This window comes from Amblyomma maculatum, chromosome 4 (assembly GCF_055883805.1).
Source record: "Amblyomma maculatum isolate TAMU_Amacu chromosome 4, ASM5588380v1, whole genome shotgun sequence".
Classification (NCBI taxonomy): Eukaryota; Metazoa; Arthropoda; class Arachnida; order Ixodida; family Ixodidae; genus Amblyomma; species Amblyomma maculatum.
In genome coordinates, this window is record NC_139347.1 from 53,639,456 (window position 1) to 53,927,813 (window position 288,358).

General features: G+C 46.2%; 6 protein-coding genes and 1 long non-coding RNA gene across 12 annotated transcripts; 4 read left to right on the forward strand and 3 right to left on the reverse strand.

The window, feature by feature from the left end:
- Positions 1-19,878: 19,878 nt before the first annotated feature.
- Positions 19,879-67,562, reverse strand: LOC146191049 (uncharacterized). 5 transcript variants are annotated; one of them, XR_014706595.1, is made up of 7 exons: positions 67,355-67,562; positions 66,057-66,120; positions 44,305-44,378; positions 42,794-42,895; positions 34,343-34,740; positions 28,877-29,109; positions 19,879-20,190 (listed from the first exon to the last, which is right to left on the reverse strand). It is a non-coding gene; the product is annotated as an uncharacterized LOC146191049 (long non-coding RNA). The 5 variants fall into 5 exon arrangements; XR_014706594.1 differs by lacking the exon at positions 34,343-34,740; XR_014706598.1 differs by lacking the exons at positions 34,343-34,740; positions 42,794-42,895.
- On the forward strand, positions 21,312-42,699 carry Clk (circadian locomoter output cycles kaput protein Clock). Its single transcript, XM_084601487.1, has 13 exons — positions 21,312-21,455; positions 22,810-22,901; positions 23,179-23,268; positions 26,311-26,434; positions 27,047-27,163; positions 28,820-29,036; positions 31,342-31,448; positions 32,733-32,880; positions 34,321-34,499; positions 35,748-36,061; positions 37,380-37,673; positions 39,404-39,763; positions 42,266-42,699. Exons 1-13 carry the CDS (start codon positions 21,353-21,355, stop codon positions 42,368-42,370), a joined length of 2,250 nt encoding a protein of 749 aa, XP_084457613.1. The 5' UTR covers positions 21,312-21,352; the 3' UTR covers positions 42,371-42,699.
- LOC146191051 (rho guanine nucleotide exchange factor 17) lies at positions 56,357-215,199 on the forward strand. Of its 2 annotated transcripts, none has more exons than XM_084601486.1 (24): positions 56,357-56,709; positions 86,511-86,702; positions 87,132-89,412; positions 179,071-179,148; positions 182,634-182,816; positions 188,058-188,174; positions 189,062-189,154; positions 190,467-190,643; positions 192,094-192,144; positions 192,261-192,370; positions 194,858-194,952; positions 195,633-195,745; positions 199,364-199,473; positions 199,581-199,672; positions 202,536-202,803; positions 205,363-205,494; positions 205,607-205,659; positions 206,146-206,251; positions 206,424-206,510; positions 206,597-206,664; positions 206,878-207,026; positions 208,405-208,579; positions 209,383-209,553; positions 211,392-215,199. In XM_084601486.1, exons 2-24 carry the CDS (start codon positions 86,596-86,598, stop codon positions 211,688-211,690), a joined length of 5,115 nt encoding a protein of 1,704 aa, XP_084457612.1. In that variant the 5' UTR covers positions 56,357-56,709; positions 86,511-86,595; the 3' UTR covers positions 211,691-215,199. The 2 variants fall into 2 exon arrangements, with proteins under 2 accessions (XP_084457612.1, XP_084457611.1); XM_084601485.1 differs by having other exon boundaries at positions 56,358-56,709; positions 206,143-206,251; positions 211,392-215,198.
- Positions 215,200-226,947: 11,748 nt separating this feature from the next.
- On the reverse strand, positions 226,948-232,716 carry LOC146191052 (adenylate kinase 2-like). The gene is made up of 5 exons (XM_084601488.1): positions 232,314-232,716; positions 232,205-232,250; positions 231,365-231,555; positions 229,960-230,127; positions 226,948-227,276 (listed from the first exon to the last, which is right to left on the reverse strand). The coding sequence occupies exons 1-5, from the start codon at positions 232,443-232,445 to the stop codon at positions 227,055-227,057; spliced, it is 759 nt and encodes a 252-aa protein (XP_084457614.1). The 5' UTR covers positions 232,446-232,716; the 3' UTR covers positions 226,948-227,054.
- Positions 232,717-232,803: 87 nt separating this feature from the next.
- LOC146191053 (ATP-dependent RNA helicase DDX24) lies at positions 232,804-236,382 on the forward strand. Its single transcript, XM_084601489.1, has one exon. The coding sequence runs from the start codon at positions 233,161-233,163 to the stop codon at positions 235,213-235,215; it is 2,055 nt and encodes a 684-aa protein (XP_084457615.1). The 5' UTR covers positions 232,804-233,160; the 3' UTR covers positions 235,216-236,382.
- Positions 236,383-241,604: 5,222 nt separating this feature from the next.
- Positions 241,605-246,710, reverse strand: Archease (protein archease). The gene is made up of 9 exons (XM_084601492.1): positions 246,476-246,710; positions 246,007-246,031; positions 245,909-245,919; positions 245,105-245,136; positions 244,947-245,025; positions 242,394-242,476; positions 242,221-242,273; positions 242,070-242,106; positions 241,605-241,753 (listed from the first exon to the last, which is right to left on the reverse strand). The coding sequence occupies exons 1-9, from the start codon at positions 246,567-246,569 to the stop codon at positions 241,664-241,666; spliced, it is 504 nt and encodes a 167-aa protein (XP_084457618.1). The 5' UTR covers positions 246,570-246,710; the 3' UTR covers positions 241,605-241,663.
- Positions 246,711-246,852: 142 nt separating this feature from the next.
- LOC146191055 (succinate dehydrogenase [ubiquinone] iron-sulfur subunit, mitochondrial-like) lies at positions 246,853-264,723 on the forward strand. Its single transcript, XM_084601490.1, has 8 exons — positions 246,853-247,039; positions 247,560-247,634; positions 247,951-248,009; positions 249,016-249,159; positions 250,230-250,308; positions 255,104-255,220; positions 258,316-258,540; positions 264,488-264,723. Exons 1-8 carry the CDS (start codon positions 246,974-246,976, stop codon positions 264,578-264,580), a joined length of 858 nt encoding a protein of 285 aa, XP_084457616.1. The 5' UTR covers positions 246,853-246,973; the 3' UTR covers positions 264,581-264,723.
- The last annotated feature ends 23,635 nt before the right edge of the window (positions 264,724-288,358 follow it).

A 288,358-nucleotide genomic window follows, 5' to 3' on the forward strand; every position in this document is an offset into this window, starting at 1 on the left:
GGAGCTCGCGGGCCGCATCACACAGAACCGCGGCGCGCATGCGGTCCCCGGTCCGCGCATTCTTGGGCTAAGACACTCCGCTTCTGAGCATGAGCGAGCTTGCAGAATCGAACACTGGCCGATGTTTCCGCCTATCAGTGGAGGCGAGGAGGAAAACAATGGTGGCCTGTGCGATGTCGTTGCTCGTCAAAGAACCTCCGGATAGCTGAATCAATTCTCAGCCGTCTACTATAGCGTCTCTCGCATTCCAAGTTCAGCTTACTGATGCTAAACACCAATTACCACATTATACTTCGTTCCCCTCTTCGAGTGCAGGCAGGCAGCCATTACTCTTCCCTTTTTAGTTGGACTCCTTGATTTCCATTTTTACAGTAAGCAGCTGTTGAATGCACGTCATCTTCAATAATATTTAGTGCAAGCAGTCCCCGGTCCAAGAAGGAGGAGAAGAAGGCCAGAAGCCACCCTGATTTACTATCGGTACACATATCTCTCGTCTAATGCAAACGCTTCTCGAAGAACAAAGCTGACATCAAACGCAGATCTCCACGGCAGCTTCCTGCTGTATTAACCGAATGAAGCTCCATCTCGAGTGGGCACTTCTTTTAAATCTCTTCTTCCAATGTCAATGCACATGTGACAGTGTTGTTTTCAGTCTTCCCAAAGCAACGACACCGCACAGGAGGAGAACTCGGCGAATGTACGTTGCCTAAACATGCAAATCGCGAAAGTCCTGCTGTGCTCAGCGGCCCTAAAATAAATTCCCTTTTTCATAATCCAAAACACCACACGAACACCACACGCTCAGTGCTATCTAAAGCAACTAGACCATAAGTAGTTCGTTAGGAATCTGATCGAAAACGGGCGACCAGGTGATTCAAAGTTCATATTAATCCTCAAAGACAAGGCTGTGCTTAGGGCCTGCATCTCGATGAAATCTTGCATTGCAACATCGCTTACTCATACGCTATTACGTTCGCAGCTCAGACTCGTGCTGTGTTAGCGCAGTGTCTGTTCTGCATCGTCCGGGAAAGATAAAATAATCAGCAGCCTAGGGATAGCGAAGGGTCGGACAAGCCTTGCTTGGTCGCGGTCGACGGTGCAGTGTCCTAGCTGTTTGCAGGTTCCCCTCAGTCTAGGCGCATTTGCCGGAACGGATGCTTTAATGAAAGCCGGTCAAAAGGATTAACCCTAACTTCGTCGTAATGCTGCTTTCGCTTGACGCAGGTTTGACGTGCATGCGGCGCGCGGCGGGCCCATTAGAGTCTTTTGGCTGCTCGAAGCGTACGACGCGCGTCCTTGCCTCCCCGCGTTGCCGGCAGCGGTACTCGCGCGCGCACGCGCACACAGCTCCGCGACGTCGTCGGCCTTTTGCCTTTCGCCGCAGCGCTCGCGCCTGCGTGGTCGTAATGAAAAGCTTTCCGCCACGCTTGCGGCGGAAGCGCTTTGCCAAGCAGCGGACATGTTGTTGTTTTGCTGTTCTTTGCTTCTCGGCGCATTTACGGAAACTGTGCAGCGCAGCTGAAGCTACGGCAGGAGCTGGTTAATCCGGGTTGAAATTCCAAATATTGTTGGAGTTAAATAACAGTGTATGATTGAACAGGAACGTTTACGATTGCCGTCACTTCGATTGGCTTGCGCATGGGTGAGAAGCCAATCGGGGATTGTTTTTTCCTCGTTGATTAGCTTACAATACCCTGGTCTTTAACTTACAGAACAGTGCACGAATCTGGCGAGAGTCGGCGAGAGTTTGTCTTCATATACTTTGACCACGGGGCATGTGGCACATGGTAGTTGTACTGCTGCGGTTCTGCTTGTGTTGTCCATTCTGAAGGTGACGTGCGTTGCGTGCTGGGGAGAAAAGGGGAGCTGAGTGCGAAAACAGCTCGGCAGTTAACACTTAACATCCTTATAGTGCACCGCTCGTCGGCAATGACATAAATGACAGCACTGAAAACAAAACACTTTACTGACAGACCTCTCCATTGCCCTTTGCCGAACCAAAAAACCCACCGAAGATTTACTAAAATGGCATAAACAAACTTTGACCTTTAACTTAGCAAGAGAAAATATCGTAATCCAAAACATCGAAACAAGACAGGTATTGCTGTTGCTTCACTGCGACATTTAGTTTACGCTCATGCGTGTAAACCGCATATCAAGTTCTTTATCCGCGTCACTTTGCGTCAGAATAACAGAATTTGGTGGACCGGATATGTCAAAGCTGTATTTGGCAGACAAACTATGACATTTAATGCGCCCATAAATCCCTTTGAAGCCCTAAAAAAGTCGACGAACCTCGTCATTAGTTCTAAAGTTCAGTGACCTGCTGTACCGTTTCTTTCGCCTCAGATATCGAATGCTACGCTTTCTTGTGTGTCGGCGCTTAGCTGAGCGAAGTTTTTTCATTCCTATAAAAGTCTCCTAAACGCTTCTGGTCGTCGCGAATATTGCACCACCGCAGATGTATTTCCTTCCTCGTATTACCAGCAATCTGATTGCACTGTTTTTGACGAGATATCAAAAGGTCCGCGTTTAATAACATTCGTCTTCCTGTATACGCCAGGACAGGACAGGTCGCTCCTTTCTCAAGCAAGTAAAGATTTCGTTTTCGCTGCGCTTTTCTTTCTTTTTTTTTTCTTTTTGCGCAGCTTAAATATGCTTTTTCCGTGGCACTGCGACATACAATATCAAATCGTTACATAGTTGCTGGCCCATTTTGGTCTCGCATTGCATTGTGCGATCCCAACAATATTCAGTATTAAACACCGTATACGGAAGTAATCATTGCACAAAAGAGAGCGGACCTGAGCAATTTTCCTTAGTGATTCCCTTAACGTAATCAAAATTCACCCATCATGGTTTTGTCTAATTGACTTTCACGGATGGATGGATGGATGGATGGATGGATGGATGGATGGAGGCATCCCAACTAAAGGGGGGTGAAGAGTGGCTGTTCCTGACCCTACGGGGCTGCAGGGACGGTAGGTCAACGTCGCTTGCGGCGGGGCTAGCCGGCCATCATATCTTTATCTGTTGTAGGCCGTCATTGCACCCGCCACCGCTTGGGTGGTGGACGACGTCTGCTGCGGCGCGCGTCTTTCTCTCCCTCTTCCCTTTCTTTCTTCTCTGCTTTCTCTCTTCTGTCCGCAACGAGGCACCGGAGGTGGCTCAGCTACAGAGCTAGTAGCAAGCCCGTGCATTTTCTTTTCCTTCTCCCTACAGCCGCAACAACAACAACATCCCAACTAAATAGGAAATAAATGAAGCTACGTTCATATCTGGGCAACTGAAGTAAAAGCGAAATCTTAAATTTAAGCCTTTTCAACGGGTTTTGTACTTAAGTTCTACCAATACTTGAGACATCATCCTCGGGCACGGCTCGCCGAGGACGGAAAAACCATCCGCGCATCCTCCGCGACCGTCCACTTTATTAAGCGGGTTGTGTCATTTGTTTTTGCTGAAAATACCAAATACCATGGTAGAATGCAACTTAAAAAAAAAAAAAGAAAGAAACAGGAGTTGATAACTATGGGGAATGGTTTTCAGCGTGCGTATTACTAGCAAGCAGTACACGTTTTTTTTTTTTTGTTGTGTATCTGACTATGCCAAACAAGCCAGAAACAGTGGCATTCTTGAGCTTATAATTTGTCTGGTAGTTAGCTTTTCATTTAGGTAACCAGAAGAGCATTACCAGCGGACTACTTTCTAGCGCGGAGAAATTGTGAGCGGCGCGGTTACTTCAGTTGTATCCGACTATATAGAGCTACTTGCCTGCCAACAACAGGTTGATCAAGCCGTCGAGTAATTTACAGCCACACCTCTCATTTAATTGTACATGATATCTCCTTCGAGTTTATCAAAGAGAACGACGTTTATACTGTTTCGAGCTTAAAAAAGTGACGACGCGCAAAATACAGGCAAGATCAAGACGTACCGCACTACCGTTGCCGAAGGCCGTACTGCGATCCGTTCTCCTGTCCTTACACCCCTCCCCTTCCCCATATATCCGTTTAAAACGTCCCTTCTTCGGCGCCAGAAGCCACCCTTAATCAGGAAGAAGGTGAAGGCAAACGTAATATTGGTGCGGGATGGCCTCAGTTGGGCGTGCAGCTAAAACCCAGAGTGAACAAGCGAAACAAACATAATACAACGGCGATATTGTGAATTCCCATTTGTTGTTTCTTTGCGACAATACCAACTATATAGCTTTCGTTGAACAGAACAGCGTGTAAACAAAGGATAATTAAACTTGCAAGCTTGATTAAGGACAAAACAATCTTTTTCGAAATATTTTACCACACAAAGTGCCCTTGTAACATTCAGGACAGACGTGGGCGAGAATGCTTATAAATACTACGAATGGAGGTGGCCATGATTTAATTGCTGATTCACTGTGGCAGCCGCCTTGTTCTTGAGAAAATACCTATGTTTACCTCAATGGGTCCCTTTTCATTGGTGAAGGCGACCCTGCACACCAGACACAGGACAGCACTTATTGTGCAAAGAAAACTGTAAAAATAAACGAAGAAAGCAGGAAAACTAAGTACCCACCCTCCAAAAAAAGAAAGCTAACTCGATGCAGCGCGGACTTGAAGCAACGCCCGCCCCGGCCGCAAGCAGCTTACACCGCGACTGCTGTGCAAGTACCGAAGTCGGATTAGCGTTCATCGCCCGGCTTCTAATTCCTGCGTGTGGATACTTGGGCAGAAGGAAGGCCGCATGGCGGACTGCGTCTCTCTTCTCTTTGCGATGAGGCTTTCGGTCCAGCTCTGAAGGAAGTTTGGGCTTGGAGTAATTGCGGTAAGCGTGGGCGCACGCGATGCTGATGCGCACTCGTGCCATGTCTGTCCCCGTGTTTTATCTGAGAATCAATTCGAGGGCGCTCCACGACCGTGAGTACGCGATTAGTACCTCCTTACTTACAGTTCGGGAACCTATCCGACTGGATGTTTCTATTGCTTGTTTCATATTTTCTTTCTATTTCTACCCTTCTGGTTCTTCAGTTTACTGCCAGCTGTTTCTTTTTCGTTAAGTTCGCTATAGCGTAATGCTGCTGTAATCGCATTAGTTCGCACTTGCACCACATACGAGTAATGCGAGGAATTTGGGGATATTTTCGCGCACGGTTGTCACGCTCCCCAGGACGGTGGCCAGCGTGTTTCCTTGGTCGCATGCTGAGAAGGAATGGGATTGGGAAACGAGGTTAGTGATGCAGCGAATTACAGATGTTTTCAGGCGCGGAAAACTGGTTGGCACCAAGCCAAAGTTTTAACGGATCTTGAATAACTCTCTACTGTACGTCCTTTTTTGTTACACTGCGGTAAGTTTTCAAGACCTCGGGTCTTGAAGCTACGTCGTGAAGAGGCGTAGCTACGAGAAGAAGAAGAAGAAGAAGAAGAAGAAGAAGAAGAAGAAGAAGGAGGAGGAGGAGGAGGAGGAGGAGGAGGAGGAGGGGAAGAAGAACGCTCGGCCACCCGCAGCTAATGCTTTCGCTCCAAATTTGGTTTAGTAGCGTTGAACCCTTCTAATTTCTTTTTTCAGAATGTCCAAAATTACGGGGGAAAATGTAATTGACTTTAGATTAAGTTTAGCTCTGGGGCTGCATTGAGGGTACGGCGGACACCAGGTAAAAGGGAGAATGCTTCAATTACTTCTCTGAATAACTAAATACGTTAATTATCCCTTATATGTTCGATTTTAGGGGGAGTGTATTTGCAGAGTCGGAGATGGTCCTACAAATAGTATAGCCAATAATAATGATAATTTCATTTAAAACAAATGTAGCACGTGTTGCAAGGCTCGCAGATGTCAGCCATGATAGGCGGCTTCACAATGTAACACAGCGCCAGCAGCGCGTGCGGCGTAGATTGCTCGACCAGTGAGCGCTCTTAGGCCGGACTGCAAGCGCAATAATTGCGTGCATTGGCCAGCGACGCGGTGGCTATCAGCGATGCCGCGGCCAAAGCAAAATTGCCAAACGAACCGCCGTGCGCCCATCTGGTTTTCATGTGATGCCAGCAGTGTGACGACATCTCTGCGTGGAGCGATCTAAGTCACACGCTCTGTGTTGCTGTGTGAAGCAGTCTATAAGGGCGTCAGTTGTGAGCCATGGAAAGCGCGTTACATTTTTTTTATTTTCTCATTATACTATTTGGAGGAGGAGCTTTAATTCTGCAAATAATATATGCATACCCCCTAAAATAAAAATAGAAAAGGTAAACAAAGTAGTTATTTAATTATCGAACTAATTAAAGCCATTTGCCGCTTTCCTGGTGTCCGTCGTAGACTCCCATATAGCCTCAGGGCTGAAATAAGTCGAAAGCGATTTAACTACGCCTTGAAATTTCGGACCTTCTAAAAAAATAAAAGCAATCGGTATATAACGTTTGCTTCGACCAGTGGTATTCCTCCAGAACTGAACAGGAAGTGTATTTGCTAGTTAAAAAGCGGCGGAAACGAAATTGCTTTCGTTATGTATCATTGAAAAAGTTGATCATATTAGCTAGCCGCGCGGAACTGTGCACCAAATATCATCGTCACGTGTCGCCAAAATTCATCAGAATGCAAAGTTCTGCAGTAACATCCCACGCTAGCTTCACCTTTATCCAGCATAGACAGCGTTTGCTGCTAATTGTCAGTAGTAAACAAACACTTTTTTTTCTGCGAGCTCTTGCACGCATCAAAAGAGGAGGCGGCAGGTCGTTCAAGTCTGCGCGATGTACATACAAGTCTATCATATTGAGAAACTCTGCGGTTGTTACCCGAGAAAAATTTTAATGAAATCGTGTCAGGATGTTCAGAGAAATAGTTCTCCGGGTTTCACTGTTCGTTGGAACCTTAATGTCGGTCCGAATTGGTTTACTATCAGAAGGGGAAATGTGTGCGGATTTTGTCGTGAGCCTTTTATTCGCAGAATGACATATCTATGAATATCAAACTGTAGTAGTAACAGCGATGGACAATATATCTCGTAACCGGAAGTGCAATGATCAAAGACTTTTTTATTCACGATCATTACAGAGCTTCATTGCCACACGATAATGAAGATGAATTCAAAAACGCATTAAAGAAGAAACAAACAAAGAACTCAAGCGTTCAACGAAAGAATAAAAGACCACAATGGAAAAGTGGAAGCCTTAAGAGAATGAATTGGTGCCGAACGAATACCATAACAACCAAGTGTTGCTATCTAAAACTTTTCGACCACGCCGTAATAAGTAGACGCGTAGACGACGCACAAGGCACATATTTTAACTGAAAAAAGCAGCGGGAGATTCAATCTGACAACCCAGCGCACAATCTGTCAGCTTTGTGTCGAGAAAATGTGGATTGGTCGAGAGAAACATCACACAGAATTGAAATTGAGTAGAGCATCGGAAAAAATTTTTGATTATAAGGTCGCGACATGACTATATGCAAATTCGCAATGAAAGTTGCGAATATTCTGTGTATTACCTGCAGCTTCTTTCTCGCGCAATTCAGAACCTGCAGGACGTAGACAAGCTTTGCGAAAAAGAAGTTTGTTCGGCTTGGTTATAGGGATCTTGTGTGTATTCTACTATATAAAATATGTAAAAAAAAAAAAAAACAGTTGTCGTGTTCGCGAAGTGATGCGCAAAGAGGAACTGAGGATGCTCAAGGAACCAGTTAGCGCTATCGCGTCATTTTCTTAAGGCGGATGTTGTCACCATTTTTATATTTTCAAGATAAAATCCCGACAACAGAACGTTATGCAATAGAGGATGTGACAAAAGTTAGTCTGATTAGGCACAGTTGAACAAACAGTGCACCATACACGGACCAAGTCAAAGTAGAAAAGAAGCTTTGAAACATACACGGGGTCCACTCAAGGCAGTAACTTTGGCAGGAAAAGCCGACGGAATTGTAACAGACACTGAGTACGTCAAAGTCATTTCTTTACTTTGACTTTACTTTGTTCGCTCAACAGTACGTTACCTGCCGCAGCTTTACTCTTGATATATTGACGATGTTACTACAGTTTAATCCACACAGCAATAAGCTGTGGTCGGTCAGGAGCAGGTATTTTATCTCCCAGCGGAAATTGCGGCGAATCGGCATTTTAGCCTTTATTTCAACAGGAGCCTCTTGGACAGCGTGAGTCGTGTTTATCGTTGCTGTCTTAGTCTAGCTATACGGTTACGATGATTATATGACAGTAAATGCCACGACACCAATCCCATATATTTTTACTGCATCACGTTTTACTCTATTGTACTTTTACTTCTGTCGAAGAGGAACAGCTCCTCCCAGCCTCGGTACCACACGGGTCGATCCGCGCGTCCTTCAGCCAAGCTCAAATATTGCAGCGGCATGCCAACCATCTCGAATAGAGATGAGTATCCGTAATACGTCGATGGACGCAGGGTCAAGCTTACTTCATAAATTGTCTGCACAAATAAGCAAGGTAATAGGAAAGACAGAGATAGAACAAAAAAAAAAAAAACAAAAAAAAAAGGGGCGGGAAAGAGCGTTTCGGGGCCTCTCTCTGAGTCGCACCTCATATATCGTTGCTTCAAAGCTTTCTCATACCAGCTGCTGGGATCCGCAACGTCACTTAGATGGTTCGCTGGGACGATAGAGCGAAGACCGAGGCAACACGGAGGCATCCGGCACTTTCCAAATTGCGTCATCTATAGGTCGTCTAGTCTGCCACGGCAGTCTTCACATCATGCGCAGTGTGTCCTGAAGGGATGCGGTTACTTGCGGGGTTCACGTGGTATGGGCCATGTATTGCTTGTCGATCCCATGCTAAATGTACTAACTTGCGTAGGAATTCTTACTGCCACACAAGAGCGCCAGTTCTTTCGGATCATTCTGGCACACTTGCACCATCGACCTTCATTACAAGAGATAATCCTTAGCCTGATTAAAGATAAGCAGGACAAGCGATCGTATACTTTCGGCGCACGAGCCGTGTCGATCAGTTTTTCTAAGGGGTTTTTATCTGCCAATACCTGATATTCGTAGACGTTGTCATTATCACTACCCTAACCTAAATTGCTATTCCTTTTGCTCTCCGGCCCCCGGTGATAGACGGCAGCCGCACTGGCTGACTTCTGACTACAGAGGACAACCAGTGAGCTTTTCTATAATAATTTTTTTTTTTTTTTCAGTGGTAGAAGGAGTCAAAGAGAACTGAGGCATGCACCTAGAGGAAACGACGTAGATAAAAAAAAAAAAAAAATGTTCGTCGCTCATAGTTTTGAAGTAATAGGCAGTTGATTGAATAAGCATGCTTTGATCCCTTTTATATTGGCGCTACCTGCTTGTGATCTGAGAGTAACCATATATCAGACCAAGTACGTATAGACTCCAATCTCTCCATGTACAAAGGAGGCAAAGCTTTCGGTAACTTACCATTCTGAGCGACAACTGCGGACACTCCTTAAAGTCATTTTGCTACAATAACCCGCGACTCATGATGCCTATTGGTACTTTATAAGTTTGTCAGCTTTAGTAAGCGATCATGATGTTAACTTCGTAAATGGTTGCAAACTATAACACTCTGCAGAATAGCGTTGGCGAACGGAATTGGAAGATAAATACAGTCGTTGGCAGCAACCTTCAAAGTTATTGCTGGCGCTCCGGACAAAGGCAACAATTTTCTCCTTGGCTGACGCCAGCATCGGGTGAACGTGCATCTAATTTCACGACGGAAGCGTTTAGTGAAAACCTATTCTTTCTTTTCCTCGAATTCAACCACTTTCCTTTTTTTACGAAGAGACCACAGTTCTAATGCGGCTGCCCACACCCCAAGTGTTAAATTACTAATCATCGAAAGCGGCAGTCATTGCTTCTCGTGCATTTGGCTTTCGCTTCGTAGCAATGAATGTTCTATCTGTTCTTTATTGCGCCCTTTTCCTTTGGGTGAATGAAAGGTGACGAAGCTTCAGCTGCTGGGCGTCTCAAATTGAGCTCTCCTGTTTCGCTGGGCTGTGTACGAAGCACTGGAGCTTGGGACGGTACTCATTATTAAAGGCATTGTCCCAGTCACCACCACCTTGTTCAGTAAATGCTCTTCAGGACCTGAAATAGAAAACGTGCGCATTATATTAGACAAGGGAGTCGCAGGCACAGCAGCCACGGCATGAGGTTTGGGTCAGGGTAAATTAGCTCGTTATCTGTATTTGAACCTGCGCGCGGTCAAAGTCGCTCTGCTTCTCTCACCTCCAGCGGTTCTAAAAAATAAATAAATAAAAAAAAAAATAAAGAGTGAGTTGAGAGCATGCTTCACATTCACTGCAAAAAAAAAAAAAAAAAAAAAACTCGAAAGGAATTTCATACATTTTAAAAACGCTCGTAAGCATGCATCAAACACGCAGGAACAGTCCAACACACACGCGCACACACACACACACACACACACACACACACACACACACACACACACACACACACACACACACACACACACACACACACACACACACACACACACACACACACACACACACACACACACACACACACACACACACACACACACACACACACACACACACACACACACACACACACACACACACACACACACACACACACACACACACACACGCACGCACGCACGCACGCACGCACGCACACACACACACACACACACACACACACACACACACACACACACACACATATATATATATATATATATATATATATATATATATATATATATATATATATATATATATATATATATATATATATATATATATATATATTCTATTTAACTCATAAAATCGATAATTTCGGACGTTTTGATAGCTTCAGAGTACACGGATAAACCTTCAAAACGCTTCAAAATACACTTCATGTTTGTAATCTAGAAGCATTTGAATCATAGTAGCTATCTTCGTTCTGTGCAAGACTAGGCCTTAACACGATGAGGCTGACGGTCATGGCGCGCGCCTACTCATCACCAGTTACAATATCGACCAGGTTATAAGTACTTGCTTTTTCGTTTCGGGCAATGTGTCAGCCTTCAGAAATACTGTGCTACTCATTATTGACACTGCTAAGACGCCTGACACTACCTTCCTTCTATTTTTATGATTTGGCTTTCATGACCTTCAATGACGGAACCGCGAATGGGAGATTAATGCGGAATGTGAGACTAATTAGAGGCCACCACGAAGGCTTGAACGCCAAAAAATTACTCATCCAGTTTGAACCACAATGCAATTTCGCGGTCATTTTATTAGCCTGTCAGCCTCCAGGTGAACAGAGAACGGCGATGAACACGGTGCATATATGCATGAACGCTGGTTAACTGCGCATTGCGTGGCTGCAGGCAAAAACTGTCGCGTCAACCAAAAGAAGTGCACTTGCTCTGAACGAGCTGAACTCTGAGAAAATAGCGCTTTGTCTTGAAAACCCGACGGTTTTCAAGAACTGGCTAAAGAGAAACGGTCGAAGAAAAGTAACAATAATCAAGAGCAAGGACTGTCAGGCTATATAGTTGACACTGGAGTAAAATTAGACGATGATCAATACACGTAGATAAATACATGTACAGAAAACACAACACTCCTGTTTTCGCTGTAGCTTTCGGCAATGTCTTTACTTTCTTCATCCTTTTCTTTTTGCACTTTCTCGCTCTCTGAAGAAGTGAAAACTTCAATCACAGAAGCATGGCCCCCATTGCTACCTCTGCCATTCAAGCAGATGTAGGTGGAATCTAACACGAAGAAAATGCAATTTTTGTTAAGTATACTCGGCGATATATGTACAGCAATCCACACACTTGTCTAGAATGATAGATTCGCGCGCTCAGGCGGTTGCGACACTTGTGCTACCTCCAGCACTAGTATAACTTCTTGACACACGAGAACTATAAACCAAGGTTCATTCTGGAAGCTGCCATGCATGATAGATTATTTTGTCTATTCCTGGAACATTCGTAAACGAAGAGAATGTATTTCTTCGCGCTCTCAGTGCTCTGAAGTCAGTGCGCCGATCTGTACTGTAAATAACACAACTCGAGACGAAGAGATACGTTTTGCATGCAATAAAACACCCTGCAGCAGTTTAGTCAAGAAAAGTGTGCACATCGAACTCTCGTGCGACTCTTGCAGTTGACTGCTGAACGGCGCGAGGATGGAGTTACATGACCGCCAAAACAAATTAGACTGACGAAAGAAACAGTCCGCGAAAATTCGTATTGATATAGTCACTGGTAATAAACACTTTTTGTTTGCTTTGTACCCTTGACCCTCAGTCGAATCTCGTTAAGAGAGCACTCCCGTTGCTATGTTACCGGGCGCGAATTCTATGCTGTAAGACTTGCGCGGCCGACCCCCCAGCAACAGGCGGGCTCACTCAACAGGTGATACAACTAGCTTGGCGCCAAAGAAGCAAGTTGGCCCCAGATTGGAGGCCCATGAGCGTGGATGGAGGCCAGAAATCGAAAAAAAAAAAAAAAGAGGGCGGGTTTATTTTTGGTGAGAATGCTGCCGCTGTCAGGAGCTGGTTTCATAAGTGTTCTCGGAACGAGACTTACGTAAGTCCAACTGCTGCGCCGATATCGCGAGAGGCGTCTATTCTCTGCGGACGCCGCCGCCGCCGACGTCGACTCTGGCTTCGACGATCGACGGACGTTATGAAGAGGACCCCGGAACCAGGGCCGCAGCAGCAGCAGCAGTCCCAGCTGGCGCTCTCGTCTTCGGCGCACCGTAGAAACGAGTGAGTGTGCTCGTGCATGTGCTTTACCGTAGGAGCCGCAGACTCGTTCACTAATTGTGACTACGATATGCTCGTGTTGAGAGTTGAATCTATCAACGCAAATCGTATCGTATCTCATATAGAAATATAAGGTAATGTCTGTAAAGGTAAACACGTGGCATATATAGTTATATCCCCGCTAGTGTAATCTTACTTGGGCACAACGTATGGCACACAAGACCAGCGCAGAAAGACAGTGCGTGAGGTAATGCTTCATGCGCGACTCACACAGACAGAAAATGATATGATGACGCAGACTCAAGATCTACTGTCAAATGTTTGCTTACTGATTCGTATTTTACCTAAAAGCTACAATGTAGGTGAAGAAGCGCGTCGTAATAGGTCACGTTTGAACAACTGCAACCATTTTGAATTCCGTTCCGGACTCCGAGCTCTCAGTAACACGAACGTTCGTGCGTACGGTAACCGCATAAACACAACCCCGTTGGCCATGTATCGAAACATCTCGCGCTCAGAGCTGAGACAATTGATTCTGCTTAAAGATCACAGTCCAGGCAAATTTTGCGAACCTGTATGGTCAGGAGAACGGACGCAAACTCTGCTTATAACTGATCCTTCGCGAGTGAAGGAGTGTTATGTGGAACCCGATTTCTCAGAAAGTGCCGGTTTCCACAAGAAAATACAATTTTTTTTTCCTTGCAGAATAAGCAATTGCTATTATGAGTGCAATATATTTTCTGCGCGTATCTTTAAGGGTTCTGTAATCTGTAATGAAGCTTCACAAAATTGCCTACAAACAACTTCTCAAGGTCACATCGAGCATTTTCCAAATCGAATCCTACACGCGGACTGGTGCGCTTTATATGCAAAAAATAAACACATGCCACTCGAGCTTCAGGCAGAATTGCTTGCTGTGGCACTGCATGATGTCTAGGCAGATGAGGCAAGGACAGGTTTTTCTTTTTCATTTTTTTTTTTCTTGGCGTATGGCAGCCGATTAATCTTGTTCCCTGGCACTCATGCTTGGCGCGAAAGCCGAATGCTTTCACAAAAGCAGCGGTATATAACAAAAATTTCATGCTACAGCTTCATTACAAGTCGTGTTTTAAACCTGTTCCTTTCCCTAGGTCATCCAAAAGGGGGCGAAGCAGACTTTTCCGCATATGGTGTAATTGTTGCAATGTTAGATATCTGTGTCAGCATATGCACAATATTGCTGTACTGGCTGCGAAGCTTATCAACATCAAAGAGGCTCAGTGTGTTTTGCGTGCAATCCGGACCATAATAATATGAAGTCCACCTCAGAGTTTAGAAAAAAAAATTGGGGGGGGGGGGGGGGGGGGGGGTTGTCACGCGTTACCTATATAATATTAGGAACAACTTTATACATAACTTTGCACGTACCGCTGGCTCGCTCGCCGTATGAACCCAAGTATACATCCTGTCTTCACCGCGGAACGCATAAAAAAATTTCGAACGACAGAAGCATGCCCTGTAATTTTTGTCCTCACCTTTACGGTAGGTTGTAACTCAAATAGTTGCGCTGACAAATTTAAGCAACTGAATATTATTGCTTTCAACGAAGTGCTAAAAGAAAAGAGACAATCATATGTATGGTTGACTCTATGTATTCCGATCACGCTTCAAGAGACTGCTGAAATGCTAAGCATATAGATCACAAATTAGGTTTGCGAAAGTTATGTCGACTTTTGCAGCGCCTTCTACCCACGCTGTGAGTCACTCCGTCTCCTGCCATGGTGCGAGAATGATAAGAAACAGCAAGAGGCCACTTAAATGGCTTCGTTTCCCTAAAGTGCATTGCAAGGACCAGCAAAAAATAAAAATAAAAGTAACGCTATTATGCTAAAGCAGTTTCGACTGCGCGGGCTTCGAGCGGCTTGTGGTGCAGCAGTACTTCTGGAGGCCCATAATAATTCCAGGCTTCTTAACTGTTGGACAAGTAGGAAAAGAAAAAATGAGAGAGCTGCTCCCTCCTGTTCGACAGCTTGTCTAGCACTGCTACACGCGCTCTGTTTGTCTTTTGTAAGGCGGATAGCTTATGTCTGATGCACGTGGGTGATTTCACGTGGGCACCTCTTATTTACGAATGGTTCAGAAATTTGCGCTGAAAAATAAAGGTAGAGGGTAACTTTATTCGCTCCCTTGATTCCTTTTTTTCCTGTAGAGTTTGAAAAGGGAAGCAAGAAAACAGAATAAGGTCCTAGCAATTATATTTTCGCCAGTGCGAAACTAAAAACAAGGCATGAAAATTAGTATCAAAGGAAAGAAAAAAATGTAGTTAAATAAGAATAAATGAGTTGTCTATTCAGGTGAGGCGTATACGAAAGGCAGGAAACCCAAAAAATTCGGGTAAAAAAGTGACAATTGTTCCGTGCGTTTGACGCGGAGTAATATTCGTTAGCATTGCTACTCCAATTCTGTGACCGATTGCACTGAGAAACTGAGATTAAATTAAGTTTCGTTTTGATTTAGTTCAGACTAAATGTTCAGTAGCCATCAATTTTCTTAATCGGTGATGGCGTTGAGTTTTTTACTTTGACACTGAGTCTAGAAGCCTCCAGTGACGCCGGGTATTACTCTTGATGGCATTACTAGTCTCGCCTCACGCAGCGCGGTTGGGGTGTCCACCAAAAATGAGGCAGTCATTGGGATTTTCTTTTTAATTTTTGTGCTTTATGACCCCGAAGCTTCACACTCCGAAGGTCACCTGTTTTTATTTCATTTCATTTTCATAAAGGCCCTTCTTGGAGGTATAAATTAATAATAAATAACTTATACATAAGAAACGAGCAATTGCGGGACCCTCAGGCTAGCAGGCCCGTTCATTTTCCTTTCCTTCTTCCTGCAGTCGCAACATCAACAGCAACAATTTAATTGTAGCGAAGCGTTTAAACACCGCCCTTTCATTCCGAGTGTAATTTTATATTTTGAAACGAAAGCTCTGCCAAGCATAGACAGACCCAGTCATGGGCTTCAATTTGACTTTCATTTGAACTCCAAGGAACAGAAGAACAGACTGTTCTATGCGGTTGAGGTGTCCACAGAAAAATGTGACACACTGTGCATTTCCTTTCCTATAAACCAGCACAAAATGTCAGCGTGGATTAGCCATAGATCTTCAAGGAGTCACAGAGCAAATTGGGGCTATACACTATAGCGAATTAGAGTATTCTGGTACACTAAACTATAAATGTACTGTGCCTTCCTTTCCTCAAAACATCCGACCGCTTGAAGTGCAACCTTGTGGACCACCTTGGTGTCGCACCACAAGGTCATAACAATTGACCTTTGTGTAACCTTTGACTTTTCAAACTTGGAGCTGAGGAGAGAGTGGAAGGGGGTGGAGCATGCGATTAATCACGTGGGTGACGTCACGTCGCGCCATCGGGCGATGTGAACAGCCGTGACCTCAATCGATGGGTATAAGAACGAGGAGAAACCGTGCCTCGACTCAGAGCCAGCCATATGGCCACCAGGGGCGATGATGCTGCGCTTCGCTGAATACCATACGCTTAACCTCTGCTCTGTCTCTACGCCTTTAGCACAGCACCTTCTGTCGTTTTCCGCGAATACTTAAATATCTATCTATCCATATATATATATATATATATATATATATATATATATATATATATATATATATATATATATATATATATATATATATATATATATATATATATATATATATATATATATATATATATATATATATATATATATGTATATATATATATATATATATATGTGTGTGTTTTTAAAGGTTCTTAGAACGTGAAGGCACAGTATCTCACTTCCCAGGGGACACCTGTATTTGTCATAGGTTCAAATCTCTATCACAAACTAGCCCTCAACTTGACTAGCAGATGAATGCTGAATGGGAAGCGAAATGGTATGACGTCACCGAGAACACTGCAAGAAGAACGGTTACGTCACGTTTTTAATACGAAATCAGGTGCGCATTTGCCGTTTTCCTCAATTTGTCTTACGGTAGCGGCAGTTTCTTTTAAACCGAATGAGCTGCAAAAACTTCGCGTAGAAGTAGCAAGCAATGCCATATGTGTTTTAGATGCGTACAAAGTTACCTACATTTTCAGCGAACGATGAGCAGAGTAAGCAGACTATATGCTACAGTCTCTCTCTCTGCCACGTGAAAAGAAATATGGTTTAGTTGGTTTACAAGTTTTCACGTAAGCTATGAGCGACGCCGTGGTGCAGGACTCCGCAAATTTAGACCACCTAGCTGGTCTTCTTCAACGTGCACAGGCATCGCACAGTACACAGGCACCTTACTTTTCGCATCCGCCAAAGAGCAACCGCCATGGCCAGAATTTTATCCTGCGTCCTTGGGTTCAGTAGTCGAATCCCGTAACCACTAAGCCACCACGGAGGGGCGTGAAAAGAAAGAATGGGAAAAAGTAATATTTCCGGCACATGTGCGGAAAGTTCGAAGCGAGTGACTGCTGCAGTGAGAAACCTCGAAGGTGGCGCAAGGCAAGGTGCACAATGAAGTGATGAGTAATACAGGCATCAGCACCGTGATAGGGCAGCTGTGCTAGAGCCAATACTGCAGACTTAATTCTTAGAGCTTGAATAGTGACATCAGATGAGTAATAAAGAAAGGATAAATATTGCTGCGTAATTTTGGACTGCTTATGTAGGCAGTACTAATATTAACACATTAAAATGTACAGCTGATATCTATAGACATTTGCAATGATGACTTCATGGGCGCTGCTGTATTGTTCACTAGAATGTCGTGTCAACCTCACGCTAGCGCAGTAGAAGTTGCAGCGGAACCGGTTTTCGAAAGTCCAGGTAGGAGGAATTTCCACAACTCTCTCGCTCGATGCGAAGGTCTATATATAGGTTATTCTTGCGTTAATTAACAAACCTCTATTGCCCACTGCGTTGTGTCAGCGCACGTAAGAGTAACTTTACTTACTGGGGGGCGACATGTATGCATAATGGGCTATATTGCATATAAGTATTCTCTTTGCAGTAACCTCGACTCTTTTCACGTTTGTGTAACGAAATTATTTCGGACGACATGACGTGTAGGAGTCCCTCTATCACAAAAACTGCGCGTAAGCTGCCACTGCTGTGGGGTTGACTTCAGCAAGCGAAATCTCACTATAAAATTAATTCGAACCAATCAGCAAGCCGCGGTAAAACCCTAGGCTGGTACCTCATTATTAGCGGCAGGAACAAGACGCTGGATTGATTTCCAGTTGGCACAACACTGCTCTCTAACAGACATGCTCGATCCTTTTCGTTGAATGCTGCTCATGGTATTGTTATTAATGAGATGACAAGTTTTAGAAAGTGCGTGATTGCTACGCTAGCGCCTAATTGCTTACTTGAAGCACAAGTAAGTGGATCAGGGTGCATTCAAGTCTCCGTGTTCTCTATTTCAGTCTTTCCTTGACACTGCAAATTTATCTCAAGTAGTAGCCATTTACAGGTACACTCTGCAGCTCTGGCTAATAAGAAGTAATAACCTCCCACGAAACGGAGAGGACCTATAGCGGCGCCGGCGGCCTGTAGAGAAAACCCGGATTGGTCGAAATGTTTGACGTCACAGGTGTAGTGCCGGAATCGAAAAGAGATTAAAACCAAATAAATCGTTATGCCAAGGTAGCAACAGGACTTAAACGCCGTTAGTACATGGAAGCTATCATTGCACGCTATCATTGCGCCCGACATGCACGTTCGTGGGAATTTGTATCTATATCGTGCGGTCTTTCAGATAATGTGGCAGCTTATACGCTAATGAGTATGCGTCACATAATTAAGACAATAATTAAAGGGTGATTAGTCATTAGGCGAGTAGCAAAGTGCACGTTGGTGAGGGGAAGTGTGCGTGCGTTAAGGTGCGCAAGAAGAGGCGTGGACGAATGCTTTAACGTTGTCGCCCTATACCCTACAAGGCAGAACTTAAGCGCCCCCTCCCATCCAAATTTTTATGGTGGAAACTGAAGTCATGTCCAACAGTCTGGGCTAGAAACAACAGTTTGCGATAAGCAGTCGGATGCAAATGAACTTGCATGAGACTGCTTTTATCTGGGACGAGGAGTAAAGCCGATTTCGGGTTATATTAAGGAAGTTACCATCAAGTTCACAACAAACGAACTTTAATCCATTATTATTAATGGATTAAAGTTCGTTTGTTGTGAACTTGATGGTTTGAACATCATCTTACCGATATGCCATCAAAACTGTACGACGGCTCTATTTACCCAGTAAAACGTCCTTTAGGGCTAAAGGAAATACTTTAAATGAACTGATGACAGTGCAGTAACCTATTAAATCAAAAGCGACGCCAAGAAAAGGAGAATAGCGTAACTAAAGCCTTAATAAAAATTAAAAAAAAAAAAAAAAAACAGGCTTCAGCGGAACATTCAACGCGTAGATCAGATAACCAAAGGTCTGTTAGTATATTAGTATAACGCGGGCTGTGACGAACGTGGCCGCTAGGAAGCAGGACAAAGCCAGGGGTTGAGATCAGGGGAAAATTCTTGTACAATCGTTTTTGCACAGGACATGATTAATTGGAGTTCAGGGGAATGGCGCTTTTCTCATAAATGGTGCGCTGCCTAGTTGTACAGAGAATGGCGCTTTGTCCTGCAGTGGTCGTAGCGCGGATGATGATAATAATGATGATGATGATGATGATGATGATGATGATGATGATGATGATGATGATGATGATGATGATGATGATGATGATGATAGCGGTTGTGGGTTGGCGCTGATGGTATAGTGATATGGTAGAAATGATGCGTGTGTGGACTACAACTTCGAAATTCTACTCTTTTCTCATGCAGTAGCCAGCGAGGTTTGGGTATCCTGGTTTACAAGAAAAATGGCGTAGCAAATGGCAGTCAGTACATTGAAGCAAAATCAGTGCTACAGCAGATATAACTTTATATATCATCGCGAAAGCGTGACACGTGGCCTGACCGCATTATCAAGCTGAATTTCCAGCTCCATCGTTTTTTTTTTTTTCGGAAATAATTAGAGAATCTTGCAGGCACAAAATACATTAGGGTTTCACCAACCAGTTACCTCGTGCGATTCGCGAATTGAAAAAATAAATAAATAAAAGCCCGCTGCTCGATGTGTAGATGCAGAAAGAAACGGGAATTATATGTTCATGACATAACACAAATTTATTACCCAAAAGTTTAGTTGTACCAGAGTGCCTGGACGACAGGGCACTAACAGTGAAGTGAGGCTTTATAACATCCCATTTCTGTTGACCAATTGTACCTGCGTGCAAGGCGCCCGTAGTGCCTTCGGCAAAAGTATAGCCTCTCGATCTCTGACATCATATATATCTAAGAGAAGAATTCTTACTCGTGAATGTCCGCATATTTGACTCGTGAAGCGCGTTATGTATAAATGTCAAAGATAATTATGGGTGCCCCACATTCGACTGCGTGATCCAGCGCTGCGGATGAGAGCGACCTGGACGAGAAAGACGAGACAAAACGGTGAGTATGCAATCAATCAATCAATCAATCAATCAATCAATCAATCAATCAATCAATCAATCAATCAATCAATCAATCAATCAGTCAATCAGTCAATCAGTCAATCAATCAATCAATCAATCAATCGCGATCAAATGTACAGGGTCATCCACTTCTAGCTATAACACGGTTACTACATTCAAAGAAGCATTGCTTCCAACGCAGGCGCATATCCATGCAAAGCGATGCAAGCACAGATGGACCCGGAGGTATTGCTTCACATGGCCTGACATATAGGTTTATTGCATGACCGGGTCGAACGCAATGACACATTTTAAAGCAGTGACCGTGTTGTAGTTAGAAGTGAGCGACCCTGTACATACTCTTCAAGCTACAGCGCAGGAGGGACGGAGGGGTTGTGAAGGGACAAGCAGTCTAAATCGACGCAGTCGGCTTGAGATAACTTTCATTACGTACTACGAAGAAATAAGGCTCTCTTCCAGCAGTGGAATTGGCTGTGCGGATGACGTTGAAGATAACAGCGCCAGTTAGTCGTCAACGAAACGGGGACATACTTAGCTGGTAGCAGCGCAACACCCAATAAGCGAATCATGCAGAACTCGCCACTCAATGTACACGAAAACACTTAGCTCAGAGCAAACGCACAGTCGATGAAGGCTGTAGTTTGTGCCACTGAGTTTGAGAAGCGTATGTGCATGATCTTGATCATAAGTACGTACAGCTGCAGCGGGAAAAGATTCGCACAAATTTCGGACAATAAACTGGGCAGAAAAAATCAATAAAAATGTCCAATCATCTGCAAGTGCATGCTGACTTTCTGCCGAACTTTCGGCGAATCCAAGTATCAGGGAAGGCATGTCATTCTCGTTTTATCGCTATCGTTAATCACACCGCAGCGAGTGGAGTATATTTCTCACCAGTGACCAGTCACTCGTGTTAATATTTTTCTGCTGAAGCTGTGTGTTCACAAAATCAATTGAATGCTTAATTTTGTAGCTGAGAATCATGTCATCTCGTGCATGCGTTTGGAAGGCTTTAAAGGACAGAAGTACAGAGTGTTTCCTGGTGGCGTCCGTCTGCGCGTGCATAGGAAGTCGCGGAACCTCAGCGAGAAGAAAAGGCGAGACCAGTTCAACATGCTCATCAACGAACTCTGCTCCATGGTTTCCACGAGCTCTAGGAAGATGGACAAGTCTACGGTGCTCCGATCGACCATCGCCTTCCTGAGGGCACACAATGGTAGGCATTTCTAAACTTACTAATTGCATCAAATCGCCTTATTCGAAGTTGTAATTCAGAAAATCGCGTTCTGCAAACATGACTTTCGTAGCTTGCAGTCACTGCTAATTTAGCTTCGTGAAACAATAAAAACTAATGTCCTGATTGTTAACCGTTGTTATGTAAGAATAAATTAGCTGCACAATGTCTGCTAAGCAAAACAAGCCGGCCAAAGAGCACGTTCTTGAAGGAGGCATCAAACGCTCGGCTTCCTACCGGTGGGACGGGGACGAGAACTGTCAATGCATAGACATGCTCGTACCTTGTGCCAACGTGTTTATTTAGCGTGCGGCATATAATGTAGTCAAAAGCAAGTTCGTTGAGGTTTAGTTAAGTAATCGCAAATGAGACGCAATTTGTCGTGCTTGGTTGTTTCCGTACATTTTCGTTGCATTAAAAGCTGATTTAAGTTTAATATTTACGGGATTCTGAACACGTCACAATGGTACACATGTTGGAATCTGTGCTAAATGTGCAGCTCGTTTTATTTTGTCTAACTGGTGTCGTTCAGCTGGAATCACCCAATTGAAGTCGTTAAACCCCATGTCCACCGAAATCATACTCTGTCTCAGTTCCATAAGATTTTCTGCCATAATAATGAGCTTCGCTCTCGATGAATTCAACCATCACCCTACATTTCTCATCGCGTAATCACCAACAGAAAGAATACAGTGTTACGTGCACAATCAATTAAATTCAAGAACCCGTAAAGAATTACACATTTTACTGATGTCATTAACTAGCATAAATAACCCCATTCAGTTTAAAGAAAGGCCCTTACAATGCTAATTACCGCAGTACTGTATTTCTTCTCATTAACTGATCTATATTACGTTTTTTCTTGGTACAACACTTAAACTTATTGCTCATCAACTCTTTTATTTTCTAAGAAAATTGTTAAGAATAATAATTTTAACTCTATTGTTTTCTATTGCATAGATTATGCTTTGTGTTCTTTTTATTGTTGTAAATTATCTTTACCCTCTGCAATGTACTCTAGCCCTAACGGTAAAAATAAATAATCTTGCCCAGATTTGCAATATGGATAGATTCCGACCATCCCTTACTATGTTCGCCTTTTCATACGGTTGTATACCTGCAGCTAAACAAATAATCTTGCCCAGATTTGCAATATGGATAGATTCCGACCATCCCTTACTATGTTCGCCTTTTCATACGGTTGTATACCTGCAGCTAAACCTTCCAAGTACAGAATCCAGTTACACCAGATGTTTTGTGAACGTCGGGAAGCAAAGCTGGAATACTCTGAGCAGCTCCGAAATGATTTAAACTATATTTAAATGCAACGATGCAGATGTGTCCTTCCAAAGTCAGGAGCAAGAAGGTCAAGAAAACTGGAAGCCCTCGTTCCTGTCAAACGAAGAGTTCACTCACCTGATGCTCGAAGTAAGAACTTGGCTACACGCCTCGCTACTCATTCCCTGCAGATGCCTTTATTCCCCTCTGTCTCATGCGCTGTATTCAACTGGTCAGCACTAAACACTGGTTTTTCGCTTTAAAGAAGGTGCGCAGTCCATGCCATTAATCACAATGCGTTGTCACCAGAAAAGTAGCGCTCTCTCAGCGGGAGTAGCTAGAAGGCGCTACAAAGCGTGTTCTGATTTAGCGCGTAAATTATTCCACTTGGACATGTGTATGACTATGTTTCGAAATGCCGTTTCAGTCGCTTGAGGGATTCCTGCTCGTCCTCTCTCTCAACGGTCAAATCCTGTACACTTCGGAGAGCGTGGCGTCTCTACTCGGCTACCTCCCTGTAAGTGGTCCGTTATGCACGAGTTCTTAACCATACATCAGAAATTCTGCTCGGTGCAGTGGTGTTTGTGCGTATGACAGTGGTCATAATGCCATGAATGAGTGCTTGAGATGCGACCTACAATGTTTCGAAAGTCGCACTGCCGTCACGAAGAGGGAGGGAAGAGGTTCAAAAGCCCTTGCCAACAGTTAAATGCGGCCTGACTTGAGGTATATGGTGTACCCGGTGGGTTGGTATGCATGACACTTCTGAACGATCGATTCACCTGCGTGGGGTGTCCCTACGTACCGCAATTAGAAGGGAGTGTTGTTTGCTAATGTAATGAAATTGCTACGATTGTCCGTACACGGAACGCGGGTATCCGTCGCATAAAAATCACGTCATAAAATGTCGCGCTATATCAGGCGATATTTAAAGAGAAAACGCTGCACAGCCCACACCTATCGATAGCTTACCTTTAAAAAGGTTACCTTTAACTTCTAAGCATGCACACTCGCAGGCGGCATACCAGAATTTGCGTTATTTGTGCTGCGGCTACAAAACAATGTAGATCTAGACAAAGCTCATTGAAGCAGTTCGCAACCACCACAGAGCACACACAGAGAGGGCAGATGGAGAGTTTTAAACAAACTGAAAGAAGTGAGCTTTAAGGGTCTTTCACACTAGCATGACACGACGCCGACGCAAACCCGACGACGGCACCGATGGTCGACCAACTCGTCGGCAGATCGTGTCTGCGGCTGACCAAGCTGTCACACCAGGCCGACAACGACACCAACACGACTGAAAACCAGATGTTTTCCTAATAAGACAAGTTTTGAGGACGGGGACGGCAACAAAACTAGTCTGCCGACTGTCGGTGGGCGGGACTTCACGATATCGGCTGCCGAACAAAAACATTCAAGAAACGCGAGGCCGATTCTACACACCATGCGTGTCCACGGCGAATACCTTTCAGCACTAATGTATATAAGAAAGTATAACATAATTAGTCCATAATCTCCTACCTACACGTGAGCGCGAGCCGCCAAAATACGCGGGGCCGCCGAATGCGTGGGAGATGTCAACGGCAGCATTTTCCAGTCGAGACGAGTCAAGTATAGATCTCCGGTGCGCGTCAAAGCCGTGGCCAACGCGAGCTGCCTTTCTGCATTTCCAAGTGCACAGAAAAGTGCAAAATTAACGACGGTGGTGCTGAAGAAATGAATAAGAAGCGATTATTTTCCTGGAGCGAGCCTAGAGCTGCCGATGCTGCAGAACTTGTAGAACAAAAAGAACCCACGCTGTCCCGCTGTCAGGCCTGTGAAATATGCCGAACGTTTTGCCTGCTACTGCACTGCACGGAAGGCTCAGAATATCAGCCGTTTACTCTCAGCGAGCCGAACAGTCTACGGGTAAATGGTGAACTCCTACCACTCGTACTGCATTCACGATTTTCATTCCGCAAAAAGACACGTCAACTGAAACCAACAATATCCTGACGTCTTAAAGCGCAGGTCCTCGGGAGACAGCACAGCACGTCTTCATGGAATGTAATACGGCGCTCATCTTCTGCCCGGACGAAGTAAGCAGTTTTTTTTTTAAATGAATTTAGACGTCACGTGGCCAGGCCTCTTATGTCTCGACGCGCATTGTTAGTGTCCAGAGCTCCGAGACTGAGTGCTAGTGCTCGCACTGCATGCCCTCTGGCGTGACGTGTGGATAGATTGCGTGCGTGGCCCAAAACCAGTGTGGCGCCATCTGTGGACAAAACAGAGTAGACAGCGAGCGTACTCGAGTCGCCTGGCTCAGGCGACAGCCTGAGGGAGGAACTGCAGTGGCGCTGACGCACTGTGGTTAATTTCAAGGTCCGGCAGTAGAAACTATTTGGGTGCCGCTTATGTTGGCACGTGCCATGGGCGGCAGCCTTGCCCAAAGTTTTCACCCATCTTTCCCTTGGCTTCTTTGTTGCGCGCATCTCTTGCTAACATGTCTAACTTTCTCAGTTCCCTCGTTACCAGACCCCTACATATAGTTCTTGTTTTTTTTTTTCCATTAAACTCCTTTTCCTGTCTCTTCAAGGCGATGTTAACACGCTAAGCAATTGGCGCTCTCGGCTTTGGCTGAGTAGCAGCCTTATGTAAATAAAGGTGTTCTGTTTATTGAGAGGGAACAGAAGAAAACTTTCGTGATGTAATGGGTACCGCAGTTGGCTATGAAATGGAAGATCATCGGTTCGAACCCGCACATCGGCAACATTGCCTATTTTTTCTTCCTGCATTAAAAAAAGAAAAAAAAAAGTATCCACTGCTACTTTATTTGCCTCGGACTGCTTTTATTTTTCAAACACTGCTTTTCGAACCAGTGCCTTGAAAAACTGGGTTATGCAGTCCGGCCCATAATCACGACTGGCGAGGCGCTTGTCTTGGCATGAGTGAATTTATGAAACAGAATTACAAATACAGCACCCTTGCCTATGGTACATAAGAATAAAAAGAATAAACAAAGTAAAATAAAGGAGCAACTCCAGGTAACGAGAATTTTGCATGAAAGAATGAATAATAATAAAGAACTAAGGAGAGGAATAGTACAATGACAAATTAAGGGGAGTGAGAACGAGTGATGGGCCGAATTGGCGGGAAATTTCGCATGTCTAGCTAGTGTGACATAGTTGGGGGACCGTCGGCCGACAGCCGTATTGCGAGCGACGCGGCACGAACACCGACTGTTGGCCGACTGTTTCTGTCGGCGCAGTCTGACCTGGACGCAGACATCACGAAGACACGGTGTTGGCAGACTGAATCGGCGTCGTGTCGTGCTAGTGTGACAGGCCCTTTACTGGTGGGTTATACTATTTTGCGATGAGAGGGTGGTGTGGCACTGTCATGTTAAAACATTCGTAATAACCTGGACACAACGCGAAAAGTATTTTTCTTTAACATTTAGAATGAATTTTTATGTTTAATAACTGCCACTTCCGAAAACACCTGACTGCGAAAAGTTGTCAATGTAAATCTATACAAAGCGGTATAGCTTGTGTCCCCGGCCTTGTTTTCTTTCCAGCATGAGCTGCACAACATCTTCATTCTGGACATTCTGCACGAAAGCGATCATGGTGCCGTCTGCGAAATGCTCAGCTCCGCATCTTCCCAAGGAGCAGGAATAATACGTCAGGACGGCACACAAGGTACATGCGCTCACGAGGCACCGTGTAAACGAAGAACGTGTTCTGTGTGGGCATAAATGACAACCGATTTTAAATATCGAAGACGGTAAACCAATTAGCGAACTAATAAACCATGCACGTTTGAGATAACAGAGGCGAAATGTAAGAAAGTGTTGTATAAGCGGATAGTAAACTACATGAAAGCGGACGAGAACATGCAATGAGGGTTCCAGACGTGAGCCATCAAGGCTATCGTATCACTCTCTTAAAGGCAGAATTTTGTTCCCTTAGTGGCTGAAGAATACAATGCGGATTGTCAATTCTGCGCACCATGTCTATTTCATCCCAATAACATCGCAAAACTTAGTGACACGAAAAAACGCTGGGTGTTTGTCAAGGTTCTGACTCTATGCATATATAATGTCAAATGCGAGGTATCGATTCGTGCTCGGCCTAATAAGCAAATATTTATGCTTTAATCTGCGTTCCTGTTTTTTCAAACTGCCAAGTTTGACAGATTTTAAAATTTTTCAGTGCCTTCTTTCAGCGAGGAGTAACAAAACACTTAGGCGTTACTTACTAAGGGACTTGAAAACGCCACACTGTTCTTATTAATCATCGGTTGCCTTCCAGAAGCCTACGCGAACCTCGATCTCTACATGAAGAGGGGAAACCTTGGTTCGTCGGATTCCAGTGTGAGATATGAGCCAGTGAACCTGAGAGGGACTTTTCTCACTGCCATTGGAGACGGTGGGTGGTATTCTAGCACTGAATACATTATTTTGTCGTTAAATTGGAAATAAGTAAAGAGATTATCACACAGAGGACCTATGAAGCAATCTTTTTAACCTGTTACTGTTCATGTTACTTTTTATTCGCTCGTCATATTTTTTTGAGTTAACATAACCTCTTCCTTCCCCTCTCCCCCCCCCCAAAAAAAAAAAAAAAAGATAAAGACAAAACATTGCCAGCCGCAGTGAGCGACTTTAGCGTTGCGCCTTTGCCCTCATGCGTTAAAAAGCAGAACAAATCCGAGAAATAAAGGATAGAAGAGATTATAGAGGTGCACTCAGATTGTGGGTGTGAGTGAATTATAGATGTTACATTTTATGAATATAATATAAAGTGATAGGGCTGGTGTTCAGATGGTGGTGGAAAGGGATATGGAGATAACGACATAGTTATAAGGAGGTAATACAAGAATTCTGTTCCCATGGCTGCGAAACATGCCTTACGAAATGTAGAAATGGTGTTATCGAAATTGATCAATGCATTCGCGTGTTTTAACATAGCGCAGTCAAATATTTCCAGGGCTACCCAAAATTTGACCTTGCCCCCACCTTAACTGAAATGTGATTTTGAAGTATCTGAGCGAAAATCTTGACGTGTCCGTGTCCATAGTCCAGTTTGACATCGTCTACTATTCAAAACTTGACATTGTAAAAAAAAAAAATCGCCCTAAATAAATAAATAACAATGCAATTTCTCGGCGGCGATTACGTGTCACTACTCAATGCACAACAATACCCGCCTGAAATGGTTCGAAAGTGGCTAAGAAGTCGGGGTCACCTAACACATTCAAACCTTGCTATTTAAGTCACCTGTCACTTTTATGGCTTCTAGTTCGTCATGGAAACTTATGTGGCAACACTAGAAATAAAACTTCACTATATTGGTACCTTTTTATTTTAAGGCGATCGCCGTAATGACACTGTTCTCTATGGCCTTAGTTAATGGGGCAAGTTGGGCATGTTGGTACACAGTTCTCGGAAAAGTAGCGTAAAAAAGACGCGGACAAGGACGACATGAGAAGGACGGGCGCCGAAATTACAACAGTTTTTTCTTTTTTGGAAGAATGCACTGTTATATACATTCTGTACAGCCGATGGCTCATGCGCAAATAGTTCAGCTCTTTTTGGGTAAGGGTGGCAGAGGCGATGCTGACACAGCCCTCTCCCAGACTACATATCTGTTCAGATTCTGCGATTTCTCTTTCCCTTCTCTTTCCTTTCTCTTGGTTTTCGAGAACACTTCCATGCAATATAATGCTTGAAATGTGGTATGTATAGTGCCATAGATTTAATGAGTATATTCAATGAGAATAGTGCTTGCGAAATACCTCGTGCGAAGTGTCTCACGAAATCACAAAAACAAGCTCGATTCGCGCTTGTAGTGTACGCTAAACTCTTGTGAGGTCACATTTGCAAATTCAAACATGGAGTTGTACAATAATATTTATCTGCCCAAAGAAGAGCGGCTCAGCGAAGTGAGCATCAGGAAGCATGCAGGGGTCCGTGAAATACCACACACGCAGGTACAATTCCATAGTAAACGGCAATGCTCTCAGCCACCGCAATCACCAAGAGCAGCGAGAGGCTTATGCACGTGGTGAACACACGCTGGCAGGTCTTCCCATGAGCGGCCTGGAGTACGACTCAAACAGCTGCAGCAGCGTGTGCTCACCCAACACGGGCTCGGCTGAGCTGGCCGCGCCTTGCCTTGTGGCCATGGTGCGGCTGCAGACGCCGCAGCTGCTCCGGGAGCTCATCCTCTGCGATGGGTCCAGGAACGAATTCAGCTCAAGACACAGCCTGGAGTGGAAGTTTCTCTTCCTTGACCACAGGTGAGAAAAATCAACAGACCTGTTTACCATATCCTTCTTCTTTTACCATCGCTCTAGTCCAACTGGTCGAACTCTGCGAAAAAAAAAAAAAAGGAAAGAAACAGTGTTTTTATTATTTTCCTGCTTGAAAGTTGACTGAGCTCTATAGCCTTAATGAATGTCACTCCTCAGGACATATGACTTATCTGTCAATACTTCAGAGCGGAGGAAACAGCTGAAATACCTTACTCTAACTTGTGCAGAACATTTTATCCCTCTGTCATAAAAGCCGCTGTGGGGGCAGTATGACTTTGCCATTCAGTACGTGCACTGCCGGACACTCGTTCAGCACAGAGTGAAAATCTGTCTAGTCTTGATAGCAGCAAATGACAAACTGGATGGCCTTTTATATGAGGAGTGTTCACCGAGAGCATGGAATGAAACACAAGACTGACTTCATCGTCAGTGAATAGCAGCTGCTGTTCAGGCAAGATCGACTGACTGCAGGTGCACGTTGGTCATCTCTAGAAAAAATGTGGAAGAAATAATAGTGGATGAACAGAAAGAGGAGCAGTTAATGATAGCAGAAACGATACGTAGCTAGTGAAACGAAAGAAAAAGAAAAAAAGAACAGGAAAAAAGAACGAAGCGGTATCATAGCAAGGACCAAAACATGGAAAAGGAAAACACACAAAAAAATTGTTCAGCTAACTGCAATTAGAAACAAGTAACTAGCAATTGAATGGAAAGAAAAAAAAAGAGGTAGAGAAAATGAGACAAGATTGTGTGCTGGTTGTCTGACCATGTGCATCACGAACTGGCACGCAGCATGAGTAACCACTATTTTTCACTAATATGATCTTTTCGCATTTGCGTTTTAGGTTTGTTACTTCGTTCATTAATCACATCAATGTGTCTTTTCTACGCCGGATACTAATTAGCCGCTTATAATTTTTATTTTATCTGTGTAGATTCATACAAGTAGTGCATTTTTGTCACCCCCAACATCTTGGCGGCTTTCCACAGAATTGTGAACAAACGACGTACAGTATACGGCTGAGTGTGCAAGGGCCATGGTTACGCTGGCCAATGAAAGATGAGCATCCACTAGAATAAACGTCACGTTCACCGCTTTAATAGTTCACTTCGACACAAATCTATACAATGCTTTGAAATGACCTAAAAGATGGAGCGAAGTAAGTTGAAAAATGAGTCAGGAGGAGGAGGAAGATGAGGAGGAAAGGCAGGGAGGTTAACCCGTAACAGCAATCGGTTTACTACCCTGCACTGGGGGAAGGGGGTGAGTGGGTATAAAAGTTGTGAGAGAGGAATGGGTGAAGTTAGTACAGTCACATCACAGCCATATCACATCGCGTCACAGTCATATAACTTAACATAACAGCAAACTCGTAGTCTTTCGATTAAGCCTGTGCTTTTCATAAAGCGGAGCAGTGCCTGGGAGGCCTTCACCGCAGACGATCGCCGTGGCCAGGGACCTAAAATCTTAATTTCAGTCAATGGGCGTCCATCTAGATGCTTCAGCGTACGGCACAGACACTGTATTTCCTCACTGTATATAGGGCACTCACAAAGAATGTAGCCTATAGACTAGCATCCACAGTTTGTACATGCAGGGCTGTTACACCGAAACAGTGGCGGCGAAACACATCTACTTGTGCCGTCGGCCGCGAAATGGAATTGGTCCGCGTAATAAAACTCTTCCTTCAATTTCGCTTTGCTACCAGACCGCGCTGAGCTCATCCTATGCTCAGTACACGGATATGTTGCCGCTTCAGTTGAAATAAGTGCTGTTGCACCACCCGCTTTAATACTGTGGATGGCAGGCACTTACTTGATGTCCAATATTTGTGATTGGCAGTGCGAGCTTTAGTTCGATAATACATTTAACTGTTTTTATTTTTTTTTTCACGCGGACTTTACGGAAGCGCACAACACACATACGGAAATAGCGTAAACGGAGAAAAAATGGAAGCAACTTGAGAATCAGTACTAGTTCTTCAGTTTACTCCTACTGTGCTCCTTTTGAGTGCTATCGTGCGACGTCCACATTTAATGCATACAGTCTTTGTCAAAAATATACGGTCCAAGGGGTTCTCTCCTAAGTTCTGTAATGGTGCTTCTGGAAGCAATACTGGAATAGGTAAGCTAGAGAAGAGTGAGGGCGAGATTCGTCAACTACGAGGTTTCGAACTCTATAGAAGCGCGAGGAGCTGGGAGGAAAGCCCTTCGGCCGTATCAATTTTGGTAAAGACTGTCCTTTATGCCGTGCAGTGGTGTGGAAGCACTGTTCTCTTTTCCTTTGCAGAGCACCTCCAATAATCGGGTACCTGCCCTTCGAGGTCCTTGGTACATCAGGATACGACTACTACCACGTGGAGGACCTGGAGAAAGTTGCCGCGGGACAGGAGGCCTGTACGGTGTTGCGCTTTGTTTCTCCGTCACTAACGAAGCGCTGCGTGGCTTACTATTCTTAAATGCATCTGCCGGAAAATAATTGTGGGCTTAACAACCGCTAATAAGCTTCCGCGTTGCATTATTCAGAACGTTTATATAAAGGCAGGATAAGTTTCCCTTGGACCTATCTTTCTGTTTTGTTAAGCGTCATGAGTGAAGCTGATTGGCTTCGCAGAAGCAGCTTTCTCAGCTTTCGCTTAAACAAGAAATCGAGCCTAAATCTAGATTAATCTGTCAGCTTATGCAATCTTAAGGGGTCTAGTACAGACACATCGGCGAATGTGATGACACAATGAACAAATAAAAATGACACGTCCGACGTCGACGTTGCTTCTGCTCAGCCGAGAGTCGTCTGTACAATTCATAAGTTCTCAACCCCGCGAAAGTAAACGGAGGTCTTGGCGCGCTGCTTTTCATGCTTTTCACACTCTATTTTGATTGATATATAATGTGTCCTATTGAAGGAAATCGGCTTTGGTTATCAAATAAACAGGTTTGAATTGTGGTGCTGGCGGAGACTCTTGAGAGTTCCTTGGACTGCCAGAAGATCAAATCAGTCGATATTGTCGGCCATAGACCCTGACTGCTCATTGGAGGGTCAAATTCTAAAGTTAAAGCTCAGCTACTTTGGTCATCTGATGAGAGGAGAGGAGTCGCTGGAGAAAGATTTGATGTTGGGAAAGGTTGAGGGTCACCGGAGAAGGGGTAGGCAGAGAACGCGATGGTTAGATGGCATCCTCGAGGCCTTGCAGATGAAGTTATGTGATGTTAGGAAGATAGTAAGAGACCGGAAAGCGTGGCGTGATATGGTCCATAGGGTCACGAAGAGTCGGACACGACTGAACGACTGAACTGAACTGGTTTTAAATGCCGAAAATTTGCGCAGTATGAGACAATGGTCATGATCAGTCGCAAATAATTTCTTCTTGCCTTCCGGCTGCTTCAGGCGATGGTAAACGTTCTATGTGCTCTTTAAACGGATTTCTGCGAGGGTCTTGAATATATGCTTTATTTTAATGAGTTCGATACACAATATATAAGCGCACGTCAATTGCATTACAATATTCGCTGCTAATTTCTAAGTCTCGTGGTATTATTTAGTGATCAATGGTTGTTGAATGAGAGAGAGAATACCGTGGATGCCACTTGCGAATGGCCTCTCATTTCTGTGGTGTCTGAGACATGCCTTCGCCATGTGGAATCACGCGCCGTGTGGTGACGCCAGCGACGCGTGGCGGCCAGTGATGCAGACGGGCGAGGGCACTTCCTGCCACTACCGCTTCCTGACCAAAGGCCAGCAGTGGATCTGGCTGCAGACGCGCTACTACATCACCTACCACCAATGGAGCTCCAAGCCGGAGTTCGTCGTCTGCACGCACACCGTTATGAGGTATGAAAGACCACATGTTAGACTCGATGGGACAGACTGCTGGTTATAGTGTTGGTACATACATCTCTTGTGACGATGCAAATTACAGTTGAGCAAAAGTGAATGTAACGACAAGAAGGGAGCGTGCCATGCAATTGGAGCGTGCAAAGTCAACAGCTATCGCGAATAAAGAACTTTTGTGCTCCAAGTCATCGCAGAGCGCAGCGGATGTTTTTCGTTTGTTTTTTTTTTTTTTAACTATACGTAACCGTCCTGCTGGAAGACGTTAGTGAAAAAAGTGTTGAATGATAAATCAGTCTAGCGACACCAAATCCTCTAGTGAACCTAACCTTATAAACAAAGCGGAAATTATAGCGAATGAAAAAAAAAAAATCATGAAACGAATTAGTAGTGTATTATATAGCAATACCGCTCTCCTGTTTTTATTTCTGTCCTCATTCTTCCGCCATGTTGAATCAAGATAGGTGCCAGGATGTTTGTGGCACATGGAAGACACCAGCGATAATGTGGCAAAAAAGGACATGCAGGTACCACACAACACGTGCGACTCTGACTCATATCCTTGCTAGTACGGCACCCAGAACAAAACTTTGAGCGGCCTGCTCAAGAAAGAAAATTTATCTGTGGAGAGCTTTATTGTACCAGAAAAAAAGCCTGAAAGTTTATCCCGCCTCTTTAGTGTGTGTGTGCGTGTGTGCGTGTGTGTGTGTGTGTGTGTGTGTGTGTGTGTGTGTGTGTGTGTGTGTGTGTGTGTGTGTGTGTGTGTGTGTGTGTGTGTGTGTGTGTGTGTGTGTGTGTGTGTGTGTGTGTGTGCGTGTGTGTGTGTGTGTGTGTGTGTGTGTGTGTGTGTGTGTGTGTGTGTGTGTTTCTATGAATTCACGGCTTCCTTCAGATAGTTTGTTACTTGACATTTACATACAGTATAATCACTACTGTAATTTTTTCTCGCACTTGTAAGCTGTTATTTTGGGCTATGGTACTGCCAGTTTCTTAAACATGGTAATTTTGCTGTTGATGCGTTTTACTGGGTCGTGAAGCCTTACGGATCAAAACAAGGTGTGCACACGGCAAAAGAAGAAAGGGAGAATAAACATTATTTGTTCAAGAAATATTGCCTGGTGTCTTCGCAGCAATAGGTGTCCTTAGTCCAGGTCTCCGGTGGCTCTCTATAGCTATTCGCACGGCGCATTCTACCAGGCTGAGTTGAACCTCGCTTCCTGTAGCTGGACAGCGCTCTCCATTATGTGTGCCCTGCTTTGTTTGCAAGCTTTGAGATGCTGCCGAATCGACCAGTCTGCTAAAACGCCCTAATCCATTACCTCTTCAACCTTTTGTTAAGAGTATTTAAATTCTGAAAAATTGCGTACAGTTGCACGGAGTTGGATGTGCACGGAACTTCTTTGACAATTCATCGCTCTGCCTAATTTCCACTGCCTCCAGCTACGACGAAGACCTGACTCACGGCAAGACGTCGTCTTCCGGAGGAGCGCCGACGGCGTTCTCGCGGGCCTCGGTGCCCACCCGCATGTCGTACCAGAGCTCGCGGGTCTCCTCCGCGCCCTCCGTCAGCTCCAGGGACAGCCTGTCCCCGAACCTGTCCGAGAAGTCGACATGCGCCGGTGAGTGCCAGACCAGCGCGCTTTGACAAGAGTGAAATTGGTTACTCGGTGTCTTAAAATTACGGACAAAATGCGGACACGTGATGACCTTCTCTTGGTATGACTTGTTGCAAACCGTTCGTAAGGTTGCAGCTGCGTGTGCATCGCCTATTATTCCCGGCAGTTTGAAATGCTGTATCATTCCAGTCCAACGACAATTGAGCTCCATACCACAGGCGTTACGAAAAGGCCGCGGAAAGACCTGCAAAATGAAGAATTTTATCGTGAACATCGCGGTTACTTGTACTAACTACCTATTAGAAACTCACGGACAGTATAGTAAGCAAAAGCAACTTAGAACAAATCGATAAAAAATATTTTCTGTCGTTTTGTTTCATTTGTGCTGTACAGAGATGTCTTTGAATAAATGACAGTCATTTTTTTTTTCTTTTTTTCTTAAAGGGCATGTACACCCAATTATTACCAACTATCCTTTTCTGCGCATATGTCTACGTCCGATTTGTTGTCATGGCTTGCCTCAAAGCTAAGAAACAGCACCCGCTTGAACATTTATGCGGTCACGTTGGTGTTCGCTCCGTACTGTTAGCTGTCATCATCAGTGCCTATCGTTTCTGTCGCTCTTTCGCGCAAGTTTCTTTTTATAGCTATGGGCATAGCACGAGCCAATCTGACGAGTAGCAAAGGTGGCGCAGTGTTGCAGCTTGGAATGAGGCAGAGTGCAGCATGCCACTCTCCAGGCTAAGCAATAAACTAGAACGATGTAATCGCCAAAATATGTAAACTTATAAAAGACAGAGCCAGGCGTTCTCCTTTTATCTTTCGTATACCTGCACAAAACAGGCAGCCAGAACTTGCGCCGCATAATGCGGACGCCACGCCACGTGGTCTGAGGGCAATGGTGCACACAGTTGAGAGTACTTGGGGCATAAGTGAACACAAGGCTTCAATCAAAACAAAAACACAATCAGCGCTTCACCTGCCCCTTTCCCTTCTGTTTACTAGCCTCTGTTGTATGCGGTTTGAGCGTGGGTTAGGATAGAATCGAGTGACAATACTGTCGCTATGGCTTTGGCAGGCTTCGGGCGCATAGCCTGACTGCAAGAACAGCGCGAAGACAGCGTACCGGGTACACGCACATCTTCTTCGTGTGTGTATAATTATTTCAAGCATCAAACGAACGCGCCTATACCGTTACAGCCTTGCTTCCACCGTGCAGTTATTATCTCTCCATCCTGCTCCCCGCTCCAGGCGTGCTGCGAGACGACCGTGGCGGTGGTAGTGGCGGCACCTGCGGAGACCAGCTGTCCCTTCCGTTCACTGAGGCTTGCACCATAACACGCGAGTCCCCGCCGCTGGGACGCCTGGTGCCGATCGCGTCGGAGCCCACCTCGTCGTCCTCATCCTTGCAACAGGAGATGATGGACCAGCGGCCTTTCCAGACGACCGCCACGTGTCACGCGCCCCTCATCACGCTAACCACACTGCAGCCCATCGCGGCCACCTTCACGGGCCCCTCCTCGATGGGCTCCGCTCAGAGCGGTGCGGCAGCAGCTGCGGTGCAGGCGAGTGAGCGAACCGCCGCCGCACTGGCACCACTATACCTCGCTTACGCTGCGAGCGTACAATGGGCAATGAACGCCGAAACAATTCGGGAACGTCTAATTTGAGCACGACTGAACGGACATCATTTGGGTCACTTGCTTCAGATGCGCAGGGGACTGATGGTCGAGAGTTAGCTGGCAGATATATATATGACAGCTGAAATCAAGAATAAGACACTGACCTCGGGAGTAGATGCAGTGCGAAAAACTCTGCACAAAGGCAAATTCCATAAGGAAGATGTAAGCGGGAGGAGAAGAGGTGGGGCAGTGAAAACAGGCGGTCAGATATAAATATCGAGTTTGTGGGACTTGCCAGGATACGGAGGCTCGATCGAACAGTCCCAGGTCAAGTTTAGATAAAGGTCACTGCCAGAGGTCTTCGCAGTGGGCGCAAATGCTGGTAATAACGAGAATAAACCACGATGTAAGGAATACTGAACAGACGCGCCGGAAGGCTTTGCACTTGTCAAAATATTTGCAATCTATGGATTTGCGCAGGTGTGCCATGTCACTGTCTGTGCTGGCGTGGTACATGTCATCAACCTGGCATAAAAATGAATTCGAAGTGGGGTGCTGTTCACTAAGGTTGGAGTTGGAAGCAACGGAGCGACGGCTATAAGGTTTCGCACCATGCGCTAAATATCAAAAGAAAGGAAGGCCTATTGGTCCAGCTGTCCGCATTCATTGAAATACTGGTCGTATCTATTCGATAACTCGAGCCATAACCTGTGCACGTGCTATGTTTAGAAATAAATCTGCCTGCGGGAACAAAACAATTAAGGATGACCCACGCTCTCTGGCGATCATTAAACATTGTACGCTCATCATTTGTATATTCAGTACATTACTGATCTCCAGTGACGCATCCTATGAGCTGTTCGTTTTCGGGTATATGATGTTTTATTTTGCGATGTTATGACCAGATGTGGTAGTCGCGACAAACGACACGAATATATGGAGCTCCTATTGATACACAAAATGACACTTGTTGTCATGGTCTGCAAGTGGTCAGGACGCTTTTGTCGCTGCGACTAAAGGTAACGCTACTTGGTAAAAGCTCAGCAATGGAAACAGATGACTGGCAATACAGAACTCTGGCAGCATAGCACTCCGCCTCTCTCTTAGTTCCATTTCTGGCCAAATTCGGAGCGAACAGTACGTGAGGCTCCAGAAGCCACCGATGGCGGCCACCTTTCTGCAGCTCCTTATAGTGCGGCTGTTCCACAGGTGTGCTCTGAGTACAGCCTCACCTTAGGAACGTCCGCGGCGGCCGCGACAGGTGCTGCAACCTGGGAGGCTGTCTGCTTGCCTGGAGACCAGCGACCAACAGCTCAGTTCGAGGCCTATGCTCAACCAGCAGCCGCAGGGACAGCCCTCTCCTCTGCCGTCGCAGCAGCAGTCGTCCAGTTGCCAGCAGCAACCGCAGCAGCAGAGCCAGTTCCAGGACTACCTGAGACGCAGGCACCAGGCGCTGCAGCAGCAGATCCTCCGGCAGCAGGAGGAGCTGCGGAGGGTCTCCGAGCAGCTGATGCTTGTGCACTTCATCAACCCAAACTTTGCGGCCACAGTGACGGTAAACACGCTCAAGATGTAGGGGGATCGCCGCGCCTGAGGCCGCATCTTGTAAAATGGTTTTATCGATACATTTTCCCCCTCTGCTTCTCGCCATTGACGCTTGTGACATCGGGGTAGGTAGAAAGCAGCGGCGAACGACCATGATATACGGAAAAAGTTGTACACTGCGTCCAGAATCGCTACAAAAAATCGACTACTTATTTCACCTCTTTCGCCTCGAGTGTAGACTATAATATCATATAGCTAGAGGTAATTCACCTGCCAGTTTACGGCAAGAGTTTTTTATTCTGCCATTTGAACCTGACAACCGTTTCTGTGGGTGCCGATACGAAGTCATGACCCTATTATAATTTAACTTGTTCTTGTATCATTACGAAGTTTCCCAACTATCGTACAGTCCGCTTTGAGACTCCGGGTCGGTTTCTGGTGCCTGGGGTTATACTATAGTCTCAGTACGTGAGAATCTGCATTTTTGCTCCATCCAGCTGCAACTTCAGGCGGCAAGCTCCCCATTATAGGAATGTTACGGTGAGCTTAGTCCGGAAACCGCAACTTTCCTTAAGCCGGACATGAGAACGAGACAACAAGAAGTCCGACTTAATCAGAATATTTCGAAACTTCACATTCAAATAGTATCCAACAGAAACAACTTCAGCCCCGGACGGGATTTGATTCAGCGGCAACGAAAACAAAGCTCTTTAGTTCTTTGATTCCCTACTACCCCATTCGGATATTGGGTACTTAACTGGCAGCGTCTTGCACTGTGCGTTCGATGTCGTTCTCTTCATCGTTTCTCATTCGTTCGTTCTGCGTCGCAAAGGAACGCCGCGGATTCCCAATCTATTTGACCACCCGCAAGAATTCGGTAACATTCAATGATTTCGCACAATGCACATAGACTCCTTTTGCATTTCGTAATACTTGAAATGTGGCCGCCGTTACTGGCATTACAGACTTTTAGTTTAGCGCTATCGCTTACCGCTATCGTTTACCGCTACCGCGTGAGCGTCAGTACGCATGCGCAGATCACCCCGAGGGGGACAGTGCGTCAGGACGCGGATGGGCAAGGAGAGCGACGTCGGATAGTTTCGTTTTCGCGGCGTGAAGAGTCCAGAGCAGCTGAAGACTATGTCTGTTGTACGGAGTTTGATTTATTTCCTTTAGCATGTCCGTCAATGTTTTGAAGCGGAATCTTCACTACGGTAGGTAGATCGAGCCGTCGGGTATGCACGCTTTTCACCTTGAGGGAGATTTAGAGTGCGACCATCATCTATGAACCGCCTTATAATGCGCCAAGCTAGTTTCCGGTGAGGTATTTCACACGTACTGTATACCCTAGACGGTGAACTAGACCGTGAATTTTTTTACTGCCGGGACCCCATCAATGCACGGGGCCCAGTAGTGGGACACTCGGGACATTGTTAGGTGTAAATTAAGGTAACGTAATAAGTGAAGCACTAAAATAAGCGCAAAGTAGTGAAGAAGGCAAGAGATGGCATATGAACCTGCCCCGTATGGAGCCCTCCACTAAAAAAAGTCTGCGTTCATCACAGCCGATAGCATTGCTTTAGCACCTAAAAAACGCATGGACAAGGCAGTCTTCCTTATGGTGTTTGCAGCTTCGTTGTTTCACTTGCTTCGTAATTCGCGACTAAGTTACGCAAGCGTATTCACATCGGATCCCCTGCCACAAACCGACTTCTACTTCTTTTTTTTTTTCGCACGCAGAGTGGCAATGCCCCATTATACACGCTATCCCTACCGACAACCACGCTGTCTGTGCCGACGTCCACAATGGCCGGTCCAGCAGGAGCACTGACGCCTGCGCCCTACCTGTTGGCAACGGCTCCTGCAAACTGCATGGGAACTGGGTCGCAGAGGAACCAGATGCACCACTCTCAGGACCAGCAACAGCAACCGACACTGCAGCAGCAGCAGCAGCAGCAACAGCAACAGCAACAGCAGCACCACCACCAGCAGCAACAGGCGCTTCAGCAGCACCACCACCACCACCACCACCACCACCAGCAACAGCAGCTTCAAGGATCGAGTTTTTTGGGAACCATATCACCGGGTCCTGTTGCGCCGGTGAGCTATTTATGACGCAATAGGGGAATTATCCGGGGAGGTAGGCAGCTCCCCGGGGAACACAAATATTTTCCGTGACTGTAGTGAGTAGCGATTGCACTTAAAGCTCTGGCGTCCGTAGGTTGCACTGCTATCCTCATGAGAGCATTTTCACAATTTAACAAAAACGGGATTCGGGCGAGAGACTCTTCCGTGCAGTTCAATGACCACCAGTGCGTAAGACATAACTTATATGCAGCGCGGTTCTTGCGAATACTTTGCAGTAACAGTACGGTGCAAAATGAGGAATGTCTAGTAAAAAGATGCTACAGGTGTGTGTGTGTGTGTGTGTGTGTGTGTGTGTGTGTGTGTGTGTGTGTGTGTGTGTGTGTGTGTGTGTGTGTGTGTGTGTGTGTGTGTGTGTGTGTGTGTGTGTGTGTGTGTGTGTGTGTGTGTGTGTGTGTGTGTGTGTGTGTGTGTGTGTGTGTGTGTGTGTGTGTGTGTGTGTGTGTGTGTGTGTGTGTGTGTGTGTGTGTGTGTGTGTGTGTGTGTGTGTGTGTGTGTGTGTGTGTGTGTGTGTGTGTGTGTGTGTGTGTGTGTGTGTGTGTGTGTGTGTGTGTGTGTGTGTGTGTGTGTGTGTGTGTGTGTGTGTGTGTGTGTGTGTGTGTGTGTGTGTGTGTGTGTGTGTGTGTGTGTGTGTGTGTGTGTGTGTGTGTGTGTGTGTGTGTGTGTGTGTGTGTGTGTGTGTGTGTGTGTGTGTGTGTGTGTGTGTGTGTGTGTGTGTGTGTGTGTGTGTGTGTGTGTGTGTGTGTGTGTGTGTGTGTGTGTGTGTGTGTGTGTGTGTGTGTGTGTGTGTGTGTGTGTGTGTGTGTGTGTGTGTGTGTGTGTGTGTGTGTGTGTGTGTGTGTGTGTGTGTGTGTGTGTGTGTGTGTGTGTGTGTGTGTGTGTGTGTGTGTGTGTGTGTGTGTGTGTGTGTGTGTGTGTGTGTGTGTGTGTGTGTGTGTGTGTGTGTGTGTGTGTGTGTGTGTGTGTGTGTGTGTGTGTGTGTGTGTGTGTGTGTGTGTGTGTGTGTGTGTGTGTGTGTGTGTGTGTGTGTGTGTGTGTGTGTGTGTGTGTGTGTGTGTGTGTGTGTGTGTGTGTGTGTGTGTGTGTGTGTGTGTGTGTGTGTGTGTGTGTGTGTGTGTGTGTGTGTGTGTGTGTGTGTGTGTGTGTGTGTGTGTGTGTGTGTGTGTGTGTGTGTGTGTGTGTGTGTGTGTGTGTGTGTGTGTGTGTGTGTGTGTGTGTGTGTGTGTGTGTGTGTGTGTGTGTGTGTGTGTGTGTGTGTGTGTGTGTGTGTGTGTGTGTGTGTGTGTGTGTGTGTGTGTGTGTGTGTGTGTGTGTGTGTGTGTGTGTGTGTGTGTGTGTGTGTGTGTGTGTGTGTGTGTGTGTGTGTGTGTGTGTGTGTGTGTGTGTGTGTGTGTGTGTGTGTGTGTGTGTGTGTGAGAGAGAGAGAGAGAGAGATCTCAACTGATCAGCTACTAGCGAAGGGGCACAAACTTGTATCAGGCTGGGTAGTTCTTATTCCTGGATATGTTCGAGCACGTGGAGCCTTTTATTATGAGTATATAGCGCACTACAAGATAGAAAGCGAAACTATAGGCGAGTGTCCAGGGCTGGAAGTTTATTTCATGCAATTGAAAACCGTTCTTTGTTGAATACTATTTAAAATATATTGCTGCTAGCGCAGCATCCGAGAGGGCTTGTGACCCAACCGTGCTGACACGGCTGCCGCAAGAATACACATAGAAAGAGAGCAGCGTGAATATTTGCTTATAAAGAAAAGCGAGCAGGTGATACTTTAGCAAATATTTTCTTAATTAACATTGGGCGTGAATTTCTGTATTCATACACCCTTCATGTCATGCATTTCCATGTTCCAGCTGTACTTGTTTTTAGTGCTAATTTTCAGTTTTCAATGGGACATAACATAAATATTTCGAACATAAAAACAATAGTTTCTCAGTTTAAATACGTTCCGTGTTAGCCGCCATGTGCGAAATTGAATCGCAGTTCTGCACTTAACCCACGCTCAGATTAAAGATCAGAAAAGAATTGTAGTTGGAGTGACGCGGTAGTGCACGTCATGCTTTAAAGTGCCTGTAATGCGTTGTGTGGATTCACTTGTTGCGATTCGTGTTAGCCGCCATGAGCGAACTTGAATCGCAGTCTTTGTCTCAGGCAGGTCACGTAATGGTCAGAAAAAATAACTGGTTGACTGGCAAAGCACCAGAATGGCCGGCATATAAAAGCAACCATAGGCAGCTGAAGGCATTGTGAAAACTTAAAGTAGAAAATATTTGTGAATTCTGACACAGGTCGCATGGCGGCACCGGAACTATAGACCGGCTGTCTAGAGACCATTTGACGATCATTGCCTCAGGGTACGATGTCTGATGACGGTGACGACGGTTTCATTGTGTCAAATATTTTGGTCCTGTTAGAGATTATCACATAGTCTTTCTTTTCTTTCTTTGCTTTCTTCAGGTGTACCCTCTCCAACTGCCTGCGGATCACCAAATGATATTCACTTCAAATTTTAACGCGACGTCATACATGGATACTAGCGGCACCGGCGGCGACGAGCAGTAACACCGGTCGTTCCGAACTGCACCAACAAACCCACAACCAGCCAGCGCTGTCGCGCTTCACCAGTAGTCTGGAGGCACGTTACAAAAACGCTGCGGCTCGTTTCACTCCAACACAGACCAACCAAGGACCAGCAACGCAGCGCAAGTTCTTGTGACAGCCACCATGCATCTACAACTAGTCGTACAATCAGAAACCTGATAGCTACTATGTGGGCATGTATTGCGAGTTGGCCAATAGGCTGTGCAGAAGGCGAGGCGCGCGAACTTTCGAAACACTCCAGTCTATATTTGGTAACGCATCTTCCTCCATCTGAACTACATTAAATTATCCATGAGCCAAACGTTAACTCAGGAGTAAGGAATCGACAAAAAGCTGTTTCTTGTTTGTCATAAATAAAAATAGAAGCAACAGTGCATCACTTACATGCAACGTTTTCTGTGGCGCTGGGACCAGTGAATGCTTTTCGGCGCGTTTCGTGAAGAAACGTTCTCTTGCAGACTAACGAAAGTTCCAAAATTTCTTCGCCTACAAAAAGAAACTTTAAATGCTTCGTCTGCATCCGTGAAGTCACTATCGAGTCCTCGTATACAAGGCGCAATGTCCGCAATGTGCAACAAATAAAATCTATTAGAATTTGAATCATTTTGGCCTAACTTTTTTTAGATCACTACCGAGAGTATTACAGCCTGTGTTTCTGTACAATAGCGATTTTATTTTTTCCTCTCACCACATTTATTACTTTCCTCAAAGCAACGATGATTGTGTTTCATGTAGAATCGTTACTAATTATGCTGACTGTGATGCTTCAGTTATCTAAACAAAATAACCGACTGGTGTATTGACTGGAGCATGATTATCATTCTCTAGGAAAGTGTTCACATGCATTTTGCTAAGAAAATGTCACCTCAGAGTCAATTTATTGCCCGTCAGGGAATAGATATCTTGGCCTTTACTTAGCCAGTGAACTTCCTCGCAAGGGCTCGTTAGGTATACATGACCACGAAGGAAGATATAATTTCGGACTTCCTACCAAAGAATGCCTGTTTTAATTAAAATTGAAGAACGCTTTTTCACCCAATCCTGAGATCTGTGTATGGGGTGTGAGGCCATCAACCTAAAAATGCTGTCGATAAATCAGAACAACTTCAGAAGTTAGCTGGCCATTTTGTTTTGAATAGTTATCGCGCTAATTTTGGTGTATCATAAGCGCGGAGTTCTTTGGTATGGGATACACTTCAATGACACAGACATACACGACATATACATATATGCAGACTATTTTCTATAATATGTTCCTTTTCAAAACCAGTATTGATGGCAACCAATATTTGCTTAAACCTCACTACATATAAGCCTGAAGAGGCCACTTATTAAAAATAAAATAAATGAAATGCAGAGAATATGTCCCCAAATTGCCTTTCTTCTCGAAAACCTGAAGGGTCAGATTGCCCCCAGAGGTGGTGCGGACCAAATTCGTGGTAGTCAGTAGATATGAGTTTAAATCAATAAAATTGGGTATAAGAAATACAAGGTGATTTTCCTCTTCTGCAGACAACTAAAGAAACAATTAAGGAGATGACACGGCGCTTAATCGTGTATTTCATATGATACACAGAAGGACATGCTTGAAATTCCTGAAAGACTTGCGTCATAGCTTCATTCTTTTCCCAAACAAATTGCTTGAGACTTCATTCATTCATTCATTCATTCATTCATTCATTCATTCATTCATTCATTCATTCATTCATTCATTATTTCCTTTCCATTCGAAAGGGAGGAGCAGGGACTAAAAGCTGTAACTACAGCTTGACAGGGGTCCCTGCCCCTTACAAAATTGCAGTGCATTGTTGCGGATAGCAACGTAGACAATACAACAGATGTGGTATAATCATGTTTACAACTAAGCGACATAATTAGAAAATACATATACAGACCAGAGTACATCACACTCATGCCTTGTACGTAGAGTAGGCGCGGTGTGAGGACATTTTACGCACCATGTAAAATTCTGCAAATGAACAAAACATAAAAAAGACAAACGAACAATGGCATATATATAGAGTGTCCAAGCTAACATTAACCAAGGGTTAAAAAATGCAACATTTGAGGATTTGAGGTAGGCCGCAGAAACCACTTACATATTGCGACCAGCCATTTGGTGCAACAGAGGGAATTTTTTTGTTTTCTAATTAGCTAATTAGTAATTAAGATATCTTTTTTTCTAATGAATGAGGCATGCTGGGCAAGAAGCAAAAAGGTGGTAAAACCCACTGCACTGCAAACAATCTACCTGTTGCAAACGTTGATGTTAAGAACATTTTGTGGCACTACGCAGTGCCCACCCCTAGAAGAAGGAAGCATAGCGAAACAAAACGACCAGGTGCTGCTGTGCCCAAGACTGTCACAAGAGACTGAGGAGATGACTGTGGAATCATGCTGCACGACCAACACAAAGGTTACACAAGCGGCAGAGCTGCGTTGAGTGACTGGTATGGAACTCAAAAGGCACCTGAAGCCTAACATTGGCTCACCCATCTACTCAATAATATAAGCGTTATACTAACATGTACAGACAGTAAATGGATTTGCAAAGTTGGAGAGCACCTTCTAAAACCCCCATTCCATTTATTTCCGATAAAGAAAGCCTCACGTGTATCGTTTTTCCAAGCTCTTAGAAAGCCCGCGAAATAAAAAAAAAATATCACGTGACTGGCGCGTTTGTGCGCCACAATTGTGCTGCTCTCAAACTGGCATTGAGTGAATGAAATCAGCTGCGGCCTTGACTCCACAACCGCATTGCCGCGGCAGGTCGATATGTCCGCAGTGGTTTCTTCGTCTGCTTCAGGCAGATTGATCGATTGATTAAAACTTTATTTTCCGCCGATTTAGGAGGCCCCCTGCTCCCCGCTCCTGGTACGCAGGAACGGGGGCTGGAACCTCCGCGACTAAGGACTGGCGAATATACATTGGTTATTCGCGGCCTCAGACGCCAGGGTCATCGCTTCGCAGCAGTGTCTCCCAGGCTTCTCTACTTTTAATGTTGTCCCTAGCGCCCGGAGACAGGGCATTCCCAAAGTATATGGTCGAGTGTCCCCTTCGCTTCGCAGGCTTTACATTTATCATTTTTTCTCTCATCTATCTGGGTGTGAAACAACTAGACAGGGTTGTTTGGATATTCGCAGCCAGGCTAGGCCGCTTTATATATATAATTTTTCATTTCTTTATAGGTTTGCAAACGTTCGTTCATCTCCTGGCAGAAGGGCGACTCTGCGTTTGTCCGGAAGTAGAGATATCGGGTTAAATCATGGGCCGCCTCGTTGCCGGGAGCGGACGTGTGTGCATGGGACCCAAATTAGGGTGATTTTGCGATCAATTATAGTGGCAGCTGATAGAACTCGGGCGGCTTCTTGCGAAACACTGCCTTTTCCGATATTTCAGATAGCAGTTTTACTGTCGCTAAATATTAGTCTAGCCTTCGTTCCGACGCAAGCAAGCGCTATTGCGACCTCTTCAGCCATGTCTATGTTTCTGCTCCGGATGGGGGCGGAGACGACTGGTGCGCCGCTACCATCGACTACTGCGGCGACTGCCGCCCCCGATCAACCGCTTGCAGCATCTACGTAGGCGACTTCTTTTATTCTGATTTTTTTTTTTTTGCTCTTTTAACCAGTGCTTCTGCTCTCTTTTTCCTTCTCTCTTTGTAGTATTCTGGGTGCATGTTGCGGGGGAGAGGAGGGACAATGAAGTTCTCGCGACATTGTGGCGGTAGGGCAACCTTGTCGGCTGTGCTCATATCTGTTTTTCTACCCACCCATTCTAAGATGGTTTGACCCGTGCTTTTCCTACTTAATCTGTCATGTTGGGCGATTCCCACCGCTTCAGCAAGTTCCGTCCAGCTATTATGCACTCACATTTCTATCGGGCGTTCCGTAGACGAGGAGATGGGTAGACCCAGTGCCCTCTCTACGCAACGCCTGAAGATAAGATAGACGCGCACATCAGGCGTTGCGTAGAGAGGGCACTGGGTCTACCCATCTCCTCGTCTCCCCTCGTACCCATCTCCTGTGTCACACCATTCCTCAACATCAGGCTGACGTTGAGGAATGGTGTGACACAGCATATTCGGCTTATTATATACACCTGCATCAGTCTCCGGAGGCTTCTCTATTTGAGTCCTCTGCCTTTCAGTGCAGTCCTCTTAAATATCTCCGTTATTTTCGTCGCGTAGGTAGTAGTGAGTTTTTTTTTTTTTTTTTTTTTTTTTTTTTTTTTTTTTTTTTTTTTTTTTTTTTTATCGTGACCGTTGTTATATCCATCCTCTTGAATGAAAAGTTCGAGGATTCTGATTTGCTGGACTTTTTGTACGGTTTTGCCGTCGACTTTAATTTCGAAGTTAATGTCGCACTTGCACCTCATTGATTTTGGGTTATATACGAAAAGTTCGGATTTTTTGCGGGGAGCACGGCAATCGGTGCACGCGACGTTGCAAGTCGTAGTGAGCTCACCGCGCTGGCTGCAACCACTGCCAACATAATCAGCCTACCGCTGGGACTGAGCTGTCGAGCCAAGGAAGCAGTTACTTTCGTTCACTCAAACTCCCATTGAGAGCCCTAGAATCGCGGCGCGCGAATGCGTTAGTCATGTGATATTTTTTTTGTATTTCACGGGCTTTCTGTAGAGCTTGGAAACACGATACATGTGAGGTTTTCTTTGTCGGAAATAAATGGAATGCGGATTTTAGAAAGTGCTCTCCAACTTTGCAAATCACATTTATTGTCTAAAGGCAATGCTTAATAAATTAGATAAATTATCTTAATTACTAATTAGTTAACTGAAAAATAAAAATGTCCGTGGTGCGCTAGATGGCTGGCAGTTGAATGCAGGTGGTGCCTATCTGAAATGTTCCACTTTTTAACCCTTGGCTAAAGTTAGCTTGGACACCCGGTATATATATATATATATATATATATATATATATATATATATATATATATATATATATATATATATATATATATATATATATATATATCATTGTACTATATTTGAAATGATCTACAGACACTTATGAAAGCATCACTAGGCAGAAAAGAAACTAACAGACTGTTTTGATTCATATGCTGGATCGAATTTTAATGAATTGTTATATGTAGTAGTGTGGGCAGAGTATAGCTTAATGACTTTGTTATAAGATGTACGAGATGTAGGAACAAGCCATTTTTCCTTGTGTCGCGTAAGTGGGAGGTCGCATGTTTTATTGCAGCTGAGTTAAAGAAATTATAAAGTTACCTTTTTCTTTCACAAACTATTTATATAGCTAAGTAATAACTTATAGTTATATAGAACACCGAGAGGATATTATATTTCGCGAAAAGAGTGGCAGTGGGATGTCGGAAGGGCACATTTGCAATATATAGGATAGCTTTTTTCTGAAGTAAGTGCAGTTTTGCAAGTCCGCCGTACCTGTCGTGCTCCAGACAGTATTACAATACTGAAGAAGCGATAGCACTAGGAAAATATAAAGAATTTTAACTTTGGTCGGCAAAATTTATCTCAGTCTCGCAATAACACCAATCGCTGTAGATACCTTCGACTGTACGTACTATACATGCTTGCTTCATGTTAAATGCTCAGAAAAAATATACAGTGTGGCTCGTCCCAGAAAATATTGAGAAAGTATGAATTTCTGGCTACCCTTAACTTTGAGTTCATATTATTTCTATATGCCTTAAAAGCAGAAAAATCTTTGATATCTTTGGTTCTTGCAAATTCGGCATATGAAGCATTCTAATATCTGATCATGCTTAATAGTTCATACGTAAGTCAAGGCTTCCGCATCCTGGGTGGTCTTTTTATACGACGAAGCAGGAAATGTGCATGATAAATGTATCTGAACACTTTCATAATATTATAAAATGAGGCAGAACTGTAATTTGCTTCGTAAACGATATTCCAGTTTTCATCACTAATGGCAGATCGGAAACATGCAAGGTAAGTTGGAGAGATAACCTTCTTTTGAGTTTTTTCTTAACATCTGGCTAGTTTTATCGGCAAGCACAAATATGTCTAAATGGTCGCTGACACCAGTGTATACTGTGTTTAGCAGTTATTTTCTCAGTAATTATGTTCGTAATAAATACATCGAGCAAAGAATTGCTTTTTGTATGTAACGCGCGTCGGTTCAGTTATAACGTATGTGAAGCCATTCGACTCAATTAAGAACTCGAGCTGTTTCTTGCATTGTAACTTAATAAAATCGCCAGAAGGCGGCCGGTAAATCGCCACAAAAATGCTTTTCCGATTGATCATCATTAGCGCCTTATAACAAGAGTTCATCACACAGAAATCATTCAAAGTTTTGACAAAGATATCATTTCTGACTAAAAGGCTATTTTTTCGATTGCACGAAAAGTGGCAATAGCCGGGCACACTAAGCACATTTGACCCTGCGGGATACCAAGTTTCGGTCAGTAATATTACTGTGATCGATACTTCAATCATCTGGAACAAAAGTGACAGTGCGTCTTCTTTATTTACAGCTGAACGAACGTTTTGATGAAAACACGATACGCCGGAGTTTTCTTTTTTTACCACGGGTTTTATTTCAGACGTCTGAAGAACTATGTTGTGAAAGTTCTAATTCTGCCTAAGTCATCAACATAGTTAATAGGAATAAGGGGCGCACCATACAACTTCCGAATAAAAAGTTTTCCAATCCTTATCCATGTATTCGCCATGGATTTGGTCGCTGTGAACAACAGTTTCATTGAAGGGCAAAGAGGCAAAGATGTTCATTTACAAAGATCCGTCCTGCAGTTTTCACTTCCATTTCCACATCAACAGTCCTTAACCTCTGCTTTCCGGCTTTCTCTACAAATGAGTCTCGTTTGTCCCCTCAGTTCGAACTGGATGGCGCCATGTTGGCAGCACTCTCATTGTTGGTCGTGCGGACATGGTGACAGGGCTCAATGTCCATGTTTTCAAGGGGTTCGCCAATAGCAGTTCCAAGTTCCTTCGTGAGCTCGAGAACGTTCTCATTTGCCGATAGTGACAGCTCTTTCACTTCAACATTGTTGCATCTTGAGTGTTGCTCAGTTTGTAGTATTCCTTTATCATGTTCCCTCAGCTGCTCAAAAGGGTCGCGCTCTTCTTCTAAAGCTACCACTGTCTCTCGGAGTGTTTTTGTTTTCCTCATATCCATCCGATTTACCGACTTCTTCATATCTTCGTAATCATTAATAATGTGTGCTAGACATTTCTGCTAGACTTCTCAAACTCTCTCATTTCCTTCCTTAGGTCACGACCGAGGGTTTCCTTCAAATCTTTGAATTCCTGTTTCACTTCACGTTTGAGCTCCTCAAAAATCTTTGCAACTTCCCTTGTTAGCACAAGAAGTATCAAAGTAACAGAAAGAAAATAAAAATGATGAAGAAAAACAGGTAATGGAAATATAAAAGAAAGACTACATGTCACAGAAAACGGTCGTGAGTGTCCGAAAATGATGGGCAGCAGTCTGGTATAGCAGACTTCAAGAAAACGAAATGCGAAGATAGCGTTCTTCAAATGATCAACCTGGAAAAGTACAGCGATTAATTTTATACGACTGTTTTCCACGCCAACACTGCTGCCAATGAGTCATGGTTTCAACGGTCCAGGAATATGTAACTGGGCCGCTGACGTCCCATGAAATCTGCCTTGCACTAGATGCCGTATTTCTTGCTCGCGCAAGCAAACGTGGGCAAGAACCAGCGCGGATCCGTCAGCTCGGCTCCCTGAAAGCAACGTCTGGGGGCGGTATCTGCAAAAATACAGCGAATGATTTTAGACGTCTGTTGTCCCTGCCACCACTGCTGCCAGTTCCCTAATAAATAGCAACTTGGGGAAATTAGTCTTCCTTTGTCACCGTTAGTCCCATTTCCCGCAGAATTAGAGGGCGTCAGGGTCACAAATTATCCGCACAAGTCCATAGCATGGTGGCGAACATTCTCCTCTACAGCCGGTGGGGAACATTTCAGAAATTTGGCGGGTCCTATGTCTTCTCGAGAGCCCATGGAGGTGACACGTGACAGACGGAGTAAGGGCCGCACCAGCCCTTATGCTTCTAAGTGGTACCTCCTGCCGTCTTGTTAAGGTATCCGGAAGGGGGAAAGTGCATAGGGGAATGAGGTCACGTGTACTTTTCCGCAAAGAAGATGCTAAGATGAGTAGAGCGGAGCGGACATCTAAGGGGAGCCTTATGGGGTTGCAATAATTTTACGAAACATTTATGGGCTCATCAGCTGGTTGAGCTGGCTGGACGTTTAAATTGAAACCATAGGGAGAGTAAAAATAAGCCGAATCGAGCTTTCACATTCAGTTTTAGCCAAGAAAGCTCAGTATTCTCTGAATAAAAAGCTCGCTGACTGGGTAAAGTGAATTAACGCTCAGTGAAAGTTGACAATTAACAAAGGAAGCCCCTGTCAATCGGTTCAATAGGTTCATCAGCTGCATATGTAGGCTAGACATGAAACAGCGGATGGGCGTCGCGAAAAACCTCTCCTGGCTACCGTGATGATTGAGGAGTTCCATAACTGCCATTAAAGAAAACAACAACAACAAAAAAAAAAAATGACCACGCGATGGGCACCTTCTGGCTCATTTACAGCGTGGAAATCAATACAACCAATTTCAATGATGACAGAAATTTCTTCTACAAGCACAGCTTCGAGATCTATCACGTGCAGCCTAATTACTGGTATATGAAAAGCTGGCGTTAGAAAACGCCGTGATAACCTTTGAACCACAGAGGATGGCCACATTCATTGGCGGAACAAGCCAGTCACACATTGATCCAAAATGTTTATTCGCTGAAAAAAATTTAAATTCTTAACAAACCCAACACCTGGCAACCCAGTCAGTTCAGGAGGGTTCAGAAGAAAGCATCTCCTCCAAACTGGATACATGTGACAATAATTTATACCAAGGGTTCTGGAATTCCTTCTCCCTTTCCGTGAAGAAATGCCGTCGGTTTTTTTGTAAAATAACTCTATTTACTATGTGCCCCAGAACTTCCCGGGCAGGCGTATTTAGTAGTCGTTTGGTGAAATATACACATTCACTATGCCGCATAAAATACATGACGTTAAATCTGAACAGCAAAGATCAGCATCAAAGAGATAACCTTGAAAACCAATTAGCAGTAATTTACCCTAACAAAAGCGTAAATCAGTAAACGCCGCGAAGGGCGTGCTGCCCGAAGCCCCTCATTCGACGCATTCGTTGGCCCGGGCGTTAGATTATCAAATAAAATTTTGACTAAAAAGGCCCCGCCTTCCTAGCTTTCAACGGAATACCTGTATCGGTCGTCAGATAAGTCCGCGAGTAAATAAATCCCATCAACGCTGCCGCCAGTACAAAAAAAAAAAACAAAAAAAACAAAACAACAACAACAAAAAAGACAGTAGGACATGCCGGCACAAATAGACCAATCCTACCGACCGATCTGCGCATGTGCCTGTTCTCCGGATGTAGTCGGGTCGTCAGCGCGCGCACATGTAACTGCACTATACAGCAACCTCCGCTCCACAAGAACTCACCGCACGTTTCTCATACTTCACCACCGAGAAAAATTCATGTCATTAATTACATTGGCTGTTACATGCAAGACAAACGTTCTAGGGTCCTTCTGTTCTTTTACGCGATGGTTCATAAGTCTACAGATCGTTCTGTCGAAAAGGGGTGGTCGGCACCGCATGTCGGGAATAATCTATTGCTGCGTACGAAAGTCGTATCATGGTAATTTGAGTTTCTAGCGATTGATGATTAATTGGTGTGTGATAGGCGATGACGAGGTAAATAAATTGTAATTAATCGATGAAGTGAAAGAATAAAAAAAATTTCAAAAGGTGGTTTAGGTGCATCCCTGAAAGTATATTTAACTATTTCCAAAAAAATGTACGCGACGACTAGCGCGCCAAAATATATGCGCCAAATTTTCCTTGCTTGACTTCGCGGCGAACAAAAGAAAACCATTGCCTCCGTTGTCGGTAAAGCAGGCGTCTATTAATTATTCGAAGGCATCGAAGTAGCTATTTTGAGTATTGTATATTCCGCTGTAAATGGCAAATATTTAAACTTGGGAGCGTTGGCATAAGTTCGCGCACGGTACCACTATGAAAATCTTACCGTGACACTCGAGAAAGTAGGTAATGAATAGTCCTACGAAGGTTGTATACGGCACGCGAAATATTTTGCTATGAAGTTGGCCTACCGGCGCAAAGTAGTTCCAGCCTCTGTCGCCGGATCTGCGACTTCTCCGCAGTCCTCTGGTCGCATCACTTGGCGCTCTCTCCAATTCGTTGCCTGCCATGAGTTTTTTTTCCCTTCCTGTAAATCAATCAATCAACCTCCGTCTCTCTGTCTTCCCATAGGGCTGGGAGGAACTGCAATCGGTGCGTCTAGAAGTCTGACATTTATGCGGAACTTCGCATATTTATTTAACAGGTCAATAGTTGGTATTTTTTCAGGAGCTGTCGTGTTGAGGTTTCACTTCAGTACCATTGTCTGCTATAGGCATACACTCACGACTACCAGCAGTAGTTTTTGGACTCATTTGGACAGCGTACGGTAGCTTCACACTTTTTTTCTTTAGTTCTACGAGGGAGCGTTCGGTGCTGGTGACACATACAGTCGAAGACCTTCCACGGTGGTCGCTTGCGTCGTTCAATTGCTGAGCACGAAAACGCTGGGCGAAATCCTGAACGTAGCAGCAACATTTTGATGGAGATGAAATGCAGAGCACAAGGCCTTATGCTGTGCAATGCATTGTTTAAAGAACCCCTGATGGATGGCATTACTTTTGCAGTCGCACTGAGCCACTACTCCGTTATAGTGGACGCTCCTAACATACATACATACATACATACATACATACATACATACATACATACATACATACATACATACATACATACATACATACATACATACATACATACATACATACATACATACATACATACATACATACATACATACATACATACATACATGCACACATACATACATACATACATACATACATACATACATACATACATACATACATACATACATACATACATACATACATACATACATACATACATACATACATACATACATACATACATACATACATACATACATACATACATGCACCCCGCCGGGGTGGCGCAGCGTAAGGCGCTCGACTACTGTGCCCAAGGAAGCGGGATCGAATCCCGACTTCGGCGGCTGCGTTTCGATGGAGGCGAAACGAAGCGGAGTCCGTGTGCTGTGCGATGTCAGTGCACGTTAAAGAACCCCAGATGGTCGAAATTTCCGGAGTCCTCCACTACGGCGTCTCTCATAGCCTGAGTCGCTTTGGGACGTTAAACCCCGCAAACCATACATACATACATACATACATACATACATACATACATACATACATACATACATACATACATACATACATACATACATACATACATACATACATACATACATACATACATACATACATACATACATACATACATACATACATACATACATACATACATACATACATACATACATACATACATACATACATACATACATACATACATACATACATACATACATACATACATACATACATACATACATACATACATACATACATACATTCGGTACCGGTTTATTGCGGTCAACATTCAGCAACTGATAACGATGGATGTCACCCACCTTTCCCATTTTGTTCTTTAACACTGCAGAGCCCCGAGTCATCTTACAGGCAGCAGGATTTTATCGGCCCAAGTATGCAGTGTTTATCGGCAGTGTTTTCAACGGTCAATGCTTCCATAACTGGCAAAATGCTGGACATCGAAGTTGGTACTTTGATGGTTATTTATATCAAATCAAATCAGTTTATTTGCCTCCTAGGATTTTCCAGATAGAAGGCAGCTGGTTACTTATATGTTATTTATTTCCAAATACTGCGGGCAGAAGAGGGTTACAAGATGTAAGTCGGCATGAGAATGCTCAAAAGTGTTAGCATTATTGGCACACTCATCAATCAAAGCAGGCGGGCGATTTCACTGTTTGAGTGAGTGGAGAAAAAAACGCATTCTGGAAATGTTTCGTCCTGGCATGATATGGCCGTTTTACCTTTCGCATTGTTCTATTTTGACGCTCATTGTTCTGCAGAAAACAAGCACGATTCGCGTGGCAGCCTGTTTTGTTGCAGTATAGTAAGCACAAAAATCTTCACAGAATGATCTGTCTGAGTGACAAGTTAGCTATTAGAGCCACACCGCGGTGGTGGTGCAGTGGTTACGGCGCTCGACTGCTGTATACGAAGGATGCGGGATCGAATCTCGGCCGCGGCGGCCGGTTTCCGATGGAGGCGAAAATCAAGGCGCCCTTGTGCTGTGCAATGTCAGTGCACGTTACTTGAATAACCCCAACTGGTCGACATCTCTAAAGCCAACGTCTCTTACTCTGCATTTCTTATAGCCTGAGTCGCTTTCTGACGTTAAATCCTGTAAACGAAGCCAAAACTATAAATTTAGAATGACACTGGAGAAAAGCAAAATATATACGTATCTATATTTTTTTGGAGCATTGTGAGCAAGTGAGTAACAAAATTGTTTAATATAGATTGATTACATTTAGAATGGTACAGGAGGAAAAGAAGCTACTGGCCTTTATTTTACTGTGATCGCTGAGAAACAAGACAGCACAGCTCTTTGGCGCCCGTTCCTGCGTTTCGCGTCGTCGTCGGCGTTGTCCCTCGTAACCAGCTCCGCAACCGGGCCAGCACGCGCTCCCCCCCCCCCTTCTTTCTGCGTGACAGCGACGGTGTTCTCCGGTTGCCGATGTTCTCCGCTTGCCGATCCCCAGGTGATCGAAATAACTCCGTAGCCCTTCCCTTCCTATAAATCAATCTATCTCCGGTTGCCGAAGCTCCGGCTCGGTATCAGCAGATCACGGTGAGTGCATCCCCAGCCGAAACGCAGAGTCACGTTGTCTTGGCTCGCTATCGGCTCAGCGACATTTAACAGTCGCTGCTATCTCTTCGCAGCCCAACGTTCCTATGGGCCCACGCGCTGCCTCCTGCAACTTACCAATAACTTAATTGCTCTCTTCATTTTTCCGACCACAAAGCTTCCTTAATGACAGTCAAGAGCTGTTTGTGGAGTGTTTCTTGAAAAAATATGCGTGAAAAATAAAAACATTTCCTGTAATTCTTCATGCATGCCTTGCTCGAAATCTTGACCTCAGTCTGTCGAAAATGTGAAACAGCTGATGAGCTCCGCTCAAATTTCGCTTCAGGAAGTACCGTAATCGTCGGCAAATTTTTTTCTTTTTGCTTATATAAGGCCTACAGCAATGTACAAGACTTCAGTCTGAAACCTGATCTACCTGAACAATCGGACCGAGCGTAGGTCGCGTGTCTGACCAAAGGAGAAGGCGCTGGTCCGACGCTGGGCACGTGGTAACACGTGATTACTCTTTGCTCGTCACGCCACCAGATGTCTATCGTCCACGCAGGAAGGGTTTCAACAGCAGATTTCGCTGTAGAAGACACTGATTCGTTTAGTACTGCACAGTTCTGCTAAGCTGCCCAGCAGATCAGTACATCACTCCCAGATCGGCTCTGTATTAGTGCAGTTGCCGCAGACAATCGTCCAACTGTCTGATCTAGGATTTAAATGGCAGCGCTTATTGAGCGCGGCACGACCCACCGGGCATGCTGCCCCGCAATGTTCTCGCTGTGTGCCAGGCCAGCGCGACCTGCTGGGAGGGGGCCGAGCCTACACTTCGTGCACCCCACGCCAGAAGGCGCGCATAGAGGGAACGCAAATTGTGTGGGTGGCGGGAGAAAAACGAGTGGTCGAAGTCGAAACAGCGACCGCTGGTCCAGAGGCACCCCACTGGTCTCAGTATAGTGGCGCCATCTGTGTCCCGTGCCGGCCACCAGCGGCGCCATGCTGCCGATGCTGCTGCCAGCGGCCCCGTCGTCGTCCTCTGAAGCAGCCTGTTGCCGCCGCTGGCGTGAAAAACAAAAAGGCGCTCTCGCGTTTCGAACCGCTGGCTCTGGCGGCCCGCAGCGGAGGAGCAGCTCCGACGACGCCAGCGGCCATGGTGCGACTGCCGCGCTTCGTAGTCGTCGCCGGGACATCCGCGCCGTCGCGGGGCCGCCGCGGATGACCGCCCCGACCCCGGCAACCTGTTGATTCCAGCCGCCGCTCCGACGCCGCCGATCGACGACTGCTGGTCCCGCCTCTCGGCTCGCTTGCCCGCTGTTTGCTGCTGCTCCCGGACGACCCGTTCTGCCGCGCCGAAGCCCCGTACGTTCTTCTTCTCTCCTTGTCCCTGTTTCGAGTTTTAGCGGCGGTTGCCGCAAGCACGAACGCCCTGCATGCCGCTGGGCCGGAGTACGCGTGCCGTGCCCGTGCGATGTCCGACGACGACCGCTGCACGGCCACCGCTCCGCCGCAACTCTTTTGTGCACCGACCTGTTGCTCTCTCCGTCGGCGCTTCTTTTCCAGATCCGCGCGACGCGGCTTCCACAGCGCGACCGCATTGCTGCCTCCGATAGCAGCTTCGGGGACAGTTGTCTGGCATTCGTTGCCACAGCTGACAACTACCGCCTTGCATTAACGTGTCCGTGATGTGCACTTTGCGCGATATTGGCCCCTGTGCAACAGGTGGTCGCCAGAGTGGCTCCCTTCTTGCGGTAGCTGTTCCGGGTAGTTTTCCATCGCGATCTCCCTCGGGGAGCACGTTCAAAAGTCACTGTGGAACGGACCCAGCGAAGCGACTGACTCGGAAAGTTCGCATATTGATTACACGAGCAGTTACCTTGACGAAATAGTTGTCCGAAGCTTCCTGATCGATGCTTGCCGCAGTATTGATCCTTCAGCCTCGCATTCTTCCCATCTGGTGGACAGAGGTCGAGATGGCAGATACGGAGGAAGCTAGCGCGACACACTGGCTGCTCTCGTCCCTCTGAGACCGCGGTGATGGCGCGCTGAAATCGGTTCCGTAAGTTTCGGAGAACAGCGTCGTTGCTTCCATCCCGCAGCACCTGTCATTAGATTTAGCTTCCGCTAGGGAGAAGGCCGCACCACATTATGTGTCAATCACGACGACACTATTCTCACTTGTCATTCCGCATTCCGTGCAAGTCGCTGGAACTGGGAGATGGTTTTTCGTATAATTCCGCTTCCGTTGCTGTGGTGAAACTTATGGTGTTGTGATGTCTGTTGAACGCATGTTTTGCCTGAAGAACATGTACCGTGGCTGTGACAATTCAGAATGCGTGGGTATACGTAATTTGATTTCTAACGTCGCATGCTTTTGAGCTTGCTCAAGGCCCAGTGCCCGTTCATGTTGTTGCAGTCACCGTGGGGTTTTATAACGTCGAGGACAACGAATCTTTCTGTTCGCTACTGTTTTTCTGCTCCCTCCGCTGTCTCGATGTCATGTTTTCCAACCGCGTTTGGCCTTCCACAATTAATGGCTCTTGTCCCAAACATTTCCAGCCGCACTTTGAAGAGAGTGCTACTAGCTGCAGTCAACGGGACGCTAGACATCTCTCCGGTAAAACCTGTGCGGGACATGCATGTCGAAAGGGTTGCTTCCATTTAGTATACTCAACCATTTGTATTTCTTGCGCGCAATTCTTTCTAAATGGGTGACCATCGGACTGTACTGGATATAAAGACAGACGCAAATCATGGATAATCATCTGCCCAAAGCGTTCACGATCTTCGGCATTGTGAACGTTTTGAAACACTGCACCAAAGCTCCTTTTCGGCAGTCAGGTACTGTGCCTTGTTGTCAGTTCCGCATTTCGCAAACTACTGCCTGGTTTTACTACGGCCTCATCTGTGTTCTTGCTTCTCGAGTGCGGAACTGTTTGCTCTCATCTGCAGACTTGGGACAGTAAGACAGCACGCAGAACTCTTGTACTAGCTCATGAGCTCAGTCCCAGACAATCTTTGATTGTCAGCAACATTGACAAAACGTGTTCGTTCCGTCATTAGTTTTCAAAAATGACGATCGCTGAAATTGCGAGGGAGTTGGAGCTCCGGTCGAAATATCGTCTGTTCCCCTTTGTGCAGCAGGTTCTTTCACTCGACGCGAGTACGCGAGGTTGAATAACAGAACACGTGCTAAATTAATGGCGGCTCAACTCGGTTAACCCTGCAACCCTGCATATGCGTAGCGAAAGCTACCAAACGGATGCACTGAATGCAAACCGTATGGTGCGATCGGCAAATCGGCGCGTCTTCTTGGCATCTTCCGAATCTTGTTCCATTTTACTGGCTTCTCTCTTTTCTTTCTTCCCATCTTCTTCCTCTTCTTGGCGTCTTCCGAATCGTATTATCTTCTCAGAGAACAACGATTGCATTTTAATAACATCCTACGAGGTATTGTAATCTTCTTGATTCATTTGACCTGCTTCTTCTTCTTGGCGTCTTCCGAATCTTCTTGCTCAGTTTGACTGGCTTCTTCTTCTACGTCTCCTTCTGTGGCGCGGAGCGCCTAGTTGCCATGGTTACGGTGCATGCGCAGTAGCGACTAGCGACGCTGACTAGCCTAGTGTTGCTTTCGCTATAAAAATTACGGTGCTAACGAGTACGTCGCTGCCGTACTGCTTGTCTGGCTTGTTTGTATCCACGATGTGTCAATGCGGGCCTACAAGACTTGTGGCTCACATGTTCATTACCAGAAAGGATTGAACCGGTTGTAACTCTGCCTGTGCTGTGAATCTTGTTTAGACAAATGCTTTTAGTGTCTTAGTTCTCTGCTTGAAATAATAAATAATAGACCTCCTATTTGCAGACGTATAAAGTCAACAGAGAGCGGGGACACTTCATACAGCTCCAAATTCGTATTTTTTTTTTTTTTTTTGTCTGACAGTCCGCGGTGTAAGGGATGCATACTCTCCTACTGCTACATTACTCATCCGCTTTTCACATTATGCCTTGTTCATTCGGGTCGTTTGTGTACAGGTTGCCGTAACCATCGTCAAGATAAACTCCCCATTCCTTCCCTTCCTTCCTGCAGTCGTTGGGGCAAAAAGAATGAGGAAAAAGAGTGATCGAAATTCAGCAAGTTATGTGTCGTCGGGTTGGTGGTAAAAACACTTAGCTTATAACCGTCCGTGATGGGTGTAGCCTTCAGTCCAGGATCCCGATGGCCGACACGGTCCTGCACGTTCGCTTGACCAGCAGTTTATTGGTTGCATGCATCCGAGCCGGACAGGGCAGCCTCCCAGGAGGAGAATGATCACAGTTTGCTCAAGCGGCGGTCTGCCGTCCTAACTGCGTGTTCTTGCATAACCCGCCGCTGTCATGTTCGTGTGGATCATCATTTTAATTTCACAGCAAGGAGCTTTGCCTACGCGAAGGAACCAGCTGTTGATGTAGCTCCTGTGCATGGAATGCGCTTTCATCTACAGATCGACGATCGCATAGCCTAGAAGAGGGCAGGCCGCTGCCCCCACGGGGAAAGTAACTGGGTTATGATGACTAGATACCATGCTGGTGTTAGCGGTGGCCTAGCATGATTGCTGGGGTTGAGAACTCTAATAGGGACGTGAATCCTGTCTCTATCGGTGTTCCGGGGAGCGCTTGAGGTTTTGTACTTGGCAATTTCGCAGCCTTGCCTGGAAGCTCTAAATCATCTGGCGAAAGTACGTGTAACCGTTGACTTCTCACTCTGCCGTGAAGTATTCGACTTGCCAGCTAGGGAAATGCATGCACAGCGCCACCGTGGTTTTTAATTTTTCTTTAGAGCAAATAACTTAGCCGATTAATCCAATTAAGCTGACTATGAACAAAGTGGCGTGTATCCGCACTATAGTTCCAATCGCTGATCGGCTGGTTTTGGGTTGTTAAAGTATATTGTTCCTCGGTACAAGACAGATGCTGAAACTCAGTAATGTTTAGGGTGTAGTTTTTATGCGCTATATGGCCCTGTTCTTTTGGACACCGAGCTATATGGTCGCGGTGCAATGATTCTGAGATGATGACGATGGTTTGGTGTTAATGGCGTGATCGAGGGCAGCCTTCCAAATCAGCGTAGTGCTTAATGTGTTTTCTGCGGAAGAGTTGGGGTCCAAGACCTACTTTTCAACGACTTCACCCCGTTTGATGCCGAGCACTTGCACTTGAGAAATGGAATCATCAAGGAACGAGAGGTTATTGCCCGACGGCGTTGGAGGTCAAAGTCCCCCACCTTCCGCGTAATATGGAGCGAATGCTTAAACTAGTAGCCCACTGCTATGACTGAATAGCCTTTCCGTTACTGCCATATTCAAACGTAAAGATCTCCTGTGAGTCATTTCTTGATTTTGTAGCGTGATATAAAAGTATTAATTGGTTATGAATATAGGCTTCGCAAAACCTTCTCCTCACGAATATGAATCGCCAAGCTCACTATATACAGCTGAGCGCAAAGCAAAAAGACGAATTCAGGTTTGGTTTAAAGTCGGTTCTTGGATTTAATTTTTTCTTAAGTTTGCGCACAGCTACTACTAGACGCGTACAGCCCAATGGGGCTTGCTTCTAAGCCGTGTTGTGGAACTCTTGTAGAACCTGTGGGATAGATGGGAGAGGGGGACAAGAGAGTTCCTGTCACGTTCGAATGATCTGAAGCGCGGCCGGCGCGAAACGAGCTGCGTTGGAGGCTGCAGGGGCAAACTACGTCAGGATGTAGATTTTCTGGTAAATGTTGGGCAACATTTTTTCTTCTTCTGTATACAGTCGTAGTTAGCATGATCTACAACGATCCAGGGGAGGCTGCCGGAGTCTTCGCTTTCTTTGCAACAGGATGCGTCGGGATGCATTTGAGCACAGTCGCGGGTACAGATTGGGGAACTATACACACCCTCAGTAGACAGCTAAATGCGTAATATTTTCAGCTCGGCTGGGCCCTCATGAAACCGTAAGGTTCATATAGGCTGCTGCTACACACTGTGTATTGCATCTCATATTGACCGCCGTGTTACTACATGGGCTGTGTTTAAGACATGGGTGCTTTCAACGACTGCGCACCTCCTATTGCTGAAATTGTGCTCGGAACTTTCATTTCGTCACCATTTTCGAATCTATGTATGTCTGGCCCACTTGGATAGTGAACTACCAGAGAAATGGAACAGTGTATATCTTCCAAACTCTGCGAAGGTTGCGGTACATTTGGTAACTTCTTCTTTTAAACGCAGCTATAATGGATTATGAAGAGCTAGACTGACAAGGAGGCATCTTTAGCTGCTTTGGTTTGGTTTGGTTGGAGGGTTTGACGTCCTAGAGCGACTCAGGCTATGCGAGACGCCGTAGTGGAGGACTCCAGAAATTTCGGCCACTTGGGGTTCTTTAACGTGCACTGACATCGCACAGCACACGGGCGCCTTGCTTTTCGCCTCCATCGAAAAGCGGCCGCCGAGGCCGGGATTCGATCCCGCGTCCTTGGAAACAGTAGTCCAGCGCCGTAGCCACTGCGCCACCCTCATCTCTAGCTGCGTTGAGAGCTTGTCGCTGCTTTTATAAGGCGGATCTATCTACAACTTTTTCTTTCGCGTGTCGATAGCACTATTGTGGTTGGTCGCTTAATATATGTGCCCCGGAGCTTCTTTTGAATCTGACGGTGACCTCAGCAGTTTTGCCGAGGTACCGTAGAACTCGAGGCTAATTAAAGCAGGAAAATAAAAGATCAAAAACCTTTTGTGTCATGAAATTTCACGCTATGACCGGTGAGAAAACGTTTATTTTTTCTAATTTTTTCTAATACTTACGGCCTATCTCCGCCTGTCAGGTTTTCGTGGGTAAATAAGGCGAGAATGGGCCTGCCCGGAAGCGCGTTTATTATGATTATATCTTACGCGCTTTATTGCTTTTTTCTTTTTCGCAAGCAACGTCAGTTGGCCCACTATGTACTGTGAACGCGTGCTTAAAACACTACCGACTCTGCGGCCTGATGTCAGATGCGAAGAGCAAGCGCCCGCGACGCATCCGCTTCATTACTTCTTCGCAACGCAGCAATATTGCTTGGCTTCTTCGTTCTTGCACGCGCCGTCGGGCGCGATTCGCCGTGGAAGGGAGACATTGGCGCTTTCTTAATGCGAGAGCATCACAGGGAGCACCACCGGCGGCAGCAGCAGCAGCAGGAAACACGCCGTCTCATTGGGATTGCATGCCGCCCGCATGAACAGAGCTGCTGGGAGGCGCCGGTTGGCCAGCCCCTGTGTGTGCCCGACTGCCGGCGCATTTAGCGTCCCCGCGGGGCTCGCTGGGAGGTCGACTCGCTCGCTCGCTGATGCTGCACGGACTCCGTTATGTAGCCCGGCTCGTACGCAGCACGGGACGCTTTCCGCAGTGCCATCCTTTTTCATTAATTTTGATCGTCGCTGGGCCCTTCTGGTAGTAGCTACACCGGCGGAGCGCGCGCCGTTTTGTAAGGCCCCTCTCCTCCCCTCCGCCCTGTCTGCCTATCTCTGCGGGTTTGGTCCGTACAATCGGTTCGCATGTGCGTATATATTGGACCCGAAGGTGCAACGCAGCGGGGATGCTGCTGCTTTGCGCGCGTCGGAGAAGGAAAATACCCACGCTGTTCCGCCACGCATCCTCGGGCCGCTACCGACGGCTGCAGAGCGTCGCGCTGGAGAAGGGTTGTTGGCCGCAGCGGCCGGAGGAGGCGCCGCCCGCACGCGCACTCGCTCGCGCGCCCAACCGCGCCAAACCTCTCTCTCCTCTCTTTCTCTCGGAGGAGGAGGAGGAGGCACCAGTGCATAGTTGTGAAAGCGCGGTTGTCCTGTTGGCGCGCGTCTCGAATAATGGAATATGAAGGCGCAGCGTTCGAACAGTTTTCGACCGAGGCGACATATATTGAATCTGCAGTTTCCAAATGTGGCGGCTGGTGTACAGTTCGTTGATGCTGAATGATGAAACTGTGGGCGTGTGTGAATGATGCCCAAAATGAACCATACTTGTGTTATTGCTAAACGCTAATCCGGAAGTTCACAGTCCACTAAGATAGTTCAACGTTCTGCGTGTCACGGAGGAACAGCAAAAATTAAGATAAAAACAAAGGTGATGGCGTTATGAGACGAGTGTCATATGACCAAGTATGACTTGCAAAGTGGTCCGCAACTAGAAATTGATGACGCCATTAAGCTTATGACTAAGTGTTACTTCCAAGGAACATAGAGGAAATGAAGGGGCTTGTTATTAGGAATAAAAGAAGCCAACCGTCGACGAGGCCGAGGAAAGGGCAGGGGACAATTTCTTTAGTTTTTGCTGTTGACCTGAATTATTAGTGTAATCAGTTATTAAGGAAATGGAAATTGAGCTATATATATATATATATATATATATATATATATATATATATATATATATATGAAGGAAAGAAGCCAACAGTCGGCGAGGCCAAGGAAAGCGTTGGGGATGGTAATTTGTCTTTTTTTTAATGTTTACTTGGATAATCATCGATATTAGTAATGTAATCAGTTTAGGGGAAAGATAATTAGACACAAAGTAGAAGAAAAAAGAAATATATATATATATATATATATATATATATATATATATATATATATATATATATATATATATATATATATATATATATATATATATATATATATATACCCCGCCGGGGTGGCGCAGTGGTTACGGCGCTCGACTACTGTTCCCAAGGACGCGGGATCAGATCCCGGCCTCGGCGGCAGCTTTTCGATGGAGGCGAAAAGCAAGGCGCCCGTGTGCTGTGCGTTGTCAGTGCACGTTAAAGAACCCCAGGTGGTTGAAATTTCCGGAGTCCTCCACTACGGCGTCTCTCATAGCCTGAGTTGCTTTGGGACGTTAAACCCCACAAACCAAACCAAACCATATATATATATATATATATATATATATATATATATATATATATATATATATATATATATATATATATATATATATATATATATATATATATATATATATATATATATATATATATATATATATATATATATATATATATTCAAACGTGACTGTTTCGTTGACATGCCGAACTGCACCATTGCGTTCCATTGCGGGTAAAGCCGTAAAACACAATCTTTTTAAAAACACAAAACGTAAAACACAGTCTTGCTTTGGCAAAAGTCTGCAACGCAGTTATGCGTAGCTTCAAAGCACGTCGATAGAAAAATGGACGCATGATGTAGTAACGGTATAACAAGCAGCAACGAGGACAGTGTGAAAGGCGTCCGTGTGACAAGTGAACAAAATTGCGCGGAACTTCCCCGAGCACGCACAAACGACACAGACATGTGTCGTCACTGCTCTTTGCTCTACTGTCTCTACGTCACAGTTGTTTGGTGACGTCACGTTATTTATTAGTGTGCACGTTTTCTTCGCTGAGATGCCACTGTTAACGGGTTTTGAAAAACGGGATCTTTGCCTGACTTGCAATTAAAATCAAATTAATATATCTTCACGACAGCGATAGCGGCTGGGACTGCTTTAGGAGCATCTTTGTGTACACAGGAAAGTAACTGCATTCATTCCGACGCTTCGAAAATTGATGCCTGTACTCATTTAAGGCCCTGCTTTTGAAACAGTCGTAAAAGAAATCTATACGTTGTGCTCTGCCCTGACATTCGTCCTAATTATTTTTAATCATTCGAAATCTCATGGACGGATTCGGATAGTTTCGAATGTGTTTGAGTAATCATTGTTTGATTCGCGCACCGATGGAATACCAGGATATTTGATCGGAGATTCGAAAATTTCAAATATTCGCACACCCATAGTCCTTAAAAGATATCGTTCGTGCGACAAATGAAATTTTCTGCAAAAAGTGGCTGCAAACTTTACACACATTTCTTGCAGCGTATTCCATTTCAAAACCACGCTGCTTTTCTGGCACCTCATCTCTGAACGCGAAGCATTACTCGTCCGCTGGGAAAAAGTTCTGCTATGCAAGAAGTTACGACGCTTCTATAGCTTGTCACGACAATCTGGAATGATGAGGAATTAAGCGTGAATCTGGAGCTTAGCTGTTCTTAGAGCGTCGTCCGCTGCCGTTTTATCTCAGTGACGTCACGCCCAACGCCGCCAGCATCTTTCTTCGTACGCGACGGAACCGTATAAGGCTGTGCGAGTGATGGCGGCTGCCCGCAGAGGTGGAACAAGCGCAAGGTTGCGTGCTGTGCCTTCACCTCTGCGTTGATCGTGTGTGCCTGTCGCGTTGATTGCGCGGGTATACTGCCGCAATTCGTCTGATGCCCCCGCGCGGTCTGCAGTGGCAATAAGGCGTGGGCCACTCGTGGGTTATTGATCTTGTGCCGCTCGCTTGCCATTTGCTTTCTTTGGCCCGTGGTCAGGACATCTCACGTGTATCATTTCATTGTTCGTGTTGTTCGTAGCCTTACGACTAGCGGGACTTTGTGCGATATCGTGCGCCTTCGCATGGATGGGTGCGCCGTCAAGGCCGCCTTTGTGCGTAGGTCGCTTCGAGCATCGCGTCTGCTGGGCTGAAGGAAGGGGTAAGGAAGGAGCATTGCGGTAGCAACAGACTGATTGCTGGGAGGGCCGCTTTCTTCACAGTATAAGGCAGCTGTCAGGCGGCTATAGTCACCGGTGCTGCGCAGGGTGGACAATTCATCGTCTGCTATCCGAGTTGAGAGGTCTCTCACCTACTCGACGTCGCCGTGACCTGGCTGCTGAGCACCGTTTCTCCTGTTCAGCATTGCGAAAAACCTGCGTGGACAAGACGTGTCTGCGCAGTGACGTATCCGTACCGTATGAAACAGATATTTTATTCAAGCGTTCACGTGTTTTTCAAGAAACGCACATGCAGCTCGGTGACGACAGAAGGAATCTAGGAACCTAAGCAACGCAAATACAGCGTTTGGAAGAAAGGCAAGGGAGCACAACGCAGCAGGGCGAGGAATATATCGCATACCAGGGCTTGGCCCTGGCCTTACAGGTGCGAGACTAACATGGCGGGATTATTTTGGGTGAAACATTAAGTGACGGAGGCTAGGGAACTAGAAACTATGCTTATGAACTGAAAGATGGACGAATTCGCTTCTGTGATCCATTGTGGAGACCGCATCCATGTTGTCATCGTTTTTGTTCAGGCCTTGTTTTTCCGCGCTGTGCATGTGTACAATGGATCACAGAACCAAACTCGTCTAGCTTTCTGTTGATATAAGTAGTGTTAAGTTGCTACCATCTCGGCCAGACGGTCTTATATTGTAGCTCAGTTGTTAGAGCACCGCAGGTTACGTGCTGAGGTTTTAGGCTCGCTTATTATTAGCATTGTGTTGTGCTTTTTCTTTTTTTTCCTGTCGATTTTTCTATCTAGGTAGTTTCTCAACTACCATTTTCTTCTTTTTATTAGACGGTGAAATCACTGCTTGTTTTGCCAAGACTTTCTAAATGCCTTTCGCGTTCTTTCCGGCGCTTATCTTTGCGCTGCCTTCTTTACGATTTAATGCAGTCGTCACATGTAATCACTTCCTCGTCGGCTGCCGCATCCATGGATATCAGACGCTTCCCCTTAATCCTTGGGCTGGCGCTTATAGTGGGCACACCCCTTCCGCATCGGTTTACCCTGACTCCACGGCGCACAATCCCGATCACCAACTTTAATCAACTTGTAGAAAGTGCGCTTGCTTCTATGAGGCAGCTTCAAGAGTGATCTTGCATACTGTAGACTCTCGTATCTACCCGTCGTCTCAGTGTTGTGCGCCATGTTTTTGCGTTAGATCCTCGAAATGCCCCAAAAAATCTGCATAGAGAAAGTGGGAAACTACAAAAAACGTTACATCGTGTAAACATGCGGATTCGTTAAACATAATAGCTTTTTGGCGCCAGGGAATATGCTGCCGATCGAGTTCGTGGCGATGCTTCTATCCTTTGGAGCGAGCTCAACCTGTAATCTATACAAAGGGAAGTGACACGTAGACTAAATGTGCAGACAACTTACAAACTGGTTTTATGGCCACGCAGTCGCTCAGTTGTCTCAACGGGATCTCAGTTCGCTTTGACCTTGTGACGGTCCCGCTGCGTCTTGGCGAAAGAGCGAAGGAGAAAACATCGTTCACTCTATCTCGAAGCCGAGAGTGAGATTAAAAATGGAACGCGTTGGCGTACACAACTGTACTTGTGTATGCCGCGTGTCCCGCTGCTCGCATCGCCCGACAAAGACGGATGGGTTTGGCTCGCTGGATCAACAGTTGGCAACGCGCGTTCTCGCTCAGCTCATTTGCATCGGTAGCCTGCACGTTGCCGTCGCGAAACGTGGCAGTCCCTTTAAGCGCCTTTCAATTCGGATATGGTTGTACAGTGCGATGATATCCCACATAGGCGGTGGGGCATTGGAGCGCTCCGGTAAGGGAAGCATCGAGACGGCGACGAGTTTCACGCAGTCGTATCGTTCGGCTGTAACGTCAATGAGTATTGTCAAGCTATCGAGAAAGAGCCCCGCGAAAGCAAAACCTGACACCACTGCTACCGGCCTGAAACGCTGTGAATGTTACGTATTTGCATAAGGGAAATCGACGTCCCAAGATCAGTCAATACGTAATCGGTTTGCCAATCCTTTCCCATCTCTTACCATTGGACACGGATACCGGAAAGGATCGGTACATGCAACGAAGCTCCCTTCGAAAGGTCAAGCGGCGCAGACACTTGCTCAGTCCCGTCTGCGATTGATCAGCTGTCATGTAATGATCGAAGCTGTTTTTCCGGCAGAAAAGGATCGCGATTAGCGCGTCGTTGAAGCTGCGTTACGCGAGGCGGGCTTGCTTGCTGCTGCTGCTTCCATTTCATATATCACATGCTCACTCGCCACTTCACAAACACTCAAAAGGAGAAGCTGGGAGATCGCCTCGTAGTGTCGAGCCCGGACGATGCTTCAGGCCGTCGCGAGAGTCCCGCAGTGGTTAAGGTTTTTGGGCTTTTAAGGTGCATGGTGGTTGGGGTAAAACCTTTATTACAGAAGGAGAGACCGTACGAGCCCACGAAGGGGCTATACAGACTAGTCGACATCCTCAATCCGGGATTTGAACTCTTGATCAAGACCTCAGAACCTTCCTTCGTGTAGTTTAGTGTACAAAAACATCAAAAATTAGGTTCGAATACGACGTCCTCTTGACTTAAAAAAAAAAAAACAAAAAAAAAACAAAAAACAAAAATTAAATTGTAGCGGTATAATATGCATAAAACTTGTGTAACGTGTGAAAGCACTAGTTTGGCGTAGTTTAACATTGGTTTGATGGTTGATGTAGATGGTGTCGCTGTTTTATCAACCGTCGTTCTCTCCGCTTGACGCGGCCTATATCTCAGCCTCCGACAACTGTCGCAAAGGCCCAGGCTTGCAGGGGAATTCCATACAAACACTATTTTTTAAAACGCAGTGCACGTAGTCTTCCCATTGCAATCCATTTCAAAGCGCACCGCTGCAGTTGCTCAGTGCTTAAAGCGCTCGGTCGACTGCTGAACCCAAGGCGCGGTACCAAGTTCCCACCGCGGCGGCCGCTCTTCGATCGAGGCGACCGTCTAGCCTCTGCCATGCATCCGCAAGCCAAGTTCCCCTTCCTGCCTCCTCCGCGTCTCGCGGGAGGCGTGGTTATAGTCTAGCACACTGCAGCTTGGTGTCTTTAGGAAGGCTTTAGGAACGGCGCAGGATCCGTATTCAAAGTTTGCGTCGTTACCGAAGGTGTCGCTATCTGCCGGACCTATAGAGTCATCTGATTGGTGGAAACGCCGGAACCGAAACTGGTTTTTTGATCTCATCCTTCCATCTGAATGGCGAAACCCGAGTGGGCAGCGCCTGCCGATTCGAGGCTCCAGATGTACCTCCCGTTCTCATCATTTTTGCACTTAATTCCGCACTGAAAAAGAAGTTGGATGTCATTGTTGTTTGTTATAAGGGCAACGGTTCGTACTCGTTGCCAAGAGTCAAGGAGTGGTGCACAAAAACGGCCTTTGGAGGCCTTCGAAAAAGTATAATCCCAAGAATTCGATAAATGGGTCGTAAGTCAAAATTAAGAGTTATGATGAGCAGCCGAAGAATAGGATGACCCCATTGTTTTCCGAGGAGGGACAGCAGCATTTTGCACGTGATGTAATTAGGCTGTATATAGCATAGGTGGCTGTGGTGCGCGTGTGTGTTGCTGCAATAACTGTACAACATGATGCAACTAGAGGTAGGCAGGTTGCCGTCCATGCTGCTGGCATCAATCTCACGTTGCCCAATGGGAACCGTTCTCTAGTTATTTGTTCTGCTTTAACCACCCATTTTGTAATCCGGATTGTACTGTTTCTGTTCGCGCACGCTCCAGGTGATGGCGTTCTGATTCTAGTGTGATACCATGTAGTGGTTACGAACCCCACCTCTGAGGAGATATCAGCAATATACTTCTGGGGTCTCGTGTTCGCAGCAGGCGTGTTTAGTGGTGCCCTGAAATGCAAGCGCCTCCTTTCCGAACTGTCCGGGCTTGCCCTGGTTGTGTATCACCATCCCCCTATCTCCTCTTCCCGCCAATGCTTGTGCACAGCATAGTCTTTCACCAAGCTTTGGTTCCCCTGCAGGTTATAGTAGTTATTTACTGTCGCTAATGGGCTTGAGCTGGGCGTTTTGTATAGCAAAACCACTTAAAGAAAGGTTACCTCGGCGTACTTGGTTTTATCCCATCGTAGCAGCTTTACCTCACTTTCAGAATATGCAGGCTGCCATCGATGGTTTTGGTAAACCCGCACCTCAGAGCGCTGTGCAGTCGCTGTAAAACTTCCGCGCGTATCCCCCCCCCCCCCCCCCCCGCGCAAAAAAAAAGCATAAATGGCGATATCGATGAATGTACGCCGTATTACATTGGTTTTTATAATATGCCTTATTGCAAGCTTGCGTAATAATAAGAATCATCATCATCATCAGCCTGATTATGCCCACTGCAGGGCGAAGGCCTCTCCCATATTTCTCCACTTAACCCGGTTCTGTGCTAGCTGCATCCACTTGACCCCTGCGAACTTCTTAATCTCATCCGCCCACCTAACTTTCTGTCGCCCCCTGCTACGCTTTCCTTCCCTTGGAATCCATATGGAGCTTATCATAGGAGGTTGCGGCCAATTACTGCACCAGGGTGGCCAACTCCTGTTCTGGTGAGGGAGTGCGTTGCCGGAGGTGTTCACGGGCATCAGGTCGCACCCCAAACCTGTTTATGCAATTCCATCAACACGCGGATTTTTTTTTTTTTTTCATCCGGTGGAGAATTGCGTGGCACCGGGATTTGAACCCCGGTCCTCTTGCATGCGAGGCGGATGTTCTACCGCTACGCCACCGCTGCGCCGTATTCGAGCGGTATCATTATAATTTCGCATAACCACTTTTTTTTTCTGGTCTTGTTCTTTGCGTGACCATGAAGAGCAGCAATGCCTTAACCGCTAGTTGCTGGCAGGTTCTTGCTTAATCACTTGGATAGGCTTTGGTTAGCCCTTGGTAAGCGTGCTTTAGCGTCGACGAACGTGGCCTGTCTTCATCCTCCTCCTCCTGCGGGGAAACCTCGCTCGTTTTCCCTTCCACCGCTTACCCACCGTTCACTTGTTTACATCGGTGGACGTGATTGCCGCCAAAATCGGGCGACGACTTCCTGAGAATCCGTGCCCGAGTGACGCTGCCTGTTCGTCGTGTGCGACGAACGTGCCTCCGCGCTCGATTCGCTGGGCTTTCGTATTCGTATCTTTTATCGTAGCTATTGCCCAGTTTTTTCTTCATCTGAGGTCTCTCTGTTTGCACGTTAATGTGACACACTCGACGAGAGGCCAGTACGTGCTTTCCGCGTGGGTGTTCTAGCAAAGGATTGGCTTGTACGCGCGCGTTGAACCTGTAGTGTCGCCGCATTCCGTCCTGCTACAATTTCTTACCGTACCGAGCGCCGTCTCTTTATTCCGGGCGACGTGCAAAGCAGCGAAAAAAAAAAAAAAAAAAAAAAAGAAGAAGAAGAAGGAAAAGAGACGGGCGCCTCTTGTGGCGTCATCGTGTTTTTTTTTTTCTTTTCTTTTTTTTTTTTTGCAGGATATATGGAGATGTTTATGTCCTCCCGGAGTGTGTTTTCGATATTACTTTTCTGGCGTCTCTTGAACACGACTTACTATGTTTTTCAGTGCTGTACGTAGAAAAGTGTTTCAGTTCATTTCTTCGGCCTGCACCCGGTGGCTGGGTGGTTACGGCATTTGACTGCTGAACGACGAAGGATCAAACCCCGGCTGCTGCGGCTGCTAAGGAGCCCATGTTCTGTGCATAGCCGGTGCACGTTAAAGGACCGCAGGTGGTCGAAAGTTCTGAAGCCCTGCGTCTCTCATAGCTTGAGGTGCTGTGGGGCGTTAAACCTGTATATGAACCGCACCAAATCAAGCCATTTCTTCGGCCTCAGAAATTTGAGAATTCTCCCGTGCTATGATGTGGGAAAGTATTCCTGTTGGTCCGATGCCTGCACCGGATGTTTTTCTTTCATTTTTTTTTCTTTTTTTGCAACGGTGCGGTCGAGCGCAGCACTCCAAATTCTTATAATAAATTTATACTGGCTGCTGGAAAGGAAGAAGGAGACGACAGCAGCAGCGGGTCTTTAGCTTTGCATTTCGCACAAAAGGAGTCTCCAATACGACGCACGGTAACACATTCCGTCATGTCTGTGTTATAACCGCTTTCAGCCAACCGTCTCGTCGGAGGCGGTTGGCTGAAAGCTGACCCGACGGAGTTCTGACAAAGCGGCTGAAGTCAAACGAGGCTAAAGTCAGCAAAGCTGAAGTCAAGCAAGGCTGAAGTTCGGCGAGGCAAGAGTCTAACAAAGGCAAATGATGTGGCCTAGAGAGATGTCCTCTGTATGTGAATAAGCTGGTCTAAATCGAAACTCGTCGTTATCTGCAGCGTACACAAAAGTGTACACAAAGCGTACACACGTAACACAAATGATTGTGATACGTGGTACCAGAACTATGCGCATTTCATTTGTAATGGGATTCGCGACACACTGGCGGTTTGTTTTCAGTCGTTTATAGATGCTCGAAATTTTAGTTCACTCGATTATGTACTGGGTCCAGAGCGCCAGCACCGTTGACGGCTGTCTTGATGATTTGTTTAGTGCATGTCGGCAATTCAGTTAGAGGATGCTGGGGATAGCTGAGACGAGTGCAGTGGCGATGCTTTTGAGACGCAGCTGTGAAGAACGAAGTGTCATGCAACCACGTGTTGCTAGCTGTTACTATATAGCGCCAAAACCCATGAAATATGTTTGGCATTGAAGCACACTCACACACACACACACACACACACACACACACACACACACACACACACACACACACACACACACACACACACACACACACACACACACACACACACACACACACACACACACACACACACACACACACACACACACACACACACACACACACACACACACACACACACACACACACACACACACACACACACACACACACACACACACACACACACACACACACACACACACACACACACACACACACACACACACACACACACACACACACACACACACACACACACACACACACACACACACACACACACACACACACACACACACACACACACACACACACACACACACACACACACACACACACACACACACACACACACACACACACACACACACACACACACACACACACACACACACACACACACACACACACACACACACACACACACACACACACACACACACACACACACACACACACACACACACACACACACACACACACACACACACACACACACACACACACACACACACACACACACACACACACACACACACACACACACACACACACACACACACACACACACACACACACACACACACACACACACACACACACACACACACACACACACACACACACACACACACACACACACACACACACACACACACACACACACACACACACACACACACACACACAAAAGTGGTTGGAAAGCTAACCTATTCAATGCTGTTTTCATGCGCTTCTTGTTAGTTAAATATTTTCCCTATACGTGCTTTATATATATATATATATATATATATATACCATCTTACGAGAGTCTTTGGGTACCGCGTACCAGATATTTCTCCACGGATGCCGGTCCATGCGGAGCCTTTCATTTTGTTCAACATATCTAATAATTCGATGCAAATAGATTGAATTGTTAAAAACGCTCACTTTAAATTTACAGATATGCCTAGACACGATGCCTGCCTGACCAGGTAACCGGAAAACAAAAACTTTAGGGCTCTTTGATAATGACAACTCCTCCTATTTATAGCCCACGCATCTTGGGCACCCTCGATATGTATCGTCGCCCGCATTTCCGAGCCACGATGTTCCTTAGAGTAAGGTTGAAAGTTGGGCGAGTTGAATCTGGTTCCTTTTGAAGGTAGCACGAAAAACGAGGACCAAGAGCAGAAGGACACAACACGAGCTCTTTTTCACAACTAAACTTTTTTATTGAAAAACACGGAATAAATACCCATCTCACGAAACTAAAACACAAGAAAACAAACGTGATAGCATCAAGTACAGGAAAAGTGTAGGGCATGATACATATTGTGGGGGTGCTTACTAACTAAGATACTAAGATACGTTAGTATCAATGTGTTTTTCAATAAAAAGTTTAGTTGTGAAAAAGCGCTCGTGTTGTGTCCTTCTACTCTTGGTCCTCGTTTTTCGTGCTACCTTCAAAATGTTCCTTAGAGTCTTCACAGCATGCCTGGCGGGGCAATTATGGGCGCCGCTGTTCTGGGAAAGCCGTCTGCGGTGCGGTGATTTGATGAAACGTCTCTTCCCTTCCCCTTGTTTATACAAAAGCGCGGGACTCTGCGGGCCTTGTAATTAGCTCGTGTCTCTTGACGTCCTCGCGACGTTTAATAACCGCTCAAATATGTACATGTATACATGCGCGCGTACCGTTGAACCTCCGGTGTTCACGGAACGACACGGAAGCTTCTCGGAAGACGACGCTCGCCTCGGCGACGGCTCACAGCCCGCGCTTCTGTTCATATACACACCTCGGCGACGCTTTGGTGATGGAGTGGCTTGCGCTGACTTCTTCTCGCGCCATTTAATAAAGACGTGGCGGGGAACATTGAAGTGGCGGGTCTTTAAAAGCGCCGCCGCTGCGCGAGGAGGACGGAGCCAGTGCAAGTGTCAGTCTCGCGAGCGATATATAGTTAGTTGGGATCGTTTTCGCGGCAGTCGTGCAGCGGATGCCTATAAAAAGGGGCCTTTTGATGTAGGTCACGGTATCGATTGGAGCTGCTCTGCGACCGCTCTCGGTACGTTTAGCGGCTGCTCAGGTATGCTTAAATATGGAGCCGTATTTTGTATCTTAATTCTTGCTGTGCGCAGCTTTATTTACACTTTTACACTTTTGGCTGTTCGGAACGTGCAGGGCGAACTGAGGCGGCGCCGAGACCACACTATACGCGGCATATCATCGTTTCGCGGTATCTTTCAGCCTCAGGTTTTAGGCTGCACATATTCCACGATGGTTTCACTTTATTGACGTCATCGTTCTCACTTTTGACGTCAAGATTTCGCTTTCGCATGGTATCATCGCAGCGGCTCGCATTCTGTGTTTACCATATATGAAAAATACGATAAATATCGTTGATATATATTAAAAAAAAAAAAAAAAAAAAACGACTTATGGAGTATTGGGTTCACACAGCCGAACTTAGGTTTTTGTTATCCGGATAAGTGCGCACTTTCTTATTCTTTTGTTGGCGCAAACCTCCGTGTTAGGAGGAAGTGACGTTGTCGGGCCCGACAGTCGTGGACATTGCGTGCGACGCATACGTCTTCCTCACAGTTAAACGATCGGTTGGCTTGAGCTCTATTCGCGGTCAAGTAAAACGCGGCGCGAAGACTAGGCAAACAAAGTGTAGGAATTAAAAGCACTGGTTTGACGCAGACTGGAGGTGGAAAGCGTGGGCCATGCATGGGGAGTCATAAAGAGAGAGAAAAGGAGGGTTACAAGCGAGAAAGGTTGCAAAGGCGCAGAAATTTCACGCTGTGGAGGCGTTCGGGCACACACACATACAAAGAAAAAAAAAAAGATCTTCAAAGTTTATCTCGAATTATGTTCGTACTAAAAAACTTGAAAATACATCCTCTCACTCCTTACACACGGCTTCACAACGCACGACGCGAACTCAAAACACGAAGCGGCTCACACAATCGTCGTCTGTGCATCACTATATTCTAGAGCACTGTAATTTAATTCGGTACGAAGCCATTGGGCCGAGCACTGCGCTCGAATACTCCCAGCACCATTGCCGTAAGTGATGAGCGACGTCAGGGACGCGTACGGTGCAAAGAGCGTGCATACTCGAAGGAGGGAAGTCCTTCGGAAAGAGAGAGAGAAGGGGAGGTCGTTCGCGTTAACTTGAAACAGACACGACAACCGGAGGGAGCGCCTTGTTTCCCACGACAAGCACTTTTGCTTCAACTTGTCCCGTATTTATTTTATGCAGTTACGCTCGAGTGGCCTGGTGCGGCACGCATTGTCATGCGGGGAATGATTAATGGCCGCGACCGCGGATGGTCCGCAGCGCTGCTTCCCCTGCCTCACTGGAAGGAGCTCATCTTGAGCGCCGCGGAAGGAAGGGGTCCAATTTGTCTCCCGCTCGGGCGCTCGCTGCTACAGTGCACATGGGCGCGCGCGGTCGGCCGGGCATGAGGAGGGAGCGCGTGTGTCGCAAGAACGCGCGCCGAGGCGGCGGCTGCTGACTGCGTTTCACAACGAGAGCGCGTGCGACGCATGCGACCGGGTAGTCTCGGAGGCGTCGCCGGGTGTCGGTGGTACCGAGCGCAGCAGTCCGTGCTGGCATTTTGAATGGACCGCCGCCAAAGGAGCCTGCGGATGTCCGGAGCCCCGGAGCTGCGAGGTTTCCGCGTTTTGTACTGGGTAAAGTGATGTTGCTGAACGAGAGCGGCGGCCGCATTAAGCCCGAGGTTCATTGCGCTTGAGAGAGTCGATACGTACTTTTGTATCGACAGCTACATTGGCCACAGTCTCGCCATTTCACCGTGCCTGTCCGAAGAGTAAAGAAAGAAAAAAAATGAAGAAAAAAAAGCACAGAAGGAGGAAAGAAGGAAGAAAAAAAAGAAGAGAAAAGAAGAGAAGGAAGAAAAAGATAGATACTCTCGGTAGTAAGGCGAACGACAACAGCGAGTTGCTAGCCTCAGAACGTTCGTTCGAACATTGTGACGGCGGTGTGCTCTGGAGTTCGAAGTAGAGACGATGTCATACCACTAGAACTCTTCTACACCCGAATGAGAATGGTCAGCGATGACAGGCAAGGGGTGCTTATGCGTAAAGTGATTCCCATATGGCACAAATAAAGCTGAAACCATAGGGTAAAGTAGTATGTGCAAAAGCCATGTCTTTACATTCAAGCCGAACCTAAGCGTAGTCATGCAGATTGCTCTCGCGTAACTTCAGGTTTAACCACAAGCTAAACCACAGCTTATTTTTTTTATGGACCTTCTCCGCGGCCTGGTCTGTCGACATCGTTGATGTAAGAAACAAAGAGGGTCTGCAAAAAGGAGGAAGGGTACGGGCGGGAATGGCGCCCTTTTAGAAGCAGTCCTCCAGTTCTTCGTAGATAATTCCGAACAGCGGGTCGAGAGTGGCCTTTCGCTGTCGTGCGTGTCACATTTAGCCGGATCCATGTCTCATACTATGCCAGTTATGGAATCTCCCGCTACAGAATTGCTCTTGGAGGTTAGATCTTTAAGAGAAAACAACGCCGCGAGTTGTGCAGAGGAAAACGATTACGGGAGCATTGACAGAAGGGAAAGATAGGAGTGTGAAAGGAGAAGAAACTCGAGTTCGGTGATCTCGTGTAGCTGAATTCACGCGGAAGGAATTAAATTTAGCGGGACATGCTCTGCGAAGAACAGGTGACCGATGACCACCAAGGAGGCCGGAGTGGGTTTTAAAGAATGCGAACGTAAATAAAATTACGTGTTTTAGCATATAGGGTACTGGTCGCTGACGCAGGGCGAACATAATTTGAAGTCAGCGGAAGAGCAGCGGACGAGATTTGTATGCTGTGCACTTTCGTAGTAATATTTGTATGATCAGATTCTCAGGAGATAGGGGAATCGTCGCAGGTAACTACAAAACATGGCGTCGTCAAGTCACGCGGCCACCTTAGCACAGAAGAAGCTTACGTGGCCGCCTGCGGGCCAGCTACTCGTGCTGGAGCTAACCACCGATGCTTGGCATAAAACAGCCGCTAAAACAATAAATATGGCGCTCTCTCTCTCTCTCTTTCTCACACATACACACATACGCACGCACGCGTGAGAGAGATAGAGAGAGATAAGCGCATAGTTCGGCGGAATCGCTATAAGTCGATTCACTCAGACTCACTCCACGCAGTTCACATTCTGATCATGATCACTGAGTTTTCAGTGAGTTTGGACTCACATTCAAATAGTGAATAGAATCGTGAATTAGCCCAGACTCGGATTCGCGTTGTAATCTGAGTCGCAAGTCCGGGCTCAACTCATATCATGATCTGTGTTTTCGTGACGTCCGCTTTTCATACACGTAAGCGATCCAAGTGTTTGCTGAATTTTTTGGTGTTGGACATTCTCGTTGCGTCCTACTTGGTGACTATGATCTGATGTTCTCATATTGATCTTTACGTTTTATGTATTTTTAGTCTAAAATAGTTGCTTTCGTTTCTAGGGTTAACTCCCCAAAGTGACTCAGCCTATAAGAGACGCACGCCGAACGTTTCTATTACCTGGTGTGTTTTAACGCGCACTGACACGGGCATCTTGCTTTTCGCCTCCATCGAAAAATGGCCACTGCGGCCAGGATTCGAACCCTCATCCTTGGGTTCAGCATTCGAGCACTCTAACCACTGAGCCACTGCGGCGGGACTAGTCTGAAATAGCATATTTTAGTAGATTTGAGGATTTCGTTTTCTAGGAATTCAATTGTTGCACGTTAACTACCTAAATTGGTTGTTTTAATTAGCGTCATCCTTATTTCATCTTGTCCGCAGATTTACTACTGAGCGTACTTACATTTACCTTTTCGTTTTTGCATGAGTGCAAAGGTATTCATTCATTGTTCTTAACCGCGTCCAGAGAGACAGGTACAATGTGGGGAGAGAAGAGTGCTGTCCCCTGCCCACTTGGCGTTGTCTTCGTCAGCTAGCGCCCTGCAGAACAATGAACTTCGTGACGGTCACAGCGACTTGCGGTGAACTTACCTGTGCCTTGTCATCGCCTTGTACGTCTTGCTGCAAGCGTTGTTGAAGCACAGCAGCTTGTTATACGTGGTGGCAGCTTTAGACGCCTGACGTGTAGGAAACAAATGCTTTGTTGCTTTCACGTCGAGCTTGTAGAGCGTAGACACGTAGGTGTGTACGCTTTTCCCCTGCTACGTGGAACAAGGGAGCTTCGGAACACTGCAAGATAAGAATAATGAAGGGAGGGGAATGGTTAGTTCAGAGTTTTTTCTCAAGTCCAGCTTTCTTGGACTTCACATTTAACTGTTTGACTTCTATGAAATATTATGAGATACAGTTATTAACGCATCAGTGAGAATTAAGGGTCGATTTTTTTCGATGCGTAACATAATTTTTCATCTAAAGCTTGTCCTTCTCGCACCGAGTAGTTAAGACGGATATAGAGAAACAGGATATTGATTGTTGTGGCGCAACCTTCCCATATGCGAAAAAAATTTGAGTTACAAAAGAACTTCCCGTTGAAATTGTGCTCTTACCCAGAATTTCTGGGCACGTCACTGAAAGAGACAGAACGCCCACTGCTCGTAGTAAGGCTATTTCGCTTTTTTTTTTTTCTGTTTTAGAAATAAAATTTGAAATAAAAATTAGGTATAAAGAACTGTATCACGGAAAGCGTGCGACCTTTCGAAGTTAGTTGATCTGGTTCGTTGCACGCAGTGTTGGTCTGAAAACCCTGTAATTTTTGTACACCTGTGCGAGGAACAAAGCGCCTAAGTCATCGGACAAAAAAATACAGCCAACCATCCGTGCACAGAGGACGAAGTTGAGTTCCCCCCTCTTCCACTCCTCCAAGAGGCTCCCGTAGCGAGCACACTTGAGAATACTGCGAGGAACCGCAGTCGCAGTCTGCATCCTGGAATCTCCCATGCGAAAGATCTGTTTGCCGAAACTCAAAAAGTTGCGGTTTTCTATACAGCACTCGCTTGGTATTAGTCACAGAAAAGAAATGAGCGAATCTGTATTGGGTTTCCGTTTATCGTGCGACTCTGCCCTTCAATTACGTTTCACATTAAACACATTTATACCCCCCTTACCCCCCCCCCCCCCCCCTTCCCGAAGATCGAAAGATAAGCTATATACCCAAAGAAAGCAAAACGAAGGAGCAATTTCGGCCTATGTCTGACTCCTTGTAGAGGTAAGCATCACAATTTTTTTGACCATGTCAGTTGCTTAATTCCTAGCGGAACTTGCTTCGAAAATTACCGTGAAATATGGTGGTTAGCAGTCGCTACACTAGTTGTGACGTTTATGAGAGCCACCTAGGACTACTCTAACACTGACGAAGTAGAGAAGGAAAAGTTGCAGGAAAGCAACTGGTGGCCTCTCTCTTAAGAGATGCTACGGTTCACATAATCTATCCTCATGGTTATGGGCGCATTTTTGTTCGTAGTTTCACAACACGTAGAAATAACCAGCAGCCATTATCGTCGCAGTTCTTAGTACGAAGTCCGGTGGTTTCATGCGTGCTTCAAGATCGCCAGATGACATTTCCGCATAATAGCCTTCCCATCAATAATTGCCACTACCCCGTCTCTCTCTCTCTCTCTCTCTCTCTCTCTCTCTCTCTCTCTCTCTCTCTCTCTCTCTCTCTCTCTCTCTAAGTTTACCTTCTTTCAACACAACACCTTCATACACTGGCTCATGGCGTGGTTTAGGTGTTCACTGAGCGTGAGACCAGTGCCGTGCCTTTCATTCCTTCCAGTGTTTTTAATAGCGTTGTTTATTACCCTAAGATATAAAGGAAGTTATGAAAAAAAAAAAAACAGGGTTGTTAAATAAATCAGAAAAGGTCGTTCTTCAGTTTATGTGCACACCTCTCGCTGTGCTTATTGCTTGCCGCGGTTACTCAGTGCGGTTATAGGACGTTCGTCAACTGAACCGGGGCACCCGGGTTCGAACCCAGCGAAACGCAAATACGTCCGTGTGCAGGGTTGTGCCAATGTTAAAGGTCTCCAGGTGATTGGAATATTTCGGAGTCCTCCACTACGGCACTTTTCTCTCGAGTGCCCGCTGCGAAGTGAGGCAGTTACTGTACCTGCCATTTCCTCAAAAACCAATTTTCAATTTGAATCATGGCCATCATTAAACGAAAAGAAAATAATTGAAAAAAAAAAAACGCATACGCGTAGTCGGTCGTCCTTGCGGGCGTGGAGGGGTCGAATTTTCTATTCTTGGATAGATCGACGGCTCGCACTTTTTTTTTTTTTTTTTTCTTCCGTAATTTTTACCCTCCTTACCTGACGGCCACGCTCTGACCGTGTTCGTGCCAGACTGCATGGTGACCTACGTAGCTCGGCGAGACTTCGATTCGAGCGTGGCTGTCGAAAGCCATTTAACTGTCAAGTGAAGGCCGAAACATTTTGCCTGGCTCACTCCTCCTAGTTTCGAACCTTTTCTTGTTCGTTTAATCTTCCTGGTGTGCGTTTGTCCTCGCGCTTCCGGACCGAGTAATGCATTCCTTCGCGCCTCTTCTGAGCGCTCGCAATTCTTCGCAGCACGTGTTCCCCTATTCACTGTTGCGTCGCCAAACACGTAAGTACACATTTAGTCGGCTCTCATGCACGAGAGGATAAAGGAAATGGAGAGAGAGAGAGAGAGAGAGAGAGAGAGAGAGAGAGAGAGAGAGAGAGAGAGAGAGAGAGAGAGAGAGAGAGAGAGAGAGAGAGAGAGAGAGAGAGAGAGAGAGAGAGAGAGAGAGAGAGAGAGAGAAACTTTAAATGCCGGGAGCGTTGTCCCATGTAGGCGGGACGAAGCTAGGGCCATAGAGCTTGGGGCGGCAAGCAGGTCGCTCAACTCGAAGGTAATGTGGGAGTTCGTTAACGACCTGACTCTAACAGGATGACGACAAAAATGACGCAGAAAACTGTCGCGTAATTGGCCGACGATTGAACACGTTGCTTGTATTGCACCGCGATTTGCCTTTTTAGCTATCATCACGCTAGGTCTGCAGTGCCGAGGTGGGGAGAGGGGATGCTCCCAACTGCGTCCTCACTAAAAGCTATACTTCACGTGCTTCTTAAACGTAGTCAGCTCTCTGAGGCGTCTAGGAGTACCCACAATACGGCACACGACCTAGCCCGAGAGACTTATATTTGACAGCGTTGTGTTCTCCATTATTTATTTATTTAGCTGTCACGAACGGCCTCCAGTCTCTTTTGACGCGTTGCCGTATACTACAACAATGCGAGCATACTGCAGACATTGTGACATAATGAGCAGTGCGTGCGCGTTACACTGGTGTCGGGTCGGGTGCTTCGCCCGCATCGGCGTTGTTTCTTCTTGCGGATGCTCGTTGTACCTGTGCGTGCAGCGCGCGCTGTCACCTATTCCTGATGGTGATGTGACCGATGATGATGTATGCCACGTCGGCGAAACAGTAGATGTGGTTGCCCGCAAAAAAAAAAAAAAAGTAAAAGGGGTGACGGGGGCAGTGGTCGGTGCCGGCTCGGAAAGGCTGCTCTTGAATAGAGCGGAAAGCACGTCAACCGTCGAGTAAAGGAACACACTCGTAGGCGCTGCCGAACAGCTTTTGCACGAGGAGAGACGGTGGCGCACACACATCTCCCCACTCAGTCACACTGCGCGCATTTCTGAACGTGATAAGGAAAGGATAAGCTTCTGGTCAGTCTTGTTTGTCTAGATTACATCTGAGCTGCTGTGTGTGTTCGTATTTTATTGCTTTGCCTTTACGCCCCTGTCTTAACTGTCTGTGCTGCCCCTCCTAAAACATGCGAGCAGTTTTGATATCGTTAAAGTTGACTGAGCTTTGTCTTTAAGGTGGAAGGCGATAATTGTGTCATTTGCACTGAGCGGTGTCGGTGTTGCAAAGGCAAACGCCTTGTCTGGCCATGTAATGACTGTCTTGTAACAAACATGAATCCAGCTTGATGCCCCCTTGCAGATTTCTGGGATCTCCACCGCTCAAGCCGTCAGAGGCTCGTGCACAAAACGAATTCACCCAAGTCCCACGAGTGCTGCTTGCGTTGACGCTCTCACGTTGACGCAGTAACGAGTTAAGCGTTTTCAAAGGTGCGCAGCTGCAGTGCACTGTGCTCCCGCCGAACATTTAGTGTGCCAAAACTTGACCCACATTCCCCAATTTCCCGATGTTTGTTTGGTCTTTGACCTTTGGTAGGTGGTACACGGCAGGCAGTATTTTAGACGGAAGCAAACTAAATTTAAACAGTTATGGCCGTTAATGGGTTTCTACGCGCGGCGTCGTGGACAGATGAGCTTCGCTGACCAGTGCATTAAACCACTACGCCATAATGGTGGTGGTGCTGAAAACGTTTATTGATTCTTGAGCCTTATTATTGTTTATATTGATGGGTAGGCTCGATATCGCGTAGGGTGGCCGGAAGCTTGCGGCTCTCAGCGACTCTTAAACCCCAGCCCACCAGCTCCTTTTGTGCAGCTGGGTCCGAGCTGGACACAGCGATCTCCCATCGCTCTATGTCTGTTAGTTGCCAATTGCGGGATGGCTGGAGCTCAGAGCAAATGTAGAGGATATGGTGAAAGTCTGCTTTGGGTGCCCCGCAGAAGGTGCATGCAGGGGAGAAAAGGCCGGGCTGGATATGGGCAAGGTGTGCTGGAGACAGAAAGGTACGGGCCTGGAGCTGGCCCCAGGTCACCTGCTCGAGTTTAGATAGTGATTGGTATGCATGGGGGAAAATTCTGGAGTCTTTGCTCCCTGTAGTGGAGAATAATTTGGTTATAGGTAACCAGGCGTTCGCGTGCGCTGCCTGGGTCTGTAGCTGGCCCTGCTCGGTTGACCTGCGCTCGAGCTGTGTTGTGGGCATGCTTCAATCCCAGGGTTGCCCGCATGAGCAGGTACCCATAGGAGTTCAACTGATCTGGTTAGGGATTGAATAGAATTGAGAATTTTGAAAGCAAGCGTGTCAATCTTGCCTCGTGCGAAAGTGCGGATTGCTGTTTTTGAATCAGTAAAGATTAGTGTGGCAGTGGTTGAGGAGATTGCCAAAGCAATTGCAGCTTCTTCTGCCTCTAACGAGGATACAGCTTTAATCGAACCAGAAACTGTGGGGTGAAGTGTGTTGGAAACCACGCTCAAGGCATAGGCTTGATGAGTAGCATATTCTGCGTGTATTGCTCGTGCAGCGCCGCGGGTCTGGCTTCTCGCCGAGCTACGTGGTGGACCGGGTGGACGTTTTTCGGGAGTGGATGGATTGTTAAAAGAGATTAAATTGCTCCCGGGGTGGAGTGCATGGGTCTGAGGGAGTTTATAGGGTTGAGACCTAAGAAAGAGAGAATGCGCCTCCCTGTTGTGGTGGGTGATAGGCGTTCAACTTGTGCTGTGCGAGTGGCTTCGCTAAGCTCATTTAGGGTATTGTGAACCCCCATAAGGAGCAGACGGGCATTCGACGTGTGTCTGGGGAGATTGAGGGCCCTTTTATAGGCTTGTCTGATTGGTGAACTTACTTTTACTTCCTCCACCTTGGAAAGAAACAAGTATGGAAGGGAGTACACCACTCCACTCACCACAAACGCTTGTGTAAGGCGGCGGAGGTCGTGCTCCCGCATTCCCAGGTGACGGTTCGAATTCGTCTAATCAGTGTCATGGTGTGGTGGACTGTGTTTGTGAGCCTAGTAATAGCGGTAGTATTCTTGCCGTTGTTCTGAATAATGATGCCCAGTGTACGCACCTTATCGACCTCGGGAACTTGTTGGTTGGAGGGTTTCCTCCATTTGGCCGACATTACCCGTTGATGTTCAAAGAGTAATGTCTTACGCGTAGAATGAGTGGGAGAGGTGGGGGATAACTGTCAGGGCTTTTGCCATAGGAATGAGCGTAATATTGAAAAGAAATGGAGAGAGGACTGAGCCCTGAGGTGTAATTCTGCTACCTAGTTGTAAGGTTGGTAAAGAGTGTGAACCGAATGTTAGTTCTGCCATTCAGTTGCGCGGAAAGGCTGTTACGTAGGGGTGCATCCTTCCTCCTACAGAAATATTCGAGAGAGAGAGCGTTCATAATGGCCGAATGGCGAACATTGTCAAAAGCCTTGATGAGATCCAAGGCCAAGATGACCCTGGTGCTTTTAGCGTTCCTGGTGTGTACAATCTCTTCCGAGAGCTGTAACATAATGTCTTGGGTGGAGAGATGGCTGCCGCCGCACCCGAAAGTCCTTAGTGTATAACTGCAAGTCTCTCGCGCGGTCCATTGCATGTCGTCGCCTTCATAAGGTTCCTCCGTCCTCAATAGATCCAGAACACAGCGCTTTCGCATCGTCCTAGTAAGGTACGTTAGTTAAGGGCCCTAAAACGTTATAGTGATCTACCACTGGTCCCCGCTCATCGATTTAACAGATATTTGTTTGAAGCATGCTTCACTTTGAAAACCGAGTCTCGAACCCAAACGGAATTCAAAGCAGAAGTTTTAGCGTACTTAATTCGCATTTGGCGTAACCACGCTAAATATTCTGTCACTTTCTTCTTTTTATAGACTGCAACATCTGCGTGCATTGTTACTTTCATCGCCGTTCACGAAACCCTCGCTTGAATGAAATTTACAAAGCCTGCGGGTCGATCACGCATAGATGTCAGTTGCCGAGCTCAAGTTAGCGAATTTGATGCCGGCGATGGCGGCTGTGTTTCGAAAGAGTTGAAATGCAAAATCAACATCGCGTCAAAGCCTTCATATGATGCCTCGTTTTTCACTTGCGCGCCTTGGTCGGTCGGTCAAACTCACTCACTCACTCACTCACTCACTCACTCACTCACTCACTCACTCACTCACTCACTCACTCACTCACTCACTCACTCGCTCGCTCACTCACTCACTCACTCACTCACTCACTCACTCACTCACTCACTCACTCACTCACTCACTGTTACTAAGTTAGGAAGTGAACCGCAGTGACTATTTCGTTTTAACACATTGTACTATTAACACATTTCGCTCAGGCTTGAAGACTGGTACCGCTTTTCACTGCGACGTATAGATAGCAGTCGCAGGCTGTTGACCGCAGCTCTTGTTCTGACAAAAAGGAAATGAGCACCAACTAGGAGGCTAGATGCCATGTTCGCGGTTTCCAAGCGTTACGGAAGGCATTTAAATTTTTTCCTTGTTGGCCAGCACAATTTGCTGCCTTTTCGGCTCTCTGAGGTAACTGATCATGCCCGTGGTGGCAACCTATTTGAACGGGTGGTCATGTTGTTATGACCTCCTAAAGAAACAACGGCAAAAGCAAATAAAAAAACGAATTGCACACACATCAGCTCTCTCTGGTGGTACATTTGTACGTGGCGGTGCTTCAGACAGCTGACGAATTCGTAACGGCTCATGGGCAGTTGGGGCTGCGAAAACACACTGATACTCTTGTTGCAATCCGTTAATTGCGGCATGATAGTTCTGGCGCACCTGTGGTTGTATTTTCGTGCGCAATTACGTTCCAACCCCCGTCAATCACGATAGTGTGGCGCGGTGCGTGAAGCTCCAGCAGTGCACCGTTAAATGGGTCGCGGCTCCGCAGCTGCCTTCCTGCTGCACTAAAATCGGAGCGTCCGCGAACGCAGAGCGAGTCATTTCGCGAAAAGCTCGCTCGTTTATTTGTTCTTCTTGCGAGCATTTTGCAACGTGTAGCAGCAGCAGACTTTGGCATAGCCTCGTAGGAGTAACACCTTCCGCTGGCGCCGATTGCGTATACCCCACTGGGGAAGCGACGAGGCGTCACGAGTGCGGCGCTGTCGTCGTCGTGTCGAGGAGGGCGTATGTGTGTGTTTGTGTGACGAGACGTGTGTCCGCAGCCCCGCGTGGTGCCAGCCGCAGCGTGGCGGGGGAGGATGCTGACTCGCTGCGACGGACGGTGCGACGAGGCTGCCGGCGGCGCCCATGACGGAGCGGCGCGTGTCGGTGCGCGAGCGGGCCCGCGAACTCGAGGCCCTCGCGGCCAGGGAGGCTTCGCCCCATTTGGCCCACAGGGCGCGCCTGGCCCGCAGGTGGGTACTTGTTCGTTTTCTCAGCGTCTAACAAGCCTTCTTCGAGACACGCAGAAATCAGTGGAGGGAATCTCGTGAGAAAACAGTATGCCTCCCCCCGCCCCCCCCCCCCCCCCTTTACTTGTTTTCGTGTTTGTTGCGTTCTCAAGGCTGCCTTACGTTATGGGCATTGAGCGAGTGATTAAACTCTCGCGGGATTTTGATGAGGAGAACCTCGCGACATTTGCTGGATGGTAGCTATAACTTTTTGGTCATAGTGTGTAGTTTGTTTTTATTGCATGCTTTCTCCGGGTTACTGTCTCAGTAGTGCTATTATTGCTATCCGGAGTAAGAGAGACTGTTGTCGTGCACTCGTTGCCACTGTACGTGTCTGCGTTGCGCGTTTTTCGGACAGTGGTTGACAGCGGCGTCTGCTGCGGCTCCTCGCAGGCTCGGGCTGACGCGCGCCGACTCGGAACCCGGCGCCGAGGGCGTGCGCGCGGGACCCTGCCATTGCTGTTCGCAGCCGGCCGGAGAATGCCTGTGCAGCGGCGACGGCGGCCGGCTTCTGTCCGTGCCGCACGTGCCGCGCAAGAAGGCGTCGGCACCGGCCATCACGCCGCTGCGGGGCGCCCCGAGCGGCGGTCTCGTAGCCGAGGGCTCGAGCTGTGCCGACATCCGGCTGGCCTGGGAGGCCCTGTGCTCAGCGGCGGCAGCGCAGGGGCCCGAGGCTAGCGCTATTTCGGATGAGCCCCGCGACGAGAATAGCGCGCCTATCTTGGGCGCGGCGCAAGGTGACTCGGCGCGGGGCCCCCTGGACGCGATCCTGCAGTCCCTGGAGGAGATCTGCAGCCAGCTGGAGGAGGCGCCCGGCCATGCGGAGGGAGAGCCCGTGATGCTGCCGGACGCCGGTGAGGCGGCGTCCCGGCTCAACCTGCGCTGCGCCCGCTCGCAGCCCAGCTCGCCACGCGTGCGCGCCAAGCCACAGCTGCCGGCCTACCTGACGCTGGCCCGCCGAGTCCGCCATGACGACGCGCTAGAGATCGAACAGATCAAGACCATCCTCGCCTCGATCGACTTCTCGCGCTACCGCAAGAAGCGCGCCACACTGGCTGAGGAGGGTGGCCAGCCTGAGCCGGCGGCCCTCCAGGGGTCCAGGCTGCGGGAGCTGACCGAGAAGCTCAAGAGCCCCGTCGGTGCACCGGGCAGGCCCTCGGACGTGTGGAACCGAAGGCCCGCCCCTGTGTGCCGCAGCGCTTCCTTCTCGACGTCCGACCTGCCGTCAGTGCCCGCGACGCCCCGCGAGACGCTGACGCTGCCGCGCAAGGCCCCCGCTTCCAGGCCCCTGGGCCGCGTAGCGGGCCGGGGGGACAGGACGCTGGACGACGTGGCCATGTCCAGCCTGTCCCTGGACTCGGCCGTCGAGTCCATCGTGGATGAGACCCCGTACCAGCGCGAAGCGTCGCCTCCCGCCGACAAGCGGCGCGTACAGCGCGGATGTCGTTTCGCGCCCCTGGATGATGACGGCAGCCGTGGTCCGCCACAGCCCCCCGAGAAGCGGAAACGGCGCAAAGGGCTGGCGCCCGTCGAGGGCCCCAAGAAGGAGGCCGGCCGCTCGCTCACCTACCCGCCGCAGCGAAAGACGGCCGAGCAGGAGCTGGCCTTCGGCTCGGTCGACAGCAACGGCCTGAAGGCGCTGGGCGGCCGGCCCGAAAAGCAGCCCAGCGACTTGTCGCTTGCCGACAGCCACTTCTGCCCCAGCGAGGCGCTGGGCGAGGAGACTTTCGGCGACGTGGTGCAAAGCCTCTCCTCGCGGCCTGAGCAGCCTGAGCAGCCGCGGCAGGAGAAGAGCAAGAAGAAGCACCTGTCCGACCCAAGTGCCGACAATACGGGCGCCGCCACCGAGCTGCTCCTGGGAGCGTGCTGCCGCAGCGAGCCGCAACTCTCCTGCTCGGGGGCCCTGCACAAGCGCCAGCACTCGGGACCCGCCGCACTGAGCCGAGCTGCCCCGCAGCCGCCTCCACCGCCGCCTCTCTCGGACTCGGAGCGCGCCACGTCGGACACCGAGCGCACCTGCAGTCCGCAGCGGCGATACTCAAAGAAGCGGCTGCGCGGGCCCTACGGCGAAATGCTTGAACAAGAGATGCGAAAGACTGGCGAGAAGCAGAAGACCGCCTTCTGCGAGGAACTCAGCTTCCTGCTGCCGGCCGATAATCCCCAGACGACCCCTTCGATGACGACGACCACCGGCGCAGCAACGACAACATCGACGACGACTTGTGCCAAGTCGAGCACGAACGCAGCAGCGACTTCGTCAGCGGCGCGATCCAGACCCGCTCACCTGTCCAACAGCCTCTCGCTGGACGACACTCAGCTGAAGAGTTCCTCGGTGTCTCTCGAGGCTGTGCCTGAGGCCTCCGCGCCGCGGCGAAAGATCAGCGCCAACTACCCGCTGACGGGCTCTGACACGGCTTCCCTGATGGCAAACAACGCGTCGGAGGAGACTGCTGGCAAAGCCCAGCCCGTGTCGTGGTTGAAGGCGGCGGGTGATTCAGGTGGTGGTGCGAGGACTCCCGCGCCGTCTCCCGTTCCGCCGTCACCGCAACTGAGCAGCGCAGCGCCCGAGAGGGCGGTCAGGGACACCCATCACGAGCGGTCACACAGCAGCCCCGCGACGACGTCGGACGGCTCGCCCTTGCTCGTCAGGACGGGGTCCCTACGACGGCACCAGGTGAGGGTGTGCGTTTTCTTCCTCTTTCTCACCACTGGTGTGCAGGTCCCGAACTGAACTTACACGTCGGCGTCGGTCTCCAGAAGGTTCCTTTTTGAGAATGGGTATTTGAGGTTGGGTATTTGACGCACCCTGACGTAAACTACGCCGCGTAAACAGCGTACACGTGACGCTCGCAATACCGCGCGTCACCCACCGCCCTCTGGAGGAAAGTTTGCTGCGAGAGTAAAAATAGGGTCGTTGTCAGGGAGCTGGCATATCTTTGAGAGTCGTGCGCTCATCGTGTTTACTGAAGTTCTAGTACTGGACTTTGTTTCAAAATTATTTCTAAAAAAAAATGGAAAAGTTGCTATCCTGGCTGTTACTGTAAATTTGAAAAAGTGGTGCTTTAATTAAATGCCATGAAGTTCATTTTATTTCAGATTTTTTTTTTGACTGGAAGGAAAATGCTTAAATTTGCGGGTATTTTAGTCGCGTACGCACACTATCCATGCATACGATGCTAATGTTACCGACTTCTAGATTTTGACTCCTGGCTTCGGGTAAACAGTGCAAATTTTGTGCTTCGTCGTTGTAAGCTGGTTATTGTTATGATTGTATCATGTCGGTTCACGCAGTAGCGAAAAGTAAACAGATATTGTTAACTAGTGCTAAAAGTAAACAGTGTTAAAGGTAAACAAGTAAAAAGTAAACAAAATTAAAAGTAGATATTGTTAAAAGTAAGCAGATATCGTTGACAATTATTTTTCACCGATCGAGTTGTTAATATCTGATGGTCGTCGTCGTCGGTAATCTTATTTTACGCAAGTCCGTCACTGGACAGCATAGTTTGGAATGAGCTTCAGTGCGAAGTTTGTGACACACTTTGTCCGTAGTACGAACGTCGACAGGAAGAAGCTGCTCCTGTGTTCCAAGTAGAAATAATCGATCCCTCGCTCATTTTGCTTTCCGCAGTAATATTTTTTATTCTTCAAACCTGTAAGACTCCTACGGTTGCGAATGTCTTGAGCTTCTTTGTGTTCCTTTCGTTCGAGCATGTAGCCGCCTTGCATTATCTCATTGTTCTTCGAAAAGATGCATCTGCTTGTAGTTTTTGCTTGAAGGCGTTCGGCTCGTTAACATTTACACCCTAGGAGAAGCTGTTATTATAATAACTCTTAGGAGTCTGGACAACAATTTGTTATTTGATACGCTATCATCAAAACAGCTACTGGTCGTATCTTGTCAAGAACACCGTGAAAAGCCGGCTTTGCACTGCCTGCATCTCGTCTTATACCACTCTCTCCGTTTTCGTCTTGTCATTTTTGTCAGAACTTTACAAGGCGATGAAAACTTTTCTCTTTCTAGCTGCGCTTAAAAGAAAAATTCAAGAACACCGAAGCCGGGGCTGCATTTCCCCTCATTCTGTTGCTTTAGAACTTAGCTCTCGATTTGTCAATCAAGAAAAAAAAAGAAAGAAAATGGCGGTGAAAGGCACAGAAAACAAGGTTACTTGATCGCGATTTTGGGGAAGCATTAAAAAGAGAACTGTAATGTTTTTTTGTTTTAGTTTTCTTTATGAAATGGGAGCTTGCTAACACAGGGTAAATATATATATATATATATATATATATATATATATATATATATATATATATATATATATATATATATATATATATATATATATATATATATATATATATATATATAAATAAATAAATATATATATATATATATATATATATATATATATATATATATATATATATATATATATATATATATATATATATATACATATACACAGGATAACACAGGGTAAAAATATATATATATATATATGTATATATATATATATACACATAGTGGGTTCGGCACGTTGTTTTTTCTTCTACTTTGCGTTTAATTATCGTTCCCCTGAACAGAATACATTACTAATTTATGAGATTATCGAAGTAAAATTAAAAAAAAAAAGACAAATTACAATCCCCAGCTTTCTTTGGCCTCGCCGGCTGTTGGCTTCTTTCCTTCACACACACACACACACACGCACGCACGCACGCACACACACACGCACGCACGCACGCACGCACACACACACACACACACACACACACACGCACGCACGCGCACACACACGCACGCACGCACGCGCACACACACACACAGATATATATATATATATATATATATATATATATATATATATATATATCTCCTGAGTCATTCACCATCTGCTTCACCACCAGGCTTTACATGGGAATACACAGCAGATGGTGAATGATTCACCATCTGCTGTGTATTCCCATATATATATATATATATATATATATATATATATATATATATATATATATATATATATATATATATATATATATATGGGGTGCGTTTAGGCTTTACATGGGAATAAACAGCAGATGGTGAATGACTCAGGATAACGTCTCAGACGGCATGCGCGCATTTCCGCTTGCACGAATCGGTAAACCATACCGTACGTCTCACCGATTTACCTTTGTTTGTGGTCTATGCCTTGATTCATACCGCGCACGCTGAAAGGCGGGATCTGGCGCTCTGCTCCTTCATCGTGGCATGGCACCACTTCGGTTTGCGATTTTCGCGGCGCTCAGAGCTTTCTGAAGGCGGACATTGCCCCGCTGATTTACATCCCGTTTTGCGGCACTGCTCTCAACCGGGCTGGCTGTGTTTTTCCAGGCGCCCGACCTCGTCTCGCGATGGGGACTTTGAACCTCGCACTATATTTACAAACTGACGTGAGAAGCCACTCGCGGTGTATAAAATCGCGCCGCGGGCTCGCGCATCTGCAGCCGGGTGCAATAATTCACAAACTTGGATCAATGCCATGCGCCGTGCAGCGTGGTTCCACGCTCACGTAACATCCTCCCCCACTTTCTCTCATACTGCTCGCGCGGACCACAGTGTGGTTACCCCGTGCAGGAGACTGCGTTGGAATGCTCACGGGTGATGGTTTGCTGGCATAATGTCTAAGCCAACATGTTCTTAATTTTTTTTTTTATAATTTGTTATTTTTTTTTATTATGTATTGTTTCTTTTGTTTTTCCTGAATCAGTGCCTGTGTCCGCTGCCCTCAGACTGGGTTTAAGGCCCGTCAAGTTGCCGTGTGCAGCTTTTTCCTTAAATCCCCCATAAATTGTATGTTTATGGAAATAAAGGCAATTCAGATTCAAAATTAAAGAGAACAATGAACGATAATGATAACAACGGGCAAAAGAAAACAAAATTTACTTGGAGCCAAGTTGTCCAAGCGTAAGAAGTAAGCGTCTACGGTACATTAGTCGCAGGAAGTCTGCTCTCAGGGGCTTTTTTTGCTTTGTTTTTTAATGCGGCTGATTTAAGACTCCGTTCTCCAGAAAATATCCGTCATCGGCGTTTTCGGCATTGGTGAGCGAGAAATCACGGGCATTCCTCTGGCAGATGGATGGCTGGTATATAAGGACAAATATAGGGACGCCGCCTTTGAAGCGGGGTGGTGGCAGATGCCACCATGCTCGGCTTTCTTTTCTCCTTAATATTTATTTAAAGTTGCTAAAAATCGGTAAATAAATTCTTCATTTCTTTATAACATTTTTACTACTGCACTTGCAATCTTTGTCACCTGTCCGCTTTTCAGGCACCAGTCTCCTAACCGCTTTTTGCTGACTTCCAGTGCTGATTCATTCATCTGGCCATTGTTATCTCTGAAACCTAGGGTCGCAGGGAGAATGAGGGTACCTGCGTTGACATGCGGATGGATGCCATCGCATTCGAGTATAAGCTGTTCATTTATTTCTACAGATTTACCACGCCCTGCATAGTTGTAATTATATTGGCTAAGTTTCTTTGTATAGCGGCGCATTCTAAGGCGCCCTTATCTGGCTTCAAAGAGCAGGGCACTGCATCTGGAGTTACCACGGAACGATTCCTTTGTCTGCCTTATCCTGTTTCGGTATAGTTCTACTCGCTGTTTCTTTTCCGTTGAATTAATAGAGTGTTTTAGTCTGTGTTTTCTTTTTTTTACCTGTAATTTTAGGCTCTTTATTTCGCCGTCCTTATGTCCACACTTGCCGGTTGGTGTTCTAGCCCTCTTTTCCGTCATTACGAGTTAACGCTTTTTTGGTATAGGTGTTTAGGCACCTTAGCTGCCCACTTATTATCGTCCAAATTTATCTGTCGTTTTTCGTATAATAATACTTTACTTTGCTCTTCACGTGCTTTGAAAGATGTCCATCCCATATCCCTCTGTACTGCCTCGAACCTAGTGGTAATCTCCTAACAGCTCTCCGATTTATTTCTCTGTATCGACTGTAGGTCAGCCCTTGGGCACAAAACCACATTCCCGAAAGTAAGCCCTGACGCTATTATTACTTTCCAAATACCCATCAGTTCTTCATACCAGTTATAACCCCACAATATATGCTTCATTATCCCGGCATCTTTTCGCCTTTTTGCCCTAACAAACTGCTAGGGCAGACGTGCTTTTTCTTGTATGTCAGTCCTTCGTTTACTCATACCCATATATATTTGTATTCTTGCACTCTGGGTATTTCATGGTCTTGTATTGTAAGCACCGGAGCGGTTGACCCGGTAAAAATAATCAAACAGAACCTAATTTCGCTAAAAATGATAGAGCGTCCCCCTTCATGTCCAGAAAAATTAACCAGTTTGCAAATCTTCAGTTTGCAAAATATGGCCTTTCCGCCTAATCTGTACGGAAGACGAAAACCTAGATTACTTTCGTGCACCCTCATTTTTATATTAATCATATAAAGCACGAACAGTGGCAGTGATGCTACACAGTTCCACGAGAGTTCCCTGTTTACGTTGTCGTATATGCCCCGTTTATGTCCAGGAACGCTAGAAACAAACATCTGTTTTCCGCTCTGGCAGTTGATTGTAATTTGCAAGTGACGTAGCATGGCACTGATTGGTTGCTGGGTTGTTCGAAGTCATAAGAGCACATGATGACCCGCCGCAGACGGGAGCCGTTAACGCTTTCACACCTTAAAAAAAAAAAAAAAAGGCGGAGTTTAAGTGTCGCCTCAATATTTTGTTTTACCATTATTCATAATTATATGTAGACCGGTCGTTTTGTACTGAATTTCACAATATGTAGCCTTAGTTTTCGTTGTTTCTGATGCGGGTGGCGATTTATTCACTACACTTGTGAAGTGCGTTGTGGCCACGCACATGTGGGTTGTCGGGACTTGGCGTAAATGTCGGCGTCATCCTTGCGAAGTGTCGGCGCGTAAAGACTCCACTCTCGGGAACCTCTATCTACTTTCCCACCGAACTCCGCCGGCCAGAAGCTCCAGTAACCACCGGAAACCTACCTCCACCCAAGTGATTCACTCAATTCACTCACGCTGTGGGAACTCAGCTGCCTTCCGGAAGCACTAACCGGTCTCGTCTCCACCTTACCCCCACCTATAAGGAGACGGCCTGCAGTCACTGAGCAAGGCAAGATGTGACGTAACGTTGGCGTCGAAAGCACGTCACTTCTTTGCTGACGAACATCCGCTGCTGGAATCAGTCAGTGTTATGTCCGGGCAGAATTTAATGGTAGCCTCAGATAGTAACGCCATAACCTCGGACGCCGCGAGCTTTAAACCTTTGCGGTAAGCTCGCTGTCGTCGCTGAAAGTGCGTCGAGTGGATGCAGATCTGCATATGCATTCTCTCTTGCGGCCCTGCACTGACTGCCAACGGAATCGTATCGAAATAGAAGCGCTCGCACACAAACACATGACGGAAGAACCTCCGCAGAATGTTTGGAAGGGCTCCGTTTTTTTACGAGCTTCGAAGCTCGTAGAAGTTACTTTGTGCAGACCTGCGACGGCTTTCTCTCTCCTTTGAGTGTTGCTCGCTGTGGACTTCCTGCCCATAGGAAGGAGGTATAGGATAAACTCCTTGCTCGCACTTTAACGAGTGTGGTCAACTTCTGTGGTCAAGACAGGGACCTCGTGTACACTGGCTAACGAAGAGCTTGCCTTTACATTTCACCTTCTTTGTTTATTCGCGTGCCTGGCGCCGTTCGCTCATCGCACATTCTTAGCCATCGGCCGATCCGTCTAATTTTAGGTTTGGCCCAAGTTGATACGGGTGATTAATTCGCAACACTGAGCACACAGGCACGCTTGTTTTTTAGCTTCCTGAGGACGAAAACGGCGCACTGTTTTTATCAAACGCAAGTGAAGAGCTGCATATTTCCATTCAGATTTATTTCGGAAGCGGCAGAATGGGAAATGGGCAGAAGACGACGTTGACGGGCTCTGCACACACAGCTCACCACCCGCTATTCAGGCTCTCAGAATGGACGGACACTTTCCCTCTCTAAGCTCATCCCGCCTTCAGGGCGTATACTTAATTTAGGCTCACTGACGCTTACAAGTCAAACCGTGACTGAAAGCCCTTGGACACTGCGTTTGTGGGCTGCTTCTGGGTTTCTTTAACGTCTAGCAATAGCTGCCGTACTGTACTGCATTTGTTTGTGTTAGTCCTGGCCCGAGTTCCCTTGTTCCGTATTCCTCACGTCGCACCTGTGCTCCACGTATGTAACGACCGCACTGTAAATGTAACCACTCTCTGTGCTGCGATGGGAATGGGCAAACATATATCTAGGTCAATTTTGGCTATAGGTTGTCTTATTCTTGTTTAAACGCATTCGTCCTGTTGCTGGCCTAGAAACCTGCTGGGACATGCGCGTGCACTACGACTTGTCAAGAGTGTCGTCACTGCTGTTACGTTTCTCCAACGACAAGTGGGACAGCTGACGCGGCCACCGCATAGCAACAGGCAGAACCGCGAGCGGATCGGCCATTTCGACGCCGTTCATCGGCCGCGCAACGCTTCCTCCCGCGGGCAAGTCTCAACGTGATCCTGCCACGCGCCAAATGTGTGTGCGTGCGTGTGTGTGCAAACGCCGGCCAAGCCCGGAGCTCGGGGGAGAGTGCGCCGCCCTCGCCCGTCTGCAGGAGGTGGAGGAGATGCGTTCGGACCACCTGCGATGGAGTCATCCCATCTTGCCCAGACTTGCCGGACTCTACATTTCCTGTGAGGGTTTTCTCTTTCCCTGTGAACTGGAAAACCTATAAAAAGCAGCGGCCGACTCCGCTGAAACAGAGACTACTTTGACGCGCCGTTGACACGACGCTAGACACCAGCTGTGTGAGAGTGTCTGTATTCTCTCCGGGTCAGCTTCTCTACCCGTTCCTTCATGATGTTGTAGTAAAGGTTGTTTCGTTAGAAGACGCCTCGTCTTTGCTGGCACCTTTGATGCCGTCCGCCGTCCACGGAGCCGCCAGGCCAACGCTACCGAGGGGTCGCGAGCCGCACGTAACAACTGGCGTCAGCGGTGGGCTGAGCACACCAGCCACAAACGTAATAACTGCTGGCAGCGGTACGATACTCAGGCGCATGCGACCCAAACCTAATACTGCTCTGCCACGGTTGCTTCGTTTGGGAGCCTGCACGGTCCCTGCTTTACTTTTACCAATGGACAAGAAACGCGGCAGTTTTCATGCAGCCGAAAATGCTGATTTTTTCATTTTTTTCCCGCTATTGGAGCCGTCTCTGCCTGGTGAACTTGCTAGTTGTGGATCCATGCATGCGTCGCGTGTATGTGCCGCGGCGGCGGCTTTCTTTCTTTTTTTTTTTTTTTCTGGGGGGGGGGGCAACAGAAAATCCGCGTAGAAGTCGTAAAAACATAGGGAAATTGTCGTGTTGCTCCGCGCTCTTTGCGGCTGCGATGGCGGCGGAAAGAAAAAGACCAGAAACGGGTTAGAAAGAAAGCTGCAGCGACGCCGTGCTGCACGCCTTCGTTTCCGGCCTGAGCGCGCGTTGCGTTATGCCCCGCCGTACGCTTACAGGCGCTGCGAAGAAGCGAAGGGCGGACGCTCAGTGCCGCAAAAGCCTAGGATACGAGCTTGTCGTGTGGTGTGGTGCTGCAAGAAACGGCGTTTCAATCGGGCTCTTTCCGAATTTTCTTCGTTGCCTGGTGCGTGCGGCTTTTTCACCTCGCCAACACGACGATTCCTCATCGCGTATGTACTGAACGAATTTACTTCAAATACTTCCCTGCACGAATCCTTTTGTTCATATAGTATGTCGCCCCGCCTTGGTGGCGCAGTGGTTAATATGCTCGACTACTGTGCCGGAGTTCTCGGCTTAGAACCCGACCGCCTGCAGCTGCGTTTCGATGGAGGCGAAACGGAGTGGCGTCCGTGTACTATGCGATGTCAGTGCACGGTAAAGGATCCGAAGTGGTCGAAAATTCCGGAGTCCTCCACCGCGGCGTCTTTCATAGCCTCAGTCGCTTTGGGATGTTAAACTCCAAAACCATTTTACTATCTTGAGGCCTGCACTTATTAGCCTGATTTGCTAAAATTTATTCCACATTTGAATATGTATCGAATTTGTAAAAATATTTAGCTTGATTTCATGATGATAAATTTATCTCTGCTTCAGAAGTACATGGACAGAAGCTAGCTGCCGCAAAAGCAGCAACAATTTTTACCTCAGAAACGGCTATATATAGCTGTTACCTAGAAAGATGTACGCAGTCTTCGTAAAAAATGTAAAGCGCTCTCCGCTATGAACTAAACCAATGCAATTTGCCACTGGATGCATCCAACACGTGAGCATATTTCTTGCGTGCATCATTTTCCACGCACGCTACTCCGCTGGTGTCGCACAATCACGTCCATGCCAATTATACGAAGCATTTTATTTTAAAGTCAGCGAATCTCTCGTTGCCCGTTTTCGGAGACCAGCATCTGTCTGATGTAGTACGTGTCTGGGACAGAGATGTTGTCGTGAACACCTGCGTTGCCAACACTTCTGATTAGAATCCTTGCATTTCACTTTGCTGCCACAGGTGACACTTGCTCGCATGCCTGTATTTCTTGGTTTTGCTGTTTTGTGCGCGCAATTAGTCCGACCTGAACGTCGTAAGCTTAGAACATCATAGCAAGAAAGCTCTTCATTCAGGTTTCGAGTCTGGCGTAGCTGCTGCCGATAAGTGCTTTTCTTATATCCATTTGCGATGCTCACCTGTAACGGCTCGCAAATGACGTCACAAGTGTCATGACGGTGCACTACTCAAAGCTTATAGAGAATGCGTAATACAGCACGGGGCGATAAGTGGATCCGAAGAGCGTACAGAGACCAACCAGTCTACCATCATGGCGGCCGCTATGGCATGCGCACCACAACCAGAACGAACACGAGGGAGGAAGAGACAGGACACAGCGCTGAGTCCTGTCCCTTCCTCCCTCGTGTTTGTGCTAGTGCGCTGCCTTTTTCTATAATGTTATATCAACTCGCCCGTCAGTCTGTGCTATAGGCCGGCTATGGCGACAGTGAAAGCCTGCTATTCTGTAAGCGTCTTCGTTTTTTCGGTTGAAGCGGGGAAAATAGTACAGCTACCGATGTCTTTCTTTGTTATCGAGAAGAAGCGAAAGGTATTCGACTGCCAGTGCGCCCGAATTCGTCTAGGTGTCCTTAGTGTACGAAAAGGTGGCACAGCTATAGGAAGGCTGTATGCGTAAGTTTAAGAGACAACGTACTCGAGTTATTGGCATGTCAGATGACATTTTTGTACTGTAGGGAACATTTTTAGGAGGATGAGGAGAATGCGTACGACTCGAAGGCGAGCTTCTGATTGGAGTTTCAACACATTTGCGACTTGAGGGCCTTGCGAGACGCTCGAGTATACCGTGATCGTCGTAGCGAGCTGCTCGCTCCTCGGCTGAGCGCGCTGCGTGCCTAGCGCGCTTGTTGCCGGCGGCGCGCTTTCTTGGAGGCCGCCGCCGTGTCGAGGCTGGTTTTAGCTCCGCGTGGGTGTCCGGGGGGCGCTGGAACGGAAACGGCCCTGCGGCCGCCACGCGCTTCCCCGGCGAGAGCGCACCTCGCCGCCTCATTGCGCGCGAGCGTTTCCGCTGTGTGAGACATCGGCGAAATTGTCGCACATTCCTCTCGCGCGGCACCGAATCGGGCCCCGTCCTTCGCCCGCCTGCTCTAGCTGAGGCTGTTCAAAGAGGTCATTCGGTCTGGTTGACGCTTGACGGCGGTTACCGTGCGTGTGTTGGCATCTGAAAAGAGTGCGCACTTTTGTTGTTGCTGTTGTTGTTGTTGTTTACGGTTTGGGTTTATGCAAGTGGGTCGCCTTAGGCTTGGACGTCGAGGATAGCTGATCCGTGGTAGCTAACCTACTGTATACTGTGCCATAGTGTATATATTTCTCTTTATTTTTATTTTTGCCTATCCTGTCCTTTCTTCCTGTCGCTCACCTCTATGATTTCCTCTATCGCTTCTTCACTATCCCTTTATTTCCACCGCCCCCGTTCAGGTGCTTCAGATATCAGATACCGGGGCTGGCAAACATATTTTCCTCCCTTTTTAAAATCTAATAATAAAATAACCACTTACTACTACTACTACTAGCTAACCCACAGGGCCCTGGCTGATGATAAAGCAACCACCACTCGGAGCAGTCAGGTCCGTTGTGATACGCGAGTGGATACCTTAACTCAGGGGCGCAAAGTCTGCGTGGTTTTTAGAGGGCTGGATATTGCCTTCCCCGCTTATATCTGCTATAACCATTTTAAAGAGGCGACGCCCGTTCGAAAGACGGAGATTAGGTGCAGTGCTCGCGTGTATTTTACGGCCCCTGGCGTTTGCACGAGTGCCTGCAGTGTGATCTGACCGCGTGCACATTTGTCGTATGTCGAAACAAGAATCAAACTTTATTTACGTATGGGATTGATATGTGCAGCATATATCACCAAGGGGTCCCCACAGTGAGTCTCACTCCACCCAAACTTCTAAGCTGTGCGGGAGGCTAGGTTCTTTGAAACACCGCGCTTTCTCACTTGAACGTTCCACTAAAACGTCGTCGTCACGATCACAAACCTCGTTTATAGCACGCTCATAAAGTTGGCCATCATACAATGAGCTCGATGAGTCGACAAGGGAGAGGCTTTGAGGTGCGCTTGAAAATGAGAGACCAGCCGATTACGTGAGCGTAGAGGGAATGGAGTTCTGCAGAGTCTTCCTGCTGTGGAATCTGTTGTTCTACTCAGCCGATGATGCGGCCTTAGCGCCTTTGCGGAAGAAAAAAAAGGGAGAGAGAGAGAGAGAGATTGCTCGTCTACCGCGCTTACCTCTAAATTCTTAGGCGGAGTGCTGCTTGCCACTTTGCGATACTAATGGTATAGGGGTTGTATAGGTTCTGCGGGAATGAAGAGAGAGAGAGAGAGAGAAAGAGATGAAACATCGCTAAGGTACGAAAGTCGTTTTAATTGCTTTGTGCGTTTGGCACCACAGGCATGCGACCGTTGTTTGCTGTCCCGTTTGGTGAAGCTTTCTTCGTCAGGGCCTTTCTACTAAATAAGGCAGCTCTACTATCACTTCTATATCGAATTTGGCGAGTGAAAATAATGCGTCTATTTGCCTTAACGCAAAAATTCCAATGGCGTTCTTGTATTTATTTAGTAATTTTTGGTACAAGGCTAGCTCTAATCAGAGCGCCGAGAACGAGGACAGCTTAGGTGTTTGATATGCGCTATAGTATGATAATTATAAATCCGCCCATTGAAACGTGTGGTGTTAATAGCCAATGCGTCACGAGCACCGACAGTTGGGTGCGACTCGAGAGCTAGGGTGACTTGTATGGCCTAAAGTATTGATGCATTTATTGGTAAAACCTAAACACGGTGATTTTTTTTTTTTTTTTTTGCCAATGATTTATCTCTAAACATTTTAGAATGACGCGCAGAAATTGACATCGTCGTAGCTTTCCACATGGCGTCGGTCTGCTGGCAGCGCATCGGTTGGACAAAAAGAAATAAACGTACATGCTTTATAATTTTTTTTTTCTGGGTGGAGTACAATAACACTGTAGGTCTGTTCTCTAAGTTGTCGGAAAGCCTACTAACATATCGGATCTATTTACACCGCAGCCTGGTCATATAGTCGTATGCTTGACAAATGGAAAACTATATAGAAGATCGACGTTGTGGAACGAGTTGAACCTGGTGGCCTCAGGTGACATCCTAATCCAGTCTTTGTTGGGCTCGTATGCGTGCATTAAAACTAGCACGCTTGTGAATATTTCGATGGTTGGTTGGTTGGTTCATAGGAAGGGAAAGGCGCAGTATCTGTCACACTTGCTCTGTGGACACCTGAACCGCGCCGTAAGGGAAGGGATGAAGGCTGGAGTGAAGGTGTATAGAGAGAAAGGGGGGCCGTGGTGGAGGGCTACGGAGTAATTTCGACCACCTGGGGATCTTTAACATGCGCTGACATCGCACAGCACACGGACACCACTTCGTTTCGCCTCCATCGAAACGCAGCCGCCGAGGCCGGGATTCGATCCCGGGAACTCCAGCACAGTAGTCGGGCGTCTTACCACTGCACCACCCCGGCGGGGCTGAATATTTCGATGCCAAACATCACTGTAAAGGAAGAACGGTGGTGACCCGACCTTGCCAACCGCTCGGCATCTTTTTTTTTTTTTTTTTAGTTTCTGGTGCCATGTCGGTGCCAGCGTGCGTACGTGCCTCTCACAACCTCTCACAATAGATCGTTAAGGTCACTCAAAGTACGCGCGTAATTTCGATGCTTTCCTTATCGAGGTATAATGCTCTCCTTGGGACGCCCGGCTCCACGCCAACGGCCCGGCTCTTCTATACACCCTGTTGATCTTCGCGCTCTCTCTCACACGCGAGCTCGTTTTTCATCCTAGCGCAGCATCGAGATAAGCAGAAGAGAGCTCCGTTTGTGTTTCTCCAAGGCCTGGAAGGCGACAACGTCTTCCATATCGCGGGAACGCGCGGCGGCGTTCCCCCATTCCTGCACTGCCGTCTCGCGGAATACGGTGCAGCGTTTGGGAAGTTGTACACACAACCGTGGTGAGCCAGTTACAGGTCCAATTCAAAACTATGCGCTCTGTAGGAAAAGGCTGGCGGCAGAAAGACCTGTTGCTGAACAAGTTGGCTGAGCTTCGCGTTGGAGCGATCTAAGGAGGAAGCCTAAACTGAAGCCGCGATGAATTCTGCTACAGGCATTTTCCCCCAGTCCCAGCTTCCTGTGACTTAAAGGTTCAGGAGTTTGTCAGCAATGGTATCCAACTACATTGCAGACAAGGACGCCCCCGGTGGTAAATCCTGAAGCGCCGTTATACATGCGGTATAGTGTATGCAGCGTTCTTCGAAAATGTGGGCACTTGATCGTATAGCAGCCAGTGGCGCCGTGGGTTGCATCAGTGCTGCACGTTTCTATTGATGGGGCCGAATGGCTTGTTTTGCGCGCGTGTGTAATGACGTCTCGCGCGCGTGGGGCGGCGGTGGTCATTTTTAGCGTTCACACACGCACAAGCATGCGGGGCGCCCTGCTCCAGCGGCTTCGGGCGCGACCGTGAAAGGCGAGAAGAAAGGCACTTCATCAGGGTACGCCGCACGGAGCAGCGCTGGAGGCAACAAGGCCGGAGGATAGCTTCCGCGTAGGTTCGTCCCTCTTCCTCCCTCCGTCGTCAATGCACGCTGCGGGGCGCGTCAACCGGGACGAGCCATGCGCGCGACCTGTCACCCGCTCGCGCATAGAAAGGGCGACTCCGGCAGCGATGGGATCGGACAGCGCACTTATGCGTTGGTGTAGCCGACCTTGTTTGTTCGGCCTTTGCTATTCCAAATTTTGTTCCGAACACATCACCGGCGTGAGCGACTGGACCTTGGATCTGAAAACATCCCTCTTATCGGGCGCGAATCGGGTGGTTTGGGAAAGAGAGAGAGAGAGAGAGAAAAGAAAAGAAAAGAAAAGCTGAGAGCGTAACGTCACATTCAGTGAATTGCCAATTGTCGGTGAATTGTTCACGTCAGTCGCAGTATGTGGGCTGTATCGTACTAGCAAGAGAAGTCGCGATAGGCACTTATGTTTTATCGTCTTCATCCGTTATTTCTCCTAGCTTATGTATATTCCGAGGTTACAAGATTTCAGACGGGCGTTTCGTGCAATGAAGAGGTGAAACGCAAGTCGTTATATTCGTTAAAAAAAGATTTGGCAGAACTGCGTATGCTGAATGGCTTGCTTGGCTCTGGGCACGCGAGCTGAGACCATCGAACACCGTGCACAGTGCTGGCGTGATATTCCTGTTCTTCTTTGTCATCATGTCTACAAACATGTTTCTCGGAGAGCTGTGTAATCTGAAGCCATTTTTATAAAGTCAGAATGCACCCTATAACGTTAAACTCTGCGCAGTTTGCATCGTGGTTTGACATTAGCATTGGTAGAGATCACTTTTCGGATAAGGCAAGATGGACGTACGTTGTCTAGGTTCGAAGGTCGGTTTAGAGTAGCTTGATCGATGAGCAGCTTTGTTCGATTAGTTTTTGGTTATCGTTTTTACGTCGCTCCGGAGAGACAGGTGTTGTTCACCTGTTCACAAATATTTGTTGCTGATATTTTGAGCGGATAACTTAAAGAGTTTAGACGCGGGTTCAGACGCGCACAAGCAAATCACGGAGCGGAAAGTTTGTAAGCTCTTTAGCTCCGAGCAACATTGCAGCTCTCTTGTGATGCAGCAAAAGCAACCAGCCGACATTCGGCCCGTGCTGAGTTTGTCGCATGTGGCCACTAGACGCAGATGTTATTGTCACCTGTGTCCGAGTCGCAAAGCTCCGGTTATATAAAAAGACGTGTTACACAATGTGGCCCCAGGTCTGCATCCCCGAAATAACTTTCCATGCTTCTGACCTATTCAAAGAGGAGAGAAGAATACAGGAACAGTGGGCGAACAGTGGAAGTTTTCCAACAGTGGGGGAAGGGGAGGGGAGGGGGGGGGGGGGGGGGGGAGGCGCTCTGGACCATCTGCGGAGGTTCGTTCTACGTCTCATGGATGCCACACATGCAGAAGACGGTCGTTCATTCTCATATCCCGAGACCTATTCACGCGTTTCTTATCGCGAATAACCGCGCGGACGACGACAAGGGATGCCTCTGTCTCGATGGATAAACGGCTTGTAAATATAAACCGTTGCTTTCGTTATCACCATTCTTATACTTCAGAGCATGCGTGATGCTCTTCTTCTGCTGTTCGCAATGTCGGGAGCGGGGTACAGCTGTGTGCGGTGCGGTACCGTATACTCGTTGCGAGAAGCGTCTTTGAATGCTGCAAGCAAAGGCTGAGCGAAATGGCGCCCAGCTTATGCGCATCGTTATCACCGGTTTTTTGCGGCTGCGCCGTCGGGGCGTAGTCTGTGCTGCGCCCTCCCGCCGGGCGGCGGCGCTGCGGTCGCTCGAGCGCTTATTCAAAACGAAGCGGGCACGTCTTCCATCGGTGCTCTTTACGAGGCCACCCCCACCCGTGGCCAGCAAAGCTGATAGACGGTGCCAGACACAATGGAAATGGGTCCGGGGACCCCTCCCTCGGCTATACGCCGCCGATTGCTGTGACTGCTGCGGTGCGTGCCAGCGAGCTCGTTCATCGAGCTCAAGAGCCGCGTATACTGCGCGCTGAAAGCTCGCCCGCGCTCACAAAGCGCGGTTACGGAACGCGTGGCTCGCGGATGAGCCGGCTCATAAGTCCGGATTATAAACGAAGTCGGAGGAGAGGGCAGAGAAGGCGCCGTTGCGAGAGCGGGACGTACCGACAGTCTGCAGCGGAGACGATCGTTTCTTTCAATATTTTTTGTCTCTTCATCTCAGCATCTGGATAAAGGGTCCTCACTGCGGACGCTATGTTTGCCCATATGCTTTACTGACTTTGTAGTAAAATATTGGGTTGCACCAGTATCCATTAGTAACAGAGACGACATAGGCGCGATTGCATACCGGCGCGAAGTAATGTATTTAGGTCTTTTGAAATATAACATTGCTGCGAGCGGGGAAGTTGGTCTGGTAACGCCGCCCACTCGTTTAATAATAGTAGACGTAGCAGAGAGATATCGTGGGTGTCCAGCAGTGCCTAAGAGGATATATGCGATACATAGTGAGAGAGTTGATTACCACGCTTTGGTCTACTTGTTGAATCAGAACTGTCTGTGAACCAAAATGAGTACCATGGCTCGTTGTACTAAATGTTTTGGGGAGGTGCCCTAGAAGCCGCACGTGCGCGTATTACGTAATCGGGCGAGAGAGAGCTGCGCAACCGACGCACCTCTTCCTCCACTCCGAATAGTGTTCGGTCGTTGGTTCGCGTCACCTTGCCACCTAAAACACTTCTGGGACGGATAGTGTTTGGCGGAGTGTAGATTTCTCGTCGTACAGCTCCGAGCCTTGCGCCTAAGTACTGGGGTCGCAAAGGTAAGAGCTCTGCGCCGAGAAACTATGTTAAGTTTGGCAAGGCTGTTGATATATCCTAGCAGAAATAAAGGGGAGAAAATGGAGTTATGACAAGGGGGTCTGGGGGATATAAATTGAATTTAGGAGAATAAGGATAACATGGTTGAGGGTATGCAGAGGGTATAGGGCGCTCATTGGAGATTGGTGGGGGAGGCCTTATACTTTCAGAGTGAGAACAAAAACAAACAAACGAGTTACAAGCACGAACACAAGGAGGGAGAACACAGCGCTTGTGTTCGTATTTATAGCGCTTTTGCCTTTTTTGTTTTTTTCTCACGACGAATGTATACCGACTTTCTCAGTTGTCTGCCTTGAAACTTTATACGTGACCGTCAATATGTGTCCCAAGCGCAGCGGGGCTCAGTCACGCGTCGGTTGTTGGCACTCGGACTCCGAAGCAGAGGCAGGGTGAGATTTATAGAGAAAATAACGGAGATTTATATAGTTGGATGCTGTGTGTAACGGGGCTGATCGCGGTGAGGATGATAAGATTAGGCTAGGCAGGCCCGGTCATCGCCTCATGTATACACTGAATTGTGTATATATGAGGCTATGCCGCGGTTAACTGTAATGGCGTTGGAGGCATTAATATGCATAACCTTTTCACCACTGCTGATGCAGCCATAAGAACATGGAAACCGTATTACATGTACAAAAATGGAAGTAAGGAATTAACTTGGAAGTGGGTGCACTAGTAGTTAGCGTGTCTTATAATGTTTGCTTCTTGAGGCCAACAGAATGGGTAGCAAAATTGTCTGCTCACGCGAAGGTAATCAATAAGCGATACTAATGAGCGATCACTCAGGTGTGCGAGCAAAAGTGATAGTGTCATCGAAGCGGGGCAGATGGTCAGAACTGCAGTCTACCAAAGTGGCGCAATTACTGTGCTGGTGTCAATCGTTTGCGCACTGGCTCGATAAATGTCACAAAACGGCGTCATGGCGGCCGCCATCTCGTTCTTTTTTTATCAACCTCCACGTGGTGATCCACGAGCGCCTGCACTAAAGATGGCTAAAGTTCCGGTTTAAATTTTTGTGCCCACCGCAAACCAGTTTCAGGCTGTGCAAGCTACCCCCCCCCCCCTCCCCCTCCCCAGCTTTTCCTCACATTAACCTTGTTTCTCTAAGACCCTTCTCGAAAGACCATTAAGGAAATAGCTATATCCTTCATAACTGTGCGTTACAACCGCATTTGATGTGAGTTATCGCTACATCAGAGGGCTAGTTATACTTTCATGGCTGCCTCATGCGTTTATAATCAGCAGCGAGGTGAGGTTTTAATACGCCGACGCATATTAGCGGCCTCGGGCGCGCTTTCTGATAGAGAGATTTATCTGCCTAAGAGGCGGGCTCGAATAAATAATAGCTTTGCCGATGTCTGGAAGCTATAGATATCTAGAAGCCTCCCTGGAAAACCATCGCGCGGCTTTGACGCCTTGGCCGACAGTCCGCGCAAGCCCCTCCCCGCAGTCGTCTACGAACAGGTAGGGGCGTTGAGAGTGAACCGGCACTTGTCACGCTTGGTTCGTTTAAGCCTAATTATCGTACGCTCAGTCAAGCGCCGGCCAACGCTTCGTCCATGTAATGGCCGTCTAGTGTTTGCTCTTGACCGCGCGACTAATGTGCGTGTTCGTGGGCCATCGCGAGAGAAGCGTCCCGTTATTGTATACTGGTTTGAGTGTGGCGTGTGCGTGTGGCCAGTTCACGCCAGATGAGTTGATCGACGCGGTGATTGGGGTGCGAAATGTTGTCAGAGACAGAGAGCTGCAGGCGTGAAAGGGAAGGTTGTGCCAGTTATTTTCGGTTTCTTTCTTCGTGTTCTTCGGGAGGCTACGAAACGCGTTCAAGCGGAGAAAGCGTTACACCTGAGAAACCATGTTCGCTTGTATAGGAAGTTTTCACGTATTGGTAACGCTATCGGCGCTGTTATTTATTTATTTGCACAGCGCGTATTTTGACCCGTACAATCCGGAGCAGGCGGCGATGATTCAGTATTGACTCGGCGCACCGATATTTCGCCGTTTTCCGATGTACAACAAAATGGCTGTCCCAAATGGAATCACTGAATACCTTGTTGTGTTGCCCCTTCCATGTGACCATGTGTGATCCTACTTAGTTTTATTTTTCTTCATAACTATACGACAAGATATGTGCGTTGCGTTCAGAAAACAAGCGTGTTAGTCGAGCTGTTTTCAAGTCGAGTCGATTGTTTCACCTTTTTTCCCACCATGCGGGAGCACAATTAGCAGTGCAGTACAAGCAGTGCCGCAATCAAAGCTGTCGGGGAAATGGATTATGAGACAGCTGTTATAGAGCAATATACTGCAGGGACCTGTCACGGTTGCCAGCTGAGTGTTCATGGCTTTTGGTGCTTGGACACGCGGTTGCGTGTTGGAACCCCGCAGCTCTGGTGTCGATGTCCGATCTCATTTAATGTGTGTTATACGAAAGGAGGACGTCAAGAACTACCTCTTGTGTTGAATTTAATCATTGGGCGTGCATTGCGCCACCTCTTTTCCTCTGGCTGCCGCTATCACTTTCCTTCACCCACCGCGGTGTATAGGCTCAGTAGCATACTCTGCTACTGAGCTTGAGGACCAGTGGTTCAACCCCGGTCGCGGAGGCTGCTGCGTTTTCGGTGGAGGCGGAACGCCAGAAGGCGCCCGTGTGCTGCGTGATGTCGATGCAACGTTCCTAAACGGTTCAAGTCACTGCGGAGCCCTCCATTACGGTACCTGTTTCGCTCCTTTCCTCAAAACAAATTGTGATATTCATTTCACGAGTCAGTTCAGGTATCCACCGAGAGTAAGGCCGTTACTGTCCTTTCTTTTTCTTGAAAAATGGTTGGTTGGTTTGTGGGGTTTAACGTCCCAAAGCGACTCAGGCTATGAGAGACGCCGTAGTGGAGGACTCCGGAAATTTCGACCACCTGGGGTTCTTTAAATCGTACAGCACACGGGCGCCTTGCTTTTCGCCTCCATCGAAAAGCTGCCGCCGAAAAAACTAAGACGAGAACATACCAGGCCACGAAAGCTGTGTGGGGCCTGCGACCGCAAGACTGCGGGACGACTGATGGGCTTATATATCGCGACAATCAGCGATTTGCTGATTTTTTGCGGTGAAATGTTGCGCCTGCAACCTCTTAAACACGCATGCGCTCTTAGCGGGTATGTGCTAGACTGCACGTTTAAGAGGAACCCAGTTTAAATTCCGGTGTCGTGGCCAGGCTCGATGCATCTTATAGGTGCACCAACTCCTGTTCGATGAGGGCCGAGGACCATTGACGAGTGTGCCGTAAGGCGAAAGCCTTTCATCAGTGTGGACAGGGTTTGTGTGTCTCAGAAGAGTCGCAGGAGAGGCTTTCGCCTTACCGTATACTTAAGAGAGATCTATGTGACTCCAAAGAGTCGCAGGAGAGGCTTTCGCCTTACCGTATACTTAAGAGAGATCTATGTGACTCCAATTAATTTTTTCACTCTCCGGTTTTAAAAAGAAGAGTCCTCCAAGGAGAAGTATATCGTTTTGCAAAATTTGTTTTATTATTATTATTATTGCGGTTCCTCTTCCGCTGTCTTAAGAGGGTCTTCGATGCGTTCAACGAATGCCCTAACGACTCAGCCTTCGCTAACCGCCGGCTTCAAAGGCTGTTCTAAAGCGGCCGTCTTCGTCGGCTAGAAGCGGAAAGCCGGCGCCTCCACCCCGAAGTTCTTCGTTTGCAAGAGGCGCGCATCGTTGAGCCCATCTGCATCTCTTCCCGTCACCGTGTGCGAAAGGAGGTCCGCTGTAAACAGCGGCAGGCCCGACAGACTGTGCCTCGAACCTGTTGGTTTGTATGGTTAGGTAAAAGCCTTCGTATATGCACGGATGAGACTGGCGCAGGCGGTTGCAGCGGCACCAAAGGGTGGTAGTGGTGAAAAACATTAGTACGAAGGCCAAAAGTAAAGAAAATTATATAGCAGCGTCGCGGGCGGCCGGTTGTGGCGTCCGGGCCACCAACGGGAAAGCTCACACGCGCACGGCTATGACGACGTTCGTTGCACGCCGTTGTGGTAGTCAGCGCGTTGCGATCGAAGCGCGCGGGATTCGGGCCTGCAACGCTGTGAGCACCTGCTGTCGCTGCCGCCACCGCGGAATCGCGGCTTTCTATTTAAGAACCGCTGCCGCGCGTGCGCAACGTGGAGCTGAACTTCCAGCGACGACTATACGCGAGCAGGGTAGCGGGGAAGATGTTCTTTTCGCCCCCTCTGCTGCCCCGCCTGACTCGCCGGCGTTCTCTCCCTTACTTGCCTCTCACCAGGTGCTTGATGTGGCCGCTTCCTCATCATTTTGCTCGCGCTCCTGTGTCGCGCACAGAGGCAGCCTCGCAGAGTCTGCCCGACTGGTTGCTACGCTCGCTCTCATCCACTTTTTCCCTTCGCTGCTTTGCGTGAAGGGAGACGGGGGAAAGGAGGCCTCAGACTTAGTCATTACGGCGCCATAAATTGTTGAGGCAACGGGTGAACCGGTAACGAACGCTAACGAGAACTGAACTCGGTGTCTCTGCCAGGAAGGCGAGGCGAGTTAATTGAATGCGGAAGGGTGAATGTGAAGTAAAAATTTTCCAGCTCGAGAGCGATGTTAAAGCAGGTTTTTACATGGTTACAAGTGAGAGGTGCGGCTTTGGGAAGAGAAAAAAAAAAATGAAACAAAACCAGCGAACACAGCTTACAGGGCCGCAAGGCGCGATTAAAGCTGGGGCATTTCGGTTTCAGAATTTTTCGCACGTTTTTATCTCATTCTCTCTTTTTCAGTGTCGGTTATGCCGTCTCTCCGCCCCTTTCACAGACGCATGGATGGAAAATAACGGCAAATGTCATTTTTGAGTGCCGTCATTGGGCAGTCTGCACACCATTTGAACGAACGTTATCTAAACGAAGTATTCAGTTGTACGAAATTTATTAAATCCCCCCCCCCCCCTCCGCGCGCGCGCGCGCGCGCGCACGCACGCACGCACGCACGCACGCACGCACGCACGCACGCACGCACGCACGCACGCACGCACGCACGCGCGCACACACACACACACACACACACACACACACACACACACACACACACACACACACACACACACACACACACACACACACACACACACACACACACACACTGAAGGAATGCTAGGCAAACACCCTTCATTTTAACGAAATTCAGTTATTGCTGATCTCATTTCAATATACGAACATTTTCCGTGGCGTCATCCTGTGTCTCCTACGTCATATTCAGCACTTCAACAAGCACAACCCTCACGTTTTGTTGCATATTTTTACGTCGAAAACCACGATTCGTTACCGCGTGACGAAAAGTGGTTGTCATTTAGCTTTAAACTAAAATTGACCATCTAAACAAGCTTGCAGCCAGCTGAATCTAATGGCTTTTCACGGTTGTCTCCACAAACGTAGCCATCCATAGCAGAGCCTTAGCCCAGGGCTTTTATTTCCAAGAAGTACGTATGCATGCTGGTTAACCACGATCTGCTGAAGCAATCATGTGCTTGGAGAAAATGAATGCCTTTGCTATCGAGCAAGCCGTTGCATCGGACAAGATTCATTCGAGCTTGCAGAAAGTGACTGTACTGTGTTCAGGACCATTGCAGTCCTAAGCTCAAAAGGTTACTGTATCATTCGCTTGCGAATGAGCGCAATGACGAATAAATGGGTTGAAATATGATTTCAACCCCTAATGTTTCTTGGAGCTAATGGAAACAAGCTTCCACGCATCTATTTTCACTTAAACGAACTTTCACTTGAGCATACTTTTTCTGGAGGTCTCTTAAAGATGTGAAGTTTCACTGTACTGGGGATCGTAATTCATTGGTCGGTGGGGACGAGTGCGTGCCACCTATGTGAAGTGTGTGGCACTGTTTTCATTGGGTGTACGCCTTGCCGTATAGTCGCTGCAAAGAATGTCTTGTCCCTCATCACTGATCGCCCGATTTCATGAATGGTCTGCTCGCTCGCATTAAGTAAAGGGAAGCTGAGGACAAATAGAACGTGGTCTGTGTATCGATATAAGTATACTGCGTTTTATATTCACAGTGAGACCACTCTTGTGAGAACGGGGCTTTTTCAAGCTAGAAAAGACCGAAAAACGAAATGCAGATGCCGCCGCCAACGATTGATTTCGCGTGTAAAATGCGTGTGTCGACACCAATCTTTGATCAGTGATCCGAAAGGCTGCGCTGCACACCGCAATCCATTTCAAAACGGCGGCAAGCAAACACGTTTTCAGTCGACGGTTGGGTAGATTTTTAAATCCAACTTTCCACGTGACAGATGCGTCTACTGCTGCTGGGAAAGCGTCAGCATATCCAGAAGAAATCAGCGGATTTACTAATAACAGTCGGGTGGAGTTATCCTCAGGTGGCTCTTTAACTCACCTGGGCCCGCTTGAACAAAACAATCTTACGACTGTCTTAGCTAAGTCCAGACTTAACTGGAGTCTAAAGAATAGGCCACTAGCATGGCTGCTTAAGACTGGAGTCAAGACTGGGCAACAGTCCTGACTTGAATAAGTCGCTTGTATGATTACGACTCTAGTGCTGTTTTGGTTAAGAGACAAGGACGCCGGGTTTTTTAAGTAGAGAAATTAGGGAAATACAGGGATGCGCTGGCACTGTTCCTGCTGTAAGATGTACACATTCTGTCAATTTTGCGTTGTGTAAAATCCGTGCCATTGCTTTTTGCGGCTTAAGATTGTGTTACGAGGAAAAATGCCCCAAGTGGTTGCTGAGGCCGTTCTGAGAAGCCACTCTGGTGAACATGAACCCGAAGTGATCGACGTTCGGAACACAAGCCGTCTTAAATAAGCTTGGTCTTTCTAAAGACACCATTTAAGTCTGGACTTAGCTCGGACTTCATCGTGCAAGCCGCCCCTGATGTATAGATCGGTAATGTCCTGGATATAAGATAGCGTGCGTGGTTTGCATCGGTGATTTAGTTGGGGAACACCGTCTCCAACACGTTGAATCTTTCTTCGACAGCTGCATTTTCGGCGCCTTACATCACTCACTATATCTGTTGCAGTTTATTTGCATAGCCTTCGCAAGATGTTCTGCGGTGTTGAAGGTGGCGTCTTGCGGCCATTTTCCCGCCAAATGGGTTCATGTCGCCCCAAAGTAAAATCAACCGATTTAGGTCTCGCGATATTTTCTGACAGGACCAGCATTTATACTATTTCAAGCAAACTCTGGGCACTTTGGTAGAACAGTTCGTGCATGCCTGGCACGCGTGAACAGCCATAAACAAATTCGATGTGACATCTTTGATGCGAGTTCGCTGTGTGTCCATTGACGGCATTAGGCAAGCACATCATCTCTTAGCCCGTCGGTAGAGCAGGGAGCAGGAGCGATTTGTGGGCGAGTTTCTTTTAACGCAACCGGACACCCAATAGAGGCGAGCGCAAGAGCACCAAAGCGGTCCGTGAAAAGGCGTTCCAAACTGCAACGCGTCCCATAGTAGTCAAGCAGCTACGCTGAAAATCGACCTCACGCCACCGAACGAGCATTTCGTTCCGTGTCTGATCACGGTGCGTGAAGCTGTCTTTGCGGAGTATTTCGGGGACATATCCCGCACGACATGTCACTGCTGATCGACAAACGTGCGGCTTATCTCGAAGGTGTCTGTCGGCGGGCCCGCGCATCGCACGTAGACCTCGAGCCGCGAAGCTCTTGATGCCGTTAGCTCCAGTGTTATGTATACGCAGAGCTCAGTCTGATCGACTCCGCACAGATAGATGCCTGTCAGTACACGTTGCGTGTACGATGTGCCAGCCCTGCGCTTTCAATGGTCGCTGTCTTCTGCCTGATCGCCAAATACCGCGGTTAGGAGATCTTAAGGCTTGCGCAATTAAACACTCACCAGTCGAGGGTTCCACACTGGAAGATTCACCGGAACCTCGGGCGTGACGGAAGCGAGGAAAACGCATTACTCCCATTTAAAGGACGCCATCGCAGTTTCACGTACTGGCGTGCGAGCGTGCCAACTATTATTAAATAATAAATGAACATCAAACAAAGAGATAAATGGTCGAGACCCGGCATGGTGGGTCAGTGCGAGTTAGTGTCCTTTGTTTTCCTATCAGTCTTTTTCTCGTCATTTTCTTTTTCTCTGAGGCTAACCGACTGAGCAGAATTCCACACATTGTGTATTCAGGGTCAGGCTGTCCTCGCACGTCTGTTATACGTTTCTTTGAGCAACACGGCCCCTCCCCCTTTCCCTCTAATGCACCGCGGCGCTTTGGCGGCGTCCTTCGTTCTGGTCAACTGGTCGAAGCCGAAGTGACGCTCGCTCGAACCGAAAGTATGCGCGCTCGGAGGAGGAGGATGAGCAGGCTCCCACGATACGACGCGAAGGGATCGAAGAAAACAAGCAACGGCCACGAGACAAGTGGCGCCGGCGTTGTCTCGGGGCGGAAGTTACGTCTGCGCCAGTCTGGACGACGCTTTCTTTCTGGGCGGCCACTCTGTCTGCGAGGCGCGCCCGGACACGGAAGGGTTGTCCCCGCCGCCGCCAACGCCGCCGCTAAGAAACTGGTTTCCGCACTGGCTGGCCCACGCTAGCGTTGCGGTGGCCGCAAGCGAGGAAGCGAGCGACCAGCGTGGTCGTCATCCCTTCTTTTGCCCGCTTCTGAAGAGCCGCGCGTGCGCCCGCCGGGCTTTGCGGCTGGGGAATTTTAATCCCTTCCCTTTGGAGGGCGCGGAGGGAGGGGGGTGCTTTGTCAAAGCGTTTTCCCGCTGAAAGGATTGTGCAGTCACACGGTTGACCTTTTTGCTGGCCCGGAATCGTGGGGTAGTGCACGTTGTTCTGTAGGGGCAGGCGTCCAAGCCTTTAGTACGAGGAGGAAGCCAAGTCAGGCTCCGCAAGATTGCTGCCGTGTGTTGCGAAACCATTCTCTTGACCACTTGCGAATAAAAGGAGGAGGGGCTTACCGGTGCGAGCATTTAATGCAGCGCTGCATGTATGTGCGGTGGACAGGTACAAGTACCGGAGAGATAAAACTTGAGCATTTCCATTGGCGCTTTTGCGTCCCTGAGTGTCTGAATGAGAGGGGATCTCGTTTGCATGCTGTAGATGTTGTTTGACGCTAAGGCTACAGTTCGTGCATGATGTGCTCAAGAATGGCTTCTCCTGTGCGCACGTGTGTCCTTTTCTCCCTTCTGCTGACACGAAAGCTAGGAGCCGTCAGCTTATGGGAGGCGGCAGGCATGCTTGAAGTACTGTTCGTGCCAGATATATTAGCCATAGAGAGGACTCTGCGTCGAATCGGACACTATCAATATCGGGTGTTTTTGTTTTTTAGAAGGTCCAAAATTAAAAAAAGAAAGAGTAACTGTCTTTACACTAATTTTAACCGTGGGGATATATAGGTGGCTACGGCGGACACCAGGGCCCGTATTCCGAGTTTGCGTCGTTATCGAAAGTGTCGCTATCTCCCAGACCTCGAGTAATCTGATTGGTGGAAACCCCGGAATATGATGCGGCCACCTCTTCCGGTTCCGTATTGGCAACAGCCAGTTCTGGCGTTTCGACCAATCAGATGACTCGAGGTCACGTGAGATAGCGACACTTCGACAACGACGCAAACTCGGAATACGGGCCCAGGTAAGACGCCAAAGACTTGAGTTTGTTCACTGGTTAACTTGTTTTAATTTTAAGGCGAAAGCCCTTATTGCCTCATCGTTGTCGTCAGGAAAAGTGTCACGCTTTTGCGGCGACTCTGATTAGTCGAGAAGGGATGACGTCGTGGAGGTCTCGATCAATCACAGAGCACTACCATAGTATGCGCGAATGCGTGCTTTATATGGCCATATGGCAACCAATGACCAAAAACTAATTAATGACTAAATTAATTAGCCATTATTTAGTACTAATTAATAAATGATTGCTAGCTACTAACTGATGACTAATGGCTAATGAAAAACAATTACTGATTAGTGACAGTGGCGTAGTTAATCACTAATTTTGGTCGCACACCCGGTAAAATCAACCGCACTACAGTAAACGTAGAACAACTGGGAAGATACAAGGAGCTCGATCTCTTCGCTGCCAAGCAGAATTGACTGAATGCACTCGCAGAATGTGAAAGAGTAGTCGCTCGCTTTACTCGCAGCAGCATTCATCGCCACATGCGCAACAGTCACGTAGCAGAATGCAGCACTTAGGCTTTCGCCTTTCATCACTTTGGTCGCCAAAGTGTCCTCGAATTTTTCATTTAGGGGGCATGTCGTATTTGCAGAATTCCAGCTCGTCTTCCGAATACTATAGGAACGGAAAACGATTTTCTTAAGAAAAATTGTAGCGGGCTTTATAAGGCCCACAAAGGTGACCCTGATATTCAATTCACCCAATAACACAGCGGCGCGACCGGCGCGTTGATCGCTAGGCCAATGCGCGCTTTGAGGTGGGACTGCAATCTCAATGAAAGTATCCGACGCGGCGGCTATCAGCGAGTCCGCGGTGGAAAAGAAAACAACGAACCGCCGTGCGCCCAACTGGCTCTCAGCTGATGCCAGGAGAGTGACGAAATCTCTGCTTGGAGCGATCTACGTCAAAGGCGCTGTGCTAGTGTCCGAAACTGCCTCAGGGTGACGCTTGTGGGCCTTATAACGCGCGCGCTAGTTTCCTTAAAAAATTGTTTTCGACGTTATAATATTTAGAGAACGAGGTCCACTTCTGCAAATAGAACAGACCTCCTAAAATGAAAACAAAAGAAGTTAATAATATATTTATTTAATTGGCGAACTAATTGAAGCAGTCGGCCTCCTAAAATGAAAACAAAAAAGTTAATAATGTATTTATTTAATTGGCGAACTAATTGACGCAGTCTGCCTTTTTTCTGGTGTCGGCCGCAGCCCCCAATATAGTCTCAGGGCTAAAATGAATCTAAAATCACTTACTTTTGTCTTAAAATTTTGGATCTTCTAAAAATAAAGAAAGAACATCTGGCATACCGGACTGTATGTCACACCGGCTTGTCAGCACAGCGTGACTTTGTTCCCAAGAAATTCAGTAAAGCTAGCTGCGAAGCGTAGAGCGAAATGTTGTATTTGGTTAGCTCGAAGTCGCTCTCTGAAAGGAAATAAATTATGATTTGCTATTGATTTGATTGAAAACATCTTTATTCATTCAGTATTCTCAGAACATGTGGGTGGGCCGCCTAGTCCGGTAGTCCATTGGCTGCTGCTGCTGCGCTGGCCCTCCCCACCAGCCAGTGCTGACGGTCAGGATCATCGCTGAGCAGAATTGCCTCCCACTGCTCCTCCGAGGGGTTGGGAATGGGGTCAACTAAGGGATTAAATTGGCATGCCCACACCATATGGTAGAGGTTAGCTACCTCTCCACAGTGTGGGCACTGCGGAGAGTATAGTGTAGGGTACCACAGGTGTAATTTAGCTGGTGTTGGGTATGTGTTGGTTTGTAGTCTCCTAAGGATGTTCTCTTCTAACTTATTGAGGGATTTGTGTGGTGTTGGGTTCCAGGACATACTGGAGTCCAGGGCAATGAAGAGGCGGATGCCTTGGCCAAAGCGGCGCACGACAACGGCGCCCCAGTCACTGAGGCTGTCACACCTTTTGACTTTTCAAGACCCCTCTTGAGAAGGTCGATAAGGTCTTTCCATCCTGACCGTCGTATTGCCGCTGGTGAGCATCTCCAACGGCTTTCTGACAAACTTTCACGGAAGGACAAATCCCTCCTCCTACGACTTCAAATAGGCTGCACGTGGACTCCGTCCCGCATGTATGCCTGTGGCCGAGCTCCCAGCCCAGCCTGTCCCTCTTGCGGCAATACTGGCACACTGGGACACTTGCTCCTCGTGTGTCCAGCCTCCGCTGGCCATCGCCAGAAACTTCTGAATGGCTATCGGAATCTTGGTCTCCCTGCTGATACGGAAGGGCAATTGCTCTTCCCAGCTCGGAACCAACTTTCTGCTCACCGGCTCCTCCTGATTTTTCTGGAGGAGTCTGGCCTCAGCTCTGTTCTGTAGGCCTGCATGGGCCCATAGTGCTTCGTGCGTAAATGGCGGCGACATAGGCGGCGCCAGCAACCTTCCCCTCCCCAACCTTCCCCTAATCCCAACTTCCCCTTCCCCCTGGTCACCAAGAGTGATGCCACAAAGATGGCTAACATAAGACGTGACCAGTACCCCCTCCCCAAAAATAAACCATAGTCACCACCACCACCACCACCACTCCTTTCTGGCTGTTCTGTATGGCGCGAGATTGTCAGCATACACTGCTAAACCTATCAGGTCACGGCACCCTTCATGGTCATCAGGGGGAGACGCCCGGTATAGAAGAGCTCGGGCATGCCTGTGAGCGGCTTCGTTTCCTCCTGGTAGTTCCAGGGGACCGGGAAACCAGATGATTGATGCTTGGTTGGGTGGGTGCTTAGTTAGCAATGATAACCCTGACTTATGAATTAATCCGTAATTGAAGTTGCGACAGGCGTTCTGGGAATCAGTGAGCACAACGGCGTTGGGGTTATATGCTACAGCTAATGCAATAGCTGCCTCCTCTGCGTGAGTGGGGTTAGATGTTTTCACCGAGGCGCAGTTCACCATCGACCCCGCAGGCGTTGAGACTACAATAGTCATGACTCCATTCTGTGGTTCTGCTGCGTCCACGTAAAGGGTGTTAGTCTGCTTGTCCCATTTCTTCTGCAGGGCTTCCCCTCTTGCTATCCTCCTCTCGATGTTATATGCGGGATGCATATTCCGCGGAATGGGGTACACGTTGATGCGTCTTCTCACATCGCGTGGGACCTCTTCCCTTTGGTCAATTGTATAGGGCTGATTAACATGGATCTTCTCGAGCAGTTCTCTACCGGGTGTTGTAAGTGCGAGCCTATTGAGTTGTGAGAGCCATTGTGCTTCCCACATCTCTTCGAGGGTATTATGTACTCCTAGAGCCATGAGCTTGGCCGTTGGCGTGGAGTTCGGTAGCCCCAGGGCCGTCTTGTAGGCTTTCCTGATGAGTGTCTCCAACTTTTCAATTTCCGACCTGGAGAGGTTAAGGAATGCCGTCCCGTACATTATCCGCGAGATCACGAAAGCTTGCACTAAGCGGATGGTGTCCCTTTCCTTCATGCCATGGTGTTTATTTCGGATACGATGTATCATCCGGAGGATTTGCTCGGTGGATGTTGTAAGCTTCTTCATTGTGGTGGTGTTCTGTCGCCCCTGCGGGATATACTGCCCTAGGATCTTGATCTCCGTGGGTTTCTGTACTGGGTGGCTCTCTATATACACCGAGATGTTCTGTGCTAGGGGTGTCCTCGGGTTCTTCAGAATTAGCAACTCGGACTTTTCCGGCGCACACTGGAGGCCTGGCGTACCGGGCCACCGTGTCCGCTGCTGCTTGAAGACGCTCCTCGATCTCGGCGTCACTCCCCGAGTTGCACCAGACAGTGATATCATCCGCATACAATCGGTCTCTTCTATTTGCCTGCACCAGCTGCACTAGTTCAAGTAGTGCAGCACCGCCGTCCTCGTTTTGCCAGCGCCGCGCGCGCCGTCTGCACTTCTCTCCTCGTTTTGTCAAGGTGCAGGGCTAGTTCTGCACGAGTTCTCGCTCTCTCTGCACTCGCTCCAGAAGAGGTGCAGAAAAAAGTGCAGCATGGCGTACGCTCCGCTTGGCCAAGAGCAGACGACGCTGCGCATCGTTCTGCATAGCTTTTGTAAAGTCCATCTCCTTCAGAACCCGGACGGTTCGCTGCTAACGGATCCGCAAAGGGTTGCGTATACAAGGTAGTTGGGCTGCATGCTGGTGATTGGCATTTTGTTGATGGAGGAGCGGTATTATATGTAGTTGTGGCCACATATGTAGTGGTACGTGGCCGCGATACGGCGCCTTCGCGCGCGTTGTCCTATGTAGTATTTTTTTTTTATCGCGTTTTTGTGACCTCGGAAGACGGGTGGATGCGAACAGAAATCAGCTGCGATCGATCGAGTTTCTGTCGTGCCAAGTGTGTGTGCCACAAGACAGCTTGCGCAGCGACTATGCGACATCAAACTTGTCGCCTACGGAGCACATAGAATGTCTGAGAGCGCAATGAGGTACAAACATACGTGCGTCAGCTAGTGCTTTTGGACAGAAGTAAGTTCGTGGAAACCAATCAAGCGTCTTGTTAGGCAGTCTTAATTATTTAAACTAGTACTCGTGGCAACTGCTTACAACGTTAATTCTTCGTACCCAGGCGCATGAATGGCACCTTCGCAGACCGTCCGATATAAAGATCGTGCGCAGTCGCACCTTTTTGGTCAATTGGTGTCACTGTTAGTCGTCGTCACTTTCCGACCGAGCGCTGTAGGCCTACGGCAGCTGGCTTCGAAACTGGACGTGATCATGTTACAGCACGCGATGCATGATGCGCGCACGCGTCTGCTAGGTTGCAGATTCCTACACTTGCGTACTCGTTTTGGCAGCTGCCGCCGCACGCCAGTGTCGGAACTGGCAGTGCACGCTCACGTGACCACCTGGCACTGCTGCAGCACTTTTCAGAACTAGTGCAGCCAGTGCAAGCCAAATCGAAGAGACCTAATGTGTGTTTGATGCCGGGAATTTCGGAAAGAAGGCCTGGTAGATCTTTCATAGCTAAGTTGAACAAGAGGGGTGACAGTACCGCCCCTTGCGGAGTTCCCTTCGGGCCTAGAGTGATGAGATCTAATTTTATTCCACCGAAGTTTATAGTGGCTTGCCTGGCTGATAAGAAGTTTTTGATATAGTTGTAGGTTCTTGCGCCACAGTTGGTATCGGCGAGGCTTTGCAGGATATTTCTATGTAGAACGTTATCGAACGCTCCTTTCAAATCAAGTGCCAGGATGGCCCTTGTCTGTGACTTGGGAGGTGTCTCAAGGAGGTCTTTGTACAAGTACAACAGGGCGTTCTGTGTTGATAGGTGTGGGCGAAAGCCGAATTGAGTGTTAGGTAGGAGGTTGTTATCTTCTAAGTATCTACTCAGTCTCGTGTTGATGACCCTCTCTATGAGTTTCCCCAAACACGAGGTCAGCGATATCGGTCTTAGATTATCCAGTTTAAGGGGTTTGTTCGGCTTCGGAATGAACCGAACCTCGGCTGTCTTCCAGGATATTGGTAACGTTCCTGTAGCCCAATGCTGCTCGTTGAAGCATTCCACCAGCGAGGTGATGGTGTCATCGCTGAGGTTAAATAAGAGCTTCGCTGTTATCTGATCTGGACCTGAAGCTGCATTTTTTCTCATGGCCGCGATTTCTGCTTTGATTTCTTCTTTCGTGAGTGGGATGTCCAGCTCGGGATTCGGCAGCCCAGAATACTCCGGCTGTTCCACGACTTGGTCCGTGCACAGATACCTGGTCTTGAGCTTTTCCATCAACTCTGTGTCCGTACCCGGGGTGGCGTGTACGACCTTCGTGAGCCTGTCTTTAGTGGCCGACTTGCTGCTGCTGGGGTCGATTAGGACACGTAGGAGCTTCCAAGTCTGCTACAAATCTACGAAAATTGCGAGTTTGTAGCTTGCTAATATTGTCTTTTCTCGCACATAAGCTGCGTTTGTTTACACTCGTGCTGTTAGGGCACGCTTTAAACGCTGCAAAGCTATACAACTATACTTTCTATTATTTTATGCGTCCTGGGCCGAACTGCTTCCTTTTGAATTAGGTATGATCAGTGAGATACAAAAAGGCCCGTGAGCAGCACGACGTCAGCGCGCGTTAAATAAACTCAGGTCGGTAGAAATTAATCTCAAGCGCTGTACACTGCTACGGCGTTCCTCGTAGCCCATGCGTCGCTGAAGTGCGTTAATCCTCACAAATTACAAAAATATAAAAAAAGACTATCTGTAGTACATTTACAGGTTATTTCCAACACTAATGAGCAATAGCAGTGGCTAAATGGTTGGAGTATCCCCATTGCATGTCAGGGAGGTAAGGAGGTCGATCCCCAATGCTTCCGGGCACGCACACAGCGGGTACAAGGTTCGCCTGACGTGGTTCTCTGATCCTCTGTGGTGAATTGGTAGAGAAATGGGCCCTCTGGCCCTGCGTTGTGAAAAAGAAAAGGCACCTTGTCTCATGGAGCTCTTTGGCCAAAATTGGCCTTGCGCCATAAAATGTTATATATTACCATCAGTTTCTGATCACGCTTACATCTCAACACTTATGCGTACTTGTACACCATAACACACGCGCCTAACGAATTCATGGCAGCAGAGTTTGTACAGAAATTGATGATGGTGCCCTTTTTATTTTAATGGGGCCTGATCGAAGGGCACCGCGACGCATGGTATTTTTCGTCTATGTGAGATCGGGTCAATGGCCTATTTTCCAAGCGTTTCTCCGCAGAAGATACGAGCACCTGCCCAGTGCAAACCGGTGGAATTGGTGTAGTCCAGAAAATTTTCTTACGTTCAAACGCTCACAATACATCCGAACATACTGGATGTCCCTGCTGAAGGTAAGCACAAGCTTTCTGAGGAGGTGAAGTGTCCTTGCCCCGCAAAGCCAAATGAGGGCTCTTGAAAACCGAGTGTTTTATAGTCTTCAACATTCTTTCGTTCTCCAAATTTACACCGGTAGCAAATATTGATGCGCGGACTTTACATTTATTTGCTCACAGAATAAAATGTTAAGTCATAAGTTGTTGAAATTCAGCACCAAGCTTCCATTTATGCAAAGTAACATTATTTACCGGACTTAACAAATAATTCCAGAAATACAAAATTTTTCACGTCGCAGAGTTGGTGCTTCAGCTTCCGAGGGTGCGTCTCAGTGAACAAAATCCGTTTTTTCCTTTTTCTTCCTGAAGCGCTGTCCCTGACAGCTGTCAGTGTCAAATGGCTATATAACATGCTCCGCCTTTTTTAAACCGTGGTTACCATTAGCGGGTACGTTTGGTGTAATACGCTATGAAAATACTTAACGTTTCCTAACTGCACTGGTTGCACCACATATAATTAATGCTGTCTCGTACGACGGAAAGTAATAGCGATGGACGCACTAATGTACTTCGCTGCACTGAGGTTGTTCACGAGACATTTTGTTTTTTCTGCTTGGGACGCAGCGAGCAACATTTTTTGCATAAATCACTTTGGTTGCATGGGAGCAGACCTTCTCAGCGGATATTAATGGACGTCAAACCATTACTATAACAGACACTAATGGTCGTTTAACAAAACTAACGGCGCCGCTTGTGCGCGCTAAAATTTACACTAAGATTTTACATCGCGGTAAGAAAACGCTAAGATTTTTCGAACACTCTGTCGGCTAACTTGTAGCGATATCGGTTTCTTAGCCGTGCTCGCATGCGATGAAGAGTAACGGCTATATATGGCTTCAATACGAAACGTCACGAGTCCAGAGGAGAAAAAGCGACGAGACACAGCGCTGACTAACGAAACTTCCGTACGGAAGTTTATTCACGAAATCATTGCTTATAAAAGTACCAGCACCTTTATAGTGATTCCGAAAAGAAGAACAATTTGTTAAGTGCGTAGAAAACCTGGTGTATTCAATGGCGGATCCTATGTTGGCCAAACTGGTCGTTGTTTGAACGATAGGCTGTGGGAGCACGAAAACGATGTCAAGAATTCCGTCCCCATATCGGAGTTCACTGCCGTGATTGTTCTTGTTAGCCAGTGTATGTAAAAAAGCCGAATCGTAGATAAAAACAGCGATCAGCTGACTAGAGAAATTATCGAGGCTTCTGAGATCATTGAGTTAGGTCTTCGATGTGTAAGCACCCCTTTTGTAGTTATCTTGAAGAAAGAACTTCAATTTTTATATACGTAGTTCACCTTATGGTATCAAAAATTTGCATACTCAGAGGGATATCTTTACGGTTCTTTATGTGTTTTTTTCTGGCGTCTTTATAAGCAGCGACTTTCTGAATAAACATTCGTTGTTAATCAGTTTTGTGTCTCGTCCGCCCTTGTCCTCTGGCCTCGTGCCGTTGCGCTGTTGGGCTTTAGCTCCAGAAATTATTTGTTACCAACGTGTCCATCAGTTCTTGTTGTATATATGGCTGTCCTCATCTGCAATGGAGCCTCAACACAAGGAGACGAAACTTCAAGAAACCTTTGTATCAGCAATGCCTGATGCCTCGCAAGAGCACATGTCTGAGCACAGACTTCGTGCTTACTTCTTCCAGTCCATCTGCTGTCACCTGGGGAAAGTTGCAGTGCAAACCTATAAAATGTATCCCTATGAAGCTAGTAATTTTAATGTATTTTCTTTTATGCTTTTCATAACTGTTCTGATCCAACACGTTCGTTGGGCTCACCTATCGTTTTGAACTCTGTTCAGTCGCAAATCGCAATCGATCTGTTCACGTTTGTTTGCTTCTTTGTGCAGAAATATTCTTCATGCTGGATTTAGGCCGCGCTCGCGTTTTGACATCGAATTCAGAAGAAGCGTGCGATTTTTACATTTCGCCGGGCCTGGGTGCCCATAGCATCACTACCATTGCCTCATTAGTGCATCTGTTTATTATTTAGCTACAATGGGAAATTACTGTTGTGCACAACTGCTCCCACTACGAATGTATACCTATATATCTCGTTGGCCTCCCCTTTTCTCACCATTTTTGTTTGTGCGGTGTGTATACACCTTCCGCCCGTCTCAGCAGCAACGCCAGATCTTGCTTTTTCGTGGTCGGCTTAAGTACGTGTACCAACCGACGCTACACGCTTGCTGAGATTGACAAAATTTTCATTCTCTAACAGTTCCGCTGACACGAAAAGCTGGAATGAGACCAGCTGTAGACGCCTCTTCAACACTACCACGTAGGACCTGATTAAAGTGTAGGTTCCTAACCACCACTTTCCTTTTCTTTCTCTGCTGGGCTTTTCAACTGGAATCCTATTTCTACGTAACTTGGCTAATAGTCTTACTGATGGCGCACGTTTGCTTTCCAATGCATGCGCATGACACTGTCATGTGGACCTGTTCCTGTAGAACGTGGCGTACTGCAGTCGATTTTCCTTATGGCTCAGAAATGGTACACGCTATTTTAGAGAAGTTTTATTTTAATTATTGTGTTTATTGGCGATTAGCATGGCTAGTGACAAATTGTGCTCACGAAAAATTAAAAGAAACTCGACCTACTGTTCTCACAATTCCAGGTGAAAAAATTATTGCATCGGTTAAGACGTTGCTTAACACGAACGATTCAATGGAAAGTTGTCCCCGTTTTCTTGTGCCCGCGGCTGAAGCCGCTTTTGTGCGTGTTATTCTGCGTGTTTATGGACAGCGCGTTTAGGGACAGCATCTTAAAACGATGTGCAGCGGCGGTGGTGAGCGAACCGGTGACGAGATAGTAGCAGCTGTAGAACAGTGCGTGGATGCCGAAGATACATTTCCCTCTTGGAGTTACATTTAAGGAGGGGGGGGGGGGGGGGATTGGTAAGATGTACCTTCGAAACGAAGATACCGGCCTCGCCAATACCACGACTGCTGCGAATTTATGACAAAAGCATGTGTCGTTTAATCACGGCGACGGATAGCTGCTGCAGCACTCGAAACTATCGCCGTATCTTGCCGTAAAAACGGTGCATGCGCTGGCTGCTACTGAGCCGAGAGGGCGCCACGAATACAGGTGTCCGCTGTGGGCAGTCGGAGCGACTCGACTCGCCTTTTCTTCTCGCACGTGCGTCAGCTGCGCCGGTAACGGCATACGGAAGCCGTCATGGGTGATGTCTCCCGTAGCTGCAAAATAATAAAAAAAAAGCTGCAAAACGAAAAATAAAAGAGGGGATAAGTTGTCAAAGGATAAACGCTGGAATGGCTGTCGTAACTGCTGCAATGTTTCCGAGAAATTACCTCGAGGCGCCGTCCCGCCAGCGTCGACCTTGATGTGTCAGAGGTAATAAAGCAATGCACAGCAAAACTGCTGCGGTGCAGCATGCGGCCGTAATCGACGTTAGATGCTGTAACTGCCGCCATCAAAAACGCGTACGCTCACCACTCGCATTAATTACGCACGCCCGCGCCCCTGACGGCATTAACGCGTTGGTTATGCCGCACGAGCATCGATTACTGCGCGATCGGTTACGTACAGTACTCACGGATTGAAATAGGACACTCTGAGCGCGTGGCCGTCGCTGCATGCAGCGCCGCCCGGGGATGCTCATGAAACCAAGGTGCTGCATTGTGGTATAGCTCGAGGGGGAGAACATCTAAGAAGCAGAACTGCTCCTTCCGGTCGCCAATAAGCCGGCCTGTTTACCACACTGCCTTGCATTCAGCGACGGCCACGCGCTCCGAATGTCCTATTTCAATCCGTGAGTACTGTACGTAGTCCGCGTTATCCCCGCGTCCGGAGCAATTCGCGGACCGCGCCGCGAGAACTGCATCCGACAGTGTGTTGCGCGGGAAAAGACACTTCGCCGGCCCCAGTCACCGTCTTATAGCGAGCAGTCGAAACGCGTGCCAGGAATATCGGGTCTCGTTTTATGCGCGCCTCAGATACGGAACGTGTTGCTCCAGTTTGTGACCCAAGCGAGCCGGCCGCAGTGGTTGAAAGAAACCATGCTTAATCTGGCTTAACGAATGCATTCGCTAATAAGCAGGCACAGGTAACGAACTGGTGCCCTTAAGCCGAAAACATAGCGGGCACACGCACAAACCCACTAACGCACACATGCACTGCATGCAGAGCACATCGCCCTGTTTGCGGCTGTCCTTCGCACAGTAGACTCCGCGCTACGAGGGAAAAAAAATAATATCGACCAATTTGAAATAACGCACACTTTGACGCCAGAGTATGCAGAAAGTGGAGATGGCCGCAGATCGCACAGGAGCGGGTTAATTGAAGAAATACATGTAGGAGAGGCCATTGCAGTGCACTGCAGGGCATCATCAACTTGAAACGCGGATGGGCTAGTAGTGTCGATGACGATGAAGGAAATCATCGGTGAATGAATCCGAGGCATTTGCTATAAGAGTAGTGGTTTTTGTTAATCGATAGTTTTAGCACAGCGGAGACGTTTTAGAATAGATAAATTACCGAATTAAAGTATGCACGCTGTGCGCGCAATTGCAGGTGTTCGCTCTTCCATTTACCAGGCTAATGTGCTTAATCTGTGACAAAAGTCTTCAACAAATTGCTTTTGTTGAAGACCGCGCTCTACCAAATCCATGTCATGCCTAGCCCACTTGAACACAACACAGAAGCGAAAAAAAATTCAGATTAAAGCACGCAGTTACATTGATTTTTATATATTTAGTTTCAGTGCCCTTCTACTCTGCACTGGTTATCATACTTAACGAGCCGCTCACATGTCTCGTTGCTCGAAGCGCTCAAGGCTGACGACAGCTTATGCAAGGAAGGCTTGTTGGCAGGGTTTCTGGGATCCTCGTTATCATCGGTTAAATCCGAGAAAAGGCGCGAACTGACTGCAAAGCCGCGCTACCTCGCTTGCTGTTGCTTGTGGTGGATTGACCGTGAGGAGCCCGCTCTTGCGACGCTCGGGAATCCGCGGACTTTGCCTTGCTGCCTATGGCCTATCTTCGAAAGCCTGAGCTAGTTTTCTTTCTTTCTTTCTTTCTTTCTTTCTTTCTTTCTTTCTTTCTTTCTTTCTTTCTTTCTTTCTTTCTTTCTTTCTTTCTTTCTTTCTTTCTTTCTTTTCTTTTCTTTTCTTCTCTTTAATAGGACCAATCAGTGATGCGTCGTTCAAGTAAAGCGGAGGCGCGTGGCTGCAGTCGTCTGGAAGCTCTCCTCATTAAAACCATAGACGACGGATATCATGCTGAAAAGCTGAGCGTGGTTTCCCCCGCGCGGGCCTGACTTACCACCGCCTACTACACGGAGGTCGCTGTAAGCGGCTTTTCTGTATTCCTTCTCGCTTATCGGCTTTTCGAGCTCTGCTGTGTGCCGGGGCGGAAGAACAAGATAAAGAAGAGAAAACAACCACCGCAGCGGTCCCGGGCTGTGCTGTTTAGATTCTTTGATTTCCTGTGCTCGTATAGAGAGAGTTCGTATGGTTTTGAAAAAGAAAAAAAGAAAGAGCGTTGTGCGCCGCGAGATAATACAGCATCGATTTCTGCGCGAACGAAATGGCATATGCCCCCTTGAAAGCGCGCTGTGCCGCTTGTGCTGCAGCCTACCGAAACATCCTTGGCCTAACCTGCCTGTCCTTCACTTCCCTTTTCTCTTTATTTGTGTTAGTTTCTTCGCTCAATTATTTTTGGCTTTTCCTTTTCCTAGCGTCTCTTGTTGAGTGAACCCTCGGCATTGATTGCATGGCTCCGTCATAAGCGTTTCACAAACGTAAGGCTCGAGATCACTTTGTCGGAAATAAAGTAGATATTACTTTTTAAAGACGCTCTGCGAACCAAGTAAGCATTCTTTGACTTGACGGTCACTGAATGCAGTTGACGGTTCAATAGATGCGGGCTAATGAGGATTTCTTTCTTTGATTTCCCGTTTATCTTAGCAGCCAGCACCGGCTACCGCGTTTGTAGCACATGGCGCACGTTTAAGAACTCTGAGGTGGTAGACATTTTCGGAGCCCTGTACTTCGTATTTCCTCATAGCCTTTTTTTTTCTTTTTTTTGCAAGATATCAGTGATCGGTGCGTCCGGGCTTCACCTTTGGAACTATACGCGTTTGGCGGCAAGCCAGCGCGCGCGCGCGCGCGCGCGCTGTGTGTGTGTGTGTGTGTGTGTGTGTGTGTGTGTGTGTGTGTGTGTGTGTGTGTGTGTGTGTGTGTGTGTGTGTGTGTGTGTGTGTGTGTGTGTGTGTGTGTGTGTGTGTGTGTGTGTGTGTGTGTGTGTGTGTGTGAGAGAGAGAGAGAGAGAGAGAGAGAGAGAGAGAGAGAGAGAGAGAGAGAGAGAGAGAGAGAGAGAGAGAGAGAGAGAAAACACGTCCGCATGTTTGTATTTTCTCTCGCAGAAACATCGCAGGGGGTATACTGTCAGCTGTAATCACAGTCTGCCTATCATCCTAACTACCATGATGTATCATCGGTTGTCGTGTCCAGCCAGCGCATGAAGGAGCTAGAATAGCAGCTTGGGCATGTTGGTTACGCATCTTGAGGTAACAGAACTTGGACAACACAACAGCGCTCGTTGTGTCGTCCTCTAATCTTGTGCTCCCGTCCACATTCCGCGCTTTTACCTCAAGATGCATGAAGGAGGCCAGTATAGTTATAAGTCAGGATTTGTAGTCTCAGGCGTCCCTAGCTGCCGCTGGGCTGAGTGGTCTTAGAAAAGGTGCTATCCACGCCGGGAGAAACGCACATTATCGAACAAGGAACACGAACTCGGCACGGCGCTCCCTGCGTCGTCGCTGGGCTGTGTTCAACAGGTGTGCGTTATTGATTAGCGCCCTCTCCGGGGGCGCTTTTTACAGAAACGGAGGCGTATAGCGAAACAAACATCAAGGAAACAGGGATGCTTCCTGACCATTTCTTTTCACTCCCGCATCGCGCAAATAATCGGCGCGGAAAAAACACGGACGCCAGCGACTGCGTTACTGCACGCTCGCTTGCGCGACCGCTCTGCCTTCGGGGCTTGATGCGTAGGAAGGGACTGCATTTTTGGACTAACCTAAGTGCCTTCATTTTCCGTTTAGGGTGAAGACAATGGTTGTCCAGTCAGGAGAAGCCATTTTGTTTCGCAGTCACAACGTAAACGGATACGATGCTCCTAAAGTTTCACTTCAAGTAGGAGTTTTACGATGTAGCCACATTGGGCGGTCTAGTGGCCCAGACTGCAGCAAATGTGAGCTTTCCAAATTGCATTGCTATGCCGCAAAATTTGATTGCCGAATCAAAATGGCGTAGTTGGCTTAACGGCCTAAGCTGGCCATTAAGGTGCTTCGGGGTCGCCTTTCGCGCGCGTGTTTACTGTGCAGACTGCGACGCAGTGCAGTAATAACATCCAGTGTCTTTCCCGTCGCGCAATAATTAAAGCTAAATCCTTATATGTCCCACCACGACAAACCTCGTAGTTGTAGTTGACCTTGCGGTACAAAACATCGATCTCCACCTTTTGCCACAGACTCTCCGAAGGGGGGAGGGAAGCTACCGTAAAAGCTTGGAGCGAGGAAAAAGCTTTCTCTATTTAGCTTTCCCCATTTCTTTATTTATTTCCATGCATATAGTTCATTCTTGAAGGAATTGGGGTTAAAAGAGTAAAAAGCACAGCCGATGTGCGTTTTTAACCGAATGTGAAAAAGCTGCGCAGCACCGCTCTCTATACTTGTCTATGCAACTTACAATAATTGTTATGCTTTTTTTTTTGCTTTGATATAAAACGTTTTCATGGATATGATTCCCCTTTTTGTGCGTTGTGTATTTTCAATTTGTCCATTTCACTGCAAATGAGCGAACACAGCTTTGTGATCTGGGCCGCGGCGTCCGCAGCTGTGCGCCCCAGCTCTCTCACTGGGTGCATCTGGGGCCGTTCCACCTTCTCGGTAGCTGAAACTCCTGAAGTAGATGAAGTTAGCGCAAAATCTTTGACAAAGACATGGGAAGAGACATAGAAGACAGCAACGCTCTTTGTCAAAAATTTTTGCGCTAACTTCGTCCACAATATGCAGAACCAACTAGCCCGACAACATGCACTTTTAAAACGCGTGAAGATTGTGAATTGGTTCATAGGAAAGGTAATGCGCAGTATGTCCCACTTCCCCATGAACACCTGAACCGCAAAAATAGAGTGCTATAGTAGATGGCTGTAAATTATGATCTCGACCACCTGATACCTTTAATGTGCACTGACATCGTGCAGCTAAGACCGTAAGATTGTGAATTGGTTCATAGGAAAGGTAATGCGCAGTATGTCCCACTTCCCTATGAACACCTGAACCGCAAAAATAGAGTGCTATAGTAGATGGCTGTAAATTATGATCTCGACCACCTGATACCTTTAATGTGCACTGACATCGTGCAGCTAAGACCGTAAGATTGTGAATTGGTTCATAGGAAAGGTAATGCGCAGTATGTCCCACTTCCCCATGAACACCTGAACCGCAAAAATAGAGTGCTATAGTAGATGGCTGTAAATTATGATCTCGACCACCTGATACCTTTAATGTGCACTGACATCGTGCAGCTAAGACCGTAAGATTGTGAATTGGTTCATAGGAAAGGTAATGCGCAGTATGTCCCACTTCCCCATGAACACCTGAACCGCAAAAATAGAGTGCTATAGTAGATGGCTGTAAATTATGATCTCGACCACCTGATACCTTTAATGTGCACTGACATCGTGCAGCTAAGACCGTAAGATTGTGAATTGGTTCATAGGAAAGGTAATGCGCAGTATGTCCCACTTCCCCATGAACACCTGAACCGCAAAAATAGAGTGCTATAGTAGATGGCTGTAAATTATGATCTCGACCACCTGATACCTTTAATGTGCACTGACATCGTGCAGCTAAGACCGTAAGATTGTGAATTGGTTCATAGGAAAGGTAATGCGCAGTATGTCCCACTTCCCCATGAACACCTGAACCGCAAAAATAGAGTGCTAATGTAGATGGCTGTAAATTATGATCTCGACCACCTGATACCTTTAATGTGCACTGACATCGTGCAGCTAAGACCGTAAGATTGTGAATTGGTTCATAGGAAAGGTAATGCGCAGTATGTCCCAATTCCCCATGAACACCTGAACCGCAAAAATAGAGTGCTATAGTAGATGGCTGTAAATTATGATCTCGACCACCTGATACCTTTAATGTGCACTGACATCGTGCAGCTAAGACCGTAAGATTGTGAATTGGTTCATAGGAAAGGTAATGCGCAGTATGTCCCACTTCCCTATGAACACCTGAACCGCAAAAATAGAGTGCTATAGTAGATGGCTGTAAATTATGATCTCGACCACCTGATACCTTTAATGTGCACTGACATCGTGCAGCTAAGACCGTAAGATTGTGAATTGGTTCATAGGAAAGGTAATGCGCAGTATGTCCCACTTCCCCATGAACACCTGAACCGCAAAAATAGAGTGCTATAGTAGATGGCTGTAAATTATGATCTCGACCACCTGATACCTTTAATGTGCACTGACATCGTGCAGCTAAGACCGTAAGATTGTGAATTGGTTCATAGGAAAGGTAATGCGCAGTATGTCCCACTTCCCTATGAACACCTGAACCGCAAAAATAGAGTGCTATAGTAGATGGCTGTAAATTATGATCTCGACCACCTGATACCTTTAATGTGCACTGACATCGTGCAGCTAAGACCGTAAGATTGTGAATTGGTTCATAGGAAAGGTAATGCGCAGTATGTCCCACTTCCCCATGAACACCTGAACCGCAAAAATAGAGTGCTATAGTAGATGGCTGTAAATTATGATCTCGACCACCTGATACCTTTAATGTGCACTGACATCGTGCAGCTAAGACCGTAAGATTGTGAATTGGTTCATAGGAAAGGTAATGCGCAGTATGTCCCACTTCCCCATGAACACCTGAACCGCAAAAATAGAGTGCTATAGTAGATGGCTGTAAATTATGATCTCGACCACCTGATACCTTTAATGTGCACTGACATCGTGCAGCTAAGACCGTAAGATTGTGAATTGGTTCATAGGAAAGGTAATGCGCAGTATGTCCCACTTCCCCATGAACACCTGAACCGCAAAAATAGAGTGCTATAGTAGATGGCTGTAAATTATGATCTCGACCACCTGATACCTTTAATGTGCACTGACATCGTGCAGCTAAGACCGTAAGATTGTGAATTGGTTCATAGGAAAGGTAATGCGCAGTATGTCCCACTTCCCCATGAACACCTGAACCGCAAAAATAGAGTGCTAATGTAGATGGCTGTAAATTATGATCTCGACCACCTGATACCTTTAATGTGCACTGACATCGTGCAGCTAAGACCGTAAGATTGTGAATTGGTTCATAGGAAAGGTAATGCGCAGTATGTCCCACTTCCCCATGAACACCTGAACCGCAAAAATAGAGTGCTATAGTAGATGGCTGTAAATTATGATCTCGACCACCTGATACCTTTAATGTGCACTGACATCGTGCAGCTAAGACCGTAAGATTGTGAATTGGTTCATAGGAAAGGTAATGCGCAGTATGTCCCACTTCCCTATGAACACCTGAACCGCAAAAATAGAGTGCTATAGTAGATGGCTGTAAATTATGATCTCGACCACCTGATACCTTTAATGTGCACTGACATCGTGCAGCTAAGACCGTAAGATTGTGAATTGGTTCATAGGAAAGGTAATGCGCAGTATGTCCCACTTCCCCATGAACACCTGAACCGCAAAAATAGAGTGCTATAGTAGATGGCTGTAAATTATGATCTCGACCACCTGATACCTTTAATGTGCACTGACATCGTGCAGCTAAGACCGTAAGATTGTGAATTGGTTCATAGGAAAGGTAATGCGCAGTATGTCCCACTTCCCCTTGAACACCTGAACCGCAAAAATAGAGTGCTATAGTAGATGGCTGTAAATTATGATCTCGACCACCTGATACCTTTAATGTGCACTGACATCGTGCAGCTAAGACCGTAAGATTGTGAATTGGTTCATAGGAAAGGTAATGCGCAGTATGTCCCACTTCCCCATGAACACCTGAACCGCAAAAATAGAGTGCTATAGTAGATGGCTGTAAATTATGATCTCGACCACCTGATACCTTTAATGTGCACTGACATCGTGCAGCTAAGACCGTAAGATTGTGAATTGGTTCATAGGAAAGGTAATGCGCAGTATGTCCCACTTCCCCATGAACACCTGAACCGCAAAAATAGAGTGCTAATGTAGATGGCTGTAAATTATGATCTCGACCACCTGATACCTTTAATGTGCACTGACATCGTGCAGCACACGAACGCGTTTTGAGTTTCGCCACCGCTGAAACAGTGCGAGATTGAAACCCCGGGCTCTCCGGCTCAGTATCCAAGCGTTCTATCACACTCAGCCACTGCGGCGGGTACGGCGTGAGAGGAGTACAGAAAAATATGAACGCAGATGGCGTTGGCAGAAAAAGAGTTAGCGGACAGCGTGTGCCTGGAGGAAAACACCGGATAGAGGCAAGGGCTCGAAGAGAGCAGGCGCCCACGTCAGATAACTTGCTGCACGGCTCAATCGCGTCAGCTTTCGCGAGAGAGCGTGAAAGTGCAGCTGCACGCACGTCACGCATACGCCGAATGCAGTGCGAGCAGAAATAACTTTACACGTCGAAGACATTTCACCCACGGAACTATATAACGTTCTCTCATTCATACACGTTAGCAGCCTCAAGTGTCTCTGCCGTCTTTTTTACTCGTAAGCTTTACCAGCCCCATTGATTGAAAAAGCCGGGGACGGGGTTGCCGCTTTCATGGCGTCAATAGAGAATTTTAGTTTAGCGCTACCGTTTACCGCTACCGTGCGAGCCTCAGTACGCATGCGCAGATCACCCCGAGGGCGACAGATGGCGCCATGTTCCTGTCTAATTTAAAGTCAAATTCCGGCGGACTCCGCACGCAGGGACCAATCAGCGCGTGCTGTGCTCACGGCGCGCAGTAGCGATAGAAGGCCGCGGTAAACTAAAAATTTCTAATATCTAGCCGTTCCTCGGCAGCAGTACGAAGCGGGCGGGCGCAGGTGGAAAGGGCGAGATGCGGCCCTTGCGCGCAGCCCGTATTCACAAACGCGCCTCGACTCGACGCTCCACCTCCACTCGTTGGAGCGGAGAATACAGCCGCTACTCCACTCCAGGGCCGATTCGGATTCATGAACGCCCCTCGGCGTTTCCTCCGACAAGTTCTCCTCGAGAATACCTCCTCCACTCGGAGCAGCGCAAGTGGCATATGGGGACGAGATTAAGATGAATTTTCGGCCAGAAAACTGCGTGCTGAACTGTGTAACATGCTCAGTTTTACATGTCAAGTCCTCTAAACAACTTTCGCAACCGACCTCGACGTTAACAGCATAGTGTAACTTGTTTTGTGGGCTGGATGAAAGGGCGGCTGTGAAAAATGGCTGAAAATGTTTTCGCATCTGGCAACAGTCGCTGCTGGTGACGTCAGCTTCGAGAAATGGTGTGAATACTTCGGTTTATTTTTTGGTGTGAGATCTACGCTCGGCCTTTGTCGCTTTGCCTTTTTTTATTGCCAGGCTTTGACAGACGTTTTTTTTTTTTTTTTTTCTATTGACAGGCTTGACCGACTTTTTTTTTTACCATGCTTTTTTTTTTAATTGCCGGGAGTCAAAATACATTGCAGGAAAAAAAAAAAGTACAAGCCGCGAATTCCTACCTACCTCCTACTGCTGCTCGGAGGCGAGCTAAACATGCGTGCTGCTTCGCAGCGCATTGCAGCTCATGCACGCTGAATTCGACCCTCCAGAAGAAAATGCCGCGTGTGGTTTCCAAACAGGTACGGAGCCCTAATTGAAAACGTGCTTGAAAAGCCATGCTCTTCGTCGGCCGCGAATATCCCTCCGTAGAAGGAGCACACCAACGCGCTCCCTCGACAGCGCCGCGCCGGCCGCGCGTCCGCAGACGTACTATGTACCCTCGGGCGACGGGCAAGCCATTTATGTCCGCACAGTTCCACCGCGCCTCCGGTGCTCCGCCAGCTTACTGGATACAACACGCTGTTCCCCCACAAGTTCGGCGCCGTCTGTGGAAGCGCGCGGGGCGAGCCACGGAAAGTGCGCCGCCGCAGCTCGACTCCGGCCGTGGGCGAGCTCACCATTTGGCCAAATCGCGCCTCAACTCTCCACTCGGTGGGCTCCGAAAAGGTTATCCATTTATCCAGTGACGACTTACTGAAATGTGCCCGCGCCACACACGCGCAATGCGACGATGCGACGATCAAACACGGACGTCGGTGGCTGATCACGGTTATCCATGTTCGGCGTGAGCGGCGGGGACGGCCGGAGGCTAGCCATGACCACATTCGTAAAACGATAGAGTGCCAGAAGTCCCGGGTCACTGTCACTCTCAGCTGATGCTTTAGCGAAAGGTTCGGTGCATCCTTGTCGTATCTTCTTTCGTGAAACTTTTTGGTATACCGGTAGAACGAATTGCACACAGCGAGCGAGCGATGCGATGTCGGCCATGTTTACAAGCGGAGTGGCGGTCGAGGAGCGGCCAAGGTACCGTCGTCGTAGACTCGAGATTCTCGAGAAAACTCAAGTTTTCTCCACCGCTGGAGGAGCGATTCGAGTGGAGATTGCTTTGTGAAACGAAAAACAGGCCTCGAGGGCCGCTTGGAGTAGAAGTTCGAGTGAAGGCGTGTTTGTGAATACGGCGGCGTCGCCCGGCGCTCGAGCTAAGGGCACCCGCTACGCGCGTGCTTGTCTGTTCGTCCTCGCATTCACGCACCGTGCACTCATGGAAAGCGGACCATCCACATCTGTTTGGTCTGCGAGAGGGCGTGTCCCCAACTTTCTTTGCAGGCCGTGGTGCTTCTTCCGCACCCGGGTCGACATGTGTCATGTTTTGTAGAAGCGCGTGCATTCTTAGAGTAAGTCTGGATTCCGTCAGCAATGGGGTAGCAAATGCTAAACCCGGTTCAAAGAATTTTTCAGTACTCGGCCCAAGTGTTATGCGCCGACGAACGAGCTTTGTGAGCGGATTACATTGTTGACTTTTTGGATATAAGCTAACAAGGATGCAGAAAACACGGACGACAGAAAGAAGAGGGACACAATAGGCTCCCTATTCCCTATTCTCTCTGTTGTCCATGTTTTCCGAGCACTTGTTAGCCATGCATTCCTACCAACTTGTCAAGATGTGTATTGAACAATGTTATTGCATGATAAGGACGGAGGTGGCAGCCATGCTGACGCTGTAGGCTCCTTTGACTTGTATGGTTGTGTTCATGCTTTCGCATTATCACATCTAAGCAACCTTTAAATGCCTGCACCATATATTTAGTGTGTGTGTGTGTGTGTGTGTGTGTGTGTGTGTGTGTGTGTGTGTGTGTGTGTGTGTGTGTGTGTGTGTGTGTGTGTGTGTGTGTGTGTGTGTGTGTGTGTGTGTGTGTGTGTGTGTGTGTGTGTGTGTGTGTGTGTGTGTGTGTGTGTGTGTGTGTGTGTGTGTGTGTGTGTGTGTGTGTGTGTGTGTGTGTGTGTGTGTGTGTGTGTGTGTGTGTGTGTGTGTGTGTGTGTGTGTGTGTGTGTGTGTGTGTATGGGGGGGGTAATCGTTCGCGTACAGCGGCCTTCGCACAGCGTACGTGTCTGGCTGGTATATGTATTATGAAAAAAAAAAAAAACACTACTACACGGAGAAAACTGTCTTTATACAGAACTTGGGCACAACACTTATACGTGTGAGTTTTGTACATATCTGTGCGTTTAATTTACGTGCGTCCATTGCCGACATAGTATGCCATCCTATACTCAGCTCCATCTTCTGTCTATTCGCACATTTCAGTTTCTCTCACTTTCTCTTCACCGACCATTGCACAGGCGTCCAAATTAGACAGCGCACTCTTCCTCTTATTTCGACCAGTATACGGCACCAACCGCTAAAGTTAAACTGTGACTGATATGCTAGCAAGTCAGCGAATCTGGACCTTAGAGTTAACTGAGTGTTAGACCGCTCTGTGGCTTGTAAGTGCATTGGGTTATAGTATACGTAAGCCGTCACGATTACCGGATCCACGAGAGCGAATCGTAACAAACCGTTTATACGAGCGAGGTGCTTCCATAATTAGGCTGCCGAGTTGCTCATCCTAGGTGTAGCTTAGAGTTATTATATAGGTTTTGCCAGAGTTGCGCGAAGGTGCCGCATAAGCAACTAAGTTGTGCAGTGAAGCGTCGTCTTTGCAGGAGTCGAGCAGCCAGACCGAAAAGCAGCCGAGAAGTGATTACTCTGACGCTCTTAATCGAAATAAGTCACCATCGCTACAGCTCGCACACAGCGCGGCACGTCGTACTCGCGACAGATAATGCAATGCAGCTGGAGTGAGCGCCCGTTGGGTCGGCTTCACGGCGCTACACGGTTGCTTGGCAGTGAAAGAAAAGGAATCCGGAACTCTTGCAAAGCCTATATAAAAACTCGTCTAGTATAGCTTTCACTGCAGTGCCATCTGACTGCGAGACAATGTAGACCACACCGAACCTCGTTACGAGAAGGTCACGCCTCGCAAGAGCTTTCGCGAAGCGGAGTCTTGTTCCAGCCCCACGACGAACGAGGCGAGCGCGGAAGGAACATGGCGGCTGCCATCGCCGCCTTGGGAACGCGTCTGCACCGAGAGCGCGCGCGCGGCCAGTGGGTCAAAGCGGGGGAGGAGAAGAGCCTGTATAGTTGCACCCTCCAGGCGGCGGAGATGGCCGTTCGTTAGCGCTGCTCCTCGCTCTCGCCTTCTCGCGGGTTTATTTGGGATTTCCGATTAATGGACGAACAGCAGCTTTGCTTGGCAGCCTCGGAGGGCGCGGCTGCCGAGGAGACTCGGGAAACTCTCCTCCGCTGCCTCACTGTAGGTCCGCTTCCGCGGTTGACGCTCGCGGCTGCAGTCCTCCATTTTGAGTAACACGGCAGTGCGCGCTTTCGGTTTAAAGGCGCGCGCTGTATGTCCCCAGGGTGGTCTATAAGCTCGACATTCAGCGACTCCAGTTCATCGGGTCAACGCGGCGGTGCACGGCGCCTTCTTTTTGCAGTGCCAGATGATGGCACAGTGCGAGGGTGGCCGTCGCAATCGCATTGTCCTGCGATTGGGCTCTTGTTTTCGTCAAGAGCATTTATCGTTTCTATTTTCATGGGTCTGCTTATCAAGTTCAAGAAAAACTTAGTGCGAGGCCATGCGATGGAAACCTTTCGTGCTGGAAAGTTTTAAGGGTATTTATTTTCTTATTATTCGGAACGTTTGCTTTCATTTTAATTTACGCAAGTGGGAGCAAAGAAACAAGCTATCTGGCGATGCGGCCATGGACCGTTGCCATACAGCGACCGCGGGTTTGCGCAACCTTAGGTCGTATTTTTGTGCGCCGGAGTATGGTACGCGGTGGTTGTAGTGTGGTTTTTGGACGCGTTATTTTCACCTTGAGGGCTCACGCCGAATCGGCACAGCGGCCGTAGCTTTCAGCACGAGGTCGCGGAGTCAAGCATAGCTGAGTCGCGATTGGGGTAAAATGCAAGAGACTCCGGCGTAATGTGCGATGTCGATGGTCGTTACATCGGACGGTTGAAATTAGTGCGAAAACCTCCACAGTGCGGCGCTACTTTTTGCATTGTTTCACTACATCTGGTATTTAGTGAATAGACGTTGAGTAAGGCAGCGGTTTCGCAACTTACTAATTTCTTGATGTTTATTTCTTTCTTCTACAAGAAAGGGGAAGCCAAGGCAAAAGGCGACAAGCCTGACCAGGCCTTGGCTCCCAAAAAAAACAACAGCAGACAACAGCACACACCTCTAGTGTATATAAAATATTAAAAAAAAAATTATGCAACACTTACATACGATATGTAAAAGGTATCAATACGTGCAGTATTCATTGGATATTCAAATCAACAGACCACGCACTCAATAACATAAATTACATAGCAAAAAATATTTACACAAAAAAGATTGCATATGAGAAAAATACAATTACTACCACCATTGAAATTATAGAGGATATTCATTTAAATATTGTTTTACGTTCTTTTTTAATACCCTAGGTGCCAATGAAAATTCCACATTCCACATTCAATGCGATCCACGAAAGAAATGATGAAGAAATTGAATTAAGGCAGTGAAAAAGCTGTTCTGGAATGAGTTTCGACCATCTGGAATTCTTTAACGAGCTCACGTGTCTTTGAGCGTGCGGAGCATCTGCATGCCGGCCTCGCATTGTCTGCGTATGAACGTGTAGTAGCCACAACTAAGTGTGGCACTCTTTTGCTTTGTGCATTTCATTTTGTTGTGTGTGCGAAGAGCATCTGCGCAAATGCTTTGCCGGCGCGCTTTGATATTCTCAAAAAGCTCTCTGTGTCGCGTGTCATTACCATGTTTAATTTTGTTTTCTCTTTCTTTATTTTATCGTTCTTTTTTTATATTGTGTAGCATCCTTCTTCGTTAACAGGGAACGAAGTGATCGGTGTAGGAAAATTGCTGCAACGTATACACATCTAATACGGGACATATCTTGCGCCTCAGCAACCGCGTCCCTTTTTTTTTTTTTTTTTTTTTTTTTTTTTTGCGGGCTCCACAGTTTATGTGGTGCACTTAGATTTTTAAACCTAAGAACGATTGAGGCTAAGCTAAAACTAAGAAACCTCACAAACGTCTCATTAGTCATTACTCGCTTTGCATGAATGCTTTGGCTCGGATATATGAGTTTACCGTCCTTATAACATAATGTTCAGGAAGTTTCACCAAAACTCCCGTTGAAGAAAAAAAAAGTAAATTTGCTGATATGCTGATAGTGCCATGTATATTGTGAATTTTTTGCGGGACAAATAAATGTAGGGAAATGATTGGCTTATTACGGCATATATTTACTCTTCTTTTTTTCTTTCTTAATGGGACTTTTTTTTTTCTTTTTTTTTTTTTTTAGCGGGTGTATGTGCGGGGGAACATAGTTCCCGAGTTTGCATATAGTGTTCAGGACAATTCGGGCATGCGAGAGAATGTCTGATGCGGTATAGAAGCGATAGGGCAGGAGTTAACGATTGTATTTAGGTGTATGCGTCGAAGAATGCGTATCTGCATGATAGTCAGGGATTTTTCTGGAAGAGGAAGTATATGAAGAGTTTCCCTAATGTTGTCGTAGTGAAGGTCATTTCATTTCTGTAGTAAATAGTAGCGTCCCATGTGGGTGGATAAGGCGAGGGAATCCCAGGCGCCTGGTTCTGAAGTTAGTGGGCGAGGCGATGCGCTACCACGCTGGAATCCACCTCAGTGTGACAGTGTGGGGACGTAGATTGGAAAGAGCTCGGTGTACCTCATCCTGTAGTTCTTCTGGAATACGACCCGTATGAATGACGCGTATAGCCTGTATTGGATCAGTGTATATGGTATATCCTGAAGGGCTAGGGTGTGCTTGTGCGAGGTCTTGAATACTGGCGACTATTAGTAGGGTCTCGAGAGTCGCTGCAGGAGGGGGATCTACGTAAGGACCGAGGGTGCGCGTCGCTACCTCTCGGCAGCTCTCATTTGAGTAAGCAGCCGCTCCGACGTTAGTTCGTGATGCATCTGTGTAGACGATCGTGAAATCAGTAGGACGAACATGATTTGAAACGCGAGCGCAACGAATTAGTGTTGGGTGCAATGTTTTTTTTGGAATGGGGGTTACTCTGAGCTTATCTGGGAGCAGGGAAGGAGAGGTAATGATCGATAGTTCTGAGTGCAACTTGCTGAAGTGTCCAATTTGCTTGTTTGGTGCTAGAACTTATGCAAACTTAGAACGCTGCATGTTACCTTGCCCTGTTGCAATCCAGTCACCTCAGTTTCCATACCTTTCTCCCCCAACGTGGCGGGCTTGGTTAGCCTCTGACCAGCTGAAAGACCAGTCGGCTTAGGAGATCCTGGTCTTGTTCCACCTTATCCTCCTCCTCCTCCTCCTAGTTTCCGCACATATCACTATACGCAATCGGTTATAACCTCATTCGGAGCAGATGTTGCGAATCCAGCAAATCAAGAGCAAGAGGGCAGGGCGGTGGGCCAGAGATGCATGTACGGTTCATAGTATATTGAAACTCGCTCATAGCTTTGAGCATAGCATGTCTTGCGAAAAAAGAACGCACGAATGTCGTGCTCGGAACGTTATTTTATAGATATACAATGCGAGTAAATGGATATTTCTTTCTTTCTTTCTTTCTTTCTTGTTTGTTTGTTTGTTTCATTCTTTTGCTATTATAGCAGGTTGAAAATGGGCAAACTGTTACAAACAGGAGTGGCCGCGACGCAACTCAGATCGTAGGGAAATTAGCCTTTTTTTTTTTGCACACGTGCCTTATCTGAGCATATGACGTCATAGGGGAGAGTGTGTGTGACATATAGAGTTGCTAAGCTAGCGCGGGAGCGCGCGCATGTTAAAAGTCGTCTGCGTACCCCGGTAAACCTGCAGGTGTGACGAACGGCGCAATCGATGAGGTGTCACTGTATATGACCGGCGTGCGTTGTCTCTCCCAGCCGGCTTGTGCAGACACTGTCCACAATACGCGAAGAACTGTGCGTGTCTTTGGGCGGAGCTGTTATATAACGGGCGCTGAGGACGTTACGCTCGCGTTATGTGAAGCACCCTGCGTATACGAGTGTCGGTAAAGGGTCCAGACGTGGAAAACAAGACGAGACAGCGTTCCTCCTTTCCTGTCTGCCTTATTTTGTTTCTCCTGTTCTCGTTTCTAGTCCTGTTTGTTTTAACAGTTTTATCAGCGGTGCCGTGTTCTTCAACTGCTCGGTCGCTTTATGAGTCGCCGCCGCTAGAAACGTTTCCGAGAAGAGTGCTTGGGAAGGCGAACGTCCTCCGTGAGGAAAAACACGAAGCCTGACTTTACTTTCTCCTATGGCCGGTAGCATCTTTCGGACGCGAGAGTTATCCAGAAAGTAGGTGGGAGAGGGGAGGTCTGGTACAGTCGATGAGCCCGGTGCGTCTTCACGTGTGCGGCCAGTGGCCCGCCGCCCACTCGCCATATAGCTTTTGAGTGGCGCGTCTAGCCGCCTCGTGTTGCTGCCGTTCACTTGGAAAAGCGCCTTCGTGCCCGTGTTTGGCGAACACGAAAGGGTGCGGCAGCGCTGAGAAACATATACTCGCTTCGCTGTGCTTGACGGGCGATGCGCGCGTCGCGCTTGCCGGCTGCTTTCAAAGATTTCGTTTCTTGGAGGCCTGCCCAGCGCTCGTACCTACATGTGCGCCCTAAGACACAGTCATTGGACGTGCATGGTTGGATTGCTTTGCCAGGCCTCGAGCGGTCTCATCTGGCAGACGTGGTTGAATTAGCGTGCGTTGCGGTTCCATTTGCGTTTCAGCACACTGTGCAACCTATATGGACGCTGCGCTGGCCCTGCGGGATTAGCGTGCACTGCTGCGGGCGAGTGATCGCTCGTTGCTAATGGCTTCATTAGGACACTTGGCACAGTTCTATGCGCTTTGTGTGCGACCTCACGTCTGATATTTAACAAACGATTGGCTTGCGGTGTTATAATGGACGCTTGTAATTGGCGCTGCGTTAAGTTTACACGCTACGTGTGGAAAATCTGGAACAGTTATTCGTGCCGCGGGCGAAGTTCGGTTTATCGCGGTTCGAGGTCTGTTTCGCTGAAAACCTATCAGTCGTGAGCTTCTCTCGTTGTGTATGCAAATGCGCATTAGGCGTGGCTCTGGCCAATCAGAGCTAAAAAGTGGAGTGTGGATGCGCGAAAGTCTAGTAATGCAAGCTGACAACGAGTTCGCCAAGGCCTTCTTGGGCAATGGAAGCGAACGTCGTACCTTTATGATGTTTCTTTTTATTTATTCATATACTTCACACAGCCTTGACGAGCTGCGACCTGTTTTGACCGTGCTCCAAGCAGTTTCCAGCGCGAGCTAATGGGAGAATGTGGCCCGTGACTGAAGAGCTAGTCGTGAGTGAAAAGGACGCCTAAGTGATGTATAAGATCCTTTTCTCAGAGCCGCCGGGCTTAAATTGTCTTTGGCGAGCAATAACTCATCCACTGCTGACCTAAATCTAAGGCAAGTGCTATAACATTTCACAGTTTGTGCGGCGTTGGCGAATCACGATGACAAGCATCTGCTAATGGCAGTCTTGTACGTCTCCCAATCAGTACATTGTTCAATTGATTAACGATCATTGCGGCGTGTTTATAAGGAAACAGCTTTCGTTCAGATATTTTTGTGCAACCAGTGGTACGTAAAACTATTTACAAAATTGTTACAAACTTTGATTTTTATTCCACTTCGACAGGGATCAGGGTTGAAGTAATCAAGAGTTCTGACGATTAAAAAATAAATGAAAAAATAGTGTTGGGTCCCTGTTGTCGCTACTACGGCTCGATAACCTTACGGAGCCGCATTTACTGCCATTTCTCGCGTATTGCCGCGGTGCGGTGGTCGGTTCGCTTTTAGGCCTTCTTTGTCTTGCTGTGTGGGAAGAAAGGTACCCGTGAAAACCTCGATAATGTGGCGGCCTGATATATATATATATATATATATATATATATATATATATATATATATATATATATATATATATATATATATATATATATATATATATATATATATATATATATATATATATATATATATATATATATATATATATATATATATATATATATATATATATATCGCTACCGAAAGTAAAAGCCAGTGCGGCTACTTTGAGCATCATGAAATAAATTACAGCCTATTTAGCTTAGGCGGCCAAATGCGAAGTGTGTGTGCTATAGCGGTTGCCACCGTTATGAAGCAGTTGATCTTTCCAATGCGTGGCTCGTTGTTTTGACGTTTCGTTTGCCCGAACAACACTAGTGGCATCGGCTCAAAGACCAGCATTCGCTGCTTTTACGTACCACCTGCGAGCGCCACCTGTGCTGGTCGCATGCATGTAACGCTCCACACTCTGATTGGATATAGCTACGTGACCGACGATTTAGCAAGGTTATGCCAGATGCGAACGCGAGCACGTCATATTTCACTTCAATTTCGGTTCGAGGATGCAGGGTTTCAAGGTCAGGCTCAAACTACGATCGGCGAAGTCGGTGACTGCCGACCTTATTGGTTTCGCATTCTAATACTTTGGACCTCAAGGGGGCAATGCGATAGTTTTGTGTTCTGGATCTAATGTGCACGTGATGTGCACGGCGCGAGAGATTGACAGTTAAACACGCTTGGTGTTCGGCTGTGGCGGGGATGATTGTCGGTTGCACTGTTGGCACTGTTGCTAATTGACTTGGCAAATGTATTTGATCGAATGCGCCATCCATTCTTATCTTCTCTCTCAGATCGTGTCGATCTCGGTTCGGTTCTTTCTACTGAGGTACGCTTCTTTCTCTACTGAGTCTACAGTTAATTGCTGCCTTTGTGATGCTCCAAAACAATTCAACATTGTTTCATCGATTGCAGAGATGTAATGCTCTTCTGGAATGTTATGCAATGGACGCTGAAGAAAGGCATAATTTGACACCGCATTCTGTACGATGTCTCACTACTTGTAGTAGTGCCATTTCTTGATGAAACCTTAGACATGTTCTTTTTTTTTTTGATTACGCGCCCTATTGAAAATGATCGACGTTGCGAATCTGTTGTTTCCACAAAATAACACTTCAGGAGAATGATCGCTAACTTGAAGGAACTGCAAGCAAGGATCAAAACCAAGTCGCGCCGACAATTTTATTTCAGTCCCAGATGTATCGCGCACACACAACAGTTAAGCGGCTGATAGGAAGCTTTGGAGCATGCGCACATAAACAGAGCGTGTATAAGAGTATAGGACAAGGCAGATACAACGCCTGTTTCGACCTTGTTGTTTTTCTCCACGTGTTCGCGTTCCACCGACCAGCCAAATTTACCCGTTCGTGTGAGCGGCAGCATTGATAAAACAACTGTGCGCCTCTTGCATTTGGAGTTCGGCTTGATTCAACTATTCGGTTGTTTTAAGGCGAAAGCCTGTATTGCCTCATCGTTGTCGTCAGCAAAAGTGTCGCGCTTTTACGGCGGCTCTGATTGGTCAAGACGGGATGACGTCATGGAGGTATCGACCAATCACAGAGTGCCACCGCAGTATGCGCGAATGCGTGCCTTATATGACCATATTCCAATCGATGAGCAAGTGCCAATGAATGACTAATTAATTACTGATAATTACCTAATTAATTATCAATTACTTATTAGTGACAGCTGTGTAATTAATTATTACTAATTAATGTCGCGCAAACGATAAAATCAAGCATACAACAGTAATCGTAGAAAAACTGCAAAGATACGAGGAGCGCGATCTCCGCTGCCAAGCAGAATTCACTGAATAAATGCACTCACAGAATGTGAAAGAGTAGTCGCTCGCTTTACTCGTAGCGGCATTCATCGCTACATGCGCAACAGTCGCGTAGTAGAATGCAGCACTCAGGCTTTCGCCTTTCATCACTTTGGTCGCCAAGGTGTACTCGAATTTTTTTTATTCAAGGCAGTAAGGCAGTACAAATGTCACAACGTCACGGTAAATCGGCATGCTTGAACGTCTTTATTTTTCTTTTTTTACGCTGCTTTTGCAAGGACTGCGCACAAAGTAGTTTACTTAAATGTTTCAGTATTCCGCTCGCGGTCGGTGAACTTTGGAGAACGCGAACGAGATGAGCACTGCTCCCACGTTTGTTCCCGTTTTTTATTCTCCGTTTTTCTGCTGCACGCCGGCGAACATGGACAGGCGGCACTTCCTACGCGCTCAAACGACCTGGGTCATAAAATGAAACGAAAATAAAGCGCTGATAAACTCTGTGCCTGGCTCGCAGACACGTCCCCTGTTGAATGTGCTTCCTGCAGGTTAGTTAAGCTTCGGTACAGTGCAGCGGCTTTTTCAGTATGCTCCGTTATCCAGTGCATTGTTAGCTTTAAATATTCTTTGTCTCGAGAGCAACCTAAAGAAACACAAAGGGATAAAAAATGTATTGTATATGCGTTTTCAGATAAAGGTAATCGAGGTGTCGTGACAATTCTTTTATTATTTTAAATGTTATATTTGTTTTGAGGGAGAACTTTTTCAACGCGAAGGAATAGTTTGGCAAAATACGCCGTTATTTTCTCGGAAAAGAAAATGTATATCACAAGAGGTTTAAAACATCATTTTTGTCGTTTATTGCAAGTGTGGAGCCCTGTGCATGCACACTTAAATTTGGTCGCACATCAGTATTTAATAAATCTATGCAACAATAAATATATCAAAGAATCCAATCCAATATCAACTCCCAGAAACATCGCAAACAAAAATGACATCAATAAAGCATGGGGCTGGGTTAGTTGGCTAATCATAATTGGTAAGAAAACAGCGCAAAAAAGAGAACCCCAGACGAGGATACGACACAAAAGAACGTTACTATCAATTGATTTTATTTTTTTCTGCAAGTCACAAGTCACAATGTGACTTGCCAACAAACTAAAACCAGTTGATAGTAGCGTTCTTTTGTGTCGTATCCTCTTCTGCGGTTGTCTTTTTGCGCTGTCTTCTTACCAAAAATGACATCCCCAGGAGTGTAGGGAAATCACTGTTGGTGGCTGGTGCCGCATGACCACCGCGAACGAGACATCCGATGCGCGCGACCCAAAAGGCAGATGACCGCTGTCTAAGCGGGAGCTGGTGACGAAATAATTCAGACAATCGCTGACATGTTTAAACAGTGCGCCGAGAGAAAACGTCATCAGCGGCACACTCGACACACACGTCTCAGCCCGATTACCCCAATATATGCACTGCGTTCACTTCTCTTTCTGTGTGTGTGTGTGTGTGTGTGTGTGTGTGTGTGTGTGTGTGTGTGTGTGTGTGTGTGTGTGTGTGTGTGTGTGTGTGTGTGTGTGTGTGTGTGTGTGTGTGTGTGTGTGTGTGTGTGTGTGTGTGTGTGTGTGTGCGCGTGTGCGTGCGTGCGTGCGCGCGCGCGCGCGCGTGTGTGTGTGTGTGTGTGTGTGTGTGTGTGTGTGTGTGTGTGTGTGTGTGTGTGTGTGTGTGTGTGTGTGTGTGTGTGTGTGTGTGTGTGTGTGTGTGTGTGTGTGTGTGTGTGTGTGTGTGTGTGTGTGTGTGTGTGTGTGTGTGTGTGTGTGTGTGTGTGTGTGTGTGTGTGTGTGTTACGGGAATATTGTCGTCAGCTTAAATTCCTGCCCCGTTGCGAGAAAGCGCCTCCTTCCACTTTTTCGGTAATTTCGGCGTGTGAGAGGGGTGCGCTTGCTCGGAATTTTATGGTATTCGATATGGTATAAGAACTTGGGAACTTTTTTGTTGCTGCAGTTTTTTTTTTTTTTTTTTTAAGGAAACAATCGAAAGTTTGTCCCAGGAGCTACACGCAGCAAAAGTTTGTCCCAGGAGCTACACCCCCCCCCCCCTCCCTTTTTTTTTTTATAGGCATAGGTAGCTCGCTTTCTTATCTTGACTTTTCCCGCTCGCCGGAGAACGGTGACATTCTTGCCACTTTGCACGGTTTTGTCATAACTCCATGAACTACATGTCTCCGGGGTTTGAAATGCGCATTCGTGTTAGGGAAATTTGAGACAATCGCCCCGAAGTTCAAGCCAGTCATGGTAGTATCGTCACGTTTTCACAATGTATCGATTGCGTCTGCGTACATAGTCGTAGGAGAATGGTTCCCGTGGCCGTTGCTATTTTTTTGTGAGCATAGTGCCGCGTAGAGCTACTCTCGTTCGTGTTTGAAGCACGTTCATATACCGATATGGCGGCAATGAGACCTGTCGTCCTGAAGATATAGAACTCATCGTGGCGGCGAAAAGGAAAAAGCGCCCTCTTGACCGCTTTCCTTTTTTTTTTTTTTTTTTGGACAACGAGCGTTCTCACTATATGCGTTCTCACCGAGGTTAATTTACCTTTCTACAAAAACCCCCCAAAACCGGTGCGCCCACCAGTTCGTTTATTTTTCGTTTCAGCCATGCCTGGTACATTATTGTGTAAATAATTCGTTATGGCACGCCAGTCAGGTGCCTGCACAGTGCACGGTATGCTGATCCATATAGATGGACGCATTGTCGACCTGTGCCTTAAAACAAAGTACATGAAATGTAAAATACAGCTTAGTTTACAGCTTAGTTGGGTGCACGAGCAGCGGTACCGCTTCCCTGACAACTCGAGCTCCTTTTGTTATTATTCAAAGGCTCTTTGATTGTTCATTCCGCGCCTTATATGGAAAAGCCATTTCTAGTCGACTAAACCCGAAAAAGATATGTAGGGAACGCCTAATTTCACCTATAATAGAGTGGAACGCTGTAACGGTAGACAGTTCCTCAATCTCCACAACTTGTGAAAACTTGGCCTGTCCTTCGCAATGCACACCATTTACGCTGGCGCACGGCATCAGTCTTGATGATGTGCACGCGATAAACACATTGATACGCCAGGCTCCTTGTAAGCCGAGCCACACGAACCTGTCTCGCCGGCGTAAGGGCAGCGGGTCAGACCAGACTCGCGGTCTGACTCGCGGTCATAGGCAAAGTTCTTACTTGATAAGCCTAATTTTCTTGTTAATTTATCAATTTATATAGCGCACGTCCCGTCTGTTTCTGTCCATGCCGTGTGTGGCTTTTTTGTCCGCTGTTATTCCCGTCCCAAAAGTAATGCACCATCTCGCCCAAGCACAAATTCTGTTGTATCATTAATTTATAGTTTTCACTGGTAGTATGACGTCCCGACCGCCTCAACTAATGGTGATATAAGCCCTTCACGCCGGAGAGCGAAATGTTTTCGCTGCAGCGGGACCTCTAATGATGTCTCGTTAGGTGTACCTACCGCAGGCACTCAACCAGCTGCCTCCGTCGCACAGCTTTTCCGATCAATCGGGAGATAACTGTAAGAATAACTTATATGGGGTAACGCTAGAGTTGAATGCGTGTGCATGGCAACACGTTGTTATCCGGATGGACTGAGTCACCGCGCGAGGGCTGTTTGTTAAAATGCGGCGCTGCAGGCCTCCACGATAAGTACGCGATCCCACATGGAGGAGGCCGAGGGCGTCTCCATTCGTCTTACCGGCGGTCCTCTCGCTCGCAGCTTCCGGCGAAGCGGTTCTCTTGGCCGAGCTCGCCGAGCCGCTCCGACGACGGGCGCTTTCGTTTCCCGTTCGCCAACGCGGCTTCGGCGAGGCGTTCATTTCCCGGAGCGCTATGCCAACGCTATCGGTTTGCGCGGCCCATGCCGCGCGACCGCCTGTCGTGCAGCATGGACCACCAATTGGGCCATGGAGTAATCCGCCTCATGCTGTTTTATCCACGCCAGCGCAATACCAATACGAGACATATTATAGTCAAAACTCGATTTAACGAAGTTGAGAGGCGCCACGAATTATTTCGGTAAATCGGGAATTTCGTTAAATTGAGGCGGGTGTTTCTCGCTCACTTAATTCGTGCATTCGATTATATGGTGTAGAGACATCCGGAAAGCTACGGCGGCATCATGGCAAAGCGAGTAAATGTGCCCAAAATGATACTGCGGTCCGCGGAAACAAACGACAGCACTAGCGAGTATTAAGAAAAACAATAAAAATTGTTACCTTAACGAGAAGTGCTCCAGTGGACTGCAAAATTTATCTCTCAGCAAAGACGTCAATGTTCTTTGCGCGAGTGCGCTTTGCAAGCAACGACCGCATAGATTCCTCTCAAATTGGAAGTGCGTCCAGGACGACTTTCGTCCCCTCGTGTGTTCCGGCAAGCTGCCGCAGTAGATAAAGGGCATCCACCACTTTACCCGCCATCTGGTGAGTTCAAAATCATAAATCTCGTTTTGCGCGGCGCTGTTTGGCAAAAGGAGGACAAATATGTGTTCCGCGATATTACCGGTCCTCACAATCAATATATGTTTCGGCGTCCTCTACAAAACAACCAAAAATTAACACTTTATTTTTCGAAGAAAGGTTCGTTAAATCGGGGCAATTCAAGAGATTAGTTTCGCTGTTTCCAATTAATCAACGCATTAGACCCTGTGGGCCTTTGAGGAGGAAACGGTACACCTTCGTTAAATCGAGTTTTATATTAAATAAAGGAATATAAGCCCACGCCTACTGTAGTAATAAATGAGTTAAGAAACGAATACGCTTCCTTGCAGGAGTCTTCGAAGCATCACTGTTTTTACTTCCTAGAATCTATATACATCGGCCGGGCTAGCGCGCTTCTAGTACCTTTCAGTACGCTGCACGCTTTTGTTGAGACTTAGGCACACCGGCACACCGGATGCAGCACCTCTGTTGCGAGGTCGGGAGAAATTGTATCCTCCCCGATAAAGGTGTCTAAATTGCACCCGTAATTGGTCCAAACCCTAGCACGGCGGGGTTAACTCGTGCCGTTATAATTACCGCCATTCGAAAGCAATTGCTTGGGCGATTACGATCGTTAACTGAGGCCTATAGAGACTTGCGTTTTAGTTGGCTGTGCTTGGCTTTCTCTCTGCAGTTGCACATCCCCCCTCTCTCTCTCTCTCTCTCTCTCTCTCTCTCTCTCTCTCTCTCTCTCTCTCTCTCTCTTTATGAGCACAGGAAAGTGTCCGACTACACGTAGTTGCTCCGCCACTGTGAACCTGCAGGTGCACGGGTTATTAATGATAATAGAGACCAAAAATGATCCTCCTGACGGCCCTATGACGAGACGTGGAAGATAGTTAGCCCCTTGCGTCATTTGCTCGCCGCTAAGCGGTTTATATCGACGGATCATCTCGTTGTACGTTTACATTTTAGTTTTTGTCATATAAGAATGGCACTAGCTTCGGAAAGGCGCGAGAACCTTGCCCGCGCAATACGGAAATAAAAACGTATGTTGAGAAAAAAATAAGAAAGTGCTGTTTCGTTTTAAACGATTAATTTGCAATCCCGTCAAATTAGCTCGTTCGGACGGCCCGTCGGCCCCATTTTGTAGGTATACTTCCTTGGTCGACGCGCGAATAGTAACAATGTTTGCTTGGTGTCCGTATGTGGATGCTAATATATTTCGGCTTTATTTTGCTATAGCTGTCGAGTATACTTGCTGGTAAACAATATTTTCCGAGGAGGTTATGAGATTATTCGGTGGCAGTTTCACCTTTGCCGGCATGAAGAGTCGTTTGTTTCATATCGTACACAAGGCGACAAGTAATACAATATCTGTGTGTACCGGAGTTCAAACAAAATGCGCCAGTGTGCACTTTGTCATTGCAATTGCTTTGTTCCTGCTGTAACCAGACTGATTAGTTTGCCAAGTCACATTTACTCTTGCGTACCATGGAAAGATCGGGCATTCACGTTGGCTATGTTAATATACACAGCGCATCAAAATTAAGCTAAGATACTGTTTGATAGTATGTATTTCAGGTAGAAATATTAGACAGCCGTGTGAAATCTTATTTCTCAATTTCAAATTTGGTTAGAAATATGGCAGATAATAATCACGTTAGGTCAGTAGCGTGAAAATAAAAATATTTCTGCAATTTAGGAATGTAAGAAACTTTGCCTGTAATATTACATAGTCTCACTGCTTTTTCTCACATATACCACAAGGAACTGCTAATTGCTGCCTCATAGAAATCAAATTTTTGTAGGGATGTTACAAAGCCGATTTTCTTTGTCAAATATTTTTGTTGAAAAATGCTGCAAAGAACAAGCGTATGAATAGACATTAACGTTCGTTCTCAGTGGGGCACAATCAAAGCACATATGTGTAATATAGTAACCCACAAGGAAAATTGTAAAATTGAAAGTCTAGTGAAACTGACAGCGAAGCTTAAGGAAAAATACCAATATCATCAAATTAATTGTTAGCCGTTATGGATATTTTGCACAGAAATGTTCGGAGTTGACGTTATCACATGTTACGCATAAAAATAGAGGTACATTCCTGTGATGTTCTCGCCTCCGAAAATAAAGCTTAAGTAGCCGCTGTCCACTGCACTGCACGAATATCATCGGCTCCACTGCACAGAACTGAATGAGAGTCAGCAAGGTGTTACGTGTTAAACACGTAACACCGACGTAACACGTAACAAGTCGGAAGGTTGGTTGGTAGCATTGAAATAACGGGAAATATAGGATTCACCGGTGGTCCTTGCTCAAGGGGAGCTTCACGCATAAGAAAAATGGCAAGGCAAGTATCGTTCGCAGACTCTGCAGTGGTGGTCGGAAATAGCGGTGACGTCCTACTCCTTCAGTGGCCCTGATCTCAGTCAAGAAGAATGCTTTATGTCGCCAATGTGTCGCTCTGTACGAGGTACAGCAGATATAAAGGTATTCACATTCTTGCTAATTTTGAACGACTGAACTGAACTGAATTTTATTATTATTATTATTATTATTATTATTATTATTATTATTATTATTATTATTATTATTATTATTATTATTATTATTATTATTATTATTATTATTATTATTATTATTATTATTATTATTATTCAAGTGCCAGTTGAAAAACCTTTCCTGCGCCGCCTGCGAGCTTACCTGTAGGGCAAGTCTTGTGCTGTACTTGTTCCACATGATAATGTAACATCGTATCTCTCCCTTTCGAATGAGCGACTACCCTAAATTACACTAAGCAGCCCTTGGGTGCGGAATGTGCAGCATTTTATTTTTTAAGCATCTCCAGTATAGCGTAATGCCTATGATGTAATTTCATGAACCGGGCGCTGAATATCTGCTGAAAAGAATATTTATTTCAAGCCTCGATAGGGCCGTGTGAACTACGAGCGAAAGTTACGATATACATTTCTACATTTCTTCAACAGAAAACAAAGATGGGCGTGTTGGAGACTGTTTGTGATGCTTTTTCTTTCTTTCTTTCTTTCTTTCTTTCTTTCTTTCTTTCTTTCTTTCTTTCTTTTTTTTTTTTTTTTTAGGGGGGTTGGGGCCAAATTTTACATAGAAGTAAAAAGAAGGCACGGAACAGGGCGTTTGTCCCTTGTACTCTTTCTACGTCTGGGTTAAGTTTGAGCCCAGCGTCATCATGTGTATTTCTTCCGTCTTCGTTGAAGGCTGGTCGCAGGTTAGTTAGTTGCTGTCTTAACTAGTCGCTTACTGCAGTAGCAGTTACCTTTGCTCGTTATATATCCCGCACTGAGCTGTGCGTGCTTCGGTGCACAGAAATCAGCCGTATATATATGCTTGAAGAGGCGCCAACTGGGGAGCCTCGCGCACAACATTGCTTTCGGCATATGTGTATTGAAAGAGCGCTGTCGTAAAGTTCGGCCTAGTGAGGTGAGTCGCGGTATTCGCGCAGGAACAGCTCGGCGCCATCGAAGCGGCCTACCGCGGACACGAGGCGAACAGAAAGCGAAAGCGAAAAAAATACAAATAAAAGAGGCATTCTCTGGCAAAACAGGCGCTCTTTTTTTCCGCACTGGCGCGAGAGATGGCGGCACTGGTCTCGGTTGTTGATCCGGTCAGCCTCCGCAGATGCTTCGCATCCTCCCGGGCCCCGGCCTGACACCCGATCCAACATGGCGGCCTCCCTGCTCCTCCGCAGCGCATCAGCAGTGCTCTGATGATGTTGCTCTTCAGCCGCCCACCGCCCCTTCCCCGCATCGTCGGGGCAGTCGTCGCGTTCAGTGAACCGGTGGCAGATTTTATGCCTCCTCCGACCAGCGCGATCCCTGACTGAACAAAGTGTTTTTTTGTTTCCGCCAGCTGCGAGCACTCCTTACCTTTTACGTCGACGAAGAGCGGCCGATACAAGGGAAGTGATCCGACTTTTTGGTTTTTGTTTGTTACCTCTGCGCGCCCGTCGTGCAGTCTCCTTCGCTCCTCCTTGCTCCCCTTCCTTCTTGCATCCAAGCTGTTGCTCATCTGCGGGTCAGCGGATGCTTGTTGCGTGACGAGCCGCGGACCGCTCGCGACTTCTGCGAGTTTGGCCGATCATCGCCAGTCAACCCGCGTCGAACAGCGAGGGCGCCCATTGCTGCAGACAGCCCGGCGAAGATGAACATCCAGACAACGCAGGGGATTATCTTTCGCAAGATGATGCGCGTTCTCTGCTCGACTGCGCTGAGGACGAGGAGGCGTTTCAAGAAGGTTCGGCGACTGATCGCCGCGGCCTTGACGACGACGACGACGCAGTCAGAAGAACGCCGGTGAAGGCGCGACAAAGTGTCGCCGAGCGCGACGTAAGTCGCCGATCGCGGTCAGGAACTGACGGGGGTGCGAGCGCTGCGAGCCCGCCCGCCAGCCTCCGTTCAGGATTGGGTTTCGGAGGGTCGTGGCCGACGCCGAGCAGCAGCGAGGGATGCCTGACGGTGTTCCCGTGCTACAGCAACGTGGCTTGCCCCGACCATGGCCACCAGCGACGACGTGTGCTGGGAGCAGCCGGCCGGAGAGAGCATCTACTCGCGGGCCAACCATCACTGCGACTGCTGCCAGTGGGCCCTGGTGAGCTGCTCGCGCGCTCCTTACTGGCCTTTAGAAACTGAGCGAAGCGTCAAGCTGCTAACTTCGCGTTATCTCTTGCCGAGTTATAATCAAGTTATAGTGGAACGGAGACCAGCGACGGTAATACCTTAGCATTTGTCTGTCGAAACGTTGGTCCAAGAAGCACTGTCCACGAGTCGTACAAGACCATCGGCGATATAGCGATATATAGCGCCCGGAGTGCTGGTCACACGTGCGTCATGTGTTCGAAGCTAATCAGAATACACACTTAAATGTTGCTGCTGGGACGTGTTTTTCTGGAAAATTGTCTCGCTGCTAGTCGGATGATCGTGAATGGATTTTGAAGCTCTTATGCCTTCCTTCAAAGCTTTCGTACACTATTTGCATACCTTATACAGGTGTATGGTACCCTTTAGGTCAAGTTTTTGAGGTACACACAGATGGAGTGCTCTGGGCGCTAGATATGCATAGGTGCCGTTGTTCATACTGTTTTATGAGTGCGCATCTGACACCGCTGTTGAATTCACTGTAGCAAAGGTTTTTACTGATGTGCGATTTTTGGGTGAGCAAACTGTACACAATCTCTTGTCCTCGTTGTTTCGCCACTTCTAGCTGCCCGAAAACCTTGAACTGTGGAGGAGCGGAGGCGCATGTTCGTTATGAAATGTGCGAAAACAGGCTAAAATAATTTGCAGTAGTTACGCAACATCGTTCGTAGCTTCCATTGCATGATTGTGGTACATTAACGCCGCATGGCTGAGTATTGTATACAGGATAACCGCTTTTGGCGTTGATTTCCCCTCGGAAATTTAAGGTTCTTTTAGTCCACCAGCTTTGTTAAACAGCACTGAGCGTCTGTAGTATTGAACGCAAAAGTGTTACACGATTGTGTTGGGATGTTCAGAATGCCTGCTTTCGTTGCGTAATTCATTAGCGTGTAGCGTTCATCACAGATGCGGTCCACAACGCGATTTCTATCTCTTAATTATCGTCGGCTGTTTGTATCGTGCGCAACTTATGCACGCAAATCTCACAGACCTAAATACGAGCTGAGCAAGCCGCCTTTGCTCTTATATGGTAACGAACGTTCGGAGTCTTTTGAGTCTCACTTCGACTGCATTCTTCTGAACATTTATTACGATGATCGAAGTGCTGCAGTTTCTTGAAATGCCGAACATGGCACCCTTTACTTCGCCATAGATCAGTCTGTCGACACCGCACGAGCGTCGGCAAAAATGTCGAAAGGCTTGCGAAGTTTGTTGCCGCGTAGCGCTGCCGAAGAGCAATATTAGCCCCCGTGGGAAGCCCAGCTACGCGTTCTTCCGTATTCGGCGCCAAGGCCACTGCAGCGACGCCGACAGGAAAATGGTGCAAACGGCAAAGCGGCACTTACCGATCCTATATAGCTTCAAGTTGCGCAGCCTACCGGAACGCTGCGATATCTTGATTTGAGTGGGCTGAGTGAAATGCCAGCGCTCCCACATTTCCCCATTCATGGCGTCACCGAATGCTCCCGTTGGAGGCATCTTTATTCTCGAATCACGTTAAGTGGACTTTCGAAGACTTGTGTAAGCAAGCCTCCGTCCCCCCGTTCTTCCGTATGAGCCGCGCAGTCTCTTCCGTTAGTATTTCGCAGAAGCGGTCACTAATGCGAAGAAAATGGTATAAGCTGAATGGCTTTTATTTTTGTTTTTATTCGGATGTGTATATATATAGTTAGCGGATGTTGACATCTTTCTCCTAAACACAATACTCCTTTTGACTTCATGTAATCGAGCGGCATGAAGGGGGGGGGGGGGGGGGGGGTAAGGTAAGAAAAAAGGAATGTCGGCACAGAACGATGCGACCGTGCAATATAAGACCCATTGGCTCCTTTTCTTTTTTTGCTTATGAATTCATAGTAGACAGGAAGGCTACTAATGCGGAGGAAAAGACACCGCACATCGTACACATGGCATTAAAAGCCGTGGCACTACTCAGCGACGGGCGAAAAGACTATAATGTTGAGGACATTGCGTGCGCAAGCAAAACCATATTCATTCCGAGTTAATGGGATTGCGAACATTACAAGCCGAAAATCCTAACGAAGCCACTTCATGCATATTATAAGTCGTGTAACAAAGACCTAATACTGTTTGACAATATCAAAAGCCTTAATAAGCTAGGAGTATGTCTTTGAAGGCGCAATTCTGCCAAGACGTTCGAACTTTTCTCGCTGATAGGAAAGGGAGTGCGACTTTATTGAGCGTTCGCCGACGTGTGACGCATCTGTGGCGGTGCAAAAGCACTCAGTGCCTTCATGAGATTGTCTGCAGAAATATTTCGCACCTTCACCTCTTTCCAACGGTTTTGCCAATTTGGCATTTTGATTGTTGTTGTTGTCATTTTTTTTTTTTTGCTCTTCCCTTTAATTCGATGTTTTGTGTGCACCTTATTTGATCCCAGTGCATATATATATATTTTTTTAATTTCTCCAGTTCACTGGTCACGCGTCGCTCTCATTCATTTGAATTTTTTTTTCGACCTGAAGGTAGGTCGACTAAGTGCAGCAGATTCAATGTCTTCTGAAATACACATTTTCCTTGCTTTCTGGTATTTTTTCTTCCCTGCATGCTGGTGTTTAATTATCTTTCCCCTAAACAGATTACTATACTAATTTATGTGATTACCAAAGTAAAAATTAAAAATAAATAAATAAAAGGACATAAAGTACAATCACCAATGTTTTCCTTGGCCTCGCCGGCTGTTGGCTTCTTTCCTTCATATATATAAATATATTTAAGCTTAGCCATACAGCCGTGAGAAGGTAATTTTGCTACCAGGCCAACTGGAATGACCGTGCAGACAGTATGCATCATTCCCTATAGTGTTAAATTCTCCTCGATGTGCGTAAGGTTCGTTGAAGTTTTTTTTTTTTTTTTCCTTTTTTTTTTCCTATCACGCGCGAGTTCGGCTTCTTGCAACGTCGGTATGCTGTGCAGGAAAACTACATCTTCAGAAGGTATCAGAAAGCTTTTGAGTGGCGCGCAAGCTGGATAATCCCCCTTTTGGCTACTATAACTCGAAAGCAAGGTAATGCTGTCATTGAATTATATGATGTATATAACGTGTCCCTGTTTTGCTTTACAACCCACACTTTGTGTGCAATTTATAGATTTCAAGGTTTCCGAGACCTACCCTTGGGCCTCTTTGGTCATTATGAGGTGATCAGACTTACAAATTTGCCGTAAAAATTTTACAGTTGACAATAATCAATGATAATCATTTAATTGTCAGTAATACTTTATACCTTACATAAGATAATTATGCTTTTATTCCATAATAATTTGTACGTTTACAGATTTATAAGGCTTGCTGTGCTGGACGCATATTTGCAGTCCAATACGATTTCAAGGGAATGAGCTTAGGCTTACCCTGCTCAGATTAAGATGCTTCAACGTAGTATGCAGGACATGTAGTGCGAAGAGAGGATAACCGATGGTCGCTTAGGGTAACAAACTGGATTCCAAGGGAAGGAAAGCGTAGCAGGGGTCGGCAGAAAGTTAGGTGGGCGGATGAGGTTAAGAAGTTCGCAGGGGTCAAGTGGATGCAGCTAGCACAGAACCGGGTTAATTGGAGAAATATGGGAGAGTATGGCTTTTGGAACTTAGCTGAGCGAGATGCTTGAACTTAGCGTGTGGCTAATATTTTGTGCACTGCAATATTTAGTGGGGAGTGAGCATGAAGTCATAAAAAAATTAATGGTTTCGTTCCTAAATGACAGTGATACCCGTCAAATACCGTGAAATCATGTTTTCTTTCTAGTGCACACTGCAAATTATGTCATTGTTCAGGCGTCAATGCTTTCCCTTCTACTTCTCTCTCTCTCTCTCTCTCTCTCTCTCTCTCTCTCTCTCTTCACGTGTTTCCGATGTTCTGTTCGTACAGATCAGTCGACACATTTTGCCGCGTGTTCTGTAACTGTTTCGCTGCAAATTGCTTAACTGGAACCGCTCAATAGTTTCTTTACTGCAAGGTGTGTTACTGCACTGACTGTTCTACTAAGCGCCGCGAAGCCATACGAAAAATATTTCCAGATGCCTGTAAGGCTTCATTTGCGTGTCACGCTGAAAAACGATTTTATTGGTGGCGAATTTGCCGGGGCACTGCTTTTTACCTGCTTCAAAGGAAACAAAACAAAGTCGACGTCTTGTCTGTAGTGCAACGACTATGTGGCTCGCCTTCATTGGCTTCTCATCTTTATTCCCCGAAAGGCTGGAACATGTGGACTAGCCGTGTTCAAATATTGCGGAAGAGCGGGGGTTAGAGTATTTTTTTTTTTTTCCCTTTCTCGGTATGTCAAAATTTCTCTTTAGCGGTCGTGTTTGTGAGCTGGCTTTAGATATCTTGTTGCTTTCCTTCACCGTCAGTAGTGGGGCTGTCTATCGTCTTTCTGAGGATTCTCGAGCGGCGCTACAATGCTGTTGCTGGTGGCAGTGCGTTTGAGCGCTTAAAGCGCGGTAACGACGTTACGTAAATTGGATTACGGGCTCTCCGAGCTCCGCGCTTGTGTGTTCGGCCTCAAGTGACTCCTGTTCGTCCTGTAATAGATTTCGCGTCCTCGCCGGTCGGTGTGTCCCGGGATTTCGCGTTGTCTCTGTCAAGCAAAAGTAGCGTAATGCGCTCAAAAAGCACCTGGGGGAATCTGGCAGTCTTTTTAATAGTTGCGCAGTTTTACATTTAGCCTGATAGTTCCCTACGCGGGGGTACAACTTGCTTATTTCGGTGTGTAAATAATAAAGCCACGCGTTGTCTCTGTCACCCTGATTCTGGCGCTGTTAAAGCTGGTATTATTTTGTCTTCTTTGTAGTTCTCAGCGCATAGTGATTACGGGGTGGTGTTGAGTTACTGAACCTAGGGTCGTGTCGCTTCTGTACGTCCGCTAGACGGCGCCCTCCGGACTTGTTAACAGGAACAAGATAAATAGTTAATGAGTTCAAGATTTTCAGTCGATTTTCGTGTCGTCAGATCACCGACGAAAATCGCTGTTGCCCGCTGAAGAGCTGTCTGGCCTGAGCAACTGCTTGGAATGATGCCCCCTGAGATTGCTAAGAGCGCCGCGATTCGTGACTGAGTTGGTGACGTCACATCTTCAGCGTTTTTCAATTGCATTAGTTTGTTGCGGCGCCTGTGTTTTGCTTCTGCTGGGCCAACTTTTGGGGTTCTTGTGAATGGTAGACCGTTATTCGGTGACGATTCACTCAAATACCGCGCGAGTTCGGACCAGAGCAAGCTGACGACACAGCCAGCATTCACTGTGCGCATGCGCCTCCGAAGGAAGAAAGAGTACAAGATGAGAGCGCAAGTGTTTATTACACAGTAAACTGCATTACAAAGCACGGCAATAATGCCCAGATCTAAACAAAAACCCATATCCATGCCCCAGTACCCAAAAGCGGTTCCGCGGTGGAGCTGAGGGCGTTCACAGGTCATACGGACAACCAAAGGGTTAAAGCGCTCGCGACAAAGGACGAAGGTAGTCAAGCGCCTCTTGACGACGCAGGTCGAAAGTTGATGGCTCATTACACGTCGCCGATGGCGCTGGCTGACTGTGACAGAGAACCGTGCTAAACCACGTCCTCCCGACACAGGAGTGTCGGCACCTCACAGGCGGGCGCTTCCGCCTAGCGCAGCCGCGTAACGCCATAGCCGCTGCGCTCACTTCGATGGCATTTTCTTTTCCGTAGTGGAGTGCCACAGATATGTTTGCTTTACGAGTACCAGTATGGCACAAGGGCGTTTTTGTACCCATTCTCCAACGTAGGTTACAGCCACCAAAGCCGGGGTATTAGCCCGTGCATCTGCCTAGCGCCGTGCTAAACCACGTCCTCCCGACACAGGAGTGTCGGCACCTCACAGGCGGGCGCGAAACTCATTTCGGGACATTTTGGGACTGAACTCGAGCAAGCGTAAGAGGAGCGCGTTGACGACCGGCGTTAGAATTCCGGGGGGGGGGGGGGGGGGGGGGATCTACGAGCCTGCTACTGTCCCGAGTCGGTGGCGGATCTTTCCGTCTGTTTCTCGCGCGAAGCCTCGCATCAAAACAACAGTACATGCATCACTGGGAAACGCGAGTCCAATGCGGGAAGAAAGGAAGGTGGGGTGAACGACAGTGGTTCTCGAAGGAGCGTCCCTTCAGAAGGAGCCAGATACACAACAGCCGTCCCCTTCCTCTCGCGGTGATCTACACGAGGTCAGCATGGGTTGCGTGTTTGTTTCGCTCAAGGCGCACAATCGCTACAAGTTTTTCAAACCATTTGAAGGTATCATATAAGTACAAAATGTTGACGTTTCTTCATGTCGCCTCCGCTTTCGATCCAGTTGCTTTTTCTCATAATGAAGTTTGTGGGATTCGGGCTTTGCGCAGCCGCCGCCTGTTCCTCTGTTGCTTTCCTCTTTCCCTTTCTCCCATATCAAGAGGTGGAGGGGTGTCCGGACGACTTGTTACTGTCGCTCGGCCACAGCTCCGCCCCTGCGTCCCGATGGCTTATCTCATTAGCGCCTTTTGGCGGGAACACGGCACTCGCGCGACCGTCCGAGCGGGGCCCAGGGAGAGACCCCTCCGAGACATCGCAAGGTGCGTACGCTACTGTTCTTGTCCGCCGGCCTTTGTCCGCCCAGACCAGTGTGTACTCGAGCTCGCCCGCTCCGTGTCGTACCTGAGAGCGCAGCTCGAGCCTGTCGATCAGATCCAACGATCCGCGACAGGCGTACCTCGAGGTGGTTGCACCCCCCCCCCCCCCCCCCCCCCCCCCCTCTCTCTCTCTCTCTCTCTCTCTCTCTCTCTCTCTCTCTCTCTCTCTCTCAAAGAAAGCATTTGGTCACCGCGAGAGAGAGCGCGCAGAGAGGTCTTGCTCCTCGCGCGCTCCCGGTACGCGGTGACTGAGTGTGTGTGTACCGTTGGTGGATGGCGTTTCAAAACGTCTCCTTTGTGAACTTGAAGGTTAGCGTCCTTGCAGCGAAGCGCTCTCATTCGTACAGAGGTTGAGTGCGCGCTGCGGTGTTTCAGTGTGCGAGTGGTGACGGCTGATCGGGGCTTCGGCTTGCGCGACGGTCTAACCCGCGGGGGTTGGTGGCCTATCCCCACGTAGAAACCACAAGTTGGACGACTTTTCCCTGTTCTTTTATTTCTATTTATTTAGATCCAGCTGCTTCTTCTCATAATGAAGTTGGACCCTGTTCTTTTATTTTTATTTCTTTCTGCACCGCGTGCTCACGTCAGCATACCTGTGGAACTGCCAGCACGTGTCCTTTCAAGAATTCTCGTTTTCCGTCAACAAAACCCGGTGCGACTAAAAATTATTTGTGCCTCTCGTAACTTCAAGGAAAATTACCGGCTTCTAACGTGAGACGAAAGTGGGCGCATTGGAACTCTGGAGGTCACTGCCACAGTCGTTTCGGTGCGACGCTAGCAGGCCAGGAATGTTGCTTTAGTTCGTTCTTTGTCGACGAGCATGTTTAAAAAGTCACAGCCATTATAGTAACGCCCTGTGGTTTTTAGCAGCTGTGAGATGCGTTGCACGTTATCTCATTATTGCGATCCACGCGTGACTTTCACAGAACACGTCAGCTTTCCGCCGTGCTCGTGGTCCCTAATATGGCGGCCATCGTGACAACAATACAGTCAACCTCTGAACTTTGTGATTTGTTTGGTTTTGGGGTTTAACGTCCCAAAGCGACTTAGGCTATGAGAGGCGTCGTAGTGGAGGACTCCGGAAATTTCGACCCCCTGGGGTTTTTTAACGTGCACTGACATCGCACAGCACACGGGCGCCTTGCTTTTCGTGGATCGTCGTCACGCTAACTATTCTGTGAACCCGGGCGGTTCTTCTTTGTCACCGGAACTCCTGGCGCAGCTGTTCTCAAAACAGTGTTAGTAAACAGCCGCCGTGCACTCGCGGAGAGCTTTGTCCTTTCCTTGTATTCCTGCTGCGGTGGCTTCTTGGAATGGCGGAACTTCCGGAGGAAGTCCAGCGCTAGAAAAGCAAACACCGCACTATAAATGTTCGATTAGTTCAATTGTTCGCCATATGGAGGCAGCGAGCGGCGTTCAATAATCGCACCGCCGCAACAAGTAAAAGAAAATGCAGTTGCACGGGAGCGGTCGATAATGGCATTTTGCAAAGGCTTCTGGAATGGAGCCATCCATCAGTTGGTAGGAAACGTCGGTCACGGAGGGGGAGAGATAAAAGAAAAGCGCCTGGGCTGAAAGCGTGCGGTTGGAGAGAGACTGGTTCGTTGTTTGCCGCGCTTTTTGACGACTGTTGGGATTGTATTGCCGCAATCGGTCTCTGGTTTGTCGAAGCCTATTAAGGAGCCAATCATTATATCGGAAAGACTGGCATTGAGCAACCGGAATTCTGAAGCCGACGACATATTCTCGCGTATAACCCAGAGCAGGAAAAATTGGTCAACACAAACGAATTGCAGTTTGCAGTGGACGGGAGTAAGGGAGATTTGTCGGAGAAAAAGGACTAGTGCATTGCTGCTTTCGATGCATTTGAAAGAAAAGGGTTAAGGAAAGGCACTGAAACGACCTCTACTGAACGTATGAGGGATGTAAGAAGGACGAGCAAAAGAGGAAGAGGTAAAGAGGGGCAGGGATGGAAGGAACGGATCGTTGCGCGCGCATTTGGTTATTCTGCTTGTGCACGCTTGGGAAAACTGCGGGAGCCGAGGTGCCCGCCGGGGCGGATGAAAAAAAAAAAAAAGCAGGGAGGGATGGTGGAGGGGAAAGCCCCTTGGAATGCCAAGCATCTTGACACGCGCCGGGCATGATCGGATAACCGCCAAAGAGACACGATGCGACGGTGCGGCGGGCTGCCATCGTTCCTGCTGCTATTGCAAACGCAATAAGAGCTGGCGGGATGCGGGAGGAGCGGGTGTTGGTAGAGAGTCGAGCGCTCTTCTGAGACACCGCCGGACGGCACGTCGCAAATAAGCTGCGACAGAGGAAGAGACGAGCGAAGCAAGGACGTTGTGGGAAAGAAGAATGCGGATGAAACACGAGCGAATCACAGGAGGCAGCACGACGGCACAATAAGCGGCTGGAGGGCGAGGGAAATGAAGGAAATATGGGAGGCAAGATGAGCGCTGCAGCGATGAGAAACGAGGGTTAGGGGCGAGGGGCGAATAGAGTTGCGACGCCGGTGGCGGCGCGGAATAAAAAAAGGAAAGAAAAGCGGTTCGCGGCAAAAAGACGACGGCGGCCGAGATGACCCGCCGAGCAAAGAAAGTGGTTGCGAAGAAAGCGCCGGAGCACGCTAACAGAGGCAGTGGCGTTCGCTTCCCAAAAAGAGGCGAAGGGTGTGGCGAGCACGAGGCGCCCGGCTGGCGCGGCCGCCGCCCGATTTTGTCCCGCGGACTCCATAGCGGGCGAGACGTTACTACCGTTGTCGTCTTCAGTGCTTTGCTTGCGGTACGTACGAAGTATCGCTGTTTGTACGCGGCAGTGGCTGAGCATGTTCACTGGTATCTATTGTTGGTGGCTGACTTCAGTCGATTCCACATCGATATTTTGTTTCGCATCTGAAGGACCATGGAAGTGACAACTGGGCCAAATTAGTGGGTGCTTCTTACCGGATGACGCAATACATACACTTTACATAAAGTCTACGTGTAGGCAACGTGACGTAATTGTCCACGACCATAGAGCCCGTAGCGAACCATATTCTAGAATGGGATAGGCCACCGCAGTCTTGTGCGACTTCGTGGCGCTCAGCGCGAGGAGGGTGACACGGGAGCCAAAGAGCGCATCATTGCCACTCCAGTGGAAAGCGGCCGCTAATAGCGCGCCCCTCGCTCCTCTGAGGGGGCATTCCTTGCGCAGACAACAGCGTAGCGGGAAGAGGTGGCGTTGGTCGGAAGCCACGTGTTCGAATGCGCTCCGGAGCGAGAAGAGCGAGAGGAGAGCAGCGGGAGCAGAGACGCCAGAGGATCTCCGGTTGCCATGACGACCAGCGGAGCGGGTGGCTCACGAGGTTACCGAGGCGCGGGTTCTTCCACAGCCTCCGCTTCCTTGTGAGAGAGGCGAGAGCTTCACCTCCTTGTCCCTCCGCGTCCGGGCTCCTTCTCTCTCGAAATGGGAAAGGAGGAGAGGGATGCTGCAGTGTTGCGGACGCACCCTCGCGAGCAGCGCCGGCACTGCCTGATTCCGCGGACACCGCTCGCGAGTGGAGTCCAGGGGGCCTCTGGCGTTTCTTCCCATCGTTGTGTGTGCGTGTGTCCGCTGCCGGGATTTTTTGAACGCCGCGCAGTGCGGGTGACAGCGCCGCTACCGCATCGTGGGAACCACGGTGTCTTCCAAGAGTGCTGTCGCAGCGTCCGAGGAGTCGTCTTCTGAAGCGAGTCGGATGCCGTGTGGGCGTGCGTGTGTGTGTGTGTGTTTTTGAGTGACGGTGACGGGAGCTGGCGGCGATGGTCGTTGGCAGCTCCGTATCGGCGCCTTGCGAACCGTCGTGCGTCGATTTCTCCGACAGACTCTCCGTGCCCTTGAGCAGCAGGCGCGCTTCGGAAGCGCCTCCTTTGTTGTGACACGCCCCCGTGCGGTGCTCTCCTCTCTTGTCTATGGTTGTTTGCTTGCCCGTGTGGACTGCGTTTTCTCCGCCGCTCCTGTTGCTGAAGTCAAGCGTCCGCTCGCAGTGCATATAGGAGAATTAGATTGGCACATTTAAGCTGCCTACGTAGCCTCTCTTTTCGGCTTCCAGTCCGTTCGTTTTCGATGGCCGTGTCTTTGTATCGACAGCAAATCCAACGTTACTAGACTAGGTTGTAACGTTGAGCAAACCCGCCTGTCACCAACCCACTGCGTTCAAGGTGAACGTCCTTGTGCTGTCTGCCGGATTTCTTGACGTACGAGGCGGTGCCTCTCATTCTTTTTTGTAAAGTCACGTGTCCGTCTCTCTGATCTGTCCCTGGCGAAGTAGAACTCAGTGACAAGCGCTCTAAATGCATCCCAGGTGACGCAATCATAAATTCATAGCGGTTGTAACAATAACATAAATACTTTTGCGAATCCAGACAGCAGTCACAGCGCTTCTTATTTCTGACAGTTATTTACTATCTTCTTTATTTTCTTTTTATTTTACAGCTTTTCGTGGAACATTCAGGCCACTATCAGTAGAGTCCGCGTACATTCTGCTTCAGTGTCCACATGTTGACAGGCTGTCTATGGCGCCCTCCTTGTATAGTACTTGAATTCAACCCACGCACAGTGCAGTGTACAATCCTGTGTCTTATTCTCAGTTATCTGTATTCCGTACTTGGGGCTGTCCTTAAGTCTAAGGCCCATCCGTCCGTTCTATGCTTCGTGCCGCTCTCCTAGCCATCCAAAAAACATTGCTTGCGCTACGGTCGCCTATAGATAGTGTTATCGGGAAGGCTCTATGTGGGACGTGGCCAAAATGCATATTTTCGACTTTCGCTGAGTCGCTGACTGATCTCACCGTGGGCATCCGTCCACGTGTGCGAAGAGAGCAGCCTCCCGGGTTCCTTCCGCTGCCATGGTTCCATGAGTGTCCTGGAGAAGAAGGCAGTCCTGGAGCACCAGCACTCTGTGTCGGTGGCGGCGGCAGCGGCGGGCCGGCGTCGCCTGTCGGCCCAGCAGCGGCGCGCCGACACCGAACCCGCGCCCTGGACCAAGGTCTCGCACTGTTCGCGCCAGAGCCTGCCATCGTGCGTGGTGCCGGCGCCCGCCGGCCGACGCCCTTCGGCAGGCTTGGCGTGGCTAGCCGGCCGCTTTGGCAAGCGCGCCCAGAGTGACCCCTGGATCTCGGACCGCATAAGGCGATACTTCCTGAGCCGCACCTTCAATGTCGGCCCTGGCAACGCGCTCCTGTTGAGCTTGGTACGCAAGCTGCGATTCTGCGCTGATGTCACTTGGGCAAGTGAACGATTATCAGCAAGAAAGAGAAAAAAAAAACGTTTGCTTGAAGGTAAACTGAGCCTTGTCGGTCTTCCGAGCGTGGCTAGGTGATTGGCTTGGGCCGGCGCCAGGCTGCGTCGAGTTGTAAGGGAAGGGGTGGAATCGATTCTGAATTCACGTAAACGTCGACGCTGAGCCTGGTCGGAGAGTCGGGCTTGATTCGACCCCTCTAATCTGTTGCATGGGGTGGGTTGCTTCTCATCCACTTCCGGAAATTACTCTTAATCCTCTTTCACAATTGGGGAAAGCTTTCCTGCGGGTAAAAGCAAAAGTGGGAGCAGGTTTACTGTTTGTGCGTTTGCGCCTTGCAGGGTCCGTCAGGTCACGAGAGTTGGCTCGCTATTGTGAAGTTCATGAAAACAAACAGTTGTTGAGCTGGGCAGAGCTTGCTCGTCCGATCCTGACTCGACCTGTCGCTTTTGGGTCTATGTAAACGGGACTCAGCGAGGAGGACTATAGGGTAATAAATTAGGATCGCACAGCTGCTGGCAGTAGAAAATAATGTATTCCTCGTTTACAGAGTGAGCTAGAAGACATCTGGGGCCTTCCTGTTAGAGAGGGTCCGGTTGCTGGGGCTGTACGAACGCATTGTTTGAGAAATAACCAGACAGGAACTAGCTGAGATGGACATGAGAAAACGCGGAAAAAGATATCTTTCACAAATAGGTAGTTGCTAATCGTTCACGCCTTTATTTTGGTAAGTAGATGCTTATCCACGGAGTTCATTTTCGGCTAGTGGTCATGCCGTGGTAGCTCATAACCGGAACAGCCGGTTAAGACCTAGGGACAGAAATGAGGCGTTGCTCAAATAATAATAACACCATTAATGAACAAAGCTCGTCTCGATGCATTTGGGGAAATGGAGCTGCACCGTGTTTGGACATTCTGCCTTCAGGTCTATGTTTCTCTGCTGCTATCATTTATATCTGCTCTGGCTTGTGTTCATAATTAGCATTTTTACCTGCCTGCGATATCACTTTGGGGTTTGGGGGCTTTTTAGGTCAGACAAAGAGGGCATTGGTGTCGCGTCGTAGCCTTGAAGTCGGAGCATAAGGGTCCCTACTGTTTGTTCGCCTTCGTTTAATTGTACCGGCCTTGAAATGATGATGCTTGTACCGAACTTTTGTGGTGGCTATTGTTGTTCTTTCCAAGCATGTACCCCCTTGTTTGTTGTCTGTCCCACTTTTGTGGCACTTCTACCTCTCTGCTATTGGTGAGTTATGAAACATTTGTGTCAGTCAGTTATCCTTAGACACGAAACAGTGTGTGGAGTATTGTGCTCAATGCGCCAGCCACCCTTTGCCTTCGTTTCGAGGTAAAAAGAGAATAAATTCTGGGGTGCTTAGGACAGCGTTTGGAGAACAGCCATAGAAAGGGAGAAAAAAAAAAAAACGATTGTCTTTTGGCGTTGTGTTATTTCTATACATGCGGATAGCCTTTCTTTTTGTGCTCTAAATCCATTGTTAGATTTTCTTATTTAACTTTTTCAAGAAATACCATATTCATTTCCACTCTTCTCATTGAAGAAATAAAAAGAAAAACGAGGGCTGGTGAAGCAAAGGGAGAGAAAGGGATTTTTTTAGGTAAACGTTGTTTGTCGTCAAGGCCATGGCCATCAAATACCGTGAGCGAAGAACGGGTGCCAGAAATTTGAGCAAATATTGTTTCACTGACAGTGTTGATAAGTGGCGCTTTCCACCATATCGACAGAGCCGTGCATTCTTTCAATGTTTATTCCGCACGCGCTATACCTTGAGATAGCTGATAACATTTTCAACAGTCAGTTCACTGGATTTTCACATTTGCAGGCGCCTTTATATTTGCTATCGCATCGATTCAACATCAGGAGGAAGGTGCAAAGGGCGCCGTGAAATGGCTCAAGAGAAATTGCCAGGAGAATAGTAACCGCGTCGTGTGCATTTGACAAGCATTCTCGAGTTATGAACGGCAGGTCACCGATGACATTTAAAAGTGGAAAAAAGAAAAAAATGTACTACATAACAGTTGCGTACTGCCAGCAGGCTTAAAATTATATTATGGATTTCGCAGCAAGCTGCGGAAAAGAAAATGATATCCATAAGGCTGAGGTGTTCTTTAGTAACCAGCTGAGCTCCTCCCACTTTTACGACCGCAGCACAAAATTAATCCGCCAAAAAAAAAAAAAAGTAGCTTGAACAAGAACGTAATAACGGGACGGAGTTATAAGCTGACGAATTTGATTATACAGGCGTGCTTGATTCATAAGACGACCAATATGCTAATATCGTTTATTGCTGTGATTATTCAGCGCAGTAATACAGGACAGCGCGGACCGTGGCCTATTGTTAGCAATTACTCTTTATTTTATAAAGTTGTATCCTACTGGGGACACGTTGCAGTTCCAAAGTTCACTTTCATGATCCGATGTGCGGATGGCACGACGTGATAACCACGTAGAACCAAGAGCGCTACGATCGAATCCTTCAGCGTTATTTAGGGGTGTAACTTGGTGTCGTAACTTGTACGTACTGCTGACAAAAGGTTAACGAAAATGAGTGCAGACCGCTGTAGCTGTTATAATTTAGAATTGGTCCCTGCTGACCGGCGGCCGGCCGGAGTGTGAAAGGAGCATGGACATGGACGAATGAATAAATATATTATCGTGATTCGTTTGGGGGAAGGGGACGAAATCATTTTTATATTATTTAGCTTTTGTGTATTGTATTTTAAATACAATAAATATTATTATTATTATTATTATTATTATTATTATTATTATTATTATTATTATTATTATTATTATTATTATTATTATTATTATTATTATTATTATTATTATTATTATTATTATTTAGTTTTAGGCTTTAAGTACAAAATAAACTCGGGCTAGTTGGTGGAGATCGACGCACAACTGAGCTAGATTGCACAAATGAGTCAGAGACGAAAAGAAGGTATTCGCATTTTGTGAAATCTGTGACAGCGCTTCCAGCGACAGAGCCACGTAGCTTAACGCGCTGCTTTTCAGTGGGTCGAGCTCGTTTTCCACTACAAAATTGTCTTCCGATCAGGTCGTTGAACTCGTCAGAAAATAATCAGTTTCTTAAATCTGCACTGCAGACGAGTCCGGGTTGGCCGTGTGCAATCCCGGCTCCGGCGGCCACTTTTTGGAGTACTGTGCGACCTCGGTGCAGGATAAAAAAAAACCCCAGTAATCGGAATTGATCCGGAGCCATCCACTACGCCGTTCTTCGTTGGCTTAATCGCTTTAGACTAAACCAAACCAAGCACATAACTCATGACGGCGACGTTCTATGCGCAGCTGAACTTATACTTCCACGCCATTTCAACTTTTAAACAGCAGCCGTGCGAGAAACCTATGATCAAGAATTCGGTTTATCATGATTGGACTGCATGATAAAAACATCTGGGCTCCTACTTTAGGCAAATACCGGGCATCCTCTGATGCGTTGGTAATTAGTCCCTTTTCGAACGTGAAGAAAAAGAGGAGAACAGCGGCTTTGATTTATGCATACTGCCTATCTCTCTCTCTCTCCCCCCCCCCCCCCCCCCCTTCTCTCTGTAGGCAGTCCCGTCTTGTGTTTAATACAGCGATGTATAGGCTTCCACTTCCACAGTACGGTCTCCTTGTCTCCTCCTCATTAAATCCTTCAGCACATTTGCTGCTCTCATGCCCTGTTCTTCTCTTTGAAAATAATAATAATAATACAAAAACATACGAATAAAAAAAAAACGGAATTCTACTCAATCCAGTGAATGGGAATGGGCAGACCGAGTCCTCAGTCCGGGATTCCGGGGACTGGCGCAGTCTTCGCCCAGTCGTCTACCAGTCTCATCTGGTTCTCGTGCTCAGAGATGGGCAAAACAGTCCCCACATGCTGCGGTGTGGGATTTCTCTGTTGTATGCCGCGGGATTTCTTTGGCTGGCGCGGAAAGATAACGAAAACTGGCGACGGGGACGGGCTCGTTGCGTAAACCGCGAAATTCATCGATAGCTAACGTAAACCGAGTAAGTCTGCGGCATTGTCCGAGAGGTGCTTTGAAAAGTGTTTGCGCGTTCCCTTTGATGACGAGGGTTGCGTAAGGCGAGGAGGACGAACTGTGTTTACGCATGGTGGTCACGTTATCACTGGTGAGCGCAATGTCACTGCCAAGCAGGCCTTTTTTTTTTTCTTTTTTTTTTTTTTTAACCTACACCAGCTACACGAGTGTAGCAAAACACCATTTGAGGTATTGGAGTTTTGCTACACTCGTGTAGCTGGTGTAGGCTAAAAAAGTGGCCCCAATATTGTCCTGGGGAAAGGGATAAAGGTGGAAGGGAATTTCGACCCCCTGCGGTTATTTTTTAACGTCCACTCGCATCAAACAGCACACGGGCACCTTTTCCGTTTCGGTGCGCAAAGCGGCCGGGGTAGTGATCAGCAGCCAGGCGACCCAAACACTGAGCCACCGCGGCGTGGCCCGTTCTCTTGTAACATCTCTTGTGTTAGATTTCAACTATAGCATTAAAGGTCACCAGGAACGTCGAATAAAACTGATCGATATCGATTTATTGAAGTTGGAAACGTCGATATGGCAGTGGCACGACTACAGCGAAATTTCGCGAGCTCGTCCCTTTGAAAACGCTATAGCTTTTTCGATTCCGCTAAAGGGCTATTTGGTATATGCACCTTAATATCAGGACCATAAGCTCTTTTCACTTCTGATTACATTTATACAGCACTACTGCGATGAAACATTTACTCACTTTAGCGTCGTGATAACGTGCAGAACTGCATTACTGGAAGAAGCTTCTCGTTCTTTCACTGTTTGTTTTAAATATATATGTAGGGCTAGTAGCGCATTCTGCAACTGAGAGTGGGCGGTCGATTTCAGTAACTCTCAACTAGGAACCATCTGACGGAAGCATCAGGGTTGGCAGTGGATGTTTTATAAGATGATTGTAATTGTCGTGTTGTGAAGCATGAGCTTACTAATAGATAACGAGTCGATGAATACAGGCGGCTTAACCGGAACGGCGACCATGCTTTACCGTTTGTTTGGCATAATAGGAGAATAATTGTTGAAAAAAGAAGAGTGCAAACGGAACAGAATGCAATCATACATGGCTTTTCGAAAGGCTATATTTTACCATTTAGATGTCTGATGTCCCGAAGATTTATTCGCAATTATTATTTTTTTTTATTACCCTCTGATGATGTTCGCTGGACGCATGTTTAGCATTTCTTCGTGAAATGCGCGACTCGCTGATTTCTAAAGTTCCAAGCGCCTTGAACCCCCTCCCCCCGTTGTTTTTTTTTTTTTTTTTTTTTTTGCTTGCTTGTTGTTGTTTTCTTTTTCTTTTTTTTAAGAGGGTTTAACCAGACTGACTACTTCGCCTCAAAAGCAGTTTATAATTGGAACGCTCAGATTAAGCTTTTGGAGGCCGTGAAGGTCGGGATAAGAAGTGCTGTGGGGCTCAAGAAATTGATTAAATTGATTCTCTTGGGTGCAGCTTGCACATGTTAGAAAACAAAAGGCTTGGTGTCAATCTTGAATGGCGCAGCAGTGTTTTCCTTTTGTTTTAAAGTAAAGGGGTTGAATCAACAAATCTCCAGGCGGTATCGTCAAAGCGAAGGGTTTTGAGAGGCGAACTTGCGCAGTGAAGGCGACTGTCCCGTAAAGGTGAAACGCGTGTGATAACGAAAGCCTTGTTTGCGAGAAGCGACGCAGGGTGGCGTTCATGTCTTACCTCTTTTGTACTTATTGCTGCCAGCCGAACGAAACGCCGCAGAGAACACAGTGATTGCGCGCGGGCGTGTATACTGTTTATATCGTGTCGATTGTGGCATTCATTTTGTGCAGACTCTTCGCGACGCTATGAGTGCGGTTGAAGAGGGCTGACGCACTGAGGCATTTAAGAAAAAGCGTGTTTAGCCATGGCCCCATTGCCAGCTATACAACGAACGATAAATATTTTAAAGTGAATTTTTTGTTATTTTAGTTGAGCCAAATGTGGGGTATACACTGGCAGAGTCAGTGCCGTGGTGCGTGAATTCCTAGAAGAAAAGCGAATAGGCCGTTTGAGGAGTGCACTGGGTAGTGATATAGTAGGACCTTACATAATTATAGTTTTCCATGGAGGAAGAACTATCTCGAGGTCGCGCTTTGTTTGGCTTGTTTACGCGAGTACAGAGGTTTGCGTGCGCCCATGCCGTGAAGCCTCCTCTCGCTATTATTTTTGAGCTATCGATTAGAGCCTGCGTCTCGATCATCAGGAAAAAAGAGCAACGTTTCTTTTTTTTCACCGGTTTATTCTTGGGCGTGAACCTACCGCGCAACGCGGGATAAGGTGCGATCGATAATAGTGCGTCGTGGCACGCGATAAAAAAGCACGTGCGCATGGCTAGTGGGAACATCATGAATCTCCGGCTGGCACGGAAGGTCTCCCCGCTTGAGGACGATTCGCTCATCGCCCTCCTGGAACCGCGGCCATCGCTTCGCGGGAAAATGACCAGTTTCCCGCGAAAGTAAATTACTCGAATCGCGACCGAACGGCGCACGATAATCTCCAGGGGTTCCAGCAAAAATAAAAAAGAACCGAAAAAACGAGGACGAAAGGTTTTTCACCGAAAATACGTCCTTCTATCGGGCGGTTTCGTCACGCGGACCGGCTATGTACAGCGAAATTACCGAATTAATGGACGCTGTGTTTCTGGAGCTTCTATAACTCGGACGCACGTGTTTTGCATAGCGTTATGCATCTAGTATGTATAGCTAACGAGTGAGCGTATAGCACCTGCGATGCCGCACGTTATGCAGGCTAGACGCGCCACCACTCACCTCCACGTTCTGGAACGCCCACATATTCTCTCGTTTGTGCCAGCCGTTTATCCCAGCCAGCCACCTGACGCTGGCGTCGCTTCTCCCAAATTGGGTCGCTCGTTAGCTACCCGTGCCGCCTCCTGATCTCTTCCTTTCGACTTCCGCGCCGCCTGTCGTCGGGCTTGAGGAATCGAGCAGTTAAACCATTATCCTTAAGTGTTTACTACTTCCCTTTCTTTTTTGTTTTGTTTCTGACGCGCTGGGACGAGTGCCAGTGAGTGTCTCTTTAGATGAATAGCCATTGCGCGTAAACCTGCAGGGACACAGTGATGACAGGATGACGAAAGGATGTCAAGTTTTTGGCAGCATTTGCTGTTGAGCGATCGCTGGCGTTCGGATCTGAGCGTTCCGCACTTTTTCTCTTTTTTTGTTGTCGTTTTTAACGACCGCGGTGCAGGAATCGTGCAACCGCGTTTTATAAGGTCACTCGATAGGGCACGGTTAATTGCGTGACAAATTTACCCTGCTTGCCCCGAAAAGGTCGGGTGTCACCTCACACCTCGCTTCCCATCTGTGTTGCTGTTGGTTTCTTTTCCGCAACGTCCACTATATATGTGCGCTGCTCTTTCTGGTCACGGGATTGGTATGCTCCCGCTCGCCTCGATGAGCGGACGAGTCCATTACTCACGCTTGTACAGCCTCGCAGGAGAATCTCGAGGTTCACGACAGATCGCCTCTGCCGAATCAAAGGCGGCAATTGACTCACTTCAGAGCGGCAATAAACAATCGATCGCTAGTCGCCGCTGCATACTTGAAGGTGTAACAGTCGCCTGTGGATGACTGTATGTGCTGCAAGGCGAGAATACTTGATATGTACAGTACGGTCCACTTTTAAAGAGAACGTGAGGGCGCGTAACTGCCGCGCTTTAAAAAGCACTCCCGAGAGGCAGCGACAAATGATAGTGCATGCGCAGTAAGCACGGCCGACTGCTCTTTGAGAACATGCACTTGGTGCCATCTATTCTTGCCAGGGGTCGGCAGCAGCCCTTTACAAAGTGTTTAGGCTACGCGATCTCATGTTCCCTTTAACAGTGGGTCGTACTGTACCTAAGTCCCTTGAACTTGATGCCCAATTGATCACGAATTCGTGTAATCTTGACCATTTTACGCGCACATTAGGCGATACTTTGGATCATGTGACTTTTCGTCTCACACAAGTCTTGAGCAGATGAATGTTTTAAGAAATTTGTAGGGCAGCACGTATGAACGTTATAAGCTTACCTATACGAAAGATACGGCGAGTGTCCATAAGGTATATCAAAATGGAAACTGACGAGTGAGATGTCCTTTGAAACGCTGTGCAATTTAGCTTTGGGATTTTGGTGCAAATTATAATGCCCAAAAGTTTATTGTTTAAGTTTATTATAAAACTGAACAGTATACAAACAATAATCTCGCTTGCCCCGTAGAACTAAGAACGTGATTTAAGTTTCGTCCTTCAGTTAAGCGCCGGTATATTTTTAATGTTTAGCTAAATTTACGCGTGACTCCCGGGTGTGTACCTGCGTATATGAACTTTCAAATTTTTACACACAGATATAATTGAGCCGATTTGTTCGCGCATTGGTAAAAACGTGCCATTTCTGAGGTTCTGCATTCCGAAGCGACACATGGACTGTAAGGAATGTCGCAGTGGAGGTCCTCGGATTAATTTAGCTCGCCTGGTGTTGTCGCCATCAAAAAACTGACAGGACTTTTCTCTGTTAAACCAATTACAGTGCGAAAGCACGGACTTTTCTTTTTTTTTTTTTTCATCTTATTTTAAGTCAATGTAAATTGCTGCTTTTAAAGGATGCTTACCTGATTGTTTACATTTCCGCAAAAAACTCGATGAACCGGTTAATCATCATCTGTCCTGTCATGACGTCACGTTACCTAGCAGCTGTTTTTCCGCCCTTACAAGAGGTTTTCTTTCGCTGTGGATTTGGTGCGCTGCAGCTTCAGCTGTGGAAGCTGCCGCGCGTCAAATGGCGGAAGTTTAATCTATACGGCTGTAACGAGTGGAAACATCCGCCGCGTGGCTCAGTAGTTAAAACGCTCGGCTAACTAACCCGGTTACCCGGGTTCGAACCCGGCCCGACCACCAGTCCGCGCGGGTCTTAGTACACTTGTGTATAGTGTTAAACTGAGATGTAGCGTATGGTTCCGCTATTTCCAATGGATGATTGCAAGTCCGTCCAGGGTGTTTCCACTAGCCGTCCTCTCTTTCTGTAAGTGCTTGAGACACTGACGTAGCCTGACATTATATATGGACGTTTGAGAGGTACTGGCCGCCTACGTCCACTATTACGTACGTGCGTCCACTATTCTCTAGAGATTCACGTAAAAACTCCTATAATAAGCTTGCCAAACTCGTGAAATTTCAAAGCTGGAAGACACCTGTGACTGTTGTCGACTGTCACCTGTGATCGTAGCCCGATCGATTAATGTTTACTAACTAAAAATGGGACGCAAAATGGTAGTGAAAAAAAAAAAAAAACGTAACCGTCTCTCGCTGCCGCATTTGTGTCCGAAGCGCATGACATGAACGCTTGTTTTACACCGGAGGACCTGAGCACTCGATTTTTCTGCTTCAAGGCATTCACTGAGTGTCATCGCACCTTGCAGCATTGTGGCGCAATAATTTATTCGCCGAATTCTGAGGGATTTTATTAACTGAATTCTGCTGCTCCCACTTACAATCAACTACGCAAGGGCGCCAATTAACGAGTTGGTTTTGGTATTTCGGACATTATCCAGGGAACCCAAGCGCACTTGCATTTTGTGCACAAATGTGCTTTGAGCGAAAGCTACGAAAGTGCGCCATTTTTTCTGCCCTTTGAGGACCCATCTTCACAACCCTCGAATGAAGCATCTCGTATATGCTTCACAGAGGAGCGCAAACAACTGTCACTTCGCTGACTCCCGAAACACCGTTAAACAAACGGCAAGGTTCCCAGCCATAGTTCCAGTCTCATTCTCCACATTTGTATGCTTAATTGTTCCATAATTAAGTTGCTTCACGAAAAAAATTGCCTCTTTTACTCTTTTTGGATAGGTAAATTGGAAAGCGTATCGTTCATCGAGCGGTGAATCTCGCAGGGGTTCTGGCCTTGTCGCATGTGTGTGAATAACGCGACAGCCCCGAGCTGAGCGTCAACCTCTCACGGCATTCATGCGCGGTGTCTGAACCATTACGGAGGCGCTTGTCGGGGTCGGTATGACCCTTGCTTAATGCGCTGAAACATTAAAGGTCGATAATGGCAACAGCGAGGTCATGGTTATGGTGATTTCCGGGGATGTCGTGCCACTTTTGCAATGTCGTGCCACGAGCGTTTTTTAACCACTTATCCCGTTTAACTTTTGTTCATTTTAACGCGACCTCATTAGGTGCACGCGCGCAGTACAAGCATTACTATTCATCGTCCGTGCGGCGCTTTCGTGACCAAAATTTGCAGTAATTTTCGACGGCGTTTTATTCATAAGTATAAACACTGGGGTTCTGATGTGCGCTTTTTTTTTTTTTTTTAAGCGGCAAAAACCGGTTTTTAGTACAGTAACGCGACTGAATGTGCAATACGCATTTTCAGTAATGCAAGCTAGCGTGTTTAGGCGTCCTGGGGGGTGCTTAGCGGCGTTATCATCTGTAGACAAACTCAGCGCCACATAAGAACTGCGGTGCATCAAGCAACTCCAGAGGCGGAGCAAGCGATTTGCGTCGTCATTAAGTCGAAGCCACAGCCAGGCCAGCACCAGCTTCGGATGTGTAATGTTCTACTTTAGTATTTCCGAAACTGTTCTCGTATGGCGTATTCCTTCCTATGCGAGCAGTGAAGATGAATTCTAAGCTTTTTGAGGGGTCGTGTGTTTTTCAGCGACCTAGCTTATTTTGGGGTTCGGTTGCTTGCAAAATGTGCGTACAGTTTTTGCACGTACAGAGGTATGTACGTGGACGCAGGAGTTTAAGGCATCTATACATGTTTCAAAAAAGGCTACATATAATGTTCAAGGTGTATATGTGCCTATTGTATCCAGTTCCGCGCCAATTGCATTTCGTTGAGGACGAATTTCGCCGGCACGTTAGAAAGCCACGGACGATTAAGTTGTTCCGGAAACATGCGTTGTCTTCCGTGCTCCCTTTGTAGCTTCGAGACGTAAACACATAGCATTGAATTAGGTGGATTGTGACGGTATAATAAAACCTTTCTTCCTCATTAAGCCCGTGTGTAAAAGGCGGCAGGGCGGGAAGGCACGTTGGTTTCTTCTTTCCTCTTTAGCAATAAACGTTCCAGGACGCCCTTTGCTGTCCTTTGTGTACTTTGCACACAAACACGCACAAAAAAAGATACCGGCGATTACGTTACTTCCTAATGCGAAATTTGAGCGCAGCTCATCAGCTACCTATTCGGCGACGGCTATGCGTTTCGGCTCAGGCGGTGCACATATCGAGATCCGCCGCCACCGATCCGGCGCTCTGATTGCCGCCGCACAGGGGTGGCACTGGAGGAGGAGCGAAGAGAGCAATCAAGTTATCGGGAGGTCGCGGGAGACAGCGCATGGGCCCATAGAAACGTTGCGCGGCGAAAAGGTAGCAGGGACTGACCGACGCTGCTGACGCCGCTATCGAGTCAAGTAAAGGTGGCTCTGCGTTTCGGCTTGGGATGCACGCACCGTGATCCGCTGATAGCGAGCCGGTGCTTCGGCAACCGGAGAACACCGTCACCGCCACGCAGCAAGAAAGGGGGAGCTGGTTACGAGGAACAACGGCGACGACGACGTCAAACGCAGGAAAGGGCGCCAAATAGCTGCGCTCTAAAACGGAAAAGGGAGGAACGTGCTAACTTCAGCCTAAACAAATGCGCGTGGTTTGTGGCTCACAACGCGCAAACAATGACGTAACGGTTTCCTCGTTGCCTTGAGTGCAACAGTTTGCACAAGCCATGGAAAGGGGGGGCTCGGTCGGTAACGGTCTCTGCCGATCGTAACGTTCGCGACGGAATGCCAATGAAATTTTCCTTACACTTAAGATTCAGTGTACCCAACTAATGACATAACAGGCAGTTTTGCAGGCTCGAAAATTAGCCCGTGTGTTTTTAGGCGGAGCGGATGTCGACGGAGTTTCACTAAGCACACAGACACTAGAACGCGCGACCAGCGTTCTTTCTTGGACCTGGGGGAAATGGCGCCATTATTTGAGCGAAATGCATTACGGAGGATGCAACTTAACAGTTCCGAAAATAAGGCAGTCAAAGTTTGTATCGACAAACGTCTAACTCCGTCTGTCCTTTGAACGGCCATCAAGCTTAGTTTACGGAATAAAACAAAAGGCGGTTTAACACTACACAGCATGAAAGCACGGACGAAGTCTGCTCAGTTTATGGCAGCTGCCAAATGTTCGCAGCCACTGGTCCGGATTTCAAGAAGGATTTTTCTGTGGAAAGTGTCCGATAAGGGTTTTATGAAAATTTTATTCTTCAACTTCCTTACGACGTACTACACTATACCTTAAGCCCCATTCTGCGCGAATGCGTGCGAGGCGCGTTGTGACATTTTTTTTCTTTCTCGTTCACAGGATACACGGACTCATGTGGTCGGAGAGCTCTACGACACGGAGAAGTCATACGTTGAGAGCCTCCAGATTCTGGTCAATGTAAGTATAGAGGCCGCGGGCCATTGCATGCCTCTGTGGGTGTCATATGCACATAACGTCTGTGATGCACGAAGTTGCAGGTGGTGTAAATTCCTTTACCTCAGTAATAGCGGAGTAAAGGCAGCGAATACTCCTATTTCGGAACGACCGGTATACGTGTATAGGCAAAGAAGGGCAAGTATATGCTCCGTTTCAAGTTTAATGTCCTACGCCGAAAAAAAACTGCTAGTAGTGTGCGTGCGAAAGCATATCACTTCTCCACGCATCATTTTTACTTCTCGATACCTCTGTGAGGAATATAGGACAAAAACGCGATAAAGTATGAAATTGGATTATATGCTCGACATTGCAACTCGCATCATCTGTATACCCCGTAAAAATGAAAGGTCTTGCTTTGTTAAAGCCTAATAATAATAATTGTTCGGTCGCTGCTTTTTCTGACCCAGCCGGAGCCGGCTTTCGGGATCTTTGTATAGCCTTTAAATCACTGTAAACGATTTTATAGCTTAAATAGGCATGCTGCCTTAGTCAGCGTCGCAAAAGCATAAATTAAAATATTAACAGTACCACGCACTAACCCTGGACGAAATTTTAGCCAGTGAAGCTGGACAAAGGAATAAGTTCCTTGCTGATTCCAGGCAGTTCCACTCGGAGACAGTCCGGACCTTGCCTTTTAACAGTACGACCGCTGACTTCCACCAGGGTTCTATTAAAACGAGCACGAGACGAGGCCTTGTTGTGCGGTTTCCCGGACTAAGGATACTGATCATCCATGTAGCGAGGTCTTCAGACTCCGAAACTCTCTATTGAGCTTTAAAAAGTTCTTCACCACTACCGCCACCTGGCAAGCTTTCTTATGCTTTGTTGGGGCGTTCCTTACATATTATTAGTCGGTGGCCGCTGCGCTTGTGCTGTACCGACTTCGTACGGGGATAATCTCGCGTGCGCGAGATCTTTCCGCGAGATTCCGCGGGGTGTGTCCTTGTTAACGTTCCTCAGTGCCGTCTCTATGGCGAGGGGGGAGGGGGGGGGGGGGGTTGCGACGCCGTACCGTCAATCCCACGCTTGCAGGAGCACTGCAACGAACGCGCGCCAAGGAATGACACTAGGGTGCCTCGATGCACGCGCCTTGAGCGGAGGCGCGGACATCGAGGCACCCTAAATGCCATTTGACAGGAGCGACGCCGTACCGTCAATCCCACGCTTGCAGGAGCACTGCAACGAACGCGCGCCAAGGAATGACACTAGGGTGCCTCGATGCACGCGCCTTGAGCGGAGGCGCGGACATCGAGGCACCCTAAATGCCATTTGACAGGAGCGACGCCGTACCGTCAATCCCACGCTTGCAGGAGCACTGCAACGAACGCGCGCCAAGGAATGACACTAGGGTGCCTCGATGCACGCGCCTTGAGCGGAGGCGCGGACATCGAGGCACCCTAAATGCCATTTGACAGGAGCGACGCCGTACCGTCAATACCACACTTGCAGGGACACTGCAACAAACGTGTGCCAAAGAAAGGAAATCTCCACTGTATGGCACGAGCCCTGGTCTTGCTAGCAAAAAATTAAAGGGCCTCTTAGATATCTCTTATCCTGGCCATACGGGTCTGGGTCTGGTAGGTGACCGCCGTTTGCGGCGGGGGCTAGCCTGCCACCGGAGGTTTTCCTGGTGTAGGCCGTCATTGCACCCGCCACCACTTCGGTGGCGTACGACGGCTGTTGCGACGCGCGTCTTTCTCTCTCCCTCTTCTTCTTTTCTTTCTTTCTATTTTCTTTTCTGTCCGCACAAGGCAGCGGAGGTGGCTCGGCTACAGAGCCAGTAGCAGTCTCGTGCATTTTCTTTTCCTTCGTCCTACAGTCGCAACAACACTGAAAGCCTCCACTTCCTCTCCTGTCATTTGCTTATCGTCGTTTGCCTCTTTAATCTTTCCAGTCAGTCGCGGGCATTGAAAGTCATCGTTTGGCATTTAATGGTCGTTCCGTAGTCATGCATTGTCATCGTATTCATTGCCGGTCATAGGTAAGCATATTTACTCATTTCCAGTCAGTTGCGGTCATTACAAGTTGTCGTTTGACATACTGGTCGCTCCGTAGTCATACTGTGTCATGCCTAGTCATTGTAGTCATTACCACTCATAGCTAAGCATGTTTACTCATTTTCAGTCTTGCTGTCATTACAAGTCGTCGCTTGACATACTGGTCGTTTCGTGATCATGCTGTGTCATGCTTTGTTATATCACTCATAGCTAATCATATTTACTCTTTTCTAGTCAGTTGTAGCCTTACAAGTCGTCGTTTGACATACGGGTCGTTTCGTGGTCATGACTAGTCATTGTAGTCATTATCACTCATGGCTAAGCTTGCTTACTCATTTCCAGTTGCAGTCATTACACGTCCTCGTTTTGCATATTGATCGTTCCGTAGTCATTATTAGTCATTTTATGATCATTTTATTAGTCATCATTTTTCATTAGCTCTATCGATGTCTTTCATATAACTTTTATTAATTACCAACCACCATCAATCGTTTTCATTCCTAATTTCCCTCCTATGCGTCCGTTGTTAGCAAGTGACACATCAGCGCACACATCCGATGTGTATATTCGACGCTCGTACAGATCGTGTACACAACTCTCGTCTCCACCGTGAATCGAAATTGCATATCTCGGATCCCCGGCCGAGCACTTTAGCCACGCCTGGGATTGTGAAACGCAGATAATAATTATCCTTGTCTACCGTGTGGATGATAGTAGCGATGACAATGACCCTGCAAATTAGTGATAATGACAATGATGACAGTAGCAATGAAGCAGAAACGCTCCGGCTTTCGAATTTCTGTAGTGTAGATTCCACAGTACTCTCAGATTTTTTTTTTTTTTTTATGCGATAGATTCACTGCGCGAGGTTAAGCCAAGGTAACCGTGTTCGAGGTCAATTTGGAACTTATAAGCCACAACCACTTTGGGTAGCTATGTTCCCACCAGAGGTCACTGTCAAATAACTTACGTGGCGAGTAGCAGCTGCGTGGCGAGACACATTGCCTCGGCCGGAGGTCGGGTAGCTGCTCCTCGCCCTACGGGGCTGAGAATGGTAGGCGCCCACCGTAAACGGCGGGGGCTCGCCTGCCACCGGTGGTTGTACCTGTTGTAGGTTATCATTGTGCCCGCCACAGCTTCGGTGGCGGACGACGGCTGTTGCGACGCGCGTCTTTCTCTCTCCCTCTTATTTTTCTTTCTTTCTATCTTTAATTTCTCATCTGTCCGCGCGAGGCAGCGAAGGTATCTCAACTACAGAGGCAGTAGCACGCCCGCACAGTTTCCTTTCCTTTTTCCTACAGTCACAACAACAGCCTCGGCCGGAGCTATCACTTCGCACTTGGTTTAACCGAAGCTAAACCACAGCCAAATATTTTTTTCGTTCATCCTGCCGTTGTTGTGGTGTAGTGGGTGGGAATGAGCCGGACTGTGTTGAACCCCATATCGCAGAAGTACATGCGTCCGCTGAAGAGCCCGGACACCGTGGGCGCGGTGGACTGCAGCCTGGTGGACGAGATCTTCTACCAGATCCCTGAGATCCTAAGCCACCACGAAGCATTCCTCGAGGTGCTCCGCCAGAGGCTCTCCTGCTGGGACACCCGCCAGAAAGTGGGCGACGTCTTCGTAGAAGCGGTACGTACTGACCGAGTTTCTGCCTGTTCTTTCCCGATTGCATAGCAAAATGAAGTGTTTTTATGTCATGCGCTGTTCCTGTAAAAAAAAATTGCCTTACAGGAAATGAAAGGTGCAGTATCTGTCTCACTAGTTCTGTGGACACCTGAACCGCGCCGTAAAGGAAGGTAGCAGCGAAAGCGGAAGGCGAGAAAGGGGTGTCGTAGTGGAGGACTCCTAAGTAATTTCTACCACCTGGGAATCTGTAACGTGCACCGACATCGCACAGCATACGGACGCCCACTTCGTTTCGCTCCATTGAAACGCAGCCCGCCGGCTGTCGGAATCGAACCCGGGTACTCCGGCACAGTAGTAGGGCATCTTTACCAATGTCCAGTAACATTGATCTTAACCACTGCATCACCGCGACGGGGCCAGAGCACATGGACGCCTCTCCGTTTCGCCTCCATCGAAACGCAGCCGCCGGCCGTCGGGATCGAACCGGGGTACTCCAGCACAGTAGTCGGGCATCTTGACCACTGCACCACCGCGGCGGCGCTGAACCGTACCCCAAATGCAGAAAAACGGTGTCACGCCCGCCGTGGTGGCACAGTGATTGTTAAGGCGCCCGACTACTACTCCGGAGCTCTCCACTACGGCACCGCTTTCTCTCTTTCCGCTTTCTCTCTCTCACCTTCCTCCCTACCCTTACGGCTCGGTTCAGATGTCCACAGAACAAGTGTTACAGATACTGCGCCTTTTATTTCCCGTGAACCAATTATTATTATTATTATTATTATTATTATTATTATTATTATTATTATTATTATTATTATTATTATTATTATTATTCCATGTGCCGCGCGATGTCAGTGCACGTTAAAGATTCACAGGTGGTCCAAGATTACTATGGAGCCCTCCACTGCGGCTTATATTTCTCTCCACATTCACTCCCTTCTTCCTCCCTCCCCTTGTGGCCTATGTCCACGGAGAGGTGTGGCAGATACAGCGCCTTTCATTTAGTACAAACCAATTTACGTTTACAAAAAAAATGATAATTAGGGAGATACTCAAGCTTCGCCTTAAGAGTCGACGCGATAGGGAGGTGGTGAAGGGTGGCTGTTACGGCCCTACGGGGCTGGGACTGGTGGGTCAACGCCGCTTGCGGTGGGGGCTAGCCTGCCATTTTACCATTTTATTCGTCCCCTCGAACTGAGAAGAAAAAAAAAACATAAAAAAATTGAGGGGGAGCCCGGACCAGCAAAAGCTTTGCCAGGCTTAAACCAATTAAAAATAAATAAAAACGAGCAGCAGCTCGAGATAAAAAAAAAAAAAAAAAAAAAAAACACTTTTTAAAAGCGATAGAAGGTATTAAAAAAAACAAAAAGAAACAAACAAACGAGGTCCATGTCGAAAGGTGGTCCACGCTGGTTTAAGAAGAATAAAAGGAAAACCCCAGAAGGTAGCATCCAGACCTGCAAGTGAAACAAAACACGAACCAGAACCAGAAAAGAAGAGAACAGCAGCAAAACCACCGTCACACAAAATGACAAATAACAATACGGGGAGAGAGGCAGACGTACGAAACTCAAAGCATAAAAAAAGAGAGACTGGGGTAGAAAAGTAAACAGGACAGTCCCCAACAAAGAAATAAAAATCGGGTGAACAATAGAGAATTGCTGTCTCCTACGGCATTGTAATCGTTGGTCCACAAATTAAAGAGAGAAAATACTGATTTTAGGAATAGAAGAATCAAGCAAAAGAAAAATTAACTTCCGACACCACAGACAAGAGGTAGGGGATGAGAAAGAATGGCAAAACCTACACAAAACATTAAGAGAGAAAAAAAAACTATTAAATCTAGTCTGATGCGAAAAGACGTCCGTCACTATGCCAGATTATATTAACCGCTAAATGCACGGGTAAGAGAAACGATGGAGGAAGATTCATAAAAAAAAAAAAAAAATTACTGCACCACTATACCGGACTCGTGTGACAACCGCAGCAGAAAAGGCAAAATAAGTAAAATGTCAGATATCACAGAGGAACAAGTAAACAAAAAAATAACTCTACTCATTTCATAGCAGTATGCATGCTGCCCATACGGACCTGGCTCTGTAGGCAAGAGTGCCTGCAGTCACGGGCACATCCAGGAAAACTTAAAGGCATGCCTTAAGCACTCTGCTCAACACAGGAGCACGGAGCCCTCCCCTGTGCAGAGCGTGGTAGGGGGTCTTCAGGACCCTCCGACGAGACCCTCGCCCGCACCACCATCAGGCTCAAGCACAGGATCAGCAGGTCGTCCGCTGGTGCTTGTAAAAACCAAGATGGAGAGTTGGCGGCGTCGAAGGGCACGCCACGACGAAATACCATTGGACACGTAGAAACGTGATCCAGTAGGCATAAGTGACCTGCGCACTACAGCCATAAGCGCCTCCATGCAGGCACGTGGGCGTGTCCGTATCAGACAGGCTGAAAGGAAGAGCAATCTTCCTCCTCTGTACTGAGCGTGGTTGGGGGTCGGCAGGAAACTCCGAGGAGTCCCTCATCCCCAGTCTCAAGTACAGTACGGATCTAACGGAAATCCACTGGTGCTTGTAGAGCCAAGGATGGACTGTTGGCATCAGCAGCGTGCACGCCACAACAGGAAACAGGTCAAAATTGCACCCAAGTAATAAGGCAGCCAGAAAAAAAAAAAGAATTTTTATCTGTTGTGGGCCGTCGTTGCACCCGCCACCGCTTAGGTGGTGGACGACGGCCGCACGAGGCAGCGGAGCCCCGCCGGGGTGGTGTAGTAGTAAGACGCCCGACTACTGTGCCGGAGTACCCGGGTTCGAACCCGACCTCGGCGGCTGCGTTTCGATGGAAGCGAAACAATGAGGCGTCCGTGTGCTGTGCGATGTCAGCGCACGTTAAAGATCACCAGGTGGTCGAAACTACTCCGTAGCCCTCCACTACGGCTCCTCTTTCTACTTTCACTCCCACCTTCCTCCCTTCCATTACGGCGCGGTTGAGGTGTCCACAGAAAATCGAAGCTACTCCGTCCACTACGGCTCCTCTTTCTCTCTTTCCACTTTCACTCCCATCTTCCTCCCTTCCCTTACGGCGCGGTTGCGGTGTCCACAGAAATCAAGTGACAGTTACCGCGCCTTTCCCTTCCTATAACAATCAGAGGCAGCGGATGTGGCTCAGCTAAAGAGCCAGTAGCAGGCCCGAGCATTTTCTTTTTCTTCTTCCTACAGCCACAGTAACAACAAGCGCGTATTCTTGAGGTGAAGCTTGGACGTCTTGCCCCGCCGCGGTGGTACAGTGGTTGTGATGCCCGCCTACTGTGCCGGAATGCCCGCGTTCGAACCCGACCGCCGGCGGCTGCGTTTCAATGGAGGCCAAACGCGGCGGAGAACGAAACGGAGTGGAGGGTTCCGGAAATTCGACCACCTGGCGTTTTAAGTGAAGTGGTGGTTTCCACCGAAGAGTGGCACAGATACTGCGCCTTCATTTCCCCAAATAACCAACTTAAGCAAAAAATCTCAAAGCCGCGGAATGAAAGCGGCGTTAAAAGTCGCTATCGCGTATCGCGTAAGGCGAAACTTGAGCATCGATCCCCCTGATTAAAGCCGTCAAACCGCTACAACCTTTCTAAACCATGAAAAACCACTCTCAACAAAGCTTTTGCTTGTTCCATTATAGGTTCAAGCCATAATTAAACACCTCACTATTTATTTAATCATACCGCAACGGTTAAATTGTCCTGTCAGTCTATCTGAAGTAGGCGCAAAAATGTTTTACGGGAATTCATAGAGCGTGAAATTAATTGCTGTAGCACTATTTCAAAGCATTCCCCTCAGACTGACTATACTGAGAGGGGGATTGGAGCCGCATCAATGTTACTGCGATTGCGTGCACAGGGTGGTACCATGGCAACGACCAATGGTAGGCGTTAAACCGCGAACTACGGTATCTCAGCGGTATCTCAGCGGTATTTTCTTCGGCTGTCTAAAGCCTACCAGTTAAGCACAATTCCCATGCCACTGAAGCCGGCTAGACGCATAGTATATGCACTATCATTGCTATGAAATGGTCACATATTTGTCGTCGGTTCAGCGGCGCCAACATTATATCGTCGACGTTGAACGAGTGGTGAGGTGACTGCGCGTTTCATATTCCCCTTGAGCCCGCACGCTCGTAAAACCATCGTATATCTTCAGTTAAACTGGCCGAATCCAGCCAGTTTCTTTCTCTTCGTTTTTTTTTTTCATTTTTTTTTTCGGTCTTTCTTCATTTCCTTAATGCAGAAACGGCTTCAAAACGCCTCCGGTTTTGACATTGGTATATAAAGGCTTTTTTTTTTTTTTCTTGTCGCCTAAATGCTTGTAGGAGGACGACTCTAATAGCCCCCGTGTCCTTTCGCTGCACAGCACAAGCTTTGAACACTTACATCTACGCTATAATTTATAGCAAGCGCAGCAGCTATCGTTCGCGCAATCAAACGGCGAGGGACGAAAATGCGAGTCGCGGAATAAGACGACCAAGTTCTTTGCGTCTGAGAAGCGAAAAGCCAGCATCCTGACGAAAAAAAAAAAAAAAGGCAGAAAGGGGAAATAAAGGTTACCAAAGCTGAGAGCGAAGAGAACAAAAACAAAAGAGGGCCCCGTAATTCTGTCGCGATGAGCGCTTTACGGGGCGTGCGCGCGCAGCGCCATTGCAGCTTCGTTGCACAATTTGTGGGCTTCACTGCCCGGCGCCGGCGTGCTGCCGGACAGCCAGAGTCTCCGGCGCCACTTTAACGCCGCCCGGCGAAGCCACCCTCCTGGGGCGGGAACCCATCGAGATGGGTGCGGAGTAGCGTTGAGAGAGAGCGCCGTTTCGGTTTTATTATTTTTTTCCCTCGATTTATAGCGGTGGTCTCAAAACAGTGTGTCAGTGTGAAATTACAAGAAATACGGGCAATAATTTCATGAGTGTCGAATATCTTTGAATGCTGTGACTTAGTGCACAGTCTTGCAGCTGGAAATTTACTTTGTTGCGTTCTTGATGGTAATTCAGACAGCATAATGATTCCATGTCAGGAATCTTGCAGTGGCAATCATTTTAAGCTATTTTTTGTTGTGTTGTGAATGTCAGCATTACTAAAACATAAGTTCAATTTTGCTTTTCAAGAGAACCCTGTGCTAGTGTTGTCTTTATAAGGAGTGAAAACACGTTTAGAAATGTGCTAGAGCATATTGCCTTACCGTTTCACTCATGTTTTATCTTTTGCAGTTCACTAAACAGCCTGTGATAGACACATACACTGCATTTATCAACAACTGGAAGTCTGCAAAGGAAGCCATCAAGATGGCAACACAAGCAAAGCCAGCCTTTGCCAAGTTCCTTGAGGTTAGTTGCTCATCATCAGTTATAAGTAGCTGCTGCCCGTGCAGAATTACTAGCAGTACAAATTGTTTATTCAGTAGCGCGGGAATATCATTGCACGTAGCAAGAAAATAAAACCACTTTTAATATTAAGAAATGTTTCTGCAATATTTCAAAACAGCATTAGGAACAACACTGTCAGTATAAGTTATTTTCGTGCTTACTGAAATTCTGTTATGTCCGAACTTTGTTGCTATAAGGTTTTATTTTTCACGTTGCATTAATGTGGCTCAATGAGGACATTAGCAAAGTTAAGAAAATGTTAGAAGCTGATGCTATGACCATGTTATATCAACAATGCATACTTCTGAAGATATGTTGCAGGTTAAGCAGCTTGCTTCATGTGTTGATGACAACCATTACTGGATTTTCAATCCCAAATCTGCTCTGTGGGTTTTGAGGCATGTAATGAAGGAATCTGGATTAATTTCTATCCACTTGGAGTTGTTAAACACGTATTGAGATCGCCGCACACCAGCATTCTTATTTCACCTGTATTAAAGTGCAACCAATGCGTTTAGATGTTCGAACCTGCAATTTTGGGCTCAGCAGCAGTAGAGAGCAATTCTGAGCCACCTTGGCAAGTTGTGCATGCTTTATCATCATCATCAGCTTGGTCACATCCAATGCAGGGCAAGGTTTTTTCCTCAGATAATCCTCCTATAATCCTCCTCGTATCGCTCCTGCTGCTGCTACCCTACCTCAGCAAACTTTCTGATGTCATATCTCCGCCTGGCTGTTGATCATCCTCGGCCGACGCTTTTTTTTTTTTTTTTTTTTTTTTTTTTTTTTTTTTTTTTTTTTTTTTCGTGTATTCGTGACGCTCCAGAAACCTGTTTTCTACTCTGCAGAATACATCAAGGGAGCACAAAGGCAAACTGGCCCTCGATGCCCTTCTAATCATGCCAGTGCAGAGGATACCTCGTTACGAGCTTCTAATTAAGGTGAGTTGTCTATTATTTTCTGGTTACAATGTATTGCCATAAACATTGCACTCAGCTGAAGGCAGGTAATCAGGCACTTAGAATTTAAGCAGTGGGAAGAAAACTATGATACAGAAAACAGACAGTCTTGGACTCAAAGTCCAGGCTCATTATTATACATGGCTTTTTGTGTGTCATTTTTAATGAATGTTCCTATCCTGCAGGTTTAATCTGGTTAGACGTCAAAGTAATTGTGAAGCGCCCTTATAGTTTGTTTTTCAAAACTGTGCAAGATAAGTGGTGCTCTGAACAGTCTTTTGGTGCTATGTCTAAACTTACTTCTTTTAGTCATAGTATAGTAAGTGACAAGTCTCTTACACTTTACTTCTAAACTATCAGCAGTAACTGTAGGGATTGTTAAAATATGCATTATAGCCTATATGCATTCAAATAAAGCTTACATAGAAACAGGTGACGTCGTCAATTTTAAGGCATAAAACATAAACATAGTGCAGAAAGAAAGAAAAGCTCTTGAAGTAGCAACGTATAGGCCTGCAAGGGCCACTTTTTTCTCAGCATTTGGGGGAACACTTGAACTTGAAAAACATGTTTTTATTTACGCTGGCAACTGTGCTTTTTTTTTTTTTTTTTTTTTCAGATCATAAGAAGGTATATGCAAGGCAACTCCCTGCATGTCTGTGTTCCTTGTACGCTCATTTGCTTCAGGCTGCTAAGGAGGCCATGAAGCAGTATTTTGCTAGGACTAGAAAAATTGCACAAACCACATTGCATTTTTTCACACGTCTACATACAGCAAAAATTTTTAAGTGAGCTTCACCATGACCAAATATATCAATGATCAGAAATAATGCGCATATTTATGCCCTTGCGCTCATATATGTCAATATAAAAACACAAAAATAAAGAAAACAGGACCAGGCTGTGTCCCGCTGTTCCACACCAATCGACCCGCCCACGCCACGTCAGTGCGCCGATTGAGAAGGCTCGCTTAGATTCTTTTCTCTGTACTCAGTAGCGCAGAGGTGGCCTCAGTCAGTTGTGAGAAGCAACTTTTAAAAATCATTTGTAAATTGTAGGGTCCACGCAGAGCTTTTAAATTTGACTCGAATACTCACAAAGACTGCCTCCACACAGCTCATGTATTAGAATATGACCGTCAAAATTGTGTTATGGCCCCTTTAGGTTTGGCCATGGTGAATCAACTAAGGCAGACTTGAGAAGGACATTCAATTCACTGCTCAAAATTTTCAAACACTAGCACATCTTTACTGTAACAATGTTGGTGTGACAAATTTCTGTGGATCTTATGCAGGAGCTGATCAAACACACGCAACATGACCACCCTGACCACCAGTTGCTGGTACTGGCACAGAAGGAGGTGCATGAACTAGCCCTTAAAATTAACCGCATGGAACGCGAGGCCTTTCAGCATGAGCAGATGCAGCAAAGGGTCCGTGACATTGAGCAGCTCATCGAGGGAGTTATTGATGTGAGTCTCTTGCCTTCTACTATATTGATGTTCTTTTCTGGTTGATTCATTCAGGCAGGCCTAGAGAGGAAGATTTGGGAATACTAATAACTTATACTCATTGCGACTAAAATCTTGTATTTGTCTGGAAACTTCTTTGAAACATTCAGCCCATTGCAAGCAGTGTGCAATGTAGAGTATGTCTATTTTGATAAATGGCTGCATTTGGAGTACCGTATATTACAATTACTAATGCAACATCATGACGTTACATCTGAACTAATCGTGTAACCAAGGTGTTTGGTTTTTATTTTAATAAATAATGACCTACACGCTCGTGCTACGTTATATAACTTAATGTGCAGTTGATTTCCATTTAAGGCAAACTTGAATAAGACAAATTCACAGATAAGATGAGCAGTGTGACGCCATTTCATTGGTTTTCTGTAGGAAGTTACGCTAAAAAATCCACTTAAGCCAAACTGTTTCGCCTGTGCGCCATTTAATACAAACTTTCACGGCGACCGCATATGATGGCAACTTCATCCAAACAGCACTTAAGTGGCCTCTGCAAGGCACTGATATGAACAGAAAGAAATAAAAAAAGTGAAATGCTTTTATGCAAAAAAGCACACTGCCGCTACATTGCGTCTGCAGTTGTTCATGCGAAGCTACCGGGAAGTTGTTTTGCACATTGTGTCCCATGTGTTGCCTCCCATAGACTCGGGGTTGAAATGCTCAAAGGCTTCATTTCAAACCGACACGTTGTCATCGCAACAGCCTTTACCGTGGTGCTGAGGTGGCCAGATTTTATCACCACACGCATTGCCTGTAGTACACAGAAAGCCCTCGGTGCCTGATCGTGGAGATTGTAACAGCGACACTGTGTAAAGAGCAAGATAAGAGAAGGATGCATAGCAGCCCTGCTAAGCACCTCCGAAGCACTCTGAGCAGGATAGAAAGCAAACACACACAAAAAAAAACTTGCCCCAAATACTAGCAGTCACTGTGGGATACAATGAGAAAAAAATAGACGCTAAACTACACCGATGCCATTTTCAACTAGAATAATGTGAGCTTGTTTCATGCTCCCAGTCTTCAGCTTATGGTGAAATAAATACTCAGTTTGAAATTATTCTCTCTCTAAAGAGTGTTTTTATGTTGTATTTTCTTGTATCTCATATGGCACACCTACCATGCTCACACATCTCCTTAAGGGGCACTACTGTTAAGATGAATGTTTATAAGAAAAACAGATTTTCTAGTCCCTCAAGTTCATCCCAAAGGGAGTCCGCTATATACCTGTTACCAGGTGTAGCCAGCAGTATTTTAGGTATATATTAGCTTGTCTGAGCACTGCGAAATTTACATCATGTGCACGCAACATATTTTTTGCTCTAGTTCTTGCGCATACATAGCAGGTTGCAAGAAAAGGTTTTTACAATACCTGTTTATATGTTCCTTCCTATAGCTCGTCCAGCCAGATCGGACATTTATTCGTTACGACTTTGTGACAATTCCTGTGAGTATCTTCTCTTATATGTTTTCCTTGTGCTAGTTTTGCTTTTTACATATGATGAAAAAGCATTACCACAACTGTTATCTTCTAAATACACAGCATTTTGCAAATGTTTGCAGGGTGGCCTTGGCACAAAAAAAGACAGATGCCTTTTCTTGTTTTCGGACCTCTTGCTAATAACAAGCATCAAAAGAAAAAGTGGGACAATGCGGAAAACATCGCCCTCTTCGTAAGCAGTCTTCCTCTTTATCTGATGCGTATTGATAGCTGGCACCATCGTTGTTCAGGCACTGACAAAAACTCTAATTAGAAGAGTTGGTTGGTCATCTAATCTTAAAATCGCAGCACGATTGAATTATGACTAGCATAATTACGCTGGACAACCATGACAGCTAAAGGAAATCAATGCCAGCCCTTGGAGTAAGAGGAATGGAATTGTTTTGCAGTCTGAATTTGGGCTCATTTTCTTTAATGCAATTTCACTAAATTACAAAGCTTTGTGTTATGTTTTTTCTATTAACTGGTTCTGAGATCCTGTACAAAAGAGCACGAAAATTATCAAGGGCATAAACAACCGAAATTAGCACTACCAGTGCTTTGTGTTTTTCATCATGTTTTTGCACTGTTTTATAATCAAGCCAAACCAATTGCTAGCTTCGTGCTCTTCTGATGGTCATAAAATGTTGTCAACCTATTAACCTAAACCTGCTCAGAAGCATTGCCTGCTGTAGATTGCTGTTTATTCATTATGCTATTTGAGAACTGCCTTCCAATTAGACCTGTCTAACCTGTCTATGTTATCCAGACTGAACGACCGTTTTCGCAAGTGATCATAGTGCTGGCAGCTGCATGTCTGTCCAACTACATGAGAAGCTTGTGCAATTCTAAGTGAAAGGCCTAGCTAGTTGAGTACCTAAACTGTGTGTTCCATCAAAATACTCATTTATTGTGATGTTTCAAAAAGGTGTTGACTTTTAAATGTCATTGTATAATTTTTATTCTCTTTTGCAAAATACTCTCCTGGGGTTATAATGGCTGCCTTCACAGGTGCACATTAAAATGAGAAAAGTGTCATCTTTACAAGATTGTTCGTCTGCAGGAGAGAGAGAGATGTAGAGCAAACATAAAATTGTAACTATGCTGTACCGTCCCCAATATCTTGTTTGCTTTGCCTTTATTGGTGGTCCTTGGTGGTACCTTTGGGTCTGGTTGGATGTTCAAATTTGGAAAAAAAAAAAAAGGCAGACAACAGTCATGCAAATATAATGTCCTGGAAAATTTTGAAATCTGTGGGCTTGTATTCATGCCTGCTACCACCACCAATGGATGACTTTAGCAAGCGCATACATTGTGGAGTTTTAAAAATACATCGGTTTCCAAGTGACATTCCATAGTCGAACATTACGTCCTGAGGTATACTCGGCTTGCACTATCAAAACCACTATACTTGTATAGGGGCACTGTAACACTCTAAAATCAGAGGACTTCTTTGGAATCTTTTGTTTACGCTACCCAGTTGCTACTCCAGGACAGCAATAGCAGTGTGTTTGCATCTTGCTTGTGTCACAGACCGGTATTAGTCTATGCCTTGAATGACATTTCGTATTATAGTTTTGCATAATATAGTTTGTAATTGTTTTCGAATATGGTATGTGATACCACAGAGAGCATTATACCAGGTTCACTTCCAGGAATAGTTGCTTTAATTTTAAAATTTGGTATACTTTTTTGAAGGAATGTTAGCATTCTAATAGATTAGTCTAACTCTGCAGTTAGAAAAGGCCGTTTGGAACTGGCCATAGCATAAATGAAACCAACAGGAAGCCAAATGAAACCAGATAGATTCCTGTTTTCCCCATTTAATCCCCCCCTCTCTCTTTTTTATTTTTTTGCTGGGGCATTTTGCTTATAACTATAGCTGCAAGAACATTACTGGTCTCATGCAGATTCACTTTTTAAGGCCATAGTACTGTTACCAACACAGTGAAGCAATTAGCACAGTCATTATGTAAGTGCAGAAAATCAGTTAATTGCTAGACACCTTGCAAAAAATCTTATTGGCTGTGAAAAGCTCATATGTTATCTAATTGTCTGAAAATACAAGTTTGGCTATTTGACATCGATTGAATGTCGTATTTATGTATCTGCCAAGTCCAATAATTCAGCTGAGGCTAGGAGCTTTAATAATGCTGACATTACCTGAAAAGTATTTATTAGAAAAAGTGTCTAAAAGAAGGAAAGACAGGAACTTCTAAGCCAAAACCAAATTTAATGTGTTGTTAAGATAACAGAACAAATAATGGCTTAAGTAAATGTGCCATTAATCAGTGAGTGATCCGTATGAGCTAGTAAAGTCGTACGGTACAATAAGAAGATGTAAAAATGGGAAATTTATTGCATTAAAAAAAAATTGCAGGAAGCGAAAAGAAAACTGAGCTGTTGACAAAATCGTCAACATGAAACAAGGCCTGTAACGTTATTTTGAACAATGTGCGTTCGTAAGAAATGCATGGCTGGCAGCCTAATAAAAAATGTTCGACTAGACCCCTTTTTGCTTATACATGTATGAGTCGTTTTTTTTTTTATGTGTGGGGATATTTGTTTTTGCTCAGCCATTAAGTAGTGCCAATATATTCATTTCTGTTGCGGTCACTTGAATGTACTCGATTCAATGAATTGAAATTTCCCTGTGGCACGTTTGATTATTTTTGTGCAGAAGTTCTCCAGCTGGCTTTGGATTCTCTGTCTTCGACATGAACAAGTACAAACTGCTGCTTAGATTTTCTTTGGACAACCTGGACATCTTAAAATGTAAATTCCTGTTTTTTCATTATTTTATGTAGGGTAGGCCAGGATACTATGTATATATTTTCTAGGTTATGCAGTCCAAAGTTCTAAGCAGCCCTTTCTCTTTTAATAACACATTCCGTTAAAGGTAAAATCCTGAGCTTTGCAACTTTTCTTGGTAAAATTTCAAGCACAGAAACAAAAAGTGCTAAAATTGGTGTAATGCATTTATAAAAAAAAAAAACTGTGATTGGCTCCCCTCGGAATGTTTTGTGTAGTCTTTAAATGATACCTGGGCCTTTAGAACCCAAATCACCATATTTGACTCACAGTTTTTTTTAGTTTTATATATATGTATATGAAGAATATATTACTGAACTGTTCCCTTGAAGTGAGGGAACCTTTTGACACAGAATGTGGGAATGAATGAGATTTACAGAAACAAAAGTAATGTAACCTGTGATTATTAACATACTGCTCTTCGATGTAAACAGTCTCATCATAAAACTTAACAGACACATCTTGAATCTGCTGATGCATATCTTTTGTCATCAGTGGCAGTGAGAAGTAATTAGGTGCAACTATTAGCCTCTATTGCTAAGAGTTAAAGACCAGTTAGCATTGCTGTGACTTGTGTACAAGAAATTGATGTGAATGGATGGCAGTTGTGGGCTTGTTATAAAGAAAACAAAACCAATTTTCAGCTGCTGATGTTGGACTCAAAAAGGCAATACGGGAAGCTGAAAACTTGGAGGAAGACATGTCCCTTATAACACAAATATCAGAACTTGCCTCTCGGTTGAACTGCCCTCATCAGGTGAGAACGCAATTTGTGATTATCAAAATGTTTGTGATGATCTGGATTCATGATACTCATATCACCTCGTGCATACGTGTAAGAGTGTCCTCTGCTCGAAACGTGTGGTTAATCTGTTGAGAATTCTTTATTTACTTATTCACGTATGGCATTATTGGCTAATCATTGAATTTGAGCTTGAATACACAGGAGAATCCAGTAAAACACAGTGGTCATATTAGCTTATGTGTGTTTGTCTTGCCTCTGTTTGTGCCCGAGACATAAGCAGGGTATGCATGAAATATTTTTTCATGTTGCTTTTAAGACAGAATGCAGCAAAGTTTTACTCCGTAATCTTTATGTGAAAGTTCCATGTTTCTTCATTCCAATATGGATCTCAGATGCAAACGGGAGATTTTATGCTTGTATTAAAGGGGGACTTATGGTAGTTTGTGCAATTCTCTTTTTTAGCATCGTTTCAGAGCATAAGTGATCACATACAAATGATAATAACTAGGTAAATCTAATCTACTAAATACAAACTTTTTTTTCTTCTAGTAGAAGTGCAGCATATGATATGGAGCATGAGCTATTCTCAATCTAGATTTTCAAAACCTTGCTCTTCCTGAGTCTTCTCATCCTTGCCGGCTGGTCCAGAGTGTATGAGTAAAGAATTGAAAAGCATATATCCTGGAACATTTCTTTTCTAAACCGAGATTAAAATACAAACAAACATGGGTTTCAATTGGGCATTACAATTGCAATCAAATGGACTCAGTAGGTCAGGCTATTAACTCGTGAATCCAACTGGGCAGCCCTGTTGATTTCCTTACTTCCAGATGGGCAGTCCAACTTAGTTTTAGTTTGATCGTCCTCTTGGTAGGCCCAAATGGAATGTCTAATTGGACATAGCTTCGAATGGTTTCAGAATGGTTTCAGTTGGTTCTGCCATTCCCACTGGGAGGTCCAATCTAATTGGAAACCAATAATTTCCTTGAGTGGTACCTGCATATTACTCCCTTCAAACACATCGAAGCAAGCTATAATTAGGTTCTGTAAGAAACGCATTAGCAACTTAATCTGCTGAGTTGTTTTATTGATTTCCACCATCATTGCAGTCGTGATTAAAAATAATAGTCACTCCGTGAATAAGTGCTGCTGGCTCTACCAGGAGGTTTCCATGAATGGAGTATACAAGCCTGAAGAAAACAGTTACTGATGCGAAAGCATCTCCAGCTTCATTATGTGAAAATTCTTTTGGCATTGTTGTTGTATTAGTTGTTACCAACACTTGATGATGCGCAAAAGATGATAGAGAGTGGAATGGCTAAAAAGGAGAAGTAATTTTAATAAAATAAATAGGTCAGCACTGAGGTTTGAACACAGACCATTTGCGCTCCAGGCAGGCACGAAACACATGGGCCACAAAGAGTACTTGATTTTACTGTCTTAGAGGCACATTTATTGAATGTGTTGTGGTATGTGTAGCTTACTACAGTGCGTTTGGGATTCATACTGATGTTGCAGTAATAATAATCGTCGAATGCAACTGGGGAGTGTGGTAGCTGCACCTAGACAGTGATTGATGATGGCAGGTCTCGATGCACTGAAGCATTGCATCAAATAAATACAAATGAAACCTCAAATACACTTAAGCTACATTTTGCATGTTGCAAGCTCAGGTACTCTCATTGATTTGTAACGACAAGACCGGAAAATCGCCAGTTTGGTGTGCAACAAACACATAAACACTATAAGAAAGAACTTTAATGAATTTGGAAACATTTGCAATGAAGTTAATGTCATAGAAAGAATCATACTTTTGCATTCTCTAATATAAGACATTTTTAGTGTCTGTACTGAATTTCTTTTTCAATGCAAATGTATTGAACACTTTGATGTTGCACCATCTCTTCAGGCACACACCTCTACTGTGGATGTGTGCATTTTGTAAGAACAACTTTTTTTCCTGGTTTGATGTGCTTCACTGTCAGAAAGACTGTCTTCACAAAAGGGAATGTCCCTCTTCGCAATACGGCCCCTTCGCTTTTTGAGGATGCTTCACTGCGTAGTCAATGCTGTTGAGCATTGCGGTGAAGCACGCAGCATAAGGAAACTGTGGCGAATTTGAAAATCTACAGTGTATATTGGGCAATTTGGGAATATTCGGAAATTTCGAATATCAGTTTTTCAATTATGAATTAATAACAAACATACTCAATTTAATTTATAAATTTAGAATATTTGTGCACCCCTATGGTTATTAGGTTGCACATCTACAACTCAATAACCAAGTTTTTCCCAGACCAAACACACATCTAGGTGGAAAATATTTGCATTCTTAAAAACAATTTCAAAATATACAGACAGTGCAAATATGTAAAAAATTCTGGTAAATATAAAACATAATTTTAAAACTAGGGTATTTCCTTACAATTCATGCTTAAATACTGTAAGTGCTTGTCACTTTGCTTTTGTGTTATGTGCTCTTTTTGTCTAGATGCATGACTCCTCATATATTAATTAAGGCTGCAATTTGGGTGGGTTGGTATTGATTCATAGTGAAAGACGGTGCGGAAAAATGGGACGCACGAAAAAAGGCACAACACAAGCGTTTGTGTTATGTTTTTCTTCGTGCATCCCATTTTCAGTGCTGTTTTTCACTATGAATCCTCACATATGAACTTGCACATACCCATATCCATAATGAACTATAGCACTACCACAGTACCACAGATTATTTAGCTCCTGAAACGAAAACTACAGTCACTCGATCAGAAATTCAGCTTTGCTGACTTGTATACTGTGCTTGGGGGTGTATCTGCATTTTACAGTGGTAAGGTGGAAAGCAATACTCGCATGAGGACTATGCCTGAGGCTTTCCGTTCTTTTTCTTGCTGCGTTAGAGATGTTACATTGTTATAGCCAGGGCTCCTAAATGTCTGTGGTGGGAAGTGGAAAGTCTCACTTATTCATAATAAAATATCTACGGATAGTCTGAGGGAAGCACATACTACTTCCAACATATACTGTCATTAAAGTAGAATCTGGCTGCTGTAATTTAATGCCAGCTGATGGTTGGCATTCCCTTCATTTGACGCAGTGCTCTACGTTGACAGAAAAATTCTTGTGACGATTTCCTGTGTCACAGCATATTTTAGCGACAGTACCTACACGCTCAGTGCAGCCTACAATACTTCAGCGCCTGCCTGTCATTATTCTTGTTCCTGGTACAGCAAGCAGAAGCATCAAAAATGAGCGCTGAGCATTATATGAGACAATAAGCATTTTTTGCCACTACATATTTCTTTGAAAAGATGTTGGTGTATTGACTGTTTGTAAATAACTATGTTAATCTTTTGTTGCCAATGCTCCTGTACTTCACATCTATGCTTGTTTGGGTGGATGACTCAAGATGAGGATTTGGGTGCTCACACGCAGCTCAGAAAAAAAAAAAGGCTGAAATCAGCAATTTTTATGCATGATATAATAATATAAGGGAACCAAGGGCCTTATGGTTGTACACAGCTAGCATGGTATTCGTAAGCCCTCAGCCATGTTTATTTTCTAGCATTCTTCTGCCATGTTTCTCATGTGTCCCCACCCCTGACATGCTTATGAATTAATTCATTGATACAGGCCCTTGATGATGCTGTGAAAGAAATTACGACTGCTTTGAACAAGCAGATGGCTGAGCGACAAAGCTATGACCTACAGCTTCTGAACCTACAGCTTTCTGTGACTACTCCGTAAGTATTTCACAACGGTGCTTAACATTTGCATTAAATCTACTGTTGCATAATGGCCCTCTGCATAGTGAGGCAATGTAAACTCACAGGCCTTCCTTCAATTGCAGAGAAGGCGTTGAGAACTTGGCCATCATATTTCCTTCCACTGAGAAGCGATCTTCGTGGGAAGTTGCCTTCAATGAAGCCAAGCAGAAACTTGGTGCGTGAACATTTTCTGAATCCATAGGAAAGTTTTGGTTTGGTGTAGAGCGAAGCTAACAGTGCTTGTTTAGATCATATTATTCAAATGGAATTTTCTGCGTGCATTGAAATTCAGGCAGCTAACTACTGAGTCGGCTATGTGAGCTACTTTCAGGTTTGATTTCTCATTTTGTTTGGAGCCAAGTAATTGCTTTTCCTAGATACTATGCTCAGACCTTACCAAAGGTAATTTCTTGGTTCTCCAACAAAATAGTGCCAATGGCTCATTTTCTGCAAACAGAAGCGAATGAAAAATTTATTATCATCTGTGAAAAAACTTTGCTATTGACACTTTGGGATCTATGAAATTAACAATGTATAGATTATGTAATAATTTTGTGATTCAAAGATGCAAATGATGCAAGAAATCTGCAAAAAGGTAACTTTGGTACAGGCGGAGTGGCTCAAAATGTGCTAGCTAGCTCACTGTTTTGCAAAATATATTTGGTGCTGCGTTCAATAATAGGCTCAAAAAGGTGCTCTAATTGCAAGACAAAGGATGCTAAATTCACCTGAGAGATATAAAATTATTATAGTTAGAGTACACTCTTAGAAAAGCAGTGAATTCACAGTGTACAGTCTCGCTCGATATAAGAGGGAACAGTCAGTTTGCACAAAGTGAGAATTTATTGGTTAGTATTTTTCTGCCAAAGTCGGACATGACTTTTGAGTATTATAGCCAGGAGGTAGTCTAGTATACAAATAGAGAAAGTTTGCTTGCAACACATAATTACGGAGTAATCGTATAGTGAATGCTCAAGATTTGTTCCCTTTCATACTGAGCGGCATTGTACACGATTGTGTATGAAGGTCATCTCAAAAGTAAGGTCTCCAGTGTTTTTAGAAATAGAAGGAAACGTTTATTTTCAGTAATTTACAAATTGACTGCCGGCAGCTGCATTTCGATGGAGGAGAAACAAAGTGGCGTCCGTGTGCTGTGCAATGTCAGTGCACGTTAAAGAACGCCAGGTGGTCGAAATTTTCATAGTCCTCCCCTATAGCATCTCTCACAGCCTGAGTCACTTTGGGACGTTAAATGCTACAAACAAGCAAACAAACAAATCATTTGAAAGATTGGCCATTCTTCTATTTTTCCATATAATGATCGCCATTGCAGTCTATGCATTTTTGCAGGCGCTGGGGCAGTTTTTGTATGCCCATTTCATACCAGCTCATCATCATGCCATTGAGGAAGCGTGTGACCTCATATTTCACTCTATCATCAGTGAAGCGTCGTCCAGCCAGGTGTTCTTTTAGCTTTGGAAGCAAATGGTAGTCATTGGGTGCCATGATGTTCAGACTCTAGGATAGGTGGGTGATGATGTCCCGTCCAAACTACTGCAGGATAGTGACGGTTTGGTGAGCAAGGTGGAGGTGAGTGTTGCTGTGGAGAAGACTTACGCTGTACGCCCTTGCTCAACAGCCTTCTTCTGCAATTTTGAATCGCCCGTCTGTGTTTCTTTAAGGGTCTCAAAATATCTGTCCGCATTTATTGTGGTCCAAGGAGCCATGAAGTCTACAAACATACCCCTTTTTTATCCCAGAACACAGCTGCCATTACTTTGCCGGCAGACTGTGTTCACGTTAGTTTTCGTGGCTTGCACAAAGAGGAACGCCACCATTTATGTGATTCGTTTTTGGTCTCAGGTGTGAAACTGTATGCCCAGGTTCTGTCACCCGTAACAATGGAATCCAAAAAGATGTCCTTTTCATCTCCACAGCATTGAAGAAATTCGTGGGAGAAGTCAGTGCGTTTTCATTGATAATCATCTGTGAGCATTCCCAGAACCCATCTGGTGCACATCTTTCGATATTTCAACTTTACTATCAAAATCCTATCAGTAGAGCTTCTGGAAGCGTGAGGAACCAAAATTCAGAGTTTGTCGAGCGTGACCCTCTGATCTTGGCACATCATTTCTTTGACCTTCGCGACTGTCTTGTCAAAAATGGACAGTTTCCCACTTCTTTCTTCGTAGTGAATTTCAGTGTGACTTCCTGCAAACTTTCTACACCACTTGAGGATGCTTTTAACATCCATGCACAACTCTCCATACACTTTTGTCAAGTGGCGTTATCGCCACTTGACAAAAGTGGCGATAACGTTTTGATAGGTTGAACACTTTTTGCATTCAAAAATGCACCTGGCTGTAGCAACAAGTGGTAGCTCTATTTCAAACGGCTGCCGAGAGGACACTGACTGTTCCTTTGGGCTGAGTCATGGCTTTTTTGGGAGAGGGGAAGAATGAATACAGCAGTGTGGTGAGCAGCCAAGCAAATAGTTTCCCTGCAGCCTCAGTCCTTTGGAGACCTTACTCTTGGGATTACCCTCGTACAAAGTGCCTTAAGTGCCATGTAAAGCCTGTGGCCCCTTTCGAATATGGCACAGCTTGCTTTGCGCATGAGCATGCTGAAGCTGAAAATGAGTTCGTGGAGCTTGAGGAAAACGCAGTGATGAAGGCAGAGTTTACCACTGTAAGCCTTGAGGCATTCTTTTTAGGGACTGCAGAAATTGACTAGCTATTCAAAGTTAGGTGACACGGCACTTTTATTTGACCATTGTTTGCCAGGTGGCAATAAAATTCACCTTTTTTGTGCCGCATGTTGTGCCAATTTATACCCTTGCCCGCTTCGCCCCCATGTCATTGCAAAGGGTTCCTCATCACTTCCACCAATCCACACTTTCATGACTGAGAACCACTGTGGTGGTTCTCAGCCTCATTCTCTCTGCCATATAAATTACATTGATATTTTTTGCTACCTCTGCCCTCCTGAGACGGAAGTACAACCAACATTTTTCGTTGTTATGACTGTCTGTGATGCAGCGCTGTCCACGGACCGGCGGCCTCCCCCTGAGTTCCTGCATCCAGTGCCAATCCGCAAGACTCGGGCGGGGCTGCAGTTCACGTGCGCCGTGGCCACTTTGGGCCTCAACGCCCACGGCCTGCGAGACGTCTGGGTCTGCAACAGCGACGGCTATGTGGGCCAGGTGTGCGTGCTGAGTTTACAGCCGGAGCCCACAGTCATGTCCTGCAATGGCGTCTGCAACGCCCGCATCCTCTGCATTGCTTCCATCCCAGCGGCCAGCCCAGTGTAGGAAACCCCTCTTGCTGCATGTCCCTGTACACAGCTAAATAAGTCGCCATTTCGGAATTATCATTTCGCTCTAACTGCAAACAAAGAAACCCACTTATCATCACTTGGTATTCGAAGTCACACTTGGAATTCCAATTGAGATCAGTCAGAGATCACTTGGTCAAACTTCACCAATCAACTCTTTCCTTACTGTTGGAAAACAGTCAGTTTATGATGATATGCGTAAAATGTTTCTTCCGTAATTTAATAAATGCTGCTTATTACAGCACATCATTCCCCAGCTCATAGAACCCTCCTTTAACTTTTTTGTGTGCATGCCTATGAAAAAAATGGGCATTATTTAGGTACATACAATATTTTGACTCAAAAAACTACTTGGTTACGTTAGCAGGCAGTATGTCAAACTCAAGGTAAGAATAAGTATTATCCCATTTGATGATGTGTATTTTAAGTAGAAATACTAGACAGTAATAGCATGAACTTTCATTCCCCATGTTCTAACATTGGTGAAAAATACGGTCAATATTTAGGACATCAGAAATAAAATGTGAAATGAAATTTTTGAAAATTCACAATATACGAAACTTTGCCCCTTCCATTGCTTTAAGCACCTGAGAATTTCAGTGCTCTGACTGATAGATGCCTTTATCTGCAAAATATTATTTGCTGCTTAGTAGAAAGCAGCTTTCTTCCATGCTACTGCAAAATCTGCTATATTTATTTAAATGCTTTATCTGCAGATTGATAGAAAGTACTACCAACAAATCTGTTAACATAAATGTCTAATTTTTTAACAATTCTTTACTGAATATTTTATTCAGAGAGTTCCCGCTTTGCCTGCGGGAATTTAGGCAGGGGTGGTTCCAACATGAAAAAAAAAAACTCGGGGTGGGCAAATACTGAAATTTTCAAATATGAATCAGATTCAAATATGGGACAAAAATGCCTTCGAATATAAATTGGAAAATTAAATATGGCAAATACTGCTCGTCTTGTTCACTTCAGAATACACATGGTATTTTCAAATAAAACTAAACTATAATTTCACAGAAGTATGTAAAATACTGAAAAATTTATTATAAATTTTGCAGGATTATGTGTATTGTTTTTTGCACACGAACATTCTGCATTAAACTGAGTGGAGCCGCCGCATCACTGCTGAATACAGTAAACTCTCATTAATTCAGCTTTCAAGGGACCGGAAAAAATGTCTGAATTAACCAAAAGCTCAAATTATCGAATGAGCTTGAAGAAACTGCCGAAAACTGTTTGCACCACAGCAATTTTATCTGATAACACCTGCACGGCATCTGGGATGAAACAGAAGTAAGAACAACATTTTTCCCCAGTTTCGTCAAATGCTTCATTTTACACACACTGTTGACAAGGCCCTCTTCTCAAAAATAAAGTTCTTTCTTCACGGAAAATTCCAGTTTATGTGCAGAAATGCAAAAGCATATCTCTTACTGCCATCGATTATGTTCCTGCTTGTTTGTTTGTTACGACTTTGCCATTTCTAACCAATTTTGCGTGTCATGTGCTGCTCGCTGGCGAGAGTCGCACGGGACTGCTGTGCTGTTTTATGCCAACCTCACTAGATGGCACCATGCATCTGTGGAACTGATGATTCATTTTCTTTTATATGTATTGAATTTTGCATGCACAGATTTTAAGATGCATCCATTGGTCTTCAAAACCTATACATTGGAGCAGCTTTTTGAAATTTTTGTTAAGTTTAATCTTTTTTCTTTTTCTTACTTACTGCTGCTCTTGTCGTTTCCCTCAGTGCCCTTCAGTATTCTAGATAAGGAGAATTATGAAATCGTTCTCGCAAGCCTGGCATAGAGTAGTAGGCAATAAAGAAAAAGAAAGCCTGGCATGAAGTACTTTTGTTGTTGCACTCGGCTTGGTATCGCAGGAATAGTGGTTCAACTGCAATTCTGTTACACTCTGTTATAGTTCTCGCAAAAAGGAATCAGCGTAAAGGCTCATTCTAGTTCGATATTCTTGTATTTTAAAGTCATGATCACTTCATTTAGATGTATACCGTGGTTGTTTAAAGTAAGTGTCTTTGTTAATTTCGGTCTTGTTGTTATATATCTAAAATAACAATTTTCTTTGGGGGTGGGGAGAGGGGGGCAAGCATGCTGATGTAGAGGCTCCCACCTACCTTCCTGCCTTATTTACATTTTGCTTTAACCTAACTTTGGGCCACCTCGTTTTATAAAATCAGCTTCCCATGAAGCCGTATTAGGCAATTTTATGTTGATGACATACGACTCACGAAACACGAAAACAGTTAAGGATGAGAGGTGCTTGGAATCATTTTCGTTTTTGTAGAACAGCAATTTCAGCAACAGAAAGGGGCTAGCATGGGTATCATACTTAGCACAACTTGCTCGCTAGTATCGTTCTGCGCAAAAAGGTAAGAACGGATATAGAGCATGTACTCTTCGAGTGCATAAGCAATAAACAAAAAAAGTTTTTTCCCAGGCCCCCCTGTGAAAATATACTTCTGCCATCACTGCATCTTTTCTTTTAAATTCAAAACTGCAGGCTGTCATCAATGGGACGCAGGAAGTCACTTGTACCTGAATCAAATGCACTTGCTAGCACAGAGGCAGAGAACAAGGAGCAGGAAGCGACAGCATCTCAGCCAAACAACAATGGCAATATCCAGCTTGACAGGTAAGCACAGTGGTTCAAGTCTGTGTAGTTCATGCCGATTGATCCACAAGTTTTTGGGTGCTATATGTGCTGACCTCACATTGCGTTTGCATTTTCTTTTGGTCACTTTCAGTGAGTCTAGTGAAGACGAGGAAGAGGAAGAAGAGCCAAACAGTGAATCTCTTGGTATGACAAGATTCCATATGACAGATTTATTGTATGGAACATTACTTAGGTATGAGGCACCCAGTGTGCACTTGTGACCAGAGCAGATGCTATAGGCTGTGATGTGGGGTCTATGTGGCGCACCTGCCTTTCTGAAACTGTAGAAATAATTTTTTGTTTGTTTTCGACCTTATAAGGGTCTTGAGCACCAGTAATACGACAGGAGGTAAACTAACCACTTAAGTAGTGATGTCCGTAGTGAGCATTACGTTTTTGATAAAAACTATATTTCAGCAAACACATGAGTATTACACTTCTGTCATAGTTTGCTGTCACCTATATGCCTTAAACTGCTTCTTGGTTGTACTGGCAGTGCTTTGGTGACATACTCTTAGGCATGTATTAGTGGAGGGTTGTCTTATTCTGAAGTGGAAAAATAGAGTAACCAGTTGCATCCTGAGAACTCCTATTCGAAACTGTACTGACGCAAGCATTTCGTTTCAGAAGAGGAACAGCAAACAAAGCCCCAAGAAAGCGCCAAAGTGCCAAAGGAAGAAATCGAGGAAACAGACAATCACTTTCCTACCATGTGGCTAGGAACAGAAGATGGCTGGTAAGATGCACCTCATCATAAAGTAATGAACTTGGAGCACTAGCATATATAGCTTTAAAGCATGGTTTTTACTGTGTCCCAGTGGCTGTACGGGGTCCAAGAGATTTGAATCCCGTGTCGCTATTTTTTATCTTCTGGGGCTCTTTAATTACATCAAACTTTTCTTTTGCAGCATCCATGTTTACAATTGCAACGATAATATCAGGATAAAGAAAAACAAGATGAAGGTGCAGCACTCTGCAGCAGTTCATTGCATCATGTAGGCTTCTTTGATTCCTTTAACTATGTGGACCCACTGGAGAAAGAGTAGGAAACATTGTTTCCTGTGACTGTTTTACTTTGCAGATACCTCGACAACCGTGTATTTGTGTCATTGTCAAGCGGGGAAATTGTGATCTACAGGAGAGAATCTGGTAAGACAGCATTGTAGATTATCTAAAGTGTGCATAGCATTATGGAGCAGGCAAGCTTCGATAAAATGTGCTCATAACTATGCATATGCTCTGCATAGAAGTGTGGTGGCTAACGAAATTATTCCTGACCAAGCATTTTGACTGCTTGTGTTGCTTGTTATTCAATCATGGTCTGTGTGTTCATTGTAGCTGCACCTTGTTTTCTGGCTCTAGGAGGCGGCTGGAACACAAGTGATCCTCAAAAAGTTCAAGTGGGGAGCAGTGTAGCACCAGTACTGCGTATGCTGGCTGTCGCTGGGAAGTTATGGTGTGGGTGCCAAAACTACATCAAGGTTCTCAGCACTGCATCATTAGAAGTAGAGGTACGTTTGGCAGTCCTTTTTTTTTTTTCTTAATTTTATGGAGCAATTCCGAGTCAGGTGTTGCCAGTCTCGGATGTTGGCACTACACACCTATGATGCATTCATAACTGATGCACAGTCACTTTCTGTCATCACTGTGTGCAATTAGTAGCTAAAGGAGATAGTGGTGTTACCTGGGCAATGTAGTTCATATCTTGTTAAAAAAAATTCATCTAAGGCTGTGTCAAGATGCAGATGTGGCAACACTAGTTAGGTGTTGGTAAGGAGGATGAGAAATGGGATGTAGAAAGAGGTAAAACAGAATGTATGTCCAGTTTTCATGCTGTTTCTAACATAGGGAGTAGTTTGGCTCAGCTTCAGATACCAGTGTCTGCTTGTCAAAGAATGTGCCATGGCTTGTTTGAGCTGGGCAGTAAACAAACTTGTGGCATATGTACAAGCACACTTGTGGCATACATACAAGCATTGTTTCACTGACCCAACATGGCTAAATGTCGACTCTACAGGATAAATCAAAATTACTCGAAGCATCAAAAACAAAAACAAAAAAAAAAACTGGCACAGTTTCTGTCAGTATAGAATTACTGAGAACATTCCTTTTTTTTTTTTTAGGCCCTATGGGAAGTTTACTAACATCGATGATAAAAAGATTTCGGCTGTCTTTTATTTTGTTTTTCCTCAAATAGCAGCTGTGGCTGTGTTGAGTTGATCAGGCCATCATATTGTGCCAGTACTCGCCTCTGGAGCCAGAAGTTTAAGCTTATATGTAGAAGCTTGAAATTACAAAAATCATGTGCAGTAAACTGTGTAAAGGGAAACCAGGAGTGCATCGCGGCATAGAAAGAGAGCAGAGCAAGTATATTTGAGGACAGCTTTCTGTGGCTATGAAGCCAAAACACATCAGCTCACTGTGCAGCAGTCCCTTCAGAAATTTTGTGAATCATGCTCTAAAATACAGAATTAGTCACATTATTACTACATCAAGATTATGCTATACAAGCCAGTGCAACGTTAGTGTAGTGCTGCGCCATCTGTCAGAAATCTTGCACAGCATATGTCGACTTTTGAATAATTATGCAGTCACGTTATGTTCTCACTTTCACCCCAGATGTGTTCTAAAACCGATGAACTAAAGGTACAAAAGTCCCGCATTTTACTTGTGCAAATACAGCAACCATTCCTTGACGGACTTGGACTGCTGCATTGTTGTGTTGTGTTGTGTTGGGTTTAATGACGCATAAGCAACTAAGGCTATCATGCGCCAAACACGAGATGTATTGTGTTTATGTTATGAATACGAACTACAGATGTCAAGGACATTACAACTTGTTTAGGAGCATTGCCTCTTCTATCATTGTAATCATTGCTTTCTTTTCAGCATTCTTTCCAAGTTAGCGGTGACTCATCACGGGCTGTGCTCTGCATGGTGACATCGGGCCTTGGTGTCTGGTTGGCTATTCAGCACAGTGCAGTCATCCGCCTGTTTCATGCCACAACGTACGAGTGCCTGCAAGACGTCAACATTGCACCCGCCGTTACTAAAATGCTTTCAGGTATGCGGCGAAAGCTTTTTCTTGCATGCTGGCTTAGCGGCATTCCATCAAGGAGCTCTGCAAAATATGGCAGACACTGATCTGTGACGGTAAAATTCTTTGCTTACCCATGTACAGTCATTGGTGTCATCTTTGTAAACATCTAAACTTTTAACAAATAGCAGAGCCACCTGACATCGGCTTTGACGTAAATGTTGCTGCGAACAATTGTACTTTTTGTTTGTTGTTGCCAGCATGCTGCCTTATCATTTTATGGGTAGCACACAGAAGTATCTGGTGTTCTTGGTTTATTCATGCTCAGTGTCTCAGACAGCGAGGTTTATCACTTTCTTTTAGTGCAAAATGCGCAGAGATTTATCTCGAACGATTGCCACCAGCCGCAACCACTCCCACGATGTTGTGGACTGTTCTAGCACCATTGGCCGATTTATCCAGATGTTTCTGCATTTTCCAAGTCAGCCCATTAAAGAGTTCTTTTCAGCACCTCACTTATCTCTTCTCAAGCGCCTTCGGCATTGTCACCACCACGCGATAATGCGACAAAATCTCTAAGATGAACATTTAGGAAGCGAGACACACCAACGTTTAGTATCTACTTGTGGCTTCTGGCCACCATGTGTTGTGCTATAAGTAGGATAAACTTTTTACCCCTTTGTGTAATCATTAAAGCATTAAAGCAGAGAACTTTGTCAAATACTGCATTTATGTGCCTCGTTTGCTGTTTGGGCTGTAAGAAAGCTGCAGATATGCGTGTTCTCAATTGTTTTTTCGTTGTATGCACTCTGATGGTTCGCCCTTTCCAGCATGTGACGACATAATCCGGCAGCACAAGGCGGCATGCCTGCGGGTGACTGCCCTGCTGGCCTGCAAGGACCTGCTCTGGGTGGGCACCAGTGCAGGGGTGTTGCTGACCCTACCCCTTCCTCACCTCACCTCGAACACCAGTCGTCTGGGCAGCCCGCCCAACATTGTCGGTAAGCCTCTGTGTCAGCTCACTCACTCACTCATGCTGGCCCCTGTTATGTTACTGACAATATTAACACTGCTTGTCCACCCCTTGTGTAGAAACCACATTTGTTCAGGTTCTTTATTGCAGTGTCTCCCGCGAGCAAAATAAATAAACATTGAGGAAACATAAGCCTTGAGAGGTTGTCAATAAAAATGTAACAGGGAAAGCTGTTGCTGTAGTAAAGGTACACTTCAGAACGAACAGCATGCTGCTGAACACGAGCTCCATTAAACAGCCATAAGAAATTGCTTGCAGTACTCTTGCACTCATCAGTTAAACTTGTACTGTCCTAACGACACAGACAAGGACAGGTAACAAAGCTTACAGAAGTTATAGTGAGCAGTTCTGCTTGAATCATTGCTTCAGTCAAGGTCTGCCATGTGCTCATGAGTCCATTGCACATCAACTGAAGACATGAGAAGGTAGCCTGCCCAGCATAGTAGCAAGTTCAAAGCTATCACTTAAAATGTTCAGGCACTGCCAGCAAATGCAGAAGTTAAGACTAGTGGACACTGTATATAGATTTTCAGTCCAAGTGTGATATTCCTGCTGCACTTGCCTCTGAAGTTTACAGTGCATTGACCAGCTTACTTCACTAGTATTGAGAATGCATTTATGTTTATGAAAACCATAGGTTTTAATGTTTATGACGATACGGTTTTGAAGTACTAAAAAGCAAAGAGGAAAGAAGGTAGCCAGATGCAGAAGTCCACATGCTTATTGGCCACATGAACAATGACTGGTGGAAATAAAAGGGCGCAGCGTAGGAAGGCAGCTGAAAAGAGGAAAAATGACAGAAAAATAATAGAAGAGCAAGCAGATAGCAAAATGAACATATGCACAAGCAAAGAACCAAACAAAACCACATATATGTTTATTTCAGGGCTTTCTTTCTTGTGTACATGTGCTTGTGTGTAGCTGCTCAATTTAGTTCAAACTTCTTTTCTTGCTTGGTCCATTGCTTTAGATGTATGCATGTGCCAAGCCATAACTGTAGTGTCACTTCCCTTATCTAATATTATACAAGGCTTTTGCTGCATGCCCAGGAAGCAGCACATGAGGCTCATTCAAAGTGCTTTTCTCGTGTGCTGTCAATCTGCGAAAATATTTTGCATGTTGGTTGCTTTCATGTTGACTTTTTTTCTTTGTCCCTGCTCCGATTCCCAGCTATTGTGTTTATTTAAATTGCATATCAACTTTCTTAAGCTCCTCTTCTTGCATGTGCTGCTTAAGTGCCAGGGTGCTTGTTTAGGCTGTTGAGAAAGTAAGCTTTTTCTTTTCAAGGCTTACATGCCCCAGAACCACCTTTGAGCACATGTACAGATATGGGGAATCTGACCTACATTGACGAAGCGATGAACAAAAACTACTTGCAGTACTGCACTTACTAAAACTTGAACCAATAATGAATAACACAGGTGGAGAGTGCAGATACTGTGATAGGTGTTAGGTGAGCCGAGCCGCATGCCTTTGTTGCAGTCATGAGGTAGTGTATTTGCAATTCATCGCTGGGTGCTTCGTACTGTGGCAAAAGTGCTTTATTTCGTTCTCCTGTCTCCTATGGTTCGAAAAATGTGCCTTTAAATGTTATTAGTATTTCAAGATTATTCCAGATAAAAGAAGGTATAGGCAACATTCTTATGCTGACGTTTGTTTCATTTTTGGTTCATGTTTTTGAGGCTGTATGGAGACATCGGCAGTTTGTCGTCGTCATTCTATCATTTTAGGCTATCTTGTGCACAACTGTACCATCAGCCAACAGAGGCTAATTACTTCACCATGATGTTGTCTCCACTCTGACAGGTGTGCCTCACGGCCACACGGGCCACGTACGGTTCCTGACGGCCGTGGAGACGACGGAGCCCACGGGGAGTCGGCACCACCACCACCGGTCACTGCGGTGCTCACGCGACAGCGGTGCCACGTCGACGTCAGTGACAGCCTCGATGGCCGGCCGCAGGGCGTCGCTCACGCCGGCCGCCGGCTGTCGTCTGCTTGTCATCAGTGGCGGCGACGGCTATGAGGACTTCCGCAGTGCCGGACTGAGCGAGGCCGCCGGCCGAGACGACAGCACCAACCACCTCTTGCTGTGGCAAGTGTGATGACGACGAGGTCTCGCGGATCGCGCCTGTGGGGACTCACCATAGCCTATGGGCTCACAAGAAAAGGCTTTCAGAGCAGTGCAGTCAACACAAGGTGCCTGGGCAGAGGCCTGTAGGAATGATAACCAGAAGGAGCGAAGCAGCTGCTCACTTGAAGCATAGTACTTTGCCATCACTGACTCCGAGGCTATTCTTATGCAGTGTGACCAATGCATTTTCACCTTTTATTTGATGTTCTGGAAGAGTTTGATCTGAATATTACTTCGAAAAAAGCGAATTTGTAAAGCAATCAGTGCCCTATCTTAAGGGATAAAGGGGTTTAAAATCAAGCACCATCTTGTTCCATTTTATTTCTTGCATAAATAATTAGCTCATGTTTCTTTTACTTTGTAAGACTCACCGAGATGTAGGACTTATCGAAGTTTTTTTGCTGTCTGGGTGCTCGCATGAGCATTAAAGTATCAATGCACAGGAGTTCTGATTTCAAGAAAATGGGATTGCTGTAGCAAGGTATTGCTATTCAAATTTTCGCACCACAATATGTTGCGTTAGCTGATGAGCGACTGAGCGACTGTAGTAAGTAAACATGATGTGTACAGTGCAATGAAGAAGGTGACTGATTTGCTCAGGAAAAAACTGTTATTACAAGGCTAATATATTTTTGGTGCATAAATTGGACTGTTTATTGCTAGCTAGTGTTTGAAATGCGATAAAAATTAATACAGCTGTGCTACGTGCATTTCGGTGACGACAGCCTCGAGAACCTTGAACTGGTTGTGGTGCTCTGAGAGTCTTTTCTAGTGGTCTTAACTTTGCCTAGTGTGTGCTACCGGCACCAGGGGGAGCATATTAGGCCTTGTGAAGAGACCGGGAGCGCGCGCGGTACCTCCTCCACTGCAGTGGTATACTGGCGCTGGTGAAGCTCGGTGACTGTGCGACTGTGCCCGGTAATTGAGAAGTCTGGAGGAGACTCTGGCTTTGAGGTGGCCGCCTGCAGAACCCTTCCAAAACCTCCCACACCTGACTCTCTTCCTTTCCTGTGTGCTGGATGACATTCTCGTTTTGTTTTTTTCCGTCTCTTCTGAGCCGGATGCAGCTCAGAGGGATGTGGTGTGTGGCTGTTGCTGCTCACTGCAAGACTCAGCATACTGCCGCAAGTGCCAAAGACATTGAAATGTGGTTGTGCGTCGCCAGTGCAGCATGAGACAACTGCTGCACCATCTTACGCCATGCGGGCTGAGTGCAACGCGCCTCTCCTGTAGTGCAACGTCAGTTTTAGCTGCAAGCTGGGGCAGCATTCTCAGAAAACGGCGCCAATCAGGCGCCCTCGTTGATATTTTAGAAATCAGGCTGTATTCCCAGGCACCTGTGAAACAGTGTGGAGGTGCGTGTTATGTTTTGTGCGCACAAATGCCTGTTGGACTGTCTTTGTTTTGTCCCCGATGTTCCCGTGTCATCAACTCCGTTTCGCACCATGTCTCTGTGGTGAACAAATGTATCATGTTACCTTTGCAAACGGAATGGGATGAAGTTCGCTTTGTGGAGTTATCTGTCAGCAATGACTGGTTTAGCTTAGACGTTTAAATCTTCAATTAGACGCAGCAGAAGACCACATTTTGGCAATCCTCAATTCCTGCAGACTCCCCTAAAGGACAGACAACGATACAGTGTAGTTTAGTTCATACTTTTTCTATCTGTAGCATTGTTGCAATTAATTATACAATGGCGCTTCATCCAATTCTGTACGTGTCAGCACAGTGCACTTTGTGGCTTTGTTTCATATCTTAGGCCCAGTGTTTCAAACCATAATATTTTATGAAGAAGCTATGTGCTCCTTTCAGAAGGATTTTATTTGATTTGGCTGCTACACAGTAATTTCTCTCTCAGTAGGCAGAGCTGGAGTATTTGATAAAGCCAAGCTGTAGTACATTTGTGCCTGAAGGTTTCATCAGTGAGGGCAGCGACAAAGGCGACAAAACTGTAATATTAAGTCACATGAGAAGTCGTATACTATATATATATATATATATATATTAGAAAAATAGTAGACTTCTGTGTTAATAAGTAAAGGTTTGTGTCAAATATAATTTTTTTATTAATGGCCGTCTTCCGACTTGCCTGAGGTTTCAGCCAGGGCTTGTAAACTGTTGTGCTCTGACCCTGGACAGTACAGGGGTTTAAAGCTTTTTAGCCTTTCGATAGGTGAATACGGCTGAGATGCATTTCTAATGGCAAGTTCTGACCCTGCAATTTTGGTGGTCTGGAACACTTTTTGTGATCAAAGCTAAGTAAATTTGCAAAATTGACAACTGGTAATCCACATTTGCTTTGCAGGTAGCTACTTTGAGTTCAAAGAGCAGTACCTTCAAATCTTGACTGCAAGCATAGTCATGGTCTGATAGCAGTCAGTAATGGCCTACTAAGCTTCAGTTGTAATTTAATGTGCCATGTTGTGATCACTGAAAGTACTGTTAAAGGTGTAAGCCTTTGCTGATTAGGTATGTTACTTTTGTCATAGAGTCCAATGCTCATCCTGAAGTAATTCCTGAAGATAATTGCCAGCGACTATGAAGTCACGAATACTGCATTTCTGCGGTTAATAACAGTGCTGTCATGCCTGATCAGCCAACCTTTTAAACAAGTGATCCAGACCAGCTTTAGCAGGAGGATTTAGATTCAACAACAACGAAAGCACAAATGCAGGGCGGCCTACACTGTCCCATCAAGCACTTTCCAGGCAGCACTTGCAAAGTTGATCACACATCATACCACCATGATAATGTCGTCATATTCATTACGCATGCGTATGTGTAACACACTATTCGGTTGGCACACCTCCCCTCAGTGACACACACATACGAGATACTACATTTGTTTTCAATCAGTCTGCTGGCAGGCAGATAGCCTGCATGTATACAGTTTTATTCTCTCTCCTCGTTGCTGTTCTGTGAGCACCTGTTGTCATATATTTGCTGTTTGCTTGATGCAAAACTACCCTGTAAAAATATGTGTAACTATGGAATGTATACTCAGTTTTTGCACTGACGCAAGACACCATTTGGCACCACTGCATGTCGTGCTATAAAGCGTCGTATTTTTGTTTGTACTTTCACTGCTTTACTCATCTCTGTGTAAACATTGCACTTAACAGAAGTGAATGAAAAACAAGTGGCGAAACAAATGTTCGCTTGGACTGTGCTTCAAGTTGTGAATTCTTCAGCAAGAAAATTCGTCATTCCCCATATCAAGTAAGCGTGATATTTTTCGCACCTTGACTGATATACTGTGCAGTGTTGCCAAGAAGTCGGTTTGCCCAGTTCTGTGAAAATTTCTAAGTTTTATGCCTTCATGTGCCTCAGTGCTACCGCCTACTTAACTTTCTGAACAATTGCTGGAAACGAATGAACAATACTGGGCCGATACAAATGGCTGAGCCCTCCTTTGTAGGAACAGAGATTTGATCAGAGCTGTTCGCCATGTGCCTTGAAAATTTATAGCACCTTTGGATTCAGGGATAAAGAAGCAAGAGGAATGAAACTTGCATACGCCGGTAGGAAATGCAAAAAAACATTTTAGGCAAGGCCAGAGTCAGAAACAGAAACAGTGGACATGTCAGCAGTGCCGCTGGGAAGGAGGCAATGAAAGGAGAGATAGAAGGAGACCTGCATTGGAGGGCACCGGTATAATTTTGACCACATGCACCCACACCACAGTAAATATAACTGTAAATTGGTTTATAAGAAGGAAAAGATGCAGTATTTGTCACATTTCTAGTTGGTGTGTCATAAAGAAAGGGAGGAAGGTAGGAGGTAGTGTACGTTGAGGATGAGGGGCTAGTTGGTAATGCATGAACTTAGAACGAAAACCATGCTAAAGACGAAATGCAGGGAAGAAGCAAGTCTGCACCTGTCCTGTCCGCTTCTTCCCCGTGTTTAATCCTTAGTGCAGTTTTCGTTCTAAGTAGGAGATAGTGAAACAAAAGAAGAAAAATAGGTGCCATAGTGGAGGGCTACGAAATAGGTTCAGTCACCTGAGGATCGTCGACGTGCACTGACCTCGCCCAGTGAAACAGACAAATCTTTAACAATATTGATTGACATTGCACAGCACACAGACACCTCTGCATTTCGCTGCATGAAGATCCCCAGGTAGCTAAAATTATTCCATGCCCTCTACTATGACATTCTTCTTTCGCTACCTTCCTTCCCTGGGCCATCTTTTGCATTTGATTGAAACGGTCATGGCTGGGGTTTTATACCGTGTCCTCATGCTCAACAGTTTTAACCTGTAACCACTGAGCTACAGTGGCAGATTGTGCTATTGTGCTTCAATTGAAGAAAGGAAAGATGTAGTAACAGTCCCACTTTAAATGCCTTGATAGCAACGGCTGGCATCCTGGCCTTCTCAGCTTCTGGTTAATTGTTGGGAATCATCCTTAAAGGCAGACAATACAGGTCATCGATTTTGGATAGCAGCACCACAGCAGTGAACTAACTTCTTTCGGCCGCTGTTGGCATGGATCAGTGAGAAAACGAATACATTTTGTGCCATTGCCAGGAAGATGCCCTAAACCACGCAGGAGACATGCACTGTGAAAACAGTAGCATCCTGTGTAGTCATGTGGCTAAAGCCAAAGTGGTTAGTTGTGGGTAACGTTTAGTTCTGTTGACCTTGTCTGGGCTGTTGCCTAGAACATCTGTCATCAAAGAGAGTTGAGTGGGCCCTGTCCAAAATGCCCACTAAGGGAAGCCGCTGCCTCATTGTTTATTCGCTCCCCTAGCAGCACCGAGAGCACTCATTATTTTGCGCACATGATTCAATGGGTCTCCACGCGAAGACTGCACTCTTCCTTTCCCTGAACAGCAGGAACAGATACACCGAGCCTCCACATTATGGCAGCAAGAGTCTCACGTAGCATATAACATATCCCTGAAAGCAGTGGTACCGGAAGTCACGTGACAGGATGCAACCTCCATCATGAGTAAAAAAATTATGATTATTAGGTGTACAGTGAAACTTCTTTTAAAGTTTGAGAAAAGTTTGTTAAAGTGAAAGTTCACTGAACTGAAATAGGCATCGTCGACTTTTCAAAGATATGCAGTGCACAGTCCTTTGTGGGCGAGGTTGTGCTGTGCATTTTCCGATGTGCCCAAGATTGCTTGATGCTGTCTTTTAATTGTAGACAATGATGATGCTGTGATCCCAAACGCCTTCAAAATGCAGTCCAGCCTATGAAAAAATCCTGCCTTTTCTTTTTTTGTATAGAGTCGGGCCCTTTTGTTTGGAGTTCACGGTTAACGATTAAGCGTACGTACACCTTTCTTCAAGCTAAAAGGACTAGCTGGGCTGAAATTTTGGCTATGGCCGGCTTTGGCTGCGAAGCCAATATGTAAAGCCAGCTATGGGTTCAGCTGGCTATGAGCTCGTTTAGGCAGAAATTCACATGCCACATTCATAGCCATTCAATTTAAAAGTAAATGGAGGCCACTTTCTATGACGCGGTAATGGAGCATGGTTCTCAATGGAAAAATATGCAACAAAAGTGCGAGTTGTACAATTGAAGAATTCATTTAAGTGACGTTTGTTCAAGTGGTATTCCACTGTAGTATGTCTTAACATGAGCTAATGAAGACCACATATCCCGTCATGCATCGATCACTTCACATCTGTTGTGGTTCACTTGCATCATAGTTGCCATAGCAACTGTGACTCCAGCCATTGTCAAGCCACCGAAGCAGCGAGTAGGACAACGGCATGCACAACGGATACTTTTGTGACACCTTCCCTCTTGACACCTCTGGTGAACTATTTGCTCACCAGTCCTTTAAAAATCACTAGCAAAGCTAATTGATTTTTTAAAAATCTCATCCTCAGTCAAAGTTGACGGAATCAACTCCAAACTATTAAAAACACAAAACATATCACAAGCATCATTCTGTCACACATATTTCAGCAATCGTTATCCACTGAAGTGGTACCTCAGTACTGGAAAGTAGGCAAGGCGATTCCAGTGTCTAAAAAATGATTCGCCATCTTCATGCCGTAGCTATTGTCCCATTTCTCTCGCAAGTATTTGTTCAAAACTAATAGAGCATGTCATTCACACATACATTGTAAATATTTTTTCACCCAAGTCAGCAAGGTTTTCGTAAAGGAATGTCATGTGACACTCCGTTAGCTCTATTCGTTAATATCAGTTCTAACCTAGACCTAAATATAGTAGTAGAGGCACTGTCCTTAAATTTTGAGGAAGCCTTTAACAGAGTTCCCTACAAATGGCTTCTATCTACTTAACTTTTGTGTCTGAACTTTGGCCCACTCATTCTCAATTGGACACAAAACTTCCTCACTAACCACAAGCAGTTTGTGTATGCTAATGGACATTCCCCTCCCTTAATCCCCGTTGCTTCTGGTGTGCTACCAGGTACAGTACTCAGCCCTTTGCTTTTCTTAATTTACAATAATGACCTGCCTACTGGTATGACTTTTAGCATGCGACTATTTGCCAATGACTGCGTATTCTATCGACCTATCACTAACAGCAACGATAGCGAACTATTACAAAATTAATTTACGCTGGCTCCTGGTGCTGCAGGCTCACGTCTCTAAATGTGAATAAGACATCACTAATTACATTCCACCATAGACAATCCTTTCCTTCACCTAAATACTACATATATGGCTCTGAAATTTCTGCGGTTGTCTCTTATAACTACCTCACTGTCACCAATTCCTATACCCTTAATTGGTCTACCCATGTCTCTAACATTACTAAACATGCCAATCATATGCTTGGTTTTTTACGCCATAACCTGTGACTAGCACCTCCTTCAGTAAAACTGCTGGCATCCGTGCGCTGTGCGATGTCAGCGCACGTTAAAGATCCACAGGTGATCAAAATTACTCCGTAGCCCTCCACTATGACTCCTCTCTCTCCCTTTTCACTTTCACTCCCACCTCCTTTACGGAGCGCTTCATTTGTTCACAGAAACAAGTGTGACAGGTACTGCGCCTTTCCCTTCCTGTGAACCAATTAATATTATTATTACAGCATCCCAAACTGAAATACACATGCGCAGTTTGGGACTGTCACCAGTCTAACCTTTCTCTCTCCCTCGAATCCATCCGAAATTGTGCAGCAAGGTTCGTCCATTCCAACTAATCATCTTATTCAAGTGTCAGCACTCTAAAGTCAAAATCTAATCTCCCTTCCCTCGAGCCACGTTGCAAAATAGCCCTACTATGCCCTTTTTCATAACTTTTACCACTCATCACTTGGAAACTGTATCATCATACCTTCTCACCACGTTTCTGCAAATACCAGTGCACATCTAAACACTTTCTTTGTCCAAACAGCAAAGGACTGGAATAGTCTTCCAGCCAGTGAAGTTCATCGCACTCCTCCACCACACTTCAAAGCATTCACTGGAAGACTCGAGGAAGAACTGTAACAGCCACCCCTCATGTAAGACCCCAACAAAGGCATTGGAAGTATAAATAAATAAATAAATTATTAAGCCATCACTAATGGCCCTCCATGTGGAACCAGACTTGTACTCTTTCATATCAAAATTGTGATGCAACCATTCCTCATGCAGCATTCTGGGTGGTGTAATGTACACCATCCAAAACACTGCCTTATTGGCATTCATCTACTAGTCTAGTTAGCTGTAGGGATTCAAATAGACATATATGTGTCCAACTGCCCTAATCCCCTCAACGCATGACCTAGCGTAAATGTAATGCAAATTGGTTTATAGAAAAGGAAATGCGCAGTATCTGTCACAGTTCTTGGTGGACACCTGAACCGCACCCTAATGAATATGTGAGGGAGGTGGGAGTGAAAGAAGAGAGAAAGAGGTGCCATAGATACCTGGGAATCTTTACTGTGCACGGACATCGCACAGCACATGGACGCTTTTGTGTTTCGTCTCCATTTAAACGCGACCGCCGCGGTCGGCTTCGAACTTGGGTGCTCTGGTTAGTAGGAGCGATGAAAACAGTGCTGACAGACGCGACGGGAAAGAAGAGACAAACACATGCGCTGAACCAAACACATGAACCAACTATGCCGGACTCGGCTTTCTTCTTAGGCTCAGTTTAGTGCAGTGGGCGTAAATATTTAACTCGTGTGTTAACTGTATGCGTAATTAACTTAATGACATCATCAGTGGAGTGGAACGGGGCTATAAGAGAAGCAGAAAGAGTACATGGAACGAGAAAGTTGCCCCGACTGTCAGCGGCCACTTTGACCCACCACATTTCGTCCAGCTCAGCTAAAGCGATGGCTGTGCAGTATGGATTTGACATGGAATAACGGATGCTTTGCAAATTTCATGTGCAGCGTATGAAGTATACTGCTGCACCCTTGCTAATTAGGCAAAAAAATACTACAAAAATGTTAGGCGAAAAAGGATGCACATATGCATACAGCCACGATAAAAAGTGCGAACAATGCGGTACCTACATGCTCCATTGTTTGCATTTCTATTTATAACACTTATAAGCTACTGGTAATAAAAATATGCTGTCGTCATTAACATATGCCAGAACTGTCTGCGATATAATTATGGAAGCTCAAATATTTTTATTACCTCCAGAGGTAAGAGCGCGATGAAACCAAGTGGGAACAGCAGAGTATACAGGCGCCACGCTGTTTGCATTTCCTTTTATCAGCCCTGTACATGCTGAAATACTGATGTGCAGGCGCACTGAAAGAGACTACAGCCATAAACAGATATGTAATCCGGGGCTTACTTTTATCATTTTCGCCATGCCCACATGCATACAAACACTCTCGGGCTTTTATGGAACTTCCTTGAGTAGCCCCTCAATCTTTGAGAAATTGTAAATGCTAGGACTGATGTGAAAACAACACCAAAAGAAAGGAAACTGTTAAAATGCTTTATAATCCTAGGATATGCACTAAAACATGCCTTCGACATGAAACAGTGTCATATCAAAATAGCCAAGTACATCGAGAAGGAAAATGAAGCTATTTGTCTGGTAGCATGAGAGGCATTTATTAGCGAAAAAAAGTTAAAAGTGTCCCCATCTATCGATTCAAATTCATGACGTCATCGCGGAAGAAGATGGGTTGCCACCACTTTGAAGTGAATGATGGCATAATATAACCTGCATGAATGCATGCAACACTTGTATGAGAATGCAAACATTTTAGTACTTGCAAAATCGGCCGGTAATGACAGCAGCTGTTTCTTGGTCCTCTGTAGCTTATAAAACATCTGCTTTCGTTGCATGGTCTCTTTAAGGAACACGATACCCTATCGATACAGGTGAACTTCTGTTCATCCTCCACTGTCCCTTTCAAGGTCGTCCAAAAATAAAATACACCTCACAGCAAATATGAAATCTAATGAAATTCTTCAGTTTGCCACCTGTGGCTATTTTTAGCTTGTTTTACTTCATAAAAGATGCTCTGTTTACTAAATGAACTAAATACAATTTGAATTTTTTCAGGTGTACCATACTCGAATGTAACCAAAATGAACAGCTCCCTTTAACAAAAAAAAGCAAGAACTCTGCACAAGTGACAAGAAAGGCCCCAGCACTGCACCACGGGCAACATGCACAGTGTTTGCCGTGTCAGTCACAGCACCGCAATACATAGTCTGGCGAGAAGACCAAGCAGTTTTTGGCACCAGTGGTGCTTTTCCATGCCAACTGCCTGTGCTTACAGGCATGAGCTCCCACTGTGTCGAAGCCTCACGAGGCATTTGTTAGCTAACTGGGCTACACCAAGTCAGTTCAGTCGTTCAGTCATGTCCGACTCTTCGTGACCCTATGGACCATATCACGCCACGCTTTCCGGTCTCTCACTATCTTCCTAACATCACAACTTCATCTGCAGCGCCTCGAGGATGCCATCTAACTACCGCGTTCGCTGCCTAACATGTGACCCTCAACCTTTCCCAACATCAAATCTTTCTCCAGCGACTCCTCTCTTCTCATCAGATGACCTAAGTAGCTGAGCTTTAACTTTAGGATTTGATCCTCCAATGAGCAGTCAGGGTTTATGGTCGACAATATAGACTGATTTGATCTTCTGGCAGTCCAAGGAACTCTCGAAAGCCAGCACCACAATTCAAACGCGTCAATTCTTCGGCGGTCAGCCTTCTTCACAGTCCAACTCTCGCATTCATACATCACAACTGGAAAGACCATAGCACGAGTTATACGGATCTTAGTTGGCAGTCTAATGTCTCTGCTCTTTACTAGGTGGTCAAGGCTAGCCATGGCCCTCTTTCCCAGAAGCAGGCGTCTCCTAATTTCATGGCTGCAGTCTCCTTCCGGGGTAATCTTGGAGCCCAAGAAGAGAAAATCTGTCACAGCTTCCACTTCTTGTCCCTTGATGCTCCAGGACTTGATAGGGCTACACCAAGACAAGCTAGGTAATGAATGTAGCAACCAGATGCCTAACCCTGTTGATTCGTTTCAAACATGGTCTTTCTTACATTAGTAGTGGCCCAGCAGAACGACGACTGAAATTTTCTGTGCCTAGTGGAACAATTCCAACGCTGTCTAGGCAGTGCAGGTTGCCTGTGCCCCTACTCACAATGTTACACAACAAAGTGCGTTTTTATTTACACTGCTCACATGGCTGTATGAGCTGCTCTTTGACCAGCTGAGTCGTACTATGCAACATGGCTAGGCAGTAGATACAGGGACGCTGTGCAGTAATGGATAAAAAAATAACACCAGCCACACTAACACACTGTGCTCGATCCATAGGCTAGCACAGTGCAATCCTTACTTCACCTTCATCAAAATATTTCGTACGAATTCCCTCAGACAAGCAATTTGCCCATTGCTATGCTGCAACATACTAGGGCTCCTTTACGAAGCAGAACCAGTGTCCCAAAAATAATGAAGGACTCTGGAAAAACTGGTTTCACTTCTTTGTACTGCAGAACATTTTGAAGAGTGCTAATTCGCATAGTTCTATTGCTCTCACAAAGATTTATATGATGGTCTTTAGTGCAAAAGCACTACTACACTATGTCTAACTGGCTTGCCATTCCCTGTGTCGTTTAACAGGCAGGCGCTCCCAACAAGGGCTTCGCCACTACGATGGGAGGGAGAGATCAGAATCCAGCCTTCCGAGACCCTTGGACACTGACCCTGGACCACACAGGCTTGTTCGTATGGCGTGGTTAAGACAGGGACTTCACTATCCTCCCCACGAGCGTGCCGCTGGGAGGTGATAAGACAGCGGCAATGTCAAATACATCTACCATCTACCAAGGCAAAATGCGCCAAGCTAGTGCTTTTGCACATTTTACTATGTTTAGTTAAACATCATCAATTTTTATTGCGAATGCAATACTACTCTAGGTTTCGAGCCTTCAGCGTAACGCGGCGAGTAGCCACGTCTTATCCACGTGACGCTGTGACGTCACACCCCACGTAGCCTGGCAGGAGCTGCCAACTTGGGTCTCTCGTTTCACATGGGACGGTTATGTCAGAATCAGCCTGCTAGGACCCTGGCATTCACGTTACCCCTATAGGCCACTAAGGCACGTTCATATGGCTTGGTTAAAGCGGGGCTTTATATGTGTGCTGAGAAAGAAAAAGAGAAGAACGCTCGGTCACCCGCAGCTAATGCTTTCGCTCAATATTTGGTTCAGCAGCGTTGAACCCTTGTAATTTTTTTTATTCCAGAGCTGTAGTCAGTTATCATGGAATCTGGAATATTTCGAGATCACCCGAGGCTGATGTCCTGAAATCAAGATACACCGGTGTATTTTGACCACACAGCTGATATGCATCCAGCTATCAAAGTTGCATCTTGTGCTGGCAAGCAACTGCCTCAAATGAATGAAAGTGCAGCATATCATTAACATGTTTGAGTGTAACAGTATGACATGACTTTAGCCCATCTCCTTGCAGCTCTCACAACTGGCCTGTTTTTTCCAGGTTAGAGAAAATAATTACTTGGCAAAACTTGTCTTGGTGCATCTTGCAAGCAGTCACAAAGCAATGATTGACTTGAAGATGCAATCACAAACAAGCACCACTTCTTTATTATTTTTGAAATAGCCTAGAAGCTTATCTATAATGATAAGCACAAGGGGCAAGTAAAACCACTACATTGATGAACATGATGCCACATGGCGATTCCTGAAAAAGGGTAAGAAAACTGAAGCAAGTCAGGCCAAGAAAGCAAAAATCTGTCTCGAGCTAGAAGTGCCACTTGACGAAGGCAGTGTTAAAAAAATAACTGGAATTTCACGGCTTATGCTTCAAGCCTTCAACTCTAGGAGAAAAACTAGAGTCAGGGTTGCTTTGGACAAAGTGAATAATATAATAATAATAATTGGTTCACAGGAAAAAAAGGAGCAGTATCTGTCACACTTGCTATGTGGACACCTGAACCGCGCCGTAAGGGAAGAGATGAAGGGGGGAGTAAAAGTGGAAAGAGAGAAAGGGGAGTCGTAGTGGAGGGCTACGGAGTAATTTCGACCACCTGGGGATCTTTACCGTGCGCTGACATCGCACAGCACACGGACGCCACTTCGTTTCGCCTCCATCGAAACGCAGCCACCGTGGTCGGGTTCGAACCCGGGAACTCCATACAGTAGTCGGGCGTCTTACCACTGCACCACCCCGGCGGGGCGGACAAAGTGAAGAGCATTTTATCTTTTCCCGGATGCTGCATCTGCGGCCACTGTCAAGTAGCAGCAGTAAACTTTGGGTGCCACAGTTGCAGACACTAGTCCGGTACGCCAGCTGTAAGCTGCTTCGGAGCTTCAGAATAATGTTCAGACATGTGAAAGCGATGAGTAGCTGGCCTTCCCAGTCAGCCCCAGCATGAGCCAAGTAGCGCACCGGAGTTAGGCCACCTCAGCTGTGCCAAGCTGCCTGTTGTATAAAATTGGAAATTTCTCTGTGTCCGATAAAGGCGACGAAAATGGTGCAGGAATTGCATGTCACTGTATAACTGATCACTTGCAAACCCACAGACAACTTGCTAAAAACTATAGATTCCAATTCACCTCCTCATACTGGTGATTCCCAGGTAACAAAGCTCGAAACTGCTGCTAAACATTGTTGGGGGAGACGAAGACCAGGATAGAAAAGACAGAGGGATTCCGCTCAAATACACAGCCGATGGGAGATGAGTTGTTTTTCTCGTCCCGTATATCGGGCAACTTGCGCCATGCTTCTCTTCAGCTCAATTATTCCCCTGGACAATCCAAAGGCAGCGACGACTCTGGATTTTGGTAAATGCAAGCAAGTGGAATGCTGATCACACCGTCATTTCTAGGATCCTCTAAAGGCATGTTCCAAGATAATACTGAGCTATTCCATTGCCAAAGGCAGCTGTCAGCATGGCACACATTGCAAAACTAGTGTTGCAGAGTCAACAGGTCGGAGACTGTGCCATCATCTGTGGCCAAGAAAATGCACTGTGATATCACAGCATGCTGTTCGATAACCAGCAGTGCGTGAGGATGAAACTCACAAAGCATAATAATGAATGGAGAGGCACTCTTGATATGCATACGAGGCGACACCATTAAACTTGTCTCGCCAGAACAAAAGAAGTCCAACCAGCAACTGCTAGAAGCGGCGACGAGTGAACAAGAGAAGCAGCACAACTTTACAGACAAAAACATGCAACAAATTCTAAAAGGGGCACAGTGACGCGCGTAAGGCCGTTAAATCCAGCCAACCTCTAGGTTTTTTGAACCGTGCTGATGTCAGTAAAAAAAAAAGACAAAAATCGGTGCATGGAAATGAGAATTATTCGGTTTATAAAATTCTAAATACAAGAGAAAAAAAACAGCGCGTCTGAGCTGGTGCAAGAGGGAGCCCCTCTCCCATTTCGCTCACCCAGCGCTCGACTCGGGCGGAACCTATCAGAAACGCAGCTTTCTGCTGTCGTATCAGAAGCTATCCACCACGGTTGCCTGTCCAACCCAACCTGCAGCCGCACTTTTTGGCAGCGTCATTACCATGTAATGATGCTGCGAAGCACAGCTATGAAGACCGGCTTCTTCGTCTGCTCAAAGTTAGCCTAGCCCACCAAATGCTGCTCCAAACCATCTTTGCCATCTAAGTGTAGTGCCCACATATCGTTCACGGTTCAATACTGATAATAAATGTTTTCCAACCCGATTGTGGGGGTGTCGACGAGGTGGACCTGACGGTCAGCAAATCTGCGTCGCCGTTTTGGTGTTCCGTCGGCATCTATCACTACTGCTGTCACGGATCACTCGAGCGCTACTTGTGCGAAAGGCAAAGATAGGAGAATGGCGTACACGAGCTAAAGCGAAGCCTACCCTGTACCTGTACAGGTTAGGGAAGCGAACGTGCTTCACCAGCGATTTCGACACAACAAGCGCCATCTGTGGGACGTCGGCAGAAACAATCAACCACGTGATTTTGGCTTTTCCAGCGCTTTTGCCAACCTCCGATATCCGAACGCTATCAGCGGCCTTGGGATTTGAGGAGCCTGTGGGAGTGACCTTTGTGCTTGTGACCATAGAGCCTGGACAGCGTATTGGCGGACATTTTTTTCTTTCTCTGTTCTTTTCTCTTTTTTATTTTTGCCTCCACCGCGCCAGAAAGCAGTGGCGACCCGCTACGAAGGGCAAAGCCACCATCCCATCATCACAGCAAGCAGACGCTCCATCGTGCTTGTTGACACCGCATTTATCTGAGCTTACAGTCCCCATCTTACAAGCACTCCACGAACACACGCGGAATTAAAACACCATTTATTTGTTTTCTGCATAGTAATTTGAACATTCGAATGTAAAATTTGAAGTGCGTGCCCAACCAATCAGCGAAGCACCGCCCCAGAGAAGGAAACGTCATATCTGTTAACGAACTTCGCCGTCGTGTGCTGCTCACATCGGTGCCAAAACGCTGATTATAGAAGCGGAATAAAATATTATGCGCTACGATTTCGCCGTTATGATTGGGCTTTGGGGCATCGGGAAGGTGTAAAGAACTATAGCGGCCGGCTGGAATTAGTTGTCTGGCGAACGTCACAGCGCCCCTTTAATACTGGTGAGCTTTTCTATTTGCTGCTTTTCTTCTGGAGCATGCACAACAAGGGAGCACTCAACTAATGGAGATCTGGTAGGCAGGTTTGGCCTGAATTTGAGCAGCAACCTAACGAGATTATAACAAAACTCGGCAATATTTCTGGTCTGCTCACCATGGACAGTTGGAAGCGAATTGGGAGAAAAAAAAAAAAGAGAAAAAAGAACACATATTTAGAGAAATGGGCATTTAGAAACTTACAGCAAGTCATTTATTCAACTATACCACCCAGAAAGAGCTTTCAGTTGTCATTTTTTTCGTCTCCCTTTCTCAATAACCAGGTTTCTTGTCAAAGGAAGATAACATGGTCCTTGCTTTTTGCTGTCTCAAAAATCTTCTTGATGTTATCAAACACATTTTGAGGTGATAAGGAAGCATCAATCTGGGTGTGAAGGCCACGTTTCTGGTAATACCCAACAAGAGGCTTTGTCATCTTGTGGTAAGAGTCCAAGCGTTTTTTGAGTGCTTCAACATTGTCATCTGCTCGACGCACGAGTGGCTCACCAGTCACCTAAAAGCATTTCATACAAGATCCATCATCAATACAATCCCGAAAGAAACAATTGTCAAGCAGCTGACCAATGAAAAAAAAGTATTTGGCTTTGAGAACAATTAAAGAAGTTGCACCACTTATCAAATTCTACTTTTCAGTATGCACAGCAGCAGTTGCAACATTTTTTTTTCTGCCATTCACAACCCATGTAAGTTTAGAGAAAACAGTAAGTGCAATGGTTTATAACAACACTGATGACATAACACTGAACCCATAATGCATGTCTGTTTCTAAATGCAAAGTGTGCAAGAGCAATTAATAATCTTCAAAAGAGCATGCCCTGCTTTGGCTATGTAACCCACTGTATGTCATCAAGAAAGAATAAATTTGTTCTACTGGCTTTGCTGTGATAAATCTGCAGTCAACAAAATCCAATATCCATGCTACCATGGCAACCATGCTCTTATCACCTTCACTTGATGATGTACAGGTTCATCATTACTTGCACAATATGTGAATAATTTAGTTTGTAAATGAAAAGTTAGGACCCAGTGGCTGTTCTCAACATATCCATCAGAGCAAAAGCATGGGGGCTACAGAAACACACACCCAAAACGGGTGTCAGTCTCAGATTAAAACTGATGACGGAAAGTACCAAGGCACAACAAAAAAAAGTGCAGGCACAAGAAAAGCATTATCAAGAGTCCCACTACACATTTCAGTGACCATCAAGCGCCTCCAGCTGGCGAAAAATTCCACCGCTGCCCAAGAGATAACGGCAGTCATTTAAGCAGGGGGCGGCCATTTGGGTCGCCCCTCTGTGCCTGCTGGTTATAAAGTTCCACCGCCACCACAAGCACATGAAAATGGGGGGAGTATGCTAGCAAGGCAGCATACATATATAATTAGAAATATTATAACAAGTAGACAAAAGCAATGAAGACATTATGCAATACACGCATCAATATCACCTCTATGTGTGACAACATTAAGCTCAACAGCTCCTTCCCTGGCCCCAAGAAATTAAAAGGGCACTACACCACACCACCACCAATCATAAAAAACACCTTGGAGATTGCCAAGCACCTCCTATATGACGCCACTCTAAAATGATGTTTTTGAAGCAAAATCTTCACTACGCCACGTATCGTTGAAAGTCAGCCTAGCTGGCTGCTTGACCTTCAGCAAGCCAGAGGTCACAGTGTGGCTATTTAGCTTAACCATGGTGCCTACAATGTATGGCATACCACCACGATCTTTGATTTTTGACGGAAGACACAGCATCACAAGTTCCCTGTTGTAGTTTATGACGTCCTCGACTCCATAGCCTCGCTAATTTATTCGCTGCAAAACCAAGTCTCTACCCATGTCTAAACCTAAGCCTGACTGCTTTTGAAGCAAACAAAACGATGCTTTCACTTCACCTAACTAGGTTTAGCAGGGTTAAACCTCAGCCATTTTCTAAGCATGCAATATGGGCAGAAAAACTTGTGCCCAACATTAAGATCATTCTAGTCCTCTGCATATCTAATGTGAACTTCACATCCCAAGGCCACGACGAGCACTACTTCTCGTGATCCTGACTCCTACTACAAATTTAAACAGTGGCAGGAAGGTGCAGATACCACCCGTAAAGCTAGCTGAAATATTATGCAATGACAACAAGATAAAAAGGGCCACAAGAACCCTACTTCAGTGTTTGCGAGCAGCATGCGCCAGTCTGGAGGCTGCTGTGATGTCACTGCAATCGTGTTTCCCAACTCAAGATAGAGTGCTCAGGACTCATAAAACAAAATGCCTTATCATAAAAGCATATAATGGCCAGCCTTAGAAACATGGTTTCTTCATGACATTATTACTTTAACTCCGAAACTGCAATCAGTATCTTCTAACACAACTAAAAAATGTGCAGCTCAAGACTAGATGTTTCTTTTTTGTAATTAGCATTTCTTTTTTTAGCATACATTTTTCAGAAGCGCCAGCATATTGACACGCTGAGAAATAAGTAGCTTTCTAGGTAACAGAGAACCCAATACAGGGGCCGAATTGTGCAACAACCACATCACAAAAACTGTCACAAACCTCTCAATCAGCCTCCCCTCCTATTGGTCGACAGGTCTGCCAGTTGGAACTGAGCAACAAGAGCGAGGCTAGCCGATTGGTTTATGACATATTTGTGGCAGTTTCGTGATGTAATCGCGGCATAATTCGGCCCCAGTGCTCTTATGTAGTGGAACTGGAGATACATAACACTGCTGCTGTGTCCAGTCGCAGAAAAATTTAAAGCTACTGCTTTAACTATACCGATATTCAGATATCATTCAGTGGTACTCAGATATCATTCAAGCACAAGTAGCAGCTCTAATTTTAAAGGAACTTTTAACTCATTCTAAACTTAGTGGTTTTGTGGGATTTAACGTCCCAAAGCGACAGGCTATGAGAGACGTTGTAGTGGAGGACTCCAAAAATTTCAACCACCTGGGGTTCTTTAACCTGCATTGACATCGCACAGCACACGGACGCCTTGCCTTTTGCCCCCATCGAACAGCGGCCACCGAGGCCGGGATTCGATCCCGCATCCTTGGGAACAGTAGTCGAGCGCCGTAACCACTGCCCCACCCCGGCGGGTCTCCTTTTAAACTTTTGCCACTGGTGAAGTACAAGTATGAAAAATAGTAAAAACAAGAAACTTTGCACTTACATCATCAATCATAGGTTTTTTAGGTGGGTTGAAAGTCTCATGGTAGGACCGTCCACTAGGCACATGTGTGAGCCGGCCTGTAATCCGCTGAATAAGCAAACTGTCATCGATACCAAACTCTATAACAGAGTCTAGAGGGGTGCGCCTCTTCTCCAGCATTTCATCAAGCTGTTAAGAGAAAAAACAAATGGTGTTCTTAGACCAAAAATTCACAAGCATCCCTAGAGGTGACAGTGACAGACTGCAGATACCTGGAGAACACAGGCATGCAAAAGTTTACAAAGTTCTGTTTCTCTCATAGATAGAGTGCCAGCCCATCTACCTGGCTGTGTAATGTCTACTGATGTGACAATCGAGGTATGCGGGATTTAACGTCCTAAAAGTGCAAGCGGGTGATGACGAAAATGCTGTGGAAGACACGTTAATTTCAACTATTTTCCCTTATTGCAATGCAGACTGCTGCAGCCATCATTTAATCTCACTACCTTGGGCAAGCAAGAAAATGCCACAACTGCCAGCCACAGTGGCAGATTCAGGTGCCAAGTAATAGACAATACTGTTTCCAACTTTTATAGCACGGATTAAGCCTCTGTAAGATGTTGCAAAAAGCAAGATGTGTGTGTGAATCTTGCATGCAAAAAAAAAATAGATGGCGCAGAATTTTTTTATGGCGATGTGATCGTGCAAGTGATTGCAATAACGTGGCTGCAAACCCATGGGCCATCTCCACTGAGCACTACAATTTTAAACGCCAGTCACCATATGCGGCATCAACCACAAGAGTGTACAAGTCGATGATGACTTGAACAACTGCAACTAACACACAGAACAGTAGCAGCTTGTGCCGACATTACTATGCCAGGGCATTGGCTAAACCATTAAACAGCACAAATGAACTTCTTTATGGCAAAGGTTTTGCATCCTAAGTGCACATTCACATGCCTTAACTTCAGACTATGTTCAAAGTAACAGCGAGCAGCAATTTTACTGCAGTAAAGCAGTGACCTTATAGCAGCATTACTAAATGAGGAGCCTGGCTGTGCTCCTCACAGCACCTTGACAATATTTTCCACCTCACTGCACAAAACAGAGCTGCAGGACACCCAATGTTGTAAGCCATTTAAGATCAAACACGTAGCAAAAAACGGCCAACAATTTGCCCATATTGAGAAAAGCACAGATTGCTATATACAGCTAGGATATTTTGCTTCATTAAAAACACGATAATAAACGAGCAAGTTGGAGCCGTTGAAGAAAATTAATTTCACTCGTTCCACCTATTAGTTCCTTCTGGCAGGGCTTAGTAGAATGGGCACAGTAATGAGGAAATTTTCAATGTGATGCCTGCACACAAGATGAGGTCTAACATTTTGGTTACAGAACATTTTCAGCGACTGTGTAGCACCTTCTCAGCCTGAACGATGGTGCGTGGAAAGCCATCCAAGAGGAAGCCGTTGCGACACTCTGGCTTGTCCAAGTTTTTGGCCACCATCTCAATGACCACATCATCGCTGACCAGATGCCCACTGTCCATGGTGGCTTTTAGCCGTTTTCCAAGTTCAGAGCCCGAGCTTATTTCACTTCGCAGCAAGTCACCTGGAATAAAACTACGTCAGGTGTTGCAGCTCAAAGAAACTGCAAACAAGTTGCCTGAGTATTATTAGTTAGTGCTTTTATGCTCATTTAGGCACGCTCATGCTCCCAAAAGATACATGGCGATAAAACTGTACAAGCACTTGGATTACTGTTCACTGTCCCTTCAAGTTAGGGTTTCATTCACAGTTATCGGCCCACTACAGCATGTAATCTCTATGGCATGAAGAGGAGACAGTAATTCAAGGCACCTCAGAATGCATTTTTATGGAAGGAAGTCCATCGAATAAAAAACAGACAGTTCAATAAATTGTCTGATATAAGAACAAGCCTTTCACCAGACTCATGTAGCAGCACATAATGACGTGGGTCACGAACCTGAATAACCATGCTGTACCCAATGCAAACAAACAAAATGCACAAGATCATTGGGATGGAGCATGGGCAGTTTACTACCACCTCGCGAACAGGCAAGTCTGCGTTCGGTTAGAACAAATTGCGCTGGGCGAGATATGGTTAAAAAGTACACAAATAACACGAAATAAGGACCACATGCCAGCCCTCTCAAAGCATCCAGATGAGTATTTAAACTAAAGTCCTTGTGGCCCACGAGTACACTTGTGACTGGCGCTACTAAAATCGCAGCACTCACCGGTCGCCAAGTGGCAAACGCAATATTCCTCCTTTAACTTCGGAGCCTGCGGTAAACAAACACGGCATGATTATCTGTGCCATTCGGTCTCTCCAATGCTGCAATCTACCTGGGTGCCCTTGCCAGATCCTGGTGGACCCAAGAGGACAGCGTTGATACCTTTCCTGCTCCGGCTTTCGTTCGGCACGTAACTGCCAGCGTACAAATTTTCGGACTCCTTGCGCTTTAGTAAGGGGGCCATGTCCAGCACACGTGGATTTTCTCTTAAAGCGAATGTTCACAAAGCAGTGTAGCGGCCCCTATCTTTAACACCACCGGCAACTGGTCCCCGCTTCCAGCCACCGGGCGACTACCGACCACCTCGCACCACACGAAGGGAGAGAGAGAGAGACAGAGAGAAAGAACAGGGTACCGCAAGCAAGCGTAATCGCCATAAGAAAGATAACAATGATAACCTAATAATAAACAACGTAAAAACAAAAAAGAAAGCTGCTATGTGGTTGTCGACTGTGCTGCCACGCAAAAAAGACCCCCCCCCCCCCCCTTCTTTTTTTTTTTTTTGCCAAAGTAGCCAAACATGAGCAGATAGCTGCGTCATAACTACGTAGTAACTACTAAGCTGAACTTTTTGTTTAATCTCCATGGCAGAGTTTATCAAACTTCCAGGCACCGTGCTTCTTTAAGCTGTTTACCCGTTTACCGTATCCTCTGCGTCATTTCCGCATGCAAAAGGCAGACCAGCGCAACCCACGTGGTACCGTAGCTGACTAGCTGACTGTAGTCGCTGTAGTCGTGTTTGTAGACTGTGAACTTGTGACTGTGTGCCCAGTCTGTCAGCGCGGTCTGTTACTGTAGCTGCTTAGTTTTTTTTTGTTTTAAGTACTCCTAAGGGTTCGTAAATACAACGCTTTCTGCAAGTTGCCGAACTCGGCTTTGTGTGCGGCATTACTTGAGCGATGCCGAAGAAATCTGTGGTCATTCGATCCAAAACGCAGTGGAAGCCGGTTCAAATAGACGCTGCAGTCCTTCAAGGTGCTGAGTGGGAAGGCTTTTCGGGCCTTGAAGAACTCTCAAGTTATGACATTTTGCGTCAGGAGGACTCTTCAAGGCAGTCTCAAACTGCATCCGACGCCCCTTCTAAGAAAAAGAAACGGAAACGAAAGCGCGATGGTAAACCAGTGGAAACCAGAACTGCGGAACCAAACACAACTTTTACCCATGAAGACGTATCCAACGACTGTCCAGACGGCACTGATGACTCGTCCCCGGACGTGCCCAAAGTGTCGAGGTGTGATGACATGTCTGCCTGGCTGAATTGCTACGTCCCCGAGCAGGTATTGCGAGCACTGGCTGAATTAAAGTTCACTGAGCCTACTGAAATACAGGCTCAGACCTTGCCAGCTGCGATACGTGATCACATGGACATCATGGGGGCTGCAGAGACCGGCAGTGGCAAAACGCTTGCATTCGGTATTCCACTCCTGCACCACATCATGGAGCGCAAGTTGCGGCAGCCAGAAGAGTGCGCTTCGCAGGCCATGCCGCTTCAAGCTCTGGTGCTAACACCTACGAGAGAGTTGGCCATTCAAGTAACGCGACATCTTCAAGATGTGGCCAAGTACACAAACGTGCGCATCGTGAACGTTATTGGTGGCCTTTCGGCTGAAAAGCAGCTGAGATTGCTCAAACGGAAACCCGAGATTGTGGTGGCCACGCCAGGCCGTCTTTGGGAGCTTGTTGATCAGGGAGCACCTCATGTCTCTGACGTGAGCAAAGTCCGTTACTTAGTTATTGACGAGGCTGACCGCATGGTTGAAAAGGGCCATTTCGAGGACCTTACACGTCTGCTGGAAGTCATGAATGCACCCTCTGAAGAGGGCGCAGAAAAACGTCGCCGCCAGAACTTTGTCTTCTCAGCAACCCTGACCATGGTGCATGACATGCCAAAGCGCATGAAGAACAAGCATAAGAAGCACAAATTGACCGAGAAAGAAAAAGTCGAAGAACTTATGCGCACCATTGGTATTAGCTCCAAGCCCAAGGTAGTTGACCTGACACGAAAACTAGGCACTGCTGAGACACTGTGTGAATCGAGAATAGTGTGCCCTTCTGTTGAGGACAAAGACAGTCGCCTTTATTACTTTCTCTTGGCACACCCTGGAAGGACCTTGGTATTTTGCAACAGCATTGACAGCGTACGCCGCCTGGTGTCTGTGTTAGACTTGTTACAGCGTTGTCCTCTCCCACTGCATGCTTCCATGCAACAACGGCAGCGGCTAAAAAATCTGGATCGGTTCAAGAACAACCCGTCTGGTCTCCTTCTTGCTACGGATGTAGCGGCAAGAGGCCTTGATATTCAGGGCATACAACATGTCATCCACTTTCAAGTACCACGAACTGCTGAAGTTTATGTCCACCGCAGTGGCCGCACAGCACGTGCCAAGAGTGATGGGCTAAGTGTAATGCTCATGGAACCCCGGGAGCTACATCTGTATCGCAAGATTTGCAGAACACTGAACAGGAATGAGGACCTTCCTGACTTTCCCGTTGACCAGAGCATGCTCAGGGCGGTGCAGAAACGTGTGGATTTGGCCAGGAAACTCGAGGCCGAAAGCCACAGAGTGCGCCGCAGCAACTATGAAGACAACTGGCTGCAGCGTGCAGCGAAGGAAATGGAGATTGACCTAGACGAGCGGATGCTGTCTAACACTGATGACAAAAAGAAAGCAGACACAAAACGCAAGCTTAAAGCAATGCAGCTTCAGTTGTCAGAGATGCTGAAGAAACCTCTGTTTCCCTCCGGTTTTTCTGGTAAGTACTTGACACACCAAGGAGCTCTTGAAGTTCCCAAACTACGCATGGACTCGGCAGTGCAGGCCATAGAAGCCCAGAAGAATAAGAAAACTGTTGTGGCAACACCTGCAAATGGTGCACCTAAAGACAAGCAGAGAAAGAAGTCAAAGAAATTCAAACTCTGGAAGCAAAAAACAGTTGCTAAAAAGACAGAATGATGAATAAAATATGGAATGCCTGGTGAGGTAAACCAGTGTTGAAGTACTTTGCCCTTGCCTTCATGTGCACGTCAGTAAAATTAGCACATGCAAGTGCATGATGATTATCTTGCCACCTGAAACTGCAGCATGCACTTTTCCCGAAACCATTGTCACTGTCATGCTGTGCCATTATGCTAAGTTTCCATCCATGTGTGTTCATGTTATGTGGTGATGCCTATCATTTAATGAAGTGAATTTTTCTGATATCGTTATGTACTGTCTTGTCAACAATATTCAGTTGCCACAGGATCATGTCAGCTGTGATGTGATTAAAAGCGTAGCACTTTTAATGGGCTGCGTGTTTAAGAGCAGTTTTCACAGTGTGCGTTCTGGAATAGTTTGGTGCTACATCTTCATTTGCAAAGCCTGTGAAAATATAAAGCAAGAACAAACATAAAAACCTGTGTGGAAGAATGAGTTGGCAATTGACAGTGCTAGCAGCTCCACCTTTGTTTAATGCCAAGATGGCATACACAATGGCATACACAAGCTCTTGTATGCCACATGCCAATAAAAGGGAAAGAGTTAGGCTTCGACTGACTATCTACAAAGTGGTGAGGTTACCCTGGCATAGCAGTTATAAAAGTAGTTCATTTCATGCTGCATTCAATGTATCCAGAGGAGCTGTACGGTGGCAAAGCTGTTAGTTGTAACCACTGTTGGTTTTTGGCTATGTCAAAAATGTGACAAACAGCTTATCTTTCAACATGCACAATCATGAGCAAAAGTGGTATGCAAAGGCAGCCGTTTGCAGAGCAGAGCTCGGGAAAACTGCATTGCAACACCATCTAGCGACAGCTATCTAGGATCGAGACAATCGTGGCGATGCCCCATTTTATTGACAGAGCAGTAACTGTTGACATATTAAGCCTGTTTCTGAATTTTCTCCATATTTATTTTCTTCCTGGGCGTCACCGTTCACCTCCTTTAACACAGCATCTGCTACCATAGTCATCATTCAGGATGGAAAGCAAATGTTCAGTCTGTTTAGTCGTTTAGTGACACTGATTGACACAGTATGGCTACATTTTTATGCGATACCGTAAGATCCCTGTGTTGCAGAAAAGCTGGCATAGGCATTGCCGTTGTGGTTGAACGCAAAAATTCAACAGGAAGCAAAGAAATAATAAAAAGTCTTGCAGACCCAGAAAATTGAAGTTTGTTACGTGCACGTGATTTCATATCAGATTTGTGATGCAACCATTCTTTGTGCAGCATTCAGGGTGGTGTCATGCCACTTTGCTTCCGATTCAGCATCCATCTGCTAGTGAAGTTAGAGGCTACTTTGCAGCAGGGATTCGAACCAATGACATATGGACCTTATACTGTTAATTGCAAGTGTAGGTGTCCACTGAGAAGCAAGACAGATTCTGCACCTTTCTTTCTCCAAAAACCAACTTATAAAATATATTATAAAATTATAAAATGCATACGAGCAATAAGTATCCGTCAATTGTCTCTGCAGCGGATAAATTTTTAACCTAGCTATATTAGCACCAAACATATGGGCGATTGAAAATGATGCACCTCTTCTCCCCCTCTAGTCAACTCACGCCGGCGTGCAAGAAAAAAGAAAAGTCACGACGGTCCCTACCACGGCCTGTCCCGCCCACGTAACATGTGCAGATATGTGTCACCCCAATCGGTTGCAAGCGGTCGCCAGGAGCATGTTTGAAATATTTTTTGTAAATTATCAGCTCCATACAAAGTTTTCAAATTTGGCTTGAATGCTTACAAAGACCGCCTCTATAGTTTTCTTGCATTAGAATTTTATCCACGGAACAAATGTGACAGATACTGCGCCTTTTCTTTCTTGTTAAGTATATTAAGTAGCATTTAAGGGGCCCTTTAAGTTGATGCTTGAGCATTCCCCTAATTTTTTCACAGTCTTAGAAGCAAACTTACAAGTACCCTTTTTTTTTAACGGTTTTAATGAAGTCATAAGGCAAGATGGTTTTGTTTGGTTTATGGGGTTTAACGTCACAAAGCGACTCAGGTTATAGGAGACGCGGTAGTGAAGAGCTTCGGAAATTTCAACCACCTGGAGTTCTTTAACATACACTGACATCGCACAGCACACAGGTGCACTGCTTGTTGCCTCCATCGAAAAATGGCGGTACCGGCCAGGATTCGATCCCACATCTTTGGTCTCAGCAGTCAAGTGCCCTAACCACTGAACCACTGCGGCATCCTAGTCATAAGGCAAGAGCCTTTTGAGGTGAGAAAGAATTAAAGTTTAATCATATTTAGGCAAAAATGACACAACGCTAAAAACATTGAGAAGCACACATTGGCATTATTGCAGTTTTTTCAGCACCTGCAAAGCTTTGAAGCCTTAGCATATGGATTACATAGGCCGGAAGAAACACCCCATCACCAAACAGAAACGTCTGAAAAATGCAAAACTGATAGTTGCAACATACCACTGACCTGTGAAAAATTTTGCATAGGTCAGACAGGAGACTGAATGAAAGAATATGAAAGTGCCGAGAGAAAATTAGTGCTGGAGAAGACTGTAATCTTGATTTTCATTCTAACAGATGTCCCAACAAACATATTGCGTGGATCGAGGATGTTTCCATTCTAAGCCAATGAGAAATGTGGCACGTGAAATCTTTGAGACCTACCAATAGCAAAACATGGGCACTCATCTATATTGCTTATGATAAAAAATAGATTGAGTGCACAGTTATATGTGGATTTTCTGTCACAGCTTGGTGCATGCATGGCTGCTACTTGACAATCTGTTTCCAACAAAAAATATTCCTGTTCAGTGCATGTCCTTCACTGTTGTAGCATCCTTTTTTAGGCTAGCAGTACTTTTCATAAAAACCATCTATAGAAATATGTGCTGGCGTGGCGTCAACATGCACACGATTGTTTCTTTAATTTGGCTTGGACTATAAGGTTCGACATACTAAACCGGCATTACCTACGAGGAATGCTGTGAAGGGTTCCAGAAATTTCGACGACTTGGGATTTTTTAATGTGGTATACACAGTCATCATCAGCCGGACTAAACTCACTCCAGGGTAAAGGCCCCTTCATCTCCTTCCAATTAATCCGGCCCTGTGCCACCTGCATCTGCATAATCCCCCACAAATTTCCTAAAGTCCTTTGCCCACCTAATTTACTGCCACCCCCAGCTACACTTGCCCACCCTTGCAATCCAGTTTGTCTCCCTTAGCGACCATCAGTTTTCTTTCCTTTGCATTACGTGCCTTGCCCATGCACACTTCTTGATTTCGACTAGAATCTTGTTAACTCATGTTTGTTCCCTAACCCACCCTGTACTCTCTCCATCTCTTAATGTTACATCTATAATTTTAATTTCAAAAGCTCGGACTCCGTGTTTCTTCTGCCTCGCAGGTAGTACCGGTAAGATACTACCTGTTATGTACTTTCCTCTTAAGGGATACTGATAAGTCGCCATTCATGATCTGAGAAAACTTGTCAAATGCATTCTGCCCCAGTCAAACGGTCCTAGTTATCTTGGTCTTGTGGTCCAGATCCTGGGGCCACTGCCTGTGCTAAGCAGACATATTCCGTTACTATTTCCAATACCTTGCAACCTATGATAAACTGCTGTTTTTTCCAAGGCTGTTGAACATCACTTTAGTCTTCTGTGTATCAATTTTTTGGCCTACCATTCTATTTTGCTTGTCTAGGTCACTAATCATCCTTTGCAATTCTCTATTAGGTATTCTCTATCAACCTTTATCCCTAACTGTTTCCAATTCAGGCCTCTGAATGCTTCTAAGCAATCAGGGAACAGTACTGGGCAGATTGTGTTTTCTTGCCTAGCAACCTTCCTTGGAGGAATTATTACTTCTTTATGGAGGATTATAGTTGCTGTGCAGCCACTATAAATATGTTCCAGTACATTCACATATGCCTTATTCTGATTCCGCAAGGCCTGCATGACTACTGAGGTCTCGACTGAGTCAAGTGCTTTCTTGTAATCTATGATGCCATGTAAAAGGATTAGTTATATTCACAGCATTTTTCTGTCACCAAGTTCATAGTGTGGATACGGTCTATTGTAGAGTACCCTTTGATTGAGTGAAGTTTAAAGTTACCATGATCCTATTAACAATTACCTTAGTAATCACCTTGTATGTAATGGATAGTGAACTGATCAGCCTAATTTTTTAAGCCCTTAATCTCCCCTTTCTTACAGATTAAGATAATGCTACCATTCTTCCAAGACTCCGGTACTCTTAAGGTTATGAGGCATTGCATATACAGGGTGCCCTTTTTCTAGCATTTTCTCCATCGTTCAACAAACCTGCTATTACTTAATCCTGCCCAGCTGCTTTTCCCCTTTTCATTGCTTCTATGCTTCCTTCGTTACCAGTGGAACTTGCGAGCGCTCTGTAATGCTGCCACTCCAATAACTGCTACTGAATAGATCAGTGTAGAATTCCTCGGCTACTGTATGGATAAAATAAGATTTTTGCATGCGTGTCGTCTTCTCTTGACCACCTTTAGGCTACTGCCATTCTTTAGAGCGTGCTGAACTCTCTCCATATTATATCCCATTATGTCACACACTTTAACTTATCTTCGATAAATCTGTCACTTCCATCTCGTCTGTTGGATTGAAGGCTTTTCTGTTTTAGTGTTTCTTAATCAGACCATTCGTCTCCTTAGATAGTTTACTGGTATCCTGTCTAATTATCCTACCATCTATTTCTACAGCACAATCAGAAATGATATCCGTGAAATTATGACTCATTGCTTCTAAACTAAGGTGGTCTTCATCAGCTAAACCCAGATATCTGTTCTGCAGCAAAATCCTAAATTCCTCTACTTTCCCTCTTACGGCTGATTCATTTATGAGCTTCTTCCCAACTAGTTTCTCCCATCCTTTCTTCAAGCATGGACTGATTTGGCACTTTGCCATTCCGTGGTCAATGCGCCGCACCTTTCTGATGACCTCCGCATCCTCTACAATGCGAAAGTTAAAGCACAATATGAAATCTATTTCATTTTTAATCTCCACATATCTCGTGTCACTTGTGGTTCTCTCTTTGCTGAAGAAGATATTCATGATTTGTAAATTACTGCATTTTATGAACTCTACAAATAACTCTTGCTGTTTTAGAGCCCAATCCATAATCACCCACTGCTTAGTCTCCAGCCTGCTTCTTGCATGCCAGATCCCATAGTCGGCGACCTTGATGTGACATTGAGCCAACAACAAAAGCTAACATCCGAGCACTGATTCTCCATTATCTGAGCACCAATTTCTCTTCATCTGGACGCCTGTTTCTCTTCATCAGGCCACCAAAACAAAAATATCCATGCGCTGAACGAGATTTAACGAGAAGAGTTTTCTGCTCTCTCAGACTTGCATGCCCTCAAGGATATCATGGTGTCACACACTCGCGCATAGAACACTGCTCAACGCCAGCAGTCAGTTCAAAGCATGTTTGGGCAATTAGAATCAAGTTTGTCACTACGATGCGGTGCCAGCTCATGGTTTTTCCCTATTTAGTAGACGGTATTATACATGCTCGAATAGCATTCGAACACACTGCTTCATGGCCACGTATGCTTCTGAATCATTCTGCATTTCAATGCCGTCACTGTCACAGCTGCTTAAGTTAAGCAATAAACCCTGATGAAAGGAGAAATAGAAAGCGCCTCGTGGAAAGTGATTGCTTTGCAAGTTATACATCACAGCTGAAGACTGCTCGTCCCTGCCGACAATGTGCTATGCCAGAACTATTTCATGTTTCATGCTTACATCTACTCTTGGTTACGGAAAAGGCAGTAAGTTTTTTTTACTTTACCCACTGCTATGTTGTTATGTTGTGCTATGTTGTTAGAGAAGCTTTCGTTTATCTGGTCACTATGACTAGACATAGGCGTGTAGGCCTGTACAACCTTCAATTTATATTGCTTATTAAGCTTAACTATGGTAGCTGGCACCCTTTTATTACTGCTATAGAATTCCTCTAAGGTACTAACTATATCCTTATTGGCCAGGAATCCTACACCTTGTCTCTTCATTAAACCATGATAGCATAGTGTGTGTCTACCGTTTAGTACAGTATATGATTCATTTGTCCTCCTATTCCTCTAAACCCTATATCCCATTTAATGCCCACTAGTTCCATGAACAGCACTGCTAGATTAGCATCACTACACAAGGTTCTGGCCTTAAATGTTGTGAGGTTCAGCTCTCAATGGCGGCCTGTCCAGAGCCAGAGATCCTTAGCACTCTCCGTAGCATCACAACTCTGTTATCATGGTCAGTGTACAAAGTATGGTGTCCCAATAGCAGAATTTCCAGTTCGCAAACATAATCTTGCCATTTCTTTTAATGAAGAGTAACAGCAACTCTTGCATATTATTAAACTTGTTCATTACGAAGAAAATTGGCAACTTTATAATTTATTCATATGTCAATAATTACAAACACTTCATGCTGTCCTGGCTTGTCCCATACTTGCATATTAGAATATGTGATTGCTTTCACTTCGGTGCCCTGCCAAAGGAAAAGAGCAACATGGGAATGATATGCATTCAACTGACTGAGAACACGGTTACATGCTTTGTGGCAGATTTACTTACGATATCTATGTTAGACATGCATAATTAAATTGTGTGCAATGAATTATAGTGGCCATGTTGTAAGATGCTAGTATTAAATAGTGATTAGAAAAGCTCTGAGATAACATTAAGTAATGTATGTGGTGAGTGCAGTATGATCAAGGTAATCCTTCTTAAATTTCCTTCTCCAATTTGTAGTCAATTGGCATGCACTATGCACAATACTGTTACTATAATTATAAAATCCTTGCCTGAGGATGCTTTCCAAGCTCGAATACCTCACCATACCTGCAAGAAGTGAGAAACTTCAGCAAACCTTTGGCACAAAAGGCCCTAAGCTTTAAGTGGTTATGAATTTCTTCACCACAAGCAAATAGGTCATCATACCACTATAGTACTTACACTCGTGCCTTTATTCTAAAAGCTTCCTTGTCGAATTCAAGAATTTCGACTTTCTGCAAAAAATAAAAAAAGGATCAGACATAACAATCAATGTCTAAACTATGCTCCAAATAGGCACACGAGGCAAAGAGTAAATTTCCAGCTATATTTTTTTAGCTCTGACAATGCCTTACCTTTCCTATGATAAACGGTTCTGCGCTGAACACAAACAGCAGTTCATCCAAAAAGTGAAAAAGCAGGCCAACCATGTCTTCAGCTGCAAGAAACAAACTTTGTGATTTCTCTTTAAAGGGTCCCTGAAATACTACTTGCGGTAATATCCTAATGCAAGAAATCCATAAAGGTGGTCCTTATGAGTATTCAAGTCAAATTTGAAAGCTTTTGTGTGGAGCCTGTAATTTACAAATAACGTTTTGGAGACGTTACTGGTGGCCATTCGCAACAGATTTAGGTGACACATCCCCGCATGCAAATCTCCTCTATGACGTCATTGGGGCTTGCTGGGCATACCCACTCGCTGGACAGTCCCAAACTACATAGGCAGGGCGGGACGTGGTGGGAAGCCGTCGCGACTTGTTTTCATCTTTTTTTTGCGTGCTGGCATGGGCCAAGCTGAGTCGGGAGAGGAGGAGCATCATTTTTGATTGCCAACATGTTAAGTACTAACGAAGGTAGCTTAAAAATTTTTCCGTTGTGGAAACTACTGATCGGATACCTATTGCAAGTGTGTGTCTTCTAGTTTTAGTAAATAGCTTTTCATGGGCCCTTTAACTTCAGAGAGGTGTTGTGAAAACGAGTTTAGACTCACTTTCACATTTCGCAGCATGCAGGTTAAGAGCGCTTGGGGTTGGGGAACAAATGCTGATTTAGTGTTGCTAACATGCATACATGACCATGACCTCAAGGTTCTTTCCTCTTCTGTGGCAAAAATCTCAATTAGTCCTATAGTCCTATGCCTAATGCACCATTAAAAGTGAAGGCTAACATGCTAAATAAAGCTTACCACTAACTCTACAATACTTACCTATCATGATGCAACTAAGAGCACCATTTTCAATGTAACACGAAGTCTTACTTGTTAAACTCCACTGCACAGTTGTAATGTGACATCAAGCAGCAGCAGTGGCATTAACGAAGGACACTGCATTTGTTTTTTAAGGTTGTCAGCATTGGTGAAATTCAGCATTTTTGTTTTTTGATTCCCCAGAGTGGTATAACAATGCAATAATGTCAGTGCTTCAAGTAGCCACTTTTGGCAAGTGTGCTTTTCTGCGCTTTCTTCTTTCATCCATAAATTAAAGGATATTTAAAATATTTACTGAAGCTGCAAAAAGGCTTGCTCTTTATTGGCTAATTTTTGCATTTTTGTCTGAGCAGTAAGGAGTTAAAGCAAACACAATCAGAAGTATGTTCATATAAATGCAAGCTACTAAGCACCAGGACACAGAGAAGCATAACAATGAGGGCCAGGCTCAGTTAAGACTCAGCCATTATAACACATTATATGTACAAATCAATGCATTGGAAGGTGTTTACATGTAACACTTGTCATGACCAACGACTAGATACCATAACAGTGATTGTGAGAGCACTATTAACATCACCATTTCATCCTTGCCTTGCTAGCATATCTATTAAGTATGTTACTTAAAGGCACTGGGAAGTACCCAGCTCTAAGGTTAGCTGTAGTGGAGGGCTGTGGATCAATTTTCGTTACCCAAGGTTTTTTAATGCGTACAGAAATTTAGCTGTACAGACAATGCAGGCTTTCTGTCACTTCTTGAGTGACACCGGACTCAACACTCAACACGCGATTGAGATGCAAGTTACCAAGCCTGTATATATTTTCGTGCTTCTCACCACATCATCACCCATCACGACCCTCTTTCTTCTCCTCTTCGCTTTCCTTAGTGCAAAGTAACAGGCCAGATGTTCAACTTTCGGACCGACCTCTCTGCCTTTTCAAGCAATAAACTCGTCTACCTATGTATATATATATATATAGTTGGGCAGCAATATCATCAGTTCAGAAATCTTATACAAAGCTGTAAATAAAATTTTTGGAGATCGAGATTATAAAACATTGGACCTACACTGTTGGCTATGAAGTTAGCTATTGTGGAGGAATGTGGATTAATTTTCATTATCCAAAGCTTTTTAATGCATACTGAAATCTTTATGTGATAAAAAGAACATCTTGTTAGGGACCTTCACCATGAAAATCAAGACCATTAAGCCTACACAGTAAATAGCATTAAGACTTTACTCGCATGTATGTAGTGTACAGAATGCGGACAGAGTTCTACAAAAGGTGTAGTTGCTAAAGGAACTGCACATAACTGCTACAAAGAAAATGGTTTGGTTTATGGGGAACTTCCCAAAGTGACTCAGGCTATAAGAGATGCCATAGTGGAAGGCACCGGAAATTTCAAGCACCTGATGTTCTTTAACGAGCATAGACATCGCACAGCACACAGGCACCTAGCTTTTCACCTCCTTCAAAAAAAGACCGTTGTAGCCAGGATTCGATCCCACATCTTCGGGCACAGAAGTCGAGCGCCCTAACTACTGCACCACCGCAGCATGGTGCAATAAGGAAAATGCCTTAATTACTCACTCACCACTTCCCTTTTTGTAATGCCCCATCATAGAGTATGCGAAGCACAAATAAATATGTGAGGAAGGCAAGGGAGGAGAAAAATAACCAGATAGATAGCACAGCATACCTTCTGCTGCAATATCACAGGTGGCACGAATTTCGACTTTATCAATTTCTGTCATGTAGCCAAACATTGCAACAGCTACCTGCATAGAATGAAAAAAGGTCAACTGTTTACTGATCACCATGGTCAGTCTGTAGCTTACGTAACAAGGGAATACTTACCTGTTCAAAAGCTTCTTTCAAGTCTTCACCCCCTTTGAAGGTCTTGTTAAGTATCAACGCTATGAACGATTTTGTTAAATGTTGTTGCTTGCAGTGTATATCAGTGCTAGCAAAAACTAATAAATCTTTTCAACAAAAACTGCTGCCATGGATTCTATAGGGTTACGTGCTGTACTGCGCACAAAACTCCATTGAATAGTCATCGGCAAACAGAATGTGGGAAAAATTTCCTTTGCAAAATACACTTCATCTGCACTCCTTTCGCTTAAACATTCACTAAAGCTAACCACAACTACTTCATATACCAGAGATGTGAAGTAGCCTTGTTTTAAAGTAGCACATACAGGACCAGTGCAGTTACCAAGGTAGGTATAACGCTTTTAAAGAAGAGCAAAGGGTTTGGAGAAAAACTTAGCTGACCAACTTATTAAGGCACCGTCGCAAGCCACTGTTTCGTAACACAGAGTAACAGTCCTGCTCTCAAAACAGTGTGAATGGCATGCATTTCTGCTTTGTCAGTTTGTTTGGATTTTTCAAGTGCCATGAATTATGAGTAGCATTGAGAAAATATCAGCTTTTTCCGCCATGCTGCCCCTTTCATTATGGCAGAGACGATCAAAGATTACAGAAACTCGAGCCAAAACTCGTGTGCCTCCGGGTACCTGCTAGCACTCAGCTTAATAAATATTATTTTCATACTATTTTCACAACATTCATGACACTTTTCTTGTTGTACGTTGCTTGTCAACAAGGGTGCCTGTTATATGCAGACACTCTTGTTGCAGAGTTAATCAGACAGGATACATCCGTGAAGCCTGTAACAGAGAATAAAATAATCACACAGTGAATTATGATCATTTATTTTATTTTCAAAACTGGAAAAGAATGTAACCAAGGCTTACTGAACATCGGCAGTGTGGTCGAGATCTGCAAAGAAATAAAATTTGTCGAACACAAGTACACAATTAAGAAATAAGCAGAAATGGTAAAAATTGCCGTAGTATCTAATGACAATTTACATATGTCATGCAAAAGCACTATCAGGCATCGGTTCCATAAGAACAAGGACACTGCAATACGTACTTACACACGTCTGAACTCGGGCTGAGTAAGCGAAATGAAAGCGAACGAAGAAAGTGTCAACAACTAGCGCTTGGACAACAAACGACATAAAGTCAAACAGCAGGCTAAACTCACACAATGAAATTTGGCAGACTTGGTATTAAGCGAGTTGTGGTTACAGACTCGCCGAAGCGAAAGTAGCACTTCAGGTAAACTATCCCGTATGACTAAGCACATCAGATAGAAATGCATCCTTAACCTTACAGCAACAGATCTCAGCACAAAATGATACGTGCGAAACATACTCACATTCGTACTTGACCGGCGGTATCGAAAGTTCTTCCTCTGTGAAGTTATCTCTTTCAACCAACTCGGCACACTGGTAGTCGTCGCCGGAGGACATATCGACAAGTTTTTAATTCTTACTGCACGTCAACGAGTGTGTCCGGCGGAATATATTCTTTGCGGTTATCAACTCCCACTTTGCTAGGTGCAGCCTCGCATTGCCGCTCGATTGCAGAATTTTTTTTTTTTTCGTAAACGAGCTTGGCTTGTCTCGGCTACACTGCAACACACAGTCGAACATTACATACAAGCTGTGGCAAAAATTTGCGAACAAGTTTAATATTTAAGTTTAAACATTGACATAAAATAATTAAATGGTAAATGTACAGTAAACTTTTAACCGTGTAAAAAGTAGAATGTTGGCTTTGCCCGATCCCTTTTGGCCTACGTCGTAGCCGCGTGTTCCTGTTCCTGTTCGTGACTGGACAGGTCCCACTCGTTCGTGTTCTCCGTTCCTGAACCATGGCTGCATCTGTTTATTTGAAGAAGGCTCTCTTTTTACCATCGTACACCGCCAGATTAGCGATTGTAAGCTGCATTCTCTCATATAGTTGAACTGGTTCGGCTGATTTGTTCAAGTGAAAGAGTTTGGTTACTGCCATCCTGACTTTCGAGGTCATGGTACCCTCAAACTTTCGTTTTCTTTCTCAAGTTTCCCCCCTTGATTGAAAATCAGAATTTAGTGCTTGCAGCAGAACCTGACATCAAGTGATGCATTTTACAACCTTACGATCTTTTTGTTCCTTGAAATGGGCCGCCGGCATTCGAAGACGTTAGTGAAGGTTATTAGTCGTAACAGGCAACCCCATGAACGTCTCGCCTAGTTTGTTGCATGACGTTTTGGTGTCGTGCTTAACTCTGACACATATTTAGATGCTAGTGAAATGCGTCCCTTGTGCAGAAAGCGACTGACTTGCTTGCTGCGCTGCCTGCAGTAACGCCAGTAGGCTCGTGCTTATGGTCACTGCTGAGCTCGTGATTACGTAAATATGCTTGCCTTGTTGCTGTGCTGCTAAGCATGTTTTCATTTTTTTTTTTTTTTCCGTAGGTAAGACATGCGGCTGCCGCAGCTGCCGCGCCAGCTGAATTGAAGGGCGTCAAGAAGTTTGAAGTCTACAGATGGGTGAGCTATATATTACCGTTTATGTTGAAGTAGTCCGTGAGCTGCGTTTACGGAAAACTGTGCAATTCATTGATAAAGTTTATGGAATCTAAAGAAAACTTAGTTCACAATATTGTGGGTTAATTTTTTTTTTCATAAGTCATTTTGTGCCTGCTGTGTTTATATTTTGTGTTTATATGCTGATACTGAGAAGAAGATAATGCTGACTTGCTGAATCTTCCAGTTTTAACACCTGAATTAATCCTGCACTGTCATCAAATTGTGAGCATGCTCATACTTTGTACTGACTGCGCATAACAATGAGTCTTCATTGCAGGATCCTGAGAAGAAGGGGGACAAGCCTCGTCTCCAGACATATGAGGTTGATCTCAACAAGTTAGTTTGCTACCACTTTGTACTTTTATGGTTTATCTCAATTCTACTTTTTTTGTTTCTGAAGGATAGTTGTTGTATTTGCCGAGGCGCTCAAATAAGGCGAAGATATACTGTTCACATCGTGACGAAAGCCATGAAGGAGATGAAGGGGGGGTCTCATTATTGGATTGGTTCGTGACATATACACATCTATGTAACTAGTACAAACACGCAGAAATGAGTAATAGTAGTGTCTTCAAAGATCATATCTGCAATTCCAGTTAGTTGCATTCAGTGTCACAGTTGACGAGGAGATTGAAAGATGAGAAGGTTAACTGTAAAATCAAATCGCTTTGCTACCCTGCACAAGGCGGAAGGAATTATTTTTTGCATGCCATGTTCAAGCTATGTAATTACTGTCTTGTGCGTGATATTAACTGGTCATTTGTAAATCAATATCAACATATTATTACAAGCTTTGAAGTGTGCCTACATTAACATGCTATGATTGCAGCAGGCATAGCTATAATGATAGGAGCTTTCTAGATTGGCGATGAGCAACTTAATTTCAAACAAACGAAACCTGCAGCAGTGTTGAGGTTATGGGCACTAGTTATAGTAGCGTTGTGTTATGGGCATTGGCTGACTAGAGTCAATGCTGCCAAGTGAGCTAGCATGACGATTCATTTGACAGGCATTGAAAAGATGAACACAAAGAAATATAAATCATGATGCCACTTATTGAGTTGTTTTGTTGATGAAAAAGCAAATAAATGGTGGCATCTCTACCAAATGAATCTGAAAATAATACTAAAATAAAATAAATCCTTACAAAGTATGGCCCCTGATTCTCCGAAAATTTAAGCATAAGTACATATCAGCATTTAACACGAAGGCTGTAATAATAATTAAACATGTTTCGGCTTTGAAATCAGGTCAAACTTCTTGGGCATGTTATGTTGCATAACACCGTCCTGTGTCTGTGTAAAGTGGTAACCCATGGTGCATATTATGACTTTGTCTGCAGGTGCGGTCCGATGGTGCTAGATGCCCTGATTAAAATCAAGAATGAAATTGATCCAACACTGACCTTTCGGAGGTCTTGCAGAGAAGGCATCTGTGGTTCTTGTGCTATGAATATTAATGGCACCAACACCCTGGCTTGTATCTGGTACAGAGCTGCTTTCTACAAATACTCATTGTTTATATTGCTGATACAGAGAAGATAATGCTGACTTGCTATTACATAAGGAAGCATCTTCTTCTCTGGGGAAAAATTTCATTCGAAAATGTTTTTATCAGACAAGCATATGGTTACATTTATTTTATGAACTGCAGCTACCTTTAATGCATTTAGGGGCCAGCAACTGAGCAGAATGCGTCATTAGATTGAGTTGGAGTGAAAAGTATCTGACCTGACAACGTAAGAATTGACCATCATACAAAATGGGGTTAATCTTTGCAATTTGGTATTGGGAATCGCATAAAACAAGTTTAAGTGGCATCTTGAAATTAAGAAGTTATATTTTTCCATTCCACGTGACCATATCTTGGCAAATTACTACTTTTATGTTAAGTGCATTATGGTTTTTCTTCCAAAAGTTTTTATCACATTTTATTACAGATTAAGCTCTTTCTAGTGGGTCCTTAGATAAAAAGGCATTGTTCCCTTTAATGCGCTGGTGAAGCGATTTGAGGTTTAGTTGATGATGGCGCTGCATGATGTACAATTTTGTACAATTATCAGCTTAAGCTATGTTCTTTATCCAATGAATCTGTCGACAACGAGGCATTTGTCGCAATGCTGTTAAAAATTTGGCTGTGGAAGCTTGAACAAACATGCTATACTAAAACCTTCTAATGTCTGGCAGCTGGGTCTGTATTGGCTCTTAGTTCATTATTTTTGCAAGTGTACTGTCAATATCATGTTCACTGATCATAGTTTTCAGCACTAGAGTAGTACATAAAGATGGGTAAAATACTGGTTCCTAAAAATTCATCTTTAGGCTCCTTTAAAAGAAGGTCTCGGATGACATATTGCAACTGTAGCATAGCATAGAAGAAAAAAAGATAATGGAAGGATAATTTGTGATACCTTGTGTGTTAATTATCATAGGAAACCTGTAAAACACATTGTTGATCTTGATGTTGATGTGTTGCCATGCTTTTGCTTATGGGGAAGGTTTCATGGTGACATGACTGAAATTCCTTAAAATAATACTTACCATTTTTTTTTTGTAGTAAAATTGACGATAACACAACAAAGTCCACAAAGATCTACCCTCTTCCACATATGTATGTGGTCAAGGACCTGGTTCCGGTAAGTGTATGCATACTGGCTGTAGTGTATGACTTTGTGCATTTTCTTGCTTGTTTGTATTTTATAGTTACCAATTGGTCAGGCACTTGGGAGTTTAAAGGAGAATTCAATGTACAGTATTCTGAACTCTTTTAAGATGATGGTAATGATTAGGTGACAATGGCAGAAGGCAAGCTTGGCCAAAGAATACCGACAAATGCCATTCACCAGGCCAGGAGAAAATTTGTATTTATTGGAAATCCAGTGGTCGCTTGGCAACACTGGTCCGAATCCAATCTCACTCCTCCTTCATACAGGGTGGGTGTTGAAGCCACTGGGCCACAGCTGTGGTGGTATATTATTCTTAACATTTCTTGCTGCATCGAAGTACACAAGTACATCACTGCATCGAAGTACACAAGAATCATAGATGGGCAGTTGGACAGAGTAGCGTGCTTTGATATGGTGGTACTTGTTACAAAAGAATTAAGAACGGAGTGTGTGATGAGTGGTCTGCTCTTCATATAAATGAAGTCGGAAGCTACTCTGCATAGTTAGTGCATTGATGGCAATAGTGGATATAGCATGCCAAATACTGCTAGTGTTATCTTTATTTCAGCTTTTAATATAGTAGTTAAGCCTGAGTTATCTGTAGTTAGTGCCCTAATATGAGTATTTACTAATAACTCTCAGTTTGTGTCCTTGTTAAAGTCCACACCAAGAAAGCTCTTAATAAGCAACCACTAAAATAGAGGAATTTAAGTGCAAAGCGACTATGATGATTTGTGTTCTAAATTTGCTAGTAGTCACCGATTTTTCGGACCCCAATAATTCTAAGTTGCGCGATATTTTGGATTTCATTCAAGAACCGCCCGTGTCCATTTTGCAAACGGACATTGTTGTCGCAAGCAACCTGTGCCTGCAGTCTCGAAAGCTTAGGCGAAGAGACTAGCTTGGCTCTCTGGGCATCATTGCAGGCAGTGGCAATAATGGAAGGCTCGATGCTTGGCCTTGTCATCGCGGTAGCCTAGAGCGTGCAATCGAACGGGAAAATGGAACATAGGCTCTCATTCTGCTAGTTTTTTTTCCCCGTTAGTTTCATCTCATGGTTTTTGGTACCTTCGTTAGCCGTAGAAATGGAAGCTGAATGTTACTGCTTAGTGCGTCACATGCATTTGTTCGCGCCATGAGCAGGACCTGTGCGTCACAGTACGTCGTGAAGTGGCATGGACATGACGAAAGCATGACTGGCCGAGATATTTTAACTGGAGGGCTATAGTGGTTACAGCTTAGCACGATCTACTTCTGCGGGGCACCACCGTGCATGCGGTGACCGCCGTGAGAGAGTTGCTTCCCGGCGGCGTGCACACCTACCGCGTCGGCACCAGTCAGGCATGCGCATGGGCAGCACGCAGAACCTGATCACAGTAGTGGATTGCATTATGCTATAATTCCCTATTATCGACATATAAACGAAACATGGGGGCCGGTGCAGTATCTGATTGGTAAAGGTGATTTTTTGCAAAAAATTATTTTTTTCAAGTTTGCAGACTTTTTGCGCTGTTTCGGTTACTTAGACTATTTTTCGGGTCCCGCCGAGTTCGAAAAAAATGGTCGGCGACTTATTAGGTAGCCCTTATGTTAATAACGCATAGTGAAGAGAAAGACTAAGATTGGTAAGCAATAAAATTCATCATCATCATCAGCCTGATTATACCCACTGCAGGGCGAAGGCCTCTCCTATATTTCTCCACTTAACTCGTTTCTGTGCTAGCTGCATCCACTTGACCCCTGCGAACTTCTTAATCTCATTAGCCCACCTAACTTTTTGCCGCCCCCTGCTACGCTTTCCTTCCCTTGGAATCCAGTTTGTTACCCTCAGCGACCATCGGTTATCCTCTCTTCGCACTACATGTCCTGCCCATGTCCATTTCTTCTTAATTTCTACTAGAATGTCGGTAACTTGAGTTATTTCTCTGACCCACTCTGCACGCTTTCTATCTCTTAATGTTACCCCTACCATTTTGCGTTCCATAGCCCTCTGGGTTGTCCTCAACTTAAGTAGAACTCTCTTGGTTAGCCTCCACGTTTCAGCCCCATAGGTGAGTACAGGCAAGATGCAACTGTTGTATACTTTCCTCTTGAGCGATACCGGTAAGCTGCTAGTCATAATTTGCGAGTGCTTGCCAAATGCACTCCATCCCAATCTTATTCTTCTTGTTATTTCCTTTTCATGGTCCGGATCTGCGGCTGCTACCTGTCCTAAGTAGACATATTCGCCTACTAATTCCAGTATTAGTAAACTGCTGTTCCTTCCCGAGGCTGTTGAACATTACCTTAGTCTTCTGCATATTGATTTTCAAGCCTACCTTTCTACTTTTCCTGTCTAGGTCATCAATCATTATTTGCAGTTCATCCCCCGAGTTGCTTAGCAAGGCAATGTCATCAGCAAATCGCAGATTACTGAGGTATTCTCGATCTACCCTTATTCCTAACTGCTCCCATTCCAAGTCTCTGAATACTTCCTCTAAACAAGCTGTGAATAGTACTGGGGAGATTGTGTCTCCTTGCCTAACACCTTTCTTTATGGGAATTTTGTTACTTTCTTTATGCAGAACTATGGTTGCTGTGTAGCCACTATATATATCTTCCAGCACTTTCACGTATGGCTCGTCTACCCCCTGATTTCGCAATGCCTGCATCACCGCCGAGGTTTCAACTGAGTCAAATGCTTTTTCGTAATCAATGAATGCTATGTATAAGGGCTGGTTATATTCCGAGCATTTTTCTATCACCTGATTGATGGTATGGATATGATCGATAGTAGAGTACCGTTTCCGAAACCCTGCTTGATCCTTTGCTTGATTGCAGTCTAAGGTTGTCCTGATTCTATTAGCTATTACCTTAGTAAATACCTTATACGTAACAGACAGTAAGCTGATTGGTCTGTAATTTTTAAGGTCCTTAGAGTCCCCTTTCTTGTGAATGAGGATAATGTTTGCATTCTTCCATGGTTCCGGTACCGTCGATGACACCAGGCACTGCGTATACAGGGTGGCCAGTTTTTCTAGCACGATATCCCCCCCCGTCCTTCAGCAAATCTGTAGTTATCTGATCCTCTCCAGCTGATTTCCCCCTTTTCATAGTTTCTAGTGCTTTCTTGACCTTGTCCTTCGTCACTGGTGGAACGCCTGACTGTTTTTTCCTACCGCCAATCTCATTACGGTCCTGACTACTTTGGCTACTGTAGAGATCTGTATAGAACTCCTTGGTTACTTTGACTATCTTTTCCATATTAGTGATGACGTTGCCCGTCTTGTCCCTTATCGCATACATCTGGTTTTTGCCTGTGCCCAATTTTTTCTTTACCGCTTTAGGGCTTCCCCCGTTCTTTACAGCATGCTCAATTTTCTCCATGTTATACTTCCTTATATCGGCCACCTTGCGCTTATTGATTAGCTTTGATATCTCGACCAATTCGATCTGGTCTGTTGGATTGGAAGCTTTCATACTCTGGCGTTTCTTAATCAAATCTTTCGCCTCCTTAGACAGCTTACCGGTATCCTCTCTAACTATCCTACCGCCTACTTCTACCGCGCACTCAGTAATGATATCTCTGAAATTATTGTTCCTTGCCTCTAGGGTAATGTCGCCATCCTCAGTTAGAGCTGAATACCTATTCTGTAGCGAGATCCTGAACTCTTCTGCCCTCCCCCTCACCGCTAATTCGTTGATGGGTTCCTTTCTTACTAATCTGTTGCATTCTTTCTTCAGATTTAGGCTAATTTGGGACCTCACCATCCTGTGGTCACTGCATCGCACTTTCCCGATTACCTCTACATCTTGCATAATGGCGGGGGTTGAACACATTATGAAGTCGATTTCATTTTTAGTCTCTCCGTTAGGACTTTTTCATGTCCATTTCCGGTTCTTCCGTTTGCTGAAGAAGGTATTCATGAATCCTAAGTTATTGCGCTCTGCAAACTCAGCTAGTAACTCCCTCCTTCAGTACAGTATATCCTTCATTCGGCCTCCTAACCTCACTAAGCCCTATGACATCCCATTTCATGCCCTCTAGTTCCTCTAACAGCACTGCTAAACTAGCTTCACTAGCTAGGGTTCTAGCGTTAAACGTAGCCAGGGTCAGTTTCCAATGGCGGCCTGTCCAGCGGAGCCAGGCTTTCTTAGCACCCCCTGCTGCGTCACAGGTCTGACCGCCGCCTTGGTCAGTTGTTCCGCAGCCGCTGGTGACAGGACCGGGGGTTTATGGAGCTTATTATAGGATGTTGCGGCCAATTACTGCACCAGGGTGGCCAACTCCTGTTCTGGTGAGGGAGTGCGTTGCCGGAGGTGTTCATCGGCATCAGGTCGCACCCCAAACCTGTCTGTTTATGCAATTCCATCTACACGCGGATTTTTTTTTTGTCTTTTTTTTTTTTTCTTCATCCGGTGGAGAATTGCGTGGTACCGGGATTTGAACCCCGGTCCTCTTGCATGTGAGGCGGATGTTCTACCGCTACACCACCGCTGCACCTGCAATTAAATTGTTAAACTTTAATCCCTCGAATTTAAAAACTATCTTTTTTTTTTTTCTTTTACAATGCACCTCAGTTTGCAGTTTGAACTTACTAGGTAAGCGGCATTAATTTTATAATGAAGAGACTTCTTCATGTCCACTGTTGCATCATTTTTCTCTGCATACATGTGAGCGTTTGCAGTTACCTTGAACTTTTCATGGCTTATTATGGTGCACTATATCTATATACTAGGTGAAAAATTCAATTATAGTATTGTCTGTTGTTTTTCTGAATTTCAGGACATGACACTCTTTTATGAACACTACAAGGCTGTGCAGCCTTGGCTGCAGAAGAAGACAGATGTCAAGGTTGGAGAACACCAGAACCTGCAGAGCATTTCGGACCGCAAAAAACTGGTACAATCCTTACGATTGCTCCTTTTTCTTTTTTTTTTTTTCCCCCCATCATGACTCAGTGATAGGAATTGTGACTTTAACTGTCTTCAAGATTGAGCCTGGAAGGACTTGATTAGCAATTACTAATTTTTCAGGCTTAATTTCTGTATATTGTTCCCGCATTTCCATGGAGAGGGGAATTGGAGAATCGAATGGTGGGAGGTTTAGTTTGTGTTTGTTTAAATTAGCTTAATGTTATTCACTATGGCCTCCTTATAATAGCCTTAAGCATTTCCTGGAGTGGCAGGCATGGTTTAGGTGTGCCTCGTAAAGTGGCATGGAGGCACATGACAGATAGGAAGGAAATCTTTCACAAATTGTTTTGAATCCTGAGCATTAATATAGACCAGGGGTTCTCTCTTATTGGCTGAAAGAACTAACACCCACCAAAATTCGCCAAGGAACTTTCAGTTTCATGCATTGTGTGCCTTCAGAAATAGCTGCCTGTCTTTTCAAAAAGCAGTCTGCATCCATCGCGTTGTGATTCCACAAGAAAAGCAAGCAGGATTTGTGCATTGTCATGGTAACACCACCACGTGTGATGAGTAATGTGACATTAGACATCTTGTGAAATGTTTGAACACTTTTGAACACAATGTTTGAACTATGCGTAATAGGTAGTGCATTTTCCTAGTGTTCCGCATTGTACAATTCAGTAATGTTCCGCATTGTAGGACAGCTTAGAATTAGATGCTAGGAAAACATATTTTTATTAATAAAACAGATACAGATTCTGAATATCGAAATGGAATACGAATTTGATGTAAACAAATATTTTGTTTTTAATCTCCAAGTTGCGGCATATGTAGGTTAAGAATGTTGTAAAACTCTGTTTCTGCATTTGCTTGTCCCATATTTCCGTACATCACTTTTTCATAGAAATGTATAGGTATCGAAATGTACAATTTTATTTTTGTTAAGTAGTTGTAGGGTGTAAAAATAAACTGATAGCATTTTTTTTTCTTTCAGTACACCTTTGTTGGTATCATTCTAAATAATGTAATTGCATAATGTGGGTACTATTTTTGTAGCTTAATAACTAAGTTATTGTTGCATCTATTTCTCATTGAATGTCAGCTTGTTTAGCTATATTTATTCACCAAGCATAGCTAAACGTTATCTACTAAAAATCGAAATTGCTTCAGCTGCCATGCCCCCTCAGAATGAAATTGTGTATACAGGTTTTTTTTTTTTTTTTTTACATGTGCCGACATTATGTGCATACAATAGAAAACTGCTTATGTTAGTGATTTGGTGTGGGAGATCACAGCAAAGCAAAGTGCATTCAGGAGGCAGTGAGTCAGATTTGAAGCCATCACATCTGTTGAGAAGTTGAGCTAACTTCAATTCTAGAACTTATTAAATGCCTTTTGTGTTCTGTAGACTAAGCATGTCAGCAGCGCATGTAGTTTTGGCCAAGCGAAAAGTTGGCTTACGTTTGACAGAAGGTTTTTCTCACTTTTTTCAACGAACTGAGATGTTCCACCTATGCCTAGTTTCACATTGAAGGAAGGAACCAATAATCATTGCACATTCCAAAATACTGCTGTAGTATCTCACATGCTTGTCTGCTTGAGACAAATTCAAAAAGCATTTTTATTACCAAACACAACAGTTTTGTAAATGAGAACAGTCTCAAAATAGTGTTATGTTTTATCCATTATAGTCATGACCGTGACTGAAGCACATGAGCAGTGTAGACATTTTAGCGATGTGCTTTCTTCTCCATGCACATGTAGCCCTGCTTCAAGTAGACAGAATATGGCGTAGCATTCAATGCCTTGGTTCAATTCATGCTGCTTCTGTTCCTTGGGACATCTAGACACAGTGCTGACAAAAGTTACTTGTGGTTGTTAAAACGATGTCTGTAATAGTCAGATACAACTTAAGAATGAAGCAGCAAATGCCCTCCAGCCAGTAGTGTCAACCTGTTGTCATGAGGTTGCGGATAATTCCCTTGCCTGGTTGCATGACATCCTTCCTAAGTGGCTGGCAGGTGCAAGGGAATTAATCATGGCTTCATGACGATCGGTCAGTGTCATTGGCGAGAGGGTCTCTTTTGACGGGAACTTTTCATTTCGTTTTGAGTTGTATCTGATTATTGCCTCCAAAAGGTGTATGCTGTTGGAAAATTTGAGCTCTTTGACAGGAATAAGAACAGGGAAGACTATCGAGAGTGCGTGGAACTTCACTACACAGCCCCTGATAGCTCTTCAAAGAAACAAAGTTTTTTTTTTGTTACCTTGTTGTCATCTGGTCAGCTGCTTTACTACAAAGATTGTTGTGGTCTGTGAGGCCTTCTGCCATGATTTTGGATTATATCTGTATTCTGAGCAAACACTTCTCTTCGAAGCAATCAGAAGTTCTGGCAGTCTTAAACTTTAATAAAAGCAATATTGATTATCTGCTAAATTCAATGCAAAATACTCTACTAAGCTTAGCTACATTAATGAATATCGGTGTGGCACTCTGAACGGTTTCTGAATAAAGAAAGGACACAGTCGTACAAACAGTTGTCACAAATATAGTGAAACAGATCCACTTTTTCAGAGCTTGCAAATAGAAGATTCCACAAAGTACTTTGGTGCTAACAGCAGGTTCACTTCATTCTGCAAATGTTCCCATTTGGCTCATTATTTCTTCTAAAATTTTTGCTGCAAAAAAAAATGAGCTACAGCATTGTTTTCTTATGTGAAGTTTCTCACTTGTGGGAAGAATTATCCCCCCCCCCCCCCCTATTAATTAGCCCTCAGTTTATGCCTTGGAAGAGTCAGATGATCTGAATGCTGCTCTGACATTAGCCCAATACTCAAGACAACCTTATGCATGGAACGTTGGGAGTCAGAATGATTGCTGTGAAGTTACTCCCATTGGTGTGCCTAAAATTTTGTTTTCCATCACACTGATACCTCTGTGCTTCTAATTTGCTCCATGTCTGTCTTTGCACACCTATCTTTGTGCGCACTGCGGTGTTTTGCAGCCAGTTCTGCCCATTTCATTGCTTTCACAACGTTGCCGAGAAGTTACTGATAGCCTGTTTGCTGCCCCCATCACAGGACGGACTGTACGAATGCATCCTGTGTGCATGCTGTTCCACGTCATGCCCTAGCTACTGGTGGAACAGCAACCGTTACCTGGGGCCGGCAGCACTTATGCAGGTCTACCGCTGGGTCATCGACTCACGTGACGAGAACACTGTTGAGCGTCTCAAGCGCTTGGAAGACCCTTTCACCATGTTCCGTTGCCACACCATCATGAACTGCACCCGGGCCTGCCCCAAGGTTAGTAACGAATGACTCACTGTGCTGGCACCCCTTTCATTCCCTTCAGGCTAAGGTCATGTATCTGCTGGCCCACTTCCCAGCCTTTCCTCTCATTAAAACATTAAACTTTCTTTTCTCTCTCACACACATGCTTAGCATTTACTTTTTTTAATCATGAGTGGTTTGCCTGACCCACTCCAAAGTGCATCCACAAAGGTATTGTTTTGAGCCAAGGGACTGATCACAAGTGACACAACATTAAAATCATAAGTGATAGTACACTACTTGGAACAGCAATAATTTATACTGTATCAGGGTTTTTATTATATTTGTTTTTGGTGATGATCTCAAACTTACTTTGAAGATGCTGTCTGCTAATTGAATGGATACTTGCTAAACTCGTCTTGTTGGTTTGCAAAAGAAATGGGCCTAAATACCTTCTATCCTTCATTTATTGTCTCTTTAAGCAATCATTTTTTTTTTTTTTTTTTTTTTTTCAGTTATCCTATTTTATATTTACGTCTTGTGAAAGTACCATTTCAGCATGAATACGGTGCGGCTACAAGTACGACACAAGTTTGATGTAATGTGAAAACCAAAGCTTTGCATGAATGCTGTGTCATCTTCCACTGTATCTAATATTTAAGAGAATTAATAGGCAGTAGTTGAGAAATGTGCATGACACAGAGAAGTGTGGCAAAACCTTGCACATGACGCTCCTCCACTTTCCACCCTGCCTAGTGCTTTATGCTACCCAGTACTGCAAACTTTTGTCCATTTCTTGCCTTGTTTACTTCTCTCTGCACTTTTGCACTCTTTTACTTTCTCAATGGACTGTGCCGCCTTTTTTCCACATTCATAGCTGTCTTTACATTATTATTATTTTTTTTCCTAATGCCCCGCATGTTTTGTCTGATGGCTGCAATGACTTCGTAAAGCTGGCTTCTCCTAAAAGCTTGTGAGCCTGGTAGGAAAGCCATTTTAAAAACATTTTTTATTTGATGAAAAATTAAAATTTGCCTAAGGATCCTAGGTTGCAAGTGTGCTGCGATGTCATTTCATGGGGTGTATGTCGCCACAGCCTGACGCATTTTTCTGTGACTGTTTTTTATTAAAATGCCGTTACTGCAAACAAAAAATATTGTGCAGTCGTCTATGGAAGATGAACTGGCACTTAAGTTTCACGTAACCATATCAGAGTTTACTATAGTGGGGATCTGCTGAAAGTATCAGTCAGACAAGTAATGTGACAACGGCCTATTGTGTGGTCTGTTAACGCCATACAGTCGAAACCCGCGATAGCGAAATCTCGAGAATACGAAATTCTCGCCGCAACGAAACATTTCCGAGATCCCGGCAAATGCCCATAGGGGCCAATGTATTTCGTATCTCTCGGTAACGAAACATTTTTGTACCGCAATACCACGATAACGAAATTTGCTGCAGCGTCGGTCCGCATACTGTCTCCCATATCATGAATAACAGCGTCAAAAAAGCACTCAAATTGAGCAAACTGCAATAGCGCGCTTGCGTGGCTACAGCGAGAGCATTGGCGCCTGGCAACCTTGCAGCCGGAACAACTTTAAAAACTAGCCACCTTGAGCCGGTGCTAGCCACCATACCGGCGCAGCGCGTGTCCTCTGTGATCGGTTCCGCGTGGTTGTTTATCTCGGAGGCTATGTTCAGGGAAGGCAGCCTCGCAGCGACACCATCAGGGGGCGACACTAGATCATCAGCGCTGCACTTTTAGGCCTGCGAGCGGTGCACATGTGTTCGTTGTGTGTGGTGGCGGTGTGTATGAGCAGCAGTCCGCACGTTTGCGTTTAAGATGTCTCCGCCAGCCAAAAAACGAAGATTTTTGTCTCTGCAAGAGAAGGCTGCCATCATTGCTCAAGCAGAAAAAGGCAGGAAAAAAATGGATATTGCCGACGAGTACGGGATTGCATGCAGCTCACTGTCGACAATTTTGAAAAGCAAGGCAGCCATTCTCGGTGCGCTTGAGAATGGTGCTCGAGCACAGCATAAAACAGTGACGGCTGCGGTGTTCCCGGACGTTGACAAGGCGGTGTTTGCCTGGTTCTGTGAACAGCGCGCAAACAAAGTGCCTTTGTCTGGCAAACTGCTGCAACAGAAGGCTCTGGACTTTGCCTGCATGCTCGGGCATGACCAATTCAGAGCAAGCGCTGGCTGGCTGGGCCGCTTTAAAGCCCGTCACGATATTGTGGCCAAGGTGATTTCGGGCGAAGCGGCAGGAGTGGACCCGGTGGCAACATCGTCGTGGCACGTGTATAATGCGGACGAAATGGGTCTATTCTATCAGATGCTGCCTTCGAAGACCTTGGACCTGAAAGGTCAAAAATGCGGGCTGTTTTCTATCTTTTCTGTCTCATTTTCGCGGCAACGAAATTCTCGCGAAACTGAATTTTTTTGCTGTCCTCGGCGATTTCGTTATTGCAGGTTTCGACTGTATACCAGTGTCTGTGACTGTGTGCTGGGACACTGCCGCCACATACAGTATACAAGGAGTTGTGAAAAGAGCAGAGAGACTTCATTACATGCTGAACATTTTTCCGAAAAGAGGGCTGTCGAACGTACAGAAATTGCCTCGCTCAAGTTCGATTGTGTGTGGTGACATCATGCCGCATGGCTTCAAATCGGTCTCAATGAGATCATTGGACTACTGCTAATCAGACTTGTCATTACCATGGTATCCTCCTCTCTCTCTCTTTCTCTTTTTTGCGGTTTTCATTGAAGTCTAGACCGGCAACATATGATCAGTGCACAGTTGTGCTTCCTGGACTGTGTTATGTTGTAACTGATGTTCACACTTCTTGTTGCATGAAGGTTTCTGAAAATTAAGGCTATAATTGGATGCTTAAAATTCCAGCAGTTTCGGTGCCTGACATTTTGGTTAAATGCATTATGTATATCTTCACGTGCAAGCTTGCTAGGGCTAACTGCACTAGGCCTGGCTTATTCTGGAAGTCAGAATTCCTGCACATATACATTATAGTCCATTGGAACTGTCATTGAAAATGTGAGATGAAAGGAAGATGTAATGGAGCTTTAATTGTATATGAAAAGCTTGTCCATAAACAAAGTCCATAATTGCAGTTTGTTTTATTTTGTGCCAGCGGTCTGGAAACTTTTCTTTTTTCTTTTTTTTTCTGGAATCTGTGCTAGATTCGCTAGATTCATGAACTTACTTTGTACTTTTTGCTAAACTATCTTTTATCGGAAAGAAGGAATTGTGGTCCGAATACAGAAAATAAAATGCTGCACATTCAGCATGCAGGTGCATGCTAAATTCAGCACTGATAAGAAGTGCTATAGTCAGATACAACTCGAGAACGGAGCGGCAAACACCCATCAAAGGAGGCCGGCCCTCTATCCGATGGCATCGACCGCTTCCCGTGACGTGGTGGTTAACCGCGTAGCGGAAAACCATAGGGAATACTATATTTGAGGACAACATTCTTTGGTTCTACTGAGAAGGCCCGGCAGGAAAGTTAAAGGGACAGGCTTTTGTCCTTGCTCCGTGGAGAATGGGCCCTGACAGTCTCTTCAATTCCCCATTTACGCCATGCGCCCCTACTCCTAACAATACATACCATGGCACAGTATCAAAGGCGTGTCTCCTTCACTTTTATGCCTAGCCTCTGCTGTAGCGCACACGGAATAAGCTGCCCGTAAGATTAACCGCAGAAATCGCGGTTGATGCCATTGGTTGGAGGTCCTCCTTTGGTGGGTATTTGCCGCTTTGCTCTTGAGTTGCGTTCGACTGTAGGTTATTTCGATTTCCTGCTAAATTGCTTATTAGCACTTAGTTTCTTGCCAGTTTGTGAATTACATCAGTGTCTGATAAAATCTTTTCTTGTATATTCTGGTATCCTGTCGCACTTAAACCAAGGCATCAGTCAATCTCATATTATCAAACATTGGTAATTGAGGTTCCTTTCTTTTTGACCCTGAACAGCTCTATTCATATTTGCTTCCTTGAAGAAAATACAGTAGCCGACGGGTAATTCGGACTCCAATAATTCGGACTTGTAGGATATTTCGGACTTCAGTGAGGCACCGTCAGTCACCCCATAGAAGCGCATACATATTCGCGACGGATATTTCGGACTTTAAAAGTCCGAAAGTTCGATTTTTCGGACTAATTTCAGTCCCCTGCAGGCCAAAATCTGCCATCTTATCGGCTTTTCGCCGGCGCAACAAGCGCCATCTTGGATTGAGGTGGATTGGCTCTGCAGTTGGATTGGCTTGACATGGTTTCGGTGCCCCATTTTTGCCAGGAGAGGCCCCTGCAATCTCTGCCACTTCGAGGTGGCAGTCGGATTGTCATCGCCATCAACCTGCTTTTGTCGCCAACGCTGACGCGGGCAGCTATCTCTTTGTGCTTTGTCTCATACGTCCGCCGTGTTGTCACACGAGTTTCTCCGACTGCGTCAACCGAGTGGCGCGCCGTCAATCCTTTGGCCGTTTCGCTGTCAATCCTTTCGCGGGAACGGAATGGACATTCCAACGGGCTCCACGTTCCGCGAGTTTGTTGAAGTGGACGACGGCCTAGATATGTGTGCGGACCTCACGGACGACGAACTTGTACGCCAGGTTCTTCAACCTGAAGACGAGTCGGACTCCGACGACGACTCGGGCGGCCTACCACAGCCATCGCTTGCACAAATTACAAACGCTGTGAACTTGCTGTCTAGCGTGTACAGCGAAACGACAACTTTGGCGAAAATACAAGCGCAAATCGTCGCCAGCAAAAGAAATTTGCCGCAAGGTAAAATCGGCGACTTTTTTAAGCCGATTTCCTCTGAATAAAGTGATTTTTTGTGCTTCACGGATTTTTCGGACTGTTCGATTATTCGGACCATTTTTCGGGTCCCTTCAAGTGCGAAAAAACGGTCGGCGACTGTATGTGCAGTATTAATGTTGGTTTGGTAGAATTCTAGTCTTTGCAAGGCAACTCCACAGGTTAAGCAGAAGGTCTTTTAATGCCTGCCGTAAGTACTGCAGAGTTGTGTGCATTATGGCACATTACTTACAGCGGCTTTTGAAATGTGTTTACATGCTGTAGAACCTCATTGCTATGTTTAAATTTATAAATCTAGGAAACGGGTATTAACTGGGGAAATCTACCATCTGAACTGCCTGATTTTGAAAAATCTTAACTGTTGAAGGAGGTACAAGGCATTTAGTATTGATACTTTCACTGCCTAAAAGTGTAGATTAGCATTTCTTGACGTTAAATATGAACAGCTCCTTGTTTAGTTCCCACAGAATTCTGTCCATATTTGCATTCTCCGAAGTGCGAGAAAGATATATATTAACAAATCCGGTCCGTTGACGGCATTGCAAAGCCGGGATCGCTTGGTTGATTCCGCATGCTTTGTGCCCTAAAGCCACTGTACTGTGAAGAAGCCATCGGGACAGCTGACAGTCACTGCATTTTTGTTCTTCGTGCTGCGTTCCCTAGACCCAGACATTTCGTATGTAAGCGCATAGCTGGTAGTTCTTGAATGGGCTGCGCCTCTATGCGCCTAAGGCACTGCTAAGTGCTTCCATGGGAACGTGCACCTCATACATTAGCTAGTTTTTTTTGTACTTGCTGGTCCATCCCTTTGCACCTCGGTACTGCAGGAAAGCAACCGCGGTAGGTGAATGTTGCTGTTTTAGTTTTCATGTCTGCCTGTACGTTTGGCCTGCTCATTGTTAGCATATATGCGGTTGATTGCCATTATACAACCACATTTTGTCAAAATGCTTAATGTAGTAACTGGGAATTCGTTTAATCTGGGAACATATTAACCAGATTGTATAACTCTGTAGAAGACTTTTTACTAACCGCGATTTTGAGTGTATGAGCAGGGAGTGTATCAACTGAATGCTACCATATGCAAAAGTTGTATGCAGGACAAACCTTGCAAATTAATGACAAACATTTTATCTCTTGCAGGGTCTGAATCCAGGAAAGGCTATCGGGGAGCTGAAAAAGTTAGTTGCTGGAATCTCACAGAAGCCAAAGGCAGAGCTTACTGGCACCGCTTGAACATTGTGGACCCTGTACTTACTGGCTCCTGATCACCGTTGTAAAATCATGCAGACGTGAATAAACCTGCAACATAGTGTCACAGACTGCAGTAGAAAAGAGCAAACGCATGGGTGAAAATAAAGTTTATTGGAAAACATGCAGCTACTGCATTTTAGGGAGTTTCACTGTAAGATCTTATCGCAGTTTTCGCGTTCCAGCTTGCAAGTGTGAAATAACTAAAGGGGCATTTTTATCAGTCCCGGGAAATTACTTTCAGTATTTCAGTATAGGACCCCCATTAACTGAAATTTGAGTGGTGTGGCTAGCTGCTTAAAGGAATAGAACACTGGCCAAAATATGTCATGAGATTGTGGTGGAGATGGAAAGAACTTGCGTGATATAGTACAGATCGAGCACTACTATATCAAAGAGACTTTACAATTTTAATTTGCCGTTGAAAATTGCATAAAACAACTGAGGTGCTATCTAGTGTTGAAACCTTATTATTTTCGGTGTAGTACCCGATGTGGACTATATAGCTGATTTTTGTAACTGCACACTGTTGTTTTTTCTTCTAGAAGTGCTTGTCATAATTTATATTTTGCGCGCTCTCCACTACGTAATTAAATACAACCACCCTTACTTTCTCACCTCGAGAGGCATGCTTTCAGGTTTTGTCACTAGATGGGGCCACGGTGTTTGGAATTCCATAAATGAAGCGATAATAGTGCCCACTAAAACTCGTCGATGAGGCATGCGTTATTGGGCCATAACAGCCTTGAGCGTGAAACTTAAAAGGACGTTACTCTAAGCAAAACATTGCTAATTACTGCCTGGCGAGAGAAATTTATATTCGTTTTCGGTGTCTTTTTTTTTTTGTCCCCTCTAGGCCTCAGGTCGCCCTCGTGAATAAAGGATTATGAATGAATGAATAAAAGGATGGGTGGTTTTTTTTTTTAAGGACGCACTGGAGGGAATGCAAAATATAATTATGACAAGCACTCTTAGAAAAAAAAAACAGTGTGCAGTTACGAAAATCAGCGATTGCTGACATGTAGTCACGTGGGGTACTACACAGAGAGTACAGTTTCACCGCTAGATAACGCCTCAGTTTTTATGCGATTTTCAATGGCAAATGAATATTGCAAAGCCTCTTTTCTTTGATATTGTAGTGCTGGATCTGTACTATATGAGGCAAGACCTTTTTATCTCCACCATAATCTCGACATATTTTGGCCAGTGTTCTTGCTCTTTAAAGGTATGATGCCTTAGCAAATGCTTTTTGCTGTTTTATATTTTTTTAATCGTTTTACATTTTTTTCTCTGATAGTGTGCTGGGCGGTGAATGCCCTGTTATTGCTTGGCAGCGCAGAACTCCATGGTTAGACACAACGGCGTTTCACACATGCTTTTTTTTTTATGCTAAGCATATTACTAGAGCTAAGCCTCAGCTCCTCGAGCGCGGCGGTGGCGCCACCATTGACCTTTCATGACCTACCACGTGATGCGTGACGTCACGACAGAGGAGACCGGGCTGCATCTCGCGCCGTCGAGTGCGGCGTCGCTACTACCAGTTCACTATAGTCGCTACCAAGGAGTACCACGTGATGCGTGACGTCAGAGCAGAGGAGAGATGGGCCGCCGGCTCGCGCGGTCGAGCGCGGCGTTGCTACCAAGGAGCACCACGTGATGCGTGACGTCAGAGGAGAGATGGGCAGCCGGCTCGCGCGGCGTCGCTACCAATGCACTTCCCACTTCTACCGTTAGGTGCGCTGTAGTGAACACGTGATGCCGGAGCGGCGGTATATAAGGGGGGTGCGTCTGCTTCTGCGCGACTGATGGGGCTGGTGCAGGTGGGTCTCCGCTGCTTGCGGCGGGGGCTGGCCTGGCACCGAATTTTTATCTGTTGTAGGCCGTCATTGCATACTCCACCGCTGGTGGTGGACGACGGCTGTTGCGGCGCGCGTCTTTCTTTCCCTCTTGCTTTTCTTTCTTCTCTATATTCTCTTGTATCAGCACGAGGCAGCGGAGGTGGCTCAGCTACAGAGCCAGTAGCAGGCCCGTGCATTTTCTTTTCCTTCTTCCTGCAGCCACAACAACTTCTGCAAACACGTGAAACAGTTACCTCGCCTTTTTCTTCCTATAAATAAATCAGTTTTTCTGCGCGCGTCTTTCCCTCTTTCTTTTCTCTCTTCTCTATATTTTCCTCTATCTGCACGAGGCAGCGGAGGTGGCTCAGCTACAGAGCCAGTAGCAGGCCCGTGCATTTTCTTTTCCTTCTTCCTACAGCCACAACAACTTCTGCTAGGCACACACGGGGTTGAGATGCCTCCTGAAGACAGGGCTGCCCGTTGGAATGAGAAGCGAAAGCTGCGGCGTGCTACAGAGACCGATGAAGAGCGTGAAGAACGTCTAGCCAAGCGGCGTGCTCAATATGCGGCTCGGCGACAACGTTCTTCAACAACTGAAGAACAAAGCGAGGAACTTGTCAGCAATGCTTCCACTAGTGCGGCCAGTGAGTCTGACAATACTTCTACCAGTTCGCAACGCTGGAATGCTACGAAACGAATTAGGCGTGCCCGAGAAACTTCTGAAGAGCGACGGCAGCCGTGCATCTCCAAGCCTAGCCACCAATATGCTTCGCTTCTGACTAGGCTTAACCTTAGCTAAGCCTCAGCATTTTTTTTTTCACTTTGTGCTTTTAATAATTGGGTTCGCAGGAAGGGAAAGGCGCAGTATCTGTCACACTTGTTTCTGCGGACACCTGAACAGCGCTCGTAAGGAAAAGGAAGATGGGAGTGAAAGAGAAAAAGGAGCCATAGTGGAGGGCTCTGGATTAATTTATATTCGAATATGGATTCGCCAATATTAAACACCTTTCTTTCATTGCTCCCCTCACATCTGAACCTCATACATAGAGTGTGGGTACCAGGCCACAGTAATGTGACAGTCAATGGGATTGCTGATAGACTACCTAAAGAATCTCTAAATGGCCCTGTGTTGCCTATCCTCCCGGCAACAGCGTACATAACAGCAGCACGATTTCATAGGCGTTCCTTATTTATCACGCAGTCTAGATCTATTTTATCCTACGACTACCTGCATCTCAAGTATTCCTGGAATAGGAAATCATGACAATCAAGGCGGACTGAGGTCTCTCTAACCAGGCTGCGCTGTCGTATTCCGCCACTAAATTTTTATATGCACAGGTCTGGTTTGGCACTTACTTCCGTCTGCACATTCTGCGGGGCACCAGAAACAATAGATCATTTCTTGCTATTTTGCCGCCATTTTACCATGATGAGAAAACGGTATTTGGAGAAGCCGTTACAACAGCTGGGTCTTAAATTGAGCAGCCGAATTGTGTTATCGTTCGTTGCCACCATGCTTGGGCACAGCCACAGATATGTTTTTAACGCCATTCAAAACTTTTTAATATAGGTAATCAAAACGTCTGCCTTGCTGATATGCTTTGAATTTTTTAATCTGTACGTACAAATCTCAGTATTCTCCTACTGCGTGCTTTAGTAATTGCCCTTTTTATTTTGTTTTTTTTTTCATATTTAAATTTCCTTCTCTATTCCCTAGCAATAATTTTTTTTTTTAGATGTAATTATACATCTCAAAATCTAATATCTCTGCACCGCAATTCTTGGCCGATCCCCCTGTGTGGGTATGTGCCATAAAAATAAAGAACAACAACCACCTGGGGATCTTTATCGTGCGCTGACATTGCACAGCACACGGATGCCTCTCCATTTCGCCTCCATCAAAACGCAGCCGCCGGCGGTCTGGATCCAACCCGGATACTCCGACACAGTAGTTTGTCGTTTTACCACTGCGGCGGGACGGTGAAGGGTGGCTGTTCCTGGCCCTACGGGGCTGGGACTGGTAGGTAAACGCTGCTTGCCTGCCACCAAATTTTTATCTGTTGTGGGCCGTCATTGCACCTGGCACAGCTTCACACACCAGGCTGGAGGAGTGCCACCGGAGCAAGGCAAACAAGAGGACCTGATTAATTATAGCGAAATAACAATGCACTACAGACTGAGCACGAGGGTCCTACCACCACCAGACCCCACGTTAGGCAAAGAGGAAGCAGTAGCATGGAGAAAGCTACAGACAAATACATACCCGAACCCAGTTCTTGTCAACCATATATGGCCAGAAATACGATCAGACCTCTATGCTCATTGTGTAAGGAAAGGGGATCACTAGATCACAAAATGTGGGAATGTGCGAAGTCACCAGGCAGGGCTAAAAATATAGCTAAAGATACCTGGGAGACCCTTCTGCGAATCTTTCTCCCTTCCCGTACGGCGCGGTTGAGGTGTCCACAGAAAACAAGTGAAACAGTTACCGCGCCTTTCCCTTCCTATAAATCAATCAGCTGTACGCATCTCTCGCTCCCTCTTCTTTTTCTATCCTCTACTTTCTCTTTTCTGTCCGCGCGAGGCAGCGGAGATACCCGGGTTCGAACCCGACCTCGGCGGCTGCGTTTCGATGGAGGCGAAACGATGAGGCGTCCGTGTGCTGTGCGATATCAGCGCACGTTAAAGATCCCCAGGTGGTCGAAATTACTCCGTAGCCCTCCACTACTGCTCCTCTTTCTCGCTTTTCACTTTCACTCCCACCCTCCTCCCTTCCCTTACGGCGCGGTTAAGGTGTCCACAGAAAACAAGTGAGACAGTTACCGCGCCTTTCCCTTCCTATAAATCAATCAATCAGATGGCTCAGCTACAGAGCCAGTAGCAGGCCCGTGCATTTTAACGCGGTAGCGTTAAGGAGCTCGTGTCGCAGAAAAGCCGGTGTCGTCGGCGGCGTTGGCCGTGAGCGATAAATCCCGACATGCACTTCATAAATAAAAAGCAACTTCCAAGATGGGCTGGGTGGGAATCGAACCAGGGTCTCCGGAGTGTGAGACGGAGACGCTACCACTCAGCCACGAGTTTTTTTTGTCTTTATTGCCGGTCATCACCAACACAAAACAAAACCAACAAAAACGCGCTACAAACAGAATGCTCACAGCAGAGCGGTTATCACAAGCATGACACTTAATACAGAAGCCGGCAGGCTCATACGAGTTGCCTTTGTCAAGTTAAAATTCCTTCAGCTCGCATAGTGGTTCGACTCTTGAAATCCAGTCTGGCACAGTGGTCTTCAATTTGTGCATTTCAACCAATGCGTGTATACTCTCGCGAAAGTAGAGCCTTGCAGGGCGGGCGTCAGGGTCACAGTGAAAACCCGCCATTCTGGACCGCCATAGACTGTGCAGGCCTATTAGCATAACCGTATCAAGTGGAATCCCATCATTATTTTCAGTTGGCAGGATTCTAATCCCCTACGAGTCTAATGGTAATTCTTTAACAGTTCGTTGCAGCACATCCCAAAAATAGACGCCCTCCCAACAGTGCAGAAATACATGGTCTATTGTCTCTGGCTGTTTACATATTAAGCAAAGTGAACCCCATGGCAGATAAAAGCCCTTGCTTTCAAAAAACGTTTGTACCGATAATGTTCCTGTATGTAACTTAAAGAAAAACGTCTTTACCCCAGGAGAAACTGGCATTCTTTTGACACGCTTCAGTACGTCTTGACCTAGACGGCCGCTATACAAGGCTCTGTACACAGGAACAGAGAAGAAGTCACAAACAGCTTTATACAGGTTCTTCTTTTTCACTTAAGTATTCTGTCGAGAAGCGAGCTGACAGAATTCGAACACTGCTGACAACCTCTTTGAAAAAACTAGAAAGACGCATGCTTTCCGTAGCAACAACGAAATTGGGCAACGCCCGCGCGAGCCTCACTTGGCACACAGTGCGCAAAAATGGGTCGGTAACGTCGCGAAAGAAAATAAATCTGTTTACAAGCTGGCGCACAAATAAGTGAGCAAGCCCGAGACCTCCGTCTTTAATTGGCCGGAAAAGGTTATCCCGACTACATCTTTCCCAGCTTGATGCCCATACAAACACAGCAAAGATTCGGTGTAGTTTTTGAACACTCAACCTAGAACAATGAAGTGCTTGCATGACGTACCACACCTTGGCAACAAAAAATAGATTACACACAGTGGCTCGTGCAAAGATAGACAGCGGCACTCCTTTCCACTTGTCAGCCTTCTCCAGTATTTCCTGAACTTGGGCGCGCCAAAATGGCTTGCTCTCTTCATAGAATTCTAGAGGTACGCCCAAATAATTCACGGGTGTTGTAACCCATGTAACGTTGGCAAAAAAGTCAGGCGTTGATGTTCACGCCCCGTGCCAGAAGCCAAGACACTTTCCCCAGTTTACTGGACTTCCTGTGGTCGCACTAAAATATTTCACAACTTCAACTGCGGCGCAAATACTTTCTTTGTTCGCACAAAACACTGCCACATCATCAGCGTACGCCAAAAGTTTGACCTCAGACATGTACAGTTGAAAGCCCTGAACAGATGGATTTTGCATAATAGACAGGCATAAAGTTTCGATATAAATGCAAAATAGAAGAGGGCTGAGGGGACAACCCTGACGTACCGAACGCCGCACATTTATGGATTCCCCTAATACTTTATTAACAATCAATCGCGTTGTGCAGTTTCGGTACGCCAGGGCTACGCCCTCTCTGATAATAGAACCGACATTGATATAATCCAATATTGCAAACAATGCATCATGTGGAACACAGTCAAACGCCTTTTCTAGGTCGAGCTGAAGAAGAGCGACCCTCGCGCAAGCAACGTCACAACATTCCAGCACGCACCTCGCCTTATGAATATTTGTTGTAATGGACCGGCCCTTTATACCACACGTCTGGTGGGAGCCAACGATATGTTTTATCACTGTCTGTAGCCTGGCCGCCAGAACTTTCATCAATATTTTGTAATCCACATTTGTTAAAGAAATAGGCCGGCATGACGTCACAAATTTTAGTTTCTCTGTTTGGTTTGACTTAGGAATTAACACTGTGTGTGAGGATGCGAACGAAGGAGGGAGTGCACCAAGTTCATAGGCATCGTTAAATACTGCAGCTAACAATGGGGACAGATCTGGCTTGAATGCTTTATAAAAGGCTGCGCTCAAACCATCCGGCCCAGGCGACTTGGGTTCAGATTATCAATGGCGCGTTCAACCTCGTCCTCGGAAATCGGCTGCACTAACTTTTTTCTTGTGGTGGCATCCAGTCGTGGCAAGGAAGAAACACCTGCTTAAACGTCTCCAACTTCATGTCCCGAAAAGCAAACAGCTCCTGATAATAGTCGAAGAACGCACGTGCAATGTCATTCTTATCTGTCACGAGGCTTCCGTTCCATTCTACTTCGGTTATGTCATTTCGATGAGCCTGTGCTTTTTCAAGACCCAGAGCGCGCTTAGTGGGCGTCTCGTCGGCGACCCATCTTTCGGCCTTGGCGCGAACGAGCGCTCCTCGATATCGGTCCGTCTAATAATTCTATTTTCTTTTTTATCTTTCTATCTTTCGGCCCTGGCGCGAACGAGCGCTCCTCGATATCGGTCCTCGTCTAATAATTCTATTTTCTTTTTTATCTTTCTGATGTCCTCTTTGTAAACCCCCGGCTCCTTACACTCCTGCGCTATTAACTTCTTTAATGTTGATCTTAGGCCTGCTTCTTCTCGCTTTTCGTTATGGCGAATACAGCTGGCTCTTTCTATCGCTTTCATTTTAATTTCTTGCTTGCACAGTTCCCATTGCTCCCCAATGCTGCTGTTAGGTCGTTTATTTATTTCATTTAGCTTCTGTACAATAATTTCGATTAAGTTATCGTCTTCTAAAAGTTTGGAATTCAACTTCCAAAGGTCCCAGACAAAACTTTTGCTTGGGCTTCTAGCTCCTATAGTGCATTTTACCAGACAGTGATCGGAGAAGGACATTGGGATAACAGAATAATTTTTACACTTCGGTATCACATCCAACGATAAATAAATTCGGTCAAGTCGAGCATGACTAGAACTCTGAAAATGGGTGTATTGCACGCTGCGTGCTCCCTCCAAGCACTCAGCAACATCCTCTAATGAAAACTCTGCAATCATCTGCAACAAACAATCGGTGCTTGCATCTTTGAAGGGGCGATTCGAGGTTTTGTCTCGGGCGCTTAAAACACAGTTGAAGTCACCCATAATTATCAGCTGCCTTGTTGAATCTAAGTATCGTTCGATGTTGTTCGATGTTTTTAAAGAAAATGAGCCTGTCTTCAGCTGCATTTGGGTGCATAAACGCAGAGAATGCGCCATTCACTGTTATGCAAAACCAGGTCACAAACAATCAGCCTTTCGCACGTAGACGAAATCATGGCCTGCACTATAAGTCCTGGCAACCGTTTGACAAGAAGGCACCCTGCCGACGTGCCCATTGCGTGACTAACAGCCACTTCGTACCACGACGTGAAACGCTGCGCCATGCTCCCTGTCTCCTCCTCTCCCTCCACTTTAGTTTCCTGTACTGCTAGCACGTCTATGTTTTGCTCTGTTAAAAGGCGAAGTACTTGGCTTTGCTTCCTTCTACCAGCCAACCCTCGGACGTTGAGCGTTGCAACGTTCAGACACTGATCCATCGCCATAATCATGCATTAGAAGGAGGCCGGGAGCATGACGCTTACCTTTCACGTCTAGCATGGCGCTAGACGTTTCCAGAATGCCCGCCTCCATCATCTTTTACGGGCTCGACTTGCTGCGAGGGTGGCTTTTCCTCGGCCCTCCTGTCCGCCGCGATGTTGGGCCGTGGCTTGAAAGGAGGTCTCCGGTTCAGGGTCGCTTTCATAGGCGGATCATCGTCGTTCTTAAGGGTCTGCTGTTCGCTCCCGTCTCCTGCCTTTGTATGCGGGCGTTTAGGTGCGCTGCCGGCGCTCGTTGACCGAACGCCGTTTCCCGTAACAATGGTCACCTTCGTTGCAGGCTCCAAAGAACCTGCGTCTTGAAGGGGTGCGTTCTCGTTCGCAGACGCCGCTGGCACCCAGGTTGCCGACTCTTGCTGTTTTCCTGTGTCATCACCCGCCTCTTTGCAGGTGATGGTCGGTGCTTCCACGTTGACGGATGCCGCAGAGGTTCCCACGTCTTCGCTTCCCTTTGCTGCTTCCTCGGCCTCGACAACATCCATTACATCTTCAGGCGTCTCCTCTCTGAGAGCGGGCACTGTTGCCGCAGCGTAGGTGCGGACACAATCAACTTCCGTGTGTCCAAAGCGTCGGCAGCGAGAACAACGCGGTACATTGCACTCGCGTCGTACATGGCCACAACCATGGCAACGTAGGCACTGCATAGGCCTTCCGGGAACGACGGCCTTTCTCGCTGACGCCCTGGACGCGCCACCGTTCTCGAGTGACCTCCGTCACCTTCCCGAATGCGGCGAAAGCCGTGCGAATGTCCTCATCTGCGACACCGTGTATCATCCAATGTAGTCTGAGTCGGACTTGCTGGTCTTGAGGGTCGATAATAACACACCATCGTCCCTTCACTTTCAGCTCTTTCAAAGCCACAATACGCTTCACGGTTTCAGCAGTCTTGAAGGTGACAGCCCACACGTGATTAATTTGATACGCCCCCAAGGCTACAACCTAGTGGTCATTCTAATTCTACCACTCAGCCACGAGTTCGATGCTTGAAAGCGGTACAAAAGCGCTTCTAGTGAATGCGGTGTTGCCTTAGAAACGTGCCGTAGAACGTTATACTGCGGTGTATATCGGTAATTATGAGCATGTTACTTACAGAAGTCGCAGTTACACGAGTAGCGAAGTACGTTTCCGCTACATTTCTTCTGCGCTCTGCGCACATGCAGAGCCATCTTGCGGCAAACACAGAAGAACCCCTCCTCGCAATGTGTGGCGCTGCCCCGACACGTGGCGCGCCACTTGCCCCTGACGTTTCGCCGTGCACCCTCACGGGTTGCAGAATCAAGCGTCTTTCTTTTCTTTAGATCACTATCTTCGCTCACCCGCTTTTCCCCTTCGGGCCGCGCGGGTACCGGTGCGAGGATACCCCAATACCCTTGCGTTTAATAAGTTTTCTCGACGAGGTGCAATAACGCTATCACGTTCCACTCTTGAAGGCGAAGCTTAAGCGTCCTCCAAATTTTCTTTTCCTACTTCCTACAGCCACAACAGCAGCTAAATGGAGCTATCCTCGGTGTGCACTACAGTACAGTATACATGTTGCGTCATTCCTGGCAACTCTAATTAGCCCTTTTCAGTCTTCTGTCTTACGTTCACGCGAGACGTGTTTGCCTATGCACAGGAGACTGGCAGCTCTAATTAGCCATTTTAAGCCGAAAGCCTTTGATGCCTCATCGCTGTCGACAGAGTAGATGGATGGATGACAACTTTTATTGTCGACCTTAAATAGAGGCCCCTTACTCCCCACCCCCCTACCTGCCCCAGTCCCATCAGGGGAGACTTGTCAGCGAAGTCTCCCCTGATGGGGCTGGGGCAGGTAGATCACCGCCGCTTGCGGCGGGGGCTAGCCTGCCACCGAATTTTTATCTGTTGTAGGCCGTCATTGCACCCGCCACCGCTTCGGTGGTGGACGACGGCTGTTGCGGCGCGCGTCTTTCTTTCCCTCTTCCTTTTCTTCCTTCTCTATTTTCTCTTCTGTCTGCACGAGGCAGCGGAGGTAGCTCAGCTACAGAGTCAGTAGCAGGCCCGTGCATTTTCTTTTTCTTCTTCCTACAGCCACAACAACAGCAACGCAGGCCTACGGGATGGGGGCTGGAGCTTTCGCGACTAAAGGCTAACAGAGATTTTGTGTCTTCGCGGCCTCGGCTCCCAGGCAGACGGCTTAATTGTTGCTGCCGAGCGGGGTCTTCGCTCCGCAGCAGGGCTTCCCAACACAGGCGGTTGTCACCAGAAGTGTCACGCTTTCGAGAGCGAGGGTTGAAAAAAAAAAATGAACCTTTTCTCCACCGGGAATCGAACCTCAATTGCCTCAATCTCTTAGATCCCCAGCCCAACGCTTTACCAACTGCGCCACTTTTTTTTCTTTATTGCGAAATGTACATAATGACAAAATATACAGCATAAAATATTTGCAAGGTTTGCAGGTCGCTTGCCGGCCGCGAACAATGGAGTCGTTTCATTTGTGCAAGATTGCTAAGCACCACCTCGATTTGAGCATCACATTCTGTATCTTTCAAAACATCATGTATTGTGAAAATCCCCTTGGGAAAATATTCATACACGGATCTGGCACCAGAGTCACCGGGACGATATATCCATAGCACTGAGCCGCACAGAATGCAGGCCCATCAGGAATACAGCATCGTATGGTATTGCATCGTCGTGAATCGGCAGACCTGATAGCTTGCGGTGTAAGAGGAAGATCCTTTTGAATGGTACGCTGTAACACGTCCCAAAATAAGATAGCGTTGTTACACTCAAGGAACATATGTTCGATTGTTTCTGTTTTGTTACACAGAAGACAGTGAGTGCCCCATGGTGCATATATGCCTTTTTCACGGGTAGATGTGTGTAGATGGAAAAAGAAGGTCTTGGTTGCGGGCATGACCCACATCTCTCTCACCCTCTTCAACACATCTTGACCAGCATTCCCTTTCTCCTTCTCCCACTGCGGACAACCCCTCTTGACGACGCGACTTCCTCTCGAGACGCCGAGCTGTGCGGACGTGCGCCGTATAGGCTCTGGCCTCGCGACCAGTTTTTGTCACATTTCTGTGACTTTGGCCCTGTGAACAGTGTTAAAGATTCGGAAGGGTGTTCCATGCCAACCGATACCGGATTTCGCCTGGTACGACCACTGACAATCCATTTTTCGGAACTTGTACCAGCACTTGGTGAACCGCGTTTGGCCTAACGTTAGGCCAAACGCCGGTGTCGAGCCGCCGGGACCCGCGCTCGCTTTCGCGAGTCACCGAGGGATACTTGCATCATGGTCTACACCGTAGAGGGTGAAGACGTTACTCCGGAGCACCTTGCCGAAGGAGGATGGCAGACTGTACTAAACCTACAAGAACGCTACCGGCGCCGTGGCCCGAAGGAAGACGGCCAAGCGAGCCAAGACCTGACGGACGCGCGCGTTCCTCATAACCAAGGCAAGTCCAAACCATCTCCTCTCGAAAATCGGAGGAAACCACCTACCCGACGTAGAAAGGCACCGCTCCCACGGCTAGAGGCATGGACTTGCGCACCGTCGCGCCACGCAACCTTCTCAGAGCTACCTGCATAGCGGTTAACCTACCGCTTCAAGAGGTGCTGGAACAAGACAGCCTTCGTGTTAACACAGTTAACAACACTTTCACGATAAGCACACCGCATAAGCTCAGGGCTTCGGTTTACAGTAACCTGCGACGGCTCAAGTTGGGCGAGAAAGAGTACGAAGTGACATCGTACGTGTCAGCGCCGGACGACTCTACGAGAGGCGTCATTTATTATGCGTATGACGGCGGAACTCCCGATGAGGTGCGACAAGGATTCCTGAAGCGCAACCAAGGGACTCCGGTGGTGGATGCTCGTCGCCTTGGCCAGTCGATGTCCATACTGGTGACGTTTGCCGGAAAGAAAGCTCCAGACACCATCTACTATTGGGAGAGTCCTTTCCGCGTACACCCGTACAGAGAGCAGGTGGAAACCTGTTTCAACTGCAGAAGAGTCGGCCATCGGGCGGATGTCTGCTACAAGCCCAGGACTCAAATTTGCCGCAGGTGCGGTGAAGAACACCTTCCGCCAGCCGAGGGGGAAGCTCTCACCTGCACGCCGAAGTGCATTGTGTGCAAAGGGGCCCACAACACCGGGAGCAAGAACTGCAAACATCGCTTTGTAGAACGCCGCCCCAAACACAAGCAACAACACAAGAACCTGAACGATGAAGTCGACCAGCAGTCCGAACACACGCCGCGCTCAAGAGACAAAGCCGGTAGCCATTCGTCGAGCCACCATCGAGGAAGCAAGACGCGCCACAGGTCGTCCTCCTTCCCACCACTGTCATCTAGCCAGGACGCCAGTTCGAGGCAGGGAAGCACGAACCGACGGCAGCGTTCGAGCAGGAGCAGGAGCAGAAGCAGCTCAAAGCAGGTGAGCTGGCCGGATACGGCTTCCCAGAATTACACCGCTCGGGAGAAGGAGCTCTTAGCTAAAATACAGTCCAGAGACGCAACCATTGCGCAAATGCAACGGGAAATAACAGAAATGAAAAGTCTATTTCAATCTTTGCAACCACCCGTAAAACCTACGCCAGTACCCCGTGCGCCTTCATCCACCACGCTAAGCGCCATACCCTCCACCAGTAATGCAATGGAGACGGACAGCCGCATTAACCTGAAAAGACCGGCTCCTTCCGACGAGGGTTCCGGATCGAAACGCGCTGCAGAAGCGTCTAAAGATGACAACCCGCAACCCACTACCAAATCTAAGTCAGCAGACAAGCTAAGAGCAGAATTGAGCGCACTCGAGAATAAATTTAGCGGTCTCGAGGAAAAAGTTAACGTTCTCACGCGCGAAGTAACTGAGCTGGGTTCAAACATCGCTGGTTTTTTTCAGCAAGTAGTGCAGCGTCTCGCGGCCCTGGAGGCAAGCCGTAATGTAATGCCGGCATCCGCGACCGTGCCCGTAATTATTCCTCCCATGTCTCAAAATGGCCCCTCGCCAGCAAATTGAGGTATGGCAGTGGAACTGCAGGGGATTCCGCAACAAACGGAGTAACCTGTTGTTTCACATCCAAAGCTTACCTAAACAACCGGACGTAATAGCACTCCCCCCTCGAACGCAGGGACGACGGCGACCATCCCATTCACAGCGACATTTGTTCAACGCAACATTACTGCTATACAACACACGATAGACAGTTCTAGCGAACAGTACACGCTACTTGAAATTGTGCCCAGAAAAAAGGGTGAAGCAAATCTTTTTATGCTAAACCTATACAGTCCACCGAAAGACAGAGGGTCAGGAATTCCCGACCTACTGTGTAAAGCAACTCGACTCGCCGCAGGAACACAACTCCTTGTGGTGGGCGATTTTAATGCCCACCATTCGGCTTGGGGTTATCGGAAGAACAACCCCAAGGGTACAAAGCTGTGGCAGTCTATCCAGAACCTGGGCCTCACAATTCTTAACGATCCCCAAGAAATCACGCGGGTCGGCAACAGCATTAGCGCAGATACCTCGCCCGATCTCACACTAACCAAAAACATTAGCGACGCCTGCTGGTCCAACACCAGAAACACACTAGGGAGCGATCATTACATAATAGCTACAACATTTGACACAACATTTCACAAACTGCACCACATGCGCACACGCATCACCGATTGGGATAGGTTCAGACGCTTACGAGAGCAAACTGCCCCAGTCAGATAAACAACCTAACGGAGTGGATTGCTGCACTTAAAGAGGACGTCAAGGCCACCACGGTCGAGACGCCGACTGAGGAGCCGCACCAGACGACTGACTCCAAACTCCTCCACATGTGGGAAGCGCATGCCAGCCTACTAAAACGTTGGAAGAGACAGAGACACAATAGAAATCTACGCAAGCGTATAGCGCAACTCGAGCGCCGTATCGAAACGTACACTGTAGAGCTGCAGGAAAAACAATGGGGTCAAATCTGTGATAATATGAACGGGCAGCTTGGAAACAAAAAGACATGGTTCTTCCTCCGACACTTGCTCGACCCCACACAGACAAAATGCACACAGCGAGACCGACTCACGAAATTAATTCACCAATACCAGGGTACGGACGCTGAGCTACTTGCCGAACTGCGAACACGCTACCTGAGCACATCCCACACAGACTCTCTACCCGCGTATGAGGGTCTCCCCAACGACACCCTGGACGCCGACATAGCAGATGCCGAGGTCTGGTTTGCTCTCAGCCAGCTGCGTACCACCACCGCGGCGGGACCTGACGGGGTGTCAAACAAAACGCTCCGAAACCTAGACCACACGTCTGTCCCTGACGGAACTAATGAACACCTACTGGAGGGAAGGCGAGATCCCTCAGGAATGGAGGCACGCGCGGGTCACCTTCATCCCAAAACCAGGCAAGAAACTCTCGATCGAAAATTTGCGCCCCATCTCCCTCACGTCTTGCATCGGAAAGCTAATGGAACATGTCATCCTTAACCGACTGCAAAATTACGCGGAAGACCGCGACTTACTTCCTCCAACAATGATTGGCTTTAGGGCAAACTTGTCCACGCAGGACGTGAAGGATGTGCTGGACCCTCCATGTGGAACTGGGACGAAGGCGGTACTCGGGCTAGACCTGAGCAGAGCCTTCGACAACGTCTCGCATGAGACAATCCTCACGAATCTCTCTCAATTGGACCCTGGTGAACGGATATTTAATTATGTCCGATCATTCCTATCAGAGCGGACAGCAGAGCTCACTCTAGGTAGCCTTAAATCAGATCCCATTCCTCTGGGAAGCCGGGGCACACCACAAGGCTCGGTGCTCTCGCCTTTCCTATTTAATCTTGCACTCATTACACTTCCCCCCAAGCTCGCTGCCCTGCCGGGGCTGCAGCACACCTTCTACGCGGACGACATCACCCTGTGGGTAACCACGGGGAATGACGGCCAAATAGAGGATACGCTGCAGCAGGCAGTCGACATAATCGAAACCTACGCGTCGGGAGCGGGCCTTGAATGCTCGCACGCAAAATCAGAACTGCTGGTTTTCAGGGCCAAGCCGCGAGGAAGAAATGCAAACCAGGCCCCCCCGATCGCCCTGAACGTATGTTTGAGAGGCCAACCGGTCAGGGAGGTTCAAACCATGCGCATACTGGGCATGTACATACAAAACAATCGCAAAAACACCGAAACAATCAACAGACTCACTGCCACGGTGAATCAGACTGTACGACTTATCAGACGAATCGCCAACAAAAGAAAAGGAATGAAAGAAAAAGATCTCTGTCGATTAGTCCAGGCTTTTGTACTGAGCAAAATTGTCTACTCTCTCCCGTACCTGAAACTGCAATTCGCGGAAAGAATGAAGGTCGAGAGCCTAATCCGACAGGCCTACAAGGCTGCCCTTGGGCTCCCGCACAGCACGTCTACGGAAAGGTTAGTGGCCCTTGGGGTTCACAACACACTTTCGGAGCTGTGCGAGACACACCTTGTCTCCCAGCTCGGACGACTCACTCGCACGAACGCGGGAAGGTCCATCCTGTACAGACACTTGTGCGAACAACTTCCAGATAAGGACGCGAAAACACACTTACCTACACACATTAGGACAGCTCTATTCATTAAACCCTTGCCTAAGAATATGCACCCCGCGCACCACGAAGGCCGACGCATGGCGAGGGCTCGCGCCCTACATGCCAAGTACGGCCGACACGTCAATGCAGCATACGTGGACGCGGCGGAATATCGGCACACCCAGATACAAGCGTTCGCACTGGCCGCTGTGAATGGGAACGGTTCTCCGTTGGCGACCGCATCAATCGCATCCACCTCCTCCGAGACGGCGGAGGAAGCGGCCATAGCCTTAGCTATTGCAAACACGTCCGCCGATATTATATTCAGTGATTCTAAAACAGCCATTCGCAATTTCGCGAGGGGTCGCATCACGTCTACCTCCCTCCGCATCCTCCAAAGCACCCCTACTCCGGTTAGGGAAATTGAACTAATCTGGGTCCCGGCCCACTCGTCTAATCCGGGGAACGAGGCGGCTCACGCGCAAGCCCGAGGTTTCGTCGACCGGGCAGTGAGCGCGCCCTCCGACCCGAATTTCACGAAGGACGGGTTAATTTCTTTTCATGACATTAACATTACCCATCACTTCAGGCTGGAAAGGCGCACATATCCCCCCCCCCCCCCCCCCCCACAAATCTTTAACAAAGGCACAGGAAGTTACCTGGCGCCGACTACAAACACGCTCTCTCCTAAATCCGGCGGTGCTTGCCCTGATGTACCCAGGCCAGTACAATCCAATCTGCAGTAAATGCGGCGAAAGAGCGACATATGATCATATTCTCTGGAACGGCGCAAATGATCCACCTGCGGTGGAATTAATACAGCTCCCTTCTCCCGAGCAGTGGGAAGCCGTGCTGGTCAGCTCGGACCCGCAGATTCAACTACGGGCCATCGAGCGGGCTAATAAGGTCGCCGCCAGCCATGGACTAGCGGCCATCTAATACGTCTCTCCATCGACCTGCTTGAGCGACGAAATAAATGTTTTCCAATCCAATCCAATCCAATCCAATGACCAGCATTAGCTTTGAAAATTTGTCGGTACAAGGGAACTGGAAACATCATGTCAGATTTTTTGTAAGTTGCTTTCTTTTTACTGCGCGCAAGTACTCCCTGGAGAAACGCATGGCAATTGAAAGCGATAAGACGCCATCACCTCTCGGAGATAGCGCGACTCACACGACCACTTGAAACTATTAAATCCGGTAAGCCGTTGGACAGCATGTATTGAATATAAGGATGGAGAAAGGGATGTCGTCGTCTGCGCATAAACATGATGCGCAGCACTATCTGCCTTACATATAAATGACAAAGGCCAAGGCACCCGTCACCTACTCTTCGAAAGAGGTATGTTCGGGGCATTCGCTCCCAACCGGACGAGGAAGAAGCAGAAAGAACCAACTGCGCCGCACCCCGGATCATGAAACGCTCTTTATAATTCCCCTTGTCTACCATGAGGATGATAGCGGAATTCCGCGATTGACAGATATTGTGCCTTTCCTGTAAATGAAATATAGAACGCCGATGAACTTTGATGCGTTCAATGAAATGCTGGTTGTGTTCGACAAGGGGCGCACGATGTACCGTCACGACAGGTCATGACGTCACCAGGCGATACATGCATATACGAAGCTGACCCTGCCGGGCGTCCGATCCAGGCGTCCGTGCGGCACCTTTCATTTGCCGCTTCCTCGAACGCTCACCACACAGCAAACAAAAGCAGACCCAGATGTCCAGGAGGCGTTAGTACAGCAGGCATCAGCGGCGTTTGAGATTGATTTACCGGATAGAAAAGGCGCAATATCTGTCACATTTCTCCGCGGACGCATGTACCACGCCGTAAAAGAAGGGAGGAAGGTGGGAGTGAAAGAAGAGAGGGAGACAGAGGTGTGCCGTAGTGGAGGGCTACGAATCACTGCGCTATAATAGCTTACGCCTCATCGCAGAGGAGGAGGTGAAGGGTGGTTGTTCCTGGCCCTACGGGGCTGTTGTTGTTGTGACTGTAGGAAGGAGAAAAATAGAATGCACGGGCCTACTACTGGCTCTGTAGCTGAGCCACCTCCGCTGCCTCGTGCGAACAGAAGATAATAATTAGTTCACAGGAAGGGAAAGGCGCAGTATCTGTCACACTTGGTCTGTGGACACCTGAACCGCGCCGTAAGGGAAACGAAGAAGGTCGGAGTGAAAGCGGAAAGAGAGAAAGGGGAGCCGTAGTGGAGGGCTACGGAGTAATTTCGACCACCTGGGTATCTTTAACGTGCGCTGGCATCGCACAGCACACGTCTATTAAGAGGAGAATAGCACAGCCTATTAAGAGGAGAATAGCACAATCTATTAAGAGGAGAATAGCGAAATCCTACCCTTCCTCTTCTATCATTTGCTGCTTATCGTTTTCCTCTTATTGGTGTTTATTGCAGTACTACATATAATCATAATTGGTTTACAGGAAAGGAAAGGCGCAGTATATCTGTCACTCTTTCTCGGACAAGTGTGAGTGGACGGTCGCTCCTGTTGCGTGGCGTTCCTCGGCACTCTTTCAAGTGTGGGATTGCAGATGGCAGGAGCGCTGACAAAACGCATCTCGCAGAATCTCGCAGAATATGACAGATCTCGCGCACAACTCTCGCGCACGGAATATTGTTCCATGAGCTTTGAAATGTTTTCGCCTTAATAATTCGTCCATGTGCTAGTTGATGCATTGATCTTGAAAACCGATGTTTCTGCAGCGCGAGTAAACGGAACATATACAAACAACATGCACAGTCGCCCGTCTAAGCTATCTAAATTTACTACCTGCTCATTCCCCTTGCCTAAACCTTACCTTTGTTAAGACTACCTTTATCATCCTGTCCACAAGGGAAGACAAAAGCGAGCGGAAGGAGCGGCCATGTTTTATATGTACATTGGACGAAAGTGTGCAACACAACCGTCGGCGTACCGCTATGTGCTACATCGACTATCCACGCCAACAATATCGTCAAAATGAACCCTAACACAGTTAATTATTTCTAGCGATTAAAGTAATATTTGAGCGCGGATCAGGCTACGCTGGCATTAAATGGACACTAAAGAGAAAAATTAAGTGAGGTTCATCGATAGAATGCCAATTTCTGATTACAAAACATTCACTCTTACTGAAAACAGCTTTTAAAGGGTAGTAAAGAGGAAGAACAGAAATACAGGCATCGCCGCCACAGCCGAAACGACCGAGACTCGCAACTATACAAATCACGTGACGCGCTAGGTATCTTCTGCATATTAGGTCATGGCCGCATTTATAATGGAACTTCATGTTTCGAGGTGTACAGACCATTACTGCCGGTCTAACAATTACAACTTCTTGACCATCAGAGCATGCTGCCTGCTCTCACGACTTGCAACTAATGTTCTGGATGCCTTGCGCACTATATTGTGCAGTGGAACCATTTTAACGTGTGGAATTTCACGGCGCTAGCAAATTTAGGGGCGCCAGCTCTTCGGCCATGCTCTGCTACCGTGGACGTAATTTTCGCTGAACACGGAGCTGTAGCACAAACCTTGAAGGAAAAGAAGTGCGACGAAGCTTCAAAACTGGCAAGCGCTGCAGCGAGGACACTATTTTGCTGGTAATAATAATAATAATATCTTATTAACGCGAAAGCGCTACTTCGCTATGTTAAAAAATTTCTGTCCGCAGACCGTGTCCGCCAAATCGTGTCCGCAGCAGTTGCGGGTAATTGAGACGTGGTACAGGTTAATGAGCGGTGTCAATCGATACAGGCTGACGTAATGTTGCTGCATAAAAAAATAATTAGGTCAATAAGTAATTAGGTAATTCATTAGAATAAATTGCTCACAGGAAAGGAAAGGCGCAGTATCTGCCACACTTGTTTTGTGGACACCTGAACCGCGCCGTAAGAAAAGGGAGGAAGGTGGGAGAGAAAGCGGAAAGAGAGAACGGGTGCCGTAGTGGATATGACGTCTAGGATGTGACGTCACGCAACCGGAAGTAGAGCCGAAATAAAGGGCATAGGAAGGGATTGGCGCGCAATTTGAAAGTACCTAATGGCGATTTCCACTGGTCGCTACGGAGCACGTTTTCTTGCTCCGGGACGACGATTTCGATTTCCACTGGTCGACCAAGATAGGTTGCGCGTATTCCGCTGGTCGTTTGGGGCAGCTCGGGGCGCTCCAGCTCGATCCGCCGACCGAAGTCGGATCTCGCCGGAAGTCCTAGTCGCTGACGCGGTCACTTCCGGATGCTGCTGGATTCTTTTGGCTGTTTTTGACCGTTTCAGCGACATCGGCAGAGGACGCTGGATGTCTCCGTTTTTTGCGCGAATACGTCGAAGTGCGTCTATCGAAAAACGTCTGCAGCGTTAAAAAAATGAGAAAGCAAGTTGTTGAGGGCCGCAATCCTGCCTATTTATCAACCGCAAACATTTTGGCGCTGGGATGCGGCTACAACTTTCGAAACCGGCTCAGCTTTACTTCCGCCGCGCGCTCTACGCGTTCCGCTGGTCGACCAAAGCTGATTCGCTCTGTAGCGCTTTAGGTCGGCTCGGGCGCCCAGCTCCGATCGACCAGTGGAAATCGCCATAAGACTAAAAGGGGTAAATAAGTGAATTAATGTAAAGTAGAGGATCTGCACAGACGCCCGACTACTGTGCCGCAGTACCCGGGTTCGAACCCGACCTCGGCGGCTGCGTTTCGATGGAGGCGAAACGAAGAGGCTATATTTCTAGGCACTATAAAGAGGCGTCCGTGTGCTGTGCGATGTCAGCGCACGTTAAAGATCCCCAGGTGGTCGAAATTACTCCGTCGCCCTCCACTACGGCTCCTCTTTCACTCCCACCTTCCTCCCTTCCCTTACGGCGCGGTTGAGGTGTCCACAGCAAACAAGCGAGACAGTTACCGCGCCTTCCCCTTCCTATAAATCAATCAATCAGAGGATCTGCATCACGCAACCGGAAGTAGAGCCGAAAAAGAGCATAGGAAGGGATTGGCGCGCAATTTGAAAGTACCAAAGAATAAAATGGGCAAACAAGTGAATTAAGCTACTAAAAGCAACCAGAAGCAACCAACAGCAGCATCCGTGCTTTCGCATTATTCCAATGTAGATTCTGCAGTGCTCTTTAATTTTTGTATGTAAACATTTCGGAAAGCGTTGCGATGACCGAGGGCTCGGTTTGTTTATACGCAGTGAAAAAAGGATCGCAAAAGCTTGAGAAACACGTAAAGTATTATGCATTACAAGCGCTCTTTTTTTTTCTTCCTTTATGGGCCCATCGCTCGATAAATTACTCTCTTCATCGTTTTAGTTGTTTCGGCTGCGGCCGTCACTTATTGTGAGCCGATGGTCGATTTCGAGTACTCTGTTGCCATGTTGGCCCCTGAGGGATGCTAACCAGTCGACGCCGCGGGACGCGCCGGCTCGCCAGCAATCATGGAGTCTCCTCTTGCGTCATAGTGTGCGTCATTCTGCCCTACTACGTAGTAGGTGAAAACAGTTTGAATTCGACCGGCGGGAACAAAAAAAAAAAATACTCAACTTCTTATCTCAATATCTCAGCAGTAATTCGATTTTTTGCTGCCGGATATGCGGCAACGATGTCACAAAATGCCGTTTATTAGATTTGGATAGCCTATTTAGGTGTCTTTAGTGTCCCTTTAAAATTGTCGTCCACCTTGCATCATCGGTGCTCTCGCGATTTTATAGATAAAAGCGTTAGAATACAGTCAACTAAACTTAAATCAGCAATTGTTGTGGGCTCTACTGATCCATGGGAATGTTACGTAGAAAGCCAAGCTTAATTTAGTATGACCAGTGTTGATATTGGACCCATAAAAATCTTGTGCAGAAAAACCAATTTCTTAGGACTTTCATATTGGACAAGTATTCTGGTTGAATATTTTTAGATGGCAAATCCTGTGGTTTGCAGTAATATATATTAACCATCTAGATATCTCAAACACTTCTGCATGTAGCATGAAATTCAGGAACAAATTTTTGCTGCAGAATTAATGCATTCCGCTCACAGTGAAATACTCAGTGGATAAATCCAATCACTAGACTACCAATTAAAAGTGGGCTGTACGACTAAGGACCTAATCGAGTTTATATCGAGCTCCGATACCGACAGTCTGAAGCAACTGTACACATCAATTCTGCACTTCCTCTGGCAGAACAAAATCCGCACATGCTCCAATATAAACAAAATTGTGACCAGAGACTTGACAGATTCCCAAAAAGGACCACATATAAAAATAACAATTGAGATGAGGGAGGCTGGCAGAAAAAGCTGAGAACCTGCTTGATTAGCTCCGGCCTCTCGAAACACAACTGGCGAGTGTACAGCATACCAAAGTGCACATAATCAGGACCAAACGATGATATTACAGAGACCTTCTTCAACTATTTGTGTCGAATTTGGGTGCGTGTCGTGGAACGATGTCCCAGTCGTGATCCTCAAATGACCATCGCCCGCTCGACTTGCAGAAAAGCAGAAAAGAGCGCAACAGCATGTCATTGCGGGAAACGGTGTTACTGCGGCCGTGCTCTATAATGCTGTCGTTGACTGTGCATTCGCTGGCGCACGATCTCCTTCGAATGTTACAAAGGCAGGCGCCTTCCGCACGCATCAATCGGACCACGCGAAGACCGCGGCGGAGAGCGAAGCGATTGGGGTAAGATAGCGCCACCGCATGCGGCGTCAGTTTGGCGAAGTAAAAGAAGTGAACAAGCAAAAGGAAATCTGGCGTCAGAGGAAGCGTCGACATGGGCAGGTCAGAAGTTTATAGAGGAGGTCGTGCACCAGGAACGCATGCTTTCGCTACGTATATCCACGACAGCACATGCCAACACCCACACAACATATCTGGGAGGCTCGCATACGCAACTCTACTCTGAACGACCAACGAGCGCTCATCGGTCTCGCTCTAGAGGCTGCCAGATTCAAAGGAGTCTTGGCCGACCCCTAGATGTGGGCCTTCGGCCCCTTGACCGTTTTAATAAATGTTTACCAACCAATCCCCAGGAGGTTGTGATCCTGGCCTAGCTGAGCTAAGCCACGGCATTTTTTTTTCTTTTCTCTCTTCCTGTAGTCGCAATAACGACTTGCTCCGAATCGGTGGTGCACTCTCATTTTGTTCGCAAATTGCAAATAGGTATTTGGTAAATTAAGATAACAACTCAAGGCGTTGTTGATAACTACGTGCAATAGACTAAAACACAACAGCGTTGGGAAAAAATTCATTAAGTACAGATAGTTTTTCTAAATCTAACCTATCCCTGAAAGCGAGTTTTCCATCGTGGTATTGTCGCTAAAGAAAACTTTTCTCGTGAACGCCGCGTAACCAATGACAACTTAGAAAAGCCTGTTTACAACAAGTACCGACACCTAGTGGCCTGGGGCTGCCCGATCTGGATATTCTCGCAAGGGCTCTGCACATCAAATGGACATTCAGAGCCGTCGAATGCGACATGCCGCTAACAAAAACTATGGCTTCGTACTATCTGTCGACACGGCTGCGAACATTCACTGAGAAGGCCCTACACCACAACACCCCGCATGCAGGGTCGCCCCTACCATTTTACCGAACCGCATCCACAGACTTAGAGTACCTGAAAGAAAACTCGTCTGACGTTGACCCACGAACCATGCACCTGAAAGATAT

Bases quoted from the DNA above. Each gene is read 5' to 3' on its own strand.
- LOC146191055 (XM_084601490.1), top strand. From the start codon at position 246,974: ATGGCTGCATCTGTTTATTTGAAGAAGGCTCTCTTTTTACCATCGTAC. The intron at 249,160-250,229 runs GTACAGAGCTGC...TTTTTTTTGTAG, and splicing joins AACACCCTGGCTTGTATCTG to TAAAATTGACGATAACACAA. The intron at 258,541-264,487 runs GTTAGTAACGAA...TATCTCTTGCAG, and splicing joins GCACCCGGGCCTGCCCCAAG to GGTCTGAATCCAGGAAAGGC.
- LOC146191052 (XM_084601488.1), bottom strand. From the start codon at position 232,445: ATGGCCCCCTTACTAAAGCGCAAGGAGTCCGAAAATTTGTACGCTGGC. The intron at 232,251-232,313 runs GTAGATTGCAGC...TGTTTACCGCAG, and splicing joins GATCTGGCAAGGGCACCCAG to GCTCCGAAGTTAAAGGAGGA. The intron at 227,277-229,959 runs GTAAGTGCAAAG...AAATGCTTTTAG, and splicing joins AAAAACCTATGATTGATGAT to GTGACTGGTGAGCCACTCGT.
- LOC146191053 (XM_084601489.1), top strand. From the start codon at position 233,161: ATGCCGAAGAAATCTGTGGTCATTCGATCCAAAACGCAGTGGAAGCCG.
- LOC146191051 (XM_084601485.1), top strand. From the start codon at position 86,596: ATGACGGAGCGGCGCGTGTCGGTGCGCGAGCGGGCCCGCGAACTCGAG. The intron at 195,746-199,363 runs GTGAGAACGCAA...TCATTGATACAG, and splicing joins GGTTGAACTGCCCTCATCAG to GCCCTTGATGATGCTGTGAA. The intron at 206,665-206,877 runs GTAAGACAGCAT...TTCTGGCTCTAG, and splicing joins GATCTACAGGAGAGAATCTG to GAGGCGGCTGGAACACAAGT.
- Clk (XM_084601487.1), top strand. From the start codon at position 21,353: ATGCTCATCAACGAACTCTGCTCCATGGTTTCCACGAGCTCTAGGAAG. The intron at 26,435-27,046 runs GTACATGCGCTC...GTTGCCTTCCAG, and splicing joins ACGTCAGGACGGCACACAAG to AAGCCTACGCGAACCTCGAT. The intron at 32,881-34,320 runs GTATGAAAGACC...CACTGCCTCCAG, and splicing joins TGCACGCACACCGTTATGAG to CTACGACGAAGACCTGACTC.
- Archease (XM_084601492.1), bottom strand. From the start codon at position 246,569: ATGTCCTCCGGCGACGACTACCAGTGTGCCGAGTTGGTTGAAAGAGAT. The intron at 246,032-246,475 runs GTGAGTATGTTT...ATTTCTTTGCAG, and splicing joins ACCGCCGGTCAAGTACGAAT to ATCTCGACCACACTGCCGAT. The intron at 242,107-242,220 runs GTAAGTACTATA...CACTTCTTGCAG, and splicing joins TTTAGAATAAAGGCACGAGT to GTATGGTGAGGTATTCGAGC.